Source organism: Conger conger, chromosome 1 (assembly GCF_963514075.1).
Source record: "Conger conger chromosome 1, fConCon1.1, whole genome shotgun sequence".
NCBI lineage: Eukaryota > Metazoa > Chordata > Actinopteri > Anguilliformes > Congridae > Conger > Conger conger.
Genome location: NC_083760.1, coordinates 53,332,419 through 53,562,288, shown reverse-complemented (window position 1 = coordinate 53,562,288; position 229,870 = coordinate 53,332,419). Strand labels below are relative to the sequence as shown.

General features: G+C 41.4%; 9 protein-coding genes and 1 long non-coding RNA gene across 23 annotated transcripts; 5 read left to right on the top strand and 5 right to left on the bottom strand.

The window, feature by feature from the left end:
* Nucleotides 1-3,543: 3,543 nt before the first annotated feature.
* On the top strand, nucleotides 3,544-52,653 carry rundc3b (RUN domain containing 3b). The gene is made up of 11 exons (XM_061260128.1): nucleotides 3,544-3,638; nucleotides 18,979-19,094; nucleotides 23,417-23,550; nucleotides 24,858-24,943; nucleotides 25,523-25,612; nucleotides 29,318-29,398; nucleotides 29,765-29,933; nucleotides 32,866-33,023; nucleotides 46,295-46,441; nucleotides 47,734-47,855; nucleotides 48,805-52,653. Exons 1-11 carry the CDS (start codon nucleotides 3,544-3,546, stop codon nucleotides 48,948-48,950), a joined length of 1,344 nt encoding a protein of 447 aa, XP_061116112.1. The 3' UTR covers nucleotides 48,951-52,653.
* A 2,506-nt stretch (nucleotides 52,654-55,159) lies between these two features.
* Nucleotides 55,160-66,447, bottom strand: slc25a40 (solute carrier family 25 member 40). The gene is made up of 11 exons (XM_061245752.1): nucleotides 66,143-66,447; nucleotides 65,631-65,725; nucleotides 65,487-65,546; nucleotides 65,271-65,377; nucleotides 60,908-60,975; nucleotides 60,684-60,808; nucleotides 58,518-58,691; nucleotides 57,676-57,785; nucleotides 57,402-57,483; nucleotides 57,213-57,293; nucleotides 55,160-56,688 (listed from the first exon to the last, which is right to left on the bottom strand). Exons 2-11 carry the CDS (start codon nucleotides 65,719-65,721, stop codon nucleotides 56,552-56,554), a joined length of 1,035 nt encoding a protein of 344 aa, XP_061101736.1. The 5' UTR covers nucleotides 65,722-65,725; nucleotides 66,143-66,447; the 3' UTR covers nucleotides 55,160-56,551.
* Nucleotides 66,448-66,519: 72 nt separating this feature from the next.
* dbf4 (DBF4-CDC7 kinase regulatory subunit) lies at nucleotides 66,520-76,145 on the top strand. 8 transcript variants are annotated; one of them, XM_061245739.1, is made up of 13 exons: nucleotides 66,520-66,819; nucleotides 67,403-67,480; nucleotides 68,222-68,397; nucleotides 68,609-68,794; nucleotides 68,919-68,969; nucleotides 69,137-69,206; nucleotides 69,990-70,072; nucleotides 70,169-70,214; nucleotides 71,000-71,045; nucleotides 72,363-72,422; nucleotides 74,239-74,374; nucleotides 74,461-74,576; nucleotides 74,883-76,145. In XM_061245739.1, the coding sequence occupies exons 2-13, from the start codon at nucleotides 67,444-67,446 to the stop codon at nucleotides 75,661-75,663; spliced, it is 1,788 nt and encodes a 595-aa protein (XP_061101723.1). In that variant the 5' UTR covers nucleotides 66,520-66,819; nucleotides 67,403-67,443; the 3' UTR covers nucleotides 75,664-76,145. The 8 variants fall into 8 exon arrangements, with proteins under 8 accessions (XP_061101723.1, XP_061101660.1, XP_061101695.1 ...); XM_061245676.1 differs by having other exon boundaries at nucleotides 66,521-66,819; nucleotides 72,294-72,422; XM_061245711.1 differs by having other exon boundaries at nucleotides 66,522-66,819; nucleotides 68,225-68,397; nucleotides 72,294-72,422.
* Nucleotides 76,146-80,688: 4,543 nt separating this feature from the next.
* On the top strand, nucleotides 80,689-171,093 carry adam22 (ADAM metallopeptidase domain 22). 3 transcript variants are annotated; one of them, XM_061263618.1, is made up of 31 exons: nucleotides 80,689-81,026; nucleotides 81,388-81,548; nucleotides 86,220-86,296; nucleotides 106,921-106,987; nucleotides 114,448-114,530; nucleotides 120,081-120,144; nucleotides 136,561-136,630; nucleotides 137,601-137,671; nucleotides 138,296-138,370; nucleotides 138,507-138,578; nucleotides 139,572-139,738; nucleotides 140,898-140,982; nucleotides 142,052-142,142; nucleotides 142,257-142,308; nucleotides 147,061-147,160; nucleotides 147,651-147,722; nucleotides 148,829-148,921; nucleotides 150,309-150,389; nucleotides 151,057-151,107; nucleotides 151,272-151,335; nucleotides 151,417-151,522; nucleotides 152,143-152,262; nucleotides 153,850-154,018; nucleotides 155,585-155,696; nucleotides 157,487-157,577; nucleotides 158,325-158,342; nucleotides 159,738-159,845; nucleotides 163,390-163,490; nucleotides 163,945-164,011; nucleotides 167,103-167,226; nucleotides 167,415-171,093. In XM_061263618.1, the coding sequence occupies exons 1-31, from the start codon at nucleotides 80,933-80,935 to the stop codon at nucleotides 167,433-167,435; spliced, it is 2,727 nt and encodes a 908-aa protein (XP_061119602.1). In that variant the 5' UTR covers nucleotides 80,689-80,932; the 3' UTR covers nucleotides 167,436-171,093. The 3 variants fall into 3 exon arrangements, with proteins under 3 accessions (XP_061119602.1, XP_061119592.1, XP_061119610.1); XM_061263608.1 differs by having other exon boundaries at nucleotides 140,895-140,982; nucleotides 158,325-158,378; XM_061263626.1 differs by lacking the exon at nucleotides 159,738-159,845 and having other exon boundaries at nucleotides 140,895-140,982; nucleotides 158,325-158,378.
* Nucleotides 127,981-135,363, bottom strand: cldn12 (claudin 12). 2 transcript variants are annotated; one of them, XM_061263685.1, is made up of 2 exons: nucleotides 135,239-135,363; nucleotides 127,981-130,963 (listed from the first exon to the last, which is right to left on the bottom strand). In XM_061263685.1, exon 2 carries the CDS (start codon nucleotides 130,941-130,943, stop codon nucleotides 129,867-129,869), a length of 1,077 nt encoding a protein of 358 aa, XP_061119669.1. In that variant the 5' UTR covers nucleotides 130,944-130,963; nucleotides 135,239-135,363; the 3' UTR covers nucleotides 127,981-129,866. The 2 variants fall into 2 exon arrangements, with proteins under 2 accessions (XP_061119669.1, XP_061119660.1); XM_061263676.1 differs by having other exon boundaries at nucleotides 127,981-130,996; nucleotides 135,239-135,356.
* Nucleotides 153,894-159,996, bottom strand: LOC133142465 (uncharacterized). The gene is made up of 3 exons (XR_009710186.1): nucleotides 159,869-159,996; nucleotides 159,244-159,320; nucleotides 153,894-154,125 (listed from the first exon to the last, which is right to left on the bottom strand). It is a non-coding gene; the product is annotated as an uncharacterized LOC133142465 (long non-coding RNA).
* Nucleotides 170,268-182,102, bottom strand: gtpbp10 (GTP-binding protein 10 (putative)). 4 transcript variants are annotated; one of them, XM_061263656.1, is made up of 10 exons: nucleotides 181,910-182,102; nucleotides 179,495-179,688; nucleotides 176,982-177,073; nucleotides 176,493-176,637; nucleotides 175,693-175,766; nucleotides 175,340-175,392; nucleotides 174,503-174,610; nucleotides 174,142-174,219; nucleotides 173,897-174,020; nucleotides 170,268-172,020 (listed from the first exon to the last, which is right to left on the bottom strand). In XM_061263656.1, the coding sequence occupies exons 2-10, from the start codon at nucleotides 179,632-179,634 to the stop codon at nucleotides 171,782-171,784; spliced, it is 1,053 nt and encodes a 350-aa protein (XP_061119640.1). In that variant the 5' UTR covers nucleotides 179,635-179,688; nucleotides 181,910-182,102; the 3' UTR covers nucleotides 170,268-171,781. The 4 variants fall into 4 exon arrangements, with proteins under 4 accessions (XP_061119640.1, XP_061119648.1, XP_061119631.1 ...); XM_061263664.1 differs by lacking the exon at nucleotides 181,910-182,102 and adding an exon at nucleotides 181,444-181,560; XM_061263647.1 differs by having other exon boundaries at nucleotides 170,441-172,020; nucleotides 181,906-182,102.
* On the top strand, nucleotides 181,581-183,227 carry LOC133142457 (protein FAM237A-like). The gene is made up of 2 exons (XM_061263692.1): nucleotides 181,581-182,277; nucleotides 182,613-183,227. The coding sequence occupies exon 2, from the start codon at nucleotides 182,641-182,643 to the stop codon at nucleotides 183,052-183,054; it is 414 nt and encodes a 137-aa protein (XP_061119676.1). The 5' UTR covers nucleotides 181,581-182,277; nucleotides 182,613-182,640; the 3' UTR covers nucleotides 183,055-183,227.
* A 6,062-nt stretch (nucleotides 183,228-189,289) lies between these two features.
* osgin2 (oxidative stress induced growth inhibitor family member 2) lies at nucleotides 189,290-198,113 on the top strand. Its single transcript, XM_061217920.1, has 7 exons — nucleotides 189,290-189,336; nucleotides 189,615-189,689; nucleotides 192,860-192,946; nucleotides 193,223-193,359; nucleotides 194,458-194,649; nucleotides 195,525-195,616; nucleotides 195,841-198,113. Exons 3-7 carry the CDS (start codon nucleotides 192,880-192,882, stop codon nucleotides 196,916-196,918), a joined length of 1,566 nt encoding a protein of 521 aa, XP_061073904.1. The 5' UTR covers nucleotides 189,290-189,336; nucleotides 189,615-189,689; nucleotides 192,860-192,879; the 3' UTR covers nucleotides 196,919-198,113.
* On the bottom strand, nucleotides 197,706-214,655 carry nbn (nibrin). Its single transcript, XM_061217908.1, has 16 exons — nucleotides 214,394-214,655; nucleotides 213,614-213,747; nucleotides 212,545-212,684; nucleotides 211,963-212,122; nucleotides 211,621-211,724; nucleotides 211,417-211,534; nucleotides 210,326-210,513; nucleotides 209,693-209,790; nucleotides 209,176-209,314; nucleotides 207,162-207,509; nucleotides 205,852-206,299; nucleotides 205,052-205,117; nucleotides 203,055-203,216; nucleotides 202,818-202,931; nucleotides 202,034-202,083; nucleotides 197,706-198,478 (listed from the first exon to the last, which is right to left on the bottom strand). The coding sequence occupies exons 1-16, from the start codon at nucleotides 214,422-214,424 to the stop codon at nucleotides 198,448-198,450; spliced, it is 2,331 nt and encodes a 776-aa protein (XP_061073892.1). The 5' UTR covers nucleotides 214,425-214,655; the 3' UTR covers nucleotides 197,706-198,447.
* Between the last annotated feature and the right edge of the window lie 15,215 nt (nucleotides 214,656-229,870).

Here is a 229,870-nt window from a genome sequence, read left to right as displayed (position 1 = left end):
AACATTTTATTTAAATCCCTTACACATCACTGTGATTTGTATGAAAAGGTAGGTCTGATTTCATTATGCCACTGTAGATGGCCTCATTGACATTTTCATTGATAAAGCCATCATAGGGCAACTCCCTATTCCTACAACTTCCACTCTCAGAACCTGCCACTTCTTACTGTCCTTTGTCCATGCACAGAATTCAGGAAGATGGCTTTTAGTTTTTATGCTCCATGGTCCTGGAACCAGCTCCAGAAAGATATCAAACTGGATCACTTCATCCCTGTGGGTCATTTTAAAAGATTACTTCAGACTCTTAAAAACTGAAGTCTGCAGCTTTTTGTATTGAATTGAACATTATGTTGTCATCTCTGCTGGCTCCTCCCATGGCCAGGGCTCCCTTGTAAAAGTGATAACCAGATGAGTCCCATTGAGATTGTCAAATAAAGGCGAAACAAAAAGTAATGTTTCTGCGACTTATTCTCGACTGTTAATCTTACTATCTACTCTGTACTCTGGCCTGTTTCTGTTTTTCGACTTCTGATTCCTGAACGGTTCTGTACCTTTGCCTCTCTGGATTGCTACTTGTGTATGACCACCCCATTGCTTACCCCTGCTGTAACTGCTTGCTGGTGATTGTACTCTGCTTGTCTGCACTACGTATTAAAAACTCCTGTTCCGCCTGCCTCCGGGTTCCGCTTGGTTTCTCCATCCCACATTCTGACAGCTTGTGGTCAAGTGTGTGACTGTGCACTGCACCAGTGGAGCCGGTGGTAAGACTCCATAGCTCAACATGCGAACCAGAATGAAAAATATCATCAACATGCTGCACTTTGGAGGACATGCATGCTAGCCAGCACTGTATTCAAATGATGATGGACACAGTGATGATAATCAATTTGGCACTATTTACCAGTTAAGAGGAAAGAAGGATAACTTATTTTTACAAGTCAAAAGGTCATTTCCGTAACCTCTGGCGTTAATAAATATTGATAAAATAATGACCACTACTAATTGAGCGCAGAGGGTGATTTGCTGCAATGTTTATAAGTGACACTGGTGGTAAGTTCAATAGGTTTATTTAGGACTACAGACATATTTTGTATGATGTTGTACAATCTGGGGATGTTGGTTTTTATTTGAAGCAGCAGAAATTGCCCACAAAAGTTATATAATATTTAATGTGCACACAGTCAGTTAAGAAAATAGCATTATTATAAATTATAAATTTGTTTACAGCAAATGTTAAATAAATCATGAAAAAAGTGGTGAATGTAATGTACACAGTTCAAAATAGATTTTAAAGTTCTGAAGTGTGATTAAATTTGATCATGGTCAGCTTTTAAAAAATATTCTATCATTCATCATAGTTTATTTGTATAGCACATTTTCGAACACAAGGCAACTCAAAGCCCTTTACATAAGACATAGAAAGACATTCCATAAAAGTTGTTTTCTAATTTACTTTAATACCATCTTAATAACGTCAGAGTAGGTTACAATAGACACGTATGATTTTGCCTTTTGAGTAAGACTTTAATGAACAACTCCGAGACACTGCTGTGCAAATAATCTGTTATTGCCCTCCTTTATACTTCTTACTTTTTGATGAAACATGACATTTAGTATAGTGGGAGTGTTCTCAGTCATGCTGAATCTGCATACTTGCTTGGAATCAGAAATCCTGAGAGCCTGACTATTGTCAGCTGGTTTACAGAAACCTGTTTTTTTGTTCAGTTCATGGGGGTTCTATTACATTACATGCAGGATATTCACGGTCATAAGATAAACTTTGAAAATTTCAAATCAGTTTTTCCTGACAAATAAAACAAATCAAATATCCATCCATCCATCCATCCATTATCCTAACCCGCTTATCCTGAACAGGGTCGCAGGGGGACTGGAGCCTATCCCAGCATACATTGGGCGAAAGGCAGGAATACACCCTGGACAGGTCGCCAGTCCATTGAAGGGCGCACACACACCATTCACTCACGCACTCATACCTACGGGCAATTTAGACTCTCCAATCAGCCTAACCTGCATGTCTTTGGACGGTGGGAGGAAACCGGAGTACCTGGAGGAAACCCACGCAGACACGAGGAGAACATGCAAACTCCACACAGAGAGGCCCCAGCCGACGGGGATTTGAACCCAGGACCTCCTTGCTGTGAGGCGGCAGTGCTACCCACTGCACCATCCGTGCCGCCCAAATCAAATATGTAAAACATAATTGTCTGTCCCATCTGTTGATTCCTCTCTGACCACATATATGCTATCGGTTGTTTTCATCAGTTCTTTATTTGGATTTTAGGCAGAGCTCAAAGCTATCTAGCTGATGGAATTGCACTGCTTTTTTTAAATGAATTTTTTTTAATGCACGTAATTTGGGATTAGACACTTATGCATCGGTTCATTTCTCAAGGCTGTTTTTTTTTCAGAAGAAAATAGCCATTTCAGGAATTTCAGCAGCAATTGATAAAGATAATGGAAGACCTAATAATCAGCTGGACTTGAAACGACAACCTTTCCTGCTGTCACAGTAAACACATTCACAAAGCCACAAGCAATCCCACCTTACATATCAAGCCAATAATGACTGGAAAGAACACCAGATCCATAATCATACTACTACCAACAACAACAGTTCTGATATTTTCACTGAATATCTCTTGTGATCAAATAGTAGCAGCTCTGAAACCACCTCAGAACACCCTCTGGACAATGTATGGCAAATGCATATTTTACTTTTTACTACACTCTCAGCGAAAAGCACTCGGCTTGTAGTGCTTTATGGAACCCTATATCATAGGCGTGAACTCCCAGATAAACCATTTTGGCCAACAAAGCCTATGGAATCGTGGTTGTTTTGGAACCTTTTTTTCTGAGAGTACATGAATCTCCCGAGCACGCACCAAAAGTTCTCAACTCATTTTTCTACAATAAAAGCACTGTGGGTCATTATAACGTAGCATTTCGCTATCCGGGATTTCCGTCCTGAGAATCTTCGTTTGAATTCTGTCAAGGTTTTTGATGTAATTATACCATAATGCAACCTCTGCATCAAATAAATTTGTCCCGTTAGAAGTCACTGCATCCCAAGCAGTGTCAATAGTTTCCGTTCTTCACGTCAGGCTCCAAGAAAACAATATCTCTCGGCCCAACCCAGCAGCGTGAACACACGCCACAACAGAATTATGGCTATACAACTGTGGTCTACAACATCAGACGTTGGCAGCAGCCACAGAGGTTCACGTTGGAAACTCCCCTGTTTTCGACAATCGGCAATCCACGAATCATGCTTATGACTGTCAATTAATAAGAGATTGTATCGCCTGAGATATCCTTCCTCTTTTATTTGCCTTTCCTTACAGATCTCATGACCGCGTCTTTCGCAAGCACGCGCTGTGCATTTGGTGTGTGTTTTAAAGAACCAGGCAGAGCACCGGAGCCGAGGTGATATAAAACTGCGGTGGACGGAGACTGAAAACCTAATATATAGCTACTACAATCTGGAAAATTGCGCACCAGTCAGAATTAACAAAGCGAGCAAGGATGGCATCTCTAAGCCTGGGGCTGAATTTATCAAGAAAGAAGGGTGCAACAAGGACCGGTGGCGTTGAAAGAAAGAACCTAATTACAGTCTGCAGGTACAGAGAGCATGCGATTTAACAACTAACAAAAGATACATGTGTTTTATACAGGGATGCTCATGGAATAGGATGATACGGCATTTCAAAACGCTGCTCGTCGTTGCCTCTGGGTCTTTTGTCTCACTCACATAGCGAGCTAGCGAGCTGTAGACCTCTTAGCTTGCTTTAACTTATTTATTTGAAATACGTCTATAAAATATAAAAAATACAATAAAATAAAAGCACGAGGGACTCTAAAATGTACAATAGAGCACAATATTAGCTCCACATTTTTTCCACAACGTAGTCGTGATCTTGAATAACTCAGACAAATATTTAAACTACTCTATTTGCAAACGAATGGGAATTGCTCATACAGTCCTTTAACGAGCTATAATAACTGCTGTGAGCAATGAAGGGTGTGTTTTGATTTCAAATATTGTATTTGTGTGTCTTGTAGCCATGTCTACATCATGTTTAGCTACTCATCGTGAAATACACGGATATTTGTGAATTTAAATGTACATGTGTTTGTTACTGTGTGTTTGTAATACAATTTTGCCCAGCCTATCAGTATTTAGGACGTTATGTTAATAATTTTATTACACTTGGTATACATTTATATAGTCGCATTTGCTAGATGCAATGCAGCCATTCAAAGTAAAAAGAGATTATATTTAATCTTATCATTTGAAGTATATGAATATTTTATTAATATTAATATTGTTCATAACAAACGCTGAAGAACCAGAGGGGGCTCTTGCCAAACTGATTCTGTAGTTTTCTCAAGGAGACTTGTGCTTAACTTTATGTTTATATATTCTCATGAATAGGATTTAAAAAAATACATTTTCGCTAATATGTTTGTATGTTGTGAATGCTAAAATAGGCAATTCACAGGCCCCATTATCCCTGATTGTATTTCAAAATATGGCAAGTATACATACAAAATACGCAATTTAAGAGTCATCATTAGTAAAGCTTTAATTGACTAACTTGCCTGGTCTTTAGCCTGAGCAGACGAAAGAGATAATGGCAGGACTTAGTGCTCTCATCATTACTTGTGGGACCTTTCTCCAACTTGCGAGGGTAATTGAAAGAAGGCAGTTAAAGAGGAGGGAGTAAATCAGTAAGATGAATGCGATGGGACTCCATGTTTGTCACATCAGCCACCAGTGGGTGGACCAGAGGTTATGTCGTCACCCCTGTTTGAGTGCAAGTGAGCATCATGACTACAAGAAGTGGCAGACAGATGTTGACAAAACCATGGTTGAATAGCTTCGTTAATTTTATGTGCCAATTTTGGGTGGTGGAGCTATGCCGTTTCCTCAGTGCCTCTGTGGCCATTTTATGAGCTGGCTTTGATTTTTATAATTTAGACGTTTCTGCAGTATAACTGACCTAAATTCTTGCTTTTTATAATGTATTATTGCCTTCACCTGTACTAATTTCATTAATGGTACAGAGCTCATATTGTGTTGTACATCAGCACATCTGTTTGGCCCATTGGATAGTCATACAATTGTGTGCCTTTTAATGTGGCATCAAAGTACAGTACAGCAAAATTAGTAATTAATTTTCGTTTAGTGGGACAGTGTAATGGCCTGTGGACACAAATGAAATAGGGCTTATTGAATGGCAGTTATCAAACCTTAATTATTACCAGGAGTCCCATTTCATTTAGCATTTATTAATACCGTATTAATTATATTTGTTTGAGAAGGCCCTAGACATCCCTTCTCTGATATACTGTATTTCCATTCCATTGTTATTTGCACTGGCATTGAGTGAGGTTGCACAGGTGCGGCTGACCCCTCAATATATTCTTTGTGGGGCACTGCCCCTCAATAATCAGTACAATTTTCAGTGAAAGCTTATGTATGCATAGTCATTTTTATAATTAGAATTTGTAAAAAAATTTTGTAAATATTCCACAGCCTAAATACTACACATAGGCTAGTGATGTGCTTTAATAAATACACTTTCAGTTATCAGATATATGATAAATATATTTCAGACATATGCTCCTGGCAGTTTCAATACCTGTAGCCTAGTTTTAAATGAGGTGCACACTCAGTGAGCACTTTATTTGATGCGTTGTGTGTTCAGAAATGCTCTTCTGCATACCAATGTGTGGTTATTTGTGTTACTGTCATGTTCCTGTCAGCTTTAACCAGTCTAGCCCTTCTCCTCTGACCTCTCTCATTAACAAGGCATTTCAGCACACAAAACTTCTGCTAACTGGATGTTTTGGTTTTTCACACCATTATCTGTAAACTCTTGAGACCCAGGAGAGCAGCAGTTTCTGAGAAACTGATGGTTGATGTGAACATTAATTGAAGCTCCTGACAAGAGTTTATGCATTGCACTGCTGCCACACGATTGGCTAAGAAGATAATCACATGAATAAGTGGGTATACAGGTATACAGTACTAATAAAGTTCTCAGCGAGTGTATAAAACCTGCATTCAACAGAAATGGACACCATTCTCCAACAGCAGCTGGGGCCTGATTCACAAAGTAGGATTACTTGTAAGCCAGATAACTGTGCTGAGTAAAGCATGGACCCTACCTAAATCTGGAACATGGACTGAAGTGAAAAGAGCTGCTCCGGGTTTTACTTTGTACAGTTATCCAGCTAACTCAGTAATCCTTCTTTGTGGAACAGCCCCAACACCAAAGCTTACACTAATTGTGCTTTATGCAATTGAATATCAATTTAACAATTAATTAATTAATGTAACAATTACACTGTGCTAAACAATTTCAAAACAGCATACGGTTTAGACTCTTCCTTCTTCCATCGAGCAGACACGCACAGGCACCCAGTAATAATACAGCAACATTCATTTTGAAAACAGAAATTATAGCTACTTATGCCTGTCAACAGGACTGATTAAATCAGTTGCGTAAACATAATTTTGTATGGAAAATAAATTAATCTGTTCATTCATGTGAACTGAAAAAACAGACGTTTGCCCATTTTTAAGGTAGGCAAGCACTTTTATTTTGGGTAAAATCTGGAGATATTGTTGCTAACTGGCTGATTAGCTACTTTTAACATATGGTCGGACAAAGATGTTTTGCTCCTGTTTAGCTGCTAACGTATTTACCGCTGAATAAGCATGTAATATGAAACTTGGGCTTGGTCTGGTTGCATGCTAGTTTTATGTTTATGTGTGGAATTGATGTAGCAGTTGCATTCTGGAATGGGTCTCTCTGTTTCACTTAGGGGTTTATGACATGTCTGGCTAAGATTAGCAAATATATTTACTTAATGCTTTCAGTTTGTTTGCCAAATTGCTAACTCGGTATTTGGGAAACAAGGGTTTGTGGTGGTTTCCTAGTAACTAAGTCAGTGAGTCTGATGAGAGAGAAGCTGTTCTCTTTCACGCCATGTTCATTCAGCTGTTTCAGTAATGCTCATCACTTGTGCATATTTTCACCCATTTTATGAAAATAGTGAAATATGAAATAATTCCTTGTGTGATGTCTGTCGTTATAACAAAGCATGTAACAAAAAAAATGATTTGCTGTTCCAAATGTTTTTTTTAAATGTCTCCAAGCAATGTGAGTTATTTGTTGTTGCAGTCATTTTCCAAAGGTAACATGTTTGTAGCACAATTGTTGGGGTAAAAGCTGATTTGTGTTTTTTGCTGTAATTGCAAAGGCAGCTTACTGTTCCATGCTTTGAGGGAACAAAAGCAAAATATAAAAATGTCCACAGTGATTTCAGTGAATATGTAAAACAGGATGACCCAAACAACCTTTCTGCTAGTATAATTGAATTATTCTGAATACATTTCTGTGAACTCTACATCAGTTAATGTTTCATGCACTGCAATGTACAGCCTTTCTTTACCTCATTCATGGAACACAGTCAGCAGCCTTGTACCCCAACTCATCAGATCTCTCTTTGCTCACTGGAAACCGTATTTGTGTAGTTTAATCAATGGCGATGTTGCAATCTAAGCGTGCTGTCAGCATTTTGGTTTGGTTTGGTTTTGTCTGAGAAGCAATGCAGTGGTCAATGATGTATTTGAGAAAGCCTTGCGTAAAATAATGCATGCAATTGTATACGGAAATCTTGATACTGGAGGGGAGAATAGCAATTATTCAGTATCGATTCTGTGGCTATTTTGGGTCAGGGCAATGTACTGTATCGAGTCTCTCTGCTTTTTATTTCTTGGCAGTAATGATATGACAGCTGAAATGGCCATGTCTCGTGTTCTAATTGGAAAAATTGGCGTAAGCCTCTTACACAGTACATTTCCCAGAAATCCCTGGGAAAACCATAAACCTGGTTAGAATTTCCCCTGTACCTCTTAGGTTTTAGGAGACATGTTTATTTATTTAAAGATTTATTGCTAGATCATAACCAAGTTTGGTTCAGCAGGTCAGAGATTCTAAATTAAGTTGTCTTAGCTCCTATGGATAGTAAAATATCCATCAGTAGTATCTGTGCTTTTTATTGCCTTTGCATTGTTCACATTTTTCCATCATAAAAACTGTGAACCGTGTCGAGACTAATGTCACGATGCGATGCTTAAAGGGTTTTCTTTGAAGCCAATGCCAGCTCATCGCACAGCGGGCAGCCACTGTTCTGTAACTGAGGTATTGAACATCCTGGAGTCCCCTGGTGTCACCCTGCTAATTTCAGGCTCCCTGGGATTTAAAAGTGTTCAAACTGTTTTCTTCAGCCTTAGAGGAGACACCTGTTTCACCAAACTTGCGGCAACACATGCAGTGATAATGGTTTTGGCACTAAATGAAATGCAAAAATATAATCTCGTTGTGGAATAAAGGAAAGCAGACTGAATTTGGAAATGCTAACTGCAGCTTGTGGTTTGCTTAGTGACCTGTATATTGATATCCCTAGCAGGAGTGTCTAAACACAGTTAGTCAATTCACAGATAATGCATTGTATGAAGATACTTTTCTTCTTGATGTAACAGACCAATGATATCTAGAACATGTATTTGGAAATTTGAAAGATACATTTAGCATGAAAAAAATACTTAAAAAGGTGAAAGGAAATGTAGTGCATTCTATTGCTAGATGAAGGACTATATGTTTTCCAACTATATGGAAAACAAATGAGACTGATATGAATGACACTGAAACTGACCGATTCAACATTATTTGTACAAGCCAATACCAGTCAACCCCAAATATAGGGACATTGATGTCACTGTCTCTGGAGTAAGATAGTGTAGTTTACTGTTTGGGTTGCAAGCTAATTTAGTCATTTTTGACGGCAGTACTTAACCAAAATTGATGCAGTGAATATCCAGCTGTATAAATGGATTGTATAAGTTGTGTAAGCTCTGGATAAGAGCATCTGTTAAAATGCCAAAATGTATTCAAAGTTCAAACCGTATATGGCAAATCGTATATGGCAAGCCTTATCATGGACGTATAGTGATTATCTGGAGACAGCCTACATCATCAGCGGATTTCAATGTGTCACACAACACAACATCCCAGTGGTGATGTTACCGCAGGCATCCATCTTGCTTGATTTGGAAACATAATATGCACAGTGTGGTCAACCAGAAAGATCATAATATAAGCATGATATACACTCATCAAGCACTTTTTCAAGAACATTTTTACATTTTATTACACGTACTCATTCATGCGATTATCTAATCAGCCAATTGTGTGGCTGCAGTGCAATGCATACAATCATGTAGATACAGCTCACATCAACTATCAGGATGGGGAAGAAATGTGATCTAAGTGACTTTGACCGTGGAATGTTTGTTGGTGGCAGTGGTTTGAGTATCTCAGAAACTGCTGATTTCCTGATGCACACTAGTCTCTAGAGTTTGCAGAGAATGGTGCAAAAAACTAAAATCCAGTGAGCAGCAGTTCTGCGGACACAGAAACGTCTTGTCAATGAGAGATGTCAGAGGAGAATGGCCAGACTGGCCAAAGCTGACAGGACGGTGACAGTAACACAAATAACCACGCATTACAACAGTGGTATGCAGAAGAGCATCTCTGAAAAACACAATGCATCATAACTCTTAAGTGGATAGGCGACAGCAGTAGAAGATTAATAAGTCTAATAAATACCTAATAAAGTGCTCGGTGAGTGTACATACTCAGTCTTAATGGGCGTCCACATTTGTCATCAATCAAATCAACTTCCTGCCCTTCAAAAATACCCACCAAATGATTTGTATTGCTCGCATACATGTCATATCACAGCAGCTAGTTCTGCTTTAACTTCCATTTCATGGAATCTTTCAAGCCGCATGTTGAGAAAGACATTATGGCTCACATGCTCAAGTGAAAAATGAACTTGTAAATAAAAAACTTCCCAAGGCAAGTGTACAGCACATACCAAGCACACATTAAGTCAACTGACTTTACCAAGCAGATTTTTATTCAAATGCTCTCTCAAAGGTGTTTTATTTTTATAGAATCACCCTGCTGTGGGTGCCTTTGACAGAGTGCCGTTCTGATGACTTGGCCCTGCAGTACCGTGGGTTCAGTCGATGAGCCAGCTGCACATTGATTTCAGATCTCATGATAATGTGAACAGCCTATGTGAACTAGAGATGCTGTTTTAGTCTCATTATGCCCTTTCTCTTGCTCTCTGTTAATGCCGGAGGTTAAGATTACATTCACCTGCGGGCATTTTGCAGGTGCCGATAACCTTCATCTGTGTTTGATCATTTGTTGGCACCCCTAAAGCATTTTCTAATGAGGTATGGTTTAGCAATGCCTGTAACAAATATTGAGTTATAGTGCTTTGACGGATAGTCAACTGAACTGAATGAAAATCAGTTTACAGGAAGAGATGATTTCTAGTTGTTGTTGTTCTATATCTGGATAACAGTCACCGGGCTTTGGATAGCTGCCCGTGTCATCAGAACTACGTGGCTGTGTGTACGGTAACTATAACTTGTAATTGGATAAATGGTGATTGATAGTTCAGAACTTTCAGTCATTCACATCTGACTGCTACCCACCTTATTAAATCCTTTCCTTATTTCTAGTAAGGTGCACAGAACTACTTAACAGCTTCACCAAACGGTAGAGGCTAAACAGGCAAAGAATCCTGGTGTCACTCCATTGCTGCCTGTGCCAGGGATACATTATATTGGGACAGCCAACTCCGTGACATAAAGGAATTACACCTGCATATTCCCTTGTAATCAACCAGGCTAGCCTGAGCCACCTCAAATACGCTAGAATGTGCTGCTGTCACAAGAGTCCTTACAAATAGATGTAGGTTTTTCCTCCTGTTTTTCTGCAGTGTGCACTGTGCAGAATGTTCACACTAGCTAAAAGGTATAATACTTTGTCCATAATTTGGAAGAATTGTAAACATGTTAATGGTCATGTGACTGCCTTAAAGAGTATTCTTAGACAATCTTGGCTGTACTTGATGAAGTGTGACCTACAATAATATGTTTCTCCTGTGTAGGTCTGCACTGGGTAACCAGTATCTCATGCAGAAGGAGTACATTGAAAAATCATTAAAAATTCCTTTATATGTTCCCCATTCAGGCCCGAAATTATGGTCTTTGTGTTTCTGCAATGGCAAGGGACAGTTAAATGGCATTGTGAATAGCTAATCAGTAATGCTTCACTTGCACACAGGGAACAAAAGGTTCTTGAGAAAGTTCTGATAAAACCTCCAAGATAAAACGGTAGTAACTTTACATGAGCCAAAATGGTACTTTTTTTGATTGAGTTCTGTAGAATGTAATTTTTACCGAATACTGTGAGTTGGTCTATTAACTTCCCAGCGAGTGGGAGTAGAGGCTTTGTCACCACTGAGGGATAAACAGGCTGCTTTCAGAGAAGCCTCCCACACTGACAGCCATGAATCAAGTGTTTATTCCTCTAGCTGTGAGGAGTGTAAGTATAGTGCAGAATCAGCCCTGAGCATTAGAAACAGTTCATCCCAAGTTTCACTGTTCACTGCATCGTGGCGGAGAATGCAGTGCATCGTTGCTCATTTGGGTATTTTTTAAAGTTTAGTGCAAAGTCTGAAGAGCCAGCTCAGTGTAGAAATCGGTTGACTAAGGTGTATACTTGAATACTGTGTACAATGAAATGTGTGATTGAGAGTTTGCAGTGGCATTGTTAAATCATGTGGGTTTTGAAATGGACTTTCCTTTCATCATAGTCTCGGTTTCTTGTGTAGCTTTGAATAGCGTAGCCATTGAGAAGCACACAACATCCTTAAAGCTTTAAGAGCTTTAAGCAAACTGTTAGACAACAACACAAAGCCCAGCAAAGACAACAAGCTGAGAAAGACGACCGGTCTTCAGCTGTTTACATTTTTTCTTGTTTGTTCTTCCACAGGACCATGTCAACTGTTTGACTAACCTCATGCTATGTAGTATTTTTGTCTGTATTCTCCAGGCCAATAGGGTAGAACATGATATGGTACACAAGATCAGGGGTTTTCCCAGAAGACCGTTGTTTCTCTCCCGTATGGTCTTGTAAACAATACTGAAGCCATTTCAGCATCCTTATATAAAAAAAACTCAACCCTGCAGATTGATTGAATGAGTTCCACGAAACAGACAGTTTGATCAGTCATTTTTTTTCATTATCTGTTATTTTTCTGTAAATTGTTGTTATGTGTCTAAGCATTCATATCCTTTCACTAAAAGTTGTTTCTTTTAAAAGCATACTTGCATGTTTTTTCTAATAAAGCTGTGTCATGCCAACCAATATGAGTTGAGGAGAGGCCACATAGTAAACTGGGCTTTCGAAAAGGTGGCTGCAGGTGTGAATGCCCATTTAGACAGCTGAGCTGTGTCCTAAAACCAAAAGCTGTAATAAGATATCATGTCATAAATGTTTTATCGATGTTTGAGTGTGAATTTCTTTTAGCTGTATTAGCATTTAACACAGCTAACAGCTAACTGAGTTTAATACGTTTCAAAGCTGAGGGAACTTTGTCTGGTAATGCCATGTGTGCCTGCTGCTAGGTTGTTTTAGTTTTCCTTGGTATGAATTGTATTCAGGACTGATTTAATTATTAAAATTTTAATTACTGTGTTCCAGTCTGTCAGCACTGATAACACAATACCCATGGAGCCTTAAGCATGCTGAATGATTAAATTATAGGTATGATTTAACAAGATTACAAGGATGACTGGGGTCTTGCACTGAGAAGAGTACACAATGCCCTCTGACAGGATGCCATCAAATATATAGTACCCTGCTGTATATTGGAAGCCATGTGATGATACCAATGTATGTCACATAAACGTCATGCTTTCAGCATTTGCATGAACAGTTGCAACATGAATGCGACGGATGTCATTTCTGCATTACAGTCTGTGGTTTATTTCATTTTGCAGTTTCAAAAAGTGCAAAGATATGCAAGAAATTATCTGATTTACTGTAATCTTCTTTACGGTAATCTCATAGATTATAATCTCATAAATATTTTGGTTCATGGGTTGAGGATTAGCGAGCCTGCCTTGACACTAGAAGCTTACACAGTAATTCTTCTGTTTCAATGTTTGAAGAATTTTTCATTGTAGATGAAGGACCTTGTAGATGATATGTTCAAATTAAGCACCAGATTAAGCCCGTGGTCCGGAAATGAGTCCAACCATGCTGGTATTGACTGGGGCGGACAGCCCTGCACCTCTACACCTGCCTAGTGATTTAGAGAAGATACTTGGCTTGTGGCTCTAAACCTTTGTAGGTCGAGCAGGGTTCCGTGTCTTCCTGCCATGATGCTGTGGAATGCATGCTAATTGCCCTTGTGTCTCATTACTTTTAACCAACTGTTTATCTGTTTATAGAATAATTGAATAATTAACATACAGTATGTTTAACAACATGAGACATTTTTTTGCCTAGCAGCAAGTCTATTTTTACCTGTGGGATGACAGAATTTACAAATGTTTGCTTCTAACGGTTTGACTGGTTTAATTAATTTATAATACTTAAATAGAACTTAAACACTTTAATAAAGCTGTTGGAATGCTCAATTATACAATTTCAGAGGCAAGATGTGCTGCCCAATGCCTTGTGCTGTTTCGACCATTTGGCTGGCTCACATGTATTCAGCCCTTCCGATTCTCAGGAAGTGTATATAGGGCTGTAACCACAAACCATCTAACCACATTGGTAGAAGCGTGGGTACCTTGAATGGTTGAATGGACTTGAAAAAGTTTTAGTTGGTCTTCAACAGCAAAAGACAGGAAGCGTATAATTGTTTATTATTTCAATTGCTATTGTTTCCAAGATTATAGGTGTGTAAATCCACATCCTGCTAGTTCTTGTATGGTCCCAATTGAATCTGGCATTGAATCCGGAATCTGACTGTGGCTGGCAGCCCCACTGGGCACCACATAATATGCTCAGTGTTTCCCAAGGATGGGAGTGTTTCTGCAAACTGAGGTGGTTGACATCACATACTGTCCTGAATCATCAATAGAACTTGTGATAGGCATTGCAGTTTGAGCATGATTCTCTGACTAGAAAAATGGGGGAAAAGCATAAACACAGTGTTCTCAGAAAGAGCTTGGGAGCAAAGAATCCCAGTAAATACACAGTACAGCATATTAATCTGATGATGATTTGTTATTTAGCAGACGCTTTCATCTAAAGTGACTTTGTTAATTTGTTAATTTGTTAAGTTAATTTGACTAAACAGGGGACAATCCCCCCCTGGAGTAGTGCAGGGTTAAGGGCCTTGCTCAAGGAACTGAAGGCAAACAAGAACTTGAATACGCAATCCAACAGGTGTAAGGAATTGACTAACAAGACACTGATGAAACAATGATGACAAGCAAGGAGACACAAGGAGCGGGGATTGGGCATCCTCTGGTGGCTGGAACCGGAAACCGTGAAAGGACCCCTGAGGAATGGCACCCAACATTCCCCCAGGTTTATTAGGATGCCAGCGATGGAACTCTGAAAGATGGCATTTGCCGGGACCCAGGAACATTCCTCAGGGCCATATTTTTCCCAGTCCACCAGAAACTGAATGGACCGTCTCACCTGGTGACTGGAGAGGATCGAACAAACCATGTAAGCAGGCTGTCCCTCAATGATGCAGGGTGGTGCTGGTAGTCAGGGTGGTGAAACCATAGGGCTGGTAATTACGGGTTTGAGCTTGGACATGTAGGGTGATCCTTCATGGACCATGGTAGACCAAAGGTTTGAATTGATGAAGGATCTTAAATGGATGGAGGGGGGCAGTTTATGGGATTCCACTTGGAGGGGAAGATCATGGGCAGAGAGCCATACTTTCTGGCCTGATTGGAACAGGGGCCAATCCAACAAACGGGGGAGATGGAAGGAAAACTGACATTCAAAAGGAGACAAACCTGTGGAGGGGCACTGTAAGATGTTATGTGCATAGTCAACCTATGGCAAGAAGTTGCAATGGTTGTCTGGCATAATGCACCAGGAGAATGGTCTCCAAGTCCTGGTTCACCCCCTGTCTGGTTGTTAGACTGGGGTTGGAACCCAGAAGACAAGCTGGCAGAAGCACCTAAGATGGAACAGAAATCCAGAGGAAGCTGAGGACCCCAGTCCGACACAATATCCAGAGGCAGACAGAAAATGTTGGATGACAAGTTGTGCAGTTTCCCGAGCAGAGAGGCCGGGAGGGAAAGTGGGCAGCTTTGGAGAATATATCAATTATCACCAGGATGGTGATGAAACCCTGGGTTCAGACCAGGAAATGTGCAATCAGGGGCCAGTGGGGATAGGCAGGAGGATCTTGGGAACCTTATAATGGGCACAGGTAGAACGTACAGCTACAAACCTATGGGTGTCAGCCTCAGCCGGCCCCCCAAAATGCCTCCTAACAAAGTTACATAGTGCCCCGGGGTTTGGGCCCACTGGAGGACCTGAACAAACTGGGTGTTACTGGGACCTCCTCCAGGGTTGAGGGTTCCTGCTGCTGCACTCCCTTGACGACCTTTTCCATCCCACAAGAGATAGGGCCACAATCTGGGAGCTGGAGATGATGGTTTCAGGGCTCCTCTCCCTGTCTGCCTGGTTAAACTATCAAGAAAGAGCATCAGATTTAATACTGGCCATCAGTTGAAGCAAAAGGAAGATCAGTCCCCTCAAGCCAGTGTCTCCACTCTTCAAGTGTGGGCTTATTGGCCAAAAGCTCTCTGTTATCAGTGTCATAGTTTTGCTTGGCGAGTGTCAGTCATTGATGAAAGGTGCAAAAACTTTATTTATGGTCCTTGGGGGATCATTGGGACAGAACAGCCCCCACCCTAACATTACAGGTGTCAATTTAGTAAGGCCAAAGGCATGTCCTGGTACTTAGAGTGGCGATGGAGCATTGAGAGAGAAAACCCCGGCATTTTCCTGGGGTGGAATTCTGGCTTCAGATGCAGCAGCAGGAACTGAAGAAGCCAATGCTCCCTCCCCAGGAGGTTTGGAGCCAGTGGTGCGCTGCCCCCGCTGGGGACTGGAGTGTTTCTGAGACGGACTGGAGTAGACATTCGTGCCGGCTGAGGGTGCTGCCCTGGCTGGCGAGGGCATGGCTGATCTGATTTAACTCCGCTGGATCCATCTGACTGGCTCGGCTTTACTGAAAAGGTTCAGTGAGTGAATCCAGATGCGGGGAAACAGGAACACAGCGGCAGATGTAAGTAAATTCCAAAAAATCATAACATAAAAGCATAACATAAAACAACACGACAAACCAAAAGTTAGCATGGATCCATAGCTGAGAAAACAAGCTGGAAACTGAGTCACTGGAAACAAAGTAGCGAACATGGCACTCAGAAGGAGCAACAAGAAGATGGCTGGTGCTAGAGAAACAGAACTCTATGACTGAGCAAGGAACTGAAAGGATGCAATAACTTAAATATACAAGCCAACTGGTCCAAATAATGACCAACATGACACAGGTTTATTTATGTCAGAGGATGTACATACAGTGTACACTAAAATACACTAAAATTCCAAAGAATGACAAAACACCAGGTCAAGGACCAACCCATACATGTATTTGCAAACTTGATGTCAACCTGTTAACACAATTTGATAAAGATATTGACAGGCATTCAAATTCCACATGATATTTCCCAAAACTTTTCCCAAATGTCCTCAATGTCCCTAAATCTCTCCAAATACAAGACATCTGCATATCTTTTGTCCGGAGACATGAATGGTCAGGACTCAAACACAGAAGTTCAATGGTGTTAACATCTGGGCTTTAGCTGAGCCACTCAAGAACAGTCAGAGACTTGTCCTGAAGCCACTCCAACGTTGTCTTGGCTGTATGCTTTGGGTCACTGTCGTGCTGAAAGGTTAACTGTTGCATGCATCAGTTTAGGTTCTCTTCAAGGACCTCTCTGTGTTGAACTGGATTGATTATTCCAATTCTGACCAGTCTCCCTGTCCTTGCCGCTGAGAAGCACCCCCATATCATGATGCTGCTACCACCATGCTTCACCGTAGGGATGGTATTTGCCAGGTGATGAGCAGACATACTGCTTTGAGGTTTGCACAAAAAGTCTCATCAGACCAAATCATTTTTCCAAATACTCTCAGAGTCATATGCCCTTTAAAAGTGGCTTCTATCTAGCCACTCTACCATAAAGGCCTGATTGAGTGCTGCTGAAAAATGGCAATTTTATCAATTTAAAGCTAAAGGTACAATAGGTAATTTTGGACTTCTAATGGTCAGGAGAGCAATGGTAGCAACAACACCTTCAAACCAGAACACTGTTGGAACCAATTTTCAACCAATGAGCTTGAATTATTGTGTAGTTATACAATGTTTTGGTGCCGTGTCTTTTTCAATGACAGGAAGGGATTTGGTCTTGGTAACAATGTTTTAACACAAAAATCGTACCTATTGTACTTTTAAATCCACGACACAATAACAAAAAGTGAAGGGGTCTGAATACTTTCTGAAGCCACTGTATTATTGCAATCAGTTCATTATGGGGACCAAAGGCCCTTGTGAAAAAAAATCACGTGTTCAGAAAACACGTGTTCAAAAACCACATGTGAACATCCAACTTGTGTCATGTGAAAATGACTCAATATGACCAATTTCTTTTTAACGTGAATATTTTCATTTTCATTTTCATTCAAAATGTTACATTCAAAGGTCAAATTCAGCTTTTTACATGTGTAAAGGCAAATTTCTCTTGTGATTTTTTCACCAGGGCGGTGTAATGCAGCATCTATACTTCCAGGTGGTCTATGGGTTTTCCAGTGTGACCTCTGTGTGTGAAGATGATAGCAGGGTTTTCAGAGTTGGATGGATGGGCCAAATCCAAATGTGAACCCACCCTCCCCCCAACAAGGCAGCGACAGACTGTGAGCCAGGCAATGACGGCTGCTCTGGGTTTTACTGCCAGCCTTTGTCCTGGCTTGGCGCACTCAGGGGACCCCTCTACTGGGAAATGCTGCTGTGCCTGGCCCCCCGTCATTGAGATTTGATGGGTCGATCATTTAGCACACTCTGTGCTTTGCTTTTTATGGTGGGAGGTGATAATTTAACCGCCTTCCACCACCACATCTGTGGGGATTGTTTTTAAAGGGTATTCATCGTTTTCTTAATTTTGAAGCACTGTTTCAAAGTTGCGGTTCCTATTTAGATGTGTATTCGATGGCCCATTAATTCAAAGGGAATGGTACAATGTATTTCAGTGTCATTTGCAGTTCCATATTTTTATGGTTTGGCAGGACTGCTCTAAACAGGCTAGTTGTATTTCATTTTATTTTACTCTGGAACCACTGAGTTCTAGTTATTCAAGCCAGCAAATTGTGATTGACTGCCCAATCTTATGTTGACTTGTTATTAGGCAGCGAGACTGCTGGAAGCTCTTTCGCAATAGCTGCAATAATTCCTCGATTACACTGAAGTGTAGAATGATGCATTTATTATTCTTAAACCTGCTTCAATTTGAGAAGGAGCATAATCATGAGGGCTATTATCCTTGCTTTTATTTCATCAAGATTACATTTGTAGTTTTGGTACATAGTATTGATTTGTCTTTCCGTATAGCCAACAACCTTTTTCAATTACTGCTTTGTTTACCATTTTAATTGTATTGTACCAGTAGAATTATTCTTAGACAGGAATAAATATATTGGTGTAATAATATGGACTTCCTGTGTCCACCAAGGTGCAGAGTGTTGACCTGTCTCCCTCCATTGTTTACTGAAGAAATTGATGGACTTTGCTCATGGGTACAATGCTTGTGTCCCATTTGGGAATTGAACCTTTTGTAGTATTCCTAATGTTAGAACTGCCATTAATAGACCCTGACAAACATCTGTATCCAAACATATGCTCTAACATCTTCTAACATCTTCTAACATCTTCTAACATGCTCTAACATGTCTAATCAGGAACAATGTCTCTCTTTTGCAGGTTCTCTGTGAAGACACTCATTGACCGGTCCTGCTTTGAAACCATAGACGACTCCTCACCTGAGTTCATCAACTTCGTCTCAATACTAGAGCAGATACTCAGCCATCGACTCAAAGGCAAGAAGCCCCTTTCCTCTCACCATTCCTTTGGTGCAATGTTACATCACTCATTTCGGCCAGACAATGGGTGGCTGTTTTTCCACTTTCATTTGAAAGATTGGGGCATGAAAAGTTCAATTTTGAAAAGGGGGTAATCCATTCAGTGTAAATTGATTCAAGTACCAGTGATTCTGGACCTGACTGTATTTCAAAGTAGGAAGTCTAGGCAGTTTTCCATCTTTCTTTTGGTTAATGAGGAGGCATGAGAAAACCACATCAGGGAACAGGAATAAAGCAAAAGCAGTTTTCTATAGCAGCCAGGGCTGTTAGCTTTACTTCCTGAATGCCTGCCTGTGTGCTGGTTTTTGTCTCGATTTAATTGCCATGGTTCTTTAATTAGCTGTAGTATTCAGGCTTACTGAGCCCAGGCAAAGAAATGACAAATTGTCATCTGCAAAATTAAAGTCAAAAGGAGCAAGTGTGGGCATCAGTTTTCCCAAATTTTGAATCTGAGCCTGGGGACCTCGATCATACTAAGTGTTGGGACATTTTGGCTCCACTCACATGTGAACCTTAAATGCTCATTTACGGTTCAGTTCAAATCAATACAGTATGTGTGAGCCGGATAAAGTCTATGGACATGGGAACATTGTTAGATCATATTTTAATTTCCCGTGGCTACCTACAGTATGAATTTACAGTAGAGTGCCGGAGCCAACTCACACCATATTCAGGACATATTTGTGCTGTGGTGAGCATGACCTCAGTCCAAACCATGGCATTCAAATTAAATCAAGCTAACCAATTAACATAAACAGCCTGTCAACACATGTTCTGTTATTTCTCAATTAGAGAATAACAATATGAAATAATAATATGAAAAAAATGAATAATAGAAAAAATAATTTCTTGTGTGAAAGAACAACTGCATGTCCTGTCCTAGTTTTATTATACGCCATACGTCAGTCAGTAAGGATTATACTTGGGTGCTCAGTTGCCATTTATATTCCCTGATAGTGGTATGGAGATTAAATGTTTAGATTAAAAAGTTCAGATCACAGGTTTTTGACAGATTCTGGCAAAATCTGTTTTTACAGATTCTTCAGTTTAGATGAAAAGTTTTCAGTTTAATTTTGTTATGTTATTACATAACAGGTGAAATCACTGGGGAGTGTGGAAATCTGGTCACTGTAATTAAAAATGTGAAGAAAGTAGAAAAGGGTAAAAACAAATCCTGTTTAATCTTATTGACATGTAAAAAAAATATCATGCACAGTGAAAAACAGTGCAATGCAGTAAGGTGATTTAAAATGTCTTAATAAATGCAATATTCTCTGGACAACGCTTTAGGCTGTTTTGATCAAATAGAACATTCTGGCTGCTTACCAGGCTATGCTGTAGGCCAAGCAGCTCTTCTATCAGTATTTTGGTTCATTAATTGGACATATGGTCCTGTAATGTGTCCTCATTTGGGTCTGAGTCATATATGACTTTTGGCAATGTTATGCAACACACAACATGCCCCAAAGAATGTTCTGGTCATCTGAGGGCTGTTCCACCTGACATAGACAAACATCTGAAGTGCATTTTAAGCACTAAAAACTCCTCTCACTATCTGGCACCTGTCAAGGGATGGGATATATTAGGCAGTAAGTGAACAGTCAGTTCTTGAAGTTGATGTGCTGGAAGCTGGAAATGGGCAAGCGTAAGGATCTGAGCGACTTTGACAAGAGCCAAATTGTTATGGCTAGACGACTGAGTCAGAGCATCTAAAAAATGGTCAGAGTGCCCATGCTCACCCCTGTCCACCACCGAAAGCGCCTACAATGGGCATGTGAGCATCAGAACTGGACCATGGAGCAATGGAAGAAAGTGGCCTGGCCTGATGAATCATGTTTTCTTTTACATCATGTGGATGGCTGAGTGCTTGTGTGCAGTTTACCTGGGGAAGAGACGGCACCAGGATGCACTATGGGAAGAAGGCAAGCCAGGGGATGCTCTGGGCAATGTTCTGCTGGGAAACCCTGGGTCCTGGCATTCATGTGGATGTTACTTTGACACGTGCCACTTGACTAAACATTGTTGTGGACCAAGTACACCCCTTCATGCCAGCAGTATTCCCTGATGGCAGTGGCCTCTTCCAGCAGGATAATGTGTCCTGCCACACTGCAAAAATAGTTCAGGAATGGTTTGAGGAACTTGACAAAGATTTAAAGGTGTTGACTTGGCCTCCAAGTTCCCCAGATCTCAATTCGATTGAACATCTGTGGGAGGTGCTGGATCAACAAGTCCGACCTGTGGAGGCCCCACCTTGCAATTTACTTAAAGGATCTGTTGCTAATGTCTTGGTGCCAGATACCACAAGGCACCTTCAGAGGTCTTCTGGAGTCCATGCCTCAATGGGACAGAGCTGTGTTGGTGGCATGAGGGGGACCTACTCAACATTTTGTAGATTTTACTTTTTCTAATGCAATACTGGCAAAAATACATAAGACCCTCTTTCAGGAAACAATTTAAAGACAGCTTTACTACTATGAAACCAGGTTGTTCCTTCTTAAAACTGTTACTTTTTAATCAATATTTCACTCAAACCATTGGGCTAACTACTGTTCTTTGGGAAACAACATACAGTACTGAAAAGTCTTGACCTTGCTATCTCTGATGCTGGTCCTCTATTCAGATCCAGCTGTTAATCCAGGAATATCAGTGACTAAGAAGCATGTTTTGGGCCGCCAAATCTAAAAATCGGAAATTCAAAAAATCTGAAATGTTCAGGGAAATTAACAGAAATTAACAGAAATTAATCCTTCACAAAATCCTGAAAAACCTTTTATTTCAAGTAAAATTTGTATCATTGTGTGAACATTGTAACTTAATGTTTATCTTTTTACCCCTTTTACCTTTAATATTAGGTAAACTCTTGTTGAAAACAGTGGTGGATGCAGGCACGTCATGTTTTTCCCAGGTGTCTGATGGTTCCAACCTGCCCTGCTGCAGCGCCCACTCTATTGAGAGGATTTTATCCCAGCTGAATGATGTATGCGAGCCTCTCTGACTCACTACCAATCCATTACAGCGACAGGTTTCTTTTACAGCTCTACTCTGCCTGAAAATGGGTGGCGAGAGCATTAGAATCTCTCCTGCTCCCTGGTGGGTCAGATTAAGATCGTTAGTGCATGTGCTGTATGCAGTGTTCCTTCCTTATTGAACCTGGATGAATTTAGAACTGATGACCTGGATGCAGAGGTCTTTGAAAATAATCCCACAGAGCCAATCCAAAGATTCATTTCTTCATATGGATTTTTGAGTTTCTGCTACATAAACATTTGTTTATTGTGGGTTGGTTCTTTTTTGTCTATTGTATGTTGGTTATTCAGTTGTTTGTTGGTTATTCAGGTTATCCTCATAAATGATTGAATTCAGATTTTATTTAAATTCTGACCACCCTACTTATTGTTCCCATATTTTCAGGCAGCAGTGTATAAATGCGCTACATGTATGAACACCCAATTCAAGTGTTGCCAGTGCGTTGTGACCAGACACCAAAAGAATATTAAGGCCTTATACAGAAGAATAGTTATATTTCTATGCTTGATTATGCGTGTTTGTCTCAGGACAGTATTATGGCTATGTGAAAGGCTTTTGCATTTTGAGATAAATGGAACAATCACTCAGGAGCTGACTTTGTGATAAGGTTTCTTTCCCCGGAAATGAAAGATACCTTTCGGTGTTCTGTGATACAAAGCTCCAACTGTCTCCCATAACTTTAATTTATTCCCACTGCTGGTATGATTGCACACTCGCTCAATCTGTGTTTTATGTTTTCTTCTGAATGGCTTGTTGAAATGCAGGTCCCAGTGCATTCAATGTATATACAGTACTTCAGTGTGCATTCAGTGTATAATTCAGGTGTCAGCAGATGATGCACAAGACCAATTTATATTACGCCCATTGCGGATAGTAATTTTGCAGTCAGTTAACCATTTCTTGATTTACTTTGAGGTATGCTTAGGATGATGTCATGTGGACTGAGCCAATCTTTAGCTCACTGGATGTGACAGGATTTTGGCCAAAATGTCCTGGTACTTGCTTCCTTTGAGTTCATGATTCCTTTGACCTTAACAAGAGCCGCAGGACACCTAGGTATGAAACCAACCCCAAAACATTAGAGTTCTACCACCATATTTCACCATAGGTTGAAACAAGGATCCTTCTTTGGATGGCAAACCCACCACCGCATGGCCAAAAAGCCACCAGGTTGGAATGGAAGTTCAGCATTGGCGCAAGGACTGGACCTGGGTGCTGAGGTGATAACAGTTCTCCTTCACTCTGCCCTGCAGGGCAGGTCACCTGGTTCGGCTATGAGAGCCCTCGGAGCTTCTGGGACTACATCCGCATGGCCTGCAGCAAGGTGCCTCACAGCTGCATCAGCAGCATCGAAAACATGGAGAACGTCCGCATGTCTCGGGCCAAGGTGAGAAGGGACTGGGCTGCGTTAGGCAGCGCTACTTAGCTCCACGTCCTGCTGGCCGCAGTGTCTGCAGGAATTGGCTCCATCCGTATGCTACACCAACTGATTTCATAAGTTAGCTCATTATCTGAACCGAGCAGGTGAAATAATTTGTGAAATCAGGTGGTGTAACGCACGGTAGGAGCAAATACCTGCAGACACTCCGGCCAACAGGTTATGGAGTTGAGTAGCGCTGGGTCATCAAATCCAAATCCGGGCCTTGTTTTGTTGTCTCCCAGGTAATTAGCTGAACAATTAGTGCAGCTGCTTAGCCGGACTGTCTTCACACCTGACTCCCAGGTTAAGGGAGGGTGGAAAACCAGCAGTTTTTGGACCTGGAGGATTGTGATTTGATGATCCCTGGGTTCCCAAGGGGTGGGACACTCAATAATAATAATCATGATTTTGTTATGGTGCATATAAGGATGAGGGTAATGATAAATGACAATGATTATGACAATGGTCATGCTATCAGCAGAAGTACTAATTTCAACAACATTATAATTATTTTCATCATTGGCAATACTGAGTTTGTAGTTTTGGTGATTTGTCAGACACATTAAAGCAGAACAAAGGGCTTAATTTAGTTACTGTCAGTGAGAGGCAGGGAACAAAATTCAACCCCTCTTCCATGTGTCTGCTGTACTACTAGGTACATGCAAGGCACAAATATAGATTACATGAGCCAGCAGCCCATATTATAATGCAGTGGGTAGGTATTCATTTAATCTGAATTATCTCTCTGGCTGAGAGAGCATGATCAATAATAGGAGTTATAATTGGTCGAAATGGACTCCTTGGGAACAGAAAAAAGGGAGCGAAGGATTGGGGGAGGTTATGTGGTTTAGAATTGATAGTTGAGGCTGTTATAATTATTCCCACTGCATTCATGATATAGTAATACATACCTGGCATTCAGAAAATTAAGAGTGAAATATGTTCATTAGTCGGCATGTCAAAGATATGTACTGAATGCCTTTTGTTCTGTTTAATACAGCTATTTGACAGGCATAAACAGGAAAAAATAAAAAGCTGTTTCACATTTTTTAGATCTGATGGAAATGTATCCATTGAAATGTCTCATATAAAACATATTTTGCCCGTCTTTTTACAGTATGTGCTGATATTAATATTTGAGCGAATAAGCGATTATTAAACCTTGGCTACTGAGTGCCCTCAATGAGTTTGCCTGCCTTAAAGTGTGCAATTGATCACTGGCCCACAGCGTATAGTTTTCTTCGCGTTGGAGACATCCATTTCCTTGCTCACAGGGCCGAGCGTGGGTCAGGGTAGCTCTAATGGAGAAGAGGCTCTCTGAGTATATATCATCGGCACAGCGGGACTTCAAAACAACCAGGTCACTTCTCTTCTCTGTTTCCCTTAATGTCTGCATTTCTCAGATGTTGTGAGGCTCTTCCTAGGAGCTCATTTCATCATTTCCACCTACGTATGTCATGTCGCTGGAATCATGTTGATGCCCCACGTCTGTTACCATTTCCATTTTCATATGTTGCGGATTGTGCTGCCTACGGCTACTATACTTTGAAAGGGTGAATTTCTAGTTTTGCTGTATTCATTTCATGCCAAGGGCCGCCAGTTAAATATTAAGTAATTCATTTTTGTGTGGAGGCATTACGTTATGCTCCTCCATCTGTTTGCGCAGTCAGTCTGTTTATGAAATGTCTACTTAAAAGAGCTACAGACTGTATTTTCCACCTCTGCTTTGTGCACTCAAATTTTTAATTAAATGTCGTCTTCTAAGTTGATATTCTGTTGTAAAAATCTATATTGGTTTGAGTAGTCACGATTCAAGCGAGCATGGAATAGATTGTTGTTTTCAAGAACGAATGAAAAGGACAGAAAAAAACTACCTGAATTGTTTCGAGTTTTTTCGGGCTCCCCGTTCTGAGCAGGGACCTTGTTCTGTGTGGGACAGGCGTTGCTACGAAGACGGGGCCATCATGCTGGGGGAGGAAGCAGGACTGCTCGCAGACATGCTCATTGGTCTCAATGCCATCGACTTCAGGTAGCCCTCGCCCTGTCGGCCTCTCGGAGAATGTGGCTGCGCCTGTCTCTCCTTGTGGAGGCCGTGCATAAATCTACACCAGCCTCCTCACTGTACTTAATGTCAGCCTCCTCTTCAGCAAGGCTGCCTGGTACTAGACCAGCTTGTGACCAGCTTGGCTATGCTGAACAGCTCATACCTACCTAGACCTCAATTTTCAAGCTGGTCAAGCTGACACAGCTGGATTTTACAGCAAGATTTATTATCTTTATATTTATTTATTTATTTTCTTCTTGGAATGTATGCATACATTTGGGAAATATCTGCTCACATGTGGTAAATCAGTCTGATTACATCAATTTCTGAAGGTTTGTTGAAAATGAGAAACCTGATTGTCAGTCCGTATGGGGTCCACACCTGTGGGCAATTCACACTTTTGGGAAGAGACTGGCTTTGTGATTCCTGTGTGTTTCTTTGACAACAGAAGGGCTGTTGCAGCACCCTCATATATAGGCTACTGTAGAAAAAAAAGTGTTCTTGTGAAAATGTGCGAGTGCTGCCCGCTTCTCATTGGCCTCCACTGGCTTCCTATTGCCGCACGCATCCGATTCAAGGCCCTAGTGTTGGCATTTCAGGCTGCTAAGGGGACTGCCCCACATTACATACAATCCCTGATCACTCCCTACTCCCCAGCTAGACCACTCCGGTCTGCCAGCTCTGGTCGCCTTACGGTTCCCTCTCTACGGGCACCTGGCTGTCGAGCTGCACGTTCACGCCTGTTTTCCGTTCTGGTTCCGCAGTGGTGGAATGACTTGCCTACCACTGTCAGGACAGCAGAATCCCTCCCCCTATTTCGACGCAGACTCAAAACACACCTCTTCAAACTCTACCTTAGTCCCCCCTCCTGATTTACCCCGCCCCCCCCTTCTGATACCCCTATCCCTGTCTAACCCCCCCCCCCAAAAAAAAAAAAAAAAAAAAAAAAAAAAATTGCACTTATAATGACGACTATATGTTTAGAACAGCAGTCCAGGTGTATTTTTCTTGTTCTGGATGTGATGCTTTGACTTGTGGTAGAACCTATGCACTTGTAAGTCGCTTTGGATTAAAAGCGTCTGCCAAATGACTAAAATGTAAATGTTTATCGGTCTGGTCGTTCAGAACCCAGAGACTTTTCCTCATTCTTTTATGTTTTTTAGAGTTGTGTATGTCATAGAGCCGCTCTACTGAACTCCACCTCCTGCGGGCAACAGTGTCTGCAAGTATTTGCTCCTACCGTGCGCTACACCACCTGATTTCACTCATTATTGTACCTGCTTCGTTCAGATAATAAGCTAATTAGTGAAATCAGGCGGTGTAGTGCACGGTTGAAGCAAACGCCTGCAGACGCAGGGTGTGGAGTTGAGTAGTGCTGTCATTGAGCCTGTTCTTTTTTGATTGGGACTAACTTTTCTGTGCAGGTTATAATAAGGCTTGTGAAGTCATTGTAACTTAACACTGACAATGTGCTATGGAAGGCATACAGTAGATTCCATGGACAGAGGGCCTGGGCCCTCTTTCATGAAGCAGGATAGCTAGATGAGTGCATAAGTAAAACATGGGGCCCCCCAAATCTGGAACATGGATTGAAGTTAAAAGAGCTGTTCGGGGTTTCACAAGATAACTGTAATCCTGCTTTTGTGAGTTCCAAGCTCAGATATAAATCACCATCGGTAGAAAGCATTTCAATCTGCCTCTGTGTCTGTGGCCTGACCACAACACAGGGGCAGATACACGGTTTCACCCCATAAACACATTCCCCCATGGGAGGACATTTTTAACTGTTATCTTTGCTGGAAATGCTTTTCCGCTTGATCCCTGCAAATTCTGGCTATGCTCTGTTATTTACACACGATTGTTGTTTTTGTTGTTCCTCTGAAATGTATTATTAATCATGCAGCATTATCCTTGTGGGGCTCTCTGCCAAATTCGTAGTGGTAAAAATGTGAAATCTAATTATAATTATACCACTAATAACTATAATAATAACAATGATAACCCTGTTCCTGGAACGCAATCGTGGTATGCTGATTTTGATTATTTTCAGAGGACATCCTACAGCAATAAACACGATGCAGTAAAATTAGATTAACAAGTCAGCATAGGCCTTGTGTGCTCCTTAAATTATTTAAATCCGCATCACACCGGCATGTAGAACAAATGTCGCCCTGGAGACATACCTTGAGCTGGTCAAACCACATTGAGTATGGAGCTGGTCTGAGCTGGTCTGAACTGGTCAACCAGCTACCAGCTGTTTCAAAGTTTAGCTTGAGCTCTTTTCTTCCAGCAGGGTGAATATCTCTAGCACGCCTCCTTTAGATTGCTGTCATAGCACTCAAGTGCAGCTTGTGGTGCCTACCCATCTACTCCACACCCCCGGACCCCCGGCCAGCAGAGCCTGCACTCCAGTGCCCCCCGTTAACGCACCGCTGTTCTGGCGGTGACCTTTTGCTCCATGAGAGCCGGCGGGTTGAGACACAGCTGTGACTCTCCTGAGATAATTGGCGGCACCCTCGCGCACTGGAGAGCCAGGAGGACGGTGTCACTGGCTTCCCTCGGGGACGTCAGAAGGTGCAAAATCTGACTGTCACCTCAGGCAACCTCACGCACCCCCCTTCCCCTTCTCTGGCCGTTAAGCTTTGTTGCTAGCGCCACTAACAGACAACTCACTTCGCTGGCTCCCTCTCTTTGATGTCACCTGCGTAACATCGATAAAAAAGTGTGGCGTGGATTTTAAAGCGTTCTGGTGTGATCTTATCAGTGTGCGGCCTAAAGCTCTGGTCTACACTACAAAGCTTTGGCTTGTGCAAGCCTTTGCAATCTAGCCTGTAGTGAATTAACAAGCCTGTGGAGATTCACCTGCTTTGAAACGATTATGACTGTATGCAGTGAATCTTTGAGGGGTGCTGCGCTTTCCACAAAAAGAACAGGGAACTGCTAACCCGGAAATGCAAAAGGGTTGGGTCAGGGAGTGGACTGGTGATGAGTGCATTTGCTCGCATTACAAAGTTAAAGCATTCTTACCCCGACAGCGAAAAAACACTTTGAGCAGCGATGCATGTCTAATTTTGTGAGGATTATTGTTATAGGATTCGGTGCAGTGAGGAGGGCATGAGAGGTGCATGAGGAACTCAGAGTGGCTCATAATTGGATCACAAGGTTTTGTCACAACGCTGGCAATTTGCCTAACACATTCCAGGGATCTGTCTGTGCCAGGCAGCCCCCCGCTACGGCATCTACAAGGCTTGTGGCAGCTTGGACACACTGAACATTCCTTTGAACCCTGCTGTAAAATCCAGCTATGCCAGCTTGGCCAGCTGGAAAATTGATCTGGCCATAAGCTGGTCTAGCTGAGTATGAGCTGGTCAACCAGCATAGCCAAGCTATTCATAAAGCTGGCCTAGTTGGATATGAGCTGGTCAACCAGCTAGTGCTGGCAGCTTGTCTGAGCTGGTAGCTGGTCAATCAGCTACCAATTGTTTCAAAACATAGCTTGAGCTGGTCAAACCATGTCAAGCTGGCAGCTGGTCAGAACTACTCAACCAGCTAAACCATGTTGAGCTGGGAGCTGTTCTGAACTGGTCAACCTGCTACCAGCTGTTTCACATCCTAGTTTGAGCTGTTTTCAGCTGCACTCTCTGGGTTTGTGTGATTTTACAGAATCCTCTAATTTCTCTGCCATTTCAGTTTCTGCTTGAAGGGGGAGGGCCTCGATGGTAGTTGTCCTGCTGTCATTGACTACACCCCCTATTTGAAGTTCACACAGAGGTGAGTGTGCACCTGCAGGTAATAAAAACCTGGATTACTCAGGCAGCCATTGCTTTACTGCTACTGCTGCCACAACTGATAGTTCATAGTTTAATTATAATATCATTTGTTATTGAGCTGATGCTTTTATCCGAAGCAATTTACAGTTGATTAACTTACAGTAGGCAATACTCCCTGGAGCTTTGCGGGGCTAAGGCTTTGCTTAAGGGCCCAACAGCTGTGTAGAAAACATTGTGGCTACACTGGGGCTTGAACCACCAACCTTCTGGGTCCCAGTCATATACCTTACCCACTAGTCTACAGGCTGCCCTGCAGGATGTTTGTCTAGCTTGTTTATGACTTGTCCTACTTGTTGACACTCCCTAGCTCTGACAGCATCAGCAGCGATGAGGAGGAGATGAGGACTCTGGGTAGCAGTGGGAGCGAGAGCAGTACCCCGGAGAATACAGGCCCCGCCATCTTTATGGACCAGAGCAGCTGGTTCAACAAGTGCAAGAGAGTGGAGCAGAAGTACAGGATGGTCCTGGAGCAAAAGGTATGACTGAGAAAATCAACCACCGTCTCGCACAGGACGTGGAATCGCTGCTGTTCATTGGCACCAATAATTATTCATCCACAGCAGGTTGTGTCAAAGTCAGGTCCTGGCACCATGTGATTCCCCCCCCCAATCTCCAGCTAAATTGATTTAATATCTTTGGACTCTTTCCAATATATATTGATGAGCCAAAACATTATAACCAATATGATGTTGGTCTTCCCCATGCCGCCAAATCAGCTCTGATCCATCATGGCATGGACTCTCAAGACCTCTGAAGGTGTCATGTGGTATCTGGCACCAAGACTTTAGCAGCAGATCTTTTAAGTCCTTTAAGGTGGAGCCGCTGTGGCCCGGACTAGTTGTTCCAGCACTTCCCACAGATGCTCGATCGGATTGAGGTCTGGGCAACACCTTGAACTCTTTGCCATGTTCCTCAAACCATTCCTGAACAATTTTGCAGGGCACATTATCCTGTTGAAAAAGACCACTGCCATATCATTGACCAACAGTATAACTAGAAGGAATCTTATTGAGACTGTACATTTGTGTTTGCTTGTTTTCTCACAGTCTGACTTCAGCTTTCAGATTTCAACTGATTTCAGACAGACATTTTCCCTGTGCTCAGACCCTACTGACCGTTCTGTCTCATTCTGAGAAGCCACATGCTAGTGACACAGGAAAGGGGAGCAACCGCAATCTTGAGCTGGGCCTCCCCCAGGGTCTGGTTAGCGGCCTCGTTTTGACGGCCAACGTCATTACAGGCGACCACCATTGCTTCCCTGCCCCTTTAATTTATGTCCATCTCATTTTTCACATCAGCCTAAACCATTTTTACCGCAGCGGGTTGGCAGGGTGGCAGGAAGGAGGGGAGACAGGGCTGGCCTGATAAAGCACCAGTGGCTTGCAGAGAAGAAGTGCGGCCATTTGTCATTTCTGTGGGTTATTCATTGACAACGAGTGGCACAGGGCCAGGTCTCTTCAAGCATTTAGCAGCAGTTTGCGAAAACCCAGAAATAAGTCAATCTTAACAAACATTTTAGGCTTATATTTATAATAAAAATCATTATGTTTTTGCTCAATATTACAAAAAAAAGGTGAAAGTTTTACTCATTTCAAGATTTGCCAATGGGGTAAAATAATTTGTCAAGCAAAAAAATTTACTTTAACAAGCTAATATTTTCTACTTTATTATTTTTTTTGCACTTTACAAAAACGCCAGGATACCTGGAGTCTGCTCCCTGCAGTTGTGTCTAATATCGTTTTTAAATCCTTGAAATGTGTGAGTATGTATTTACTTCCTACACCTTAGCCTGTGAAAATAATTTAAATTCTCAGAATACCCAGCAAAGAGGCAAGTTGCCAAACATCAAAGTCAAATCATGTTTCTTTCTGTTGGCTGACCGCAGTAAAGTAGCTTTTATTCTCAACTGGCTCTCTGCAGAAGTACATGAACACTACATTCTATTGTGTTCTTGAGTTGTGCGAGAAAAGGACAGTGGATGAAACCTTCAGAACTGAATACGCTGAATATGAATGAAGGCGACTCAACGGCTATTCATTCCCATCACTGTGACATTCTCCGATACGAGAAAAGTCAGCCGCTTCTTTTACTGTACAAACCAAGCTACCGCAGCCGTCCCATCAGAAGACTGTGCTTCTGCTTCGATGAGGCAGCAGTTAGCATGTTGACAGACACCATCCTTCCCAGGCCAACACTATGGCCGATTATGTCACCCCGTGAGACTGTTGTCTGCAGTCGACACCCTGGGTACAGTCAAGGCTTCAGGACACGCAAAGGCATTAAGCACAAGTGCCTCAACTGGGTGTCCCACATGGCAGCCTTCCTCCTAGATGCTTAATAAACTTTAATGTTCTCTAAAGCAACTAGTGCTTTAATTGCTTATTATATTAAACGTCACTCTTGCATTGCTTTGAATCTTAATTTTTATGTTTGCTGTAAGTGACCTAGGATATTTCATGGCCCTTGTGAAAGTCTATTTCACGGGTGTGCTTTCCTCAGTGCTGTGCATCTTGCAATACAGCTTTCAGCTATAATTGGATTGACTTTCTCTAAATCTCGACATGAATGCCACTGCTTATCCAAATCCCAAGTTCCATTTGCTCACAAATCCGTGCTTTGACTGCTGTGTATGCTTTTTGCATGCTGATATGGTGGTCATGTTTTCCAGTGAATTCATACTTTTGTAAGAAGACATTTTATTGCATATTCTCAAATCTCCCACACACATGCATGCCCTCCCAACATTTATATGTGGCATTCCTTGGACTGAATCACATTATCACAGTGATGTTCGTTAGGGATAAAGCTAGCAGCCCTTTCAATTGTCAGAAATTTTAATGATTAGCAGGTGTATTATTTGTTATTAACCTTTATTTATATAGGGTAATAATAAAACAATAAACAATACACCTACTAATCTAAAATAACAAATAAAATTAAAGGTGTATCAAATGTCCAGCTCTGGTTTAAACTTATAATGATGAATCATTGCATATTAACTCATTAATGATCTAGTACTCAGTGTACCTACTTCTCTTGTTTATCCACCCTGCAGTAAAGTTCAGCTCAACCCTGAAAATCATGTGTGAATGCATATGCTATCATAGACACTGTAGTGAACTCGAGCACTTGGAAGCTATGTGTTCTGAAGGATTGTGTATATCAGCCCTTTTTCCGGGTGTTTCAGTTGTATAGGTCTTTGTAAACCATTTTACACAATTTAAATTATTTTTCCATACAACATTTTTATTTTGGTATATTGCCAGCACATACTATGTGGATGGAAGGAGGTGTGTGTATGTGTTTGTGTGAGTGTGTATGCGTGTGAGCGTGTGTGTGAGTGTATGCGTGTGAGCTTGTGTGTCACAGGTAAATCCCAGGCTGACGCTGTGTGTGTTTGTTTTTCAGGGTTACCTGGAGGAGCTGGTACGTCTACGGGAGGCTCAGCTGGCCGAGTCCGTTTCCCAGAACAAGGCTCTCGTACAGCGGCTTTCAGACACAGACGTCAGCCACAAGCTGGAGAAAGACCAGCTGGAGTACATCGTCCTGGAGCTGCAGGACCAGCTGTGAGTCGGGCCTGCCTCACCCACTGACCACCTGACCCCACCCCACACAGACCCCTGCTATCTGCATTATACAACAAGCCTCAGCCACTCCGTATTCTCCATTACCTCCATTAATGAATGCCGTGTATAATCATGAACTAATTTACAAATACATTGATTAATTACATTACAGTTATTTTGCTGACAGCTGCACGGATCTTATTGCATATTTGAACCACCAACCTTCCGGGTCCCAGTCAAGCAACTTAACGTTAGCCACTAGGCTATAGGCTGCCTAAATGCTGACTTTTCATTAGTTAATGCATTTGTTAACTACTAACTAATGTATTAGTTACATTAATATTTATACATTAGCAAACCATAGGGTAATCTTATAATTAGTTAATGTTACGAAACGGAAACCCAACAATGTAACAAAGACAAATGGGTGTAAAAGTTCGTAACATTTAACACACAACCACAGTAATATGCAAAGGCGTGACTGAAACGCAACACGGGATTTATCGGTTAAATAATCATTTAATATTTACAAGTTAATGATCGTCTTAATCCTAAGCTTAAACCTATAACTCTAAACTATAAACTATTTACAGAGCCTCACCAGGCAGTCCATACAGCGGTCCAAGGTCGTCCGATGGTCGGTTCTTGTAAGTCCAAAAGAAGAACCGAGAACGCTGGGCTTGTGAGACTAAATAAAGTATTCTATAGTCTTGATAATTAATAGCTAAAAGTGGTAAACCTAAATAACCAAAAGGGAGAGCGAGAAGAGAATATGGCTCAAAGTAGATGAGTCTCAAGAAGATTATTCAAATGATGATTCGTATGGTGATTCAAATGGCGATTCCGATGAGATGACGACGTCCAGCTGTTATATAGTCGTGCATCTTTTAATCCCACGTCGCGCCGCGATCCTGGTCTCCGCAGCATCTGCATGGCCAGGTGGTTCCTCCGCGACGGTCGTCATGGACATCCACCAAGGCAGGTCACCCGGCAACAGGATGCACTCCTACCTGTATAGGGAAAAACCAGCACGCGGCAATACCCAGCCAAAAACTCCAAACAGTACCCTTAAAATTACATCCCTAGATCTAACCTTATAATACACTGGGATGTAACAGTTAACCATTAACAAATACATTCACCCCTCTCACCAGCCTGGGGCTTTTTTTGATTTTTTTGTGTCCTTTTTTGGTGTGGGTTTTTTTTTGCATTTTTTGCAATTTTCAATCACTATGGTAACAGGATTTATCATTTAAAAGTGTTAAAACCCATGGTTCCATCTGTGTAATCTATTTTGAGATGCCATTACTTTAGTGACAACAGTACCTTATTTTGTATGAGGGTGGTAAAACAAGGTGGGGAGACCTTGTGTTCTCTGCACTTTGGAAACCCAAATATTACAAGAAATATGGTAATGTCGGTGTCCTTTTCATGGCATGGGCCTGCGAACCAAATGCAATACTTTCTAATTCTAAAAACGTGCTTCTCTGGAGAAATAATCATTGTCCGTTTTGCTGCTACATACTTCTACAAAAGTACTTGTACCTAGGAATGCTATTATCTATGTTTTGTATAGGCAATCTGGAACCCTGTGAGCTCACATAAGAGCTTCTCTGACCAGTAACCTTAACCTTAATGCAGTTGCTAAGTATAGGTGTTTGCCCCATCCGAGCACAATCAACTACAGTAAAAAATTTTGTCCAGCAAAGAACCGACTATGTGCATGTTATTGAAGTGATAGCTGTTTCCAATGGTGTATATTTTGTTAGGCTTGCATAAAACAGCTCAGCATTTTATTTTTTATTTTTTTTAACATAATGCAGAGATTGCGCTTCAGAAAAAACTGTTCTTGAGATTTTATGCCTAAAAAGGTTGACATTTTACAACCATGAAAGAAGCGGAGGTCTAAAACAAAACAGGTCAAAACAGAAGTCAATCAGAAATAAATGCTGGAGAGTATGGCATGAACACAACAATCTGGCAGAGACTTAACAAAACAGACAGGTTTATATAGAGGGATAACGAGGGGAAATAATAATCAGGTGTGCATGATAATGAGGTGGTGAAAACAGAAATGAATGAATGGGAATGAGTGGGAGGACAGGCAGACTACAGAAAGCACAGAGGGTAACAATACACGGAAACACTAACAACTTAGACAAAACCTAGACAATGAAAAACACAGAACCTGACAATATTAGTATACAAGATGTTATTATTGTCATCATTGTACTTATTTTTTATTATCCTCTCAACCTGTTAAATTTTTGGTGATATTGTCATCAAATTTGAAACCGGATTTGTCCAGTGTTGTGCTGTGGCTTCATTGTGTTTTTAACCACATTAGCCAAATCCACAATAATCTCTATCCATTCAAAAACAGGAACAGAAATATTTTCAGTGAGAATAAAAGCTTCCTCTTTAACCATGTTTGGGCTTCTGTAACATTGCTTCAGTAATATGTTGAGTAATTCTGAATCTTGGAAAACAAACCCCAAAGGGCTAGCTTTCAGAAAAGACCAGGATTATGCCTGTAGTCAACAATTCAAGAATAGTAATCATATTATATCGAGTATGTCATTTCCAAGCTTGCTTGGAAGGGTTTTTTTTTCATTCCAATATGAATTGCCATTAATTAATGTAAGTTAGTTGTTAATGAAAAATACATGAACAAAGTTGTACATATTAACGTCTCAGTAGTTAGTTAGCTTACAACTACATTAGTTAATGCCAATTCATCTAACCTTATTGTAAAGTGTGATTGACTTGTATACTTGTATGGTTCTGTGCTGTGATGACATATTTTCTGCACACCATAAACACAGTGTCGTGTCTAGGAAACGACAGAGTCCAAATCTTCAATTTGTCGAAAAACATCTTCGCAAGGGAAAAGATGACACCAGGCAGCAAGATCTTCAGGAAAATCAGACTTTATTAGCACACGTGCATAAAGCCGGATCAGCTCTCCAGAACTGAACCCCGACTGGCATTTGTACACCCATTTTATACACAGTTACTCCACCTACAACTCCTCCTAAAACCTCATTCTGGCAAATCACCCACACTTTTCTTATCGTAACTCCTCCCAACGCTCCTCCCACAACGTCATTGTGGCAAATTGCCAACGGTCCTTATGCTCTGCCAACTCTGTACAAAGTTCAGGGCATTCTGCCAACTACGTGTCCTCACTTCACCCCGCACCTGCTCTTGGCAAACTACCAGACCTCAGAAAGTTCTGGATGCCCTCCCTCTAACACGTCATCCATACACGTCACTCTGTATCTTTCGCTTTTATAAGACGAACTAAGCAGCAGTAATCATTGAAAATATACAGACAAACTAAACATTTCATTAATATTCACTTCTAATATACTTTTCTAATCTACAGACATACTAAACATTTGATTAATTATTCTCTTCTAAGGGAGTAAATGTACGTAGCATTCTTTGCTCTCATTTCAACAGTTTTCACTGTGGTTTCTTGCATTTTCATAAGCTCAGCTATAATTAATGTTCTAGGTCAAATAGATACACTCCTGGCATAAAACATCGAGAGTCCCGGAGAAATCAGCTGTATAGTCATATCTTGCTCTGCCCGTGTCCTTGACAGTTTGGTCTACACAGTTCAAGACGGGGCCCCCCCCTGCCAGCTGGCTGGGCTCACTGTGTAATCCTGGCACAATTTAGCAGTTAATCAGTTTGAAACTATACAGGATACATATCATACTTTAATACAGATATATTGATAAACTTTTAGCACACATCGTCGAGAGTTTTGGAGGAACCAGCCTGCTCACTAAGGTGGAGTCTGATTTTGACTTGTGATTGGTTATCATGCTTTTAGGAGGGAGATCTTTCGTTCTGTGAATTTTCCCCTACATTCCCCCCTTTCGGGGTCAAAACCTATGGCCCCGAATATCTCCCTTGGCCAATGCACCATACTAAGTTGGGTTCCTGCACATCCCCTGCTGCTATAGCAGCATCCAATTGCCTCAGACTCCTCAATATAACGGCATTTCCATGGTTTCTCCAACACTCTCTGCACAAGTGCATCCCGCGTAATTTGACTGGCCATAGCCGTATCACAGCTGTATGTATTTTCCTAAGTGACTCAACTATTAAAATTATCACACACTTCTTTTAATTTTGTTAACATGTTGATTCGTAGCACGAGGAATTGCCATAGTCCATGTAACAGGTGGGCTCCTGGATCCAACCAGTGGATGTGGTCTGCACGTCCCTCCACTGGTGAGCCGGCTTGATCTTCCAACCAGTGGATGTGGTCTGCACGTCCCTCCACTGATGAGCCGGCTTGCAATTCTCGTACTGGGTCCGCTGGGGCACTGTTGGTGCTTCTGGCACTCCCAGCTGTAAGCTGGAATAAAGTGACCCTAAAAAACAGGGAGAACACCCCAACCAAAATAACAACATAGAACCCAGAAAAAACACTAAGCACGGAAATAAAGAACCGTGAGACGCAGCTCAGGAAAAAACACAAACCAAAATACAAATACCGGGGACAACGTCCCTCACCCACAAGCTCACATGAGCAAGAAAATAAAAAGAGACAACCTTTAGGAAGGCGTCTGGTTCTATGTGTTACTACTCTGTCTAAGTTCACCAAGTTTACTTTTATTTTTACTTTGATTATCTACTCCAATTAGAATCAGATAAATACCAGCTATCATAAATACTACCCCTACCAGCATCATCAAAATTGCGCTGACTCTGCTGCCCTTTCCACTGATTGGTTTGCCCACCATTCCCTGGCCCTCCCTTCATTTGGTTCCCACCCATTTGTAGTTCCCCCCCTTGTATATTACCTTGCATGGCCACTGGGTGAGGGATGCCGGAGAAGTTGTAGACCACTGCTGGCGGGGCGCCATCGGGCTGCTCCATGGTTCGGGTGTGGGGGGTGCTTTTGTTCTTTGGCTTCCAGCTCCTTCAGCTGCACAGTAGTTTTCTTTGAATGTCTTTTGCTTGATTTTCTAGCTTTTTTCCATCTTTTCGCTGTCTCTCTTCAGCATGCGCCACATGATCCACAAACTCCCTGCGTGTCATGGTGTTCAGTCCCACCACCTCATCGAGGCGGCACCCCACTCCTGGTGACATCCCCTCCCGTATGGCTTTACGGCATTATAGGATCTGTTTGTGCGTCCCTTTCGGTTATCAGCCTCCACCTGCGCAGCACGTACATTGTCAAATGGCCCACTGTCCACTGCTGTAGGTTTGCATCTGGGCTCTGACAACGCCAGCCTGCTCGAATATGTCCAGCATTGTTTCCATCCCCACAACCTTCCCCAGGAGAGCCTTCAGGCCCCCGACAGCCAAGATTCGGCCGCTCATCTCCTTCTCCAGCACCCTGAACCAGTGGCTCACTCCATTCTGTAACTCAGGGAGATTTGTTATTACATGTCGCATGCCCTGAGTGGACCAGGGAATGTATCGAGGTACAGCAACCCTAATTAATAATGGCCCTACTATTTTGGGGAGCTCCTCCTTATCGCAAAACCGTATGGGTTTCTGTGTTGTTCTTGTTTTATTTTTAAAAAATTATAGTTCTGTATCACCCAGCTAAGTCCCTCTGCACCTGTTTTGACCCCCCTTCTCCACACTCCTCCTTCCCAAGGCCACACGTCATATGGAGGCGGAGTCGCCTCTTCGCTTCAGTTTCTACCCGCCGCCATTACGCTCTCCTTCTCCTCCGCATATTTTTCTTATCAAACGGCCATTTTGCCACCATTTTCTTAGTTCTTTTTTTGTTTCCACTTATCGGAGATAGTTTCTATCTCCTGTATACATTTAAGATACACCCCCGCTATTATCTCAATCGCAGTTTTCTTTCCCTTTTTCATTTTCATATACTGCCCGTAATACTTTTATATTATTATCTATTTATTTATATTTTTTCCGCCTATTATTATCTATATTATTATGTCTTTAACCTTTATTTTCCCTATTATTATCTATATTATTATATATTTTATCTTTATTTTTCCGCCAGAGCCTGTATTTTCTCCCGTTAATACTTTTATTCACTCTTTGCGTTTCTTATCTTACACATGCATAAATAACGATTTTTACCTCCGTTGTCTCAATACAACGTTATATCCGCACACGCACAAGCATTCTAAGCCTCAGCACAGCGTTATTTTTACCTTTGTTGCCTCAATACAACATTATATTCGCACAAGCCTTCGAAGCATCAGCACAGCGTAACAGTATTTTCTCTTACATCACAGCAATTTTTCTCTTACATCACACCTTGAGGTAACTACCTAGATATAGCTTGCAGGATCCCCTTTTTGGGTTTCTTTCCTTCCAAGTCTCTGGCACCTCTTATCACATAACTTAAAATCGTTAGCAGCAACAATATAACTTCAGTCCGCAGTATCAATATACTTTTTAGACTTAATACAAGTTCCGCTAAAAAAACATTTTCCACCACAATTAATAAATTCCCACACCGTTTACTCACAGTTCACCTCGCGCACGTTTCCTGAAAAGTTTGCTACGTTTGTCCCCTTAATTTAGTTGCCGGGTTAATTATACAAGAGAATGTTGCCTCCGGCGTCCGGGAGAGGAGATCAGAGTCCTTGAATACTTTCATTCCCTGATAAGCTGCAGCTGCAGCCTATCAAAAAGTACTCTCCACCCTGGTCTCCAGTCGCCGGGAGCTTCTCTTTCTCTTTCGTATCCCGGACGAGCCCCCAAATGTCGTGTCTAGGAAACGACAGAGTCCAAATCTTCAATTTGTCGAAAAACATCTTCGCAAGGGAAAAGATGACACCAGGCAGCAAGATCTTCAGGAAAATCAGACTTTATTAGCACACGTGCATAAAGCCGGATCAGCTCTCCAGAACTGAACCCCGACTGGCATTTGTACACCCATTTTATACACAGTTACTCCACCTACAACTCCTCCTAAAACCTCATTCTGGCAAATCACCCACACTTTTCTTATCGTAACTCCTCCCAACGCTCCTCCCACAACGTCATTGTGGCAAATTGCCAACGGTCCTTATGCTCTGCCAACTCTGTACAAAGTTCAGGGCATTCTGCCAACTACGTGTCCTCACTTCACCCCGCACCTGCTCTTGGCAAACTACCAGACCTCAGAAAGTTCTGGATGCCCTCCCTCTAACACGTCATCCATACACGTCACTCTGTATCTTTCGCTTTTATAAGACGAACTAAGCAGCAGTAATCATTGAAAATATACAGACAAACTAAACATTTCATTAATATTCACTTCTAATATACTTTTCTAATCTACAGACATACTAAACATTTGATTAATTATTCTCTTCTAAGGGAGTAAATGTACGTAGCATTCTTTGCTCTCATTTCAACAGTTTTCACTGTGGTTTCTTGCATTTTCATAAGCTCAGCTATAATTAATGTTCTAGGTCAAATAGATACACTCCTGGCATAAAACATCGAGAGTCCCGGAGAAATCAGCTGTATAGTCATATCTTGCTCTGCCCGTGTCCTTGACAGTTTGGTCTACACAGTTCAAGACGGGCCCCCCCCCTGCCAGCTGGCTGGGCTCACTGTGTAATCCTGGCACAATTTAGCAGTTAATCAGTTTGAAACTATACAGGATACATATCATACTTTAATACAGATATATTGATAAACTTTTAGCACACATCGTCGAGAGTTTTGGAGGAACCAGCCTGCTCACTAAGGTGGAGTCTGATTTTGACTTGTGATTGGTTATCATGCTTTTAGGAGGGAGATCTTTCGTTCTGTGAATTTTCCCCTACAACAGCACATTATTAACAAGAGGCACTGGCCAAAAGTGTATATAGAAATAATATTTGCATTTGATTGCAGCACTCTTATGTGCTTTGTTTACACACATACCCCATAGCATGAGGTCTGCTATAGTGGTCATTATGCATCGATATTCTCACAGAACCCAACAGGGAACCATAGGTGGCCTCTGAGAATGCCCGTTGAGGCTAATTACCGATTTCGGGAGGAACAATTGTGAAAATACAGATCTGCAGAGCTGTTTTCTGGGCCGCTGCTGAGATGGATGCTGCCTGACATTTCAATCACAGCGAGAGGCCATGAATGTAGGATTCCCACTCATTGAGAGCTGTGGTTAGATTCATTGTGCCTTGTCTGTGGAGGAAATTTTCTGTGAATGTAATCTTGAATTGAAAGGGCATTGGAGTTCTTCACATGTCATTGAAGGTGAGATATGATCTGTCTGGAAATGATTTTTACAAAGGCAATGCATAAAGATACATAAGCAATCCTGAGAGACAAGTGGTTCAAATGTTCATAGGCAGTTCATATGCAGTTTTGTGAATTTGTTTCAGCTGCAGTTGTTATGCACTACATGCGATTGGACGGGTTTGTTTGCAGGACTCATACCATCTCATTGCGCAACACTCACCCCTGATGGTCAGCTATGCCGCCACAAGTCCACTTACACAATTCTGTGTGTGCAAAAATGTATTGTTGACAGTGGTTTGAGGATCAACTTTATAAATTAACATGGAAAATCCAAATCCTATACCTGTTACATTGGCTGATTATTAATAATAATATTATTAACAAGATATTGCTGAGTCACTTTGATGGCCTTCCATATTTATTTATCCAGATTGCTCAGAAAATGAGCTATAAGTCAATTCTGCAAGTTGAAAATGAATTGTTTTTTTCTTTTAATTTTGATGATCGATTTGATTTGATTAATCGATCCCCCGCCCGGGCTGTGTCGAAGTGTCCCTGAGCGAGACACCTAACCCCTAAATGCTCCTGAGGAGCTGGTTGGCGCCTTGCATGGCAGCCAATCGCCGTTGTTGTGTGTATGAATGGGTGAATGAGAAGCATTAATTGTACAGCGCTTCGGATAAAGGCGCTATATAAATGCCAACCATTTACCATTTACCAAAAGGATGGGTGCAAAAACCACCATGGTGGAGGATCATACTCCCCTGAGTGGGGTGATTCAGATACATGCAGCCACCCCATGAATACCCCAAATACCTTGCTGGTTCATAGCTAGGGTTAGCAGAGATGTTCACTTAATGTTTTTTGTTTGTTTGGCAGCTAGCTATCTACTTGGCAAGCAAGGGCGGGCTGCTTTGTTTATAGTAGTCTGCAGTTATTTCAGGAATTCTGCTCCCAGCTCGACATGGTTTAGCTGGTTGACCAGTTCAGACCAGCTCCTAGCTTGACATGGTTTGACCAGCTCAATCTATGTTTTGAAACAGCTTAGAGAAGCTACTGTACCTGGACTAGCTGGTTGACCAGCTCATACCCAGCTAGACCAGCTTGTGACCAGCTTGACTGGCTCAATTGTCAAGCTGGCATAGCTGGATTTTACCGCAGGGTAATCACCATATTGCACTCTGTTCATCTGTATACCTGATGGAAACTGCTCAAACAAGCTACCAGGACTAGCTGGTTGACCAGCTCATATTTAGCTAGACCTGCATTATGACCAGCTTGGCCATACTGGTTGACCAGGTCATACCCAGCTAGACCAGCTTATGACCAGCATGACCAGCTCAATTTTCAAGCTGTCCAAGCTGGCATAGCATAACTCAGTGCCCATATTGCACTCAGTTCATCTGTACACCTAGTTTATTAGGTACTGTACAGTCTTACAGTTGAGTGGCATGCTGATTATGGTGTGCAGTCACTCAGACCTCCTGGCTTCTCTGTAACAGATTAGGAGCTGGCTCTGCTCATGCTGTGTGACACTCGCAGTGTTTGCACACAGACTGACCTGGTTTAATCATTGAAGCCTCTGTGCCCTAGTGCCTAAGTACACAGGGCTTGTATCAACACCGGCAGCTGTTCAGGAAACTGGCGATTGATACCCACAGACTTGTGTACTTATACCCACAGAAAATGCTGAGAATGCGTAGTGTAAGCATTGTTTCAAATGTATCAGCTGTTAATCAAGTGTAAATTTGCGATCCAATTAGGGAAGGTTGTCAGCCATAAAACTGCCAGGAAGGGTTGCTATCTTTATCTCTAGAAGTCAATCAGATCCATTACTGAGGAAATTGGTTTCCTTGTGAATGATATAGTTCAAATGTAGTTCTTGTTCTGTATGAGAATGATTAATCATACCCAAAAACTCAATGCAAAAAATATAAAACAAATGTATCTTATTGTTTGAAGGCTATAACCTTTCACCCATCTCATCAGACAGTGGGTGAGCCATCTGTCTTCAGATGTGGTTTCTATAAATGTGTCATAGTTTATGCATCCAAGACAAAAACAATTTTGGTCTGCCAGCAGAGATTTATGAAAGCATATCGAGGCATTTCTAACGAAATGCATAAAATGTAAATCTATATTTGAATTTAAATGTCCCAGTCATTTTGTGTCAAAATTAAAATTAAAATCCAATAATTCCTTTTGCTTTTGCCATTTCATTTTCTAGTATTGACATTTCATTTAAACAGGGATTTCCATGCTTTATGAGTAGCTTTATTCAAATTATAATGGTAATTGACCTTGCATTAATGACATTCACGCACTATCCAAAGAAGGTGTCAAAATTCTAATGAAAATGCATCCAGCCATCCAATCAAGGTGGAGCAACATCCTGCCACTGAACGGAAGTTGTGGAAACCAATGTGATATATGCCACACCTCTTAAGGACTTTATTGACAGTTTGCATTTTCATTCATCATCATTGGATAAAGCTACTTCAATTTAAATTTTGACATGATATGCTTCCATATATATTGTAACGTCTTCATTTTCTGGATAATTTCCCTTTTACTTGATTTTTTATAAATGTGGTCTGTGCCACCATGCATTACTTGCTTACGCTAGAATTTGTATTATTTGAAATGTATTTATTAGCAAGATAAGCTCCTTGAAATGTCACATCCTTTTTTCAATGGGATCCTTCAATTGACATTTGTCACAAGCGTGCAACTGATTTCTCACACTCCTTACTTAAGCTTTTGTCTGTTGATATGAGTGGCAGACTTCAGCAATTATCTCCACTAATGAGAACACTTTAGATGGGCTGCCGCATTCAGTGCAGCGCAGTATAGTAATGATGTAAATGTCAGGCCCATTTGCATTTTGCCCTCCTTATGTTGAGAGCACTCCAAATACTGAAGAGGTGCATCACAGCCTGCTCTGCTGGATGAGATTCAGCTTAATGCGGGAGATGTCAGCTCCACTTCAAGGTAATGATGTGTTCATAGCCCGTCCTCCTCCCTTAGCCGGTCATGGTTATATTTGTTTTTCAATTTTAGTAGTTCAACGGTTGGTTTTCAGTAACCAGGTGTCCACACACAAGCATTCAAATGGTAAATGGTAAATGGTTGGCATTTATATCGCGTCTGATGGACAATCTACCTACGACCAAGACTCAGCTTCCGAGTTGAGGCAACCAGATTTTCTGCCAAGATTTCCTGGTACTTTGCCGAATTCATTGTGCTATTGGCCTTAAATGTTGCCCCTGGACCACTGACAACATCTCCAAAACATTGACCCACTGCCATATTTGACAGTAGGTTTGAGGTGCTTCTCCTTGTATCCTTGTATGGCCAAAAGGTATGACTATATCAAAGTTACTGATTATTGTAGTGGTGCCTGGCACACTTAGAAACACAATGGAACCACAGCAAAAACACTAGACAAATCCACTTTCAAATTTGATGATAATATCACCAAAAATGTGCATTCTGGATTGTTTCTTCAAAGATTTGTGTAGGCAGTTCTGATATTTGGAGTCCCCAAAAGGAAAAATGGAAACTAAATGATATTTTGGGTCTTCTAACGTGTAAAATACTGTATTTTGCTTAGTATATAGTTTACAACACTTTTTATTGTATTTTTGTCCCCCTCCCTCTCCTTGTGGTCTCCTCAGATAGCAACAGGTCGAGAAGATTGTAAAAATAAGTACAATAATCACAATAATAATATCTTGTGTACTAACATATTCATTGAGGTCCATTGATTGACGTCTTTGTCAAATACCCAACTCCCATCAACAAGTCAAACACATTCCACAATTTTGCATGGTATTTATTACTCATAAGCAGGCTTGCTCCTTATTTATAAGCATACTGAATAATAATGCAATATTTAGAGATATAACATGGGGTCTTGTCAATAAAAATGCTCTCTATTGTTGAGCATTAGTTGTTTTCACTGTCTTCCTCAGTATGCAACGGTGAAACAGACAACAATGATATCCTCCGGATAAATTCTAAGTAAACAATGGACATTCTTTTGACGATTCTCTGAGTTATCACATTATACAGGTGGAACCATGAGTTCAAACAATATATCATGTTACCATAGTGGTTGAAAATTCCCACTGAACGCAAAAAATGCACTTAAGTATAGTAACTTAACTTGGGTAACTTATGGCCTGCGTCAGTAAGGAAGACTTACTGTCTGTGGGGATAATATGCACTTGCATCCTCTTCCTGGCAAGTTTGCAATTATTTCATATGCTTTACACCTTGTTTTATTGTGGTATATTGAACCATTTATGTATGTTTTTGTACTCATTACCTGACTTGTGATAGCCAATTGCTGTGTGTGTCTTCTGAATTGACAGTTCTTTGGCTTTTCCCATGCTGATGGTTGACAAAGGGATTTTGCATGCTTGTTACCTCATTTTCATACTCTTTCATACATAACACAATATAGTTCCTTTAAACTGAGATTAAAGTAAAGTCAAATTGTATTGCCAATTTCACTTTGTTTGATTTTATTTACAATAATTGTTAAGTGTGCCAGTAAGTTTGGCATCTGTGGTTTTCAGACAAAATGAGATTACTAAATAAGAAACATTGGAAAATGTGTTTGAACATAAAATATACAGCTTTGTCAATGTTGTTTATTATATTATATTTTTCTCCATTTTTATGAAGGGTACCAATAATTTTGGAGCCCAGTGTAATTGTATGCATCATTGTATTCACTGTACCAAATGTGCTGCATGTCTCAGGATTTTCTCTTGGGAAATTGGTGACTGACATATCAATTTGGGCTCAGTCTTTCATGCTAAATTTCAGTCTGTTCTCTTCCCTAGAGAAAAGCATTGCAGTACACTACGCTAACTGGTGTTTCACATCGTATTCTCCTTTGTTTCTGTGTGTATTGTACCTTCCTATGTGGAAATAAGAATTGTTCCAGACACAGAACATACTGTGATGCATTAATGAGATGCACTCAGAGGGAATAAAGCTGCCTATCTGCTGTACAGGAACCGCTTTTCCTGTATGTGCGAAAAGCCTCTGGCTGTGTCTCTTTTCCCCAGAACAGTGCTGAAGAACCATGATCTGAGATCCAGGCAGGAGTTAACCACTCATCTCACCAATCAGTGGCCTTCTCCGGGCGCTCTTGACACCAGCGCCGTCGCCCTGGATACCCTGCTCTACAGGAAACGCGCAGGACAGTGGGAGGAGTATGTGTCATTTTCCACTTTTCCCTTTGTCTTTGACAATAGAGGAGCATAGTGGATGGAAATGTGAGCTAATGATAGCAACTCTTTTTCTACTACTACTACTACTACTACTACTACCATTACTAGCCCATTACTACTACTAATAATAATCATGATAATAATCATAATTGTTTATTGATATTATTTGTATTATTTTGTTTATTATTGTTGATGAGAGGAATGAGAATACATTTATGTGCATAGCCAGGCCTCTACTGGAAACACTACAGCAGCAGTTGTGGACACAATGAATAAAATTAAATAAAGATGTGTCAAACATTGTAGAAAATTACATGATGTATTATTTAATAGAAGCATAACAGCACAAATGAAGGATTTCATTTCTCTGGCAGAATAGCAGTTTTTTTCATTGGGCACAGTACCAATTATTATGTTGTTGCATAAGCAAGTTCAAAGGAAAGCGTCAGGCATTGAGAGCTATTTAATTACTTATCATGTCAATAATGGTACATAAAGGTACCAGCACCTTTTCACAATCCTGTCGCACAAACTATTTTGTCCTTTATCCTTGTAATGCACCGGAATAAGCCAATGCGAAAAAAAAATCAATTTTCAGAACTGAGAGAAAAGCAGACTTAGATTACGGGAGGCTGTTTTCACTGACGCACAAGCCCGTTGACATTTTTTCCTCTAATCAAATTAAACCTGGCTCGTTGGTGATTACGACTGTGCACCGAGGACTAATTCCTCTTCCTCTCAGTTTTTTTCACAGCGCTCAGTCAATGGTTTACAGGAATTAATCTCCAGATTAAGATGTAGAAGACTTTAGTTTGTTTCTTGTTGGTTTACAGTGACATATTATTCAACCTGGCTGTTGTAACTGCCTTTGAGTAGTGTTGTTTCTCTTGTTGTTATTTATTTTCTGTGGTCCTTGTTATTGATATGACAAAATGCTTCAGGCCTCACTTGGTATTTTAAGAGCGAGACCTAAAATTACCTGAGAAAGGGAAGCCTTCATAAGCATTCGCTGCAGGAGGGAAGGCTGTATTTAGGGTTAAGACTCTGGATGCTCTGTTGTGATATGCCTGGCAGGCAAGGGGGTTCTAGAAGCTTCTAACTCCACTGGCCAATGCTTGGTAACAGGACCCGGGTGACGTCATCCGCTCAACATCTCTGCGTCAGATCTTAGGTGAAAGCAGTTGTGTTGCATTCACCTCGAACCCTTCTAACCACAACCATCCCTCTCTCTTTCTTTCTCTCTCTCTCTTTCTCTTGTGTTTTTATGATGACAGGAAGAGCTTCAACAGTCTGGATCAGCTCTCGGCTGACATCAGCCTGTCACAGATGTCCCTGGACCCTGCCCAGTCTCAGGAGCAAGAGGGCAAACCAGAGCGCCCCCGCTGGCGAAGTGAAGGTACAGCAGAACTTACCTCAACCCTCCCCCCAATCCACTGTAAAATGTAATGTAAGGGGGCTTCCAGAAAGGACTGAGTCAGCTTTGTTGATGTCAGCCCAACTCAGTTGGCCCCCATCAGAGACTTCGGCTCCCCACCCTGCCGATCACCCTGGCTGTAGATGTCTGTCGGGGTGCCAGGACAGCACCTGTGGTCTGTTTGCTTTGCATTGTGTCACTGTACAGATGACACCGAGACATAGCATTGAAAAACAGACAGATGCTACCACCCCTGTGCATTGGAAGTAGGCCATTTTTACACTTTACTATCAAAATAGATTGCACTGTAGACAGTCAATACAGTAGATTGAACCATTCAAAACAAATCAGACTCGCAAAATAGAAAGTAATAACATAACAACATAACAAACAATGTGCAAACCTGCAGTGTTCAACTCATTTCTTCTCACTTCAATTATTATATGCTACTACTATGTAGTATGGTTTTGATGGTTTTATTTATTTTTGGCCTATTTATCTTTATTGATCGTTGTTTCTTTGGCTTTGTCTGGTAATATGGCTGTTAAATAGGCTAATTCCACATTATACAGATACATGCATAGCGATTTCATTTATAATTAATAGTAATAGGCTATGAAGCAAGGATTAAGTAAATCATTTTAAAAGTGTGTTAACTCTTTTAGTCGCACCAGTGTTAAACAATTTACTCGCACCAGCAAGAAAAATGATTGCAAAATGCGACCAATTAGTCACAGTCTGGAGCCCTGAATTGTGTATGACACTCCGTAAAGTGACGATTGGGACAATTAAGACACTCTAATCAGACAATTAGACAATTAAGTACTCTAATCAACTCTACTTCATTATCTGCATGGTTAAATAAAGGTCAGATAAATAAGAGTGCTGTTTCCCAGTGAGGCGTTTAACCTTCCGGTGTTTTCCCCCGTAGGAAAAGAAGACACCCCTTCCTTGCGTGGCCTCTGCGGGTCTCTGACGTCGGTGGCCAGCTACAAGTCCCTGGCCAGTCTCAAGTCCAGTGAATGTCTAGTGAGCCCCACCACAGAGATGACCAGCCCTGGCTTCACACCCTCCTGAACCCACCTGTGGGACTGGCCCAGGCCTGGCCTGACCTGGCCACGTTCGGCATCCCATAACTCCATGTGTTAATGAGAAAACAGAAACAACCCCTACTGTGTCATGCTGCAGAGAGACTGGGGACACAGGTATAGGCTTGACATTATCTCTGTTCTTTTCTTCTTCTTTTTTAAACCGAGGCCAGTGTTATTTTAACTGATTGTTATGTACTTGCTAAGCCTAACTGGGCTATGCGGGGTGTCCGTGTCAGTCGCTTCATGTCTGTGGTCTGTTCGAAGGACTTTCTCTTCTGTTGAGCTTTAGAAAATGGAGAACACAGGGATCGATTCCTGGGATTTATCTACAAAGATTTGTTTTGCACAAAGCAACAAGGTTCACCAAAGCTGGTGTCATAAAACGGTTTGTTTTTGTTGACTTTCGTTAATTTGATTGTAAAAGCAGTAAATTGTATTTTTGGGTGGTTTATTCAATGACAGAAATTACTGCTTGAAAGTGCAGATGACTAACAATAACCCAAACACAATTTTAGGAATATAAAGTGTTCTGATGCAGGGAAAAAAAACAGCAAATTGTTCAAATGTGAATTTTATTATACATGAGAGGAGCTTGTTTCATTTCACATTTCCCCCCAAGCTGTGCTCTACCAGTGAAAGTCTCTGTGCCGTTACGGGTGCTTTGCTAACATAGCGATTGGAGACCGAAACTTACTGATCCCCAAAGAGGTTGGAGCAAAGATGTGCTTTCAACCTCTAGCATGTTTTGCCATCGAAAAAGCTTGTTCCGCACATTATGAGACGCATGAAGCAACACTCTACCATTTGACAACACCCCTCACACGTGAACAGCCCTGACATAGTCACGCCATTCGCTTTGTGCCTTCTGACTCACTCTCATAATCTGCCATCTCCCACCCTGGCATGGCGACAGTGATAGACAGCCCACTCTCCGCATTAGTTGTTTGAATGTTTTTGTTTATATGGCATGGTTCCCTCTGAAACGAAGTGTTATTGCAACTTTGTGCAATGCTGCAGTAAGGCTGTAATTTGGTTAGGGTGAATAACAGTTTTTCAGTCTTTTCTTTGTTTACCACCACAAACCACTTTCCAGCTTTGTTGTAAATAGGTCCAGGTCTCACATGCATTTTCAAAACAGTTTTAAAACATTGACAAGCTGAGTTGATAGTTCCTAAACCTATGCTGACAGCCATTTTATAGGCCTGTCATGGGTGCATGCAAATTGGACTTTTAGTGAATTGAAACCTCATTACAGTGGTTGAAAAATGTGTAATTCATTCCTTTCAGCAATATCAGAGTCTGAGTGTTTAATTCATAACTATTGTCCAACTGTCCAATTTTAGAGAGCTGTCTTTGACAAAACATTACTTGCTTGCCTCCATTCTGCTATTTCTTGTTGCCTAGGAAAATTGTTTAGTCTATTATTCATGTAATTTTTTTATTAGAAAGATTAATTAAAAAATCTTGGCACAACCCACTAAGATAGTCAGCCCCTTGCAGATGCAGTGTGTATGTTCAGCAGCATTGTGGGAAATCGATGGTGTGGTTTCAGTTGCTGATGTCATTAAAATAGTAAACATTTGCATTCTGCATGGATGGTCAATTTTGGTCTTTCACAGCCTCAAGATTGCAGCCTGTGATCAGTTTTGTATCACTTCAGCAAGCTCCTTACTGTATGTCGATGAGACCTGGCTGGAATTTTAGCCTTTGGGCTGTTGTTCCCTAGATCATTGCTTAATCAGGAAATAAACAAAAGCAGGGGGATGCAATATGTAGCAATGCAGACAAATAGATGTCGATTGGCTTTTTGATTGATTATCAGCTGGTCACTAGCCATAACGGATTCTTGAATTAGATGAATTATCCATAGCTCGAATTAGCATTTTTTACATTACTTCCCCCCCCAGTCAAATAGACAATTTAAACTACATTATATTATTTCAGATTGAAAAGTTACCCAATCAGCATTATACTGAAATGTAGTTATTAATGGAAATTCAAAATGTTATTCCAGGGAAATGTTATCTTTCATTAACATATACATTTGAAACTCTTGACATTTGATTATAAATAAAGAATATTTAATTTCTGCAATGGGTCATCATGGTTTATACCTTCATGCTCACCATGGCATGCTACAATTCACGGCAACCGTGGATATGTGAACTGAATGCAGAAATAAAGGATAAAGAATAATCTTGACCCTGTGCGAGATGTTTGAATGACTGCTCTGTGTACTGTTGTATCCAGCTTTTCATGTTGGACCTATCTTTGGCACTATTATTGCAAAAGCAAAGGACAACTGAACAATCAACAAATAATAGATTTTGAAAATAATGCCAAAATATTGAGCCAGGAATGTACTTGTATCCCTGATAATGCTATATGTATAATGTGAACAATGAATGTAGCTAGTGTCGGAAAACAGGATGTCTAAAGCTTGGGGGGTCAGGGCCTACGTTTTTCTCTTTTGTCTCTGTTAATGTTGCACAGCTGCCTGTTAAGGGGTCAGGGTTTCGTGTTGTTTGCCTGTATGTGTTATGCTCCTTTTTTTCCATCCTGTTGGGTTTCTCTGCTTTCTGTATATTGTGCAGTGACTTTTTGCCATTGTTATTGTCCCTTGTGTTCACACAGTGACTAACTCGGTGCAGTTGCTGAAAGCCCATTCATTTTCTATGAAGCTGAGCGATTTTGCCACGATGAACTACTCTGTCACCAGAGAAAAGTTCACCATGGCTTAATTTTTCACAGGTGTTGTCTGCCAAGAGCCAATCAGAGTTGCACACTTACTATTTTTCTTACCGATATGATACCATTTTGTGAATATTTGTTCATTTCAAATCAAGCCAGTGAAGGTATTCACATTGGCAATGGAGGATTAGTTCATAATAAATTTAAAGTCACCCATTCCTCTACCACATCTTTACAAAAAACGTTTGTTATTTTATTGTTTGAGTAAAACATTGATATGTGCTGTCCCATGGCCTAGATAAATGCTAGGTTTTTCTAGCCTATTAAGTATGGAAAGCTTTATCAAAATGCAAAAAAGTATGATTTGTCCTCATGTAGGCTAATTGACGAGGCCACTGATTTCAGAGCCTACCATATTGGACGGGAACGCTGTTTTGTTATGCGTGTAGACAGCCTATCTATCATAGACTAACAGCCTAGATCCAGTATTATATTTGATGTATAGCTTAGCTGCCTAGTTTATATGGCAGCATAGTAAACTTGAGCGACCCATTGACCGAGTTACTTGCTGTGGGAACACTGGGTTAGTTTGCCTGTTCAACAATCAGTACCTACCCCTGTACGCTTTATTGCAGTCGACAAATGGCCTCACTCCTTGTAGCATATGATGTTTGTGTCCACAGTACATATAATTGTGCAGCTTTTGAGATTCCAGCCATGGATTTAACAGGATCTTTGACTATTCATCAGTGACCTTTTTTAACAGAAAGTGGAAAGTTAAAAAATGTTGGTTTTCCTTTGGGATTTTATTATATTGTGTATTTATTTTTTCAATCAATGCTTGTAATTAATTTAGAATAAATTTGTTTCAACCACTTTGTATTGTCGCACCAATTTTGCTGGAGGATTTCAACACAATCTTTCTTGTTTTAACGTCATCCACAATTCTTTAAAAATGGATATGCACACAATAAACTGTCTTCATTTGATTACAGTCATACGATGTGCTTTGACATTTTAGTTTCCGGTTATATTTGTCTTCGAATCTAGGCTGCTTGCTGAACCAGAGACCTGGTTTCCCTGCTTTTTCCCTTCAGGCGAGAGTGGCCCATCTCATGAATGCAGGAAGGCAAATGTGCATTCTGCTAAGTTCCCTTGCCTGGAGACAAGACATGTTTGATGGGTGCCTGTGCAATAAGCAGTGTCTGCCTGTAGTTTTGGCCGAAAGCTGTGTTTATACACAGTCTGTGTGTGCTGAACATGGAGCTAATCCACTCTTCTGTCTTCTCCAGAACCACAGGGATATGGCCATTCTCCATGGACTTAGCCTCCAAAACTAGCAAGGGCCACAATCCTTATGACCTAGTCTCAAATATATTTAATCTATTTTCTGTACACACAGTGCATACAGTACTAGGTCTGGCGATGCATATTCTCCATGGAAAGTAAGTATTCTGCCATTTTACCACCTGTTTGAATCACTTAGTCAAATTCCTACCCATTTTATTATCAGCTCCTCAGATCAAGGTAGTGAACCCTGTATAAACTGGGTTTCAATCAGTTTGCATGGCTCATCCTGTTAACACACCAGCCAAATGCACAGCTGTATAACAGCAGAGATCTGACTGTTTACATCAGTCCCGAATTCTTGGATCACAGGGCAGAACCAAATTTCCTATGAAGGATTTGCTAGTATACTCGTGAATAATTTTGAATAATAATAAGTCCATGGGCAACAGGTTTTTAAGCATTAAGCATTGCTCCCATTGCTTCTTGTATATGTTTACCTTCAACTGCAATTGCCGTGACGGCTGTTATCCTGTTCACAATGCCCAATAAAAACGATTTCTTGTATATAAAACTAATTTTATTTTTTTAACAGGAGTTTTCAAAGCTTGTTTGAGCTTGCAAACAAAAGAGGGACTCTTTGTCTGAATTACCTGAATGTTGCAGGGTCAACGATGAAGTGAACAGCACTTGACCAACAAATCAAAAGTACCACAACAGACTCTCAGCAATCCTACGGTCATCCTCTCCTAAACCAATACATCTCCTAAACAAACTGACTTTACATTCCTTCCAGTTCTTCTTGATTGATTTCTCAAAAGCAAAGCCTATCAATAAATTCAAACCAAATGTGGTTTTAACTTTGGGAAAGTTCCATATCTTGCCTCCTCCCATTCACATCTTTCCAAATCTTTCATGACGAGGCATTTCCTGGATCCAAGGAAAAGTCTTTACTTCAGCCTAATTGAGATGCGGTGGCAGAACTTGAAATGAGCAGTTAGTGCTTGAAGATTTGCCTGCAGTTCTGCAAAGAAGAATTATAGGAAGCAACTATTTGGTTGCAACTATTTCTGCTAAAGGTGGAACAAGTTATTAGGTTTAAGGGGGGAATTACTTTTTCACATGGGTGAAATTGGTGTTTGGTCAATTGTATAAATGAAATCATTTTGAAGATGTGTTTTGTGTTCACTCGGGTTCCCTTAGTCTAATATTACATTTTGTCCAATACCATTCAGTGTGAGAAATATACAATAATAGAGTAAAGGGGCAAATACTTTTTTTACAGCACTGTGCCTGCACTTATACCTATTGTGATATGAAAGTATTAGACATTTCTATGCATTCTATGCATTTTTATTTTGTCGTTGACTCGGTGTGCTCTCGGTGATAAAACACTCACAGAGTACTATACTAATACTGGGTAGGACCTCCCTTTGCTCTCAAAACAGCCACAATTATTTGAACTGCTGCTCACTGGATGTTCTGAGTAAACTTGTGCGTGAAAATCCCAGGAGATCAAAAATTACAGAAATACTCAAACCAGCCCATCTGGCACCAATAATCATGCCATGGGCGAAATCAATGAGATCACATTTTCCCCCCGTTATGATGGTTGAAGTGAACATTAACTAAAGCTCCTGACCTGTATCTGCATGATTTTATGCATTGCACTGCTGCCACACGATTGACCGATTAGATAGTGCACCTACTTATTCATGCGATTAATAAAGTGCTCAGTGAGTGTATAATCACCTGTGTGACCACTGAAACTCCATAAGCCATTATTGTTTAGTTCATGATTAAATGACAGTGCCCAGAGCTGAATTTAAACTCAGAATCTCCTCTTTAATTCATATGAACTCAAATGAGCACAAATCTGTCTTCAGCTGAATTGGACATTAGCAATTACCCTTTTTTGTTGGGACAAAGTGTTGACAGCTTATTGTATACACTTTCTGCCCCAAGTAATTTACTTCTAATTAATAACAAAACCAATACAGTGGATTTAATAAATAGTCTTTAGATTTATTTAGATATATTATTATTCAGTTGATACTGTCCTTGATTGATACATCACCAGTGATGAAATATGTCATGTCAGCACAAAAAGCAGTGGGATGAACTGGGAGTATTTAAAAAAATAGATTTTTAGGATTCTAGTTTAACACAATTTGTTGTCAAAACATTGTCAGTAAGAAAATGAAAGACACAAATGGAAACATTTGGCACAGTACATGTATTTCAGAAAAAACATACAAAACCTGAGATTGTTTTTTTTTAATTAAATTATTAGAGAAAATAATTAACCTAATATTACAGTATTTACAGGACTGTATCTACTTAAATTCCTTCTCAAGAAGTCTCATTAGCACTCTTTGGTTTGGTTTAATGACCTATTAAACAAAAAAAACAAAAAAAAAAACACAAAATCAAAGCTTGATGACAATATGCAGCCCACCCTTGCAGATCGAGCAAGTTGAAGTAGTCTTGGTAAGATCTTACCATTACCATTGCTTTCTCACAATTTGACTATCGCCCCAAATATAATTACGAATGCACTTTCATGCGACCTTAGACGCCAATACCAAATCTAGCATTTTATTTTCAATATATTAAGAATAGCCTTCTGACATAGAACATATGCAAATACACTCTAACATAAACACTTTGACTTGAATAGAGCTCAGATATTCTGACAATACATAATTCTTGAAATGTCAACAATATAAAACTGAAATAACCTAACCTAAGAACCTAAGAATACACAGCGGCCTCCTAAACATTCCTAATTAAGTGACTATAAAGATATGGGAACAGCCACTGGGGAATGTTATCAAGACTACAAATGAACACAGTGCTTACAGCAATAAAGGATAATCTGTTTTTTGTTTTGTTTTTTTGTTTCACAGTAAAAAACCGCAACATATTTTTTCACCATCTGGAGTAACATCTGATGAAAACATTAATTATTTAATGAGACACAATGGTGCTACCAACTACAATAAATTATTTTCATTGTGGGACTCCATAATTTTGTCACATGCTTTTTGAAACATATCAACTTTTCTAATAGTATTACTACTAATAGTATTCCGTATTTAACACCAAACAAAGATACTTATTTACATTAAAATATGCAATGCTTAAATGCTTCGGCCTCAAAGTTCCATAATACTTGCGTTAAACTTTGAGTCATTATGTGCTCATACTACCCCTTTTCCACTATACGTCTGGCACCGGATTGGCACAAAATGGAGCTAAAAAAACTGCTCAAATGCATTTCACTACAGGCCCCTGGAAGGAGGGCTGCAGCACATGCTGTTAGTCTTAATACTACCATCCATCCAGATATATACATGTATGTATGCACGCACACACACACACACACACACACACACAAATATGTAAGCAGACTGGCAAGACTTCATCTGCTGTCCAAGGCTGAGGTTGTCTGTATAAAACTGCTCTTATCTTCCTTTGGTTGCTGTGCTAAGTGCTGGCAGAACACAACTTACCCCTTCAGGTTTTTGGCACCAATGGAACCAATTCACTTTAGTGTGCCAGGTCCCCCCACAGGAGCCTGTGCTTTGAGACCTGTGACTACCAGACCTAGGGCTCGGTGCTGGACCGGACTGTTGGCCAGGCTCGGTCTTGATTGTATTTGCGGAAGAAGGCCTTCATAAACTCATACGAGCTGATCATGATAGCGCAAGCTGGGGCCACTTTCATCAACCTGGGCAGGAACCCTGGGAGAAATGAGACATAACCACATTTTTACCAAATAATAATAATAATAATAATAATAATTATTATTATTATTATTATTATTATTAGTAATACTAGCTCTGCGAGTCTGCAGACTTAAAATACAGTGTTTGAGTGCTCCCATCTCCTCTCCTTCTAATTTCACCAAAAGCAAACGGTCTGCAGCAAACAGCTTCAGTTTCAGATAAATTAACGTTGACAGCAATAGGGCACATGTCTGTTGTGAAGGTGTTTTCAATTCAATTTTCGCCACACAGTGTTATGATGACATCTAGTGGTAATATTCACCCACATTTCACCCATTTGCCTCTGCTAAGCAGATTTCGGGCCAGTCATTTTATAATACACAAGCCCCAGCAATAAATATTAATTTTAATATTACATATTATTCAAGCAAAAAGGTCCAAGACCAATAAAACAACATTGATTTTATCTTAGGCATTTAGCAAACGCTGTTATCCAGAGTGAGTTGGGATGGCAGGGGCCCCCACTGTGAGCCCTATACCTGTAAACAGTCCTGATGGACCGTGCTCCGCCACGATTCTCCTCATGACATTCAGAGTGGAAAACGACGCCTGTGTGCTGACTGCAGAACAAGATCAAGATCGGCATGAACACGGACGCTGTTCTTCACACAAGATTACAGCTCAACATAATTCTGTGTCCTGTTCTTCAAATGAACATCGATACTCACCGTTCAATGCCTGAAGCTCTCCAAGCTCAATTTGTCTCCTTGTTTTCACCACGTCAAAGGGCAGGGTGGCGACAGCGGCAATCTGGGGTCAAAGACACACGTGCTCTAAAAAACCACTCCTACTCATAGTAACTTAGTGAATGTTGGAATCAGGAACAAATAGTCTTACAACTGGTTGACATGGTTTTATACTTCATACAAAGGTCTTTGGTTAACAAATGAAATTATTATGAATTATTCTCCCAGCGTGCACTTGAGTTGCTTGTGAGCTTACCGATCCAGATACTGCCCCAGAGAGGAAGGTGATGGTGAAGGTGGGCTCCGTGGTCTGGTAGTGCTGGCAAAGCCAGTGCTTCCCTTGCTCATAGTTATACCAGTACATGGCTGTGGATAAATACAGTACAATGTGAATCTATAAGTCATGAGCACAACTGGACACGGGGACCAGTAAATGTCCACTAGGCAGAATGGACTGTACGCACCGAAAGTGGAAAAAGCAGCTTTATGAGAACTGAACGCATGCAGAGAGGACAGGATGTGACTTGTGAAGCAGTCACATTATTATGCCGTATTTACACAGTGCAGTATGGGTCCAAGTTGGCAATAGTGAATTAACATTTAGTGCTTTATTGATGTTACACTTACACTGTTGTTGGCCAGGACTAGCACTGTTGCTCACATAACTCAGGTGAACATTTATATTAATTTTAATTTCATTTGTAAGTCACTCTGGATAAGAGTGACTGCTAAATGAATGTATTACTGTAATGTGCTGTATGTAAGCATGAACAGAGGAACTGGTAACTACATGAGGACTGTACAGTGAGGTCCGTAAGTATTTGGACAGTGGTACAATTTTAAAGGGGTAGTCGACACTTCAAAATGAGGGTACTTGCATCCATATGGAGTGAACCGTGTAGGAATGACAGGTCTTTAAAATTGTGTCACTGTCCAAATACTTATGGACCTGTCTGGAGAGAGAAAATGGCAGCTGTGCGAGAACTTTTAGCATGGAGAAGAGCTGTGGGCATGATGTATGGGTACATTGGAAAGTGACGGAAGGCATGGTTTAGATAGCTAGAGTTTGAAGCATGGTGCTGGGAGTGCAGTCAGTACCTGAGAATGGCACGTCTCGGAGCAGTGTGGGGCCCCAGCCCCTCCAGAGGGAGAGCCAGCCCTCGCTCTGGACAGCGGTGTTGACGCAGACTCTCAGCTCCCTGTAGGACAGCTTCTGGGACTGCATCTTAGTCCGGATCAACTCCAGAGGGCTGATCACTGTGGTTGAGCCCACTGTGGAAAGCACACGGGGGGGGGGGGGGGGGGGATAGTTGCCTATCGTGGTGCCACCACAACAGCTTATCTGTGCCGCATCATTATAAACAACATTGCATTCGTGCCAATAAATAATTTACAATTTAGTCATTTTGAAGATGCTTTTCGCCAAAGAGACATACAAAAGTGCATATTGTGTGGTAAACGACACCACGAGACCTCTAGAGCTGGGTACAGTTACAATCATGTAAGAGCCACCATCAAGGCGCGTGCCTCAAGACCGACAAGATAAAGGGGAAGAAAGATTAGAGTTTTGTGTTAGGAAACAGAATCTTTGAGGTGTGGTCTGAAAAGGTAAGTTTTCTGAAAGCCAGTGAATTGTGATTCACTGATTAATTGGAGAACGGTGATTCCACCATTGAGGGACAAGGGCAGGGAAGGCTAGAGCCACAAGCAGTGGCTGCCAGGAGCTTTAAGAGAAGGAGCACCCAGCTGGAGAGAGGATGCTGGCAGTACAAGGTCTGGTTGGAGTGTATGGTGTTATCACCAGTTGAAGATAGGAAGAGGTCCTATCCATTTGCAGCTTGGTATATGAGGGTGAGTGAGTGAGGCAAATTGAAGGCAGCCAGACATCTGAAGCCAATGAAGCCAGTGTTTAAAAGTGGCGTTTTTTTGTGTAGCCTCTTGGGTGAGGAAGGGATCGATTGTCCTGATGTCATGAAGGGAGAACCTGCAGGATGTCAAAGGGAGAACCTGCAGGATGTCAAAGGGAGAACCTGCATGGTACAATGAAAGGACAACCTACAGGGTGGCTGCTGAAGTACAGTATGAGTTTTAGATTTTCTAGATTAATTCAGTTCACCAAAATGCACCATGAGGTGTGCGGTGAGGTAAGTGGATCCAGGTACCATGCCAGTAAGACTTTAAAACACTACCTTTGCCAAGGATTACAGCTAAAATAATAATTCAGTTTGTGGTATCCAGATCTGATGATGCATTCTGAAAGATTCTACACCGATTTAAATGTAAAGGTAGCAGAGTGTTATATAACTGTATACACGCACGCACAGCTGCCTCCCAACACTGTGGGAAGAAGTATATCCAAAGGTCATAATACTTTGCTCAACATTTCTGTGTGAAAGGTACTTTCCTTCAGTACCTCTATATATAAAGTGAATACTGGACCTTTGAGGCAGTCTTATCCAATTTGATCTTGTTATTTGAGTGTCTGAGTATTCCAATGTGAATAATTGTTTATGCATTTATATTGTAAAGTGAAATGGAAAAACAAATTTCCACCTAGAAACAACAATATAGTCTAAAGTCAAAGCTATAATCTTTTTGCATTTTACTATACACTCACCGAGCACTTTATTAGGAACATTTTTACTTTATTACACCTAATTATTCATGTGATTATCTAATTAGCCAATTGTGTGGCAGCAGTGCAAGGCATACAGTCATGTAGATATGGGTCAGAAGCTTCAGTTAATGTTCACATCAACTATCAGAATTGGGAAAAAATGTGATCCTGTGGAATGATTGTTTGTGGCAGACAGTGTGGTTTGAGTATCTCAGCTGATCTCCTGGGATTTCCACACACACTAGACCCTAGAGTTTGAAAAGAATAGAGCAAAAACCAAAACCTTTTTAATGATAGACGTCAGAGGAGAATGGCCACTGGTCAAAGCTGACAGGAAGGTGACAGTAACGCAAATAACCACACATTACAACAGTGGTATGCAGAAAAGCAACTCTGAACACACAATGCATCGTAACTCTAAGTGGATAGGTTACAGCAGTAGAAGTCTAGAAAACAAGTTTAATAAATACCTAATAAAGTGCTTGGTGAGGGTATATCTGACATTTTTAACAGAGTTCATTTGAGAAAATAATGTTCAAATTGAATCAGTTTTTTATTGGCCCAGTATTTTCGCTCACAGTTTCAAGTAAAGTTAACACAAAATGATTTGTTCAACTGATTACACTGAGGAGACCAGCTGGGCTCACCTCTGGCTGTAGCGCCTGCTAGCAACGGAGCCAGCTCACGGTGTCTGTCCATCCTGGTCCTCAGTAATGCACACAACTGATCATAGCAGGTGAAGTAGATGACAGTTGCTGGTACAGCCATGACTCTACAAGTGACAGCATCATAACAATTTCACACAAAAGTACATCTATTTTTGTATGGCGTGTATGCCTTGTGAATTAATGAGGCCATGTTTCAATCTTACAGTGTTGGAGGAAGTCCACTCCACAGTGACTTGATTCCTTCCCTCCTAACAATAGAAAAGAAGGCATCCTGCAGATGGAGGAAGTACCATAATTTTACAAAACAAGGGACAAAACACTTAAAAGCAAACAACATGGTTCTCTGAATAAAATCAACTATTTCATGCCATTTGTAGTGTGCTTAGTATGTTCAACTTGTGCTGTAGTTTGTTTCCAAATACATGCCAACTTTGTAATTAAGCAAACAAGTGATGTTACAAAAGCTAGCACAAAATCAATTGTGCTTCCATGTTGACATGGCACTCTGGAAGATATACGATGCCTTTATTTCATTGGCATACCCAAGGAGTAAACACCAAAGTACAGTTGTGAATAGGCCAGAACCGTATCTTTTTATTGCAATCAATGGGGATTGTTGCCAGACCCAGTAGGGACCAGCTTAGAATTGGCTTTGCCTCTTACTGACTGACATTGTTAAAATGAGCATGTGCAAGAAGGCTTATGTAGTACATACAAGGTAGGTGGTACAGAAGATTTGGAAAGCTGTAACAAGACGGCAGAGCAAACTGCTATGCTGAGACGGTTTACAAGCCCATGCTTACTAGCCAAAAGAAATCAAACAATTCATATAACAGCGGGAATTGCAGGAAAAAATATCAGCATCTAAGTTAAAATTACATAGCCTTTTCATTTGTAATCGTCAGTGTTCAATGCTTCTGTTTATTAATTTTATTTTATTTTTATTTAATGTTTATTTGAGTAGGGACAATGCCAAGAGACATAGCGTGTCATTACTGCCAGTTTACACCAGGTTCATGTAGTATGTTCCGCATACAGAGAATATAGCTACTGCTCGTTTCCAACTCCCGTCCCTAGTTAGGCTTTTTTATAAAAAGAAAGGAAAAAGATTAAAAATAAGACACAAACTGCTAAATGGATGATGTAACTGGCAGTTTTTCTGGCAGCCCACAGGTAGCTTGGCTAACAGATGTGGAAATATTTGCGATAAGAAATCATTGAATATAACGTTAGCTAATCCTCATCTTCTATAGTTCACTAGTTTGGATTCCATGTTACCTGGATATCTATAGCTTTCTCAGTGAAATGGGGTAACATTAGCTTAATTGGCTACAACCTAGGTTAGGAAAATAGCTACCTAGCTACCTTGAAAAAAATTGTATTGTAGAGATAAATATAATGTACATTTTATATTGAATGCGACAGCTGATTGAACAATCAGGATCTTATAATGGCGATGCAGGTTATGATTTAATCAAATTACACGAGACTGCAAAAAAAGCTTAACAATATTTTAATCTATTCCTAAGAACTAATATATTATATAAACACACCGACAGCTGAAATGGGAATGTCTGGACCCAATGGGAGACACTGAAATTGAGTTTAGCTAAACATTGTAGTCATCACGGACACATCTAAGGAAAGGCCAGTCTTCTGCCCACTAGCAGCATACAATAATTAATTCCCATTCATCACCTCAAAATTAATGCCTCGACAAACCTAATCATCACTAAATAGTCCTTATTTCACAAACGTTCCTACTTCTTCTGTAGTAATACAAGTGGCCCATTGACATGGAAATGCTTTGATGAAAGAAGTACGTCTGTAACCAAAAACGTGAGAGAGGATCCAGCTGACAAGCATAGGCCATCCCATCGTTTCTGCCACTCATATTCCCCCTTAGCTACATCAGGATCTGGCTAAACCAGGACCGTCTGGTCTTGTTTTTAACTGACAATGGGCATGGGATAAGTGATGAATGGTAACAGAACTTGCATTTGCCAATTTATCAATTGTCTATATATACAGTGGGCTCAAGAATTATTGGCACCCCTCACCAGCAATGCACAAACAAGGCTTAAAAAAAAAGAATAATATAATTATAGAGAAAGGTAATACACCAACATGTGCCAAATACTGTACTTTATTAATGTTTCAATGGAAACAACCAAAATCATTTAATAAAAAATAAATTTCAACAAAATCAAGGTTTCAGAATTGGCACCCTTCACCTAGTACTTAGTGCAACCACCTCTGGCAAGGATAACAGCATGGAGTCTCTTCCTGTAATTTTTGACAAGATTAAGGAACACATTTGGAGGGATTTTGGACCATTCCTCTTTGCATATCCTTTCAAGATCCTTCACGTTCTTGGGTTTGTGCTTATCAACTGACATCTTCAACTCAGCCCACAGATTTTCGATTGGATTGAGGTCTGGTGACTGAGATGGCCATTGCAGAACGTTGATTTTGTTGTCACGGAACCATTTCTGTGTGGATCTTGAGGTGTGTTTTGGGTCATTGTCTTGTTGGAAAGTCCACCTATGACCAAGTCCCAGACTTCTGGCAGAGGGAACCAGATTTTCAGCCAAAATTGCCAGATACTTGCTGGAATTCATTATGCCATCCATCCTAACCAGTGCCCCTGGACCTCTGGAATTAAAACAGCCCCAAAACATGACTGACCCACCACCATATTTCACTGTGGGTATGAGGTGCTTCTCCTTGTATGCATCTCTGTTCCTACGCCAAACATACCGATGCTGTATCTGAACAAAACGTTCAACTTTGGTCTCATCTGACCAGAGAACCTTGTTCCAGTCATAATGTAAATGACATTTGGCAAACTCCAAGCGCTGTCTTCTGTGTCTTGTGGTCAGAAAAGGCTTTCTTCTGGCAACCCTTCCAATGAGGCTGTGGTTATGGAGGTGGCGTCTGATGGTGCTTTTTGAAACCTGGTGACCCCAAGATGCCACCAAGGCCTGCAATTCTTTCACTGTGATCCTTGGGGATTTTGTTGCTTCTCTCACCATTCTCCTCAGTATCCTGGGGGGCAAGATTCAGTTGCGTCCTCTACCCATGAGATTTTCAACAGTTCCATAGCTTTTGAACTTTTTTATAATTGCTCTGACAGTGCTCAGTGGTATATTCAATCGTTTGTGAATTTTCTTGTAGCCATTACCACATTACCACATGAAGGTCTACGACCATTTGCCTCTTTTGAACTGCCAATTATTTTGTTTTCTTCATGGTGTTGGATGACAAAGGGATATTGCATGTGTGTTACCTCATTTTTATACCCTAGTGAAACAGTAAGTGATGTAATCACTCAATACAGTTCCTTAACACATAGATAAACTTAAATAAGTGGAATTTAATACCTGGTTTAATTTTGGTAGGTGTTATTTACAATAATCTTTAAGGGTGCCAATAATTGTGAAACAATGATTTGGAGGAAATTGATTTTTAATTAAATCAGTAAATGATTTTTGTTGGTTCCATTGAAACATTAATATAGCACAGTATTTATTACATTTTGGTATTTTGAGTTTGTCTATAAATATATTTTATTTAGAATTTTTTTTGAGTATTGTTTGTTCATTTTCTGTCAGGGGTGACAATAACTTTTGAGCCCACTGTACATCCCCAACCAGATTTTAGGCAATGCCCTGATGAAGGCTTGTTTTTACTACTTGCTAGATATGCCATTATAATAAACGAAAGTATTATAAAGTAAGTATCATTCAGTTTCTCAGACCACTAATTTTTCTAAGATAACTAATTTTCTGTTAGCTTCTATAACATGACTTGTTTGCTTAGTTGCATTTCTTTATACCCTTATCCAAAGAGCACCTGGCATTAACCGGAAAGCTCCTGAGTTCAGTTCTTCTACATGCCCACACTGATTCAGGATCTATGAAGTTTAAAGCTCTAATAGGGCATCATGTCAGATGGTGATGATTGGCGTCACCCAAATAGTAATGACAAATGCAATATAAACTAGTGATGTTTTCAGAAATTACCATTTTTGAACAGCAAAAAATACATGAATAGACCTGAATCAGTTTTAGTAATGTGCCCTTATATGCCAATGGCTTTTGTGTCTGCTCCTACAGATCAATACTAGGGCATGACAGGATAAGATAAAATGATAATTTTACATTACATTACATTATTGGCATTTGGCAGACGCTCTTATCCAGAGCGACGTACAACAAATATTTCATGCCTGTAAAGAACGTTTCCAGCAAACAAGCATTGCAATCCAATCAAACAATTTTAAGTCCGGTAATAAAATAATATGCTTTTCAAAACATAGCTTGAGATGGCCAAACCATGTTGACAAGCTACCAGCTCAAACTACCAGCACAAACTACCAGCACTAGCCAACGGCTAATTCAACGTTACTGCAGTTACGCTCTGCTCTTACTCCACAATTAGTCAAAACCAGATTATATAATAAAAGTACTACCAAACTCATAAGCTAATCAAATACTGTACACATGCAAGACTATTAAAATATTTCAACTTATTCCTATCAGTATAGTAAATTTCGATCTTTACCAGAGTGCCAGTGAAACGCCCAGGGGCTTTATACCATGCCTTGGCGTTTCCATTTTCACAGACACAGATGTGATCCATGAGTCCATTGCAATACACGAAGCATTTTCCTGAATGAGAATAAAATGTGACATTATTTCGATCATAAAAAAAAACTCATCTTAGAAAGTACAGTATTGTGTATGCCCTCAATAAATAAATGACAAATAAATAGTATACCTTTGGAAAACGGACTTTTCTGAGCCTGAAGTCTTATCTTCACAACATCCAATGGTGTGACTGGAAATACAGCGATACAAGTAAACAAACTACAATTCCAGATATGATAAATGTTTTCCCCACATATTAAGTTACTGTGCTTACCAAAAAGTGACGTGATGATAGCGCCAGAGCAAGAAGAAAACATCTGTTGGAACGGCGTTATGCCGTTCACGTCGGCCGCTCGGGCGTTCATCTCGCTATCAGAGAATACCATAGAAAACAATGGCTGTATAATCTCATGTTTTTCCATAACTTAGTCATTCAAAAATGCATTAGTTATCCAAATAATACATTGCTAGTAACATGGCAGCTGGAGGTCAATGTAGCCCGGCGTTACAGAACTAACCATAATTTACATCATGTTACGATTAGCTTAAGAAAGTTAAGAAACACATAAATACTTTTAATGGTTTTCAGAAGATTGTCACTGGTAATCGCTTGATGCACTTTATATAGCTAATGGATGTTAAACTAACTAACGTTATCCAAGTTACTTGAGTTAACATAGCTAGATAACATCCAACCATTAAACTCGTTATTACATGACGTAACATTAACAGTTACCTAAGATGTATGACCTGCTTTGTACCTGTTAGATTTAAACTTTAACTTACCCAAGGGCTTCGAGGCACAGAATAACAAAGTAGTAACAGTGAGGATAGAAACTTTCCTTTACCTAGGTAGCTAGTGCTAGCGCACATCTAGCGGGAAAACGTCAACATTACTTTGCAAGCTAACGTTAAATGAGTATCAGTTCATCGCCGACACGTAGGTGAAACCCAAATGACATGACTTTAGCTAGCTAGCGATTTATGATAACTTAGTTATCCATTCAACCATATTTTGACCTATCGATCATATGGCTAATGAGTACTGTTTTGCCAGCAATTCTAGGACACACATGGGTCGTACCATCAAGATACGCAACTTGTCAAATATAAAATAAATTAAGTGTCCCTTTAAAAGAAGCACATTCGTGTCACTGGACATTTAACTTATGCAAGCTATTCAATGACGCATCAATTACATGATTTAAAGGGAGAAAATACATAACAATATTTAAGTGACATCTTATTTCATGGAATTTAATAGTTCTGTTTAAGTGACATATAACGATTATACGTCTTTTTATAAGAAACGTTGGTATTGGTAGCTAAGTATGGAAACATCGAATTGGAAAGTCAAGATATCTGGGTAACGAAAAGGGCAAGACGAGGAAAGGGATTCTGGGATACATATTACTCGAAGCGGGAAAGAAGAAACTGGAATGAAGTTCGTAGGGTGTTGATCTGTAGGTAGAAAATTGGGTTTTCCTTAATAGCTGTACGGTTCATATTTTGAAGGGAAGGGGAGATATCATATTGAATATCAGTTTTATCCAGTAGTTTCTGTTCTCGTAAGCCTGAATTTGAATCGCGTGACGTTAGTACAGCTAACATGATAGCAAGCTAGCTTAAGTATAAACGTTAGTCAACTTCCTGATTAGCTAAACGGGCAGTTTTTTAAATTGCATCGGCTCGAGACAGCTGTCTTAGTATATTGACTAGCTAAAACTTTAACCAATACCTCTTCCAATAGAGTTCAATAAATTGCTGCCAGGAAGGTATCTCACGGTAACCGTTGTATAACTTGGTAACTTTAGCTATTTACGTGTTTGAGCTGTATTATCGCAGTCTACAAGATAATTCTAGCTAACTAGTTAGCACTTTTCCATACAGTGTTGTAGTCTAACGTTAGATCGCTATTATGGCAATCAACTGGGCATCCCTTTGTTGAAGTTGGAACTAACTGGCTAGAATGGCATTAGCGTTCAGTGCATGACTACTATACATTTTTATTGAATTCTAATACGGTTCTCTCGTTTCATCCCACAGAAAACCTCCAGAAAATATTTTTTCAATGCGATTCCCGTAAAATGAAACCAAGAGGTATTCCGAGGCAAAGCAAACAAGGTATTTGAAAGTTTACATTTTCTTTCCTTTTTTAAAAATGGCTTTGCTCATCTGAGCTCATTTATCTTATTAATAATAACTGCATTACAGACAAAAGTAAAAATGAGAAACTTAGAAGTGTTGTGTTGTACCCTATTTCGACTTATTAGTCTGCTCCTGGCCTTTAAATAGTTTATAGTTCTGGCATTAAATGTCACTAGTTAGCTACATAACTTGCCTACCCCCTTTAGAGCGCATTTAAGCGTGACATTCTGCAGTGCGGTTGTTTGAATTGGCATTAACTAACAAGTTAATGTAAGTCTGGACTGACTAAGATAACTAAATTACTGAGAAGTTAATCAGAACAGCGTTATTCCTGTAACGGTATTTTTACGTCACTAATTCGTTTTAACAACTAAATTAGTTAATGTCATTCATATTAGAATGGAAAAAGCTATCAGTGTATTTGTTGATGGATAACGAATCATCCTATGGTTTGGTAATGCGTAAGTGTGAATAACTAATGAATTTGTAGTTGAGCATATTCATGAACTCATTAAAAGTTCATTCATATTAATGTATTTGTACATCAGTTAATTAATGTTAATAACAACATACTGTTAATGCCAATTCATGTAGCTACCCTTATTCAAGTGTCAGCCATTTAACTGCTACATTCCTGACAATTTGTTTCATTAAAATTAAAGTGTGTACAGTAACGTTACGTTGTTATACATTTTATCAAATCGTTTCTGTCTAAAGCAGAATCGCATCTGGATGGCGGTCAGTGCAAGGAGACTTCAGAAAGAGGGCTTAAAACTGTGACTGAAACAAACCCCTTACAAAACAAGCCCCTTTTTGGGAAAGGTTTTTATTTGGATTTACCATTCAATAAAAAAACCGAAACCTTGGAAAAGGACATCAGGATTCTGGGAGGAGTAAGTATTCTGATACACCATTTTGTTACCGACTTAGTTGGCTGTGCACACTTAACACTTGTACTCATATGCTGATATGATGAATAACATCAACTTCAACATATTTCATCCGTTTAAGTTCCGTATTTAATTTTGACTCCACGCTTTTTCATGGCAAATAGTACATGCGGCTTCTCACTATATCTTTCATGTATATTTTGTTTTGTGTCAGACTGTTGAGAAATTCTTCAGCAAGGACATAAAGTACCTGGTGTCCAACCAGAAAGAGGCCAGGTATGTCCAGAGCTTGGGCCGGAACTCTCCCGTTCCCAGCCCGGCTGACTCCGGCCGCAGCTCCCCTCATCCCAGCAGCCGGAGGGGCAGTCAGAAAGGGAGCTCGCTGGGGCCCCTGGAAGCTGTGAGTGACTACCCATTCACCACCCTGCGTTTTGGTCGCCATTTTGGTTACTGAACACTCCACTTCATTACATATACGTCAATCTGCTATTGTTGTGTTGATTGTGTGATTTCATTTCTCTCAGGTGATTACAAGTCGAGGCAAATCGTTAGTAGAGAAGGTCATAAAGGAGCAGGTAAACAAATGATCATATTATTTTGGTAACTCCTGCCTTTTGTCTTTGCGTGTTTACAGGGAGGGATGAAGGTGTTAGCAATTGAATGTTTTGCATTCTGTTATCTCGGCTGTTACAGTAATGGTCAGTTTGCATGTTTAAAGAATTTATTCTCCTACCCCCCTTAGGAACGGATTCAAATCAACAGAATCTTGTCCAACGCTCTGGAGTGGGGAATAAAAGTCCTTTACATTGACGGTAAACATTCAGTCCTTTTTACATTAACTTTATTTATGTCCATTGTTCATGCATGATGTCAAGTGTGGGAATACGACACTACCAACACAACAAACTTGGGAAAACTTGGATAATTTTGTTACTGAGTTAAAATTATAAACATTGAGTGTCAATGTTTCCCCTAGGGTTTCCTCTTACAACAGGGGGTAAATTGAATGCCATCAAGACTTAACATTAAATTACGTTGGCCTGGGTATAACATTAGCTATCGATCCAGATCGATGTAATATATCAGTTAACTAATGGATATATTAAAATAATAGTTGTCCCATACATGGGCTAAAATATTCATCAAAACAAGTGAACTGCTCTTTGACAGTTGTAATGGCTGACCGAGCCATTATAGCTTCACAATTCTTCTAGTCACTTACCAATAATGCCCTGTCTGTAATTGTTGATGGCATGTGCACTCAAGATTGACAAGATTGACAAGATTGACTACATTGACATTTAAAAGCATTGACTTGAGAATGGTAACGACAATCATTTAGCAATGCAATTCACAGAGACCGCCTCCCCACCCGCTCTGGATGGGGATGAGCAGCCCTGCTCTGTGATGACCCTTCCATTAGCACTACATTTACTCCTTCCGTGTCTGCTGATTTCAGCTTCAGGTCTACTTCAGCTGGGTTGGTAGCCTAAACCGTGCAACGACCGTGTAAATGGGATGAAAACTGAGTTCCCAGCCTTAATTTTCACAGTCTCTGCTCATTAACTTTTCTTTCTGCCACCCCCCCATGTCAGATGTAATATCCTATATCGAAAAGAAGAAAAGGGTTATCGCCCCACAGCTACCAAATAATGCATCTGCTCCTGCCAATAAAATGGTAAGTTATAACAAGATGTCGGATTAGCTTTAGAACACAATGTGGATTGTATTTTCTTTCCATATTTTGCCAAAAGTAATTCTTTCCATTTTTCAGGCTAAAACTAGAACCACGGCGCAACCTGCTTTTCAGAAATATGAGGGTATGTGCAATCTAAGTCTTAAGCCTTTATGCATATATACATACTTGTTATATGCTTATAGACATGTGTTGTGTGTAGCATTTTTCTTATGTCTTATGTTGTGCTCAGGTGGTAAATTAAACTAGCTTGCTAGCTAGCTATGAAATGACAGTGTTGGCATAGTGGGCTAGATGTAGAAGATTTAGTTTTTTTATGTTTTGCTAAAAGGATAAAGTCATATTTTTGTCTAAGATTTAAACTAGACAAAGGGTGTATGTTACAGCTTGTTGTACTATGACTTGCCAGAGAAATGAAACTGTAACAGTCGGTTAAATATAGCTTGTCACTAGCTGGCAACGCGCATGGTTCAGGCCTCAGCTAAAGTCTGAGTAGCTTAATTTCTGAGATCTTCAGATTGCACTTTCAAATTAGTTTGAAATTTTCCCCTTGAATTTCTCCACAAATGGTATTGCCACTGCTCAAAGTTATGCCCAATGGGACTGATGTTGGGGACAATCAGTTTCGGCCCTCTAGTGGAGGATAGTTAGGATGCTCCCTTAACTAATCCATTGCCATCTCTTGGGCACGTATGGTTTAGCAACCTAGAAGGGAAAGTAACCATAAACAGTTTTATACCTGCAGTGAAAAGATGAAAACTAAAGCAATTTTCTCCATAGTTTGATTATAGATATATAGTTTCAGCTTAGTTTTCGTCTTTTCCAGAACTTTATTTCAGTTAAGTAGGTGTTAAAATAAAAAACTTGATTGGAAGTAAAATATTTCCCCTTCGTTCTTCTCTTTTTCAGCTGGAAGGATCAGTAAGCCTTTTGTGAAGGTAGAAGATTGTAGCAGGTGAGTGGCTGCTTATGTGTGCGATTTCTTTCTTTTTTTGTGGTTATTTTTTAATGTAATTATTATTATTACTTGTGGTGTAGTTCACGCAAACTTCTACCAGAAGAAAAAGAAATAAGTGAAATTGATATTCTAAATTAAGCACATCTAATTTTCACTACACATAACTCGTCTCGCCATAACCCACTCTGTTGTATGTTTGATAGGCCAACGGCGTTTGTATGTAATGAGGGATTATTCGGTGTTGACGTTTTCAATGCCTAAATTCAGCCAGCCTAATAAATTAAAGCTGTGAAACTATGAAACCAAAGAGTTTCAGCAATGTTGCCGAACGCTATTTATTGGGGCCTGAGTTTACAGATGGGCCGTTGATGAGGGAGGCTGAACTGGCATGCTGACATTCCCTTTAGACAGTTAACCCCATTTTCAGCCTGACCGGGCTGTTTAATATCAGTTGGTGAAGGTGACATGGAGAAGGGACTTCTCATGTCTAATGCTGTTTATGCACAAATCTGTGCCACTTCTTTCCTTGAGTCTCGGCTGCCTGAGTCATCGGAAATGATTACAACCAGATGAGACAAAATTATGTTTCAGAAATGATAATGATCATGTGATGTATTCATGTACTGCCAATTGAGGGATAACATCTCTGTACATGTTGATTTGGAGTTGTTGACGCATCTATTTTTTTAAACCGCCAAACTGAAAGCTTTTTTAACAGCCAGCAAGTCATGAGAAACATCTTAAGTATCTAAAATGTCCTCCAGTGGCCTAGTTTTTGTGTGCAATATAAAACATCCACTAAAACTGAAACTATTTAAAAAAACATGACCTGGCTATTTAACCCATGTGGTCAGCTGGCAATATATTTTGGAATTTCTGTTGTGATGGAAAACAGCCCAGCAAGCCTCCGCGTTAAGATGCTAACAGTTATTGTGGATTTATTTGCAGGCTTGCTGATTTATCTGGGAGGTTTTTTTTTATTTATTTTTTTTCACGCCCCAATTGCATGCTGTGAACAGTACAGATTAAAGCAACCAGTGCAGCAAGACAGTGATATATTCTCAAGCCATCATGAAGCTACTTTTGGGGGCTTTGTCTTATTTTCAAGTAGTCAATATTAACATTTTTGAAGCAGAAAGTAAGAACTAAGTTTCTTGAATAGCTTTCTGATTATTGTCATTACTTTTTATGTTTAACTATAAAAATGCAACATAATCCAGAAAAAAAAAAAACTTTCTTTTTTAGGCACTACAGGCCAATCTACCTTCATATACCACATCTTCAGTTGAGCTTGTCCTCTGTACCTCCTTGCAGTCCTTTTTTTGCAGAAGAGAATGGGAAAGACAGTCCAGCAAAGAAACCAAAAGAACACAGGTAAGTGCTTGGGTTCAGAGATATTTATATTTTTATATATGAAGCTCATAAGGGAAATGACTGGGACACGCAAGGTCGGTGGTTCTAATCCCGGTGTAGCCACAATAAGATCCACACAGCCGTTGGGCCCTTGAGCAAGTCCCTTAACCCTGCATTGCTCCCGGGGAGGATTGTCTCCTACTTAGTCTAGTCAACTACGTCACTCTGGATAAGAGCGTCTGCCAAATTCCAATAATGTAATGTAATCTCAATTGACGACAAAAAAAACTTGGAACATCTCCCCAAGAGATGGGATTTTACTTCAGCTACATCAAGACAGTTGGTTCAGTGGTAATGCTTGGCAGGTACTCACTTTTATTGTAATGGTCCTATGGTCAGGGGAAAACAATCACTAGTGTAATGCATGACAAAGCACTGTTTAGCGTATGATTGACCAAATTATTTAACAGGCCACAAGGAGAATATATGTTTTTGAGAATATGTATTCATATTCACTCAATATATATTCAGTAAAGAACATCCAAAACATTAGCCTCATTGGATTTGTCATTCTCAAGATATTGGCTCTTAGAAAAGGGTTGGTGGTACCCCAAAAGTCACTTGTGGAATTTACGGTTCGGTGCATGCAATCGTACGGAGAACATGCGGTACGCGGAACCAAATTTCACAACCGCAAGTTCCACCCGGAAACCTTAAGTTGTAAGCCGTTAGCAAGTTAGCAACGTGTCATGCTAAACTTTGCTCCAGCTGATTGGCACTGTCACAACAAATTCTGTCCCCCTTGCAAAACTTACCTGCTCCGGGGTCACGTTTCCGGTTTCCGGTTATGTTCCCCTCATGTGTAAGTTACCGTCAAGTCGACAGCGTGGTTGCCAAGCTTTATCTGTTGGTTGCTATGATGTAATCTATAAGGTGCATTCCCCTGATGCATACGGTAGCGTCAACTGGCTAGCGTGTCTTTTTGTGAAGCATGTCCGTAAGCATTTATTTAGTCCGGTGTATGTAAGTTAGCCTAGTAGGCTGATGTTGGTGTTAGAGCTGAACAATTTCATTTCCTGTATTTTGAGGCTTTCAGCAAATGCAAGCATTTCACTTGAAACACTTTTTTGATTAATTTTCTTATTACACCGGGAGGTTCAATTAATAATTTACAGGTCATTGTAAATATGCATGAAAAATAAAACCCTTGGCTGAAAACTTTCATTAAAGAATCTATCCACTAGCTAACTAAATTAAAGAAAATCCTATTTTCCCCATTTGTCATACACGGCTGCTTTATACTGACAAAAAATCATTGATAAATTCTTGGTTGAATTCTGCTCTCAAGGTTTTGTTTCCATAGCTGGTATGCATAACGATGCATGATTTCAAAGTATAGTTGGTATCATTGTTTTCCATTTCAATGGTAATTCTGCTGTCTGAAACATCAACACGGTATTTGCATATTATGTTGCCAGTGAGATGTCATGTGTAAGGGGAATTGGGCTGAAGGCCCGGTCCCCCATTGAACAGAGTTTAGTCCTGGGGAAGTGTGAAGTAGCAGACTGTTGCTTGACCTGAGGCAGTGAATGGGGTTTATGGGCTTTAAGGTTGGGGATAGCATTCCCATTTATGCATTTGAATGTCAGGAAAAGGGTTTTAAATTCAACCCTGTAGGCGACCGGGAGCCAATGAGGAGATGAACAGATGGGGGTGGTGTTTCCGGACTCATCAGGATTTGTTTTGAATGGATTCAAATGGAAATGGCATTTGCACATGCTAATCTACTGCACTGTGTTTTTTTTTTTTGTATATTCCCCTTTATTTTTCTGTTCAGGAACAGGGGTCTGAAAGCTGCAGCGAGGGAGGCCTGCCGGCCCGTCAAGGCCAAGGCCAAAGCCCCGGACGCTAGGCTGAAGAAACGGGGAGGCTACTGCGAGTGCTGCCTTGTCAAATACGAAAGTGTGAAAGCGGTAAGCTCCTCCACTCTCTGCCTGAACTGTTCCTCCTGTGCGTGTGTGTTCCTGAGACTGACCGGAGCGTTCCCCTGCCTTTCCAGCATCTGAATGGTGAGCAGCACCAGGCCTTTTCTAAGAGCGGAGAGTACCGCGTGGTGGACCGGGCCGTCTCACAACTCGCCTGCTGCTTCACTGAAATCCGCCAGCAGTCGAAAAGGTGAACGTTTACAATTTATTTCAATTAAAAAATGTGTTATTTAGCTGATGCTTTTATCCAAATCGACGTACTGTCGATTAGATTAAGCGGAGGACAGTCCCCCCGCCCCCCCGTTATCCAACCAGTTCTCTAGTTCTGCATTTTGTTCTTATGCACTTGAGATGCACTTTTTTTGCACGTCGCTTTGGATAAAGTATGCAGTCATGTAACGTGCCGATCCCAGCCACATTTGCTGTGACTTGCTTACACCGCTTTCTTAAGCTGAAGAACACAATATTAGAAGTTGAATATTTTCCATCCTTGCAGGCCGAAATGGTCTATGTCTTCTGTGGTGTACACCGCCGGGACCAGGGGAAAGTTTGAGGGAAGGAAAGACGCGTGTGTGAAATTGGAGCGCAGTGCGGGAGACGGAACGGGGGCGTCCTGCGTGTGCTCCCCTGCAGCCCAGTCCAGCAGCGCCAGGGACACTGCGGCTCACAGACTGAGGACCTCCAGCAGCCCTGGGTCTGACCCCCCGGCCCCATCACACAAACCCCACACGTCTGAGGCTTCCAGACGGCTGGAGAGCCCTGAGCACCGTCAGATGGTGCAAGGCAGAACGTGCGTGTCCGATCCTGGAAGACCGTCTGCCGACTCTCCGGAGACGAACCCGGGACTCACTGGCGGGGAGCTGGAAAACAGAAGAACTTGCGAAGACGGCCGGTTGTCGCTAAATGTCGATGAGGATTTCCAGTGTTCTCTTCCACCCCAAAGCCTTAAAACTACCTCAAGCCAAACTCTCTCCGCAACTTTGGCGAACCCGACACAGGAACCGTTAGCGGAGTGTGAACAGACTCAATGTCAATGGAAAGAGACCTCAAAAGAAAAGGCAGTGGACACAACCGGCCACCATGGTGGCAAAACACAAAGCCCCCCCGGCCGGAGATTACAAAGGAAAGTCAGGAATTTTAGAAGACGGAGGAAAATCAAAAAAACTCCCAGGCGCCCCTGTAAAGAGGAGGACACTTGTTGTTCTCAGCAGAATCTGTGGCAGCTGTTCCAGTCAAGTGAGGACATGGACCTCGAATTCAAGGGCTTCACTGACTGATAACTGATTCGCGTTTTGCTGTAAATTTCTAAATGTTATCCCCATGCTTGCCAATTTCCTTCCTTTTTTTTTATTTTTAACAGAGCAGCTACTCAATTATGTGAACTGTGTTGCATAATATTCTTTTCATAATTTGTAATCCTGTTACAAAAATGCCACTGGAGATAACAGAAGTTGACTCGAGTTCGTTACTCTGAAAAATGTTCTCTGCAGACTTGAAAATATATTGCTGGTGTAGAAAACTAATTTTGCCAACACCAACCAGCTCCTTGTCTGAAGCTTGAATCAGACATAATTTTTCAGAGGGAAATGTTGAACCACTTTCGGTTAACTTTTTAAACTCAATCCTATTTAAATCATAAAATGTTCACTGCAGCATAATGCATTGTGATGTGTACATATTGTATTAAAGAAATGAACTTCAGTGTATGAATCTGAAAATATTTTTAATAAATTGACAACGTAACTTTTTGTAACATAAATTGATTGACGTCATTTGCCTAATTCTTTTTTTAACCAATATTCATAGCCATTTCATAGCTGCCCCCCCCCATCACTCTATAATTGTTTTTATTATTATTATTTATTATTCTTATAATCTTCAATTTAGTAGAGTACTTTAGCGTGCATGTCCTCAAATGTGTATGCTGCCAACCTCCAAATCTTCAGTCTGCCGTCCACGAGCTGAGCTGTGCAGTCATTGTGTTAGGCCCCATATTGCTATGTGGGTTATAAAAGTGTTTTTCTAACCTCATGAACTCCATCAAAACACACGCAGTCCCCCAATTTATCCATGCAATCTGCATGAAGAAAATGTTCTTGTTTGCTTTGCCATGGCCCACCTTATCGCCGGATCAAATCCAAATGATCAAACACATACCGTTCTGCTCCTTGGAGCTAGCCAGCCAATCAGAACAGAGTTTCATTGCTATCAATGAGCCTTAAAGATACAGTCACTAAAGCAGGCTGTTTACAGGCTTTTTACATTTGTCATTTGGCAGACGCTTTTAATCCAAAGCCATTTACAAGTGCATAGGTTCTTCCACAGGCTAAAAGCATCAAACCCATAACTAGTACAACAAGAGCTGTTCTAAGCAAAAACACAAGTCATCGCAAGTTTCTTCTTTTTTTTTTTCTTCAGATTTCCAGTAGATATTTGCCTAGCTAATGTGGCTCATTGAAAATGACAGACTTTCTGTGTTGTATGCTTCCACTTTTGGGAATACGTTTTAAGTTACCACTCCAACAGCTTCATCTGAAAGGTCATTCAAAGGGTATGTCTGCTGTCTGTGATGGTATGTGTTTGGTGTGGAAATGTTCAAATATACATTCCAAATAAAATATCTCCATGCATTTGAAAGCAAAATGACAAGGAAAATCAACAGCTCATTAAAAATGGGCTGTGCCTTTGGCCTACATTCCATGAAGCCTGAATTCTTTGTTGTACCAGCTACCATTTTTATATGGAACACTGTGGTTTAAATGAGTGCTGAATCACACCTACCCAGGCTGAACAAGTGTTTGTACTGGCATGTTTTGTTCATTGGTCTTTTAACGTGTCATTACCCAAATACCACAGTCAAGTCAATGTGGGTAACGGCAATGCTTGCCCTGCCAGTGTTATGGATGTGGTGCAAGTTAAGGTTGTGTTCCACTGAAAATGCGTCTTTGGTCTTCCAGATCATTTCAGAGGTACATACTTTATTTATCATGAGTACTTGAAAAGATAAATTCTGGTGAACTATGTAAATTAGCTCATTTGCATACTTTATTCAAGATGGTGTAATTTGCTAATTCAAACATTTTTGTCACAGTCTATAATCTCAACCAAGTAAGATATTGTTATAATTCTTTCAGATTCTAAATAAGACATGTTTGGAGATTGTTTTCAGCCATTTGTTTTATCGCCAGAACCCGATAATCATTTTTATACAAATTTAAGATTTTTCATGAAGAAAAATTTCCGGATCTAACAATGAGATTCATGATGCTGTACCAGCCCCTAAAGCTTATTACAAGAAAATAATTGGCTCAAAAACACTCCTGGATATCAGGTTTTGAGAAAATCAACTCCAGAAATAGAAATGGTAAATAACTATACTAATTTCACCATAGGCATGGCATAATCAATGAAGAGGTGGTATTATCCTGAAAGTTGAATAGTTGAGGGATGATTTGCAGCAGTAAACAGAAACTGAAATTTAGATTTTTTCAGTGGAACAACCTTAAGCCTGGCAAAGCCCATCCTCTGCTGGCCGGCCTGATGTACAGTGCATCCGGAAAGTATTCACAGCGCTTCACTTTTCCCACATTTTGTTATGTTACAACCTTATTCCAAAATGGAATAAATTCACTTTTTTCCTCAAGATTCTACACACAACACCCCATAATGACAACATGAAAGAAGTTTTTATTTTAGCAAATTTATTAAAAATAAAAAACTAAGAAATCACATGTACATAAGTATTCACAGCCTTTGCTCAATACTTTGTTGATGCACCTTAGGCAGCAATTACAGCCTCAAGTCTTTTTGAATATGATGCCACAAGCTTAACACACCTATCTATCTGTCTCTGTACATGTACACTGTACTCTGTACAAATGTGCTGCATTCATCTTTCCCTCAATCCTGACTAGTCTCCCAGTTCCTGCTGCTGAAAAACATCCCCACAGCATGATGCTGCCACCACCATGCTTCAATGTAGTGGTGGATGGTATTGGCCAGGTGATGAGCGGTGCCTGGTTTCCTCCAAACATGACGCCTGGCATTCACGCCAAAGAGTTCAATCTTTGTCTCATCAGACCAGATCATTTTGTTTCTCATGGTCTGAGAGTCCTTCAGGTGCCTTTTGGCAAACTCCAGGCGGGCTGCCATGTGCCTTTTACTAAGGAGTGGCTTCCGTCTGGCCACTCTACCATACAGGCCTGATTGGTGGATTGCTGCAGAGATGGTTGTCCTTCTGGAAGGTTCTCCTCTCTCCACAGAGGAATACTGGAGCTCTGACAGAGTGACCATGGGGTTCTTGGTCACCTCCCTGACTAAGGCCCTTCTCCCCCGATTGCTCAGTTTAGACGGGCAGCCAGCTCTAGGAAGAGTCCTGGTGGTTCCAAACTTCTTCCATTTAGGGATGATGGAGGCCACTGTACTCATTGGGACCTTCAAAGCAGCAGAAATGTTTCTGTACCCTTCCCCAGATTTGTGCCTCGTCTACAGACAATTCCTTTGACTTCATGCTTGGTTTGTGCTCTGACATGCACTGTCAACTGTGGGACCTTATATAGACAGGTGTGTGCCTTTCCCAATCATGTCCAATCAACTGAATTTACCACCGGTGGACTCCAATTAAGCTGTAGAAACATCTCAAGGTTGATCAGTGGAAACAGGATGCACCTGAGCTCAATTTTGAGCTTCATGGCAAGGGCTGTGAATACTTATGTACATGTGATTTCTTAGTTTTTTATTTTTTATAAATTTGCAGCTGCAAAATTTATGTTGTCTAAAATGTTGTCATTATGGGGTGTTGTGTGTAGAATTTTGTGGAAAAAAATGAATTTATTCAATTTTGGAATAAGACTGTAACATAAAATGTGGGAAAAGTGAAGCGCTGTGAATACTTTCCGGATGCACTGTAATTGTTCACATAGAATGAATGGTAGAAGGGGATGGGTTGGGCGGGTTACAGAGGGGCAGTTAATCTAGCTGGTAAAATAAACACTCCAATCAGAGAGATGTATAGTAATATGCAATTCAGTTGTGTTTGTGTATTTGTGTACATACTGTATGTATATACTCAGTGAGCACTTCATTAGGTATTTATTGGACTTATTTCTTCTGCTGTTGTAGCCTGTCCACTTAGAGTTTGACACATTGTGTGTTCAGAGATGCTCTTCTGCATACCACTGTTGTAATTTGCATTACTGTCACCTTCCTGTCAGCTTTGACAAGTCTGGCCCTTCTGCTCTGACATCTCTCATTGACAATGCCTTTATAATGAACTGCAGCTCACTGGATGTTTTTTTATTTTTTATTGCATCATTCTCTGCAGACTGAAATTTCCAGGAGATCATCAGTTTCTGAGATACTCAAACCACCCTGACTGGCACCAGCAATCATTCCATGGTCAAAGTCACTTAGATAACATTTTTTAAATACATTTTGATGGTTGATGGGAACATTAACTGAAGCTCCTGACCTGCATGCAGGTGCATATGCATTTCACTGCTGCTCCAAGATTGGCTGATTCGATAATCAATCGCATGAATAAGTAGTTGTGCCTAATAAAGTGCTCAGGGTATATACATCCAATATTTATAAGTATAACACCACCACCCCCAAACAGTGTTTCTTAGATTGTCTAAGAAGCATGCCAAACTCATGCTTTACAGGTATGGCATATGGGAGCAAACCTCAGCAGTGTAACTTGGTGGATGCCATAGGCTGTCTCATTAATCGTGTGTGCTTCCTCTTAACCACATTTCAGAATTGGAATTAGAACTGGAATTACTCTTTCAGATTCTAATTACATACTCTACTACTAACATAGCATTGTGTTAATACAATATAGCATATTTGGATATGTGACATTATTCATCCGATCAACATTCGCTTGAAATAGTTAACATTATCTGGAAAAATCGAATTTAATGAAGGACTTCTTTAAAAACACTGACTTAGTCATTCCAAAGGGTTAAACAAATGCCATGTATCGTACGCATAACGATAATTTCCTATGTTTGTCCCTAGCACATCACAACTATATTGCCTACATTTTGATACGATGTATTAAACTGAAAGATCATGTACTGTTTTCTTTGACATCTAAATTACTAACATGTATGCAATAGGCTTCATGCGATTTGTGATAACACAATTTCGATATGCCACCGGAAATGATCCTGAGGACGTGAAGTGGCCGCAGGTTGGCTATTTTTCAAGACTTCCCACACTACAGCTCCCGACATTCCGTCTCGGCCTCGCTGTTCTATCTTCATGTATATGTATAAGGCGCTTCTGCAGTGAGCCGCTGGATAGTGATGTGTTTTAAGGAGGTGGCTCCGTGTTCCGCTGAGGTTGAGAGCGCTCAAATGCACTTGGCGTTTTAACCAGCGTCTCAATGCGGAGGCTGCAGGAACATCCTAATGGCAACCAGTAAGGGAGAATACGATAACCAGACGACCACGGCGCGTTCGCGGATGTGTTTAGCTCAGAATTACCTTTAGCAGCAAGGTTACCAAAAAAGAAAATACTGGATTATTTTACGAAGAAGATATGATTACAATGTCTCCGCAATGTGGGATTTCCTTTTTTTGCATCTATGGAGCGATGTACATCGTACATTCCAGCAACCCTCTCCTACGAATAGGTAATCTCAGAATATTATCGTACGATGAAATATTGTGCAAATTATTGACTAAATCATTATGTTTGGTGAGATAGTCTGCAATCGAACACTTAGGATCCAGTTGTCCCTCTAGCTACATCATATTTAGATAGCCTACATAATTTCCGATGTAAACATATTTTAAAATATGCATGCAGCGATATGAAAAGAAAACCTTGTATTATTAATATGTCGCTGTCTCAGAAGAGAGATGGGTCCTCAGACGTTATTTGGGTTAGAGCTTTTCCCATGCATTTTGAATGTAGATGAAACGGCCCAGTGTTTGGTTTGCTTCCCAAAGAAAATGTTGCAGTCATATAAATATGTGTTTTCTTTTGTAAAGGAGACGCCTTGTCAAATGGGAAGACTGGTCGGGACACAAACAGATTTTTCGGAAAGGAAATTACCATACCTCTTCGGTTAATTTACCGCATGGACAACGACAGTCAAATCACGCACGACGTACTCAACACCAGGATAAAAGCAAGTTCCGACTCAAAACAGGTAGAGGATACATGGATTGTAGTGGGATGTTATCGACGATTTCAGTGTAGGCTGACAAATATCTCCGCTGTGCGTTGCCCTTGGAGACGTTCTGCCATTGAAATATTTGTTTCTATTCATTTGTTTGCTTTTCTTTTCGACTGCTTTCTTGTTGACTTTGAGCGATGAAAATGTATGCATCAATCTTAATGCATTTACTTTCACACTTATGGTGGTGCCCATCTCCATGAGCTATACGATTTGTGGACCGCGAAAAACCAAGACAGTAGCTATTATAAGTGGACATCCTATATAGCATTATCCTATGGTGATTTATGTTTTGACACATGTTGGTGATCAGTTTCAGCAAAACAACCGCCTCCCACATATCACTGCAGCAGTTAGTGGTCGAGAAGCATCAACAAAGAGCTGGCTTTACACTGAGTTGTTCTGTGGGCCTCATCAACAAAGGAACAACGCAAGTGCTAAACGTAGCCCCTAAATTAAGTGTCATTTGCAGATCTGATTTGCTCCACTGCTTTAAAAAGGGTGAAAATTCAGTAAATACTATTCCATTCACATTTGTTAGGCTATTTTATACTTCCCCCACCAGATTCTCACGAGAGGCTACTTTCACAATTGATAATAAAAACATTAATAAATGCTTTTGGAACATATGAAAGTGCTTTAACCATTGCCACTGTCTGATACGAAGACAGTGCGTGGGCCTATGCTTTTTGTTATCAATGTACGCTATTTTAAGTCTTCGGATATTCGTAATTTTCATAGCGTAAATGAAGGTTACAATAGGCTATACATTCAGAATAGGTTCTTTAACTATTGCTATTGTCTGATAAACAAACCGCGTAGCCTATGCTTTATTATCAATGTCTTTTGTAAATAATTTGTAAGGCTACAATAGGATATACACATAATATATGTTTGCTTAAAGTAGGCTATATACTCTAGATGTGGTCTTACCTGGCTTTTAAAGCTTTACTGAGCTTAACTCTTTTTATAAACACTCCGTTCCCCATTCCTCTGACACCACACAGGTAATTCAGAAAACGATAACCAACGCTGAGAATTCGCTCACAACATCAACCCTCAGCCATCTATGAGTTTACAGCAACTGATAGCCTGAGCATACGGGACGAGTGGATTGTAACTTCATAATATCCGAGGACCCTGTAGCCTTTAATATTAAAAACAAATAATTCTTAGTAGCAATTCTTCAGCCTATTACTATTGCATACATAACCGACCGTATCTGAATTATAACAATTATGTTACACTGACTTTACACCGCCTAAATGACATTAAATAAAATAACCTGTTCGTGAAGTTTGCGCACCACTTTTCTATATTGCTTTAGTATAATAATAAGGATGCAGTTTCTGCTTAAGAGAATGCAATGGTAATCGTAAATATTTGAAATGCGTTGGAAATTCATTGCACATCCCTCGACACGTGTGGTACATGGGCCAACGGCATGTATAACAAAGCGGCCTGGATTAGAATTTTATTTTTGATGTGAATCCTGCACGCGTTTTCCATCAGGGGTTGCCGTCTGCTAATACACTGCAGTCCTTCAGGCGATATTGGTTTGCTAAGGGCCTGCAGCATGTCAACGAGCTGCAGATGGCAGTCCCATAAAGTGTTAACCCCTTGTATCTCTGTTGTCGAAAATAAAACAATAGTGCAATTCACTGGACCTTTCATAGTTATTTTAAAAAGCCGCATTGCACGTGCACACCATGCTTGAGCTATTTTAATAATTAAGATGCTGGCAAGCAGGCAGTGGCTGTAACTCAATCAATATGATAATTTGCCACTCAGTTATCACTAATTGCAAGTCTGGTGTAGGCTAATCTGTTAATACGAAGTATGTATTGCCAAATATTTCTGGTGTGTCATAATTTTTGTCATAATGATTAGTGAACAGGAGGTTTGCATTATGATTTCTAGTTTTTTCCCCCCACTCTGTCAGTGCACCATTCTTGTATTGATTAATACATTTTCTGTAAAGATATTATTAACTGACCATATCAAGTGGTGCAGGGAGTTCATTTTTCTTAAGTTGAAGATTGTTATATTAAAATGGGGGGATGAGTTCATTTAAAAATATTATCTCAAGTTTCTTTGAATCAGTCAAAGTCCACTTTTAAATACATTCTTATTATTGTGTAAACAATTTGATTTCTTTAATCCGTATTAAAGTATTTTATATTTATATATTAATATTTGGGAAACATTGATTAATACGACAGTATAATTTGAGGGAGGTTAATACATTGATTCAATTTTCTTTTCCTGGGACAAGTTAATGGTTCTCATTCCCAAAATTTTGTCTATTGTACCAGAAAGGCCTGTCTGGGAGGATTTTAACCCATTGTGGACTAATCGCATCCGTCTGTTAAGGGTGATCGTATCCGCCCATAAGGGGTTAATAAGCAGTGTATTAAAAATTGAATGTTTCCACACCTGACGAAAAAGAAAATTCAAAAAGAGGGGATTAAAGGTTGTTTTGCAAGATACAGAGGGCGGGAGTTCAATCTCTTTTTGAATAAGCAGTGTATGACCAGCCTTATTGCACAACAGCACCTCCTCTGGCCAGCTGAAGACTTGTACTTTGTTCAGTCCCACAGTACATGGACTGGGTTTCTCAGTTGCTCAATTTTAGAATGCTTGTGGACGATACTGCAGCAATGGGACAGCCACAACTACAACTGGGCTTTGTCAAGAAAATAGAGAGGGAGAAAACAGTGATAAAAGTAGGAAAACATGACCAACAACATTTAAAAAAATGCATAGAGTAGAATGCATTTGGCCTCCTACTACACTAGGAGGCTAGTGTTAAACAAAATGGGTTCTTTGGCTTGTCGCTATAGTGGAAACTATTTTAGTTCTTTGGAACCCTCTATCATAGGTGTGAAGTGTGAAAGCTTCCAGACAAAGAATCATTTTGTCTGGAAGAACCCTTGAGCTAGATATGCTTCTTCTGTGGAATCACAGGGTTCCATTTTTTTCTGAGAGAGCTAAGATAACTTTAAAATGGCTACAATGGTTTCACATTGTTCAAAAGGACACTGCAGTGGCCAGAAGATGTCTTCTGTTACATTTTCTCTGTAGGGCCTGGAATTGTCGATGGAAGAAACTTTAACACTAAAAAGAGCGTGTCCTATATTGGAGAGGATATATCTTTTTTGTTGTATTATAACCCTTTTTTATTTTTTTTTTTATTTTTTTTTTGTGGGTAGCACTGCCGCCTCACAGCAAGGAGGTCCTGGGTTCGAATCCCCGTCGGCCGGGGCCTCTCTGTGCGGAGTTTGCATGTTCTCCCCGTGTCTGCGTGGGTTTCCTCCGGGTACTCTGGTTTCCTCCCACAGTCCAAAGACATGCAAGTTAGGCTGATTGGAGAGTCTAAATTGCCCGTAGGTATGAGTTTGTGAGTGAATGGTGTGTGTGCCCTGCGATGGACTGGCGACCTGTCCAGGGTGTATTCCTGCCTTTCGCCCAATGTATGCTGGGATAGGCTCCAGTCCCCCTGCGACCCTGTTCAGGATAAGCGGGTTCAGATAATGGATGGATGGATGGATAACACTTTTTTTCCTGTGTAATGTGAGACCTGTTTCTGGTACTGTTGCTGCTTATCAAGAAAAAATACTTACAAAAAAACAACATATGCCATTAGAAACTGAATTCCATTTTTTAGAAATAGCTGCACTGTACTGGCTTATTTTGTAACTAGGTTAGTTACTAAATAATAATTATCATTAAAAACAACTTTGCATGAATCCCCAGAGCTCTGGAAGTTTCTAATTTGCACCAAGCTTACATACAGCTGAGTCTGCTGATGCATCTTGGGATGTTGGGCGTGACGACTGTGACTGTGATCAGTTCTTGGTTGAATTTGTCCCAAAAATGAAATGTAAACAAAGCAACTAATTTGGCTGCTGGATGGCTTTGAGGCAATTGATTGGTTGGTGTCTTACGTGCCCTCAATCAAAAGTTGAGGAGGTCTCGCATGTATACAACAGTCATCAGGGTACCCAAAAATGCTACTATCCAATTCTGTCATCGCCTTTAATGATACATCGATCGCTGTAATGATCAGAGAAATTTTAATATTTGGGTGGGTGGTGATGTAGGGGTGCCGGGGAGGTGCCGTTCTGTAATGTAATCAAAGATCCAGTTAAAACGAACGAAATTATTTAATTAAAATTTTCTTCTGCAGCATGTCATTTGAGGTGAAAGATTCACGCCATAGGCTATGGAATCAGTCAGATAAGCAAGGTCACTTGGGAACATATAGCCGGGGGTTGACCATCTGTGGTTTTTAAACATACCTCCCCCTATTTCGGGTGTGAGTGAGCCATGCACCCTTGAGTGCTATTGGTGATGTACACCTGCTTGGAAATCATGGCAGGCAGCCCCAGGGGAAATATCTGCTTGGCTTGGGGTACTCCCATTGACTAGTACGAGAACAATAATGGGGTAGTTCCTGCCTCAGGGACCTGACAGAGAGCATACACCATATGGGCCAATAGCTAGGTACACATTAATAACTCCTCTAATGCTCTCATACAAGCCAATGTGGTGAAAAAAACTATTTTTAGTGCATTACAACCCATGTTATTCAAAAGCAGTATCTTTACTGAAATGTGTGTTTTCTCTTTTGTTCGACTACAGAGTACTCATGTTGCTCAAGCAAGCTTCCGAGTGGACGCATTTGGCGCAACGTTTATCTTGGATGTGGAGCTCAATCAGTAAGTATCCCTGACACTGCAGTTTCCTAGTTCCTTGATCTTATAAACTGAAGGCTGTTAATCGGTAAAAAAAGAAGAGAGTCAATCAATATTTGTCCTTAACTTTGACTTAGGAGTAAGTACAGTCATTTGTAAGACAAAGTTGCCTTTCTCCACAAATGCAATTTGGCAAGGTCGTTTTGGTGAAACAAAGCAAAATGACATGTAATTGCGACTGAAATTCAAGGACAAATCTTGATTAAATCCAGGCCAGAATCTACATTTATTTCCCTTTTAAACTTGGCTAAGATGACAGAGGCTATTTGTTTCGCTGTATGATGCTGTGCTGTGGGCACTGGCATACTGTTGTATGGGAGAATAAAGGTACTTGGTTATTGTTTCTCCCAAAAAGTTTTGCGGGGGATGTTGAAAAAATCTGTCTGACCTGTTTTGCTCCCCCACCCCCCACCCCTTTCCCTCCAATGCCAACAGCCAGGTAACATATTTTCTGCAAACCAATGGTCCAAGATTAAAAGCAAAGCCACAGAGTTCTCTCTCTTTTTAGTGTCGCCTCTTGAGAATGTAATTTCCTGAGCTTTTATCACCTGTACGTAACCCCTCCCCACTCCCTACATTTTTTAACCCTAGCAGGTCTGCACTTTTATTGTGAATTTAGCATTTAGCATTTTAGGTGATTTAGCATTCCATCATCGGCAGGGCTGATTTATGGTGAAAGCTGAGTGGAGGCAGGCTTGTGGTTGTGTCAGACTGAAATATTGATCATGCTTCTCTGGATGGAAAATGAGCCACTTGCTCTGCTGACTAAAGTGCTGGTGCTGTAGCCAGGGCGTCCCGTAATATTCTGTAACAGGGCGCTCGTAGAGACTGGTGCTGAGATATTGGAATAAGACAAAGACAATGGTGGTCATCTTCATAGTGTTTATGACACCAATGATGTTGAGGAAGAAGAGCATACATTTTGATGACTAATTGAGACATAAACATGAGCATCGATATCGCAAAAGGTTGTAAGTCGTTGACACTATGGTGCAATTCCTGAAATCGTATGATTATAACACAGTAAATCCCTTCTCTCCTATTTTTCTTTACTTTGTGTGTTTGGATGATGCTTTAGAATATTTAGTATGTGGAACTTTGCATAGAATATATATTTTTTGTTATTTGTGCTGTGTATCTGCTGGTGATCTTTAATACATGTCAATAGAAAACCTTTTGGCAAGATGTGTGGAGCAGCGTGTAGGGCAACTGACTCGCAAACAAGAGATGAGCCCCTTGTGTGTTTTGGGGGTTTCCTGTCATAGAACCTTCTGGGCTGTGGTCCTCACTCTGTCCCTCATCTCTACTTTCACCCGCCTAAATAAAATAAAAACACAAAAGGAGGACAAGTTGTCTGCTCTTTTGTTAACCTTTTTTTTCTCTCATATATGATGCATATGAATATACATGAATTACATTATCTCATCTTTTTTGCCTTGGGTAAAAATAATTTTGCTAACGAGAAAACTATATCCTGGACTGCAGTCTGTATGCCTCTCTGATTCAAGTTCCTTTCAATGCAGTCTCCATCTGCCAAGTTGCCTGCATTGTCCAGAGCCTTACTTTTTTTTTTTGCCATCATGAAACTTTCTCGAGCTGTCTGTGTGTGTGTTTTGCTAGCGGAGGTCCATGCTGAATGAGCTGGCTTGTTCTTGGCATCCCACGGCGAGGCCTAGTTTTCTCAGAGTGATCAATGGTTCTTGCCTTCCTCTGTCTGAGTCACTGGCTGGTAAACTCTAGCTCTGGCTCTTAGGAAGTATCCAGGAACTACCAGAAAAGATTCTGCAAAAAAAAAGAGGAGAGAATTCTTAAAGGACACAAAATGGCTACAAAATAATGTACTCCCTCAAATTTTGTATGCATGTGCAACTTCTTACTTCATCAGCTTATTTATTGTTCCGCATCATCGTAAACCTCAGCAGCGGTTCATGACTTTGATGTATTGTATTGACACATCGTATATTTCGTTTATAGTGTGACATATTTCAGGCTGTAACTGACATCAGTCAATTTCTCTTGCTCTATTTTTAACTCTTCTCATTAGCTGAAGCTGGATTTTATTATTGAAGTGCATACATGTAGATTTTTGTTTTTACCTTAAAAAAAATTGAGAGAGCTCATGGAGGGCCAATTGCTGCCTCTAAGTAATACCCCAACCCCCCCGCCCCCGATTGCTCTTGATGAATCATCTCTCCGAGATTAAAGGGGTCTTTAGAAATGTGCTTTTTTCATATTGTTGCAGGTTCCTGGCATGACCTGAGGCCCCATTATAACTCTGCTCAAAGAGAAACACTTTGTTCATTATTGGCTACTATGAGGCTCTGGGATTTAGATGGCAGCTGTACAGCTGTCTGTCCTGGTGTTGTTGTGCATTGGTGTTGCTGTGTTGTAACGTTTATCTTTTTAATTGCTGGTGATGTTTGTTTGTCACAGTTGGTCAGTTGATGCATTTTGTATTGCTGTGTGAAGTATTGCAATCGTATTGGCTGTAATCATTGCCTCTTTATAGCCAACACTATGCTGTTAGCCTATATCTTTATTAACTGTGCTCATTTGAACCAAATATTTACTGTTATTTTCTTTTTATATCCACTAAAAGACTGGCATGTTTGTTCTATTTTTTGTTGTGCTTTAATGAAAACCAGCAGTATTATGCTGGGGTAGCTGTATGGTTTTTCCTTAATTTGCATATTTCTAAATGTATTGGCGCAGATATATGCTGCAAGCAGTTTTCTGTTGTACCCGAGTGGGTGGGTGTCAAACACAACATTTGTAAGTGAGACAAAATGTACTTTTTCCGAACACAATGATGGAATGTGATCGGGAATGCGGACGTGCTCCTCATGCAAATTAAGGATGTCATGTCAGGCACCATCTGCAGGGCCGGATCCATTACTCAGCAAACTCAGGATCAGCACCTTTCCGAACTCGGCGTATTTTATGTAGCATTGTGTCTTCGCTGTAACTGTATTCCCTTACCTGCCCAGGTCCCTTCAGGACAACCTGTCTCTTTCAGCTTTCAGTTCCAACCAAAACAAAAAAACACACACAAAACAGGGAAAAACCTAAAACTCTTGTGACTATGTGTGTAGCTTTCTTGCTCTGAAAATTAAACTTTATAAGTGTTTTTAAGGCTCATGTGTGTTCACATTTAACTGCACATGCACAGTAGTGTTAATATCGAAGTGTACAAATGCGAACCTTACCCCTAAACGGTACAATGTTAAACATAACACATTTCTTAAATTTTTTATTTTTTATGACTTTTTATTTTACCTTTCTACAGTTTCAAAAAAAAAGAAAAGGGAAAAGGCCCTGTGCAAAGTTTAGGAACCCTGTCAGTTAGTACTTTGTACCTCCTCCTCGGGAAACTGTAACAGCTTGTAAACACTTCCTGTAGCCAGCTAAGAGTCTTTCAATTCTCGCTTTTGGAATTTTCCCCATTCTTCCTGGCAGAACACCTCTAGCTCAGAAATATTCTTCGGCCTCCTTGCATGCATGGCATGTTTGAGATCTCTCCACAGATTTTCAATAATATTCAAGTCTGTGGACTGTTGGGGCCATTCCAAGAAGAGCTAGACCTGGGTTTGCTGCTCTTTTTTGCAGCACATTTGCAGTGATGTTTGGGTTCTTCTGAGCATTTCTCACCAGGTCTCGGGCCATTCTATCTGAAATCTTTCTTGGTCTTCCAGACCTTGCCTTGACTTCAACTGTTCCATTTATCTTCCATTTTCTAATAATGTTTCTGACAGTGGAAATGGGTTGTTTTGAAACATTGAGAGAGTTTTTGGTAGTAATGAACCATCTCCATTCTGAAATCCTTGGATAACCTTGGCTCTTAACACCAGACAGAACAGCCACTGCGGTTGGATACTTTAGAAGGCATGGAGTTACTTCAGAATAAAAAGTTCAGTCCTTGGAATTATACCTGTCTGACTGACCAAGTGATTTACTAACGAGTAAATCACTTGGGTCTGGGTCTTAGTAATCATCTTAAAATGATGCACAGGGCCCTTTTCCTTTTTTTATTAACAATAAAAAATTTTAATAAAAATCGATCTTGCTTTAAAATTTGCAGAAAGGTTTAACATTTTTTTTATGTCTCTCATTCAGGGTTCAGGTTTGTTTTCGATCACATATAGATTAATTGTAACACACCAGGGGTACCCAAATTTTTGCACCCCACTGTATCTAGTCTTACTAAAAGTAATGATATCAAATAATAATATTCAGCTCATTTGGAGGTAGGTGGGCGGTGGGGGAGGGTTTAAGGGCTGGGGGTCCTCCGATAAGGACCGAGAAAATCCCAAAAGCTCATTCATATGCGCATACAGTATGCCTTTGATATATTGCACAGAAGAAAAAAAAGAATATAAATCTGAATAAATTATAATACAGCTTATAGCTTATTATAGCTTAAGCATGTTGAGAAGGATTATTCAGGACCGTACATTTCTATTTTGTCTTTTTTTTTTTCTGTCTCTAGTGAGACGGCGCGTAGCAGGGGTCTGAGCGTGAGTCTACATTGCCGTGGCTTTGTGGAGAGAACCTGACATGTGTAGAGGCATGAATGGAGAGTGGAGAGGAAGGCTCTCCCTACAGGGAGCAGCTGAGAATGAGGGAGATGTAATTGAAGGCCAATTACCCTACCAGCAACACCGTCTGTGTCCAGGATGCTGTTTTGTTCGCAGTGAGACGGCATTTCTGCTTTACTCCTGACACTTCCGCGGGCCCTGTAGTACACGTGTACCCTCCACGCTCGACTGTAGGAGTGGATGGCGTTCCATTTGTCATGTCTCCGGATGGCTTTCGGCGGGTTTCGGGACATCTGTTTGTTTTAAAGCTGATTAATGAAGACACTTTTTTAAAAACAAACAGGATATTAACATCCATTCTTCTCACTGACTTCTGTGATTAATGTGCATGATGCAATACAGTACATTGATCTTTTTTTCACATTTAGCTGCCGTCAACATTTAGCTGCAGTCTGTACACACTATATGTATATGTATATTTAAATATTTAAGAGCTGTTTGATTTAGTTTCTGTAATTTTTGATGAAAAAAGTAAGAAACTGCGCTCCCATTGATTTTCCTGCTCGCAGTCTCCAGCATTGTGTTCGGGTGACACCGCTTGAAAGATGCTGATGCTGTGCTGTTATTAATACTCGGGCTCTTAGATCAGAAATTCCAGGTGTATTTGCGGCCGTTTTGCAGCAGTAGCTACTGGAGACGTTTCCTGGCTTTTTCCGATGTGGGAGAGCGTTCCGGCGTGAATGTGCAGGCCTCATGCGAAATTGACAGAGGAGGAAAGGTGTGATTTATTGGAGGGCTAATGAGTGGGAGGGATCCATACGCCCTTCACGCACCCTTGAATGTGGGGAGTGGTGGGGGAGGGGGGAGTACGGACGCAGGGCCTGGCCAGGGTCTGCACAAAATGGCAGAAAAAGCAGATCTGGGGTAGCGGCCATGATTAATGAGATGAAGGATTTCTTGCGACCGCCTGCACCTCTCGCGCTGTCCCGGGACTGAAGGAGGGAGTTTTGTGGGGGAGTTTCCCAAGAGCTTCCCGAAAGCCTGTCTCCACCTCCCTGCCTGTGCCATGTGGCTCTTTGGGTCAGGTGGACTCTCAAGATGACTAGGTCCCTCTCTGTGTCTTCCTGTTTGTTTTAAAGACAAGCTGAAACCCAAATTCACATTTCCTTCAAATTAGTCAATTAGTCATCACCACACAGACATGTCTTAAAGTATGTATCCCATACAATTAATAAAATTGTAATATATGTGTATTTTCAAAACAAAGATTTTTTTCCATCCACTTCTTGTAAAGTGAGATTTGATGATATATTTTGCGTCATTGTGTACCACTGGGCATGTATGTCGATCAAATATACATTTTCTGTTCCAGTCCATATCCTTTTCACACAGTGACGCGCATCCTCATTTGACATCCCTCTCTTCATTTGACGTCAGTCAAATGCATTGAAAATCCATTCCAAAATTCCCATGAAAGATCCGTTTTACACGTGTATAATTCATATCGTGGAGGCTAGTGCTGCTCTAACTAACTTCTAATTGCTTGTCTTTAATACTGCTGTGTGATGTACGCATCGTGAGTGGCAGTGATCTAGAGAGGGTCTTTCAGATTTACTGGGGAGTTGAGGGTGTGCTGAAAAGATTCAGTTGCAGGCAGAACTGTGCTCAATTAGGCTACATTCCAACCTTAAATTTAGTTGTCTGCTCACTAAAAGAAAAGGTGACGGATACGAGCGCTCTTTATGGGCTTTGAGTACGTGTTAGTCACCCGAGCCCTTTGCTTTGGGTCCGCTGTGCCTGAGAGCGCAAGGTTCTGCTGCATTGCAGCTGTCGTTGGCGGCTTGGAACTCATCTTAGGAACCAAATGGCACAAAACACTCAAAGATACCTGAGAACCCAGAACCGGAGTTCTAACCAGGGGTATAGGGTTCTACGCAGTTCAATGTTCGATCAACTCTTACAGCGTACGTATGGTCTCCATTGGACTCATGTGTTGAGTTGAATTAAAGGTACAATAGGTAAGATTTTGATGTTAAAACATTGTTTACCATTTTAAATCCCTTCCTATCATTGAAAAAGGCTCACTGACATGTTGACTCACCCTCTGCCTGTGTTTATAGTCCTTAAATTCGGGTTTCAAAATGTGCAGTTGATGGGCCGGCATGCTGTACCAAAACATCGTATAGCATCGTATAACATCGGTTCTAATTGGCACAGCCAATGGCGTTTCAACGTCAGCACGTTCACAGGGAAGGGGTGGGATAAACAGTGTTGTGGTTTGAGCGTGTTTGTTGCTGCAATTCCTCTCTTGACCCTTAAAAGTCTGAAATTACCTCGTGTACCTTTAATGCTGGCCATTTTGCTGTGTATATGAAAAATGTGTACCTGATATGGGAAGGATATTTGTTTGGTACTTTTGTTATATACAGCTGAAACGACCTTTTGATACAAGTTCAAACTTATGCAGGTGCTATACAAAACAATGCTGTGAAATCAGATTTTAAAGTTTTAAAATAGAAAGTAAAGTTTCTTCCAATCTAATAGTTCTACCTCCTGGCTGAAGGACTATGCTCATGAGTAAATCCAAGCGATTGGGACAAAATAATTTACTTTATGAACCTGATATAAATCAGTTCTTAAAGTACAGACCCCCCTCATGCACCCTTACACTTTTACTCCAAACATCCACTAGGACTAATCTTTTTAATGCTGTTTTGTCTGTAGCCAAACCATTTTCTGAAGCCCGATAGAATGATTTTTCAGTTTTTGCTTCATATATCCAGTGTAGAATGACACATTTCCGCATTTCAGTGACTCTAATGTGAATTAGCCCCCTGAATACAAGAACCAGCGGTGCAAAACAAAATGGCTTCCACTTGTTTTCAGAGTCAAATGTCATTGAAGAGAAGCCAAGTGTACATTCAGGAACACCGTTTGACCTGTGTGACCACTCTCCAGATCGTTGTGTGACATGCAGAGCGAGGGTGGATTGGTATAGGTGCACTTGCCTGCTTTGTGTTTCCAAAGCCTTTCTGCCGCTCGGCCGTGGACACGAGCCCAGACCTAGGGAGGGCAAGGCCGCCACTCCAGGCGTGTGGGGGTAAAGTGCTGTGTAATTAAAGGACAGCATTGTGCTGGCCCTCAGCACCAGTCACGTGGACGCGCGTGTGAAGATGTGGCATCTGTGTTAATGAGAGCGCAGCAGGAGGGGCAGGTGTGACTGTGCTGGCCAGCTGCTGCGCTTATTCAGAGGGGTCTAATGGAGAAGGGGAGAGGGGGGTTTCCCCTCTGTAGAGTCATCGCTCATATCGCGACCCTCCCCCAGTGCAGGTTCACCCCTTTGTGTTGGACGTGCAATTGAGCGTGTGTATGCGTGTGCCCATTAGAGCGTGTGTTTGTGTGTGCCCATTCGAGTGCGCGCGCATGTGTATTTGTGTGTACATTACAGCTTTTGTATTTGAGTGTGTATGTGTATGCACATTAAGACTGTGTGTGCATGTATGTATAGTATGTGTCCCCAATAAAGCGCATGAGCGCATCTATTTGAGCTTGTTTGTGTGTGACCATTAGAGTGTGTGTACCCATTCGAGTGTGTGCTTTTGTGTATTTGAGCATATGTATCTGTGTCCCCATTAGATTGTGTTTGTGCATTTATTTCAGTGTCTGTATGTATGTACCAAATATAGTGTGTTTGTGTATTTGAGCATGTGTATGTGTATTGTTGAGTGTGTGTATGTGTGTCCCCAATAAAGCGTGTGTGTCTTTGAGCATGTGCATGTGTGTGACCATTCCCATTAATGTTTGTGTGTGCGTGTATGTGTGTCCCCAAGAGAGTGTGTGCGCACGTGTGTAGTAGGGCAAGTGTGTGTGTATCCATTTGAGCGTGTATTTCAAAATGTATTTGTGTGTGCATATGTCGCGTGTTTGCAGTCGTCTCTGTGCGTCCTTGTGTTTTGAGTGTGCATATTTGTGCAGGTGCTTGTGATTCAGTGTTTGTGTGTGTGCATTTGATTATGAATATCAATGTAAATCACCTGAAGGTTATGATTAACATATGAATGTTTTGGTAAGGATTAAAATATGTATGCTTGTTAATCATGAACAACAAAAGCAGATTCAGAACACAATGATCAGTGAGAGAAGATCTTTGCCTCCCTTATATCTAAATCATGGGCCCCCACTTAGGTGAAGGCTGTTTATAAAAAAAAGTGCACAATTGCTCTGAAATTTAACCAGCAAGCATTTAGTGTTAGAAATGTGAACATTTGTACACTTCGAGACATTTGTAATCATTGTGGCAGGATGGCCTTTGTCCCTGAGGTGAGAGTTTAATCAGCAAGACCCTTGTGTATGGTTTATACAAGCATGTTGTGTTCTTACAGAGATAATGAAATCCCAGGAGCGGGGGGGCATGCTGGTTCCCCCTGGAGAGCTGATGCATTCTGGGAGTTAAAATGCTGCTTTTCTTTCAGTGTAGGGGACCAGCTGTCACTTCAGCTCAAAACATTCAATGCTCTTCTTGTCAGGCAGACATTTTAATGTGTGCGTTATCACTCACTGTGTTCACACTGATATATTTTTACTCATCTGTACTTACTTACTTGTGTGTTTACTTCACGCCTCATTAGGTATTTTTAGACATATTTTAGATTTGTTGGTCTTCAGCTACTGTAGCCTATCCATTTCAAGGCTCTACGTGTTGTGTGTTCTGCGATGATCTTCTGCATACCACTATTGTAATGTGTGGTTATTTGAGTTACTGTCGCCTTCCTGTCTGCTTTTTGTTTTTCACACCATTCTCTGCATACTCTACAGACTGTTGTGTCTGAAAATCCCAGGAGACAAGCAGTTTCAGAGATACTCAAACCAGTCTGGCACCAGCAATCCTTCCATAGTCAAGGTCACTTTGGTCGCATTTCTTCCCATTCTGATGTTTTGGTCTGAACAACAACTGAACTTCTTGACCATGTCTGCATGTTTTTATGAATTGAGTTGCGGACACATGACTGGCTGATTATATATTTGCATTAAAGAGATGCTTTACAAGTGTACCTAATAAAATTATACTTTTCCAATCATTTGCAATCATCCAAAAATTACCTGACTTGAGTTTTAAAATGTAATGTTTGTGTTGTAATGTAATGTTTGCAAAATGGTGAAAGCAGGTGTCTAACTGCTGATTTTGAGAACATGTTGACTGGGGGTTTTAGGAAGTTTATCTTGTCTTGCTGTCATTCCAGATGTTGGTGGTGCACATATGTGGCCCCTGAGATGTTCTTTTGTGAGTTTTGTTGAGCAGCAGTTCAAAAATACTTTTTTATATCCAGTGTAGATCCTCACATTGTGGGATTAATACCAAGTACCAGCTATTGTTTACTTAAAGCGCCATCAGCATTAAAATGTACGTGTGGCAGGCATTGTTAGTAATATCTGTCACATTCAGCAGATGGTACCGTTAACGAAGCGATACGTGTCATTATGAATGTCAGAAGCCTGACTCCAGGCAGTATTTTCTCAACGGTTTGTGTGTGTATGCATGAGGCTGTGCGCGTATGTGTTTGTGTGTTCTAACGTGTATGTGTGTGTGTGCATGTGCGTGTGTGTGTGTGCTAGTGTGTGTGTGTGTATGTGTGCTAGCGTGTGTTTGTGTGTGTATGCATGAGGCTGTGTGCGTATGTATTTGTGTGTTCTAACGTGTATGTGTGTGTGTGAGCATGTGCATGTGTGTGTATGCATGAGGCTGTGCACGTATGTGTTTGTGCGTGCATGTGTATGCCGGTGTGCGTGCATGTGCATGTGTGTGTGTGTGTGTGTGCTAGTGTGTGTGTGTGTGTGTGTATGTGTGCTAGCATGTGTGTGTCTATGTGTGTGCGTGTGTGGATAAGTGTATGCAGGGCAGAGGGTGCTTGAGGTTTGGAGATCACAGCACACAAATCTGAAAAACGTACTGTAACTGAGATATTATCACAGAAGTAAAAGTCGCTATTTGGTGTAAGCAAATAAAAGGCTTGTTTGGGGTATATGTTGTGTTTGGTTGGGCCTCAGCCCTATCAATGCTAAGCAGCTAATGGTAATGCTGCCAGTGAAGTTGGGTGTTGGGTGCTGCAGTGGAAGGGGGGGAGGGGTGGGGTTGGGTTGAGGCAGCATTAGCCCCCCAGGCGATGATCCAGTTAACACCCTCCCTAATTCAGTGAACAAAATATCCAATCCTTGGCTCTTGAAATCTGTTTGGGAAGGGAAGGAAAGCATCCAAATGTTTGCAAGGTGCTTGCTGATTCATTGTTTGCTTGCTTGTTTATGGGTTTGTTTTTCTGATGTCTGCATTGCTACAGCTCGGTCTCGTTGGCCGGGTCTTACAGTAAATTCTAATCCAAGAGCCACAGAGATGCTTTTGGCATTGACAGCGATGGTGCTTGGATGCAGTCGGGGGTATGCGCGTAAGAAGCTTGTTGTTCTGCAGCTGATGAATGCTTGCCCATATTGAAGGCCTTGTGTAGGAGAATAAGGGGTCTCATCTTCGTGTAGTAAAATCCAGGAAATGCGCATTTCAGGGACGTGACGTGTAAGGTGCTGGGTAGGTGGTTGTTGTGACTGTGGTGACAGAAGGTGGCGGCTGGTAAACGCGATGGCTGTCCTGCCGGCAGACCGTGTGATATCAGCGGATTAACTTCTGCAGCTGCATGGTAGGCCAGAGTGTCTCAGGCCAGATGTCGAGTTAATTAAGAGCCACTGAGTCTAATTGGCTACCGAGTCTAACTGAATCTGCACTTAGTCTACACTGGCTACTGAGTCTGTACTAAGTGCACTGGCTACTGAATCTGTACTGAGTCTACCCTGGCTACTGAGTCTGTACTGAGTTAGCAGACTACACTGCCTACTGAGGGCCATATTTTCTGTCCAGTGTCTGGGGTGTTGCAAGCTGGCCTGCTATTGATTTAGTATTTTCCAGATGATCCAGATGCCTCTGGTAATTTTGGGACTTTGGGCTAAGACACTAGTAGCAGCCCTTTCTATGGTATATTGCTCATTTCAGGGCTTCGCATGCAATGTGTGCCTGATCAACCTACCCAAAAGCCAATGAACAGTTTTCGTGGATTGTATGCTGTTCAGTTTGTGTTTGATATAGCTAAATCCCACAAGCAAAAAAACTGCATCTGCTACATTGTATTTTTTTTCTTCATAATTTGAATTCCTGTTTATTTATTTAGGTTTTCAATTGTTCATAACTCATTGTAGACTGCGATCCCTGGGGTACTGTATTTCGTTATTTTTCATGTTAACAATCTTTTCATGTTAATTACACAGAGTAGTTAAAAAGATAGCAGTAGAGATGCAGTAGAGCCTACTGACACAAATGATGTATAGACAATTTCTCTCTTGGCATAAAAATGTCATCTTTGAAAAGACACACCCAGTGCGCCATGCACCTCCCCAGTGACTACGCCATGCAAAGTCTGCACTGACTAATGAGTCTGCACTGGCTACTGAAGGCTAATTTATGCTTGGACAGAAATGATGCAAATTTGACTCTTTTCACGTCAAGCTGACACTATTGCCGGTCGGTGACGGGTGTCATGTACCTGCAGATTTTTGTAAGGTCACAGAACATGAGAAGTGCAGCACAGCCATGATTGCTCGACTAAAACAAAGACAAAAGGTTGCCATGGTGAGGATGCTAGTTTACTCCTAGCTTTTATGAATGAAGATGCTTTGTTTACCTAGCTAGCTAGCTAGCTAGCCAAATGGTCAGGTTTGAGGACAAGCTGGTTGCTATAGTTACAACGTGCACTTTCACTGAATTATAAGTGCGAACCTTCGTCGAAACAAAATTCTGTCGGCAGAGGAGACACGACACTTTGTCACCAAAGCATAAATTGGCCTCGAGTCTGCGCCGGCTACTGGAAGAGAGAGAGTGAAGAGAGTGAAGATATAATCCCAGTGGCAGAGCAGGCCATAATGTCCCACAGAGCGATACTCAGAATGGCAAAGGAGGTAGTGGAGAGGTGAGGGGAAGGGGGTTTAGCTGTGGCTTCAGGGGAGGATCAGACCCAGACGTGATTAATAGAGGCTATGTGCTGGGTCCTTTGTCTCCACATGAGGCTGCTTATTCAGCGCTGGTGCCTCAGACGCTGGCGCGCACGTGCCGGTGTGTGCCGCAGTACACTGCAAACAGCGGGCATGAATGTGTGTGTGTGTGTGTGGGGGTGGGTGGGGGGGGGTCATTCTGCATATCTGGGTTCATCAGGCAAGGCTGATGCTATCAGGGGAGCCAGAGCAGAAAGACACGCCCCTGCGCACACACACACACACACACACACACACACACACACACACACACACATCCGTGCACATGCACATTCATGGCTGCAAAGTGCATCCAATTACATGCCTACAACCAGTTCAATTATCAAAACTGCTAATATTGTATGTGCTGACCTTTGGTTTTGCCATTATAAAATGGCAGCTTCAATTAAAATCAGTCCATCGCCGGCCTTTACCACAGAATTTAATACATCTGTTTAAAACAAGTCCAGAGTTAAGCTCCTCGGTAGTATTGTCAATACCTCAAGCATACCCCGGATATCTTTCCACGACACTTTTTTTTAGAGACGGATCCTTTCCGCGCCTGACCCTATCTCAACACGCCACATGTAATCCACTTCGATCCTAACCGGGACCGTCTCCCGTTGGCACTGAGCAACAGACCTCCCCAGCCTCCCTGGTCTCAGTCTCCACTCCACTCCCGGAACCCCTCCAACCCCCCCCACTGGACGCTCGCTAATGAGTTCTACCTTCTGACTAGCAATAACGCAACCCCTTCACGTCCGGTAATAAACGCTAATGCACGGCCTCGGTTCAATTTAGCTCTTTGTACAATGGATTTGAAAGAGGAGGGGAGGCTTCTGTCGATGGAGTGCTTCACAAAGAGATGGATGCTATGCAAATGCCGAGGACAATAAAGGGAGGGAAGTTTGGGGGTGAATGGGGCGGGGCGGGGCGAGCGCATGTCTCTGCCCGTTAAATAAATTATTCAAATCCCAAAGCAATTAAAAACAGAAACTGTTATCAACATTCACCTCCAGCAAGACGTTCTCAATTTCGCCAGTGTATCTTAATAGATTTGGAATGGTTTGAATTTTAAGCAGTGGAATATTCCGACCAGAGCGAAGCCTGAATGTGGATTGATGATGCAATAAAGTCCCATGAATGATACTGCCCCATTCACAATCTGCACGGTAACAGATCACAATTTTTCTTTGTTTTATTTGGGCCTAAAAAGCATCCCAGAAAGCATCGTTATGTAACGTATGCATTTTAAAGAGGGGATGAAAAGATTTTACTAATAACATTTTGAGGCTGGCTTAGCTATGCCCCGAAATAACTGTGATGAAAAATGTTATGATATGAAATGTTATGATATGAAAATGTTTTCAGAAGCTTTACAGCTGGAGCGGAGTCATTCATTAGGTGTGGCATTAAGAAGCTGGCAAACAGAGCTTACTGGGGTTGGAGAAATCTCTACGCATGTGTGCAGTAATGAATGCTATTATTTTGTGGTCTGTAGAGGCCATCTCATGTACTGCACTATCTAAGAGCGTCGTATGCGCGTTTACCGTATTTCTGCACTGCAGTGGTTGAAATCAGACCTTATTTTAATTTATGGCCCGTGCTAACCCCTGGCGGGACCATGAGTCATTTCTATGGTGATAACTTCAGGAATGTTCTCTAGCTTGCCTATCAAACTGTTTCCTGTTTTCAAATTACCTCAGAGAGGTTTGAGGCCCCGCAGGTTTTTATATTATGGAAATGCGGTTATGTTTATTAAAATTTATGAAAAATATGAATGAATTGAAATCAAAATGCCCTGCGATGGACTGGCGACCTGTCCAGGGTGTATTCCTGCCTTTCGCCCAATGTATGCTGGGATAGGCTCCAGCCCCCCTGCGACCCTGATCAGGATAAGCGGGTTTAGATAATGGATGGGATGGATGAAATCAAAATGAAACTTTTGTGACCTGGTGCCACTGCACAGAATATTTCCAACTCACTTTTTTGTACAGAAAACAGCTTAATTGACAAAACCAGTGACAAAAAGACTGCATGTGAAACACGGTTGCCTTTTATTCTCTCTATAGAGAAGATACTCAAAGGCAGAAACCTTGTCTCTGTGGCTCAGACAGTCTTTTGTTAAGTGGTATGAATTGCAGCTTTGGAACCGGAGTCTGGTATGTGCTTGTTACAACTGCAGACAGAGAGATGCCCTTGGTATAAAGCTATCATTGGCCCCTGCATTGATCCGAGACGCCATTTCACTGAGGATAATACCCCTGGGGCTGGTGGCACTAGCCGTACACCCGTATACCCATACACCATAGCCAATTGTGCCAATCAAAGTAAGTAAAATGCCAGGCAATGCGCTTTTTTTATTTTGTTTGTAAATATGTCAGCAAAACCTTTTCATTTTCTGCTGATCATTGTTAATACTGCAAGAAAATACTTTATAGTCTTCCTTTGACCTTGGTTGGTTCTGTGAGAACAAACCCCAGGAAAAGCTTTTGATTAACTGTATATATAAAAATTTTTATATCTTATAGGAGCACAGATTTGTGGCCTATGCAAGATGAAAATACAACACAAAACACTCTTCCTAGAATGTTCAAATGATGTGTTGCTATTTATAGGTGTAGATGTAGAAAACAAATGTTAATTACTAGGGAAGCTACTGATATTTCAGAAAATTACATTACACTGCATTACATTTTATTTGCCAGATTCTTTTATCAAAAAAAGTGCATATCAAGGTCATATGAGAACAGCATAGCTGTACTAAACTAAGCTACTAAAGTATTACCAATGTAAAGCTGAGTACAACATGCTAAATACTGCGGCTATGCAGAGGCCTGTATTTAACAGGGTACATTCAGCCCTTAGAGCAGATGCTGTGCACTTTGCCCTTCTACAGAGTCAAAAATCTTGTGGCCACAACTTAATAACTCTTGGGACCAAGATCCTGATTAGCTTTTGCCAACAAATGAATCAACTAATGATAATAATTGGTCCTGACAAGGATCCCTGTGGATTGCCAATGCCTGTGCGCAAATAGCATTATCACTGGAGCAAGGCGGTCGCCTAGTTTGTTTACACTCTCAGAAATAAAGTGCGTGGGGAAGTACATTTTTGGAGTTCAAATTTCCCAAATCTACCCTGAAAGTACAGTAATGTAAGTAATCTCTTTTGGACAAATGAGTACATTTTCCAAGCAAAAAATGTCCGGAAAGTATTCACAGCGCTTCACTTTTTGTTATGTTACAGCCTTATTCCAAAATGGAATGAATTCATTTTGTTCCTCAAGATTCTACACACAACACCCCATAATGACAACATGAAATAAGTTTTTTTGAAATTTTAGCAAATTCATAAAAAATAAAAAACGAAGAAATCACATGTACATAAGTATTCACAGCCTTTGCTCAATACTTTGTTGATGCACCTTTGGCAGCAATTACAGCCTCAATTCTTTTTGAATATGATGCCACAAGCTTGGCACACCTGTCTTTGGGCAGTTTCGCCCATTCCTCTTTGCAGCACCTCTCAAGCTCCATCAGGTTGGATGGGGAGCGTCGGTGCACAGCCATTTTCAGATCTCTCCAGAGATGTTCAATCGGATTCAAGTCTGGGCTCTGGCTGGGCCACTCAAGGACATTCACAGAGTTGTCCGGAAGCCACTCCTTTGATATCTTGGCTGTGTGCTTAGGGTCGTTGTCCTGCTGAAAGATGAACCGTCGCCCCAGTCTGAGGTCAAGAGAGCAGGTTTTCATCCAGAATGTCTCTGTACATTGCTGCATTCATCTTTCCCTCAATCCTGACTAGTCTCCCAGTTCCTGCCGCTGAAAAACATCCCCACAGCATGATGCTGCCATCACCATGCTTCACTGTAGGGATGGTATTGGCCAGGTGATGCGCAGTGCCTGGTTTCCTCCAAACAGGACGCCTGGCATTCACGCCAAAGAGTTCAATCTTTGTCTCATCAAACTCCAGGCGGGCTGCCATGTGCCTTTTACTAAGGAGTGGCTTCTGTCTGGCCACTCTACCATACAGGCCTGATAGGTGGATTGCAGCAGAGATGGTTGTCCTTCTGGAAGGTTCTCCTCTCTCCACAGAGGAACACTGGAGCGCTGACAGAGTGACCATCGGGTTCTTGGTCACCTCCCTGACTAAGGCCCTTCTCCCCCGATTGCTCAGTTTAGACGGGCAGCCAGCTCTAGGAAGAGTCCTGGTGGTTCCAAACTTCTTCCATTTAGGGATGATGGAGGCCACTGTGCTCATTGGGACCTTCAAAGCAGCAGAAATGTTTCTGTACCCTTCCCCAGATTTGTGCCTCGAGAAAATCCTGTCTCAGAGGTCTACAGACAATTCCTTTGACTTCATGCTTGGTTTGTGCTCTGACATGCACTGTCAACTGTGGGACCTTATATAGACAGGTGTGTGCCATTCCAAATCATGTCCAATCAACTGAATTTACCACAGGTGGACTCCAATGAAGCTGTAGAAACATCTCAAGGTTGATCAGTGGAAACAGGATGCACCTGAGCTCAATTTTGAGCTTCATGGCAAGGGCTGTGAATACTTATGTACATGTGATTTCTTAGTTTTTTATTTTTTATAAATTTTCAAAAATTTCAAAAAAACGTCTTTCATGTTGTCATTATGGGGTGTTGTGTGTAGAAGTTTGAGGAAAAAAATGAATTTATTCCATTTTGGAATAAGGCTGTAACATAACAAAATGTGGGAAAAGTGAAGCGCTGTGAATACTTTCTGGATGCACTGTATTGCTGGGTAGGGGTACAATGTTATGGACCTATATGATACAAGCATGTTACATGCTTTTATTTACATGTAGTGTACTTGCTTTCTTATTTGTAATGCAGAAAGGTCTAAAATATTAAACTGGCGTATGATTGAGTGTCCATATTTAGACCTGGTGCAGCAACGAAACATGACTTTAGGACAATGCCCAATGCAATGACCGTTCTTTATTTCAGAAAATACAGCTTAGCTTCTGCTCAGAAGTTGCTCAAGTCCACTCTCGCTTTCTGTAGTCCTTTCAGTCATTCATTCATTTGACCTGTGTCTCAGTATCTGTTTCTCACACTCACTCCTGTTTGTCATTGCAGTTCTATTCCCTGTGTATTTATACCCGTATATTTTCATCTTTTCCTCAACTCCCCCAGTGGTTTCCGGATTGTCTGACCTGTGTTTCGACCCGTTTTGTGTCCCCCGACTTTTTGTTCTTGGATTTGGAGTCTGTCTTTGTTTTGATCTGCTGGTGTCGAATTCGGACTGAATCGTTGCCTTATCGGACTGCCTACTGTGTACGAACTCTTGCCTGTGACATCGACCTTGTCTTGGATTACCACTGTTATATCAGTTTGCTGGCGATTGACCCCTGCCTGTTTTACCTGTCCTGAATTGAATAAAGACTTCCATTCAGCGTATTTCCTGGTTGCGATTGGTTCTTCAGTGCTGGTGTCTGATAAGTCTCACAAGATATACTGGCGTAGCAACAAGATATACAGGTGTAGCCACAATATATACAGGCATAGCCACAAGTTATACAGGCATAGCCACAAGATATACAGGTGTAGCCACAAGTTATACAGGCATGGCCACAAGATATACAGGCATAGCCACAAGATATACAAGTGTAGCCACAAGATATACAGGCGTAGCCACAAGATATACAGGCATAGCCTCCAGATATACAGGCATAGCCACAAGATATACAGGCGTAGCCTCCAGATATACAGGCATAGCCACAAGATAATGTGTTTCCATTTCCCTGTCCCCTCGTAGGCTCTGCATCTTTTAGCCATTCGAGATGCAGTGTTATTCACTCATGCTTTTCTGATAAATAACAATTGACAGTGTCTGGAAATAAATATCAGTGCAGTTTGGGGAAAGGGTTATCTGGAAAGGTGTTCACCTTTTTCCTAATAGCTGGCTAAATAAATAAGTTTTGTTGCTGATAGTAGTTTCAAAATGGCCGATTTGTCACAGAAGCTGCCGGAACACAGTTGCGTGAGGGAACTGTAAACAGAATTGGCACTTGAATTCTTTTAGGTCTCAAAGCACAGTGAAATTAGGCAATATGTGCTTTATGGCTGAAAATATTTGTTTTGAGTAAATTGCTGGAAATTATGGATGGTATAAGTTATGAGTTACATTTGGCTTCCAATTACAGAGAGCATGTAGAGGGTATCTGCGTTTTTATGGATTCATTCATTTTTATGGATTCATTCATTTGTGAATGATTCCTATAACCATGAATCATTTCAGGACCACGGACAGCACTGTCAGGTTGGAGGTTTTCAAGGGTTTCACGGAGGGAGGAATACCTGTAATTCTGCAATTGAGGCGTTCATATGTATGCAGAGAAAACAGAAGGAACTATGCTGCTAAACTATGGCTGATGCCATTCATGCAGCAGTACTAGACTGTGAATTATCAATCATATTGATCATATTAATATAAATTCATTTGTATGACCAGTTTTGAATCTATTTTCTTCCCTTTCTTTTTCCTCTGCTTCTCCCAATTTGTACACACAAATTATATTTGTTATCCTATCTCTTCAGTTGTCCTCCACCAATTTGGGTGGGTGTCTATTAGCATATAAAACCTATCCTCCAAAACTTGTGCTCTCCGCTGCTGTTACTATGCAGTACCGGCTGAGCTGGGCAGCCATTTTGTTGGAGGGCTGTCATGTGTGGCTGGCACAGGCAGACCCAGTGGAGGAGACATTCTTGGGCGTTGTGAGGGGTGAGACCCTGTCGACTAGAACTCTCTTCCGGGTGTTTCTGTAGCCCAGGGATCTTCATTCCTTGTCCTGGCTAGCTGCAGGGTCTGCTGGTTTTTGTTTTTGCCTTAATATCAGTCATACCTGGGTCGAATACATAATCGTTTTTGATTCAAATACTTTCCTGTGCTCGGTTAAGCTTTTGTGAGAGTATTTCATAGGTTCCAATACACTAGACAAGCTCAGCAAAGCGTAGAAAAGTACTTATAAAGTACGTAGCGATTATGTATTTGACTTAGGTCTGAAGGTCGGTAACCAGTCCGGACCTGAGAAAGCAGGTGAGGTGAGTTAACTGTCATTGACGGCTTTAATTGATCGATTAAGTGCCGAGTAACAACGACCTTGCGGCCCACCAGAGCCAGGAATGAAGATCACTGCTACAGCCGATTGTGCACTGGACTCTTAAGCCAACGTCAGCACTGACAGTCAGGAGACTATTCGGACCATGGTGCAGATCAATGTACAGAAGAGTAGGGCTTTAGCTTGACATGTCACACCGGAGACCCATTACATTGCTTGATTATAAGAATGTATAACTCCATTAACTCTTGTATTCTCACCTTGCATGCTTTAAAGACTCTATGATATCGTTTGTCATTGTGTTTGACAGAGCATGGCTAACTTCATGTTGATGGTCCTTTTCATTAATGGAGACTGGCACCATTTTCCATCTAACCGGCAGGCTGATAATGGCTAATGGCTAATTAGCATATGTCTGTGTCAGGAGACAGTGAAATAGTCTGCAGACATATTTTTGGCTTACTCCCACAGGGCTTACATTTTGTTTTTAAATGAATGGCATTTTTCTGCATTTTGTGAACAAACTTCCTCAGTTATATCTTAGTTCAGAGTCTTGAACAGGGGCAGAGCTTTCTTTGCACTTATATTATAGCGTGGATCCTTGTTTGTCCCAACTCTACTTCTCCGCTGGGGTTTGGAATGTGCTCTTGCTGAGAGAGCACCACTAACTCTGGTGTGGTGTGCCCTTGGTTATCACTTTCTGGAACTTTCTTTCCACACTGGAAACAACAGGATGATGGAGGTTGCGATTGTTGGCAGGGATGATGTGTTGGAGCATAATAAAAAACATGTACGGGGAAAACTAAATTTAAGTTGGCGGGGGTGGGTCGATAAATCAAGCTGGCAGATGGGGGGAAGTAAAAAAAAATTAAAAACGATTTCCCTTTTTCTTTCAGTGACCTCCTGTCTTCAAACTACGTGGAAAGGCACATTTCAGAAGACGGAAATGCCATCACATCCAAGGTAAGGCTCAGTTTGATAAATACCTTGAGAACCATTGTTTAAATTATTTTGTCTTTAATTCCATCCAATTAACCTTGATTAATCTGTCCAATTAGGATAATATGCATGAATTTCAACAACATGATTATGAATTACCTGTAATATCCTGCAGTAAAAAAAATGGCCCATATGTTGGGGCTTCAAAAAATGAGAAAACCAGTATACAGCCAAAGTACAAGTATTGTTATCTATGATATATGCTCAATCTGTTCTGCAATCAAGACCTTTAGCATGGATAGTAATGCATCATTACTGTGACAAATGGACCAAAGTGTCCATGTCTTGTCTCTCACCTGTTTGTTTTACAGTAGGCTTTGTTATGAATTTTCATGACATTTGCCCACATCTTTTAAAAATAACCAAAAACCGATATTCAATTAGTTTGCTTAGGTTAGGCTACATTAAACTCCAGAGTTTACAATTACTTTCAACTCACATCTCCTTAGTTCAGGGAGCCGGTCATATCCCATAATAATGCTATAAGATTGCCTCATTAATCTTACACTCTTAGAAAAAAGGGTTCTAAAAGTGTTCTTTATGGAACCTGCTATGGTGTGAAGTATGAAAGCAGATAAAGGATAATTTTTCCCAATGAGGAACCCTGAAACTAGATGGGGTTTCTGAGAGTGTTCCGTAGGCTACACATTTATTAATGATATCTCACGACATTCATCCGTTAAGAAAGGTTGCATGCTGTTAGGACCCTTTTCAAACCCTGTTTTTATTGTACAGGTCTTTCTACATCCTGCACGTATTTAACAAAATAAAACTGACGCGCAAATGGTAATTTTACTCTGAGTAGCCAGCTACAGTTACAGTGATGCTAGGACTACCGCATTCTCCTACTGTTGCAGCTTCACCATTGCGGCAGTGTTCAAACAAACAGCCTGTGAAAATGGAACAGAAACGTTATACGGCCAGTGTTTATTTTAAGACTCATCCGAGACGGTTGTTTTCTCTTGTCACGGTGGGGCGACTAAATCGTGACTTTCTCCGTTTCTATTTTTATATGTCAGTCACTCCAATCCTGTCACCTTATTTTTTCCTTGCGGTCTGATTTTCCGAAATCACGCTCGTCTGTCACCGATCTGCGCGCGGCTGTCTCGTTTGACCGCTGCTGCATTAGCTGCGCTGTTAATGTTAAATATGTATTATTATTATGCCGTGGATCATTGTTTTTGTGTGGGAGGTGGGAGGTGAGAAGGGTTTTTGTGTGGGAGGTGGGGGGTGAGAAGATACTTTTGCTAAGTTAGGATTGCGTTATGTACTGCTGTCAGAAACCTTGAGTCAAGTAGCCTACTATACATGTTAAAATGTAGGGCATTATGGTGACTCTACCATGCAGTCTGTAGGTTATGTTGAGGCAATGCGTAGGCCTTGCGAGTGTTTCTGTTTGAGTTTGACCAGGTCCTTTGCCACCCCACACGTCATTTGAAACCTTCTATATATGAAAGGTCAGTGTAACCCAGTTGTTTATGCAGCACTTGACACCTTAATTTTCCCTACTAAAAAAAAGTTTTTTTCTTGGCGGAACTATTGATGTTGGTATAGAATGATGAATCGCTGTTGCCTTTGCCTGTCTGCCACAGACAATACCTACGACCTCTGCCAAATGCAGATAAATATCACTGGTAGTGGATGAGCAGTCTGTTCTGTCCAGACCAAACATATTTTTGCTGCCTGCTATGCCCTGGCTCCACCCCACCCCTACCCTCTTCATTCTCTCTCTCTCTCTTTCTCTCTCTCACTCTCTCACGCACACACATACACACACACACACACACACAGACTCACGTTTACATCAAAGGCCGGTACCTTTGTCACTTTACGATAAATTCTATGCAGCACACCCTGTGCAAGATAAGGCTACCTTTAATTAGCCATCACCAAATGTATAAATTGGACACAGTTTTTTTTTAAGGGTAATGTAGAGCACCAGCCGTTTTGTACCTTTTTATATTCTATAAGCTACCCAAATTACCTTAAATTAGGTAAGACCCAGTCTACTTTTTTGATTGATGAGAAGCAGTGGTTCTGTGTGGGACCTAGGTATCCCTCCTGCTTTGTGAGAGAAGTGGAGCAGAAGGTTCAGGAGACTGGCGTGAGGCTGAGGAGAACTGCACTGGATGGTGGAGCTGAGCCACATTTATAAATAGCTGCCTCTCTCCTCCTCTCTTGGCTACTCTCTTCTCTCTCTCTTCCCCTCTCTGCAGCTCCCTCTCTCCTCTCTCCCCCTCTCATGTATTCCGTACCGTCTCTCATTCCTCTCCAGCTCCTTCCCTTTACCCCTCCCCACCTCTCTCCCTCTAGCACTACCTTTCTTCTCGCAAATCTCCTTGCCAGTTTCTGCCTCTTTCTTCCTCCTTTCATACCTTCTCCCCGCACGCTTCTCTTCTCCTCCCTCCCGCCTCCCTCCCTCTCTTCTCGGCTCAGTCCGCCCGAAGGCGCGGGCTCCACAGCATTCCCCAGCCCACCTTCCCTCGTCCCTCCACCTGCGCTCTCACGCAGCAAAACAGGAAGTGATCTGTGCCAGGGCCATCGCGCCTTCTTTCCGGAAATTCTATTTCGGTATTTCTTCAGTCGGCCCCCGAGGTCTCGGTTCTTTCATCAGAAGGGGTTTACGAGCCCAGCTTGGCTCCCAGAGGGGGCGCTCACACTGACACTGACACTCAGGACCGAGGGAGGTTTGCAGGAACATTATCGACTCGAGAAAAGCAGTGTTGCGCATAAGGTGACATTTACCCGCCGCCAGCTCACACCTAGCTCTTATCGGTGATACAGTCTTGACTCTTGACTCTGATTATGACTTCATGACGGCTCACTGTGCTTATGAACAGCTTTGCACCAATTTTATGGTTTTGATTACCGTACAAAACTTTGTTTGCAGTGCTTGTAACCCTGAAAGTGGAACTGTAATTGGACGCTATGGAACATCTTGGCTTCCTAAAGCTTATGTGTTCTTGGGTAACAGAGAATACTATCATACTGTGGTGAAAAATTCTGAAAACTGAAATGGAAAAATATATATCTTGTTTCATCAAACTGCAGCAGATAGCTGTTGATGCTATACAGGAAATGGCCTCTCGGTCCATGCAAATTTAAAGCACTTTCCCTGTGACCTCTCTTTGCTTGACACCAGATAAAAGGATTTTGGTTTTAATGGAAACTTAAGAAGTATAATAATATGGCATTGAAATACTGGAACTGAGTGATGTGTGGGTTGGGGCAGGTGGGCTGAGTCAGAGTGTTCAGTGTGTAATGAACAGTGAACACTGCAGTGTTCAGCCCCATTGGAGTGTTCAGCCTGTAGACTGTTGAAGAATATGGACCAAGTGCCTGTTATGTCACCCGCTGACTCTCCGTGGGCTTGTGAAAAGTGTTTTGAAGCCCGAGAAGTCAAGTTCACCAGGGCTGCCATGTTGTTGGAGCTGATGTGGCTCCTTCACTGAGCATGTCAGAGTGACGTAATCTGTCCCTGATTTGTATTTCTGTATTGTCCTAATAACACAATAACTTAAAGAAAATCGGCACATTGGGAGGCAGTAGATGAAGAAAAAACATAGATTGCGACTACATTTTCTTGTGGAAAAAAATGATTGACTTTGTACTTTGACTGCAATTGTACATTTTACTTTACATTGAAAACGAGTCTTATTGACCTATACTGGACCAAGCGCAGTGAAGCTAGTGAGCACGGTCTCTCACGGTCTCTCAGCATGACCAGGAAATGATCATCAGAAAAGAAGCCCGGTTTTGGCTGCTTGCTTCAGCCCCTCCCCGGATCAGGGTGTGTCCACCCCTGTCAGTAGAACAACTGACTGACTGTCTGCTCCCTCATTGGTGCGGGGCAGGGAGGAGGGGCTAGCTGGCAGTATGAACAACAGCTCTCCTGTCACCCCGTCAAGCTGCCATGTCTGACACGGGCATGCAGGAGCAGGCTTACGCAGACAGGGGGTGCTAGAGAAGAGACGAGCCCAGAGCAGAGGGGAGCTGGTGAGAAGGGAAAAGAACAAGAAGAAGAAAAGAGTGACTAAAAGGTTTCAATGAATAGGAGAGAGTACAGGGTAAAGACAGAAGAAGAAATAAGAGGGGAAGAGAGGGCATGCAGAGAGAGAGAGAGAGAGAGAGAGAGAGAGAGAGAGATATGCAGACGAGAGGAGACTGAGAAAGAGAGGAGGTGATGAAAGGGAGAAGAAGAGTCAGAGAGATACAGCTCGTCGATGCATTGCTGACTTACAGTAATAAAGCTGCGGGGGAAGTGATGTAATTGATCTGCTGTTAAAAGCAGCTCCGCTGGAGGACCCGCTGGGAAAGGGGCTTCCAGCTTAAAAGCTACTGGGCCCTGCCCGGGCCCTTAATGGAACAGTAAAGCGAGGGGATGGGCACTTTGTAAATGATATATATTTGTACATGTTTATGGAGACGTGAGCGGACACGCTCAGCATATCGGAGGAAAGCTCCCCGGGCGTCAGGAGTAAGAGGGGTTCACCGGAGGTAGGGGCCCGCTGCAGCTAGGGTGGGGATGCTCGGTAATAGGACACACGCTGAAAGAGGGATATCCTCTAGGTTATGGGTTAAATCAAGCTGCAACAATCTGGCCAGTAGAGATATGATTAACCTTTGGTCTCCTTTTGACCTCTGGCAGACCCGTGTTTCATTTTGGAGGGAAGAATGGTGAAATATGTTTGTTTGGAAGGGAAAGCCTTGTTGAGGCTTGGTGTTCTGGACGTAGTGACACTGTATTGGGGGTTGGTTGTTGGGACAGTTGCAACATAGGATTTTAACTTTTTATTTGTCAATTACTGAAACTAACATCAATAAAATGTACAAAGGGGCGGCACGGATGGCACTGCCGCCTCACAGCAAGGAGGTCCTGGGTTCCAATCCCCGGGGCCTCTCTGTGTGGAGTTTGCATGTTCTCCCCGTGTTTGCGTGGGTTTCCTCCCACAGTCCAAAGACATGCAGGTTAGGATGATTGGAGAGTCTAAATTGCCCATAGGTACGAGTGTGTGAGTAAATGGTGTGTGTGCCCTGCGATGGACTGGCGACCTGTCCAGGGTGTATTCCTGCCTTTTGCCCAATGTATGCTGGGATAGGCTCCAGCCCCCCTGCGACCCTTTTCAGGATAAGCGGGTTAGGCTAATGAATGAATGAATGTACGAAGGACGGTTTCTTTTTCTGGGTAGCCTGAGGTGGTCGGGCCCAATTTGAGATCTTTTCAACAGACCCAAAATCTCTGGTCTGTAGGAGACGGTTAAAACTGTGGTTGTTCTCATTTCTTTCAGGTTGGAAACTGTATGGCTGTGTGTGTAGTACGAAATGACTTTACTTTCCACATAGATCCACATGCGAGGGGTGACTAACATACCTTATGTTTTACATGACATCCATGAACTATTGAGGTCCCCACCCCTAGTTATGTCTGGACAGCCAGAGGTTCTGATATGCATAACTCAGCACTTACCTGATCAAATACAGTAGTTGATTAAACAATTAACTTGCTGCATATGGTTTATTGGATCTCAGGTGGTTGTAGATATTAATGCGTAAACAAAAAACAGGTATTTTCCCAATATACCCCAATTGGAACCTTCTCAATGCAAGTATGAGGCTCTAATCACTGCACCATACTGCCTTGATGGTTGGGCTCTGTATTTACTCCCCAAGCTGGATCTCCACTGCTTGGTTGATGTGGGGATGGAGAGTGCTTATCCCGGCTGGGCCTGGCGGGTGTTTCACAAAGCAGGCAAAGTCACTATGCTTGACTTCTGCACTGAGTAAAACCTGGAAGCCCCTCAAATATGGAACAGGGACTAAAGTATAAGTCCAGGTTCTACTCAGTGAAGAAGTCGCCTTCTGGTCCATTTGGTTGGCTCAACTGCAACAGGCAAGACCAAACTAGCACTGAAAAGTATTTGAATCCAAAACAATTACTTAATTGACCCGGGTCTGTAGCTCACACCCTGACCCAAACACATTGATGTTCTGCACAGGTATCTTTACAGCCACACCAGGCAACACTTCAGTTACTGGCATCATGAGTATCTCCCTGTGGACCTACTATCATCCTGGGTACTAATGCTGCTGCCAGTGTCAGCCATTTTGACACTGTAGGGTTTACTCATCCTCAACAGGACGGTAATACTGATTAAGCCACAGGTTTTAGTATGCTAATAGACCATAGACCTGATATATAATAAAATGCAGATTTTTTTTTATCGCTTTCTGCAGACTGCCTTATCTAAGGTTATGCATTCAGCATTTACATTTTTCACCCTGCTGCTCATTTACCATGTTAAATGTGATCCTCTATCTCCGTTTCACTGTTCTTGTTACTCCTGTGATACACTCCCCATTATGTCTTGCAGTGATTATCATGTAAGTTATTCTGCATAATTGAATCTGCCAAATGACTAATACTGATCAGGTTAATTATCCTGCTTGAAGATACAGTACAACAATGGTACTACACTTGGAATTTGAACCCGCATTCTTTTCTTTGGAGTCCAGTCCCTGAACACTAATGCTTTCTGCTACTACAAATAATATGCGTTTTTGTTTGTCTCGCACTTCTCAACGAGAGTGTTCAAAACCTTTCATAAGGAAATTTAAGGATGACACAAGCATTCATAGACAAATACACAAACACACAAGGGACCCAGCTAAAACCTGTACACAATGCAAATATTTAATCAGACTATCCTGGTGCAGCAACTAAATGCATAAAAGCATGCAGGCATGGTCAAGAGGTTCAGCTGTTTTTCAGACAAAATGTCAGAATGGGGAAGAAATGTGATCTAAGTGACTTTGATTGTGAAATGGTTGTTGGTGCCAGACAGGGTGGTTTAAATATCTCAGAAACTGCTGATCTCCTAGGATTTTCACTCAGAATAATCTCCAGAGTTTGCAGAGACTGGTGCGAAAAACAAAAAACATCCAGTGAGCAGCAGTTTTGCAGGCAAAATTGCATTGTTAATGAGAGAGGTCAGTGGAGAAGGGCCAAGCTGGCAACAGTGGTATGCAGAAGAGCACCTCTGAACACACAAGCCTCCTAAGTAGATAGGCTACAGCAGCAGAAGACCAATAAGACTAATAAAGAAGTCTAATAAATACCTAATAGTGCTCACTAAGTGTATATATCTATCTATTTCTTTACCTCTATATCTATATCTACCTGTCCATCTATATCTCTCTCTTTCTCTCTCGCTGAGGTTTGAGTATGCATACTAGTTGGGGGGGGGGGGGGTTCTGTGGGTGATGAGGTCTTTGTTTGGAAGCTTTGTGTTATTTGTTCTTCATTTTTGACATTTTAAATTAGCTAATTACTTAACTGACAAAGATGTTTCAATAAAGGTAATCAAAGTCAAGTCTCTCTCTCCGAGGAGTTGACATTAATGTTTCGCACGTCTTATTTTTTGCAGGGCGGGGAACACTGTTACTACCAGGGCAGGGTGCGAGGGGTGCCAGAGTCCTTTGTGGCTCTTTCCACCTGCCACGGAATACAGTAAGCAACCGCATCCCTCCCTCCCCGCGCGCACACGCAGGCAGTCACCCAGCTCCGTGCCCGAGGAACGGACTTAAGTAGCAATTATCCCATTTAGCAATCAGTGCGATGTAATTACTGTACAATGCTTTCTGTACTGATATTCAACATTGTTTTGCCACGGCTTGCTCTTTTGTCTCCTCTGCGTGCGTTTGCTGAGCCAGCATGCGTTCCCCAGCTTCATCTGACTACACCTGCTGTTCTCTGTCGCTTCTGGTTTCACAAGTCGCGGGTAGTAGGGCTGCACGATACTATATCGTATATTTAAAGACTGCTTGAACTGCGATCAGTAGTATTTATTTAAATCGATGTTCTGTTAAATTTATTGGATGTTTATGCGCAATTTGTTCAATAAAAGCATGTTGAAAATAATGCGTTACATTTTTCTATTCAGTAGGCATAGGATATTCATTGTCTGGGGTCTATGACATGTTCCGTAGACGTGCACCTAAAGCAGAAAGACATTAGAACTGTGCACACTTCATTATTTGTCTATTTATCGCAAGTCATAACGTCATCGCAATATTTAAAAATGTTATCGCCTATCGCATATTTTCATCATATCGTGCAGCGCTAAAATGTAGCCTATCGAACCCATTTTGCAAAATTGCACAAAGGATTTTGTTGAAAGCTGAGCTTATAGATGTATGGCCCACTCCCCTTTAAAATGCATCCTCTGTGGTTCTGCGGATGTTGACAAATCCAAGAAATACATTTGGTTAGACCGTTAGACATTCTGAGCAAATATATGCAGCTTATTTATATGAAATGTAATGAGCTGGCCGTATGATTTAGTATGGGTTTAAATATGTCACCCCATCCCCTTCAGTTTTCAAATGCTTTCTGCCTAGCTGGATAGTATGAAATCCACTTAATAATAATATGCTGAAATAATACTTTACCATAAGCATTGGGCATCCTTTAATATTTCACCACTTTTTTTATTATTTGGTGCTTCACAACTCTAATCCCATGAACAGCCCACCACCAATATGGAATAAACATGTTAGTGGACTAATCTAAGAACTTAATTACATTTCTGGTCAATACGGTTTTCACAGAAATGCTTTGTGATTCCGTTAAGAAATTTAATTTCGTGATTCAAGATTTCAGACTGACCAGCGGCATGGCAACGGTTTTTACGCTTCTACTTCTTAAACACTCAGCACTCTCTGGCGGTTCTGTTATTCTGTGTGTCGGGCAGACAAAAGCTTTCTCTCAGAAGCCCATTCCTTTGTCTCTCGCTGTAACCTGGACCTATTGCCAAGGTTTCCCCTTATGGTGAGAACTGAATTAGCCACAATTGAGAGAGAGAGCTCCTTTCAGTGTCGGGTGGATTTTATGGCCTCCTCCCCCGCCCCTCCCCCACCTTCTCTTCGCACACATACCCCCCTCAGTTTATCCTCGGCACTGCATGGCAGCAAAGCCTCCTTTTTGATTCCCCGATGCCAGTATTTTTAGTTGGAGCTCGATTGTTCAGAGACTCGGGTCAAATATAGTTTGACAGAAAACGGAAGAGTGTGCAACTCTTTTGGTCTTTTCTCAAAATATAACTTTGCCGTTTTCTTTCATTTTCCCCAAACACGAGCCTTATTCGCAAAGGTAATATTATTTTTGGTGCATTGTTTCATGTACAGGACATTAATTCATTAATATTTCATGAATAATTCCAAACTAATTAGGCCGCCAAGATTGAACACACAAAGGCAATCAATTGGCCATGTTCTTTATTATTCATGAGGTAATCCATGCCATCTTATTTTAACCCACCTGGAATTGCTCTTTGAGAAAAATTGAACTCAGGGAATGTGTGTTTGTGCGTATGCATTTTTGAATTTTCATTTGTGGCTCTAATCAAATGCAATGCTGCCGTTACATTTTCAATTGAATTTAATTTTTTTTCAATACAATTGAAACTGAATTCAGGTCGCTGCTATGTAAAGTAATATGGTGTTGTTTTTTCTTTTGGTTTTGATAAACACTACCAGGTACATTTTTTAACACGTACAGTATCATTATATGGCTGAACACCCATATAAAAAAGCCTGTGTGTATTAATGCTATCACATGCTGAAGTGTCAGTGGTGAAGGGCAGGGGGGTGTGGTTTGACTGATTGACACTCTCAGATGTATGACTGGGCCTTACTGACACTGAGCCATTTGGGTGATGAAGAGCTGTACTGTGCGTTAGTGAAAGTGGGAATCACTGCAACATGACGCACAGTGAGTCACATGATGGAGGCTGCGCTATACTGCTACTGTGCCCCCACATTCTGCCCCAGAGTAGCCCCCCTTCCCATCAGTGTCTGATGTCATGGGCTTCGGAAGTGCGGAACATTCCAGTGAACTGGAAAGTAAAATGATGCGAGCTCACCTCATTGTGACTAATGATATCCCAGTCCTTTCATTAAAAATATTTTTTTCTATGGCATATAATCCTCCATTTGGATTTGTACTGCTTTGCTTTAATATGATGTACTTTTTGACATAGGAATGTCTTTTTATTTTGCTGCATGCTTTAAGTGTGAGGTTTTAACTTAGGGAGACAAACATAAGTATTAAACTTATGTTAAATACTTGCAGTGGGCTCCAGAATTATTGCCACCCTTGACTGGCAATGCACAAAAAATACTTACGTTGTGATTACTGCGATAAACTCAGTGAAAAATGCTGTACTTTATTCAATTGAACCAACCAAAATCAAACATTCATTTGATAACAAATTGATTTAACCTAAATCAAAGTTCATCCACTCATTTGGAGGGATGTTGGACCATACTTCTATGCAGATCCTTGCAAGACCTTTCACATTCTTGGGTTTGCGCTTATCAACTGTCCTCTTCAGTTCAGCTCGCAGGTTTTTGATTGGATTGAAGTCTGGGACCTGTGATAGATTTTATTGTCCTGGAACCATTTCTGTGGTTATCACATTGTTTTTGTGCATTGCCGGTCAGGGGTGCCAATAATTCTGAAGCCCACTGTATGTCCTAGTTATGTATGATGTGAGCAGCAAACAATACAAACTTGACATGAATACAGACATGTAGTCCATTTTTAATAGTATCACTGCAAAATTGGCTGGCCTCATTTTATAAAACGTTATGTACCCCAGTTAAGCAGATCACAGTTTTCTGAAAAGTTATATTAGATAAGATCTAAGACATAATACTTGACAATGTAACACACAATCAAAACTAATTTAATCCCATGTTGCTGAGTGGCTCATCCTATTAAAGCACTGTTCTAATGCACGGATGAGCCCTGCAGTCTGCCACTGAATCCAGACCATGCCAATGGACCAGCGCCCCCGGGGGGGAACTGTCCAAGTTCTAGTTTTGGGAAGAAGCGTCGGCTCCAGTTTTGATAGCAGAATTTGAAGCCAGGGAGCAATGGTGACAAATATAATTTCGAATTCCAGAAATTGGGAGAAGAGTGAAGCCAGGGAGCAATGGTGATAAATATAATTTGGAATTCCAGAAAAGGGGAGGTGTTAAGAAGAAGTATGAAAGTGAATCCGTCCCAGGTGATCCACTCAGCATAGGCCCTTGCTATGCTCATGCTACAGTAGATGCCAGAGGGAGGTCATGACTGGGAATTCCAAAATATGCAATAAAAAGTGAATAAAATATATTTGCAAACCTTTAAACCCTGAGAAACTGACTATAGGTACTTTATATGTTGTAATTCTGATAGAACAGAAATCATATATAAGACGAACAAAGCAGGCTTGGAAGAGCACTGTAAGATTGTTGACCACTCACTCACTTGTGGGTTTTTGAGTGGAGGGCACAGGCCAGGGTATTGTCCAGGTAGGCAGGGGTGGATAATCCGTTCAGGGTTCATCTTTAGTGCGTCTGTCAGCTTGTAGCCCCTGATCAGCGAGACGTGGAGTTAAACTCTCCCCCGCAAAATTCTCCTGAGAATTTGTAAGATGGTCGGTGCAGTGGTGTAAAAGCTGTTGGATGGTCTGTGCCAAGGCTGCTCGTCTCTCCTTGTGGAAATCAGAAGTCTGCCCATGACCTGAGCTAACATTGCCAGTCGCACAAGCCAGCCAGCGAGAGGGTTCGTTCGATTGATTTTTCCAAAAAGCCGCCGGACAGGACATGATGCTTATTGTTCTGTACTGCTAATGAAATGTGTGTGTTTATATCACTGATGGAATGTGTACATTCTGTGCAAAATCTCTTCACATCAACAGTTGAAATGAGGTATGGTCAACAGTAGGAGTAGTAAATGATGAAGTATGAAATAAGAAATAATTTCATTAGATTATGCACTAAGCTGATTAGCTTTCAACTCTGATCAATTGTAGTGACTTTGGTTACCAAGAGAATTCTACTGTTTGATACTGCAAAATCTAGCTATGCTACACTAACCAGCTTCAAAAAATTGAGCTGGTCAAGCTTGTCATAAGCTGGTCTAGCTGGGTATATGCTGGTCAACCAGCATGGCCAAGCTGGTCATGAAACTGGTCTAACTGGGTATAAGGTGGTTAGCCAGCTAGTGCTGGTAGCTTGTGGCTTTAGCAGGGAACTGGTCTGAACTGTTCAGTTGAGATTAGCTGTTTCAAAACCTAGCTTGAGCTGTTTTTTCAGCAGGGAAAGCATTCATTACAGGCTGAGAAATGCTTTAAAAAAAGATTGAAACGAAGTTATGGAAAGGCAGCAGATGGATATAAAAAAATGAAAGGCTTTAACTATCCATTGGAGCACAGTCAAGGCCATCATTAAGAAATGGAAAGTGTATGGCTCCACCCAGACCTTGCCTAGATCAGGCTATCCCTCCCAACTGGGTGACAGAGCGAGGAGGCTGGTCAGAGGCTACCAAGAGGCCAACAGAAACTTTGAATGAGCAGCAGGCCTTTATGGAAAAGTCTATGCGTGCATATGATAACAGTATCACAAGTGCTCTACAAATCTGGCCTGCATAGGAAGATAACAAGAAATAAGGCACTCCTTAAAAATGGCCACTATAAGTCTCGTGGAGCTTTGTCAAAAAAAGAGGTGACAAAAGTTTTTTTCACATGGATATTGTGAAGCACAATGTGTAAATGAAGCTTTTTTTCATGTGTTTTCCAATATTGTCATGCTGTAAAATAAAACAACGTGAACATTTAGAAAAGGGATGGTGACGTTCCATATCCACTGTAGATCCTATCAAATCATGTGACTCATGAAAAGAAACATATGCATTGTAGAATATGTTACAGAATGTGTGATTTTGCTGTCCATTTTACAACATATGTAGAAGGCAATACTAACAGAAGTGGCAATAATAATAATTTGTCATTCATATATAATGTGTGAACACATTCATATCCCGTATGTTTTGATCACCTGCTCTTTCATGTACAGCGTGCCATGATGTAGGCATGAGCACTGACAACTTTCCTTGGTCTTCAGAGGAGGCCCATATCTCTCAAGGGCCACCCAGAGGAAACCTTCATCTTGTTTACATCCTGGATGGCGGGTGGCCATATTGATTTCCCTTTACTCTTTTTTTCATTGACAGTGGGATGTTCTTTGACGGAAATCACACGTACATGATTGAACCAGGAGGAAACGACAGTGTCAGCGTAAGTCCCCCCCCTTTGGAATATTCATTGGTTGCTCTCTCTCTCTCTCTCTCTCTCTCTCTCTCTCTCTTTCTCTCTTTGTACGTGTGGCGGGAGGTGCTGAGCAGTGAGGCATGCTGGGTAATGCTGGGAACCTGGCTCTGCCTTGTTAATTGTGCGATGGGTTCTCAGATTGCTGGTAGAGGACTTTTAAGGCCTGCGTAATGACTTGAAAGGTCTTGCGGTGCTATTTTCGGAACAGGTCACGCCGATGCAGATCACATATGGAACTCTCAATCAATAGTGACATCCGATACTGCTGGTTCACATTATACAAAAGGCCTTGAGGCAGTAATATTTGCTCCCAGCAGTCTAGCTTTCTCCAGTTAAAGTTAGGGGGAAATAATAATCCGCAGTCTCTGACAATTGAAATTAAAAATCTGAAGCTTGAAAGTGGTTTAAAAGCTGCCTTTTCTGTCTGCGAGGGAATTAAGTCATTGATATTCTCCCTTTGTGACTTTGCTAATTAAAATGATGCGGGAAAGGGAAAGCGTGGTATCAAAGCTATCTTGATTATATAGTAATGCAGGAGAGCTTAGAGGACCGCTGATAAATGGCCCCGCTGCCTATCTTGTCATCATCGCTCACGGAGACCGCATTAAGGATACCGATTCATTTCCCGCAAGTGCAGCGCTATGCAGTGGCGAGTCTCTAAACACAGAGAGGAACAGACACGGCAACCGGGCTCACTGATTCTGAAGCGTCTGGGAACACGGCCGTCACCCGCCACCCTTTTGAGGGTCAGCCCCTGCCACTGCGCTCTCTGTTATTCTGACGTGCTACCCATTACCCGCCGTGCCGCATGCACCGGGAGGGGACATATCCAAACTGACTCCTTCAGAAAAAGCGCAGTCAGCAGAGACGAGGCACGGCCGCCACACTCGTGTTTCTTCCTGCCTTCGGTTACGGTAATCAGTACTTTGTGGGTCTTAAGGGCACCTCCGGCCATCTTCTGATCGATTCTCTGCTTGTCTCTCATGAGTGTCAGTAGTCTGAAATGTGAAAGGCAAACACGGCGGCCTGTAGCGTAGTGGTTAAGGCACATGACTGGGACTCGCAAGGTTGGTGGTTCGGTCCCCGGTGTAGCCACAATAAGATCCGCACAGCCGTTGGGCCCTTGAGCAAAGCCCTTAACCCTGGGGGAGGACTGTTTCCTGCTTAGTCTAATCAACTGTACGTCACTCTGGATAAGAGCGTCTGCCAAATGCCATTAATGTAATGTAATGTAATGTAACACAGGAAGGTTGTGCTTGGTTGCTTGGTTGTTCCAGCTAATCGCTTTTGGGGTTTGCTCACAGGGCCACACTGGGATGCCATTTTAAGTGGTTAATAGAGCTCCTGCATTTGTCCACTGGCACAGTGCTGTCCTTTTGGCCCATATTAGCTGGAACTTCCACAGTGCGTGGCTGATATATCCCCACAACTTCTGCTTCGACAGTCCTGAAATGGCCTGGCCTGGAATAACTGGGCACAAGTGTCACTGTGGCCAAACTGCTTTTAAAAGATTACATTTATCTGCATTATGAATGCCAAGGAAACTCAGTCAAAGGTTTAATACATTTCCCTTTGGTGCCAGGTACATTTTGATCTTTATGTATATTGGCAGCATTATAAACACCGTACATTTTTTTCTCGTTTATTTTCAATCTGTTATGTTAAATTCTTGGAGCAAATTGGCTTGCGATTAAAACCACTGCTCGGTTGGGCTAACCTCAGAGAGGATGACTAGCAACTTACAATATTGATCATCAATCTCAGTGATGACAATTTTAGCATTAATAATGTGTGTGATTTTATCTGTCAGCCTCACATATGGTCTTGGAGTACATAATAGTCTGAACAATTCTTAGGGTGACTGCAAGTCCCAATAAAATGTTACAGTTTGATGTGATGATAACTGAGTGAGCACATTACGCTGGGTCCGGCCATATGGCCACTGCATCTGTCACCTTCATACCATACGTACAAACAAGCAGTAAATGGCACTGCAGAACTCGTACCATGTGTCCCACGTTCTTGTTTGACCCTTCCTGGCTTGTTATATTTCCGTAGACATGTAAGGTATGTATTCAGTTGACAAAGCTGCACAGAACATTGCACAAAGGGGCTTTTGGGAGGTGGAGTTCTAGAGCTTGTCAAACACACTTAATCAGGACAAGCTCTAGACTTCATCTCCTATCATGCTCTCTGTAAAATGTTGCATGATGATCTGGTCTGCATGCACCCGTGACCTTCTGATCATTCCTGAAGCACAGGAGACAGGTTCTCTTCACTCTGCCCCTGTGTGCCACTAGCTATGAATGTAGCAGGACACAAAAAAGTCTCTGTTAATGTCGCAGGACACAGAAAAGTCTCTGTTAATGTCGCAGGACACAGAAAAGTCTCTGTTAATGTAGCAGAACACAGAAATTTCTCTGTTAAAGTAGTACAACAAAATTTGTTTCTGCATTTCAATTTGCTTGTGATTTTTCCATGTTATTTTCAGTTGCCAATGGAGAAGCTAGCTTGGAAAGTCAGGAGATATGGACACAATTAGGTCACTGCTAGTCAACGCCATTTTGTATACATCTGAGGGAGCTTATTTCTGCATTGATTTGTGACACAATACCCAAATTCTAGTCCACTCTAGTTAAGATGGCAACTATTCAGTTCAATATAGTTGGAATTGGAGTGAAGATAAATCGTAATAGGTTTGTTTTCCTTGTTTGAGGAAATCAAGCGTATCATGTCCAGCCATTAGCTAATTAATGCTTTCAGGTATGAGAACACACAGCTTCAGCCCACTCGCTGTTTAACAGATCTGTGTCTTGCTTAGCCGACAGCAACGCAGAGATTCACTCCCTCCGCCAACACCTTTTGAGTGTGCAGATACAGATATTTTTAAGGTGTTTTCAAACATCAGTTTTGAATTTATTAAATGAATACTCATTCATTTTAACAGCTTTGTAATTTCTCTCCTGGTAATGCAATATAGCATAATGCAAAGGCCTTTCTTCACTACACTGTTTAAGGGAGGGATGCAAGTTCACATAAAAGATGGATTTGTGATTAATCCACAACATAACTGTGGCTATAACATGCATGCCTGCTTTTGGCCTTGTTGTGTGTAACGTCACGAAGCCAGCTGAAAAAGGCCTGACCCAGGGTATACATAGGTTACATCTGGCATCCTAATGCCTAGAGCAGATAACCTCAAGCCCTAACAGGTGCAAGTCAGTAGGCATGGACATAAAGCAAACATAAAAGATGCCTCAGCCATGTATGTCTGAATCTGGGCCAGTGCACACACAGCATTATTAATGGACGAAAGGCCAATAGACAGAGATGTGAGAAGCGGAGTCTTTACAACTCTAAAGCACCGAGTCTGTTGAATCAGGCCAGTTCCCACAGGGCAGGATATTCAGAAAGGCTGGCTCCATATAGTCAACCCCCAACCAACTCCATCTTGATGATGTATGGACAACTCCTGCTGGCCCCCACCCACAAACTAACTGACTAACTAACTAACTAACTAGCTTGCTTGCTAACTCACACACTCACAATCACACACAGAGAAATACACGTACTACACAGGCACACACACTCCCACAAATAGACAGGCACATTACTCACACACAAGTGTGTGCACGTGCACACACACACACAAGTACAGTATATACATATGTATGCATATACACAGACACACACATCTACCTCCTGGAGGAAATATGGCTGCTTTCCAGCACAGTTGGAGCTGCTGAGTTGCTTTAGCAGAGAACACCATATGCTTGGTCACGTGACCCACTCTGCCAGCCGTCTGAATCTATCCCCTTCATGGGCGTCGAGGCACGTCCCGCTGTCTGGCTTTCCTTCCACCCCCCCACCCCCCTCCCATCCACTACAGCTACTGCACACTGCCAATACCGTGGGCAAACAGAAGAGCTTCAGCCATTACCTAGCCAGCATCAGTCTTTCTGAGACTTATCATTTTGCTGGGTTGCAAAAAACGTTTTGAAAACAATTTACAGGAAAGAGGTTGTATGATAAGACCCTATTTAAGTTGGAAAGTTGAGGTTTGTGATGGCAGAAAAAAGAATGTAACATGTTGTGGTTACTCAGCACAGCCGTATGCAGGTTTTGTACAAGCTGGGGAGGCTGTGGGGTGTGTTTATCTGTTCTGTCACGTCTGTGATACCATCTCCACGTGTGTGATACCATCTCCCGGGGTACTCGGGCACCTGTCAGCCTGGGCCATCTGCGTGGTTCTCTTAATCCTCCCCTTGTTGGCACACCCTCCGTCCCACGTCCCTCTGCCGATTCTGGGGAGGGATGAGGGGGAACGCATCCCCATGGCTCCGGGGGTCTCGAGGGACCACATCTTAAAGTTGACTAGAGGGCGATTAACAGCTCATCCCGGCTTGAAGCTTGGCCCGCACAATGGCGAGCTCCCGTCAGCCGACATACGTACCATAACCCCGCATTTACATGTCTGCTGCTGGCCTAAGCCACCGTTAACACAAATGGCAGCCTCTGATAGAGGTGGCAGCTGATTCAGTTGTGAAACAGCCATTTTAGACACCAGAGTAAGGCATAGCCACTTTTTTTCTGAAACAAAAGCATTTTCAGAGGAAGTGGTTGGCTTCACAGGACTTTGTTGCACATTTGTTACAAAGTCAAGTATTTTTCAGAGATGTAGATCTTGTTTTCTTGCATGGTCACCCCTATTGGGCAGTTCCTTCTTTTGTTCAGAATCTGTAGATATGTAGAGTTTCTGTCAAGCATAAACTCTAAGCTGAAGATCATGAAATGATACAGATTAATAAATACACTGAGCACCATAACTCATTGGACAGTGACATATATTTTTGTTATTTTGGTTCTGAGCTCTAGCACTTTGAGTTTGAAAGGATACACTGAGATTGAAGTGCAGACAGTCAGCTTTAATTTGAGAATATTTTCATCCATATCAGATGAACTGTTTAGAAATGGCAGTACATTTTGTACATGGTCCCCCCATTTTAAGGTACTATTAGTATTTGTTGAATTGCCTTTACAGATGTGTTTCGTTAGGTGGGTGTATTCAGTTGTGTCGTTAGTGAATGCAGAAGAGAGCTGTTGATGTCTAGTCTTTATTCCAGACAACTGGTGAACGCAATTATGTTAAAAGACCTGGCAGACCATGGAAGACCCCTGTAGTGGATGACCGGAGAAAACCCCCCTGACAATGGCCAAACAGATTAAAAATACTCTCCTGGATGCAGGGGTAGATGTGTCAAAATCTACCATACATAGAAGACTATACCAGCAGGACTACAGAGGGTACACTACAAGATGCAAACCACTGATAAGCCTGAAAGCGAGATTACAGTTTGCTAAAAAGCAACTAAAAGAGCCCCAAGATTTCTGGAACAAAGTCTTGTGGACAGATTAACAAAGATTAACATGTACCAGACTGATGGAAAGAGGAAAGTGTGGAGAAAAAAAGGAAATGCCCATAATCCAAAGCATACCACCTCAGCTGTGAAACATGGTGGAGGGGGTGTTATGGCTTGGGCCTGTATGGCTGCCAGTGGAACAGGCTCACTGGTCTTCATCGATGATGTAACTGCAGGCAGTAGCAGAAGAATGAATTCTGAAGCCAACAGAAATATTTTATCTGCTCAGATAACACTAAATGCCTCCAAATGTATTGGATGGCACTTCATCACACAACAAGACAATGACCCTTAACATAATGTTAGAGAAATTAAGGGGTTTTTGATGGCCAAAAAGTGGAAAATCCTTGACTGGCCAATCACAGCATCTGAATCCACTTGAACATGCATTTTACATGCTGAGGAGACTGAAGTGCAAAAGTCCCCAAAACAAGCAGGAACTGAAGATGGATGCAGTGCAGGCCAGGCAGGGCATCACCAGGGAAGATACCCAGCGTCTGGTGAGGTCTATGCATTGCAGACTTCAAACAGTCATTACATTCAAAGCATATGCGACCAAATATAAAAAAATATTACTTTATTCTACATTATGCTAAACTGTCCAATATTTTTTGATGCCAGAAAATGGTACAAAAGGTTTATGATTTCTTAACGGTTCATCCGATATGGATGAAAATACCTTCAAATTAAAGCGGAGTCTGCACTTCAACCTCATTGTCATTGTATCCTTTCAAACTGAAAGTGCTAGACTGCAGAACCAAAATAACAAAAAGATTGTCACTGTCCAATGAATTATGATGCTCACTGTGCGTGTATATTTTACTAAAATCAAAACACTCTGTGAAACTGCTTTACACAAGTGTTGGTGGTTGGGATGGTGATAAACAAAACAGTTCATTGACACGAAACCCTATTTAATGTAAAGAAAATGGAGAAGAACTAGAATGGTAGAACAAATTTAGATCTAAATTGTTAAGCCAGAAAGCTCCCTTGCTTCTTTTGCCTTCTATAGGGAGCTCAATAGCACTTCCAATTGGTGGATGGTGTATGGTGTGCCGCTGTAGATGCCATATGAAGGTGCTGTGCTGTTCTTTTGGCTGGCTGATGCTGTACAGTGTGCATTTGTGCCAATGCCTTGCTATTTGAGTGAACAGAGAAAAGCATCTCTGCTGTTACTCCAACCGCATATTTGCTCACAAAACAGATAATATAAGATACCAAGGTACTGTATCTACATAATGCACAAGCAGATTAATTGATTTATGGCTGTTTCTATTTGCATTCAATCATTTATCTCACCAACTTAAATTAATTGTGGCCCCTCTGAAAACTGCTTGCTCTTTCAATTTGTTTTGGCTAGCTGTGTATAACTACACTGCTGCATCTAAAAATTTAACTGCACTCCCCCTTACACAGCATCCACCAAAATAAAGCCACTCCCTAACCACATCCACCAATAGAACTGCACAGTTCCACCGCATCCACCAATAGAAAACAAAATCGGTCCTTTGTTGCCATGCAAACCACTATGTGGAAACCAAATATCCTAACAGGTAATTTAATGGTATAGTGGTAAAGGTGTCTCGTGTGGCACACTCACAGAAAGCATTTGGTAGTCACTCTTCAACATGGCTGCCCTCCTACTGCTGACGCTCAATGTGATGTGAAAGCCAGCCCTTTCTGGGTCAGAGGACACATTGGCATACAGTACACGGTGTAGTGCCATTCTTGGCATGGTAACTGAATAAAATAATGAATGGCATCTGGTGATGTGTGTGTGTTATCAGGCAATCCTGGGCACAATGCACATTGTTTGATCGTTTCAACTTGAAGAGTCCGATCCTGATAATGTAAATCTTTGTCAATTCAGGCTTTAATGCACAAAATACGTAATTCACAACAAACAGAATTATGGCAGATTGATTAACTAGGTTATGGCACTACGTTAAATGAATGCAAATACAATGGTCTAATATACCATGATTCTAGAAAACCTGAAACGTGAACCAATTCCAACATCTTCTAAGCTCCTGGGGTCCCAGGCCAGAATGGGTGCAATAACTTTGAGAAAATATTTAGAAATATCAAATCGTTTTTTTTAAAAATATAACCCTTTTTAACTCATGATGGAGATCGCTTGGATGCCTTTGAATCTGGGTCCCTGGATCAGGAAAGGGTGAAAACCCCTATTCTAAACAGGAAATATTTTTTAGATATTTGTTGAAGCATTTCACATTTGGAAGTAATAATACTCATTTTTCACTTTTATCATGGAATGGACTCTGTTGGAGAAATCAGTTTTAGGCTATTCAATCATTTTAATTATAGTTGAACAACCAAAACCAGTCATCATTGATCCTGTGTGAAATGAAAACTCGGCAAATTGAGCGAAACAACTCATTTATTGGAAAAGACAATTCTACAGATATTTTCTGTATGGACATTGTAATAAACCTCTGCCTACTCATGTACATATTCAGATACCATGCACAGTCAAATGTACATAACAAATACAAAGGTTATCCACAAAGTGTAGAGTTTTTTGCAAGGTGTAGTGTCTATGACTAAAAGTATCAAATTTTCACAAGTGTTAATTTATTTTATTACTGATCTAGTGCAGTGCAAAATGACTACTGTGCATCTTTTGGGTTAGTGATGACTCATAATAGAAATAACTGTCTCAAGAGTCACTACTGTGCAAAACATCCCAATTGCTGTTCTCTGCTTATGAACTCAGAAATCACTAGGAAAGCTGACGTTCTGAAAAAAGTTCCGCATTTTTAAATGCAAAGCAATACTGGAATGAATGAAAATAAAGAATACATTTGATAGATTTAAGACCGGTAAAATCATATTGGCGCTCTGCAAATTCTACCCAAAATATAACAGAACATGCATTGGGATGCTACACAGCTAAGACAAAAGTGCTTGGACCATGTTAATCTATAAATACTTCATAAATGGAAATAAGACTGATATGCAGATTATGTAGCTTAAATTTCTAGCGTGTCAGTAGCAGAGCTGCATATCAAAGGTGCTTTTCCAGAGGTGGAAAAAATAAGACTGCAGAGGACTTCCACAACAGTCAAGATGACATTGATGACCCATCTATGACGAGCTTCAGTGTATCCACACGTAGTTTTGAAAAGGTCCACATCTCACATGTGAATAATTCTACATTAAGACAATCAGTAGCTGCGTGCCATTTTTTTAAGTTTTAGATTAAGACTAAAAGAGAAAACACATGGCTCTTTACAGACTCTAGTGTTAAAACATACATTTCACACATTCACCTTTTAGAATGCCAAATATAGCCTATTCTAGTGTTACTGACAAAGTGAAAGGCAGTCGACCATAAAAGCATTATATGAACACAACATAATTACTTATCAAAAGGCACAACAGAGGTGAATTGATTCACAACTCTCAGATGGCACCACAGGACTAAATGAATACCAAGGCACAAATGAGAAATCTTGAAAAATCAGTTTTCAGGATTTCTTAACCATTTCACAAGCAAGCAGCTTTTCTGTACAAAAAACAGTTAATGTTAATCAGTACATAAACATTGCAAAGCTGAAATCGCATTGTATACTATGGGGGTTGAATAAAAGAGTGTGAATGTAAATGTTAAAAACTAAACTAAAGAATACGGGCAATTTGGAATGTGGTATGAGTTTCTTTGAAAACAAGAGTTCCATTCTACCCATCTCCTTCTTTCTGCTCAGTGTATGATGCACTTTTAAAGTGATGTCAACTGAATGTAACTGTATTCTTACAAACGCTTGCAAACGACAATGACTTATTTGTTCAGTGACTCCATAGTGCTAGGACAGATACAGTCGATACAGTGCTCTTGTTCCCGCGCCCTTCATTCTCCGATGGCACGCTACGGTCGACCTGCGAACGTGCGGGCCCCTCGGGGTGAAAAATTAAATTGAATTGAGGTACATTTCCACTTACCCGGAGTAGTATCTGTCCTTCCAGAATTTTTAATGTGAATATGCTGAAGTGCTGAATGTACTTTTAAAAATATTTGCTGTAGTTCCCCCTGGTAAGAAGGAACATAGGGATCCTTCGTCCTTGCCACTGGATGATATTGTTTTTGCCGATTTCAAGCCACAAGACAAATTACCAGTAATGTCCGCTTTACCAGTGGGAGCTACAGGAAATATTTTGAAAACACAACACTATTCAGATGACTGGTTACTACTTCTCGTAAGTACAACTAATTTCAGTGATGGGTGAAGTGACCGAAAATAATGTCCTTCAGAGCTCCTGCGTGACGACAGGAATGTCGATCTCAATGGCGGACAGCCTGGAGCGCGTGGAGTAGCGGGGGCCGCTGTAGCCGGACCCGTAGGCTTGCGAGGGGGCGTAGCTGTGCGCGCCGTAGGCCTGCGAGGTGCCTGCCTCAGAGCCGTACCCCTCAGGGGCCGACATCTGAGGCACGTAGCCCTGGCCCCCAGACTGGCTAGCGGCATACTGAGACTGTCCATACTGAGACTGTCCATACTGAGACTGTCCATATTGAGACTGTCCGTACTGCGACTGTCCGTACTGAGACTGTCCGTACTGAGACTGCCCGTAAGCTTGCGCGTCGAGGACCGAGGGCGCGTACACCTGAGGGACGTAGGTCTGCGGGGCGTAGACGGGGGAAGGGTAGCCGTTGGCGGTGAGCGGTTGCGTGGAGTAGCTCTGGGACATGGCGGGGAACGGGAGCCAGAAGGGAGATGGCAGCCTCTTGCACATGCAGTACCACATGAACAGCAGCAAGGCGGCCAGCAACAACCCCCCGGAGCAGCCGATGGCCACGTACACGGCGAAGTCGTCCGAGAAGATGCTGTCGTACTTCCTGTTCATCTCCTTGGTGTAGAAGAGGAACCAGACGGAGGGCGCCAGGGCGATGCTCCCGCCCAGGAGGAGGAACATCCCGGCCACCAGGTGGCAGCCCGCGCTGTTCACCAGGCACTTGCTCTTGCTGTCCACCTCGGGTGCGGCAGCGCAGCAGGCCGTCTTGCACATGCCGCACATGCTGAGGAACAGCGAGAGGAAGGAGAAGAAGAGGCAGAGCGGGAGGGCGAACTGGAGGATGCGCAGGTCCAGCTGGTCCACACGGGCGTACCATTCCGGGTCGTAGAAGTAGCAGCTGGAGTCACCATCCTGACGGACGCACTTGGCCCAGAGGCCGTCGTAGACCGTGACGTTCCGGGCGTTCCGGTTGAAGGTGACCAGCTTGGTGACTCGCCACTGTGGGATCAGGGTTGCCACGAGCAGCCCTCCCACCGAAACCACCGTGATGATGAAGGCGAAGACGGTGGTGGCGTGCACGTCGCGGCAGGACATTTCGGCTGTCTGTGACGGTCCTGACGAGGGAAACACAGCGTATCACTAGGATACTGAGAAAAGACACAGACATGGCCACAGCAGTCAGAGATGCATAAACGTAGTCACAATTAGACTATATCATGTAACATTTTACACGAGAGCCATTCCATGCCAACTCCAGGAGGCTGGACCATAGCAACCTTTTTATTTTTCTGTTGGCAGATAATGATGATAGAAAATTTGAGCTTCATACTCCGTTTCGTTTTGCCAGTAGAGCCATTTCAATTTCGCCAGGTCTCGACAAAAAATGTGTTGTGAAATCAGAAATCTTTGGAAATTTGGATGTAAGGGAAGTTATGGGTGTAGAATTCATATCTGACATCAGAAAACCTACTTTCCTTTTGAGATATCCGGCCCAAAAAATTAACTTTTTTTCAACGGGGATGAATTCTGGGGGGTCGTATCTCCAAAAGGCAATATATTTTTTCTGTTGTTGAGTCATTTGAAAGCACTTTTATCATTGTGTACAGATACACATTACTAATAACATTGGCTGAGATATGAGCCATAGAAGATTCAATTGGGCAATTTTTTTGGCACATTTAGACCCACCCAGAAACCAATTTCAGAAATTTCAGTCAACGCTCAATGTTCTGTAGGGATACTGATTAACAGTTTGTCATTTGAAGCAGTTTACCAGATTACAGGAATTGCATTTACTTAGCAAGTTTACAGAAGATGAAGTAGGGTACTATCATGGAGATGTGGCATCAAGAAAAGTGAATTAACATCAGTCACCATATGTTCCTATCATTAGCATGCCCTTTTTGATAGCTATGCATCACTCCAAAGAAAATGCTGTGATCCTTGGCAAATGCACAAGAAAATTATTATAAGTAAGTTTTCATTTATTTATTGTTTCTTGACACAACAAGATTTGGTATCCACTTTAAGAAATTACTCATTGACACATTCGATATTTGAGAGAAATATGTGAACATCTATGGAATTAACTACTACTAAAGGGAATCTGTAAGGGAATAATCTGTAATGGAACTGTAAACAAGGCTCATACTTCATTTTTATGTCACTGTGTACTTGATAATCATTTAAACTTTGGACCAGTCATCCCAAATTTCATCGAAGGAAGAAATGAAGCCATAGGCAACATGGCAAAGAAGGTTTCTCAGGCATATAAGATTTCTGAAGCCAAGCTATCTAATTGTAGTGGATGCACAAATTTGAAGTGCCTGATGTCAGCATTAAAAGAAACATTACTGGCCATTGCCATCCCACAACAACAAAAAATGCGCCTTCTCACTTTGGTTCCTCAGAGTTGGACGGATAGTCAAGCTTTTAATCATTTTAAAGATGTTCCCAGTGTAACACTTAGTTTTATTTTGACTGCAAGACAGCTAAGAGAGATTAGAGGGACCTTAGCAGGCCCACCCACCAAAGGAAGACCACTGGCAGACAAAGTAAAACAAGCACTTGCTTCGTTCAATGATGATAATGAATGTACTCAGAAATGCAGATGGAACAAAGGAATACAAGCAGAAACGACTGCCCCTAGCAAATTTGAAGGAATTTCACATCAAATTTAAGAGAAGACACCCAGATCTCATTTGGCTTGTCTTCATTCTGTTCACTACGACCTAAATGGTGTGTGACTGTGGACATAATATTTGTGTGCGTATAAAATTCATCAAAATTTTAAATGGTAATGGTTGGTGTGCTACCAATATTATATATAATCAATATTAGTTTGTTCGTTAGACAACAGAGAGGGCATGTTACTGAGATGCGCTACATACCCAAATAAAATGAACCTCAAAGAATTCCTAAACTATGCATTTGAATCTAAAGACATGGATGATGATGATGATAAAGTAGCTTATAAACAATGGACATCATCATCAGGAAACTCAAAATAGCTGGCAAGGCAACCTCCCACCAGTTCATTGTGAAGGCCCAATCTTGGTATCTTCAGCACTTAATGGAAACACTGCCAGCATCAATTGAGCTGATAGTATAGAAGGATTTTGCTGAAGAATTGGTCTTTGCATGCCAAGATGCAATTCAAGGTTTCACTGGGAGATGGAGCAAACAACTCTACACCCATTCAGTGTGTACAATAGGGAGGAGAACGACGGTGACCTCAAATTTATTAGTGCCTGGGCTGTCAATAATTGCAGAGAACATGTAGCCACCACAGTGCACGAATGTTTAGGATTTCTCATGATGAAACATCATCGATTACACCAGCAACGTGCCCTCATCAGCCTGACCTGCTCCTTCTATCACTGCCAGTGAACTGTATGTTGGAATTTGCACTGCAGCAGTATATGATGATTGGTACACCTATCATACAGGACATTTCAACATGGTGATGTCAATGTGATATTTATGCAGAGATCAAAGGAATCCAACACCCTATCTTGGCCTTCGAGGGACAATGAATGTATGCCATTTAACCATATGGCATGGTGCGGTGTTGCAGTTCCGGATTTGATGCTGAGAAGTGTTAGACATTATCAATTCAGCAAGGCAACAGAACAATTGTTCAGGGGATTTACTGAAAAGGACACCTCATTTCAAATCACAGCATCAAGAAGTGACTTGGAGCATATGAATGTTTTATAATTTAAGTTTAAACGTATATACAACGATGGTGTATTTTATTTACTTTATTGGATTGACGGGTGTACAAATGTCATTTCTAATCATACATAAAAAATAAATGTTCATTCACAAAGTTACAAGACCTATAGAATAATTGGTTATTTTGTAATGCGTGTGGGGAATAGCATTTAAAATGAAAAAATAAGATCCAATCCAACAGATTGTTTTGTTTAAATTGATCATGGATGTATTCAGTAATAGATTAACCCATCGAGTACCAAAGCTAAATCTTTCTAGAAAAGTTGAATAAGGATGTAACTTCAACATAAGTTGATGTGCCTGGGCTGCTGGGATGATATTTCTGATATGTTATTAGTAACATATGTATCTTCACACAGTGAAAGTGTGCTCTTAGGTGATTCTCGTTTACAAATAAAATGACACTAAAAATATGTTTCGTTTTGGGAATATGACCCCCCAAAATTGGTCTCTGTTTAAAGATATCACCAGATATGATCAAATATCTGCAAAATGACAGTAGGGACATGATTTCTGTGACCATATTTGAATTATACACACATAATTACCCGCAGATACAACTTTGCTAAGATTCAGGGCTTTTCCGTATTAAGTTGTGGTCCTCTAAATTTCACATTTCGTGCCTCCACACTTTTTTCATCGCGACACCCTGCAAAATATAAATGGCTCTCTCATCATTATCAACAAACACACAGGAAAAGGAAGACAAATCCAAGAGGTGCTGTGGTGCAACCTCCTGAAGTTGGCATAGAATGGCTCATGGACATTACTTTTAATACTAGTGCCCTTCTGGTCTGAACTCATACTGACACTGTCAGTGTCGACTGTGGTAGGGAGGATTTTAGTCAGTCCTAAAATCCTGACCAGTTATAACGGTCAAGATTGAAAATTCTGAGCAAACATAATATAAGAAAATAGTGCGTAATGTGTTGCGTAAAACAATTTGGATCTAAGAAGTGTTTTTGCTTCAAGATTATTATTTTTTTAAATAAACAAACCACGCGTGTTCTGATAACGGTGCAGTCCCGACATCATTAGTCGAAGCTCAAATTCCATCAAACAGCCTATCCGTCTCGGTTTGCTTAATCAACCAAATACTGAACTGAAGCAGTTGGCAGTGAGGTCAGTAAACAACAAACAATAGAACAATAGACAATAAGTATTAACAGCTCTCTGGCACTGTTGGAATAGCAATTTATCAGCATTTTTTTTAAATGCCCAAACAAATGCGTGTTTACAACAGTGATTATTTACCCACAATTTGAATATTTTTATATTATTTTTGACACGACCAGAAACCAGTAATTATGGTTCCGCTCTGATTGTCGCAGTAACAGTACTAACTAGCTAACAAGAACATTTTAGGAATGGTCAAACACATTGGCATATAAATCTCTGATCTCCACTTTAAAACAATTAAACATTCATTGCTAGCTATAAACGCGTAGCAGCCTTAATCTTAAGTATGCGATAATGTCTAGACTTGATGTCAAAAGGCCATAATTTAAGACATTACGGAGGAATCTGGTTAGCTTGCCAGCTAGCTCGTTGGCTAAACACCAGAATAGCAACCTGTTGCTCACAATTTTCATTCAGATTCGAGTCCAAAAGAACCACTACAACTCATTACACGGTTGGATATAAGTACATACCTTCGATTCGTATATTTGGTACTTTGCGAGTACGTTTTCTAAATAGCAGACATTTCCAGTTTGTTTTGATCGCACCTTGTGTGTACAGGGCTATTTCCTGTGGCAAACAGCTTCCTGAAGCGCGTTCTGCGTGAGCTTGTGCTGCAAAGCCAAAGCTGACGTCACCAACGCGCCCACGGCTCCCATTGGGCTTTCTGTTACTTTATAATTGTAGGCAAATTATTTTCCGCATAGTGTAGTAGTCAGACAAAACAGCCAATAACAGCAAAATAGTGTTGAAAATGCTTCATTTTAAACTTGTGGATATATACCGACATTTTGTGAATTTTCTCATAATTATAATGACGGATTTCCCTCGAACTAAATGTAAAGAGGCTTTGGTCCAAGTTTCAGGTTTCAGGCATGAGAATAGGTCAAGACATTTTTTATTTCATGTTATTAACATACAGTTAAATGCGAACGTATTTGTACAGCGGTACACTTTGAATTGGAAATAAAATTAATATGAGGTGAAAGTGCTGACTGTCCACTTTATTTTGAGGGTATTTATATCTGTATCCAGTGAACAGTATTGGAATGACACATCCCGTTTTAATAGAGAACAAGTAATTGGACAATAATTTGGCAGCGGCTCTTGTTTCTTGGCCCAGGTGTGTGTCATCATATCATCTGTTCATGCACAAGAAAGCAAAAAAAAAAATCTGAGGACCAAATAAGTGTCAATGCCAGAAAAGCAGGCCATAATGAAGCTGAAAAATCTGAATGAATCGACATAGACATAGCCAAAATATTTGATGTGTCAAAATCACCAATTTTTGACAATGTTAGTATGAATTCGGAAGTGGACAAAAACATCTCAGATCTAACCAAATGCCTCAAAATTAATTGGATGGTGCTTCGATACAGCGGGACAATAACACAAAACATATTGCTAAAGCAACTGATGAGTTTTCACAACTGATGAGTTTTGACTGGCCAAGGTCCTGAATGAAATTGAATGCATTTCACATGCTGAACACAAGACTGAAACAGGAACTGAAGATTCACTGCAGTGCAGGCCTGGCTTAGCACTGCGAGGGAACATACTCAGCATCTGGTGATTATGGGACTTCAGGCAGTCATCCAATGCAAAGGATTAAAACGCCAGAATTTTTGGCCAAATCTTTAAATGTTTTAGATATATAGACACAATAATCAAAATACTAACATAAACTGAGTACTCCCAATAATGGGGTACTGGTGTGTATATGAACATGGCTAGTGATAAAAACCAAATATCAATATGCTGTCAAATATCACTATGTTCATTTCTGTTCTTGCAGGAAGATGTTTACGTCCACATGATATACAAGTCCAGGGGCATGGAGGCTGCCACAGATGACATCCCTCCTGGTATGTTTACCTCACATTCTGGACATCAACATCAGTCCTTAACTTTGGCTTATAAATGCAAGTAGTACTATTTTAAATTGTGGTGATTGATGAAATGATTGAACTGGGAAATACAAATCTGTCACTTGTATTCAATCTTAAGCCAAATTTAAGGAAAATATTGACCGAATCCAGGCCATTTTCTTGTGTAATTTTCTTTCATTTTGGTGGGAGGAGACAAGCCAGGAATATAAACTTTTTTCCAGTAGGTATAAGAAATAAATGATGTCTCGTTGTGACAGATTTTCTCCAAATGCTGTAATTCAGAAAATGAGTGCATTTATTAGGTAAGCTCAAACTTCTTCCTGGCTCGCAAGTTGAATAAGGTCATGTTGACTGAAATGGTATTCACTCTTTGAATTAGGCATTTGGAGAGATGTTGTTGTGTTGATGTGGGAGTTTCTCATGGTTGAAGTTAGTTTGGAGAATACTTCCCCCACTTTTGCGTTCTAGACACCTTGGCAGTGTTTTTGTTTATACCTCCTTGACATTTGACCAGTAGGACACTGATTAATTATGTCTGGATTCAAATGCCTGTTATGTAAGCAACATCAGAGCAGAAGGGATGATTAATAATTGTGAATAATATTATGAAGCACAGAAGGACCCTTCAGAACAGGGGTCCTCAACCCTGTTCCTGGAGAGCCAAAGGGTCTGCTAATTTTTGTCATTACTCAGCTCTTAATTGATCAAATAAAGCAGTTTATTAGACATTTAACTCTATTTACATGGGTTTTTGGGGTGAAATTGGTTTCTGATTTCAAGATGGAAGAAAGGCCAGCATACTCTGTAATTTTCTGAAAGCAGGGTATAAGAAAGAAAATATTATGAAAATATATAAGAAAATAAGAAAAAATATCGACACAACACGGAGCATTCAGTGGTGGGGTTCATTTGTGACCAATGCTGTGTGGTGCTGCTGGGTTTCCAGCTGGTGTTCCAGAAACAGACGTCCCACCCATCCCCAGCACCACAGGGGCCCATCGGAGGAGAAAGAGACAGGTAAGTAACTTATATTTGCTGGCCACAGGTGAGCAAACCACATTATCTGTATTTCAATTTGTTTCCCTTGTTGCATGAAATATATTTTTGCTTAGGTTTCCCATGAAATATTACAGGGGCAATTACTTTTCAGGTTTTTTCTGTTTGCTTAGTTCACATTGTGATTGAATTTCATTCTGAAAGCATACTTGTTAGGAAAAGGAGGTAGGCTACTGCATAGTCAAGGGCCTGTTTCTAAGGAAACATGTAAAATGCATGCTGTTTTCTTTTATGAGCTCAGATGAGAGAGCTAATTAGCATTCATCATATGAGCCCTGGTCTACTGCACAGAGTTAACAGGGGGAGCCAATTTTCTTTTCTGTTCCCATAATACAGTATAAGAACCTTTGCACCCCTGATGAATATTGTAAAATGCTCCCATATTTATTGTAACAACACAAGGATTTTTTCCAATCATTAAAATCTTTAAAGAACACATGCTAATATACCAGATTTCAAGAACAGTTATGTTTGCTCATGTAAATCGTAAGATTAAAACCCATCGTAACATTGCAAACTAATATAGAATTAGCGGTGTGGGTAATCTTTTATCAATAGCATATTTTTGTTGCCTTCCTGCTGTAGGCATCCCGAATACCACGTAGTGTTGAAGATGAAACCAAGTATATAGAACTTATGGTTATCAATGACCACCTGATGGTAAGATTCAATGGTTATTCTTCCACACAGTGTTAAATGTTATTGAAATTAAAGTTGAAGTGTGACTAATTGCTTATGATTCCTCCAATGGATAGAACTTTTCTGATTGATCTTTATGTGTTTGTTTTCCCAACAGTATAAGAAACATCGCCTCTCTGTTGGTCAGACAAATAATTATGCAAAGTCGGTTGTGAACATGGCTGATATAGTAAGTCTGAAAATGCGATGTTTGTATTTTAATTATAATGTACAGTATTTAATGCAATTTGCTGTACTTATTCATAAATACTTAACATAAAACATGTATTTATTTTGTATTTACACTGTACTGTATGTGCTGCATGTATTGCATTACAGCTTATAAGTGAAAGATTTGGGGGAATATTCATTCCATCCATTTTGCAGCTTGTGCATACTGTAACTAGAAGAACATGTTTATAGAGCGAATATGTTTTTACATATCTAAAAAATAATTAGCGACTACTGAACTGCAGCCAAATGGTAGAAGAGTTATGGTAGAAAAATAGTTTGTCTTCATTTGTTTTTGTTTTTTTGATTAGCATTTTTGCTGGATTGAACTCCGGCCTCTATTAGAGACTTTACAGGCAAATTACAGTAGCTCCAAGGGCAGAGTTACTCGAAGAGAACTTTATCAGTGTATAACTGCGAGATGACGACCAACTGGCTTCTCGGTGCGTGGGCTCAGCTGTGGGCCACTCAGAATGATGACCACTAACATTCACGGCTCTGCTGTTCCGGTGAAATCGGAGCCTGAGCAAGCTGAACATGGTCGCTCACTGTGTGCCCTTGAGATTATGTGAACACGTGAAAACCAATGCCTTATGGAAACAGAATGAGGCATTGATCTCCATTCTAATCTTCAGCATTTTTCCCCTTGTCAGAAGGCTTAGCGATTTTGGAAATACAGTATGCACTGACTTATAATATAAGACAGTTTCCATTTTAATCGGTTTCCTTTTTCGCTGTTAAATCAGTTGGCTTCTCTTTTTTTTCCTTTTCCTCTGAGATACATGTCTATTTATGCCTGTGTGTGTGTTGTGTGTGTGTGTGTATTGTGTCTGTGTGTGTGTGTGTGTGCATGGTGCTTCTTACAATAAAGAACCAGTCCACTTCTTATTGTCATCAATACAGAGGTTAATGGGGTGCTGTTGACTGAGACTGCTGTTTGGTCCCATTTTAGATTTTCAAAGAGCAACTGAAAACCAGGATTGTCCTGGTAGCTATGGAGACTTGGGCAGCTGACAACAGGTTCAAGATCAATGATGACCCCATGATCACCTTGCGGGAATTCATGAAGTACAGGCGGGACTTCATCAAGGAGAAGTGTGACTCAGTGCACCTATTCTCGTGAGTGGCACGTTGTGATATACTGCCTGAGAACAGTGTAAGAATGCCCCATAGCAGGGCTCTGACAGCCAGGTCTTTACCCATCAGGATGCGATGAAGGCATCCTTAGGGGTCCTTAGTAAAAATATATTTAAATATTCCCTTTTAAATGTATATTGCTTTGCTATATTTCCAAAGTGACTTATTTTAGACTTTCAGATACAACAATCATGTTGAGTTTCCTGAGTAATATAAGAAAATAATAACAAGAAAAAGTAAAAGAAAAAGGAATTGTAATGATTTCATATTTACAAGTATATTGCCTTATTTACTTTAGAATTGCTTGTATAAATCTGTGATGTAAAACAACTTGATTCAGACATGTTTAAACATGCCCATGTATTTGTGCAATGAATTTCCTCTGCTGCAGCCTGTATTGGCTGTTGAATAAAGATTTTAGCATGTGGCCATTTTGTTAGGTGGGGGTTCTGAGACTGTACAGCTGTCATTGGGGAAGTGAGATGAAAATATGTTGGATGTGTTGTGAACATTTCAGAATAAGTTCAGGCGTAATAGGGCATAGTATTTTTTCAGTTTTTAAAAATATATATTATTTAAGTTCTAGTTAATATGTTTGAAGAGGGATATTTCATATATTTACTGATGTTTCTGATGACCTGTGTGCAATGGCTAGTGTTGAGGGATTCAGGTTTTTGTGCTTAAAAGGAAGAAAATATACTTCAGGTAGTTCAAGATCAGTGTGTACAGCCATGTTGTGCTCCCAAAGATTACATGTGTGTTTATTTATGGAATCCTAATCAGTTACCCTCTAGGACTGATGAAGTAACACAACATACAATGTTATATATATATAATATATATATAATTGTGATTATGTTCATTATGTACAGCATCGGGAAACATGATGCTCTAAATGCTGTTTTGGACTTGAATCATATTTAATTGGTTTAAGCCACAAACATCTGAATGCCCCTATACTGTGTATGTAAAGCCAGTTGGTTGAAAAGGCTGTATCCAAAATAAACTTTAAACTTTGTTCTGCCTACATAAAAACTGTCTAGGTCCATTGAAAATGTTCCGAAACTTTGAAACATCCAACGTGTAAAAAATCCCAGGAAGTGAACTATTCCGTTAAGTGCTCTTTCTTTCTGTCCAGCAGAGGGAGCCGTTTCCACAGCAGTAGGGGAGGAGCTTCTTATCTTGGAGGAGTCTGTTCACTGACAAAAGGTGGAGGAGTCAATGAGGTACAAGCCTTCCATGGCTGCACAGTGGACAACAAGCCTTATGCTTATCTCTTTTTTTCAAGGCCTGTGCTTTCGGGCAGCATCATCATGCAACTGCACTATCAAAATTGGTTTTGTCATGCATGCTTGTCCAGATCACTCGCTAAATCGATGCACTATTCAGTGACAGTGGTTCACTGGAGTCATTGTGCAAAAACTATAAGGTACAAACAAACACCTTTACCAGATCCTTGTAGAGATTATTCTTGCAGAACAAAATTAATGCACACACATACTTCTAGTTACACGCACACAATACACAGACGCACATACACTCACATTCATTCGTAAAAGTACACACACACGCACACATAAATACACAGACACACATACACTCACATTCACTAGTAAAAATACACACACACGCACACATAAATACACAGACACACATACACTCACATTCACTAGTGAAAATGCACACACACTCACACACACACACACACACACACACGTACACACCGCTCCTAGAGGAAACATGGCTGCTTTCCAGCACAGTTGGAGCTGCTTGTTAAAATCATATTTAACAAATTGTTTGACACACAACACTGTTCTAGTGGAAGACGAGTTTAAATAAATGATTGACCTATTGACATGGTTAGCAAGGTAGCTCAAATGCTAAAGTAAATAAATCTGACCTTGATGCTGATATGTATGCACCAAGTTCAGGTTAGTGACATTTTAATCAGTTTAAGTTTTTTGGGAGAATTATTCAGGATTAGAACTAACTATTGGCTCAGGAGGTAAGAGCAGTTGTCTGGCAGCCGGAGGGTTGCCGGTTCGATCTCGCCCTGGGTGTGTCAAAGTGTCCCTGAGCAAGACACCTAACCCCCAAATGCTCCTGACGAGCTAGTTTGTGCCTTGCATGGCAGCGAATCGCCATTGGTGTGTGAGTGTGTGTGAATGAGAAGCATCAATTCAGCGCTCTGGATAAAGGCACTATATACATGCAGACATTTACCATTTAACTGTAATCCCAACCGCTTGTCCGCTTGGCAGATATTTAGTTGCTCTAATTTTCTTTTCGTTTCAGTATGGAAAAACAGACGAGATGGCTATAACACTCGCGCAGTCATTGGGACAAAACATCGGCATCTTTTCAGACAAGAAGAGGATCCTCAACGGTACGTGCCTCCTTTAATGCTCCTGCGGCCCCGGCTATTCATAAAAGTCTTCAAAGATGTGTGACAGGCCTGCTATCATGCAATAATGTATGTTTTAACATCTGCCTTTCTCAGGGGAGTGCAAGTGTGATGACAGATGGTCGGGGTGCATAATGGATGATGTTGGGTAAGTTGCTCCTAAAGAAGTATGCTATCATTGCAAGTTTCACTGTCTAAAATGGCAGCATGCATTTGAACACATCTTGGATTTTTTTCTTTGTTCATGGGACAGTCTTACAGTGATGTTGCAGACTAATTTGAATGGATTTGAGGAGCTTCTGAACTGCATGCACAGAAATTAATATTTTCAAGTATTTGTTAAAATGAAGCTCTTAGATTTTGCTATTACACCTCGCCTACAAAGACTAAATTAATGATTGAAGACAGTTTATTTTTATCAATATGTTTTTTTAAATGTAAAGTATACTATGTGGCATATGTGCACTATAATCAAATGTCAGTTACACTTTTTAAAATGTTGCCACTAGATGTCAGTACATGTCTACATTTCAAGCTAGATTCAAGTGCATGATTCAAGTAGCCAACAGTTTGTTTTGTAGTTTGAAGTAGGGACAAGTATGGATGGATATTGTATGAGAAAAACTATGAAATAATTATACTACAGTTAAATAAAGAGTATATTAGACTAGTTTATTTTACTAGTTAAATAAACATAATTTGAGAGGCATTAGTGCAAATGCAGATAACCTAAATTGATTTTAACAGTATGCTGGAGCTCTATTTTACCAACAAATGGTTGCTCACATAATTTTTTGTAATTAGCTTAATATATGACTAATCTTAGGTATGGTGTAACCTCCTGACTGTGATGCTGTAACTTTTGCTGAAACAAGACAATTATTGGCAAAAAAACATGCAGAACTCAATAAACTGATTATAAATATTGGGTGCTTATTTCCAAAAATGACATATAAATGAAAAAGAACTGGCACTTATTTGAATATTCAAATTGGTATTTATTGCATGTGGCATACAATAAAAACATGGTCAATTAGCACTAATTATTAGCACAATTATGCACTAATAAAGTTATTAATTGGTCAATTTGGTCTCATTCATCATTCTCATTCATGATACAACATTGCTACAAATTCATGAAAATCAACAAGATGGATGTCTATTGTATCACAGTCAAGATGTACCCTATTCAGTCTTGCTGCAGTGTGATTTTTCTTTAGCTTTCTGTTACATATATTAGCAAGTGTCATTATTTAAATGTCTCATACAATTAATTAAATGTTTTTTATGTTAAGGAAGATACTTGCGGAAATGTAAAATACCATAGCACTTGCTTGAATTTGAATTCATGTCTGAAAGTTAGCAACAAACCACATTGCAGTTAGATTGAATTCAGGCCTGTCAAATAAATCGGCATTTGCTTAAAAGGGCTACAGAAACCTCTTAATTACAAATCTGTTGGGGAATTGTCTCAGTCACATGGCTGAAATGCATGTAGATTCTCAGAAGCTTGAAGCAGTGTAGGCTCTTTAAGTTGCTCATTGCTAACGGTCATTGTTTTAGAGGACTAACAAGTTCAACTAAATAAATGAAGATCAAAATAAATGAATTGCTGATGAATTGTTCTCTTTTTTCCTCTAACAAGGAACTTGTTCAATAGACATTTGAGATTTCTTTGGTTGCTTTTTCTATCCCACCACATCAGATGCAATTATGTAAAAAACAATCCGCTGTTGGCGGATTTAATCTAAACTGATAATCATATTCATGTAAAACAATGAAAAAGGAAGTTTAGATGGTTAAAAGGTACGCTTCTAGCCTTCAGTGTTTCAAGCTCTGGAGTATCCGCTGCTAGAGGCAGTTTCAGCCTGTGTGATCTGATGGCAGACACCCTTAGAGGTCCCAGTGCGTGTCAATGAGTGCGAGTGTGTACAAGTGCGTCTGTGTGTACGTGCTGTGTGCGTGCGTTAGTGTGTGTAAGTCTTTACTCTTCTTTTTTAATACCTTTTGCGTTTTCCCTCAATCCCAAATGGGACAGCAGGTGAGCAGAGGCTTGGCTATAAAGCTGCTCATGCGGTTTGACCAATCGGCTGCTCGGAAGGGTTGTCAGTCATCCCAACCTTCCATCCCATTCGTCAGCATGGGGCCCGCAGCCCGATGCTCCGCCTAGCTTCTCTTGTTTCCAATGTGGAAAAAAACGCAGCCTGTTGACTCGGTCTGCGTTTTTTTGACATTTTTTTGACATTTTTATTTTGGCTGAAGTCGCTCGTGAGAATGGTCAACACCGAACACTACTGGCACAATGGATTGTACCTTGATAACGGGTGATATCCGTTTTCACACGTCATATACCATCTCTAACCGATTGATACAGTCTGCAATGTCATTCCTGTCAAAAACAGCACACACGCACACATACTCCCCCTTGACCAGAGGAGCAAATAAGCTCACCTTCTTCAATGTTAGACCCTGCATTGTGGAATATAGTTTTGGTCATTCTCAGAAATTGGTTGTACACTTCTGGTCTCACATCTTCTCAGGTTGTGGGTCCTGCAGCTAAGGCAGCCTGCTGGAGTACTGGCCACTGTAGTCCCTCTTCCCCCCTCTCTATCCTCATTAAGGCTGCAGCAGTTGTCTTGAATGTCAATGGTATTTCAGACGCTTGTATTCAATGTTGGAAACACCCTGTTAACCCACCCCTCTGTCACTCCATTGGCGTAATGCCCCTCTATGCCTGCATGTGTAATCGGATGTACTAATAACCCCCCCCCCCTTCCTCAACCCCACGGCATATTGTCCCTTTGCCATTTCAATGCTGACAGACATTGAAATGAAACCCGAGGTGTTCCTGTGGTGATGCGTCCGCCAATGTCTTGACGGGCGCCTGAAGCAAGTCCCTGGCTCTGACGCAGAGGGCCTGCTTCAACCTCAGAGACAGGCGGCCGTCGTCACACACCACTTGTAGAAAGACAGTTTACTTTTATCCATGAAGAGAGATTATAGATCTCGGGCCTTTCAGTATTCTGCCAAAGAGACCGACATGTAAAGTGCGCTGCTTGTAGCCAGAGCTACATTTACATTACGGGCATTTGGTTGCACTTTAAGGACGACCGCTAGTATATTTGCAGTTTTCATTGCAGTTAGTTCTGATTCAAATCTGTTGCCGCTTTTCTACTTTTTTCGTGAAGAGAACTCAACTATGATTAGTACAGCCACGATGTGGTGCTGTTGTTTGATGTCCAGAAACACGCATTAACCTGTAAACGCCTCCTGTTCACCGTAGCTTCATATCGTTCAGAAGAATATGCTTATACAAACTAGACTGACTACTGCGGGTCTCAAAAGTCCTTTTCCTTGGCTTTGAAATAATTCTCACCATTTTATAATTTATTCAGGGCAGACATGTTATTACCCATTTCAGTATTGCTTGTTAGCATAGTTGTGATGATTAGGAAAGAGCAGGCACTTGTACATTAATATATTGGATCAAGTTTCACATAATCAACAGGACCTGTGAGCAAGCACAATAGGTTCAGCATTTGAGTGCTGATTGCAGCAAGATTATATGCTTTGGCTTGATTTTCAAGAACGGTAGCCAAGCTGAGTATCCCCCCCGTCTGTGATTACATTTACGCAGCAAAATTTCTGTCTGAGTTTAGTTGAACTTGCCAACGGATTTTGGCTTCCATGCTAATGCTCAACCAGAGCAGTTTGACTCCAAAAGCCTGGTGCTAGCTGCCATTCCCTGAACCACTGCCCTGTGTTTCTCCTTCCTTGACACAGATGTTGGTAGATACCTGCTGACATCAGGCATCAGGCAGCTATCTTTACTATATGTTATGTGTGCTGTATGAGCATAATACGTAGATTATTCATTATTTTTCCTCCAAAACTTACTATAGGTTTTGCATATGCAAATGAGTCCGGTCGCTACCATGTTGGCGATGTTGCCTGCTGTGTAGTCTTGAGTGATTTCTGTATTCATTACTCATCATGTCCTGTGTTTGCTCACACTCTCCCAGCTTCTCTCTGTGTGACCCAGAACCTGTTGAAGGAGTCCTCTCCCCTGCCCACAGCGGACAAGTGTTCCCATGGGGCCCCAACAGGGCCCGTTTGGCCCCTGCTTGTGTGGTTCTATACCTGTCATACCGCTGGGAGCCATGACTCCTGCCCACCGAGTGTCATGCCATGGGTGTTCGAGGTCATGTGGTATAGAGAGTGGGCATGGCCTGGTTCACCAGTGTTATCATACCTCCTACTAGGGTCATAATAATATACAGCAATAGCTGTGCCTCTAAGAAGGCATCTCCTTTATTCACACACCCGGACGGTGTATTTCACTCATACTGTACATTGTTTTAGAACTAGTATTTTGAAATCTTTTGGCCCATATGCACCTTTTAAAAAAAGAAACTGGCTCCCAGGAAGACGCAACTGCTCATTTCTGATGTAGGGCATAGTGACTTGCTCATTGGCTCTGGCAGAGCAGCAATGGGGAGATGGATGCATCAGTGTTATATAAACACTAGTGAGCTCACTTTGAACTGTGCACAAACAAACGAGCAATATGGCTGTTTTGTAGATTTACAGAAACAGAAGTTTGACTTTATTGCGTGAATAATAGGGCATTGATATGAACCAAGGCCAGAAAGTGGGAGGAGAGAGGGAGGATTGAGGATGAAGTCACTAAGATAATCATTTCAAAATAGATTTTTGCCCGAGGGAGAAAAACCATGAGATTTCTGGATTTAGACCCCTAAAAGTTTGTTTGCATCAATAAGAGTTCAAAGGTTGAAAGCACTATTGAGCTGTGAGATAAATTCAAAGGTTGAAACCACTATTGAGCTGTGAGATAAATGTTCGTGTTTTACTGATTTACGCCGTTGTTACTCCGAAACAGCTTCTACCTGCCCAGGAAGTTTTCAGACTGTAATGTGGAAGAGTACCACAACTTCCTGAACAGTGGCGGTGGTGCGTGTCTCTTCAATAAGCCTTTGAAGGTACTCTGCTCTGTTACTCAACATATCACAACTACTCTCTGATTCGTGTTCAGTATTAACTCTGTTTGTAATTTGATAAATAATACATTTGCCGGGTTTTTGAATTGTATGGCTAGTAAAATAGTTAGGTTAGTAAAAATGGGTAAATATTTTATTTGTATTATGCCTCAGTTGATATCCCCGCTGTATATACAAATGAATGATCATTGGAGGAGACAGCTGGGGGACATGTTTTGGTAGACAAAATACAATTAAGTATTTTCTAAGAAGGAATTCTCATCTGTATAGCTTTGCATTATGGATGTGTGAGGCTTAAAACCCATTAAACATAGCTGCATTCTGCACTCAGACCATCCATGATAACGAGAAGATGCCTCAGAAAAGTTTCATGGCCTTTCTTCTCAGTCTCTTGTATTCATTTTGTTCATGCTGCACCTACCATGCTGTACCCACCTGTCCCCTGTCCCCAACCCCCCTCCCCCACCCACAGCTGTTGGACCCTCCAGAATGTGGCAATGGATTCGTGGAGCCGGGGGAGGATTGTGACTGCGGCAGCCCTGCGGTGAGTGCCCGGTCCTGGGCATGCATGCCCGGTGCGCCTGCTTCTGATAGAGAGCCCCGGCTCCTCATATCTCACCTCTTCCTGTCCACATTGTCAATAATAATGTCTCATGCAAGTAGGTACTTATTAAATAGTTTGTATTTACAATGAGTTATGTTATAATGCTGACTGTCCAATGGTTTTGATAACAGCAGGGATGGAGTCAATTCCTTTTTTAAACGAAAGTCGATTCCCTCTTTTCATATTTTTGGCTTTGTTTAGAAGAGGAGATAGCAGAGGGTAACAGATAGAGAAGGGACTACAGCTCTGTGCCACAGTGGGGGATAAAACCTCTGCCAGTGTGTGGTACTCCTTTATCAAACATGACAGACTGTGCTACACTTCTCACTGAGGGTTGGGGTACATTCTACATTGAATTGAGAATTGCTGCTAAATTCACTGGTAATGCCAAATACAAATTCAGTGAAATGCCAATTCCTAATGTATTTATCACTTTAAACCATAATTACTTTGGCATCAGTGACGTAGTCTGATGAGCACAATGTCTGCATTGGATATTGTTTAAATTAGATTTTTAGTATATTTAGTAGATTGTAGTATTATGGAAACTGGTGGAGGCATTTAATGCATTAACTGTATGAAAATGGCTTTCTTGGTTTTATAAATATGTGAATAACTCTGCATTAGACTTGCAGATAACCACACCACTAGCTCAACATCTTGGCCTTCAGTAGAACATGCTTGCTAACAGTGCATCTTTGTTGAAGTTAAGAAAACATCAACGATATTAGCAATGTAATGTGACCTCCTGATAAACAATATACAGTTTTTTTTAAGCTTAATTTGATTGATTATATTTATATAAATTTCAAATGATAATGAAATAGTTTGGGATATCCTCAATGAAGTTTCTCTTGGAAGTGACTTTAGCTACAGTAAGTAAGAGTGTTGGGACTTGAAAAGGGCCAATCCAAGAGTTAAACTGGAATCAATTCCATGCATTCTGAATACGCTCAGGAACCAGATACTTAAACTCAATTGGTATATACAGCAACTTGTACATTCTTATTATCTGAGCATCAACTTTTCCTACCCGTGGTCTACAGGAGTGTCTAAAAGAGGGTGACAACTGCTGTAAGAAGTGCACGCTAACCCAGGGCTCCAAGTGCAGTGATGGTCTCTGCTGTAAAAACTGCCAGGTACACACCTGAAACACATACATACAAGCACATATACAAATTATGTTTTGAATCAAAATGCTAAAACTGTTTGTTTCTACTTTGATGTGAAGCAAGGTATAGTGTACATACAAACAACAAGATGGTAATTAAACAAGCAGGTATAGTTCCAAAGCAAGGACCCCCTGTTTTAGCTACATAACCAGCAGTCAAAGTCCAAAGGACTTCTTGATTGGAATGGTAATAAGTAATAACGTCTTCAGAAAACTCATAAACCGTAAAGGTCTCAATGACTGAGAGGTCTCAGTGTCTGTACTGAGACAGTGAACTTTAAAGATACCTAGGGTGACTTAGGGAAAGTACTTTGGTCAGAAGTATTGGCCATTTATTAATTGGTTTTATAAAGGCAAATGGCTTTGTGTCATTTCTTAGAGTTCCATTTTGAAATACTTACTGAGTTTTTCTGGGAACTTGAAATTGGTTTCAGTTCAAATCTAATTTTTTTTTTCAAAAATGGCAATTGTGAATTGCTCATCAATTTTCATAAGAGCAGGCTGCTGGTCTCTTTGCTGTCTTGAGTGTCTTGAGCACTGCAGGTTTGGGAATATGTCAATATGAAATGTATTATTCCAAGAGGTTTGAAAGTAAACAAGCTCTCTCTTGAAAAACATGACAGTTAGTAAAATTAGTTGATGAAGACTGGGAATGAGCGACCTCTTATTGGATTCATTTATGAGGGTATTATGAGGTAGTGCTAGGCCATTGAAAGAAGAAAGAAACCCTTTTCTTTTGAGCACACTGTCCATGGCCTTCTCTCAGGTTAGTAAACTAATTGTATGGCTTTCTGCTTAAAGCAAATGAGAACATCTGAGATTGATGTCATTGTGCATCCTGGCTGACCCACAGATGCCCCTTCCGTCTGTTTCCATGGAGCTCACTGTTCTGTGTGACTGCGGGATGGTTAGGCATTAAAGGTAGAATGCCAAGGCCTGGCATTGTATCAGTTTTCTGCTAGGGGTAATACCCCCCCCCCCTACACACATACAAAAACTAGCATTAAATCCAGAAATCAAGAGTTCAACAAGCTGAAAAGTGGTTGATATGGTAGTACATTATATTGGATACACTGTTGCCTCACACAAAGGAGGTTCTGGGTTCAAATCCAGATCCTCTCTTCATGGAATTGCATGTTCTCCCTGTGGCCGCAGAGTTTTATTCTCCCACACTCATGCACTTGACTTGATTCCCAGGTGCTGCACTGTGGCTGCCTACTGCTCTTAAGTAACTAGGATGGGTGAAATGCAAATGGAGTTCAATAAAATATATCTTATGTTATTATGGACATTTTGAAAAGGCTACTGAAACCATGTAAAAGGATTGTCTTCCCTCTCTCTGGGTTTTGGTGCAGATGGAGTTCATGGGGGTGGTATGCCGAGACGCAGTGAATGACTGTGACATCCCTGAGAACTGCACTGGAAACTCCAGCCAGGTGAGAGGGCCTTTTCCCCTGTCCTACTGCTGCGACCTTTCAGCCAGGTAGCTTGGTTCTCATTTGTGACGACCCGACACTCATTGTATAACTGTACAATAATTCAAGCTCATTGGTTGAAAATTGGTTCTAATTGCCACAGCCAATGGCGTTTCGACGTCAGCGTGTTTACAGAGAAGGAGGAGGGATAAACAGTATTGTGGTTTTTGTTGCTGCTATTCCTCTCTTGAGCATTATAAGTCCAAAAGTACCTATTGTGTCTTTAAGACATATTTGACAATGCAGCTTTTAGTATTTGAATGGGACAAGCCAGGAAGGGAAATAATCTAAAAATGTGAATTGTTACTGATTGTGTGTCTGTTGTTTTATTATGAAAATTACTGATTGACCCTGTCACTTTGGCACATTTTAGAGTGATTTTGGTGAAAATTGTGTTAGTTCCATATTTGATCTTGAGTGAACAAGTTTCATCTCCTTGTTTACTTTTCATTAAACATTTTGAAATTAATTGCGTGTGTGGAGGAAGGTTCTCATTATCATGTTAAAAATGTTATTTACTGAAATAAACCCACAGACTGCTTACTACAATCCTCAATCCTCAAACTTCCAGCTGGTAGCTGGTAATTTCAAACTGGTCTTTACACCAGAGCTTTGTTTCCATTCACAGTGCCCACCAAACTTACACAAAATGGATGGATACACTTGCGAAAAAGATCAGGTATAATAAGGCTTTATTGTGTCTACAGTCAATGTGCGTATGATTTATCTGAACATCTTGTCATAAATGGCATTTATTAATAAGAGTTTAAATGAAAAAAACTCACTTTGGGCAGAAATTACAAAAAATTATGTAATCCTACATTTTGCTTGTCTTCTGTCCAGGGTCGTTGCTTCAATGGAAAGTGCAAAACTAAAGACAGGCAGTGTAAATACATATGGGGTGAAAGTAAGTAAGCATTTTAAAATGTGCTACCAATAAGTCATTTTCTTAACATTTTGGCATCAACCCCTTTAATCTCCTTTGTAGAAGCAACTTCGGCAGACAAGTTCTGCTATGAAAAACTGAACATCGAAGGCACTGAGAAAGGAAACTGTGGAAAAGACAAAGACACTTGGATTCAGTGCAACAAGCAGTAGGTTTCACACTCCCGCTACCACAAATGTGTTAAACAAACAGCAGTAACCTGGTGATGGAAGAACATTGTGTTTTCCTGTAGATAGCAAACTTATTCATTGAACAAATTAGAGATGAACAACTCATTACAGCTCATCTCATTATGGGATGAATACTACAGTATCTCCTATTATTGGAATAACCTCACTGATCATATTCACTGAAATTGCTACTTATTGTACTTAATGAGTTTGATTCCCCTGAATTATTTGGTTTCTACATGATGGTATTTGTGTGAAACCACATGTATCCACTAAATGGACATTATTCTTCCAAGCAGATTGCACTGCTCTCCAACTCCACCAACTCTATTGTACCAAATACCATTCGAAAAAATGGGAATTTTGAGACAGTTTGTTTGAAAATTATATCTTGGTCTGTTTTCTCATTTTAATCAAATTAGAGGCCTTGGTGAGATATTAATGCCAGGCTTGGGACTTATACTGCAGCCTTTTGTGTGAGGCTCAGGTTAATGTGAATGGATCAGTGCCATTTTCCATTAGGAGTTTCATATGATGATTTCATCACTGCCCTGGTGATTTAGTAAGCAGACAGATGGACACAATTCCTGTGTTTCAGGGACGTCCACTGCGGCTATTTGCTCTGTTCCAACATTTCACCAGCCCCCAGGCTGGGAGACCTGCAAGGGGGGCTCACTTCCTTCTCTGTGGCCCAACACAGTGCTTCTTTGGACTGCAGGTAACCCCTCAGTGATGCCCCAAACCCGTCAACAACACTATGACACACCTGACAGACATAACATGAACACCGCCCTGACATAAACACAGGCAAACATGTTTACCCTTCCCCTCACGGTTTCCAGGAAAAAACAATAAACTGAAACAACAGAGTCAAAACAAAGTAAAACTCTTCAGCTGACCTGCTCCTCACCTTTTTAGCTATGTTAGTTTCCCCCTTTGTCTCTCACAAATGACCTCTCTCTCAGCATGCATGCTCCAGGTCTCAGCACCATACCATGGAGATGAGTACACCTTTAAGCACCTGGGCTGATTAGTTAACACAACCTAGGTGGGTGTACTCTCTACACCAGTAGCTGAGACTATACCACTCTCCATCAGATTGAATGCCACACACGCTTTACTGGAAAATAGGAAAACAGGAAAGTCCTGTTAACAGTGGGTAACCCAGGATATCACTGTGCCTCCTTTGTCGCAAACCTAACTGACTGACAGGCCCATTCTCTTCGACTGTTGCACAGTTTAACTTTTAGCAGAGCTTAATTTCTAAATCAGGAGGTTCCAGGACAGAAAGAGACTGTGTGTGGGAGAGAACCAAAATTTCTCAGAGGTACCGTAATGACCCCCCCCCCCCCCCCCCCAAAAAAAAAAACCAGTGCCATAGCGGGGGAAGCAATCTTGGACTCGAGGTTTACTGGCTTTTTTTTCTTTTTCTACTGGCCGGGAACACAGACAGTCCAAACAGAGTTCCCAGAATCAGTTCCAGGAAGACCTGGCACAAATGTAGTACTGCTTAAACCAGATATCTCCATTGATAACCACTATTATCCGACATTAACCTTACAGACTTTGCAGACACCCTTAGTACATTACCCACACCTTTTGTGCTTCAGGCCATGTTTTATGCAGTAGGTCATAATGGACGTGTGTGAAAGGCTTGCTGGGCCTTTGTATATATAATAATTGGGGCACTAATTTAGGTTGATTGAAGGACCTTTGTTTGCAGTTCTGCCGTTCATGAATTCAGGCCATTTTCCCCCTGTCAAACTGTGAGGCTCTTTGTATTTTTCTGTGCAGGGTCTCATCTGTTAGTGCAATTAGAATGTTTTCACGTCTCACTGTGGTTGTAGCATTTATAATCAAGACAACATTTGTTTTTACATATTTGACAATACGTCAATAAACCTTACACAATGAATGTTATGTACAAAATGTATTCGCTTGGCGTGAGCAGACAGAAAGATTATTTATTGATTAGTCACTTTGGGGCATGAAGTTGGTGATGTGTATATTTTATTGAGAGTGTATGTATTGAATGTGGACACATGCAGTTACACCAAATGATTTATGTGTTTATTGATGGTAATAAGTACAGCGGTGAATAGGTTATTCAGAGCCAGTTGTCATTGTCGAGAAATGGTGCATCTCCCTCAGGTTTTGAACTAATTAAGATGATTTAATAGGAGAACACTGGCACAAAAGAGAATTGCATAACTTATTGTAGTTTAATACATATATTGGAAAATCTTCTAATATTTTTTGACAAGTAAAAAAATAATTGATGGATCATTTCCCTTTCACCTGACAGCGGGGGTCACGTGATCATCGATGGCGACACAGACCTGGGCTACGTAGAAGATGGCACGGCATGCGGCACTGATCGGATCTGCTTCAACCACAGATGTCTCCCAGTACAGGAGTTCAACTTCAGCACCTGTCCTGGCACTACCGATAAGAAGATCTGCTCTGGCCACGGAGTAGGTCCCTTTTCCTCGTCGACTTTCCTGGCTCTTCTTATTCAGACATATAGCATTCATCACTTAAAGGCCCATGCGCATCAGCGTTCTCTTCCTGGTTTTCGTATCTAAAGCGGCAAAAAAACATTTGCTCAGAGCAGTGACATATTGAAAAGTCCCTAACCTTGCCCCCAGAGCATTTCCCCTCTCCCTCTGCCTCCTGTGGTCAGCTCTCAGTGTTAACCTTTAGCATCTGATAATTATGCAAAAGCTTACCTCATGTCACGTGGGATATAGTTTTACAAACAGCTTGGAAAAATAGCAGTCAGACCTGAAATATGCATACTTCTACCAAAATTGCAATTGTTTTACTTGGATCAGTATTGGACACAAATGGAAAGCTCCAGGGTGATATGACAAGCTCAAACAAGAAAAATATGCATGTGGGACTTTAATGAAAGTGAGGCCAACTGAACTTAGAGGAAGAAATTAATTGATAGGAAATGTAGCTCTCGGTCGGAGAGATAGCCCAGAAACCCTTGTGTTTGCATTGTTTAGTGTTCAGACAGTCCTTCTCCTCCTTGGTGCAGTCACGGTCTGAGGTGCAAGAACACATGTGGTCAGCAGGTGGTCAGCACACCTTTTGCTTCTCCTCAGACATTAAAGAGCTCGTTATGAGCCCATGTCTCTCATCATTTCACTTTGCTCTTGCCTGTAGTTCATGTTCATACTGTTGACCAGAGCTAATGGAAAGATATAAATCTGATTTATTTTCTTGGGATGAAGTCCAATATAGCTTTCAACCTCCCTTACGGCACTTATTGTTTCAATTTGATCGGTCTAATTTAGTGATGGGAAGGGTTGAACTTTTCTTAATGAGTTTACAGTGACGTAGAGTGGGCTTCAGAATTATTAGCTCCCTTAATAAAAAAGGATGAAAAAAGGCTTCATATAATAAACAACATATATTCTTTATTATATTTTATGTTCAAATGTACAGGACAACTATAATTTATTTCAATACATTTACTCTCATGTCTCAAAAGGAATATTTTTTTTTCTGAAAACCACACATGCCAGAATTATTGGCACCATTAGCAGTTATTGTAAAACTCAGTAAGCACTTTATTAGGTATTTATTAGACTTATTGGTGTTCTGCTGCTGTACCCTATCCACTTAAGAGACTTGAAACATTGAGTGTTCAGTGATGCTCTTCTGCACACCACTGTTGTAATGTGTGGCTATTTGTGTTGCCGTCACTTTCCTGTCAGCTTTTAGTCCGAGGTGGGATTTTAACCTTGGCCGATCACTCGTCCAATTTTTTTTTGAACGAACGCATTACCAGTCTAAAGACAAAATCACCTCTAGCCAAGGGCAAGGCAGGGTTTGAACTTATTGAGAGTATTTTATAGATTTCAATACACCAGACAAGCTCAGTAAAGTGAAGAAATGTGGAAGAATCCAAACATGACCCAGGTCTGGTATTGGGTACAATGCATCTTCCCCTCTGCTTGATGTACCTGCATATTCTCACTGTATTCTTGTTCACCTTCCTTTGTGTGTACGGTATTGTGTATGTTTTGCAGGTCTGCAGTAACGAGCTGAAATGTGTTTGTCACCTGGGTTGGGCCGGGGAAGACTGCAACGCCACCTCACCCCTCAGCTACCTGGTTGTTGGACCAACAGCCAGTCCCTCTGGTAGGCAGCTCCTCAGTCATGTCTGTTCTTATGAGTGTTGTACCTGCCGTGTGTTTGTGGTGCTATGTACAGTGAAGTCTTTAATTATTTGGACAGTAACACAATTTGTGTTTCTTTTTGGCTCTGTGCTCCAGAACATTGGATTTGAAAGGAAACGATGAATAAAAGGTTAAAGTGCACACTGTCAGCTTTAATTTGATTTACATCCTTATCAGGTGATCCGTGTAGGAATTACAGCCCTTTTTAGTCAACTCATTCAAGTCTTACAATGCATACTACACTACCACATACAAAGTTATTAGACACTGATGTCGGTTTTCTTGTGGATTTAAAATTGATTTTAAATGCTTGAAGGTAGTCAAAGTCTGCATGTTGTGTGTACTGCTTAGTATCTCATTGTTTCAGGTTTGCCCTGTGAGAAATACTGTATATTTTTATATTAATACACCTGTACACGTGGGATATTTTTTTACCTTTTTTCCCCACTTGGATTTGTGTGCTTACCTTTGTGTTTTTCTGCTTCATTTTGAATGGCCATCTGTGACCTTTCTCATGGTTTATTTTGTGTTCAAAGCCTTTTCACACTCATTCTTTGTTGGCAGGCTCTTGTCTTTGTTGGAATTCTTGAGTGGTATGACAGTGAGGTTAGATTTCAGTTCCTACTCCTCGTGCTGTCCTGTCTGTATCTGTTGGTGCCCTCTGTGACGATTTTATCTCCCCCCTCCCAATGCTCTTCCTGCCACTGCCATTTCCATGTCAATTTTAACTGAAGCAAACCTATGTTTATTTCATCAATCCCTATTAAAGTCCTTCTACGTATGTACCCTATGTATTGTATGCGCCCTGAGCACATGCAAATCAATCTCTCATTAATTCCCCATTTTGACTTGACTGAAGGGTGTGTAGCTTCAAATATGAACTGCCTTTTCATCTCATGCCCTCATTCTTTGCATTTATATTCTGTTTTCTTTCATGGAGAATGTCACTGATTAATTTGATTAGAAATTATTCAAATTTGCGCAGGGCTTGCTCTACCGAAAGTCACGAATAGAGCCAAAAATAGAACGCAGTCAAGGTAAAACACCTGGGTTTAAAGGTGTATAAGCAACCTAAATATTAACGTAAAATTTGTGATTTCCATTTCTGTATGGTGAACAAAAGAGGAAATATTTAAAGTTATATGCCCTTCATGAGAGTAAACCAAAGGTGCAAAAATTTGTTCATCAAACTAGGTCAAAACCTGTCAGAAAGAAGTAATAAATAATAAAAGTATGTAATAGATATTGTTATTATAATTATTCTTCTTGGCACATCAGTTAATGTTTTTGTATCAGAATAAATATAAATATGGCAGCAAATATGACAGCATGTGTGTGCAATACTAAATGCAAAGGACTGTATTTAAAAGTGAGGGAAATGTGTACTCTGTGAGGCGATATTGAGAACATTGTATCTATATCAATATCTATATTGGTTGTGATGCTGAGACCATTGTGCCAGGAAGCAGTTAATTTACTCTAGTAGATGACCTTCATATTTACAAATATTACATTCTACCCCGTTTTAAAGTACCGTACAGTGTTGCCATCAGCATATGAAAATGTACTTTTAGGGATGTGGCAGTGAATTGTCAAAAAAACTGACCTCTCATGCCCTAGCTTCTGTCTAATCCACATATGGTTTGAAAATGAAAGTAATGTGAAAGTGGTTGAAATGTGATATTTACACAAGCATAATACTTTGGATGCCTGTTAAATGAGGTGTCTGTGTTTTCCTCGCTCTCTCTGTAGGTGTCATCAGCACCAATATCATAATAGGTGCCATTGCCGGCACCATTCTAGTCCTGGCTCTCATTTTAGGGATCACTGCCTGGGGCTACAAGTAAGTTAACAGTATTTTAAACCTGGAAGCTTTGTAACTGAGGGAATTAACAAAATGCTGTGTTGTCCTTTTTGAAATGTTTTATATTTTTTGGCAAGTTATCTGAAGATCAAGTTTTGGGCTATCATCATATTTCAAAGCTTTTTCTTGAGGGCTGTTTAAAATCCAAGTCAAAATGATTTTCAGTTATTGTGCAGTTACCCATTAATAATTGTCATTGAATGTGCATAATTTGGAGCTTGAGATAAATAGATGGTTTTGTAGAGTCAACAAAAATGAGCAAATGAAGCCTAAGGAATGATGGCCATGTAGCTAGAAACATCAGCATCAGAAGCAAGCAAGGAACACTATCGAAGCAAACCCTTACCATGGGCTTCAATCTCTAGAGCAGCAAACCTCTGTGCTGGTTCAGCCTGGTGGCCCATCCTCTAATATACTCCAGTAGCACATCCTGCTGACATTGGTGGGGAGCCCAGCAGGGCACTGCCTACTTAACCGTGGTGTTTCAGGAGAGAGCGCTATTAGTGTGCTCCAAAATCAACAGAGAATGAACAGAGTAACGAGACGAGCAGAATTGGACAGGTACAATTTGATTCTGAATTGAGGCGTTTCATTATATTTTTTCATGTTTTACCCATATGGTGCCATTGTTTCGTTAGCGTGGCAAAGTCAACAGGTGTATGCGTGAAATGGATGTTCAAAGGTAACTGGCGTCAATTATGGTTTTATTTCTCCAATTCCCATAAGGAGCTACAGGCAGCGGAGGTACGTAGAATCGGAGGTCCACAGAAGATTCTGTCGGTTTGTTCTTATTTTCCTACTTATTATGTGTGGTGGGGAAGTGAAGGGGGGCACATGTAACTGCTGTAAATGCTGTATTACTATCTCTCTATTTTTTGTACCTTTTATTTCTCAGAAATGTATGTAGTGAAAGTAACAAATCAGTTTAATTTTAATGTAATAATTTTGTTTAGTATAATTGATGTAATATTATTAAATATAATTGTATTACTTATAATTCTTTCTTTTTTTTTCCTGGAAGAGGAAATTATCATTATTTTAATGACACAGCACATACTGTATTTGTATACAAGTGCATTGAACTATTGATGTGGAAGTTCAATAGTTGACAAGTTATTTGGTTTCTGCCTGTTGTAAGTGTGTGCATCTGAAGTTTGCTCAGCCCAGCAATGTAGCCGACTGTCCTCCATTTGTGTGCATTTTAAACTCTGCGGTTGAGTCGAATGGGCATTCCTGAAAGTGTAGTTAGGCATATGAAATGGACACAACATCGAAACTGTTCTTTCTCTCTCTCTCATTGCCCTTGCATGCTGATTCGTTAGTCGTGGCTTTCTTACTTTTTAGTAACGCCTGACTGCAAAAGAAACTGCTGCATTATCACCATGTTTCATATCTACATTTTTTTGTGTTTTGGTCTATGTTTTCATTCACACCATTCATGCATCTTCATTTTAAATGCTTTTTCCCCCTCACAGGCTATCAGTAATTTATACTTTAACAAACTTTCCCCAGCCTTCCCCAAGATTTAATAAATAAAAATGTAACCGATTTGATCAAATGACCTCAAATAATTTGTCATACATCTATGAAATCATCTTTTCCTGGTACTTCCAGTTGAACAGAAGCACATGCTGGATGACATTACCTTGATGATGTGACATCCCCTGGAGCACGAACCCTGAGCCAACAGTCCCGCATCCAAACCGCCTTCTTTCATTTCTGCTGTAATGCATGAGGGAGCCATTTCAGCATGTTTAGGGTGGTTTTTTTATTGGGTGTATGCCAATGGGTTGTTGGTGAATTTTGTGTTTTTTTAAATACTACTACTACTACGACTACTACAACTACAGTACTACTACTAATACTACTAATTGCGAGAATTATAATACTCATGTACAGATTCGGGAATTAAAAAATGTATTACAAAAATATAATCTGTAGCATAGAACTACTGAGAAATAAACACAAGCGTATGCAGTAGTTATCTGATCAAAAACATTCAAGATTAAAAGTGTCAGTTAAACAATGCTTATATGAAAGGAGGGCAGAAAGGACTCGCGCTCCCCGACTTTGATTCACAGGACTGCATCACCCCCGACCCCCCCGCCCCCCTCTCACGTCACCTCGCTGCGTCCGCAGGCAAATGCCGCCGGGGGACTATGCGAAGAAGCCGGGGGATGGCGACTCCTTCTACAGCGATATGCCCCCTGGCGTCAGCAGCAACTCAGCCAGCAGCTCCAAGAAGAGGTCTGCTTATCTGTCACACTTACAGATATATACGTGCTCCTTCACTCCGTCCATCCCATCCATAAGTCAGAACATCTCATTGTTTGGCTTCAGGTGTGCCTCTCTCTTCATCGCTCTCTCGCCCATTGTGTCGCCGCGCCGATCGCAAAACCGCTTTCTGCATCTGGGGTGGGTTACGCGCTTCTTTAAAGGCCCACACGCATCCGCGTTCTCTTCCTGGTTTTACTATCTAAATATATCATAACGTGTTTAATGTCTAAAATTCCCGCAAAAGCAGTGACGTATGTTTTTTGATAAGTCCCAACCCCAGAGCCCAATTCCCTCTCCCCCTCCCCCTCCGCCTCCTGCAGTCAGCTCTCCGTGTTAACGTTTAGCAACGTTTTCTGGTAATTATGCGAAAAAACATATGTTATGTCACGTGGGAAATCGTTTTACGGCTCAGAAAAATACCAGTTAGAACCTAAAATATGCTTGCTTCTGCCAAAATAGTTGAATCAGGATGTAACACAAATCAAAAGCACCAGGATTATATGAAAAATAGCTCAAAAACATGAAAAATATGTGTGTGGGCCAATACTGTAAGTGCTACAGGTGGGTACCAACATTACTGGTATTATTCTGCACTAATTGATGCATTCATTGATTTTTTAAATGAATTAATAAATATATTTTCAGTTCCTTTCTGATAGCAGACCCCAACTCTGGCAGCTGCTAATCATTGGTGGTGGTTGAAGCAAGATTCCTGTCTCCACTTTAAAGCACATTGAAATAAGGAATGGCACCATAATGTTTTTCTTTTACATTTAAGAAAAGGTGAGGGCTAGGCCCTTCACAATAGTGAACAAATATTTTGAGACTGAATTGGATCTGAGAATAGTGTGGGGTGCTTTATCATGGATGCAGAAACAGGTTTTGTGTTGCATTATTCTTACTTTGCATTGTGTGCGTTGGGATCCATGTCTGTCTTACTAATCTTGCCTTCTCTTTAACACTTTAATTAGACAATAAAAGTTTCCAGCAGTGTTTTACAGAATCAGTGTTTTAATGTCATTCTGCTCCTGCAAGCTGGTGTAAGCCATGTTCATTGCACATTAACAGAGCTGACATGCCTCATTGAAGTGGTGCCTCCTATGGTTCATGGAGTTAAACCAAACACTATCTGTCTGCCAAGTTAGAAGGAATTATGCTTCTACATGGGGCCTAAGCTTTGAGCAGCAAATCCCTCATCCCTACCCACTGACTCACGCACAACAGGGAGGGCCAGTCACCATCAGAAGAATGAAGTAGCATTTGCCAGTTGCGTCAGGGAGGAAATGCACTCTTACACACGTCCCATTATCCCATACACACCTTCAGAGAAACGGGAGGGGGGTGGGGTTTTGACGTCAGCCTACCTACATTTGCATGTGAAGCATGTGGCTGACGCTGTTACCCAGATGTCAGTGGGTGATGACAGTGGTGGAGTGCTACAGGAAAATATGAACCACAGCTCTCCACTTAAGCATGTGCTTTATTCATCAGATGCATTGAACTCTAGTCAGAAAAGTATTTATTTATTTTATCTTGTGAGTAAGATAAGTAATCATTGCAATCAGAGTCACTTTTTACAAGAGTGGTCTGGCTTGGTGACAACATTCAAGTAGTCCCAATCGTGAAAAACAGCACATCATTTTTCAATTAAAAATTCAATGTTTAAAAATAACCACAATACCCTAAACAGTCTCCTTTCATCAAAGCTATCTGTGGCTGTAGTACCAGCAATGCTTTTGCTAGATTTGTCTTTATTATCATGAAGTCTTTTAGTTCTGCTTGTCCTTTTTTAGTTATTGTGGCCATTTTTCATCATGTCTTCATTCTCTGTCTGCTATATCCTCTTCTTGGGAGCATTGTCTGGCTTTTAACAGTGCAAAAATCCTGGCACTGAGTAATGTTTTCTGTTCAGCAGTAAAAAAAAGACTGTGGTTACTTTCAACGTGAGTATATATGCAATATACACTCAGTGAGCACTTTATTAGGTAGACCTGTACACCAGCTTGTTAATGCAAATATTGGCAGCAACTAAATGCATACAGACATTCAGACATGGTTGAGAGGTTAATCTGTTTTTCAGACCAAATGTCAGAATGGAGAAGAAAATGTGATCTAAGTGACTTTGACTGTGGAATTGTTGGTGCCAGACAGGGTGGTTTGAGTATCTCAGAAACTGATAATCTCCTAGGATTTTCATGCACAACAGTCTCTAGACTTTGCAGAGAATGGTATTAAAAACAAAAAACATCCAGTGAGCAGAAGTTCTGCGGGCAAATACGTGTTGTTAATGAGAGACGTCAGAGGAGAAGGGCCAGACTGGTCAAAGCTGACAGGAAGGTGACAGCAATGCAAATAACCACACTTTACAACAGTAGTATGCAGAAGAGCATCTCTGAACACACAACCCATCAAACCTCTTAAGTGGATAGGCTACAGCAGCAGAAGACTTAATCTTCAACTTGTCTAATGAATACCTAATAAAGTGCTCACTGAGGGTATATTTAGAATATAGCACATGCTGTGTCCATTGGCCCTGAAGTGTCATTCATAATTATCTGGGTTTCAGCTCAACACCAGAAGTAAATCCCCAGCTGGCTGAGGAAAGGCAAACATGTTGCCTGTATGCAGAGGCTTTTCCAGTGCTGTTGTGGCTACAGTGGGCTCCAGAATTATTGGCGAAAATGCTCTGAATTAAAATATAAACAATGATAATGATGTATATTTTGTATTCAAACATATGGGAAAATGATATACTTTTATTTCAATAAATTTACTCTCATGTTTCAATGTTTTTTATTTAGTAATCTTATTTTTCAAAAAACCACAGGTGCTAAAATTATTGGCACCCCTAACAATTATTGTAAATATAAGTGAAATTGGTAATATAATTTTACTTTCATTTACTTTTCATTTCATTTTCTGATATATCCCAAGAATATCAATGATTCTGAAAAGTTCTGCATGGAGGAAGGGTCCACCAAATGTGTTCTTTAGCCTTATCACAAATTTTAGGAAAAGCCTTGCGACTGAACCATGGGCGTATTGAATCAGGGGTGCCAATAATTGTAGAACCTGTTTTTTTAGGAAATGTTAAAAAAAGTTTTTATTTAAGCAACAAATTCCTTGAAGTCACATAGTGGGTAATAAAGCTTATGTCAATAACTATTATTTTTGTGCACATTAATCAATGGTGCCAATAATTCTGGAGCCCAATGTAGTTTTAGTTTTTATTTCTATCAACAATATATTTCAGTTCTTCCAATTAAAAGATTTTCATTATTTGACTACATGTTTCACAATGTTTGTAACATTTCAATTGGCATATGAGCTCTAGCTACCAATGACTAAAATTATAGTTTTCTCATGGAGCTTACCTGGATATCCAAGTGTCTCCTTTTTATTTTGTTTTAATGATGGAAGTATCTAACACAAACCCAGTATCCGATTCAACGAAAGTAAAATGTAAAAAGGTCCATGTTTTAAAAAAGGACGGGTTATGTATTTTGATATGTAGGTCCAATGGCCTGTCCCATTCCTGGAGTGAAAGAATTCCGGATGCCAAACACATCTCTGACATCTGTGAAAACGGACGACCAAGGAGTAACTCCTGGCAAGGTAAATTATTACTGTTGAGAAGGTAACCCATACTATCCAGTATCAATTGATTGCCCTGCCTAACTCACTGTCCTGCTGTAAAATCAGCTGTCGGCTTGACCAGCTTGAAAAGCTTGAACATTGAGCTATTGAGTTAGTCATAAGCTGGTCTAGCTGGGTATGAGCTGGCCAATCAACATGGTCAAGCTGGTCATTAGCTAGTCAAGTTGGGCATGAGCTGGTCAAGCAGCTAGTGCTGGTAGCTTGTCTGGGCTGGGATACCAGCTGTTTTAAACCGTCAAACCATGTCAAGCTGGGAGCTAGTCGAGACTGGTGAACCAGCTAAACCGTGTTGAGCTGGGAGCTGGTCTGATCTGGTCAACCAGCTACCAACTGTTTCATAACCTAGCTTGAGCAGTTTTTTCAGCAGGGTGTGTATCAAGTGTAATGGCTCATTTATCACGTGACTCTTCAGGAAACCTGGGAGGCAACCGCAAGAAGCTGAAAGGGAAGAAATTCCGCCCACGCTCCAACTCTACAGAGTGAGTATCCTGAGAACTGCCTTCGTTGGAAAGGCAATTCTCTTATTCCTGGCCTGTCGCCAAGTTACTCCACTTTGGTCCCAGAACAGGGCCACAGTCTAGAAGCTAGCAGGTTTCCCTGCTGTAGAGGGAGACTGCAGGGGAGACCAAGACATAGCCTCTGAAGTGCAGCCTGTGCTTCTGTTGAATAAAGAGCATATGTTGATTGAAGATGTCAAACTACTTCTAACACTTAACTGAGGTCGGACCTGTGTTGAGAAGGCCTGACCAATGGCTATGGCCATCAGATGAGTTTCAGCCTCACTTGGCTCTGTACTGTATGTTTTGTATGTCATGATATTGAAGAAGTATTCATATATTTCACTTTGCTGATACTTATTGACTGAGATGAGTAGACTGATACAGCCCATAGTAAATGATCATGAGTGGCATATAATGCAATGACCAACCTGCTAAATATATCCCTGCAATTTGATTTGCGGCATTGATTTTAGATTAAATGATACTGCATCAATATGGGGAGAAATGTTTTGCAAAATGAGTGTCACGGTGGAACTTTTTTATCATTCATTTCCTTTCCAGTTGTTTCTCCGTGGTTGTGGATTTTGATGTGCCTGTCCTTATTTGAAGCATGTGACAAATCAAGAGGGTCAGCAGTGCTTGTAACAATTTGCTACCAAACCAAAATGCAAATCTGTTCTAAGAACCAACCTCTTTTTGGTGATGCTATTTTTGCAGCATTTCAACACTGCAGCTCTTTAACGAAGAACTGATATTTTTGTTAATACTTCAAATGCACCAAAGGTCTATCAATATCATATTGAATTATTAGCATGCGAATCCCAGTGGATAAACAATTAACCAAGGTGCAATAGGCATTTGAAAATCAGACCCTGGGTAGGTGGTGGGATGCACTAAGCTCACCTGGTGTAGTGACCATTCGGAGCATGTTTGATGAACGCTTGGTACATTCAGTCACCTCCCTTGGGTTTATCGCTCATTATAGAACCACTTTCGGTGCTAGTCATATTAGCACTGTTGCTGCTAGTGTTTGTGTAACGACCCGAAAAATGTAAGGACGTGAATTGGAAGAGATTGCCTGTGGTGTTTAAAAACCCAGTTGATAAAGCACCATATGACATGGTTTTGAGACAGGATGGAGGATGAGAAAGCATATGGTTTGGAGTGAGTGTGAACATGCGCTTGCATCTTGGGTGGACTGAACAGAGTGTCTGTGCCGAGCCCTGCTGTGTTTCTGAGATCTCGTCTCCCTTCTTCTTTCTCCTGCCCACTGCTCTCTGTTCCACCCACCATCACCCCCCCCCCCTGCAGGTATTTAAGCCCCTGGTTCAAAACAGAATATTATGTAACTAAATGGGTAGAAGATGTGAATAAAAACACTGAAGGACCATATATTAGGTATTTCCAAAAATATATTTTATACCTCTCTTCCTCTCGTGCCCCTCTTTTTGTTTTTTGTTTTTGTTTTTGGCCAGACAAGTTAACAGTCATCTGCTGATAATTCTGAGCCTGACCTCTTGCATTCATAAAGTGCTGGGTCCGGCCCCCTCATTCTCTCGAGGGCGATCCAACGGCTTCATTCGTCTCAAACTGCGAAATGCCCCTTTCTCATAACCTAGCGCAACTGTGTCTAAATGACCCAAATCATTGGCATATACTCAAGAGTTCCACTATCCACAGTGGAGTTCTCACTCAAGAGTTCCTACAGTCTTCTGTATTCTATATCACAGAATTCACATGCATTTATTAGTGCCTCTGTTTGAATGTGACAGTTCATCCAGACAGTGGAATGCATATATTATGTGCAATTTCAGCCAAGGAATCAGAAGCAGGAAATACTGCGCTGTCAGTCATGTTGGATGTTGCAGATGTCAGCAATCTATTTGAATAAAGTTTCAAAAATACTGATTCTATGCACTTTATTGGACCTGGGCCTCATTTTGTCAGAACATGACAACCAGAAGGTAGGGAATGTATTTTATTAAATACTGAAGCTAGAGATTATTTTCTCACAGTGCCTCGAGTACCTTACCTCTATAGTGTACAGTATATAGCAGTGGTAACCAAACCTGTCCCTGGAGATCATCCTGTAGGTTTTCACTCCTACCCCAACAAAGCACACCTCATTCAACAGCTATATATTTTATTGAGCTGTTAATTAGTAGTCATGAGTGCCAAATTAGGGTTGAAATGAAAACCTACAGGATAGAAGATCTCCAGGAACAGGGTTGGTTATCAATGGTGTGTAGTATTCTGTATTCAAACAGTAATGTAGGTTCATAAATAAGAACATAGTAGTCTTGCAGCCCTTTGAGTATGAAACAGGTGAAAGTCTAAATGCTACACGTGGAATATTCAAATCAAATTTGGAAGACATATCACACCCTTGAGAGGAGACTGGACAGACTACAATGGGCGGCATGTAGACTGGCAGCCAACTCTATAAGTTACTAGCACATTGGAGGGGCCTTCGCAATACATCTCCATATTCTCTTTTAACATGTAAATGTGGCATTATTATTATTTAGTATTATATTTCCTCATTTCTTTGTATACCTGCCTCATTTTCTCTCTGCATGTGCATTACTTGTGTATGGTGTACCTTGCTGTCTCACACTGCCATTGTCCTCTGCTTGTCATGTGATGTCATCGTTCTGCCTCTGTGCCCACCAGCCTGGTCTGCTCAGCGTCACCTCATTTTCACCTTGTGTCCAACTCCCCTAGCAGTCAGCTGCTATGACGGAAGCGACTTATGTAAATTGGACAATGGGGGGGAGACATTGACTATGACATGCACTGCAATACCTTTGGGAAACCATAGCCTTGGGAGGTTCTGAAAATCAGAATGCGGTGTCTGGAGAGGGGGATGGGGGCTCAGGTGATGGTGGCAATGGACAGAATCTTCAGGCAATGGTGACCACGGCATTGCGTGACCATCACCCCGGTACGGTAAGGTGACGATCCAGACCAGTGCTGTGCTTAGGGTGTGTCTGGTTCGGTCGTCTACGTGGTTTGGTACAAGGTTTTGAACTCCTCACATGACCCGTTCGTCCTTGTTCCCTTCCTCCAGGACACTTTCGCCAGCTAAGTCCCCCACCTCCTCCACTGGATCCATCGCCTCCAGTCGGAGGTACCCTTACCCGATGCCCCCACTTCCTGATGAGGAGAGGAAAGCCAATCGGCAAAGCGCTAGGGTAAGTATACACCTCTCCTTACTTGTGATAATCCGAATAAGGATATTTATGCTCTGCAAAGATCACTTTCATTATCTGCTTACTGAGAAAAAATTATCTAAAGCTATATACATGTGATATTATTTTTTGCTTAATAGTGATTTTAATAGCTGGCTCCTCACAACAAAACATTTTTTCTTGGTCCACAGCTATGGGAAACATCAATATAAAGCCCTTATTTACTCTGCAAAACTACATAAGAACTACATTTTCGTCTGCTTTTATATGAATGAAAAACACAAGGAAACAAAACAGGAAAACAAAACTAAAAGGAGGGTGTGTATGTGAGGACCTCCCCAATCAAGCCAGTCACCAGGGGGCGCTGCAGTGCTTGCCCGACTCACCCTGGCCATCAAGGAGTACAATTTCACCGCCAGACCATCTGCTGGCTCATCCTGCGCTTAGGGAACATGGCAGTTGTGCAGAAGGGGTTGGGGGGTGCTCTTCTCTCCCAGCTCTGCTATTGCCCTTTGATGCCTGCCCCCCCCTCCCCCCTTCCTCCAGGTCCATCCCTGTCCAGTGTGAACAATCTCTTCGATTGGTGCTCTATCCGATGCAATTCGAACAGGTCACTATAAGCAGGATTTATTTAACATTTTGAAGCACGCGATCACTGTAGAAATAAAACACTGTATGCATGAGAAAAGAAACCCTCTGTTTATTGATTCCTTGTAGTGTTTTAAAGCAAACACAGTTAGGGACAGCATGTGGAAGACGGCGATTATGTAGGCCCTTGACATTTTTTTTCTATTTAGGCTTCTTGAGGATCAGCGATTGTCATTCACATCATAGCTAGCTGTGAATCATATACACATTCCAGTCGTGTTTTCGTCTGGGTTTCTCGGAATGGGTTTGTAAATATGTATAGGTCAAAACCACAGTCAAGATGTAGTGTTTCTTATAAGACCTCTTAGAATGGAGAAAGTTGAAGATGTTTGTCTATACTGCCTCCCCTTTAATGGTATTATAATTATAGCTCACTCAGATGAAACAGTCCAGTAAGGAAAGTCTTGTTCTTGGATAGTATCCCCCACTACTATAAACTGTCTGCATTCTTTACCCGTTACTGAACAACATCAAAGAAGCCTCCACAGGAAATTCTTCCTCTGAATTTCATACCCACTGATGTTTGCCAAAGTTTCAATCAGATTTAGACTGCAGACTGGTAATGCAGGTCAAGGATATTCGTATTCCTAGTAACATTAGCAGAACAGCGAGTTTAATTTGCTTGATTTTACCCTGTGTGGACAAGTAGATATAAACACAGCAAAAGCCACAGGTGGAGTTGGCAACTCAGTGAATAATTTCAGAAGACTTCCTTGTGACAGTTACCTCTGACTGAATTCTGATTGTATAGACCAGGTTCTCAAACTCTGTATGCTGGTTTTTGTGACTTATTTGAGACTCTCTTTCTCAATTAAGGTTGTTGAACACGTGTTTACATTGTCATATTTTCTTCATTAACCTTATTAATACAATGCAGGCTTATAATTTGCTTTGTCTTTCAATTCTTAATTATCTTGCACCAATGAGGAACCTAATGATTCACCTGTCTCCAATGTTGTTTATTTTACCCCTTTTCGTGTAATCATTTGCTTCATAGCATAATGTGAATAAGGGGCTTTTATTCTTCATGGCATGTATAGCTATTTCTGGCAATGTGGCTTAAGAGGGTAAATAATCATCCCTCTAAACATGAAAAGCAACTTACACAGATCCAGCATACACAGAGGCCCAAGACGGAGTCTGAGAAACACTGCATAGTATAGACCTTTTCGGTTTTTTGACGAGAAGTATAGACTTTTTCCCCCAATGTGCTTTTATTCTTTGTTTAACAACCATTTTAAGGGGATAGTTTACCCTCGTGACATTTCTGATGAGAATGATGTAAAGTAGTCCTGTTACCCCCATCATCAGCCAGCGCGCTCCTGGACCAGGAGAGTAGGCTCCAGCTGACACCTTCAATTTGACTTTCATTCTGATGATTGGAACATCTAAAGTCAGGAATCCGCCTGAATGTAAAGGTCACAACGGGGGTGAAATGTGAAAAACCTGTACAGTTCCTCCAAATAACTGACGAGGCAAAGCTTTCACAGAAATATTTTGATAAAAGCAACATTTCATACAAGCATTTTTTGATTTATATATATTTGTCATGTAAAATGTTTTTTAAAAAGATTGCTGTACTTTTTTTAATTGCCGACGAGTACACCGTGAAGTGTCACAATCTGTTTCTTTTTTGTCGTTCTTAAGGTTTGTGTTGTGGACTGTACTTGAGTTGATGTATCCAGCGCAGAAATTCACGATTGCATTGGAAGTTGAATTTCCTAAAAATCCATTTTTGTTCATTGAAATTTATCATATTTTGTGTGCCCTAAGCCATTTAGAAAATTGACCTCTTCTTCCCCAAGGTCCAGCTACACCAGTTCAACATAAGACTTGTCAGTCCTCTACCCAACTTAGAAACTAGATTTTGTGGACAAATAAAAACATAAATGTAAGACAGAATTGCAGTCAGAATTCTGAATAATGTTCACCTGGAGTTTTATTTAAATGTTCCTGAAGACATTATCTTACTGTCATGTGTAGATACTTTCCATCCATGTATTAGGCCTGCTGTCTGTCATTTACTGAATATGCTTTTGTTTTAACGTGGGCACTGATAATGAACTTACTACTGTATGCAATAGTATTGTACTCAATATTAAGATCACTACAATATTGGATTCATATTACTATGAGTATTAGTGTTTTTTTCTTTCACTTACAGTACCAACTACAACTTCCCAGGTTATTTTTCTCTTTAATAGTACTATACAGCCATATCTCCACCAGAGGCACGCACTCATCATTGTATGCAAATTGAGAAGTATACCGAAAGTATGTGTGCTTGAACGGTGAAAGTTTTGTGAGCATGCGTGCATACGGCTTTTCTGGAGAAAAATCACTGTGGTTCTCAGCAATTCCATCTACTGAACTTTCACTTCGCTACTCATTAGCCACGTTTTAATGATTTCAGATGAAGTTGGTGTGTAATCATGCCCGATGTCAGCTTTTGAACAGGCAGGAAAAAGGGAGAAAAAAGCAGCAGTCGTGGCAGATTTGTTTCAAGCAATAGAATATACTGCATGTTTTGCCTTGTTTTCCTACATCCAACGGTTCTTTAATAAACTTCAGATTTACACAAATGCTGAGGTGGTAACAAGAACAGACAGAGCATTTTCTTTGGTGTTGACGTGTAGCTTGTGTTCAGGCCCCCATGCGGTCTTTTATGATTTTGTCCATGGGAGTCATGTGGGCCCCCTGGACCAATAGGAATAGCGTGCATTGTGCGCAAGAGGAATAGTCTTGTCCTTAATGTCTGTTGAGGCTTTCTGAAATCTTCCAACCGTTGTTATTGCCTCATTGCTGGCACTCTGTTCTCTTTGGATGATCCCTGAAGGGATACCGTTAACATGTTACTTTTGCTGTCTGTATCTGCAAACCTGGCCGATTACGTTAAGCGACTGCCCTGAGGAAATGCTTCATCCCAGCAAAGGCAAGAGGACTGGTCCGTTTCTCTTGAATGTATTTTACGCAATTCAGACCAGAATTCTACAACCCTGCTCAACTAGAGGCATCAGGACACTGTGTTTTTAACCTGTTAATGTCTGCTGCCCCGCATTGCCAACTCCTGATATATAAATCTATATACTTCATTCTTTTTTTTTTCCCCTGTATGCTGTACATAGACTGACAATGCAAAAAAATCAATGCCCATATTTTTTTTTCTTACAATATCATTCAGTATTGTAATATATTTAATATAAAATAAAACTTTCATCAAAAGGCCAGTGTACATCCTCTTTATGCAAAAGCAATGGAATCGGAAGAATGGGGGGGGGATCATACTGTCCAATTCACAACTACTCATCCCCATCATTATTTGATATTGGCAAACCGCCGCCCCAAAGATGTTCTCTCAGTATTGGTTTCCTTCATTCAGTGCACATCGTTAAAGCCCTGGCTGTGTCTGCACCACTCCAGCAAAAGTCTGCCGTGTGGTGTGGGCCAGTTTTTCCTGGGTCAGGAGTGTAAAGGCCTAAACATCACAGCCCCAGCTCATCTTCAATTTAACAAACTGCACTGTGTGGTAGCTTAGTTTCTGTAGGCAACAGCTACAACAAACTGCTTTGCTATGACTGATGAAAATAAGGGACTGCATTTACTGAATGCCTTATGTAATGTCCCATCATCTTATAATGTTTCGCAGTTAAGTGAGGAAACTTGCCTCAACCACAGCCAACGAGCGCCATCCATCTGGGGTGACTTACGGCAGCCATGTAGCGCCAAAACAAGTTGGAAATTTTGCTAGGTCACAGAAGAACCGCCCTAATCCTTTCCAACAGTGACACGGGAATCTTGAAATGGTCACAGTAAGGACCTCACGGTAATGGCTCGTCTGAAAGGCCCCCTCAGATAAGGCGGTTTAGCATTCCTCCCACAGCGCTGGAGCCGGTATCGTTCTCCCGCGGGGTCACGCAGACGGCCTCGGGCCGCGGGAGCGGGCGGTCGGGGGAGGGCGTGGCCTGCGCAGCTCCTCGATCCGCCTCGTGGTCTCCTGCTCCGTCTGTGATGCCACCTGCGCGTCCAGCGATTCACGGATGCGCGCCTTCAGCTCTTCGATTCCCAGCCCCGTTGCCGCGGAGACCGGGACCACGTGACTGAAGTGTAGGGTGCTTTTCGGGATTAGGTCCTCGGGCAGACTTTTATAATCTTGAAAAAGAGAGGAGAGTCCATGTAAAGTGGGGTGCAAAAATTTGGGCACTCCTGGTTTAAATGTCTGTTACAATTTATCTCTATGAATGAAAGCAAACGTGAGCTCTAGATGGTACAGAGTTAAACATTATTTCTGAAAATTAGGTCCCGTCCCCCCAATTTCATTTATTTTAATTTCTTACTATTCATGAATTATTAAAAAAGGAAAAGGGCCCTGTGCAAAAGTTTGGGAATCATTTTGATGCCTAGGGTCTGGTGATTTACTCATTAGGGCATCAATGAGTCAGGCGAGTATAATTCCTGGGCTCAACTTTTTATTCTGAAGTACATGCCTTCTAAAGTAGGCAACTGCAGTGGCTATTCTGAACAGCCATGGGTTCATTTCCACCAAGAAGGAAAAGGCTACAAAAACTTTCAGCCTACCCATTTCCACAGTCAGAAACATTATTAGAAAATGGAAGATGAATGGAACAGTTGAAGTCAAGGTCTAGGGAACCAAGAAAGATTTGAGATAGAATGGCCCGAGACCTGGTGAAAAATACTCAGAAGAACCCACACATCACTGCAAAATAGCGGCAAAAGAGTAGCAAACACTAGCTGTTCACAAAGCAATAACATACTTTAAACAACGAAGACCTACATGGCAGAGTTGCCAGAAAGAACGACCTCAACACAAAATTAAGGCTGAAGCCTTTGCAGAGGAAAACACCTTGACAACTGTGAAGCATGGAGGTGGATCCAATATGCTTTGGGGTTGTGTGGCAGCTGGGGGCACAGTTGTGTTGTACATGCAAGGAGGCTAAATAATATTTTTCAGCTGGGGGTGTTCTGCCAGGAAGAATACGGAAAAATTGAATTGAAAGACTTTTTACAGTTTAAGCTGTTATAGTTGCTTGCCTGAGGAGGAGTTACAAAGTACTAACTGACAGGGTTCCCAAACTTTTGTACAGGGCCTTTTCCCATTTTTATCATTTTGAAACTGTAAAGAAATTCAATAAAAAGTAATATTGCTTTAAAATGTTAAGAAAAGCATCATGTTTAACACCCACATTTTTGCACACTACTGCAAATGCAACACTGCCTTACACTTGGGTGTATGTGTTTGGCACTACATAGTGATGTCAGACAATCAAAGTTTTACTAAAAAGAGATTAGACTACCAACAGAAAACTGACTTTGGGTGGTATGCTTGCCTGCTTACATTTAGAGATACATTATCTAATACAAAATAGGTCACCAAGCACATACGCATGTACCCCGATGAGCCAAAACATTATGACCACCTGCCTAATATGCTGTTCGTCCTCCACATGCTGCCAAAGCGGTTCTGAACCACTGAGGCTACAAGATGCCCTGTGGTATCTAGCACAAAGATGTTAGTGGCAGATCCTTTAAGTCCTGTAAGTTGTGAGGTGCAATGATCAACGTTATTAGTTTCATCTGTGAGTGGTCAACATGTTTCAGCTCTTGTATAGAACACCTACACTCAGTGAGCACTTTATTCAGTATTTGTTTCTGCCCACAGAACTGTTGCTCACTGGATGTTTTTCTGCAAACTCTAGAGACAGTTGTGCTTGAAAATCCCAGGAGACCAGTTTCTCAGATACTTAAACCACCCTGCCTGGCACCAACAATCATTCCAAGTCACTTAGATCACATTTTTCCCCATTCTTATGGTTGATGTGAACATTTACTGAAGTTACTGACCCGTATCTGAATGATTTTATGCATTGCATCCACATGATTGGCAGATTAGATAATCTGATAATATGTAGGTGGACAGGTGTTTCCTAAAAGTGCTCAGTGAGTGTATATTAATCACGATAGAAGATCTCTCTGGAAAACACAGATACGGGTATATTCTGTGAATTACCATCTTGGTTTTCAAGTTGATCAAGAAGTTCCTGAAGCAGCATCTCAGTTTCTGGAAGGTCCATTTTGTTCACAACCAGGAGGGCAGGCTTAGAGAGCAGCTCTTCCCTATATAGCTCCAGTTCCTTCCAAGCACAGTACATAAACAATATGTCACATTTCTTTATTTGTAGGATGCACTAATTTCTTTCAGTGACCACTAGCTTTGAAAGTGGCTACATATAGAGCAGATGTAATGAATCTTACCTTGGTTAAAAGCTGTATAGTCTCAAATGCTGATCTAAATGGACTTTTGTTTGATAGCTGAAAACCGCAGATATCGACCTTAGAAAATAAAGAGGAAAATGAGAGATTCATCCTGGGACTTAATCACAGGTACATTTTTAATTTCAAACATTTAATTTATATCTGCTTATATAAGAACACATATCATAATGAAATATTACGTGTTCATAGACAGGGTTTAATGTTGTGGCTGAACTGTCAATTCAGAAGACACTGATAGTAAGTGACCATCACAAGTCAGGTAATAGGTACGAAAACATACCACTTAGCACTGCAAGTAATAATTCTGGAACACACTGTATATACTGTACAGGGAACTCACCACAAACAGCAATTGCTTGGTTCTTTCAACATGTTTGAGGAATTTGTGTCCCATGCCTTTGTTCACATGAGCACCCTCAATTAGGCCAGGTAAGTCAGCCACGGACACCTTAGAAAGGAACATGTACAATGAACCACTTCCCCCCCAAACACTTCCCCAAGACCAGGGGTGTCCAATCTTATCCGAGAAGGGCCAGTGTGAGCACAGCACTTTTGCTATAACCCAGCACTAACACACCTGATTTTTCAGATAGGATTTGATACCCCTGCCCTAGACTTATTAACCAATCTGATAGGCTGGCACAGTAATGGGGGGAGGGGGGGTCTCGTTCCAATCAATTTTTCTAATCCATTTTCTTTTTCTTGCTCTTTGTTGTACTGCTAGCTCCACCCAATGGGAGAGGCTGGAAAAAGTGTCAAGAAAAATAAATGAAACATGAACTAGGCAAATGGAATGTCCTGGAATGCATTTGGCAAACGCTCTTATCCAGAGTGACGTACAGTTGATTAGACTAAGCAGGAGACAATCCTCCCCTGGAGCAATGTAAGGTTAAGGGCCTTGCTCAAGGGCCCAACGGCTGTGTGGATCATATTGTAGCTACACCTACACCGGCATGCAGACATGATCAAGAGGTTCAGCTGTTTTTAAGACCAAATGTCAGAATGGGGAAGAAATATGAGCTAAGTGACTGTGATCGTGGAATGATTGTTGGCACCATATATATATATATAATTAATATATGAAATAAAATAATATCACTAACATACTTAAAAATCTGATTCAAGCAATTGGCAACTTGCTACCAATTTAGAAGAGACCAAAAAATAGCAGTCTTACCTGCCTGAAGTCATCATACATGACTTTGCCAATCTCAGGTCTCAGGGTTGTGACTGTAGAAATGTATGAAAATGCAATGTTTCATTTGATCCCAGATCCATGTTAGCACATGTATGAAAGCAAAAGTCTGTTCAAAACCAATTAATTTCAGTCTTACACCACATATTCAAACGGAAACTGAGGAACTGGAAAAAAAAATTACATTTGTATTTTTTGTAAATGTGTTTGATGGACACAGTCTTATAACAGTGCTTTTGCAAAGAAAATAAAATGTACTGATCAACTGGACACCAAATAGACACCAAATAGTTAATACATTGTAGTAGTGAATCATTAAGTACATTGAAACTTACATGGATAAGATCCGATCTGTGGTTTGGCATGGGAAAGTGTGCTCAGCAGTGAGGATTTACCAGCATTTGGAAACCTTTGAACAAACAGAACCACTGTTATATCATCGAAGGGGTGCAAACTGTCATATAGGGTATAGCCTCAGAGATATGAACCTACAGGCTGACAGGTCAACTGAACGGTCCTGGAAGTAGCATAAGCAATTCTCTTTGTTTTGTATCACTGATGTGAACATTAACAAATTGGTGAAACATTTTAAAAAATAATAATAGACATAATCTACACCATGTCCATGTAGTAATACTTCTTAAATGTATGTTTTAAGCCCTGTTAGTCGTCTGGTGGATTATCCAACTAGATACTAGTGATGGGAATTTTCTGTATTTTCATGGCTCAGTTAACTGGCAACATTTACTCGGTTAACTGCACAAGCATGCTCCAATAGGCCAACACAATAAAAGTCCATACAAGCACATTTATTACATATTTTACTGCACAACAGGGGCATCATTCAGGAAAAAAGACATGTCTATCGCAGTGCATCACCGATAATGTTTCCAAACTATTACGATTCGGTGGTACCGCAATCATGTTAATTTGGCTACTCTGAAATTCTATGTCCCCACTGCTGTTGGCTACCCATAACTCCAATCAAAATATAGATCAAAATAAGACGTTGGCCGTTTCGTTCAAATATCCATTTCAGTTAACCGGTTAATCGATTAACCACACCCATCCGCTTTAGTTACTGAGAATGAGATGGCTCTTCCCAGCCTGGTAGGGGAAAAGAGAGTTTGCTCACCCTACAAGGCCCACGTCTGCAATGAGCTTCAGGTCCAGGCGGATTTGTCGAGCCTTGCCTTTGCTGGGGAGAAAATTACAGTAGTGGGCACCACCTTGGCCACCTTGCGCCACCAGGACCTTCTCCCCCTTTGCATTCAGCTCCCCTGTGAGGCAGATGATACATTTCACATGCAAAATGCAGCTGCAACAAGGGCACCCTTATAAACCTGAACAACATTCAATGATACCTAAAGGGATACATTTTCCAACATTAGACTCAAGGGTACTCAAGTACTTGCAAGGATAAATCTTCAGGTCGTTGCTCCAGGGGAGGATTGTCTCCGCTTAGTCTAATCAACTGTACGTCGCTCTGGATAAGAGCGTCTACCAAATGGCAATAATGTAATGTAATGTAGAGAAAATCATAAAATATCCAAACCCTAGTCCAAACAAGTTTGGTCAGTGAAATGGTAGTAGCTCTGCTGTGGGTAGCAAACCAGAGATTTACCTATGACCACCCCATCATCTGTGGTGACGACAATCCCTGGAGGAGCGAAGACTTCCACATCCGCTCCTTTCCCCCCCTTCAGAGCACGGATACTGAAAAGGAAACCCCACCCAACCAGAAATATATCATCTCAACATGGTAAAGAAATATATCATCTCAATATAGTAAAGAAAAATATAATCGCAATATGGATAGGAAAAATATAATCTCAACATGGTAAAGGGAAATAACAGCTTGGAATACAGAATCTTAAGGCAGGATTTTAGTGATAAGAGCCTTGCCTCTTTCACAGTATTCTGCTCCTGGAACTAACCAAATGAAATAAACACTAGTAACAGCAGTAGTAACAGGAGGGCTCTCCTCAACAAATGCGCCAAAACGTGATGTCCACAGTTTTAGCCAAAGCACCCTGAGAATGAACACTTGACCTTTTTCCATTTTTAATCTTCCCCTCCCCCCATTATCCATTAGTTATTTTCCTTTTGCACAAAATGTGGGTGACCGAAAGCCGTTCTAATTTAAAAGCTGAACAAACTAAAGATTTTTTTGTCTCTGGGGTCTGTCATTTAACTTATCAGCTCTCATGTTCAACGAGTGATGGAAACAGCCTGGGTCTGCTGTAGGCTTCTTCAGGCAAAACCATATCTCTGGGTGCCATAGGCGCCCTCCAGCACCATTAAAGCACTGATTAAATAAAAAAAGCCACCAGTCAAATGGAGAAAGTTCACATCTGACTGGAGAGCAGCCTACAGTCCAGCACTTGAGCGGCACCAAAAAAATGCCGTTTACCTGAACTTTAAAAAAAGACTTGATTGCATGCCGTCATTTTGCAATTAGAAAAAAAAAAAGAAGAACTTTACACAGTTCACACAGCCACTGTCTACGTGCCTGTTTATTCCACACTATGACTACTTTAATCAAACGGTTTAACTTTGAATGTTCAATTACATAAGCCATGTTAACACTTTGTGGAATCCATTTCATTTGCCTTGCCTATGCCCTGTTGGTGAGTTGAAATAATGACTTATCAGTAGGATTAAGTTAAGGTTTTTTTAACTGCATCAAAATGTTCATTTCATTTCTTATAACAGACATAAGGACTATATCCTTGGGCTACAACAGTACAGTTTTAATAGGCAATTTAAGTGTCGCTAGCAGAAGGAAGAGATGTTAAATTCACTGAGCCGTGTTGATTGTTGTCTTTTCATCGAATTTTAACAGCCATTAAAAAAATGTGTTCTGTGCTTCCACACTGTGGTAGATACTTTGGTCTAATGCGTTTTGAATGTGGGTGGATCCCATTCGCGAAGCCTGGAGTCACGAAATGTGTTGCCTCTTGCGTCACATTTGATTAAATGTGACGCAAACATTTCACATTTTGAAACTACAAATTGATGTAGTTTTAAAGGTGAAGGGTGCTCACATAACACATTTAATTTAGTTCACTGGTCTTTATAGTAACATTTTTGAAATATTTAGAAACTATTAATTTAATTACTTTTGAAAGCATCTTCACGAAACCGTGAGACTACATTTTTAACATTAAAGATCATTGATCAAAGGAATTATTTATGCCCTATGACACACACAAAAAAATGTATATCCTTAGCAACGTTCTATGAGATACATTACTCTCATCTAGTAGTCAAGTACTGTCAGCATTAAGACAGCAATTTATAATGGGCTTTTCCATGTCTCCCAAGGAGGAATTCTCAAGCCATTGGACATGAGAAAATAAGAATTAAGCCATTCATTTGGTCCAATTCCTAGAAAATTATCTGGTATAACCCTCCTATCCGGGAGTGATGCTAGAGCTAACTGTCTACTGCCAGGCTGAGCTGATGGCCTGTCAGCACAACACAGTCCAGATTCAAACTGCATTCATAGGCCCATTCAAGCTCTAGAATACTTTTTTCAGGATACGAGTTCTCACTCTACATTTGCCTGACTCATATCACTCAGAAAACTCAAAAACCCTTGAAATGTTCAAGCAAAATCTAATACAATGGGAAACAAGACTGCATGGCATTAAGAGTCAATAGAAATGGTTTACCATAAACAATGCGCCACTAGCTAAATTCAGAACTTACTGAAGAACACCCAGGTGCCAAAGCAGCACAGAGAAGTCAATGACTTTGGGGAAAGTTATTCCAATCATTGACAAAACCAATGACTAGTCAGTGCACATTTATGGGTGACGTTGCCATTTGGAGGTAGGAGGGGGTGAATCAAATTGCCAGAGGAAAGACACAATGACTCAATTTTATGCTGCGCACCCCTTTTCGACAGCATGTCCCTAAGCTTTTACAATCTCACTGGATTAATGATGCACTCCAGCACACATGCCAGTGTGTCACCAGAAGCCCAAAGACAAATGTTAAGGAAGCCTTTTCTGGTATCAACTGCCAATGAATGACAATCAAATTAATCAGGCAAAAACCTTGCAAATCGGGGCTACGTGCCGTCTCAAAACCGGCACACAAACCACACAAAATATATGAATCATGACATACCTGCTATTTGCTCCAGCTCCAGCAACAAAACGTCTGTGAGGGTATTGGTCCTTGATTTTCTTCAAGGTGATACCATCTTGGGCTGTCACCCAGACGTCCCCTCCCTTCCCTCCATGGCCACCTAGGCGAGGCAGTCCCATCCCTCCAGTGCCACCTCTCACATAAAGACGGAGGTTGTCCACAAAATTGCCATACTGTCAAAGCACACACATAACACAACAGCATATCATGAGCATAGCATGAGCATAGCATGAGCATAGCAAGAGCATAGCAAGAGCATTACATGTTATCCATACATGTGTCAGTACTTTCATTACATTACATTACATTACATTACATTATTGGCATTTGGCAGACGCTCTTATCCAGAGCGACGTACAGTTGATTAGACTAAGCAGGAGACAATCCTCCCCTGGAGGGTTAAGGGCCTTGCTCAAGGGCCCAACGGCTGTGCGGATCTTATTGTGGCTACACTGGGATTAGAACCACCGACCTTGTGTGTCCCAGTCATTTAACTTAACCACTAAGCTACAGGCCGCCCAGTTGATGAAAAAATAAACACTGATGGCAAAAGATATTCAACATATCAGGTGCATACATCCGCCTCCCACCTCAAACATGACATGAGTAATTCCTTTCTATTGAATACGGAGACAATTATTTTACAGCATTACAAGAGTCTACTAATTTACAGCATAGGGTATAAATGTGAATTGAAAGTAAATGGGAAGAAGCCAGGGACTGTTATATCCCTGCAGTGTGGCCTAATAATAATGACCATCACGATACATGGAGGATGGGTAGTTAAAAATAATAATAATTTTAATTTATAAATTTAAAAAAACATTGGTTCAACTTTGCAGCACTCACAAAGGCAAAATAACTGGTTTAAATGGAGCTCAAACATATGGAAAGAATGTACTAGTAACACACCACAACAAATGTAGCCACATTCAAGTTTTATGAGGTCATGTTACTTGACTTTGCTACAAATTATAAATAATCTAATGGCTCAACTTTACAATTTGCTCATTGAAATTCCATATCAATTGGCAAGAGGTTTTATTATTATTAGCTACCTGTCAACAACATGATGGTGATCAACATACTAGCTGGCCAGAGAAATGTTGAACAGGTATCAAACCTGTTTCTTTAATACTTTTACATAGTTTAAGCCTTTAGACAGAATCACATTCCTGCAAATCAGACATCTTTTAAAGAAAAATGTATTTTCTCCAATATTGTGAAGACCCGTTTCAAATGTTTGTATGTTTTCTTCAGTAATGATTGGAAATTGGACATTTTCAGGGATCAGCAGTTCCCATTGGGTACAATTTTCAAACACATAACCCATGCCTTTATGGAAGTAAGTTAAAATTAAAATGCTGCCAATAACCTGATAGAATAAGCTATATATGCATTATTGCGAATAAACAATGCATACAGTATAGATTAATCCGTTTTTGCAGATATATATTATACTAATAGATGATTAGCAAATAATTCTCAACATGTTTTTCGGCCTCATAAGTACGCACATTCTACTCAACATGCTGGTATTAGTAGTTCATCATCTGCTAGCATTACGCATCAGTCCTTTGCAAATTCATAGCTAAGGTTAGCTGCTAGTTAGTGAAGCTGAGAAAAATGACTACGTTACGATATAACTCAAGGTCAGTTTCGTTACTTGCGTTCAAGAAATTGACCCAAGGTTTCACAGTTACATTACAATCAGTTCATAACACGTGAAGTGCAGCTGGCAACTAGGCTATGCATAGTTTAGCTACCAAACAAAATACGACTTTACAAACCTTCCTGTAACAGATTCTGCTGATCCAAACCATGTTGTGCCTGCTGCACAAAGAACGGCTATAAAATAATACACTAACTTGAATCTAATATTGCCTTGATTCTAACAATACATTGTTTTATTTCAGTGCTGTGATTACCCTGATAGCTGTCGCACAAAAGCGTGGCTTTCTTATTGTATTCCGTATATCGTATTCCGGATTCAGGTGAGTGAAACAGGAAATGTGCGAAGGGCACTTCAATTCGAGCACTCATTGGACATTACATATGGCAATCATGTGATGGCCAATTATAGCAATGCTACATGGAATCGTTTCTGGACTCCGTCGCGATTCGCGAATGTTAACTACGGAATGTCAATTTCATGTGGCCGTGTGGGCTTGGGCGAGATTGTAACTTCACATGAAAGCTGCGGTGGTTGTGTTGTTACTGTAACGAAATGTAACTCAAAAATACGCTCCTATTCCATCACTAATAATTCATGAATGCAGCTACGTATTCCTGCGATGAAATCCAGTAAAATGAAAGTTGCTTTAGAGGAGTCTACAATTGTCTTTACGTCTAAGCTACATGTGCCATAACCACGTGGAACCATTTCTAACCTACAGCTGTGATATCTTTCAGGATAGCTCTTTACGTGTTGCCGGTTTTCACAGCTTCGTATTTGTCTTATGCTACTCAGTTTTGCTTTCCTTCTGTTTAAACCAGACACTGTCGATCTGAGGACGGTGACACAATCCTTGCCCGAGGTAACGTGCTTGTTGCTCATATAGTAGCCTACTAATTCAATGACGCTAGACTTGTGGGCGGTCACCTCTATAAAATAACACAGGCACGAAATAGCAACTCATACTTTCCCTAACTGTGTTTCGTCCAACTGTGAACGGTAGCTGAATTTGCAAACTCTATATTGCGCTCCCATTCTTTCTGGATCATTTTTATGTGACAACAAAATTTGGACAAGACAGTATATTGTAAGTGCAAGTATATTTTTCACAAATCTATTTAAATATGCGACTGCTTTTTATTAACATTATAGCATCAGTGCAACGCTAAAATACTGTATTGCATACAATTAGCCGAGTGTATGTGCGTGTGTGTGCAATTAGTTGTGTGAATGGATTAGGTTGGATTAGGTTGCAGTTAAAATAACTATAATACACATGTGAAAATATAGATTGATTTATAAGTGAATGTGTTTTTTAATAAAACTTTTAGACTATAATGGGCACAATTCAAATGAAGCTCCTTGGCCGTTTATGAATACTTTTCAAATGTATATCGTCTATCCCCCCTTATGACCCCATAGGCTACAGGCCTCCCATTCCGCCGTCATTATGAAAACCCTCAGTGGCGGGTGGTTTTTCCAGCTGCTGTGCTTGTTGGCGCTCTCAGCCGCCACAGCTTTGCCGAGCGTTTTAAGGAACTCTGGTGCAATGAGCAAAGTACCAGTGGGGCTGGGAGAGATCGACCCTCAGTGCTGGGACTCTTCCTCGCTTGCTCTGATCGAGATGAAGAAGCTGCGCGTGGCCGGCACGGTGAGCGCCCTTTGGGACTTCATGATGTACCTGAAGCTCTCGCAGCACCAAAAGCACAACGACCTCTTTCTCGACCTGGCTCAACTGTTCTGGGAAATGTACGTGGACTGCGCCCTGTCAAGGTCCCACGGACTCGGCAGGAGACACGTTGTGTCAAAGCGGTACATTATGAAGTATTCACAGAACTATACAGAGAACAGGTATTTCGTTTAGCTGCAGACAGATGGAACCTGTCAGTGTATACCTTTTTAAAGCGTCTGTCGGACATTTAGGTTATTTGCTGTAGCCTGCTGTTTCTTTGAGTAGAAAGGTTGAAATATAATATTTAGGTTCATATGTCATGTTTACAATTTCATATTCTAGTATTAAATCTGATCTGCATTCTTGCCTACAATGTCTTTTTTGTATCACTGGTTGCAAAGATTGATTTCATTATCTCTGTAGTTTTTATAAATTTATTTATTTATTTATTTATTTACTACAGCCATGGCATTTTGAATGCAACCAAGGCTTCTCAGGAAATGTGGCAATTTTAAGCAGGCTTGATATGACTGAACATCAGTCTATGTATTTTGTTGCACATTTGTCTGCAATTAATAAGTATGCTATATGTGACCTGTTTTAATGTCCAAGCCATTACAATGTACAGGACAATGTATATTTTGTTTCTGTGACCTTTGTTTTTGAAGGACATTTTACTATGTTGTTTACAAGATAATGAGGTTTAAAACATTTTCTATGCAAGACAATGCTATTTCTGTTTAATGGTAGAAGGTGACATTTATGGCTTTTGTGGTATTGTTTACAGTACCTTAGGTGAACCTGTTAATTTCTGTACTAAACCTGACAGTTATAAATTCTCTTGTAATCATTTTTGAATGCATATACTGAATGAATACAGATAACAACTATTCAGTATATCGTTCAGTATTGTATGGGAGCCCCTAAATAGATTAATGGAACGAAGACCATCATCCTCAACCTCAAGGGATAGCCACGATGATTAGCATGTTACCTTCAATTTCAGTCAGTATGTAAATTATCTACATTGACAAGAAATTTGTTTGCAGAGAAGTGATGGCATATATACTGAGTGCATATGAAATGTAAAGGATTGTACAATTATATTTATTTGATAAGAATTTAAATTGTTGGCAGGTAATATAGAAAAGAACACCACAGACAGTTGCAGGACCAAACCAAACCACTCATTGTCTACACTGTCCACATATGTATCTTTAAATGTATTAATCCTTATCCAAGTTATAATAGCACTGCCCTTCATGGAAATTGGATGTGGAGCTATCTGTTGACTAATCCCACCCCATACAAAAGTTGTTTTAGCAATATATGTCTTTAGATGCATAGAATAATTCTGGTATAGCGGTAGCACTCAATGTGTTTGCATTGGTTAGCACTTCCAAAATAGCAACATTTTGAACCTCAATATCTCACTCGTTTCAAAACCAATCTCAATGCCATTTCACATGTCTACTACAATGACACCGTCTCACCAACTATTGATTTTGGTATAGATACAGTGAGGTGCAAAAATTTGGGCACCCCTGGTTTAAATGTCTGTTACAATGAATCTGTATGTGATTGAAAGCAAACCTGAACTCTAAATTGTACAGAGTTAAACAGATTCTGCAGAGTCTGCAAATTTTAAAGCAAGATTGAGATAAGATCGTTTACTGTATTTTTTTTATATTCAGTTTAGATTGTGTAAAAGTGTGTAAAAGTGTACCTATTTCCACTGTCAGAAACATTAGAAAATGGAAGATAAATGGTACAGTTGAAGTCAAGGAAGATTTCAGATAAAATGACCTGAGACCGGCGGCACGGATGGTGCAGTGGGTAGCACTGCCGCCTCACAGCAAGGAGGTCCTGGGTTCGAATCCTGGTCGGCTGGGGCCTCTCTGTGTGGAGTGTGCATGTTCTCCCTGTGTTTGCGTGAGTTTCTTCTGGGTACTCTGGTTTCCTCCCACAGTCCAAAGACATGCAGGTTAGGCGGATTGGAGAGTCTAAATTGCCCATGGGTATGAGTGTGTGAGTGTATGGTGTGTGTGCCTTGCAATGGACTGGCGACCTGTCTAGGGTGTATTCCTGCCTTTCGCCCAATGTATGCTGGGATAGGCTCCAGCCCCCCTGCGACCCTGTTTGGGATAAGCGGGTTAAGATAATGGATGGATGGATGACCCGAGACCTGGTGAGAAATGCTCAGGATGAGTTCCCTATCTTACAATAAACTTTTGTTAATTATAATATAGCACCACCTTCTGTTTAAGATAAATTTTGGCACATAGGGTTATATTTGCACTGCTATTTGGGTGACAAAAACATATGACAAAATAATAAATAACAGTGTGTATAACAGTGTGTATAGCCTATAAAAATATATTTTGATCAATATTTGGTGTAATTAATTCCAGGTTAGCTCTCAGAAATAAGACAATGGAGGTACATTTTTGTTCTTCAAGGATCACATTTCCCAAATGTACCCTGAAAGTACAGTATTATTCTCTTTGGGTACAAATAGGTAATGTTTCCAAGCAAAAAGTGTACAAATGAATTGCTAGCTAGGGGTACAATTTTATGTACCTATAGGGTACCGCCCCAGCGACAAGCATTGATACATAGGCACTTTTCGTACCTTTATTTCTGAGCATGTAGAAGTAGATCTTGACTGCCTTTGACAAATTACTTCAGTATTTATCTAGCTGCATACATGTTGTGTAAGTGTAAACAATCCATCCATCCATTATCTTAACCTGCTTATCCTGAACAGGGTCGCAGTGGGGCTGGAGCCTATACCAGCATACTTTGGGCGAAAGGCAGGAATACACCCTGGACAGGTCACCAGTCCATCGCAAAGCACACACACCATTCACTCACACCCACAGGCAATTTAGACTCTCCAATCAGCCTAACCTGCATGTCTTTGGACTGTGGGAGGAAACCGGAGTACCCGGAGGAAACCCACGTGAACATTCGAACCCAGGACCTCCTTGCTGTGAGGCGGCGGTGCTACCCACTGCACCATCCGTGGCACCCAAGTGTTAATAATGTATAATGTAATATACAGTAATAAACGTCTATTTCAGTAGGACAATGTGTAGATCATGTAGCTATGATGCTTTTTATTAACCAGATTGGTCCCATTGAGATTAAAATATATAGAGACCTGGCCAAGAATGGCATACATATAGTTTCAGACTAAGATGAAATGTGTTTTAGTTTTATGCAGCATCACCACTAGGTGGCACTATTTTTATATTTATGTCATCTGACAACAGATCGTAATATAGGCCGGTGCATCTCCGCGTCCAGCGGGCCGCAGTGTCTGCAGGCATTTGCTTCAACCGTGTGCTACACCACTTGATTTAATAATTAGCTTATTATCTGAACTAAGCAGGTAAAATAATTAGTGAAATCAGGTGGTGTAGCACACTGTAGGAGCAAATGCCCGTAGACACTGAGGCCCACAGGATATGGAGTTGAGTAGCGCTGCTGTAGGCTACCTAAAACAGCAAGTCCCATCATAGATCATAGGCTGCGTCCGAAATCACATACTGTCTTTTACTATTGGTAGATGGTATTAGTATGTCCGAAAGCTGAAGCTACCCGAATGACATTCTAAATTTGGTGAAATATCAAAGTGTCCAAACACTGGACACCATTCTGGCTCGAGTATCCCACAATGCTTTGAGCTAGGTCACGACCCAAGCATACGAAAGGGCAGCGTTCAAACCATACATATGCTCACCAAGCACTTTATTAGGAACATTTTTACTTTATTACATCTACTTATTCATGCAATTATCTAATCAGCCAATTGTGTGGCAGCAGTGCAATGCATAGATACGGGTCAGGAGCTTCAGTTAATGTCTACATGAACCATCAGAATGGGGAAAAAATGTGATCTAAATGTGATCTTTGACCATGGAATGATTATTGGTACCAGACAGGGTGGTTTGAGTATCTCAGAAATGGCTGATCTCCTGGGATTTTCACACACACTAGTCTCTAGAATCCAGTGAGTAGCAGTTCTGCAGACAGAAATGCCTTGTTAATGTGAGAGGTCAGAGGAGAATGGCCAGACTGGTCAAAGTTGACAGGAAGGTGACAGTAATGCAAATAACCACACATTAGAACAGTGGCAGAAGAGCATCTCTGAACACACAACGCACCATAACTCTAATTGGATAGGCTACAGCAGTAGAAGTAAAAAAGTCTAATAAATACCTAATAAAGTGCTCACTGAGTGTATATATCTTGATGAAGCTGCCTCATGTAAATGATAGTATACATCTATAGTGTGTAGTGTGTAGGTCTAGTATTTGATTTTGGATGCAGCCATAGTCTCCTATCCCTGGTCATGGGGTCTGCTGTCCTTTAATGTCACTGATCACATATTGGTATTTTGAAGAAGGTATCTCACCACATATTCAACATACTTCAGACCATCAGTACTTTATAATATACTGTAGGCACACAAGCCTTGTCTTGAACAGCACAATGTCTTTAACATCTTGAACGATGAGTGATCTTAAAAGCTTGTGAAATATAGCCTAGCAATATTTAATATGTATAAAGTCAATAGCTTCTTGAATGGAAACTGGATAGAAATGGACTTCAATTATATTTTTACAAAAACAAAAACGTCATTGGCTTCTCTCCCATGAGTAAATGTTTGGTAGTGGTATTTCACATGGATCACAGAAGGCTGAACAGAGTTTTCCACATCACCTCCTAACATCATTGGTGTTCATATCATCTCTGACTTAATCAAGTTCAGTGAACAACACAGGGGACACTGTAAAATTGCCTTTATCTAAAGGGAACTATGTAAAAATGTATCCAATTTATCATGAGGCCCGTGTCCATAAAGGCTTACTCATTACTGAGGAACTTTTGGACATCTTCTACAACTGACATGAATTCAGAATAGTTTATAAACAAAATACATAGTCTCTGCACGAAATGCACACTATGATTATACTGAGCCACTACTGAGTTACTATTTCCTTGCACTACCACCCCCATTGCTACAATAAACGTAGGCAAATAGTCTACATTCCGTTGCTTTCAAGTACTTCAGCGCAGATTTTGTAATTGATGGTCTGGTATAATTCGGTAACGGGCAAGATAGGCTACATTGTAGATTAAGCGCACTGTCTTTATAATAGACATTGGAATAGGCAATTATTTTAACAAATCTGGGGAAGGTCCGGCGAAGACCCTAAATATGACCCACTCTGTCATACTCAGTCGTACGTCGTGACGGTCAATTTCACATAAATAAATGCTCGTGTAAAAAGTTACATTTTTGGCTGTTTTAGGCATTCATCTTCACCAGTCACAAACAACCACATCAGCTGCGTTCGTGGCTACTAGCCTACAATATAGTTTTAAAGGGTTCATAGCTACATAAGATGACAAGACAGCGACAGTTTCATTCTCCCAGACTCACATAATTCTCGCGACAAAACTTGGCATGCTTGACAAAGCATGGTTGGTGGCACAGATGAAGCGGTACACAACTCCCTTGATATCTGGAGTAGAAAAAAACTTTGGTATCGTTAGAAAGCTTAAATTATCAAAAAATTATGGATATGGGGTCAATACGACTGATTTAGATAGAGCAGGTCACAAATAACGTTGGCGAATACCATAACTAACGTTGTATAAGTAGCTACTCATTTTTGCACAATGAATACGTATTCAAACGCTCTTTCAGTGCAATTCATTGAAGCGTTGAAGCGTGCTGGGTAATAGAAGGTTGCAACAGTAGGGTATTACATGCCTGTGAACAGAGCACAGTGGTCTACTTGTAAAGGGGCCACAAATCAATTTTACGTACTGCTGATGTGAAGTTCAGTGTGTGGTCCTGCTGATCTCGCTGCTATGGTAACACATGCACTTGATGGATACAGCGCCTCGGATAGAACACACACTTGAATGCCGAAATGTCCTTGGAAAATCATGCACTGTGATAATGTCTCACGTAGCAATCTGTAGCCTGTAGTTATGTCTAGCATACAGAAAGAAGGACAGATAGCCTATCATGTTTAATTTACTCGTCTCGTAGCTACATCTTTGATTGGTAGCTTAGACTACTTTATACGTGAGAAACGTGACTCCTGGCCTAAATAATTGGGAAGTCTCACAACAAGACTGTAATACGTGTGTGTGAATGAGAGAGAGAGAGAGAGAGAGAGAGAGAGAGAGAGAGAGAGAGAGAGAGAGAGAGAGAGAGAGCACAAAAAATATTTATTGGATACTATTGCGTAAAATCAGATAAGATTATAAACAAATAGAATAACAGTAACATATGAACCTGCTTGAAAAAATCAGCTGGGATTTAAACAGATCGATTAAGAATCCTCTTGTTAAATGGGAAAACGTTCTGCCGTCGCCTATTGCTGTACCTCAGCAACGCTTCTGAGTTCAGGCAATGCTCTACGAATCTGTGCTCGCGCTACATGCCTGCCGGTAAAAGATGAAGTGCGTTTCATGAAAAAACCAGACCGGCTATTTTCGGAATTCCGAAGAATCCAGATTTCCCCTCCGAAGCATGCTATTATTTGTGATTTGGTTTTACCTATTTAGACTGTAAAACACATAATTGTGTTTTGTATCAGTAGCTGCCATTTGCTAAGTCGATACTGCTACACTGCAGCAATAGCATCTTTGAAAAACCGTGGTCTGTGTCATCTCATGTCATGACTTCTCGTAGATCCTCCCACTAATGACTTTGTCTATTTATACAGCTTAGAATTTGCCGAGACGGGTACAGTCAGACAGCAGGGATTGCGCGAGAAAAAAATTGCTACAACTCACCCGAGGTAAGTGATTTTAATTAATTATTTTCGGCGTGGTCTGCACTGTGAAGGATGACCATGAATGTGACCTAAATTCTGGAAGATTGGTGACATATATTTATATGTGGACTTTATCCCTTATGCATTTTATATGTAAGTCTACCTACAAAGGCAGACCATTGTGTGAACGTATCACGTAGAGCTTATTTCGTAAATACGTTGTTGCAACTGTCTTTTACTTAAACGAATGCTTTCTTAAAATAAGGTTATTACGTATATGAATAACTCAATTTATGTGAGAATATTATTGAACGAGACAGAGTAACTCCATAGCAAAATACGAGTAGTTAATAATAGGCTCTATAAAGATACATTTTAAATACAATTATTTTTTAAAGTGCGGGGGCAGACTGTTGGAACAAACAAAAAAACTTTAATACAGCGGTGCTTTGTTGTGGGTATTTCAGTGCTTTTGTTTCTCTGATCCCTATATTGCACCTTGGTCATAGTTATCCCACATGGTGGTACAGTATTTCCAATCAGAGTTAAATGTGTGTTCATACCTTACTATTAAGTATTAAACACTTTATTTGTCTCTATTTTTTTAAAGCTTGCTTATGCATGTACACAGAGACACACACATACATACATACACACACACACACACACACACACACACACACACACACACACACACACTTGCAAACATCAGTCAGATTATTCACACATGACACTGTTGCCTACATATGTCAAAAATCAAAAGCTCCTAAACTGTACATTTTAAGATAAAATAAAAGATAAAATAAGATAAAATAAAAAATGAAGTGGCCTTGTAAATTTAACAATAAAAAGTTGCACTGTCTCATTAAAATTACTGAATACTGAAGTGATTATTTGAGTTGGACATACCTAAATAAATGACTACATCCAACAAGTTATTTTGTCTGAAATGTACTTGTGTTATTTTAGTTTATTTCATAAAAAGGAAATAGGATTAGTAATTCCAAATCAAGATTATTCTTCTTGAAGAAGAACTTGCCACCCACTTTCCCAGAGTTCGATAAGTGTATTATAATAAATGCTTTCTTATTTGCAAGTACTATGTCACATTTTCACTGCCTGTTACTTGTATACTGCCAACAATGTGCTGTTTACAGCTTTTAAAATTTTTTATAAAATGTGTTTTCTTTTGGTTAATTATTGAAAGCTCCAACTGACAAAAGTAAAATCAGCTGAATATAATTCCTATTTATAAACATCTATTAGATTAGAACACTGAATATATCCATTCATTAAATAATTGTCCTCATTAGAATTAATTTACTCTTGGCTGTTCAGTGTGGATAGGCTAAGGGTTCAGGAGAAAGAATATTGCTTTGAAAATAGCAAAAATAAATTACGGGGTGTGTACATCTGACACAATGCCAGTTTCAGTGCCCTAATTTGGCAGTGCAACAGGCAGCACAACTAAAATTTGCAGTTGGCTCTGAGTGATAAGGTGACACTTGTGTCCCAACAAGGCGATACCATTGTCAGTGGGATTCTAGTCCAGTGTGCTTTGACATTCTGTGAAAAAGAAGCAAACAAGATAAAGGGTGTTAAAACAACAGCACTATATGAGTAACCCCAGTGAATGTGGTTAAGAGAGTGTTAAATCGGGAAGCCATGTGGAAATGCCAGCTTTAGCCTGCCAGCCGGGGTACCTAAATCTATCCCGTTTCCCGACAACAGTCTGATACCCCATCCAAAGGGTTCCGCAATCCCTGGAATCCCTCTCTTTTAATGAAAAGAGTAAATAGTGGACCAAAGAAAAACAAGGGTGACGCAGGGGGATATGCAGACGGCCAGCGTGCCGGTCGTAACTTTAAAAAGAAAAAGACGTAAACATCGCTCAGAAGGATTATTCTGCAAATTGACATGTGATCAGAGGGATTTGCTTCGGTCACCGCACAAAGACACATTCGAATAGCACATCTGAGCCTTGATAAATCTGATTATAATTAGCTTTTGTTAAAGAGCGGCAACTGAGTTAATGAACTTTAACATAGCCATGTGAAACTGGGGCAGTGCACAGTTTTTGTGGTCATGGCAGCAGCTCGACCATCGGGTGAATAGTTTTCATTCCAGCTCCTCTACGAATGGAATCTGCCAGTGAATACAGCAAAAATGCAAAAGGGAGCATCAATGAGGGGGGAATATGTAACAAAAACAACAGGAATGGAATCAATTAATGCACCAACCAGCATCAATGAGGGGGCAGTATGTAACAAAAACAACAGGAATAGAATGAATTAAAGCATTAACCAGCAATATGCTTATATAGAGAATACAGTTCAATATACAGTTCAAATTCACATTTTTCAAGACAGGTGTCAGGTGAAGGGCATAGCAAATCCTAGATATGCATGCTTTTAGACAGATGTACATTTCTTCACAAGAGGATAGTGAGATAGCTGGCCTGTACCCTCTTCACCCTCTTCTTTTCACACATTTGCCTGTTTAATAGCTAACTGAAGACTATAAAAAGGCGTTGGCCATTTATAATTTAACAAATCAGATGCCATGGGCCAGACCATTCAACACATCCTACCAAACATTGCACTCACTTAATGGACAAAGAATTAGTGCTGAAGTGAACAACATCCCACATGTTTGATTTACCTTGAAGCATTTAAAAATAATTTTAGCATAATGAAAAGGCAGGGATGCATTAAAGCAGGATAATTAGGACATTCATGTTATAGAAAAACACAGGCACGTGGCCATGTTGTTGATGTCTCAGTATTCTGGAATAATCCACCCCTGCCCCTTCCCTGAGTGCTCACACTGCTGAAAGGTAAACCAGTCCTCAGAGGTTTTTCACTACTACACTCATTGTTAAAAGCTGTGTTGTCTTTGGGCACCTGTCCTTTTATTCTTATTTTTTGATGTGAGGCGATGCCTTTGAACAGAAAAGTGTCCCTTTGCCAGTTAGTATTTAAAGTGATAAATCCACAAGTCAAGTTATGTACGACATAACACAACAGCAGGCTCATGATGCATCCTTATGTAGGCAAATTGACAAAATAGCCATGCAGCATTCATTATTTACATCAGACTATTGAGAGAGAGACTTTTACAGAAACGTTTACATTTTCACAAGATACAGGCTCACTTTAGTTAGCATATTTTTATCTTGTGTCCTTGGTTCCTAGTGCCAGCTGTGGCTGCGACCATGCCCCTACTGGAAGAGAGCTCACTGTCCAGGGACCACCCTCTCACTGTGCCAGTGGTCATCATCGGTCAGTCTCTTCTCAACACCTCTTTTCTTACTATTTGCCTAAAGCTTACATCCAAAATGTTTAAATTGTTTGACCCTGATTTATAAACTTGAATATTACCCTTTATTTTTCCATATTTATGGTTGTAAATTAATATTTTAAATGTACACACCTTTGACACAGTGTATTAATTTCGATAAGTAAACTGCAAAATGTGAAAAAAATATAATGCCTCTGTCAATCTGTCTTGTAGTATAATGCACTCCTAAAGGAATCATTCCTTGATTCTTTTTATAGGAAATGGTCCATCGGGAATATGCTTGTCATACTTACTGAGTGGATACAAGCCTTACTTGGACACTGGTGTTGTGCATCCAAACCCAATTCTCTTCAGGAAACTACAAGATACAAAGCACCTTGCCATTACTGATCAGGTAGAGTGGGCTGAGATTCATAGCAGCACATTAAGAAAGTTGGTGACATTGGTGGACACTATAAACTGTAATAGCTTTAGATGCTTATAGGATATAGATAATTAAGATACAGTGAGCTCCCTAAAGTTTGGGACTAAGACATATTTTTTCTTGACTTGCCTCTGTACTTCAGAATCATAGATTTGTAATCAAATCGCTCACATGAGGTTAAAGTGCGGAATCTCTTTTACTAAATGGTATTTTTTTAATATATATTTTGGTTTCACCATTTATACATAGTCCCTTGAAAGGAACCATAATGTTTTGGACAAATGACTTCATGGGTGTTTCTGATTAGTCAGGTGTGTCTAATTTCTTCCTTGATGCAGCTATAAGAGAGCTTTCAGTATCTTGTCTTGATTCCTTTGATTGCTTTTGGAGTCTGTTGTTGAAGTTTGTCAAGATGAGGACCAGAGTTATGCCAGTTGAAGTCAAGGAAGCTGTTCTGAGTCTCAGAAATATGAAAAAATAAAAAACAGTCAGAGACATAGGCCAAAACTTACGCTTACAAAAATCAACTGTTTTGAACTTCACAAGCATGGAGCTCACTATACTTCAAATAGTATTATTTTCTCTGAAAGAAATGTATTTTACCATAAAGTTGTTCACAAGAATACCAACTTGGCTAAACAAAATGAAATGTACATTCCCAAAGTTTGGATATGTGCATCAAGCCCAATGCATTGTTTTAAGAATTCTCATAAAATCACATTGATCTGTGCTGATCTACATGAGAAGGTCCAATGAATCTTCTCTTGGTGGGCAAGGAATGGTGGACCTATATCCAAAAGGTGAATTGAATTGGGTATAAAAAGTGAAACAAATGTATTGTGAACTTACCTTTACTTCCATGTTCTCTTAGATATAATTATAGCAATATGATTCGGGGGTGTGTTTTACCTATGGCGTGGTTCTCTATTTTAAAGTTAAAGTCAATATGAGAAAATTCATTTGACGCTAATTCTTCTGAGGCTTTTTGTGTGAAACAGGAAAAGAGGTATGAAATTAACTTAAATAAAAGCAGCAGCAGCATCACTGACCAGCTTTGCTGTTCCCCAGGATTTGCAGTATCTGAGTGAGGGGCTGGAGGGGAGGTCATCCAACCCGGTGGCAGTCCTGTTCGACACGCTGCTCCATCCCAACGCTGACTTCGGCTATGAGTTCCCTCCCGTGCTGCAGTGGAGGCTGGAGAACCAGCACCACATACCGCACCTGGTGCTGGGCCGCGCCGCGCCCGGTGGAGCCTGGCACGTGAGTCTCTCGCCCACCAACACACACGGCATCTTTGGGTGTCCCACAGCAGAAAATGTGGTAAAGGAGACAGCTGTGTATGGATGAGACTTCATACAGGACTCAGCTCAGACTGAAGGTCTTCTGCTGGCATAAAATCCAGCTGTGACCAGCTAGAAATGTCCAGCTACCAGCCATTTCAAAACATAGCTTGTGCTGTTTTGTTCAGTAGGGTCCCTTTACATTAGCAATTGATCTTCAATGGCTTAAAAAAGTGAGTAATTTTCTTGCCAGCATGACATATAAAACTTTCCATCAATGTAGAGATAGAATCAGATTTCTGTGCTAGATACTATGTGTGTATAGTTAAGACCCCTAGGTTTTTGACAAGTCATGGCTGCTGTGTATGTTTGAAGGTTCTGTTCGAAACAGACAGGGTAATTATGCATGTGACCTTCATCAACAAGAGATATTTACACATGCAGTTCTCTCGTGGTTTGGTCTTCTCCTACACTGGCTACAGAGGCAGCCATGGAAAGTTATTATAGTAGTGTAGCCGTGGTTATTCTTAGTTATTATAAGAGTTATAACTCTTACATAACAAACCAACATCTTTATTTGCACATTGTTTTGGAGGTCTGTTTTCAAGCTGCAGTGAAAATCAATGCCACAAAGTGCTACTGTGGACAGCCTGGGATTTGATCACCCAAAATATGGAGATACAGCCCAATCGTCATGGTTACCATCAAATGATTCTTACGCCACTGCTTCATGTGTGTCTTAAAATTGTAAACAGCTGAATGTTTCACATGAACCCTGGTGCTGTCAATTTTAACTAATTTACCTCTATCCCATGCTGTTAATCAGTGTGTGAGATTCATCTCACTTGTTCTCAGGCAATGGAGGGATCCATGCTGACCATCAGTCTGGGCATTTGGATGGAGCTCCCTGGGGTCAACTATAGAGACCTAACTGCAGGGAACCGAAGGTAATCCACGAGACAGAAAGTGGATATCCTGCTCTGTAAGACATCTACGAGCTGCTGAAACCTCGAGAGATAGCATGGAGGTGTTTACCTTTGCCAAACATACCTGCAGTCTACACCTTTGGTAAAACAGCAGATAGCCCCACACAGAGAATTTAAGCTTGATTGATTATCAGTTTATATGACTGTCATTCTGAAAGAGCACTGATGGCTCTTGTCACTTTCAGGGGTGTGGTAAATGACAGAGCCACACCAGAAGAGATCTCGTCCTACTACAAGAACTATGTGAAGCTGATGGGTCTGCAGAAGAACTTTGTGGACAACGCATATGTGACGTCTGTCCAGCGTCTGCACCGCGGTCACGAGGATGCCATGAAGAGCGAGAGCAGGGGGGATGCTGTCGACGGAAAGAAGGAGTTTGAGATGAAGGACAGCAACCCCGCCATGCTTCCCCAGGGCCTTTGGGAGGTGAGGGGCTACCAGCGAATCCAGGGTGATGCCCACGTGCCTTTCAGCGTCTTTGCTGAGAATGTGGTCCTGGCCACCGGTGCCTCAGATGCCCCCGCCCGGCTATCGGTGGAAGGAGAGGACTTCCCGTTCGTCTTCCACAGCATCGCCAACCTTGGCTTGGCCATAAGCAAGGGGACTCTGGGCCAGAGCTCGGACCCGGTGCTGATCGTGGGGGCAGGCCTCAGCGCGGCGGACGCCGCCTTGTGTGCTTACAACAACAACGTCTCCATTCTGCACGTCTTCCGGAAGCGGGTGGACGACCCGGGCCTGATCTTCAAGCAGCTGCCGAAGACTCTCTATCCCGAGTACCACAAGGTCTACGACTTAATGTGCTCCCAGACTCACACTGCAGCCGCTGGGTCTGCCACAGCACCCGCCTCTGGCAGTTTCCTGGACTACACCAGTTTCCCCGAGCACTGCGTGGTCTCCTTCCAGCCGGACATGAAATGCGTTCTGCGGAGCGGAGCCAACCTGAAGGTCTTTAAGGTCTCAATGGCTCTGGTGCTCATTGGCACACACCCCAACCTGTTTTTCCTCAAGAACCATGGCCAGTATCTGGCCCTAGACCCCAGCAAGCCTATGTCCTGCAAACACAACCCTATTGAAATCCATCCTTACACATTCGAGTGCACCAAGGAGGCCAACCTTTTTGCCATGGGCCCTCTGGTTGGCGACAACTTTGTGCGTTTCCTGAAGGGTGGAGCCCTGGGTATTGCCAGTTGTCTGATGAAGAGACTGAAGAAGGGCAAGCTGATAGCTGATGGAGGAGGTGGTGGTGGGGGTGGGTTAGTCTAAGAATTAAAAAAAAAAGAAAAAAGCGACAGATAGCTAGACGTTTTAGCGCGGGCAGTGCCATAGCTAACGCTTTCCAAAATGTTTACGTATGCAGTGGATATCTACTTTAATGCTTTCTTACGATTTTTAAGAAAACAAATTATAAAAATACAAGCCGGCTATACGTATATGAATGGAGGCTCTCACTGCACAATTCACGTGGGAAAACAACATGCAATTTTGATGAAAGAAAACCTTTTAAGTCTTTTTCAACCATGAAATGGCGTCTAAGTGCAACGTGCCGGTGCCACTCGGACGGTGTGTAAATACCCACAATTCACTGCTTCAGGTTTGTACATCTCTCCAGCTGGGGGCGTTATCTTGCCAACTCATTCTATTCCTGTAATTCTTGAAAAAGACTCATTATAAACTCAAATAAAAACAAAACAAAAAAAATCTTCCATTCGTCTTGTTGATGTGCTTGATGAGTGGATTCTCCACTTCCAGATTGAGTGGTTCATATGCAAGCACGCTTATTGCCCATTTCTGAGGATTAATTAAGTCCTAATTTTAGAAATGTGCCTCAGAAATATTTGAGGAAATTTAAAAAGTGAAAATGCAAGGGCCTACATTTACATATATTAAAACCGTAAGGTTCAACTGAAGATTTACTTTAAACCCATTGTCTATTATGTAAAAGTGTAAAGGATAGGTAAAACAACACCCATCCTTTTTAAACAACACTATTTCAAGTGTACATGTAATAGTAAAAGCAACTATCCTATCCCATATTTCAGTTGAGGCAAAATGACTTACAAATGAGTTTATTTAAATTACAGACATTGTGTACCACTTGGTAATATTGTGCATCCTCTTATGCACCTTGCATGGCGTTATTGCATTTTCAGTGACTTGACCATGCTATTTACATAGACAACAAAGACATGTCGAGAGAAAGATGGTAGGATCGGGGAATCAAACCTACTGTATACAGTGAAAATGTAATACATGAGAGACTATACAGGCAAGAGGAAATATATTGGTGTATGTAGAAATGGCCATTTGAAATAATATCAGATAGTAATCATTAAGTTCACCTGTTGGGTAGCAATGATAATTTTGCTGTCTGTTCAAGAAGAGGCTTGCGATATGAAAACGAGACTCCTCTTTCACATAAAAAAAACTCCCAATGTTTTGTAAACAGTACTTTTTTATTATGAACAAATAAAAGATTTAAAAAACTTGATTTATTTACCAGTTTTTGTATGCACATACGCATTGTACTACCTTAGTTGCCAACAGTGACACTTCAGGCAAAATTATATGGGCCCATTAAGGAAGAGAAAGGAAAAAAGTGAAATCAGCCACACACAACATAAATTAGCAACATACATTTTTGGAAAAAAAAATGCATTGCATGGTGCAGGCTCAATGATGCAAATCATGCTAGCAATGAAGGCGATATGAGACAAGACAACGTTTGAAACAGAAATTTTACTGCATTACAAAGCGACTTCACTTCAGCAGATTTAAGTGAAGCTTTCATTCCTTCATCTTCTCTTGGAAGGTTTGGGATTGTATCTGGGGGGAAAAAAAAGCAAGATACAATTTAGACACCCAGCAACAGAAAGGTAATCACTGGCAAGCCTTCTTTAAGTGCACTGCTTCACTGTTGACTACATTTTATTATGTAATTATTATGCCTACATTCACCTAGTAAAATCCAGGTATTTCGTAAAGGAGGAAGCAAATGTCAAATACCAGCCATCAGTTTTAAAACATGCAAACACACATTCACATGAGCTCAAACAAATGTTTTCTTTGAAGCCTATGTGCGTTCTTTTGCCATGCATGATTGGCCGAGAATGATGATTCAATGATCAAACATTTTTGCCTCGCTAAAAGGGGATCGTGCTCTCCTTGCCTTTTTTTTTTGCTTAGGCGAGGAAATATCAGGGCTTTAGAGCTAGGTTACATCATGGCCTGACACCGTCTCTAGGCAACTCTTTACCATTCTCCCTAGGAACAGGAAGGAACCGCACGGGCCACTTTGCCCCACACTCATCGAGGCCCAGCCATGAACAACGAGGACAAATTACTTTGGTGTACCTTTTAACCACGTCGAGGGCCATTACGGCTCTTGTTGTTTGGCAACTCTTCCATTTGAGATGAAGTGACCTCTTTTCTGTTTTTTATTGTTCTTACCCTCTAACAATTTGACAGTGACAAGTTCTGAGGTTGCGAGTTAAAAACATTCCACATTTTCTCACGAGTAGGGAGGGAAGTCCTTCAAAATATTTCATTCTTCAAGGAAACATCTGAAGTTAACACGAAAAAACCTGTAGCTTTTAAGACCTAATTGCTATCCATATTCCATGCACACACTAATGGTGTTCTTTATATCTGCTAGATGGCAACTAAATAGGCTGAAGTATTGGCTTGGAGGGAAAAGCTATTCCTATAAGCTTAAAAAGCCTTGGTACTGCAGGTAAGAGCCTTTGTTAAATCGTTACATAAAGTGTCTGGGGAGTGTATGCAAAATTGTATACATTTTGTCTTCATTTTGATACCATTTGCCACATTGGTTAAGAAAAAAACCTATTAAAAGAACAAAACAAAGCAAAAAAAACAAACTAAAATCAAGACCCTCAGTGTTTGTGTCGCAGCTGCGAGGCCGAATTGGCACGAGTCAGCACTTCTTCTCAGAGCTGACAACTGGGATTAGTGCAGGGAAGCGCAGGGTCGCCCCAGCCCTGGCCCTCTGGCTGGATTAGACGTGGCGTGGCTGACCCAGACACTGTCTGGCCACACTCTGTTGCACCCCCATGCCCATGTTTACAGTCTGCTTGGAACTCGCATTGAATAAAAGGGGCTGCGGAAAGGGGGGGGGGGGGCGGAAAGGAAGACTGTTTTCGTTTGGGTGGCGTCTCTGAAAGCATCCCCGTGAGCAGAAAATGACCGGTGGTTTGTTCTCCTGTGCGCTCTGGGAATGTGCTGTGTATTTAAGCAGAGGCAAGCGGAAGATCCACAGGCTTACAGTTTTCAACCAACCAGTTTTCAACCAATGACAATCATCTTTTGTCCCCTTCCCAGTACCTTTACAGTGACGACGACAACAACAAGTGTTCAGAGGCTTTTTGAATGATGTGATAGAATATTTAAAAATTTGCTAGAACTGTTCAAGGTCACAATATTACTAGCTGTTGTGTGAGCAGCTGCGTTGACATGCTTTTAACTTTTATTTATTCATTTATGTATTTATTTAAACAGAGCATCTGTAGGTCATGTGGAAAAAGAGAATGAACAAGACAGCTAGTCTCCCACTCAGTTTGAAGAGCACTGGTTCCGTTTCCTATGAAACTGGAAAAACCAGTAACTCTGAATTTTTCATATTGGTCAGGTCCCAAAAAGCTGGTCAGGGAGTTTGATGATTATGGAAGAAAACTGAATACTGTATGTAGGTGAATTTCAAGCACTACTATCCGTTTTTATAGGTTTTGATAGTTTTGATGTATGAGAAGGCAACATAGTAACAAATCTTGGAGCCGCGTTGGCGCAACAGGCTAAGATGCAGCGGACTTGCGGTTGCAACCGGGGTTTGATACCCGGTCCTGCCAAAAGCCAAGTTTGGCCGGCTCTCGTGGAGCAGCATAATTGGCTCGCTGCTCCAGAGGGAGGGACTTGGCAGTGCTAGTGGGGATCGGAGTAACGGTCTAACTGAGAGGAGACAGCTTGGAGAAGGTGTGTTGCTCTCAGGGTCGCAAGATCCTACTGGGCCGCTGAGGGATGAGGCCAATGTATCCCCAGCTAGCACCAATTGGATTAGATAGGGTATAATTGGCTACCAAATTGGGAGGAAAAAAAACAAAAACAAACATAGTTACAAATCTTAAAGGTGTAACATGCAGTTTTTTTTATTATTCAGTCATTCAAATGTATTTTAAAACATAATTTTTTAAGCCTAAATGTCCCACTATAAAAGTTCACCCAAACTGTCTGGGCATGATAATGAGAACTGTCAATTAGCCATGATTAATAGATAATAATCATAATATTTTTTGCAAGCTAGCTAGCCAAGTTAAGAGAAAAGCACAACTATAACGTTCTCATGAAAGCAAACTAGCTAGCTAACGCTATCGATAACGTCACTTCATGAACGCAAACTAGCTAGATAGCTAAATGAATATAACCAGAAAGGCAGTCTAATTTAAGTAAACCAAACGTTAGTCAAACATTTGCACTGTCTTGCCTGCAGGCTAGCGGTGCAAACTGCATGGATTTGGAGGGGAGTGGTTATCCTCATGTGTGCTACGAGGAGAACATTCTCAACTGGTTTAATAACCTATTAATATTGTCTATTTATTAATAGACGATAAATGCAAAACTCTTACTTCTCAAAAACTAAAGAATGTACACATTTAATACTTTAGTTGTGTTTCTTCAATGCCCTCTTGTGCAAATTGCATATGAAAATCAAGCAAGCGTGACCAAGTGGGTTACTCCTTTAAAACGTACATTTAAAAAAATGTATTTGGGACCTTTCAAATGCGTCTTTCACATGCAGTCCATGGGCGCCATATCCACCAACGTGGGTTGTTAGTTAGGTGGTTCAAGCCCCAGTGTAACCACTGTAGGGCCCTTGAGCAAGACACTTAAACCCGCGATCCGGGGGATTGTCCCCTAATCAACTATAAATTGCTTTGGATAAAAGCTTCAGTTAAATAACCGTATTACAATGATGCATGGAGCTATGGAGGTACTGGCCACGGTCAGAACAGGCACCGTCCGGATTCAGTCCAAGGCCATAAGGTTCACCCATGCACTACAGCAGAGTGCCATAAAACATATAGGCATATGTGCAGAATGGCTTTTCCCGAAGTCTGTAAGTACTGAAAATATCTGGCCTCTGCAGAGATTTTTCAATTCTACATAGGGTGTCTCCATCACAAGTTCTAATTCATGGCATGAGTCAGAAACAGCTGTTGTCACATTATACAATGCACAGATACATTTTGATTGGAAGAAAAAAAAAAAAAAAAAAAAAAAAAATGGATTAAAGCAGATCTTTCCGGTAGCTGGGGATTAATGGTGGGGATGGTTTAGGCGGAACGGTTAGAAGCAATGCAAGCAGCATACCTGAAGAGATCATCTCCAAGTGCTTCATCCCTCTCATTCTGTTGGTCGTCCTGTAATGGAAAAGAGGTTTAGGCTTTGCTAAGAAGTCCCTTTCTCCCCCCACCCCACCCTAGTCACAATGTGGCGCTCATCAACCCCTGAGTTTAGAGAGTTACACCCTCACACTGCTGTTAATCCTCTCTGGTGATACATTTCATGAAGTGAGCAAGACAATGTTTCGACCAGTTTGGTAGTCTTTATTTTTTTTATTTCTTTTTATTTCACAGGAATAAAAACAATGATTAAAACAGTCTTAGGCTCAACTCAGACAACCTGTTTTTCAGTGGGCTCCTGCCTGCAGAGTGAAGAAGATGATGTGAATTAGGTGAAGGTAATAAGAAAAGGAAGAGAGCAAAATAAAAGGGAAATAGAGAAGAGTAAAATGAGAGAATGTGTATATACAGAAAAAAGATGAAGAAAATACAGAGTGAAGGAAATATGTATATTGTTTCAATTGATAAAGGGACTAGTGGCTACATGATTGGTTGGGCAAGAGATGTGAATATTTTAACAGATATTTGAAAGTATATTTGGACGTAGATGTTCGGAGGGACGTAGGGAGCATTAACAGCAGTGTACGGGTATCATTTTCAAAACTTCACATTCTTCTTATTTACCCAACACCTGCAGTAATCTCTCTGACCCCCTGCCCATCTGTCCCCACCGTCCCACCACCCTGCCCCCTATGCCATCTTCTCCCTGTCTCATAACCCCACTGCCCCATCCCATTGCCCTGCTTCCATACCTCCGCTGCCTCCCTCAGCCACTCCTCCAGTTCAGAGTTCTTCGCTCGGTTGTGTACCACCAGGTCCGACCCTCCGATGATATTGGGGAGACCTTGGGCCCCGGGCACGGATGCCTGCAAAGGATACGCACAGATGACGTGACGCAAAAAGGGCCACTTGCCACTGAAAGAGGCAGCATGCGCTTGCAAGCACTAGCCCCTTTTGGCAGTTTACAAGTATGAGAAAGCCTGCCTGACCTTCCGGAACCTTTTGAAGTTCTTCTGGTTGGCGTCCCGGAGCTGAAGGGCACCAGGTCTGGACCTCACAGAGTTGCTCACGATGAGGGACTTAAACTCTACCAGTAGAAGGTTCTTGGGGAGGTTCTCCCCATTTTCAACCTGGTGGGATGCTCTGGGCACCTGTAAAGTAAAAAAACCCACATTACAGGCACGCCTCACTTCAAAGGTAATGTAGCTATGGTAGAAGTAGTTTTTTTTGGTGAGCTGATAATTCTAGCATGCTAATATTAGGGCTACATTTTCGTTTTTTTAAATCTGGCTTTCAATTTAATCAGAAATTCATCCTTTTATCTGAACTTGACCAACTAATTTTATGAATAAAGGTTTGCATACTTGGTTTCAATATATTATCCTCCATTTAATTTCGATTACTTAAAGGTACAATAGGTGATTTCGGACTCCTAATGGTCAAGAGAAGAACTGCAACAACAAACAACCTCAGACCACAACACTGTTTAAGCTTCCCACAGTCTGAATATAATGCGTAATATGAAGCGTTATTATACAGTCCAGTGCTCTCATGCACTGTTCTGCAGTCTTCTTGTAAAGAAATGTTTGCCGGACAGGTGGCTTTTTGAAATTTTGAATTTGGTGTGCTACACAACACTATTTATATTTTTAGTCCTTTTGAAGTTTTCACTTTAGTTAATTAACTATAATGTGAGCAAGCAAGTTATTTGGCTACGCAACTAACTGGCTATATAACTAAGATATGATAGTCCACTGCAAACAATGCAACTGTAATTTACAGTTTGAGAGAAATAAAGGTTTAGCTAAACACGGATGATTGAACACGTAAAGAGATACGTGTAGCTGCCCAAATTGCACTCCAGACAAGCGATCACTGAAACTCTGCATACTATTTCTTATCTAGTTAAAAAACAATACCAGTTCGCTATCAGTAACAAGCAAATTAACAATTACTAGTTACTTTCCCAAATGTACAAATATCCACCTGAAGCACAACGCTTGTGCAATCAATACTATGTTTGTATTGCCTATATATTATCTTAAGTGGATATTTGTAAATTTGTCAAGTTAACGATAGCTCATTTGCTTGTTGCTAGCGATAACAAACTGGTATTGTTTTATAACTAGATAAATAGACTTTGCTTGGATAATAAGCAATAGTACACACATATGAGTTTCAGTGATTGCTTGTCTGGAGTGCAATTTAGGCAGCCACACGAACAATCTGAATAAGACCCCATGCCATTGGCTGTGGCAGTTAGAACCAATTTTTAACCAATTAGCTTGAACTGTTGTACAGCTGTACAATGTTTTGATACAGAGTGACGGCCCGACAAATGTAGACTTTGAAACCCGAATTTAAGGACCACAAACACAGGCAGAGGGTGAGTCAACAGGTCAGTGAGACTTTTTCAAAGATAGGAAGGTTTACAATGGTCAATAATTTACAATGATTGGTCCAATACACCAGACAATGATCTTGTAACAATGTTTCAACACAAAAATCGTACCTATTGTACCTTTAAATGACAGTGGTTTTTGCTGCCATCTACTGCACAAGAAACGTATCATTGCACCACCTACAGTACATCTCCTCCTGCTTCTATACTATTTAGGAACAATATATATTGAACCAAGCCATATGCTTCTTGTGATATATACACGCTTCTGGGGTGCGTCTCCCAGATTCCTTAACTGGTAAAACCATCTTAAGCAGCAATAACTTTAACCAAATGGTTAAAGTGTTGATAAGCCCATCAAACGGCCTTGGAGGGCCTGATATGAGCTGGAAGAACGCCAGAGTAGAAACAATTCTATAAGACTCATCAACACTTACAGCACCCGTTTAGTTAAAGTTAATGCTGCTCAAGGAGGTTCAGCTACTGAATACATTTCCTGCAGGTATATGAAAGGTTTGATTGTTTTTTGTTATTGACTTTATCACATTAGAGTTAATGTGATTACACACACACACACAAACAGACCTTAGTTTCTTGGTGTTCAGCCTCCTTTTCCTGTTTTAGTGCCATTCCTTCCTCTGGTTTGGAGGCCTGGAGCAGGAAGTGATATGTGTGAGAATAAACTAAAGTCATGTCTATGCTCCTCCATTACAAGTAGTAATAAACACATTAACTTGTGGGGCTTCCATGTGCCATCAGTTGCCTTAAACTCGTAAAACGTAAACTCACTGCTTCCACCAGAAGTTACAGAACGTCTGTTCAATGTTGTTTTTTCCAGAAGAATACGGTTTATGATTATGGCTGCTTATTGACCATCTCAGACACTAAAATACTTTGATGTAAATTGGACCATAATTAGAGAAAACTACAAATAACTGCACAATGTCCGTGTTAGTCCGTGTTAGTCCGAGCACCGCTGTATAAGCCTACCCAGTTCGTAGTTTCATGTTAGCAACAGCTTCCCCACCACAGTGTCACAGTGGAGCACTATTACCATGTCACTGCATACTGAAATGGATCGCGTGTGTGACTCGTACGAAGTTATGAAAGCAGAAGGAATTAAACTTCACACATACACAAAAACCAAAGCTGATCTGTAAGTATTTATGTAGTTATTCGTCATGAAAGTTCAGGACACGGTGAGCTAACTTGGAGCTCGGAACACGGTGAGTTTATGTTACTCCTCTCCACCAATAACCGCCGTTTGTGTAAAATCTGCCTAAACAATCTGAGCGTTACAATCACAGCAGAACCTTAAGCTTCCTCTTGGCTCCTACGGCAGAGCACATACCGTAAGGTCATGCAGAGGTCAGTTCTGATCTCACCTCTGTAAAAGACACCTCTTCCTGCTTGATCTCGACTGCAGTTTCCAAACATTGTTTTTTACTGGGTGTGGCAGGAACATCCTGCTCTTCCATAGGCTGAGACATGATAGACTCCAGGTCGTCCATTTCAATCTCCTCCACTGGGTCAGGTGAAGCCATTTCCTTCCTCTTGTTGGAGGGGGGCATCTGGACAGCCTCTACAGAGGCACGGGTCTGCAGAGACTCCTTCGAGGAGTATGAGTTGGGTCCTTGACCCGCTCCACTGTTTGGCCCTCTTGGCACAGGGGTTGCGAAGCAGGGTTTGGGCACTGGGGCAGCCTGTGGGGTTGGTCTCCCAGGGTTACTGTGCTGGGGAACGGACTCTCTCAGCCCTGGGATGTCCTCCTCAGCTTCCCTCCTGGGGGTCTTGGCTTCACTACCGTCAGCGGGGTCACTCCCCTCCCGTGTTCTGGCCAATAACAACAGGAGAGCATGGGTTAACTTCTCGAAGCCCAATATTCTGAGTACATGTGAAATATACACAAAATCTGTCTTTCAGATGAGATGTTAAACCTTGACTCTGGTCATTAAAGATCCCGTGACACTCTTCGTAAAGGGTAGGGGGCTCCCTAAATTCTGGCTAAATTCAAACTGCCACCTAATCATCCCCTGATTCAACTGTCAAAAACGAAATGGCAGCCGTGCATCACACAGGTGGGTGCTACACATTGGTGATGGTTGAGGCGAGTTTCCCCCTCATCACTGTAAAGTGCTTTGAGTGTCTATAAAAGCATGATATAAATGCAATGATTTAAAATAAATACCAAGCATATGCCAAACAGGACGAATTTGCACTACAGTACATGAATAATGTGTACCTAGTATGCACAGATTAAATTAGTGAGGCATTACAAATTTCAAACCAAACACAGGTCAAATATATGTAGCATATACTCTGAATACAAGCCAATTACACACTCAGGATTATAAAAATTATACAAGCCAATTATATAAAAGCCGAGTTTGGCCGGCTCAAATAATAAATACCAAATAAAGTTACTGAGTGTATACTGAATGCCTGCACATGGCCTATAGACACACACTATATACTAATTCCATATCAATGTCAGACCTGGGTCAAATACTTAACTTTTTCAGATTCAAATACCAAGCTTGTCAGGTGAATTTGAACCGACAGAACACTCTCACAAAGTGCAATCCCCTTCTGGCCCTCTTTGTTGGCTCAATTGCACCAGGCAAGATCAATCATCCACAGAAATGTCATGACCCAGGTCTGACCAAAGAAAAGCTCACTACATTGCTACACTCACCTTTTTTTGCTGATGGGCTGGAAGTAGTTAGTGAGAGAATTGGACTGCTTCTCAGGGGACGTGTTCTTGTGCCCATTAGTAAGGAGCGGTTTGGCAGCTGTTGAGCTGTCGCCTTTGAGCCGGGACGTCACTGCAGGCTTGTCTCCCCGGACCATGGAGGTCGCACCGGCCTGGGTGCTGCTGGCTGACATCATGGTCTCTGCCACGGTGGACGTGAGGTGCGGTTCCTCCGCCCTGGCTCCTTTGCCGGATGGTGCCATTGCTGTGGCTGCCTTGCTGGGCGGCCTGGCCCATCCCTGACGCTTCTCTGGAGTTTCGGCCACAGCGCCCAGACCGCCGGTGCCCATTCTGCAGAGGACAAAGAACAGTCCTGTTCAGTTTAAAAAGGCGAGTTCCTCCATGAGAACACAACCCAAAGATAGTGTCGAGGAACCGGCCCTAGGCCCCCCTGATGAGAGATTGACGGGGGATGGGTTAGGAAGGAATGCATTGTTAACCCCTCGCACACACCATCGAGGTGGTAGTAAGCACGCCCGTAAGAGGAAAAATATGTGGTTCAGAGATAATGAGCAGCCCTACTTGTCAGAAAGAGTCTGAAATCGGGGGACTTAGATTTAGAGTACGAAGGAGCAAGGTTAAAGTTCTGACTGAGGCCATGCGTAGAATGTGTTCTAGCATGACCGTGGAAGATGCTCAACATGCTGAACGGGTAATTGGTGACCCAGGGAGTTTGGCGTTCAAAGAAACGGTGATAACATACTTAGTTGACACGTGTGGGCTTGCTCCTACAGGGGAGGAGCACAATGCCTGGTTAAAGCAACAGGATGAGGAAAACAATGAAGATAATTGGGAGATCAAAGAGTATGAGGAGATGGAAAAATGTAGGAGAGATAAGGAAAACGGAAGGGATGTCAATACCGAAAGAAGATTAAGAGGCTTCAAGGGCCTTCCTAATTATAGCACAAATAATTTATCGGATAGATTCAAAGGACTAACAGTGGAGGAGTTAAATGATGAATTACACTCAGCTATTAGCTGGATTTCTTTTGTAGATCCCTTAAGGCGCCACAAAAAGGGGCACCTGAAGAGTGTATTGAGATGGTGGCAGGCACTAACTTCTGGCTTGCATGAGGTCAAGGTGTGGAGGAAGTCAAGGAGAGACTATGAAATTGAAAAATGAAATAGGTTCCTTAAAAAAATACAAAAAAGCTAGTGTTTTTCCACTCGTATATTGAGATGGTGGAAATTCCCAACCGGAGGGGCACATGAGATAAAGTATTGGGGAAATTTCCTTTGAGGTATGAGAAAATGACAGTGAGACAAACAATAGTGATGAATATGTTCATTAAAAAAGTTGCATAAGAGATAAATGTCTTCCCACTCGGTATACTGGGGACATTTCTTATCAAAAAAGGTACACTTTTATACGAGCTAAGGATATATAAGGATTGAGCTTTTAGACGTTAAAAAAGCAAATTTGAATTGGGCTCTATATTTTTGAGACAAGCCAAATCCCTCTGGTAATTTGATTCCCCAATGAGCCAAAGTGGGAGAAGACCTGTGCTCAGGGTTTCAGTCAAGAGCAGGGGTGCAGAACAGGGGCCGATCAGTTTCATAATTTTGTGCCAACTTCTGGTCTTAGTTCTTTAATTGACTCAATCATATCTGATCTGACATGCATGACTACTTGCTATAGCTGCAGACTGCAAGTGTATCCTAATGATTTTACTGTGCAAAAACAAGTACACAGACCAGCCCTCGAAGACCGAAGTTGTGTACCCCTGGTCAACAGCGTCTACTGAATGTCTGGAAAATAGCAACATTCTGTAGCCACGCCCAGTGTGCGCCCACCCCAAACTATTGGCTGCACCATGCAAGGGTGATTCCGAGAGAGCCCAGAGTGACAGCAAGAGACAAAGGGACAGTGACAGCGAGACAGTGATAAATATATACAGTGACAGCAGAAATAGAGATACTGCAGACAGAGTGACAGATAGAGATAGCATGGGGGTACCTGCTGGTATCCTGTGGAGGTTCAGTGTCGGGGGCGTAGGCGGTGATGTTTTGTGAAATGGCGGGCAGCACGGTTTCATCCACTGCCGCACTCTGAGACAGCGTTGCAGTGGGAATCGATGGCCTCCTTCTGGCCGTTTCTGCAGGAACACGAGAACCAGGGCACATTACAACCACAACCTGCTGTGCAGCATATGCTGAGCCTGACCCTAGCCATGAAACCACTGAACAACACCCCCAAACCCTCAGAACTAAATTTTCACTTGGAATGGGCCCCAAGGGATGGCTCCCATACACAGATAGAGATGATATGAGAATGAATGATGTCAAAAGGTACATTGCACACCAATAAACATCGATGACAACAATATCAGGTTAAAATATTATCAAAAACAGCATTTCAATTCAATCACAGTGACAACAAAAATTACAATCATAAACTACCATCCTGAACCAAATCCTTTGCGCTAGAAGCTTCAAAATAGAAGCTTCTAGATTTACGCATGCAAGGCACCCACCCGATTCCATCTTTGACAGCGGATTGCAGTACATGTCTGTGGAGATGTAGATGGTGGCCAGGCCGATCTCCGACTCTGCGATTAATCGAAGGCCCTTCCTTTACGCGGTTCAAGAGTGGAGAGAGAGAGAGAGAGAGAGAGAGAGAGAGAGAGAGAGAGAGAGAGAGAGAGAGAGAGAGAGAGAGAGAGAGAGAGAGGGGGAGAGAGAGAGAGAGAGAGAGAGAGAGGAGAGAGGAGAGAGAGAGAGAGAGAGAGAGAGAGAGAGAGAGAGAGAGAGAGAGAGAGAGAGAGAGAGAGAGAGAGAGTGTAGCTGGCATCATCACAGCCTTGGCCTGGACTGGCCAGATCTCTCCCATGAGTGCACTTCCTCTGTAATACCATGAACACTCCCCACATTTGTACTGTACAACAGACACTGCTGAGCAACGATCACAGAAACACTGCTGGGTCTTGCATACAGGACAAAGCAATGATCACAGACAAACACTGCTGTGCCTGCATACGGGACAGAGCAATGATCACAGAAACACTGCTGTGCCTGCATACAGGACAGAGCAACAATCACAGACAAACTCTGCTGGGCCTTGCATACAGGACAGAGCAACGATCACAGAAGCACAGCTGAGCCTGTACCTGCGCAGGACTGCTGCCACAGAGTCATTCCACTTTGCGGCTGTGGGCAAGAGGGCCTGGGAGTTTCCGGTCACCATGTCAACCACGCAGCTTCCCGATGACTCCAGGGTGGGAAGGGGCAAAGACCCCTCCTCCAGCAGCTGGCTCCGCCCCCCTCCAAAATCCACAACTGAATTCAGGCGCTTTTGCTAGCCGGGAGATAAGTCCTCTCAATGACTCAAAGGCAGGTAACAGTATCATAAGTAACACTGCAGCACCTTATGATAACGTTCTTGTAAATTATGAAAAATATGGATTCTCCAAAGCTAAATTTTGCAACTAACAAAATAGGCTAACAAAAGCACATGAGCTGGTATACCACTTCAATACATATCCATACAATGCAGTTAAAACTAGTTTCAAATAAGTAAGTGTTTGCACATTATTGGTCGACATGGAAATAGGTGCCCAATAGCACTCCAGGAGGGAATTTATTGTATTTCTCTTTCCTGGTTAAGAACAGCCAATTCTACTGGGATCTTAAGTCTATATTAGTCTCTATTAGGACTCTGACCGAGATAACTGCAGATCATGAACACCTCTGATACGCTCTCCCAACTGGTAACCGGTAGATCCTTAATGATAGCTTAATGAGAAGCTAAAGGTGCCTAAAGTGGTAAATCAAGACACTTGACAGACAACCCTCAAGAACACACACTGTGAACTTGGTAGGATAATGTAAACTCCTGAAACAAGTATATTGTTAAATACACCTCTCAAAACAAAAGTAATAAAATAAATTAGTCAGCGAACTGATTGGATCCATCTAGTGAGCCAATGTGACCTAAATTACATTCTGGGATAAAATGTAATTTTTACACCAAAGCCTTTGACTGATGGAGTCAGAAAAACATGCATAGATAAATACATCCATATAGGTATGGTTTTTCCATAAGCTGTATAGCCACCAACAGTACCCACCTTTTCATAACATAATGTGACCAGACCAGAATCCTCTCTGAAACCTGTCACATTAAATATGGACTTTTTTGGCATTAAATATATAAATGCCATCATCTCAGATATAAATAAAGAAAATATTGTACTCTTACCTGTTTGCCATTGAGGAAAATGAATGTCTTCCCATGAAATAGGCTTTTTCGTTCAGGCCTGGCACTGAGGTCTACATCCTCTTTACGTAAAGTAGGCTCATCTATTTCAGGGTAAAAACTGCAAAACAAAAACGAGGAATGTCAAAAGTCAATTTCAACCGATGGACCGTGAAAGAGAAAGGCGTGAAATATTTGCGGTTTCACCTGTCAACCGTAGGTGGGGTAAGTCTCTGCTGAAGGGCGTTCCAGAGCTCACTGAAGTACTCCGGCTTCACTATTGGACGGCAGCAAACGAGGGCGCAGATCGTCTGAAAAACAAAACCGAGACGTCCGTCAGCATTCAGAAGACAAAGCATTCAGCATTCAGCTCTCAAACCGACACACGTCAACCGAACCTCCTGGAAGGCAGCTGGGGTGAAGCCGGGTCGGTGGATGTGCTAGCTGCAGACCTGGACCACCACCTGAAGGACCCAGCCTTTCAGACCCATTCCAGATCGTGATCATACCCTCCCCGACAGCACTGGCTGCAGTAAAACTGGTTCTGACCTTGATGGTGACCTTCACAGAAGACATGACCAGGTGTGTGCAGTCCTGGTTCCAGCTGTTCACCAACTGGCCCCCCAGCAGCTGAACGATCTGCAACAAGGCTGCCTTCCCCTCATTGTCCACACAAGATGAACACACCACCAAGGGCTCATATTCCACCCTGTACAAAAGCAAGGACGAGAATGTGCATTAAATATGGAATGCGTATTGTATTGAATTTGTATTCATTCACGCACATGCACACACCTACATTTTCATTTGTTTTGTTTGCATCTCTCAAATCAATACAAGAATACTACAGCTTTACTCTTTTCTTGAAGAACCCTGGGAAGCAGGCATCAAGCAGTGAGCCCTGCTCATTTACAAGTTGCCATTCATTTTGTTATGTGCCGGTGAGCTGTATGATATTAAATATTAGACTTAGACCACAGTGTACAATAAATTGGGTTCAGGATGTCAATTCATGATCCTTTAGCTCTACGTCACATGACTGTTGGGTGGGAAAAACATTCAGTGGCATTACAGAAGAAATGTACCTTTGTCATTTCAAAAGCCACAGCTTGTGAACCCTGTTGCACTCACCTGAACTTGCTGTGGAAGACTCCAAATGTCAGTCTATCCCCAGAATGTAAAACTTTTGGTGTGCCATTGGCTAGACGTTCCTCGTTCACAAAAGTGCCATATTTTGAGCCGTCCTTCACAGTAAACTCGATGGGCTCATTCTGGGAAAGGAATTAGCAATGTATCAATCACTTTCTCAGTCATTTCCTCACCAAGACCAATTCTCAGTTTTGCACAAACAATGACGCTCAATCCTGAATATAAAACCTTTCCAGCCACAAGAATAAGATTTGTCAAATGTATTGCCCAGTATGTAAACAACGCCATCTAGAGCTCAGAAATATTGGACCACCTAAATTTGGCTGGGAAAAACCCACAATCCAAAATAAATTGCATTCACACAAACACTCTTGCATATGACAGTTCGCTGGAGTAAAGGATAAATAGGGTTACAAACTATATGAAAATACCAACTAAACACTCACTCTGCAATACTCCCTTTATTATGTTTGCTTCTTATTTTCCCCTCTAGTACTACATCACTTACAGTAAATGACCCACTATGAGTGCATATGGATGGAAAGTCAATATATTTATTCATTAGTGAGCAAGAACCAAAGGTGAAAAGCACTATTCTAATTAATTGAATGTTAAACATTCATAAACACATGCCCCATTTGAACTAGGAACACAAAATTGGTCCTTTTAGGTCCCTCTACTCACAAAGAAAAAATCTATCTGGACCCATAGTCTGCCAAGCTGGAATTTCCACTATTTTTGAAAATAATAAATAGATGTTTTTGCTTTAAATGTGCCTGCTTCTGTGTTGCTTATGGCTGCTTAGAAGTGCTGCATGTTTTTTTATGTGCTTTTAAAGTTGTATCTGGTCTGCGTTGTCATCAAATTGTTAAATCAGGGAGTTGGCTAAATCTGGCACATTTACATCACAGAACAGTGATTCTAATCAAGGTGTATGGTCCCTGGATGTGCATGATCTTATCATTAAAAACAATTCCTTCAATGTTGTTCTAAAAAGCCAAATTTTCTTTCAAATTAATATAACCTTGATAAGCACCAGTGAATCACTGACCTGGCTACTGTTCTGGGCACTCACTGCAAGATGCGAGTGAATACGGCTGATGGACTGGTCATTCTGCAGAAGTATTTCACAGTTCTTGCGACCCACCACGTACTGTTTGCCCGGTAGAAGATAGTATGACTCTCCTAGAAAAATAGAAGTTTCTTAATGGTGGTAGCAAGTGAGAAGAGTAGTGTATGAGATACGCGCAAAAAACACTGAAATACAGGCAAAGTAATCCGTTTCTCCAGGCCGGAGTGATGGCATATAATCTGACATTGTTAAATTCTAACCTCATTTTAACACACCGGTAATACTTAAACTGCGTTTCGACATGAAAACGACTGTAGGTAGGGTGGCCAACGCTCAACCCACCCCTTGTGGCCAGGGTTTGATTACCCATCACGACACTTTCTATGTTGAGATCTCATTTCTATCACCACCTGACTTCCCTGCTTTACACTTGTCGGAATTAAATGGAAATGCACGAGGATTGACTGTGCACTCTCTTTAAAAAAAGAAACTGTTCGTGATACTTCCGTCAAATAGTGTTTTCAATGGTATTTTTAATTGCATCTCCAGGGCCTTGGTACACCTTGACAACACTTTTGATTAATTCAAGGGCCGTCATTTCACACACTTAGGATCCATTCCCAATGTGAGGAGGCTAAAATATAAAATATTAAATGTTTATTCGGTTTTGTTTTTAGCGAGATCAAATGTGCATTTGGCTATTTTGCAAAGTACGGAATTTATTTTACCAGACGCGTAACTGACTAACAAACTACTTACCCCCAGCTTCCACGGGGATCAGTTTCCACATTTCGTGACGTCTTAAAGCCTCGTATAAATATACTTTTGCGATACGCTAACTTACTCCAAACAACATTTTATTTTTTAAATACCCGTGTAACTATGTATGCAAACATGTCCTGGTATTTATTCAGAAGGCATTTTTTGCATTTAGACTTGTCTATTATTTGTTATCTTGTCAAACTTCAAAATCCTTCCCTCCAGTTAGCCATAGCTTCTAAAAGACTTCCGCTTTCCCAAGCTCCTGTGCACGCTGCGTCACAAGAGAGAGACAAACCGCTAGGTTTTGCGTCTGCACAATTAGGCACTCAAGGACATGTAAAAACGACTGAATTGAGTAAAACAGCATTTTTTACAATTTATTTTCATTTTGCAGTGCTTTATTTTGCACCATGCAAAAATGTATGTTAGGTTTAACATTTAATTTGGAAGTTACCATGTCGGATTTAGCAACTACTTTATTTCATGCGACAACATTTTCACTGGGTCTATCAATAGTATTGTCAGAGCCCGAAATTTCTTTAATATTTATGTGGAGCTCCATTTCGGTGCTTACCCCTTGCTGCGTAAACGGCAAGAGGGTGCAAACCGTTTATAACGCACCGTTTGATGCGCCGGGTTTAAATGGTGTAGAAACCACGCCCACCCGGTGCCCACGATTCGCACAGCTTTGTGCTCCACGTGGCTCTATTATGGAGTTTATGTACTGAACACTCCTATGGTTCTAAGCAAGATTCGCATCTATCCTGATTTATGGTTCTGAAGGTAGAGCTATAACGTGTGTTCAGGAAGGATACGTGAGTTCAGCGGTTATAGTTCCAACCGTCTAACTTCTTCGAAAACGTCTCTTTTCCCGCACGTGTATTTCAAATACAAATGATACCTCGTGTAAATAAGATAAGGCTCAAGTTGGCTTGAAATTCGTGGTTATTTGCATTACTGTCACCTTGCCTGTCTGGCCCTTCTCTACTGACCTCTCTCATTAACAAGCTGTTTTTGCCCGCAGACGTCTAAACCAACAGGAAGACCAGAGCGTCTGCCAAATTCCATTAATGTAATGTACCTGCTGCTGCTCACTGGATGTTTTTTGTTTTTCACACAATTCTCTGCAAACTCTAGAGACTGTTGTGTGTGAAAATCCCTGGAGATCAGCAGTTTCTGAGATATTCAAACCACCCTGTCTGGCACCAACAATCACTCCACGGTCAAAGTCTCTTAGATCACATTTCTTCCCCATTCTTCTTGACCATATCTGCATGCTTTTAAGCATTTAGTTGGTGCCACATGATTGGCTGAATAATTGTTTCCGTAACAAGCTAATGTACCGGTCTACCTAATAAAGTGCTCAGTGAGTGTATGTACCTTCAGACATTTTTTGTTTATTTTTTATTTTAAATAAGGAGCTAAAACCAATTGACCATTCATTTATGAATTTTGAAAAGATGGAATATGCAACTATTATACTATTATATGAATCTCTGTCAAGAGGTGGTAATATGAAACAATTAAATTGTGATTGATAGTTCTTTGGTTTTTAAAAATTATTGTGTCCTTTGTAAGAGTCTTTTCCCTTTTAGATACCTAACCAGTTGCAGATTTGTGTCTCTTTCTCTTTTATCACATCAGGGGTTTCACTTCCCTGACAAAAGGAATCCTACAGAACATAGCTGTAGGCTTCCTGCAGGAGTACATACATGATTTTCATTATCATTTTACCATATTACAACATTTGGAAGTTTGTGTAGGACTCAATGTGGGACACCCATATAAAATAACCGCAAGCACATATAGAAAATAGAGCTGTTATTGGAAATAAAACCATGAAAACCATTCTTTTTTGGGGATTTGTACTTTATTTATAACATTTACATTTACATTTTAGTCATTTGGCAGACGCTTTTAATCCAAAGCGATTTACAAGTGCATAGGTTCTACCACAAGTCAAAGCATCACATCCAGAACTAGGAAAATACACATGGAATGCTGTTCTAAACATATAGTCATCATAAGTGCACATTTTTTTTTGGGGGGGGGGGGGGGGGGTTAGACAAGGATAGGGATATCAGAAAGGAGGGGCGGGGGAAATCAGGAGGGAGGACTAAGGTAGAGTTTGAAAAGGTGGGTTTTGAGTCTGCGTTGAAATAGGGGGATTCTGCTGTCCTGACAGTGGTAGGCAAGTCATTCCACCACTGAGGAACCAGAATGGAAAACAGGCGTGAATGTGCAGCTCGACCGCCAGGTGCACGTAGAGAGGGAACCATAAGGCGACCAGAGCTGGCAGACCGGAGTGGTCTAGCTGGGGAGTAGGGAGTGATCAAGGATTGTATGTAAAGTGGCGCAGTCCCCTTAGCAGTCTGAAATGCCAACACTAGGGCCTTGAAACGGATGCGTGCGGCAATAGGAAGCCAGTGGAGGCCAATGAGAAGCGGAGTGACATGAGCCGACCTGGGCTGACTGGTGATCAGGCGGGCTGCAGCATTCTGGACCAGCTGGAGGGGCTTGATGGCACATGCTGGGAGACCGGCTAGGAGGGTGTTGCAGTAATCCAGGCGGGAAATGACGAGCGCCTGGACTAGGAGCTGGGTGGCTTTCTCCGTCAGGAGATGACGGATACGGCGTATATTATACAGAAAGAACCTGCAGGTTCTGGCAGTGGAAGATACTTGTGGAGCCAGGGTGAGGCAGTTATCAAGAGTCACCCCAAGATTCTTTGCCGTATGGGAGGAGGAAACTACAAAGTCCTCAACAGTCAGTGAGAGGTCGATTGACGGAGAGGACTTAGCAGGGATGTAGAGAAGCTCAGTTTTGGCAAGGTTGAGCTTCCGGTGGTGGGAAGTCATCTACGCAGAGATATCAGCCAAGCAGGCAGAGATCTGTGTGGTGACTTGGGTGTCGGGGGGGAAAGAAATAAAGAGTTGGGTGTCATCAGCATAAGAATGATAAGAAAAGCCATGGGAAGAGATAACAGAACCAAGAGACATGGTGTATAGCGAGAAGAGGAGAGGCCCAAGAACTGAGCCCTGCAGGACTGGAGTGGCCACTCTTGAAGCCAGACTGGTTGGGGTCATGGAGATTGCTCTGCAGAAGATAAGTGGACAGTTTGGAGCAGACCGCCTGTTCCAGAGTTTTAGCGAGAAAGGGAAGAAGAGAGACAGGCCGGTAGTTGTTCAGGGCAGAGGGGTCAAGAGTAGATTTTTTGAGGAGGGGAGTGACTCTGGCCCTCTTCAGGGAAGAGGGCATGGTGCCGGAAGAGAGGGAGGTGTTGATTAGAGAGGAGAGAAAAGGGAGAATGTCATTGGATATAGATTGTAGGAGGGGAGAGGGGATGGGGTCAAGAGGACAGGTGGTCGGGCGGTGGGATGTAAGGAGTTTCAATGTGTCGGCGTCAGAGAGGGGAGAAAAGGAGGCTAGGGAGTTGGGGAAGGTAGGAGGGTCAGCAGGGGGAGAGGGTTGTGAGAAGGAGTTGCGAATGGCATCAACCTTCTTTTCAAAGAAGGAGACAAAGTCATCAGGTGTGAGTGATGAGGGGGGTGGGGGGGGGAGGGGGGGCCAGAAGAGAGGAGAAGGTTGAAAACAGTTTGCGGGGATTAGAGGCGGCCGCGTTAATTTTCGAGTGAAAGAAGGAAGATTTAGCTAGAGAGACAAAGGAATGGAAAGATGATAAGAGGGCATGGAAGGAAGCTATATCACTGGGGAGACAGGACCTTTTCCATTTTCTCTCCGCTGCCTGCAGTTTGGTTCGGACAGCTCGTAGGTACAGTATATAAGGTTGCTGCATTCAATTTAATGATCTATATTACCACCAGAACACACAAACAAGTTTTCAGTTTATACAACAAAAATTCATAGCATGAATATACAATGATAATATTTTCTAAATCATATTCCATTCATCCATCCATCCATTATCTTAACCCACTTATCCTGAATAAGGTCGCAGGGGGGCTGGAGCCTATCCCAGCATACATTGGGCGAAAGGCAGGAATACACCCTGGACAGGTCACCAGTCCATCTCAAGGCACACACATCATTCACTCACACACTCATAGCCACAGGCTATTTAGACTCTCCAATCAGCCTAACCTGCATGTCTTGAGGAGAACATACAAACTCCACACAGAGAGGCCCCGGCCGACTGGGATTTGAACCCAGGACCTCCTTGCTGTGAGGCGGCAGTGCTACCAACTGCACCATAAATCATATTCCCTAACCCTAATATATAATAACCACTACAGGTGTAAACACATGTAAGGATGGACAAAGATAAAAGCAGATCATAATCAGAAACTGCACAATGCTCCTTACCATCTACAGAGGGTATGTAAGGAATAAAAAGTGGAATGCAAAGTCTGATGAAAAGTCTGATATTTAGATGAAAAGTTAGATGCTTGATGCTCAAAAGTTATAGATTTACACATACCTCTGCAAATCATGTTACCTTGAGAGGAAAAGAAGCTGATCATGTTGACTGGATGTGAGATGAAATTAATATGTTTTAGGTTATGTTTTTTATTAAGTTTTTTTTGCGGACATTTTCTTGCGTGAAGAGCTGGGGAGCCACTAGGGGGTGCTGTTGGGCTTGAAGACAAATTCTGTTGTGCACAACGTGCAAGTGTAACCAGCAAATGCATCACTGCTGGAATGAAGACAGTAGCAGAGTGGGCTGCTCTCAAAGCCAATTCCAATGCTTTAGAGAAGATGCCCTTCAAATAGAAGAGACCCAACTAAGAACAAGGAGAGAATAGCAAGTATTGGATGCTGAGCTATAATCCACAGATTCAAAGTCTTGAATTCAAAGGGAATACAACATGCCTAACATATGGCAAAAGAGGGTGACATCAAAGTGGCCTGGACTGTAACTGACTATATGGTGTTTGATGTGTTAAAGTATTAGAATGCAGGCATAGCTCACTGAACACATGGTCCTGAGAAGAAATGTCCAAGTATGTCCAAGAATGTCCAAGTATCAGGAAATCCCAGACCACAATGGGTCAGATTAATCATCCTACCATTTCGCATGGGGCTCATAGACAATGAAAAAAAAGCATTTGATATTTTGCTGTTAGAATTGGCATACAGTACAGTCTGTAGGTATTTGAACAGTGACACATTTTTTTGGTTGTAATCACTGTGTGGTTAAAGGCATACTAAGCAGGATTTTCATCTTGAAAATATAATGCAAACATGCTCAGTCATTATTATGACAGACCGGCAACCTGTGTCTGTCTCAACCTTCTGCCCAATACCAACTTGTATTTGGTATTCTAAAAAACTCCTCAGGTCGCTTCAGGGTGTGGGCCTTTTTTATTTCTGTGCTGTATCTGAAAAGCATGGGTCCAATTAATTAGCTCTATGATCCAATAGAAGGAGGAGGAGGGCAAGAGGAGATACAGTCCCCTCCAAAGCTACTGGAAAAGCAAGGTCAATTCATTTGTTTTTGCTATACACTGAAGACAATTGAGTTTGTGGTCAGAAGATGTACATGAGAGGACAGATCTGAATTTCAGCTTTATTTCCTGGTATTTTTCCTTTATTTCCTAGATTTGTTAAACAACTTAGAACATATCGCCAATTTTAGGTGAGAAAAAGTATTATTTATTGTTGCCCAGGTGTGTTCTAATAAATAGTTCTGAATGTCTACTTGGGTTTTAGCCTTTGGTTTTGCCTGTGAATAGTGCATTTTGGTTAGAAAAGATAAACCAACATGAAGACCAGAGAGCTGTCTTTGGGAGAAAAGCAAGCCATTTTGAAGCTTAGAAAGGAGGGGAAATGCATTGCACAAGCATTGGGGATAGCTTGTACAACAACTTGGAATGTCCTGTAAAAGAAAGAAACAGCTGGCCTACTGAAACACAGACATTGAACAAGTCAACCAAGGAAAACATAGGGTTGATGTCTGAAAGATTCTGAGAGCTGTGAAGAAAACCCCCAAAACATCAGTCAGTGACATAACAAACAATCTCCACAGGGCAGGGGTGAAGGTATCTCAATCAACCATTTTGAAGAAGACTTAGAGAGCAGCAATATGGAGGCTATACCACAAGCCTCTTATCACTTATCAGTAGTAAGAATCAGAAGGCAAGACTACAATTAGTAAAGTACAGAGATGAGGCAGAAAAGTTTTATGGACTGATGAGAACAAGATTATCTTCAAACAAAGTGATGGGAAGGCCAGTGTGGAGAAAGAAGGCATCTGCTCATGGTCCAAAACATACAAGCTCATCTCTGAAGCACGGTGGACACTACGAACACAACAAAATACTTTGTTAGGGAGAAAAAGTGGAAGGTTTTAGATAGACTGTCCAAGTCAATCACCAGACCATAACCCAATTAAGCATGAATTTTGCCTCCAGAATAGGAGATTGAAGTGAAAACACCCCAGAAACAAACAACAACTGAAAGAGGCTGCAGTAAAAGCCTGGAAAAGCATCACAAAAGAATGCAACAGTTTGGTGATGTCAATGGGTTGCAGGCTTGATGCAGTTACTGCAAGCAAGGGATATGCTACCAAATATGAAGTGTTATTTACTTTCATTTACTTAAATGTTTACTTCTCTGTTCCAATACTTTTGCTCACCTAAAAATTGGGTGGTCTGATACCAAAGGTACTATATTCTTAGTAGTTTAACACATCTTGGTGTAAATACCAGGAAATAATAGCAGAAATTCTGAACTCTTGTCTTGTGTTAAGTGGTGGAGAGCTATCAGTCACAGATTTTTACTGTTCTGGTGGTTTTGCAGCTTATTGTTGCTGTGTCTTTCAGTTGCTGTCAGCTTGGTCTCCATGCTGACCTGGCAGTCTGGCCTGAACTCCAGCTCAGGTTTCATTGGGAACCAATAATTCCAGAACAGAGAGAAGCAGACAAGAGAGGAACATTTTAGCTGAGTGGGAAACACAAGGAAGAGCAATGAAGCTGGAGAGGGTGGGTTAGAAATTGAGCATGAAGGAGATAACATTGAGTATTTCCTAAAGCAGGAGGTGAGGGGCGCATTTTGGGTTGGTGAAATTGGAGTAATGCCTTTCTCAGGGCCACTACAGGCAGGAGATTTGGGATGAGATCTGCCTTTTGGCGATGATCTCCTCCATCTGATGGATATATCCGTCCATAAGGTGCTGCTGAAATTGGAAGCAGTGTGGACAGTTAGACTCCTTGGATGTGTGTGTATACGCGTACCTGTATGAGGAATATTACCTCACTGGTGAAATACCTCATCACAGTCCAGGTTGCTACCCATAGTAGACAGCAAGTAGCACAGACACTCGAGTGCCACCTCATGCTGGGTGATAAGCAGCTTTGTGATGGCATTGTGGATCACAGTCTCCTTTATCATCCTCAATTTAAATAGTTCCCCAATGAACTTCATGTTGGTGACCAACTGCTGGTGCTGCTTTTTCTCCTCCTGGACATATCCTGGAGGGCCGAGGTGGTTGAGCAGGGAGGTGCCACACATTTACAGCAAGCCATGACATTTCATCTGTAAGCCAGAAACCATGCTTTAAAGAGTCACCATTAGTGGAAGGTCACAAATGTCTTCAGACAAACATGGCCAGCAATGAAATTAGCCACATATGTAACGTGCAGGTCGCATCCACCCAAAGGGGTTAAATATAATTTGTGACATAATCCAACACCAAAATTTCACCATCTCGCACTTAGCATACCCAGCAACCGCATCTCTTGTTCTTTCACACGTTGCCCAGCACTACTACCTATGTTACCACGGCAAGCATGTTAAACTCCTCCTGTTTCTTCCAATTACCTTATGGTCCTCATCCAGCTTCGGAAACTCCAAGTGGCAGAGTTCTAGCATCACCAAGCGGAAGTTCACAACATCTTGAGGGGTTTCAGCACTTTGTCTGAAGGATAAAAAATATGTTTTAGGAAGCAATAAACACTCCTCTCCTCAGAATTACAATTCTGTAGTTCTAAAATGATATCTAAAACTCCTTGTGTTGAGTGTGCCCAGGTGGCCGTGTGGAGAAGGTGCATGTTTAGAGGATGGCTGTGCACAGATAAACACACAAAGGAAAGGAACTGAGTGTATGTGGCTCTTCCGTTTCTCCTTCCACTGTTTTGAACCCTATACTTCATAAACTGGTAGTGATTTCTGAAATAATGAGAAAGGACAGATGCACATACTTCAGACAGTGGCACATCTTGGCACAAGAGGTAGAAAATCTTGGCTCAGTGATGGCCGTCTGAAAAATGATGGCTGCAATGCCCCTAAGGCGCTTTGCATTCCAACTGTGGTCACATGGAGCTCGTTCACGTGCTTCATCATGTGGCCAAAAATCTTAGGGGCCCGGCTGTCTCGGGGTCCTCTTCTCTCCTGTCTCGGATCACTACAGACAGCCTCTTCACAGCTGGCTTCCTCACTTTCTCCTCCTTTGGAAGCTCCTCCTTCTGGAGGCAGCTGGGGCTCCAGGCTGGGTGTGGCTTTACTTGGACCCAGAGATCTTGGCCCCTGTGGCACCAGTTGTGCCTCTGAGGATGAGTCTGCTGCATGAGGCTCCTCTCTCACTGTCTCTCCATGTCAGCCTGCCTGTGAACCTGCTCAATGGTCTTCGGTCCGTCCTCACGTCTCCTATAGATCCAGTCATTCTGGAGCACAGTGGGAAAAATAGAAAAAATCCTTTTAACTATTGACAGTTATTCACTAGGTATGGATACTGACACAAAAGGAAGATGCACAGACACAAAGCACTGGAGCATATTGACACAAACCCAGTTATGCAGAGACTGCATAAGACACAAACCCAGTTATGCAGTGTGAGAGACAGGTGATTACAGTCAAGTACTGCACTTGGTTCTTCAGATCAGAAGTAAGTCTCTGAGTATGTGCCTAAAGTGTCTGCAGGCTCTCAGTACTAACCATTTGGTTCTCTGTCAAGAAGAGGATCTCCAGCTTCTTGACACCAGCTCTGACCAGAGGTACTGGGAGAATGGACACTTCCCTGTCAGTGCAGAGGGGCAGTGGGGTCAAAGTTCAGAGTTATTTGCTGTTTCTTTGAATTGATGGACCCAATGCATTGTTTCTTAACTGTGGGCATTTTCCAGCAGTCATTCCCACAATTTGGTGTGCAAGCAAAGGACTAACCTGAAGAGCTGGTCCATGTGAATGTATCCTCTGCAGCCAGGGTGACTGGTGGAGCACTGTAACCCCATGGTCCATGATATGATGCCTATGTGGTTCCATTTGTAAGATCCTCTGCAGTTGAAGTAACTGCTGTGGTGGCAGGGGGCCCACTTTTGCCAGATGGTGAATAATGATGCCACAATTGCTCTTGATGGAGTTCTGCTCCACCATCAAGAGCTGCAGTGTGCTGTTTCTCCCCTTTACACACAGCAACATCTTCTGTGGGGCAGAAAAGGAACAGCACAGTATTTATGCATAATGACGGTGGCAAAGACATGCAATGTGCATTGTATTCTCACATGGTCACAGCATGGCTATGCTATTATTCAACTGAAGCTAAGTTTACCTTCATATCAGCAGCCTTGGCCACCTTCTCCAGCTCCTCCTGATTTGTCATGGCCAGGGCTGGAGCAGGATTGGATACTTCACCTGTGCCCTCAGCAGGATTGGCTGGGGCAGGCAGAGGCAGCACGATCTGTAGGGCATGTCTCTCTGCTCCCAAAACCTGCAGCTGGGTGTTGTCACTGCTGCTGCCCAGACTCTCTGGGTGGTTGAACTGCTATTTGACCTGGCTCCAGTTTCTCCTGCTGGGGGTGGGATGGGGGGTGGTGTATGATTTAGGGAAATCAGGAGACCCTTCTGCCTCAAGACATATTGCTCTAAAGTGAATTGCTTTGGCCATTCATAATTGTCACAATTATGTGTTATGTTTAGTCTGAAAGCCAAAGACGAGCTGACAGCATCAGTTCGATAGACAAAAACAGAGAGACTGCTAAGTGCTCACCTGTGATGAACTGTGTGGAGGCTGGAAGAGAAGGAGGAGGACAGCAGCAGGGTGGAGAGGAGGTTCAGGGTGCTGCAGGAGAGACGTCTCATCTCTGTAGAATGGGGGGGACAGAAGGCAATTGGGGTTACATATGCGGGAGAGCATATGTAAAGACCTTGAGTGAAACATCACATGTAGAAGAGAGTGCATGGAACAGGTAAATAAGAGGAATCATGTGAGAGAGAAGTTGTGACCCTACCGTGCTCCATGCCATGACCCCACCGGGTGCCTTCCTGCCTGGGAATGGGAAGCTGGCTGTGGAAGTCCAATGTGTCAAGCAGGGGGAGAAGATCATCCATTTAGTAACTTTATATTATTGAACTACTACAGTTTATGTAGTTTATGTCTACTACCCTACACTAACCTAAGGGATACATGTTATCTAAAAAAATGATCGGATGGGCATCACTGTCCAGTCCTGCATTTATACATATTAATGGGAAATGAAGCTGTTCATATGCCTGAATGAAGATGCAGGGTTCCAGGCTGTAGTTAGCAGGTAAGATGGTGGTGTTTGGCTTTCATCCTGCAGCTGCATGTCCTGCCTCAGGGACAGTTGTGCCCCTCCAGGACCGTCGCTGCCTGCCATGGGAATAACCAGCTGCTGTTCCTGGATCCTCTCCTGCATCTTCTCCAGTTTGGCCTCCATGTTGGCCTGGCAGTCTGGCATGAACTTCTGCTCAGCTTTCAGTTGGAACCAATAATTCTGGAAAAGAAAGAAGCAGACAACAGAGGGACATTTTAGCTATGTGAGAAACCCAACAAGGAAGAGCAATGAAGCTGGAGAGGGTGGGTTAGGGAATGAGTATGAAGTTGATAACATTGAGTATTTCCTATAGGGGGAGGCAAGGAGGTCGGTGAAATTGGGGTAATACCTTCCGCAGGGCCACTATGTCCTGCATTAGGCGGGAGATTTGGGATGAGATCTGCCTCATGGTGATGATCTCCTCCATCTGATGAATATATCCGTCCATAAGGTACTGTTGAAATGGGAAGCAGTGGGGACAGTTAGGCTGCTTGGATGCTTGTGTATAAGCATATCTGTGTGAGGGATATGACCTCACTGGTGAAATACCTCATCACAGTCCAGGGTGCTACCCATAGTAGACAGCAAGTAGCACAGACACTCGAGTGCCACCTCATGCTGGGTGATAAGCAGCTTTGTGATGGCATTGTTGATCACAGTTTCCTTCATCATCCTCAATTTAAATAGTTCCCCAATGAACTTCTTGTTGGTGACCAACTGCTGGTGCTGCTTTTTCTCCTCCTGGACAAACGGGGAGGAGGGCCAAGGTGGAATTAGCAGCAATTTCGGCAATGAAATTAGCCACAGATGAATTCAAAACATAGCTGGTTATAAACCTTCACACCACATTCATACCAAAAAAACTTCTGGCATGTCCCCAATAAATGTCACGTTTCAGGTCTGTCTCACCATGTTTTATGTTGATTTATGTTTTTTCATGTTGTCTTAGTCACGTAGTGTCTTATCATGTATTATGTTAGTCTAGGTTCGTCATGTTGTTTAGTTTATTTCTTGTTACGATTTATTTTCTTGTCATGTCTAGTTATGTTTTCGTACGATTATATTACCTGGTTATGTTGAGTGATTATCGTCTTAGTTTCGCTTTGTGTTATGTTTCGATGTATGTTTATTGTTACGTTAACTGGTCGTTGTTTTGCATACACTTTTACATGTTTTTCCGCAAACCTTGCGTTCCGCCTTTTCTCTCTCTCTCTCTCTCTCGTTCTGTCCTTCACTCCCCTAATGTTCTATTTGTCTATTTACTAAAACTACTAACGCTAGATCAGGATTGGGTAGAAACTAACAAGACTAATCATGTGTTCATGTTACCTTACGTTTCTCGTGCATGTCATTTACTAATTTACTAATGCTAGGGCAGGATAGGTTTATTACTAACGATTACTAATCTCCTTGTTAAACTTGTCATCCATTGCACCTGTTTTCCATTTCCTTGCTACCCTCTAACTAATTGTCTACACCTGTCTACACCTGCATTTATAGCCCAGTCGCGCAACTGTTCACTGCGAAATTGTCTGCCTCTGTTTTTTCACGCAACTCTTGAGCATTATTTACTGTTTGATTACACGTTACGATCCACGCCTGTCTACTGACCATTGTTTATTGATTTCTGTTTTGTGACCATCGTTTGTTTTTTGACTACGTCCTCGCCTACCGTTTTTGTACTTTTGCTTCGCTGATTGTTTCATGGTTTCGACTCCCGCTTCGCCCACGACTACGCCTCTGCCTGCCGCCCGTCTGTTCATCTGCCCCGCTGACAGCTCTCCCGCTACCGGACCTCCCTGCACGTCTACCGACTACGAGTTTGCCTCTTCCCTCGGCACCGTGCTTTTTGTTTGTTTATTTTTTGTTTGGCTGGATCTACGTGTATGGACTTTGCTTGGATTGACTACTCTCCTGGGATTCGTCCCGAATAAAGCCCTGAGGGGTCTTTATATTACTATTGTTTCTGAGTCGTGCATTTTGGGTCCAACCCCCACGCACCCGTCTCAGAACAATTTCGCCACTATGGACCCTGCTGACTCAACTGCCATGTTCCACGCCCTCCAGGAACAAGGAGCCATCGTCCGGCTGCATTCACAAGGAATCTCCGAGCTTCACCTGGAGATTCGTGAACTGTGTGCAGAGATGAGGAGGCTCGCCATCGCAGTCCTGCCATAACCACAGGAGGAACCCACCCACCCACCCACTTCCCCGGCGGTCAACCCCTCGGGAGCCTGGCAATTCCGGGAGCCCCAACAACCCCCTCCGGAGAGGTTCGGTGGAGAACCTGAGAGGTGCAAGGCGTTCCTACTCCAATGCGAGTTTGTTTTCAAGCAACAGCCCCAGACCTACAACAGCGACGACCGTCGGATAGGCTATGTGATGGGATTGCTCAAGGGGAGGGCATTGGATTGGGCTACGGCGGTGTGGTCCGGGGATTCTTTTCCTCCTCGTTACCCAGTCTTCGCCGATGAGATTCGGAAGGTGTTCCAACACGCATCCAGCGACCAGGAGCCATCCCAGAGACTGATTGCTCTGCGCCAGGGATGGAAGACCGCGGCAGATCACTCCATCGACTTCCGCACCCTCGCGGCGGCTACTAGTTGGAACGATGCAGCATTGGCGAATCTCTTCCTGGCCAGCCTGAGTGAGACGCTCCAGGACGAGTTGGCGCGACTGGACCCTATAACCCAGCTCGACCAACTCGTGCGCACCACGATCCGCCTGGACAACCGTGCCAGACAACGCCGGTCGGAAAGACCGATCCTTCCCGGCAACCTGTACCCCAGGCAGGGGCCAAGTCCGCGACAAAAGGAGCAGCAGTCGGAGGGACCCGAACCCATGGACCTGTCCCGAGCCGGTACCAAGATCTCTACCGAGGAACGAGCACGCCGCAGAACCACCGGCTCATGCTTCTACTGTGGGAGGCCGGGTCACACCCAGGCTCGGTGCTCCTTCAGGACCAGGCGACCAGTAGAGGTGAGAACAGTCGACAGGCATGGGGGTTCTGACGAAGACAACCATCGTCCCACGCTCACCACCCTGCTGATTCTCCCCGACGGAACTACCCGGGTTAACGCATTGGTGGATTCTGGAGCGGATGCCAACCTCATCGACGAGGTTCTGGTGTCTGAACTGAACATTCCCACCCTCCCTCTACCCCACCCTGAGAATGCGCGGTCGCTGGATGGAAGGACTTTCTGTCGCATGACGCACATCACTATTCCCGTACAATTGATCATTTCTGGAAACCATCGGGAGATGATCCAGTTCCGCGTCATCCAGTCCCCTAATGACCAACTCATCTTGGGATTACCCTGGCTCCAGAAACACAACCCCACGATCAACTGGAGTTCTAACCAAGTGCAAGCATGGGATCCTAAGTGCCATCTGTCCTGCTTGCGTTCCGCCCCACCACCAGCAGAGGGAGTGCCAGCCCTACCACAGACTCCCAAACCCTCCCTGGATAGGGTCCCCTCTCCTTACCATGACCTGGGCACAGTGTTCTCCAAGACACAAGCTCAGTCTTTGCCGCCTCATCGACCCTACGACTGCGCCATCGAGCTCCTTCCTGGTTCGTCACTTCCCTCAAGTCGCCTATACAACGTCTCCAGACCAGAAAGGGAGGCGATGGAGAAATACATCCGTGACTGCCTGGCTAACGGACTAATTCGCCCTTCTTCCTCTCCCGTCGGTGCGGGATTCTTCTTCGTTCAGAAGAAGGATGGCTCCCTACGCCCGTGCATCGACTACAGGGAGCTGAACAACATCACGGTGAGGAACAAGTATCCTCTGCCCCTGATGGACTCCGCGTTCCACCCACTTCACGAGGCCACCATCTTCACCAAGTTGGATCTCCGCAACGCTTACCACCTGGTCCGTATCCGTGAGGGCGATGAATGGAAGACCGCCTTCAACACCTCTCTTGGACACTTCGAATACCTGGTCATGCCATTCGGCCTCACCAATGCTCCTGCTGTGTTCCAGGCCTTGGTGAATGATGTTCTTCGGGACTTGTTGGGTCGCCATGTGTTCGTCTACCTGGATGACATCTTGATCTACTCCACCAATGCCAAGGATCATGAGCACCACGTCAGGCAAGTTCTACAGAGACTCCTTGAGAACAGATTATTCGTCAAGGCGGAGAAGTGCGTCTTCCACTCCGACACAGTTGAGTTCCTAGGGTTTATCCTAGAGAGGGGACGGATCAGGGCGGATCCCAAGAAGATTCTGGCAGTTACCGACTGGCCCACACCCACCTCACGTAAGCAGCTCCAACGCTTCTTGGGATTCGCCAACTTCTACCGAAGGTTCATCAGATCCTATAGTCAAGTGGTTGCCCCCTTAACCAAGCTCACGTCCCCTGCGGTGCCATTCCGGTGGAGCCCCGAAGCTGAGACGGCCTTCACCAAGGTCAAGAGACTGTTCTCTTCCGCTCCCATCCTGGTACACCCCGACCCGACCCGCCAGTTTGTGGTCGAGACGGATGCTTCCGACACAGGGGTGGGAGCAGTGCTCTCTCAGGTGGCGGCCGCTGACAACCGACTACACCCCTGCGCCTTCTTCTCCAAGAAGCTGTCCCCTGCAGAGAGGAACTATGACGTTGGAAACCGAGAGCTACTGGCAGTCAAACTGGCGCTGGAGGAGTGGAGACATTGGCTGGAGGGGGCCGAGAAGCCGTTCATCGTTTGGACTGACCACAAGAACCTGGCATACCTCCAGACAGCCAAGAGGCTGAACTCTCGACAGGCTAGATGGGCGCTGTTCTTCGGGAGGTTCAACTTTTCTCTGACCTACCGCCCGGGTTCGAAGAACGTTAAGCCCGACGCCCTGTCCCGTCAATTCAACACCTGTTCTGAGCGTGAGGTTCCCGAGAACATCCTTCCTGCCTCCTGCACTATCGGATCTGTCACGTGGACGATCGAGGCGGTGATCCAGAGGGCTCTGATCCCGATCCCAGGTCCAA

What these genes read in the sequence shown, in the direction of transcription:
- rundc3b (XM_061260128.1), top strand. Translation starts at nt 3,544, where the DNA reads ATGGCATCTCTAAGCCTGGGGCTGAATTTATCAAGAAAGAAGGGTGCA. An exon ending in AACCTAATTACAGTCTGCAG is followed by an intron (nt 3,639 to 18,978) that starts GTACAGAGAGCA and finishes TCTCTTTTGCAG; the next exon opens with GTTCTCTGTGAAGACACTCA. An exon ending in CGCGCAGGACAGTGGGAGGA is followed by an intron (nt 46,442 to 47,733) that starts GTATGTGTCATT and finishes TTATGATGACAG; the next exon opens with GAAGAGCTTCAACAGTCTGG.
- slc25a40 (XM_061245752.1), bottom strand. Translation starts at nt 65,721, where the DNA reads ATGAACGCCCGAGCGGCCGACGTGAACGGCATAACGCCGTTCCAACAG. An exon ending in TATCATCACGTCACTTTTTG is followed by an intron (nt 65,547 to 65,630) that starts GTAAGCACAGTA and finishes CTGTATTTCCAG; the next exon opens with TCACACCATTGGATGTTGTG. An exon ending in TCCATCAGGACTGTTTACAG is followed by an intron (nt 56,689 to 57,212) that starts GTATAGGGCTCA and finishes CATTTCTCCCAG; the next exon opens with GGTTCCTGCCCAGGTTGATG.
- dbf4 (XM_061245676.1), top strand. Translation starts at nt 67,444, where the DNA reads ATGAAACCAAGAGGTATTCCGAGGCAAAGCAAACAAG. An exon ending in AAAAGTCCTTTACATTGACG is followed by an intron (nt 69,207 to 69,989) that starts GTAAACATTCAG and finishes CCCCCATGTCAG; the next exon opens with ATGTAATATCCTATATCGAA. An exon ending in TGCTTTTCAGAAATATGAGG is followed by an intron (nt 70,215 to 70,999) that starts GTATGTGCAATC and finishes TCTCTTTTTCAG; the next exon opens with CTGGAAGGATCAGTAAGCCT.
- adam22 (XM_061263608.1), top strand. Translation starts at nt 80,933, where the DNA reads ATGATTACAATGTCTCCGCAATGTGGGATTTCCTTTTTTTGCATCTAT. An exon ending in AGATCTGCTCTGGCCACGGA is followed by an intron (nt 154,019 to 155,584) that starts GTAGGTCCCTTT and finishes TATGTTTTGCAG; the next exon opens with GTCTGCAGTAACGAGCTGAA. An exon ending in ACCAACAGCCAGTCCCTCTG is followed by an intron (nt 155,697 to 157,486) that starts GTAGGCAGCTCC and finishes CTCTCTCTGTAG; the next exon opens with GTGTCATCAGCACCAATATC.
- cldn12 (XM_061263685.1), bottom strand. Translation starts at nt 130,943, where the DNA reads ATGTCCTGCCGCGACGTGCACGCCACCACCGTCTTCGCCTTCATCATC.
- gtpbp10 (XM_061263639.1), bottom strand. Translation starts at nt 181,338, where the DNA reads ATGGTTTGGATCAGCAGAATCTGTTACAGGAAG. An exon ending in AGATGATGGGGTGGTCATAG is followed by an intron (nt 176,638 to 176,981) that starts GTAAATCTCTGG and finishes TCTGCCTCACAG; the next exon opens with GGGAGCTGAATGCAAAGGGG. An exon ending in GCAGACGTGGGCCTTGTAGG is followed by an intron (nt 175,767 to 176,492) that starts GTGAGCAAACTC and finishes GTTTGTTCAAAG; the next exon opens with GTTTCCAAATGCTGGTAAAT.
- LOC133142457 (XM_061263692.1), top strand. Translation starts at nt 182,641, where the DNA reads ATGAAAACCCTCAGTGGCGGGTGGTTTTTCCAGCTGCTGTGCTTGTTG.
- osgin2 (XM_061217920.1), top strand. Translation starts at nt 192,880, where the DNA reads ATGCCCCTACTGGAAGAGAGCTCACTGTCCAGGGACCACCCTCTCACT. An exon ending in ACCTTGCCATTACTGATCAG is followed by an intron (nt 193,360 to 194,457) that starts GTAGAGTGGGCT and finishes GCTGTTCCCCAG; the next exon opens with GATTTGCAGTATCTGAGTGA. An exon ending in CGCCCGGTGGAGCCTGGCAC is followed by an intron (nt 194,650 to 195,524) that starts GTGAGTCTCTCG and finishes ACTTGTTCTCAG; the next exon opens with GCAATGGAGGGATCCATGCT.
- nbn (XM_061217908.1), bottom strand. Translation starts at nt 214,424, where the DNA reads ATGTGGAAACTGATCCCCGTGGAAGCTGGGG. An exon ending in CTGAACACCAAGAAACTAAG is followed by an intron (nt 203,217 to 205,051) that starts GTCTGTTTGTGT and finishes TTTACTTTACAG; the next exon opens with GTGCCCAGAGCATCCCACCA. An exon ending in ACTTCAAAAGGTTCCGGAAG is followed by an intron (nt 202,932 to 203,054) that starts GTCAGGCAGGCT and finishes TATCCTTTGCAG; the next exon opens with GCATCCGTGCCCGGGGCCCA.